Source organism: Acomys russatus, chromosome 21, assembly GCF_903995435.1.
Source record: "Acomys russatus chromosome 21, mAcoRus1.1, whole genome shotgun sequence".
In the NCBI taxonomy this organism is placed as follows: Eukaryota; Metazoa; Chordata; class Mammalia; order Rodentia; family Muridae; genus Acomys; species Acomys russatus.
The window spans coordinates 33,072,213-33,316,005 of NC_067157.1; the positions used below are offsets into that span (position 1 = coordinate 33,072,213).

The 243,793-nt window shown below is 44.2% G+C and overlaps 4 protein-coding genes across 9 annotated transcripts in view; 1 reads left to right on the top strand and 3 right to left on the bottom strand.

Annotated features, from left to right (window-relative positions):
• Pde7b (phosphodiesterase 7B) overlaps positions 1 to 3,254 on the top strand; it is a 309,600-nt gene extending 306,346 nt beyond the window's left edge. For both annotated transcript variants that reach the window (XM_051164496.1, XM_051164494.1), the window contains one exon: positions 1,892 to 3,254. In XM_051164496.1, the coding sequence (XP_051020453.1) occupies positions 1,892 to 2,106 (215 nt within the window). In that variant the 3' untranslated portion in view covers positions 2,107 to 3,254. The remainder of the gene's footprint in view (positions 1 to 1,891) is intronic.
• A 41,469-nt stretch (positions 3,255 to 44,723) lies between these two features.
• On the bottom strand, positions 44,724 to 60,414 carry Mtfr2 (mitochondrial fission regulator 2). The gene is made up of 7 exons (XM_051164085.1): positions 60,315 to 60,414; positions 53,400 to 53,504; positions 52,704 to 52,816; positions 49,557 to 49,702; positions 48,737 to 49,052; positions 47,647 to 47,818; positions 44,724 to 44,801 (listed from the first exon to the last, which is right to left on the bottom strand). Exons 1-7 carry the CDS (start codon positions 60,375 to 60,377, stop codon positions 44,724 to 44,726), a joined length of 993 nt encoding a protein of 330 aa, XP_051020042.1. The 5' UTR covers positions 60,378 to 60,414.
• Positions 60,415 to 70,073: 9,659 nt separating this feature from the next.
• Positions 70,074 to 99,165, bottom strand: Bclaf1 (BCL2 associated transcription factor 1). Of its 5 annotated transcripts, none has more exons than XM_051164476.1 (13): positions 99,004 to 99,165; positions 91,534 to 91,594; positions 87,845 to 87,958; positions 86,106 to 87,008; positions 84,172 to 84,837; positions 83,848 to 84,017; positions 81,660 to 81,765; positions 80,516 to 80,600; positions 77,758 to 77,933; positions 76,402 to 76,582; positions 75,429 to 75,575; positions 70,957 to 71,169; positions 70,074 to 70,819 (listed from the first exon to the last, which is right to left on the bottom strand). In XM_051164476.1, exons 3-13 carry the CDS (start codon positions 87,946 to 87,948, stop codon positions 70,814 to 70,816), a joined length of 2,757 nt encoding a protein of 918 aa, XP_051020433.1. In that variant the 5' UTR covers positions 87,949 to 87,958; positions 91,534 to 91,594; positions 99,004 to 99,165; the 3' UTR covers positions 70,074 to 70,813. The 5 variants fall into 5 exon arrangements, with proteins under 5 accessions (XP_051020433.1, XP_051020431.1, XP_051020435.1 ...); XM_051164474.1 differs by having other exon boundaries at positions 86,106 to 87,014; positions 99,004 to 99,164; XM_051164478.1 differs by lacking the exon at positions 75,429 to 75,575.
• A 25,495-nt stretch (positions 99,166 to 124,660) lies between these two features.
• Positions 124,661 to 240,714, bottom strand: Map7 (microtubule associated protein 7). The gene is made up of 18 exons (XM_051164642.1): positions 240,169 to 240,714; positions 179,361 to 179,459; positions 175,487 to 175,564; positions 160,526 to 160,689; positions 159,234 to 159,351; positions 155,946 to 156,056; positions 149,329 to 149,442; positions 144,248 to 144,372; positions 139,204 to 139,319; positions 138,688 to 138,977; positions 136,308 to 136,527; positions 132,454 to 132,628; positions 131,908 to 132,009; positions 131,522 to 131,572; positions 131,167 to 131,224; positions 129,343 to 129,442; positions 126,880 to 127,103; positions 124,661 to 125,058 (listed from the first exon to the last, which is right to left on the bottom strand). Exons 1-18 carry the CDS (start codon positions 240,299 to 240,301, stop codon positions 125,048 to 125,050), a joined length of 2,289 nt encoding a protein of 762 aa, XP_051020599.1. The 5' UTR covers positions 240,302 to 240,714; the 3' UTR covers positions 124,661 to 125,047.
• Positions 240,715 to 243,793: the final 3,079 nt, after the last annotated feature.

Sequence of the window (243,793 nt, forward strand, 5' to 3'; positions counted from 1 at the left end):
CTTCACATAAAACCAGTATGACTACAGAAATAATTCCAGGGTAAAACAAGGGGAAATGGGTTGAATTTTTTTTTTTTTTTTTAAATGTTGGGTCTGTAACTGTTCTACTTAGGAGGCAGGACTTCTAAAACCACACTTTGAATTTTAGAACACTTTCATTTTTCATTTTTTAAAAAAAGATGTCAAATATCTGATATTTATGATAAAAAAATTCAAGAATAGCAAGTAGAAAGAGAAATTCCTACTGTTATCATGATCCATCAGACATAAAACCACCGACCTGCAACCTGCGTGTCGCTCCTGAGCTTGGGTTACCTCACTGACACCAAGAAAGAGAAATTCCTACTGTTATCATGATCCATCAGACATAATACCACCGACCTGCAACCTGCGTGTCGCTCCTGAGCTTGGGTTACCTCACTGACACCATACAAGATTTAAGTCACATTTCATTTAAGATACCTCAGAGATGTAAATGACATTTCCCATTGTTGCCTGCCCTCCCATCTCCCCAGCACCCCTACAGGCCAAATGTCTGCAGTTTGTCCAAAGCTGGCGTCAGGTCAAGCCTTACAATTATAAATATAAAGTGCTTATAAATATAAAGCGTTGTTTGCTAGAAAAAATGTTATGACCAAAAAAAAAAATCTGCCTTTTTTTTTTCATGCTTCCATTTCAAGGACATGCAATGAAGAATAAATAAATCCACGTTTGTGACAATTCCCCATATACAAACCTTATCTTTTTATGTAGAAAATACATGAACAGTAAGATAGGATTAGAAGGCAGTGAGTATTGGATGATTAAAAGAACAGATACTTTATCTGGATGAGTGCAGAGTCCTGTAACCTTAGCACTCTAGGGGTTGAGACAGGAGGGTCAAGATGAGTTCAAGGCCAGCCAGAGCTGTGTAAAAAGACCCTGTCAGGAAGGGGATATGAAGAAACTAGGGAGTCTAACATCAAACTGTCCATTGCAGTCACTAGAGCAGTTTCTTCTTGTAGGCTCAAATCTGTACCGAAGGGGCTGGGTGCAGACTCAGCGGCACAGGGTCTACCTAGCATGTGTGAAAGGGCTGGGCATGGGCTTAGCAATACAGGGTCTACCTAGCATATGCAAAGGGGCTGGGCATGGGCTCAGAGGTAGAGCATCTTACCAACCATGTGCAGAATTCTGGGGTCAATCCCTAACGAGCACTGTTTTCCAGCTCTGTTGATGGGGACTATTTAGAGCTGGGCATGGTGGCTCATGTCTGTAATCTCAGCATCTGGGAGGCTGAGGCAAGAGGCTAGCCTAGGCTACACAGCAAGACCCTGTCCCCAAAAATACATAAGAACACTACAACACACACACACACATACACACACACACACACACACACACACACACACACTGACTTAGTTTAAAATGTGGTTGCCTGATGTCATTGATAGCAAGTCAATACTATAAAATAATAATCTCCAAAAACCTGAATGATAACCTGAATGAGTTCTTTTTGGTTGAATTCCTGGGGTTGTCTGCATTCGTTTCTTCCTTTCTCCACCTGCCTTCACTAGTTTCATGCCCTTTTTCTTTTTTGCATTTCTCTCTCTGCAAATAATAGCAACTAATGTTTATTAACTTAAGTCAGGAGCTTTAACCATTCAACTGGTGTTAAGCCATTTACCACAAGAATTCTCTGGGTTTGGTTGGTACTCAGAGTTTAAGTGGGAGCCACAAAACTGAGTGTAGGGACTGCATCTGGTTTGCCCACCCATGCCTGTACACTGTGGGTCTCGGCCAAGTGTGGGAAGCAGGTTGGGTCTGACACCCCCTCCCGGCTCCCGCTGCCCCGGCCCCCCCTCCCGCTCACCGCCCCTTGTGACCTCGCCTGTGACTTTGCGTTTTACAGGTTTCATGACTTACATCGTGGAGCCGCTCTTCCGGGAGTGGGCCCGGTTCACCGGAAACAGCACCCTGTCGGAGAGCATGCTGAGCCATCTCGCCCACAACAAAGCGCAGTGGAAGAGCCTGCTGTCCAAGCAGCACAGACGCAGGGGCAGCGGACAGGACGCTGCGGGCCCTGCATCTGAGACCCTGGAGCAGACGGAAGGCGCCTCGCCCTAGGGCAGCCACCGGGTCCGCAGGAGCGCGGCCATCGTGCCCTCGACATAAGCCCACCACTCTGGGTTTCGAATGCCACCCGCCTGGCATTCACCGCCTCCCTTCGTTGATCCAAGTGTACAGAAGCCATTGTCACCTCAGCATTAGCTGCCGAAATGAGCGGCCCCATCCTGTCATTGGAGCTGATTCTGGGGCGGCTTGTCTGACCGAAGAGACTGGGAGTAAGGAAAGGGTGCTTCTGCCTCGGCCCCCTCTGGCCCTTGGTCACACTGACGGGCAGTGGCCCCTAAGTCCAGAGCAGTTTCAGGTTCGCCATCTGACAGCTGACCTGCATGACAACACCAGCATACTTGGAACCTGCAAGATTGGTCTTAAGTGCCAGAGCACAAACAGGAGTATGTGAGAGAGTACCTTCTATTTTAATAATAGTTACTATTATTATAAAATAATAATAAATCTTTTTAACTTTTATATTTCATGCACCAGACAATGGGTCTAAAACTTTGGACTAAGACTACTCAGTGTACCCAAACCTAAGAGGGGGTTCCTTGTTTTGCTGTTGACTCTGGGCCACTTTGTGTCAGAGACGTGGCGCCTTTGCGGCTTCTGAAGCCCGGATTGCCCTCCCGGCCGGCGGAAGGTGCTGTACAGTCATTCCTTTGCACCGCTAGCCAATCTGTCTTTTACGGATTCAGCGACCTGTTTATAGTCACACATGTACATTTTTCTGTAAATACCAAACGCCACTGATTCCCATGCCAAAATACACGAGTATTATGGGATTGCTACCTGTATAAACAATGGCACTGTGAACAGAATACTGTTAGTTTTAATACAAGAGAATGCGTTTTGTAAATATGGTTTAGAGTTTATTAATATACTGTTGTTCGCAGATAAAGGCCTTAACTTTAAACTTCTTTCCTCTCCCCCAATGCTGCCCAACCTCAATCCTTACAGATGTCTTTCTAACTGCCTGCTCCCAATGACCATCTCTCTGATTTCCTGATAAGGTCACAAGCCCAAACTGAGCACCATCTTGAAGGAAACTTTTTTTTTTTTTAACTTCTCATGCATTCCTCTTGAGACCGTAGTTTTTAGTCTGTGGCACCAAGTATGGTTTCCTCAGATTAATGATATCCTGTCAGCAAGGCACAAGTCACTCTCCAGTGCAGCAATGTTGCACACTGTTTTAACACGCCAGCTGATAAACTTGTGTTTATGTGACTCCTGTTATGGAACATGAGGGGCATCAGCCTCACGGGAGACATAGCAGGTCTCAAACACCTACTGTGAGCCAGTCACCTAGCCATCAGGGAACTCCCTGCTCCCTGCTCCGTGCCACACTTTTGTCTGATATGCCTACAATACCAAAGTCCCTTTGGTCCATGGTTGGTTGGCGTGCATTTCTTTGGCGTCGACAGTAACTGGATATTTCTCTTTTCTTCCTGCTATACTTTCATGTGAACAACTGTTTAGCTGAATTTAACATTATTTAAGTAAAGAAATTCTTTCAGTTTTGTTAGAGCCTTTACCTTCTGAGCAAGCCAGCGTGGTTCATCATGGCTGCGATGAGCAGAGCCAGTCTGGGACGGCTGCCGATCTTCTGCACACGTGGCTGTAAAATCCAGTGGGTTGCAGCATTCTTACTCAGCCAAACTGTGCACCGAGCCTTGTCGTTAAAAGTTCTGGCTTAAATGAGTGCTAGACGGAGGCTGCCAGTGCAGGGTTCCTCTTTACCTGGTGAGAGAGGGGGGCATCTCTACCACAACCGAGCTGCTTCTCACGCTGATAGAGACAGCTGACTCTCGTTTCCTGAGTGTGACTGATGTGGGGTTTTTTGTTTGTTTGTTTGTTTGTTTGTTTGTTTTCCCTCACAATACAAGTGAAACGTTAAAAACCTGACTGGTCTGGAATATGTTCCTAGAGAGAGATTGGGGTGTGCAGACTTAAGGTTTTGGAAAGAATTGGAACGTTGATTGTGTTTTCATTGAAGTAAGCAATATTGTCAGATGTGGAGCTGAAGCACGTATGAAGAACTTAGGAAAAGAGTGGATGAAATGCTTAAATTACAGGTTTGGGCAAGAAGGGGAGTTGTGGGAACTTAACACTAGCGTGTGTTTTCTGTACAGCTATGAACTGACGTGTGTGTCTTCATTGCTGTGGTGTTAGGAAGCTCTGGGCCTAAGCGCAGCCTCGGGTGAGAACACAGCAGATGGGTTCCAGCTTCAAACCCTCTCTTACTCTGGATGGGAGTGGTCTGGTTTTATGCACGTGAGATCAAATCAAGGAAATCAATTGCTCAGGATGACAAAATAGAAACAGTAAAGAAAACATTGGTTTTGGCCAATGAAATCTCTACCTGGGGTTTAGGAAGTAGGTTTGGCTTAAATTATAATTATATTGTAATTAACTTAGGATGGGGCATTCTTAGTAGTGCCAGGTTTATAAGGGAAAGGTTTTCATGTTGCAATTTAGTCTTAAGGAGGAGTCAACAAATAAAACTACTAAACATCCAGTGGTTAAAACGCAAGTATCATAAAAATCAGAAGTAAAGATATTGCCTGGTGCACAAAGTAGATGCACCTGCCCTTCCCTACCGTCTGGGACTGTCCTGAGCTGCTTATTTGTTGGCAAAGAAGAAATTAACTGTGAAAAAACTCATGTTTGCCTGTTAATGGCTCTCTTGGAGTAATTTAATACAAGTTGTCCAATTGGCAGTGGAGACAGGGCTCTTGTTCCGTGTGTCAACACAGCCTTGAAGTCTTAATCTGCTAGCCCACCTAGGTCGTGGGTCATCAATTGTTGACTTAATGAATTCATTCTTACGTTGCTTGGAAAGGAAGAACTCAAAGAACTATTATTTTAGTAAACCAAGGTCAAGAGCTCAGTGACACACACACACACACACACACACACGTATGCATGTTTATGTGTGTATGTATATGCGTATATGTATATATACTTATGTATATATGTGCATATACATATGTATGCATATATATATATATATATATATATATATAGAGAGAGAGAGAGAGAGAGAGAGAGAGAGAGAGAGAGAGAGGAGAGAGAGAGAGAGAGGACACTGCCAGGCCTGATAATCAGAGCCTACTTTCTTTACAGCCATCCAATAGTCAGACCTGATACATGGAACCTTGCCAGCCCATATTTCCCTGTAAGGTCAGGTAGGAACTAGTTGTTTCTCCCGCTCTCTGCTTACAGCTTCCCTCAAGTCTTCAGACAGCCCCTCCTGTAGAACAGCTGTGTGGCCTTTCCTGTTGCACCAGACATGCTCACTGGCGTGGATTTGGTTAGGAGCTTGTATCTCACGCATTTCCTCAGGCTTTGTTAAGACTGTAAAATTGCGTCATCTTGTGTGCACATGTAATGTTTGGGGGGGGGGGGAAAAAACCTTTGTGAGTTTTGCTCAAAATGTGGCCGAAATATTCATTGGCATGTCTATCCAGATGAACACTTAAAAATAAAGATAATTTCTTTAAAAATATCACAGTATAAAAATATCTTGATTCTCCCCAAGTAACACATCACTAGCCAACCAAATGGGAGCATTCTTGATAGGAAACATTAAAAAAGCACAATTGTAAACAAGGTCTGTGTGAGTCCTTCCCCCAGGGACACAGAACTGTCTGTCTGGATAAAGACATCACTTGTTCCCCCTCTGTCACCAAGTGTTCTGCATTTCCCAGAATCCTCTGTTTTTCTGGTTCACATTTCTCAGGCACACATATGCATGAGGATGAGGTAGAGACTCCATATGTAGTCTCTGTGCCCCTTTCATTAAGATTGTTATTCCAAGTCCCACCGTTCCCTGAACGCCTCCCATGTGAGAGCATGGATGTTCTGCAGCACAAAGTCAAGATCAAGGGGAGAACACAGTGGTACACCAGGTGAGGAGCAGACACGGTTTGGGCAAACATGGGGGTGCCCAGCTGAAGCTGTCAAGGAGGTGAAACACGTGAGTAGTGAAAATGCAAGTCAGTGCTGAGTGTCCACATACCTGAGCCTGAGCTGCACACTGGGATCTAAGAGGCCTGGGTCCCTCCGGCAGAATAGCTGGCTGTGTCAAACAGTGGTGTTGCCCAGGACTGCTTCTTTCCGGTTTACCTTTGTCTTGCTTTTTTAGTTTCTTTTGTAAACCAGTCTGGTCTCAAACTGGGAGAAATCGGCCCATTCTCCATATTGAGTGAAGCCCGGGATTAAAGCGGATGCCACCACACCCAGCCAGAGACATGCCTACCTACTACCATAGCAGATCAACCAAAGCGCCTCCAAGAGGACAAACACTAGAGGGAAAAAGCCTTCTGGAACAGAAGCACCCTGAGTTTCATGCCCAGTTCTGTGAATAAGAATCACTCAAAAATTGCTTCCGAACTGCAAGACTTTCTCAGCTATTGCTGTGGCAATTAAGAGATTGCCTACAGGGGCTGGACCGATGGCTCAGCAGTTATGAGTTCGTGCTGCTCTTGCAAAGGGGCCAAGTTCAGTTTTCAGCACCCACACTCGGCACCTGCCTGTAACTTCAAGCTCCCAGACTCCCTCCTCCATCTTCCACAGGTCCTATGCTCATGCCCCACATGGACACATGCATACACACATAACTGAGACATTGTAAAAAATAAAACAATATCTATAAGGGATTGGGAGATGGCTCAGCAGTCAAGAGCATTAGATGCTCTTGCAGAGGACCTGGGGTTGAATATTCAGTACCTGTGCAGTGGTTCACAACCATCTGTAACTCCAGGTGCAGGGTATCTGACATCCTCTCCTAAACTTCCAGTAAATGAACAAAAGTCTCTGTCACAAGGCAAAAAACTTACCAAATAGCCACTCATATACAAGGGAAGGGTCAGGTGACTTAACAAAAATGTTGTGAGGAAGTGGTTGGCTACACACTGCAGTCTGGCAAACTGATTAATTTATACGTTTGTGTATTTACAAGGCTGAGTTAAAAAAAAAAAAAAAAGATTATCCCTTCCACTTACTGCAATTTCTGCATGAGCGACAGCCCACTTCTATGGGTGGCTCCGCGGATTCTAGGGCGAGAGGCAAGTATGTCTGCAGTTCTTCAAAATGTTCTGTGAAATAAAGGACTCCTCAAGTCAAAAGGGTACTCCCTGGCTTCAGCTGTGTGTGCCCGTGCTTCCAAAGTCCTAATTCTTACTGGTGATTGATGGTTCTGGTCCCCGGTGTCAGACCCTGTGGGTTTGGGAATGTCTTTTTGTTTTGTTTGTTTGTTTATGATAGCCACAGGAACATTCATAGCTTGGCATCTCCTAAGAGGCACATGTTGAAACCTATACACAAAGCAGGGCCACCTCCTTACCTCGCGTCAGAGAGAAGATTCTTGCTTCCAGGGGAGTGCCAAGGGCAATCAAATATTTGAGTGATGACTAAATAAGGAGCTTCGTAGCCACAAAAACAGCCCATAAGAGAGCTTTCTGTTTTCAGTTAAGCCAGAGAGATAGTTAGGGGGGAAATAAGTGTAATCTGACATGGACTGAAAATGATCCTGTCTTCATTAACAAGGAAAATGATGTGTCATTGATTCAATTAACCGAAGTGCTTTAAATTCTAGTGTTGTGGGTGCTGGTTTAATCTTCAGTGTTTCTCCCTTTTAAGGAAGTAGCACTTCTTAAAACGTGGTAGAGTATTACAAGTGTGGTTTCTTTAAACAGTCAGACTAGAACTCAGCTGCTTATATTGAACCTATGCAGATAACTTCATCTCTCTAACCCTCCATCTCCCCCATATAATATGATAACTACACCTGCCTTCCTGGGGTGGCTGTAAGGTCAAAAGTAAATACTGTCCATAAGAGATAAAATATGGTTTCCAATGTTCTACTGGAAAGGGGCTTGATTTGTTTGGGTCTGGAATGGCCCTATAGGCTCAGTGGTCAGGTTGGAGATACTGGATGCAGAGGAAGCCTTACAAGGTAGGATGCTAAGTGACTAGAGATATGCCACTGAGGAGTATGGTGGGCCCCAGCCCACGTGCTCTCCTTTATTTCCTGGATGCCATGAAATGAGCAGCTTCCTCTGTCATATGCATGATCCACTGACTGCCTCACCGTGATCTCTTTTTTTTTTTTTTTTTTTTAAAGATTTATTTATTTATTATTTATACAGAGCTCTGCCTGCAGGCAGAGAAGGACATCAGATCATATTATAGATGGTTGTGAGCCACCATGTGGTTGCTGGGAATTGAACTCATGACCTCTGGAAGAGCAGACAGTACTCTTAACCACTGAGCCATCTTTCCAGCCCCCCTCACCGTGATCTCAAAGCAGCAGGATGACCAAAGACTGAAGCTTCTATACTCTTAGCAAAGTGCCTTTCATTCATAAATTGATTTTCTGATATTTTGATCATAATGACAGAAAGATGAAAAACATAGAGATGTTTAACAAATGTAAATTCCTACGTAACTCAAGGCGGGAATGCTATAAAGTAAAGGCTGAGGTGCATCTTCCTGTGTGTTGCATTAATTTTTGCACAACTGAAAACACAAAGGCCATTCATAGGAATTGATCATGACTGTATCTACAGGCCATGGTGGTCATAAGGTATTCTTTATATTAAGGACAAAACACTATAAAAATGATTTAAGGAAGATTGTATCCCTTTGGTACTGAGGGGGCACAAAGAAGACCAGGGACAAAATAAAACTTTCTCTTCTGGTTTTAGTATAAAGACTCCCCAGCCAGCCACAGGTCACCAATTTGGTTAGTCTAATCCTTCATAGAGTTGACAAGAATTCAACTCTGGCTACAGAGAAGGTTTAAATAAATGGACCTGGATACCTTGCCGATCTGATGTTCACGAATTCCCCTTGAATTCTACAAACCTTACAAATCCTGTCTGTGGCAGTTTTCAATGGCCCTGCCTAACTTCATCTGATCATCTGTGGCTATTAAAGCAGCAAAGGGCTCCAGGACAACCTGAAGGTAGCTGGAAAATCCATTGTGTTCCTAAACCAACGTTCCCCAGATTACACGGCAGTGCGTGTGCTAAACTATTTGTGATAGCGTTTTCCCCCAGAAAAAGAATGCCTTCCCTGTCGAGGAAGTTTGAAGAGGAATGCATCAAGTAGACAGGCTTCTCATCTGCCTGCTTTTCAGAACTCTCCCCAGCTATGGACATCACCAGAACAGAACTAATGATATTGTTCCCGTGGGTCTAGTTTGAAATCATGAAGCTTCTCTTAACTGTCCCCACACCATGATCATCTTACTTTCTCTTGAGCAAGGAACCCACTATAGAGCCTTAAACTTATGATCCTCCAGCCTTAACACACACACACACACACACACACACACACACACACACACACACACCAAGTGCTCTAGCCCAGACAGTTAGTTAGTGGCTGGTTTTGTTTTTCATATGTGGTGTGTGTGTGTGTGTGTGTGTGTGTGTGCACGCGCGTGCACGTGTGCATGTTTGTTTCACTGTAATTAATGTTCTATTTTGCTTTCTTTTGTGTGATAAAACACCCTGACCAACAATAACTTTGAGATGAAAGGGTTTATTTGGCTTCTATTTCCAAGTCATACACAACCCATCATTAAGGAAAGTCAAGGCAGGAACTCAAAAGAGGAACTTGGAGCAGAAACCTCAGAACGCTGAGAGCCAGTTCACTCACTCACAGATTTATGCTTAGCTAGCTTTCTCAGAGAGCACAGGACATGTATGAGGTGGTGCCTGCCAAAGATGGCGCCACCCACAGTGTACAGAGCTCGCTCACCTGCCTCAAGTGATGACAAGGCAGTGCCCCACAGACACTCCCTTAGGCCAATCTGATCTGGGAAACTCTTCAGTTGAGGCCCCTCTTCTGAGGTGACTCTAGTTGTGTCAAACTGGCAGCTGAATGTAACTAGCTCAGATGCTTAAGTGTGAGTTCTTCCTGTGACATCATACTTAACGTAACTGAGTCTGTGGCTGGACTTTGCCACTCACCAAGGTTAGGGATGTTCCGAAATACCCTGGCCCAGCTTTGTCACCTGAAAAATAATGGTGGAAAGTGTAATCCGTGTCAGAACTTTGAAGATTGTAAGTGTTCCCTTGTTTATTTTTGAACAGTTCTTCACGTTTCACATACAGAAAACACTCTTCATTAAAGGTTGGCAACGCAGACGCCTTTCCCAAATGTGCTCTGGTGAGGTTTAGTAAGAGATAGGTTTTTTTTTTTTTTTTTTCCTTTGAGACAGGGTTTCTCTATGTAGCCTTGGCTGTCCTGGACTCACTCTGTAGATCAGGCGAGCCTTGAACTCACAGCCATCTGTCTGTCTCTGGTGCCCTGAGTGCTGAGATTAAAGGCCTGAGCCACCATGCCCAGCTGTGATTTTTTTTTTTTTTTTTGAGACAGGTACTCACCATGCAGTCCTGGCTAGCCTCACACTATGTTGAGCACACTGGCCTCCAGCTCAAAGAAATCTGCCTACCTCTGCCTCCTTAGTGCTAGAATTAAAATCATGTGTTGCCACACCTGGTCCAAATAAATACTTCTTAAGGAACATAAAACTCATAAATTGAAAGTCATATCAGATTTCTTATCTTCTAAATGTTTTTGTGTTCTAGATAAACTGTTGAACTGTCAATTTCAAGAAAAATTTCCTAGAATTTGAGTGTAGACATAATAAACATGATTTGAAAGGAAAAAAAAGAAAGAAAGTCATCAGAATGTTAGCATTAAATAGAAACAAATAAAACCCAATTTCAGGGTCTAGAGAGATTGTTTAGTGATTAAAAGCAGTACTCACCACTCCTGCAAAGGACCTGGGTTATGTTCCCAGCACCCAGAGCTGGCAGCTAACTATAACTCCAGTTCCAGGGGCTCTGGCACCCTCGTCTGGCCATCATGAGCTCCTGCAAAACTCATGCCAGCACACAAACATAAACATTTTAAATTGCAGAAATTGCATCAATAAATTTCCCAATAATTGAATTCAAGTTCATGACTGTGATCTAGGTACTGAGTGTTTAGAACGTGGCCTTGAAAGCCATGGTTCCTTTCTTCCTTCTTTCTTTTCTTCCTTCCTTCCTTCATTCCTTCTTTCTCACTTTCCTTCCTTCCTTCCTTCCTTCTTGCTTTCATATCCTCAGACAAGGTCCCTCTATTTATTCCTGGCTGCTCTGGAATTCACTATGATCCTCCTGTCTCTGCCTCCTGAGTGCTGGGATGACAGATGTGCACCACCACCCTTTGAGTTTCTGAGCATACTCTTCCAAGAAAGCCACTGTAGTTCCTCTAGAGGCCCTGACAGCCAAAGAGCTTTAGGTATTTCCTATCCAGTAGGAAAAGAAGCCTACAGAAACAGAAGAACCACTGGCTTCTACCCTCTGCTAAGCTTATACAGTTCTGTGTTGTCGTGTGCTAAGAAATGACATGAGGGTAGCAGTGAGCCTCTTATCCTCGTTAGAAACACTTTGGGGGAGCTGAAGAGATGGCTGAGTGGTTAAGAGCCTTGATCGTTCTTCCTGAAGACCAGGATTCAATTCCCAGCTCCCACACGGGGCTGATTCTAATTCCAGATGATCTATGGCCTCTTCTGGCCTTCATGGACACTGGTGCACCTAGTGCACAAACATACATGCAGGCAAACACCAATTCGTGTAAAATAAAAATAAATAATTCCCTTAAAATTTAGAATGCATATGACCCACCCTACTCTGCCTAATTAGCAGGCATATGGGCAGTTTTATGGTTTTCAAACTAAGCCAAGTGAACTAAAGTATAGTTTTACAAAATTATTTCTTCTTACTTTTCATGGCTAAATTTAGCTTGAATCTTTCTCTTTAAACTTCTATCATCATATATTATTTGTATAAAATAATTGACTTCCATATAACATTTTCATAAATGATTGCACAACACTTAGATATTTTCCTCACCTCACCCTCTCCTATAGAATTCAGTCTCACTGCTCTGGGTCAGGAGGTTTGGTTTGGGGCTTTATTGGGTCTGGGAGAGGATGGGGGGAGGCGGGTTTAAGGAATGTTTGTTAAGCCACAAATGTCTGTACGCGTCTGCTTTTGTGTTCGCACTATGATGTTTTTGCCATCATAGCTCTGAAATATAACTGAAAATCTGGTTTTGTATTTCTCCAGCATTGCTTATTTTGCTCAGAATTACTCTTGCTACAGGGTCTTTTGTTCTTCCACATGAACAAAAGATATCATCTCTTTCTGGTTCTGTAAAATGCGTAATTGAGATTTTTGTCAGGGATTGCACTAAACCTGTAAGTGCCTCCGCGAATACAACCTGCTGTGGCAATGCTAATTCTGCTGACCCAGGGCTCTGTCATCTCCTTGCTGAGCCTGATCCCTAAGTATTCTCTGAGACCGTAATAAATGGGGTTGTTTTCCAGATTCATCTCTCAGCTTGTTACTGGTATATAAAAAGGCTAGTGATTTCTGTACATTGATCTTGCGTCTTGATTCTTTGTCGGAAGGTATTGTTTAAGCATTCTCGGGTGGAAGTACAGCCTTTTAAGCAGATGCTCACGGCATTTTCAAACAGGGACAGTCTGACTTCTCTCTTTCTGACCTGTAACTCCCCCTCCTCTTTTTTCATTTTGCCTTATCAGTGTGGCTAAGAAGTCAAGCAGTATACTGAAGAGCAGACACGTTTGCCTGGCTGCTGATCAAGAGGAATGCTGGGACGTAGCTCATTGGTGGAATGCACGCACATGAAGAAAACAAAACAAAACAAAAACGCAAAGGGCATATGTTTGGATTTTGCCATTTCATACAATGTTGGTTACAGGTTCATCATGTAGTTTTCTTTATGGTAAAATCTGTTCCCTCTCTTCCAGGTTTCTTTAGGGCTCGTTCATGAAGGGATGCTGAACTTTGCCAAAGATCTCTGTATTTCCTGAGTCAATCCTGTAATCTCTCTCCTTGGGCTCTAATTATTAAGTGTGGTACACTTACTGATCTGCATCTGTTGAGCCATCCTTGTGTCTTTTGGATTAAACTAATTTGGTCATGACATAAGATGTTCTTAATGCATTGATTAATTTGATTTTTTCATTAGTGATTGAGAATTTTTTGCATCTATATCTATAGGGAAATTGGTATATACTTTCCCCTTTTTATGTCTTAATCTGGTTTTGATATCAAGGTACAAGATAAGACATAATTCCTTTTAATGGAGTGATTTAAGATATAAAATCTTCATTAAAGGTCTAGTGGAGTTCAGTAGCATTTGTCTAGTCCTGGAATTTACTTTTTTCTTTTCTTTATGGCTGTTTCAATCTCACTGCTTTACAGATATGTCTAAGTTATTTATAGTCTCTCAGCTTGATTTTGACTAATTGTGTGTGAAATTTTTCCACTTCTACTAGGTTTTCTAACTTATTGAAATATGTTTCAAACTATTCCTTAAGGGTCCTCTGAATTCCATTAGACTCTGATGCAATGGCCTCATCTTCATCTCTTATTTGATTACAGCTTGAGACTTCCCTTTTTCTTTTGATTAGTTTAGCTAAGAGTTAGCCAATATTGTTTCTCTTTCTAAGAACCAATTCTTTGTTTCCCCAATCCTTCCTGTTGTTCTTTCAGTTTTGTTTTTGCTAATTTCCATGCTGATCCTTACTATTTAGTTACATTTACTAATTTGGATTTGGTTTTGGTCTGTCATCCTACCCCTCCCCCCTCTTGCCCCTATAAGCCCTTGAGGTCTATCATTTGGTTATTTAATTGAGGTCTTCCTGATGTTTTCAGTGTAGGTGGGGACAGCAGCAAAGCGCCCCTTTGGAACCACCATGGCTGGAGCCCACAGGACCTGGTAGGTAGTGTTTTCACTTTCCTCTCCTCAGGGATCTTTTCCTTTATTTCCTCAATGACCTACTTATTGTGTGTGAGTGTGTTCTTAACTGTCTACGTGTGTGTATATATAGTTTGTGTAGTTTCTCTTAACACTGATTTTTATTCCATTAAGATCTGATAATATGCAAAAAAATCTTTTTATTTCTTTTGTGGGTTTTTGTTTTTGTTTTCCAAGACAGGGTTTCTCTGTGTAGCCCTGGCTGTCCTGGAACTCACTCTGTAGACCAGGCAGGACTCGAATTCAAAAAGATCCACCTGCCTCTGCCTCCCTGAGTGCTAGGATTAAAAGTGTGCATTGTCACCACCTGGTTTCTCTTTTAAGCCTTTCTTTATGGCTTAAAATGTGATGTAGTTTAAAAAAGGAAATTTCAAAAAGCTGCTGAGAAGGTTATATATATATACTCATTAGACATTGGATGAAATAGTCTGTTGATGTCTGTGACCGCCATTTCTTCTGTGATGCAACTCGATTCTGAGGTTTCTTTACTGCCCTTTCCGGGTTTGCTTGTTTGTGGTTGTTTGTTGTTGCGTGTTGTCTATTTATAGGGTGGATTTTTTTGTTACTATTTTTCTTTTTCATTGCTATTTTGTCTAGGCAACCCATCTATTTTTACAATGAGCAGTCGTTCTTACAGAGATTCATAACTGGGCAAGGCCTGACAATAAATAACAATTATTGTGACTGGACCAGTGTTCCATAAATGGTAGGAGATAATCAAACATCTATATTACTCCTTCCTTCTAGAAAGGGGGTGAAAGCACATTACAGAGAAACACAGCATTGTGTGGCTATTTTCTTTGAACAAAAGCATTTTTCCTGGAGGGAAGAGGAAGGCACAAAAAAACCCTCAGACCATTATCCGCTACCAAGTTCTTGTCCATCCTGCCTAGAACACGTAGGAAGACAGCAAAGAGCACACACAGGAGTTGCCGTGTGGCCAACTCAGAACTACCTACCTTTAAGTGTGCAAAGCAGCCGACTGCCACATGGTTGGAAACATGGCAGCAGTGGGAGGCTAGCTCTGAGAGCCATTTGAGATCTGAAAAGTGTTTCAAATCAAAGCTTTCAGGAACTTTGGGGTGCCAGAGAGAGCAATTCCTTGAGGAGCAAGTCTATAGATTAGAAACAGTAGGTCTCAAAGACAGGAGCCCCAGGCTCCCTGAGACTGAGGCATGATGACCTTCTGCCTGCAGCAGCTCCTGAGTTCTAGAGACTGACTCAAGTGGGCCCCATGCTGCAGCAGAGCCCTCAAGCCTGGGGGACCAGCACATCCAACTCTGCCTCTAGGTAAGCCTTGGAGCTGGGTGGGGACTGTAGGCTTAGATTTCTTAAAACCTACTTTACTTAGGGCTCTTAAACACTTCAGCCTCACTTCTAATGCACCAACCAGAGGAAGGGGAGAAAGAATGCTAATAGGAAGAAGGGGTTGTGGACCTGTTTAGATGTAGTTCCTTGGGCCAATTCCACGCTGCGTTGTCAGGATACCAGCAGTCTGTCCAATAGCCAGCACCAAACAGTCACATGAATCTGTAGCCATGGCACAATCCAGAAGAAGCAGCAAGGCTCTGCCGAATCACTACAAGTCAGAGGAAGCCGCCAGACTCAGACGGAGTACCACGACCCATTCTCTGGACCGTATCTCTCTGTGAAGCGAAGTCCAGCGAAGTGTTCCATGGCGTTGAAATGCCAAAAGCATCGTCCCACTGTCCCTGGGGCTCTTTTTATACTCTTTCCCACCATCACGTGCCCTCTCGTGTGTCTGCTTCCAGCAAAACGCCACATGCCCTCTCATAAGACATCTTCTAGAAAAACATCACACGTGACCTCTCAGTAGACAGCTTTCAGCAAAACATCACATGATACAACTGAGTCTTCAAAGAAACCAGAAACTTCCACTCCAGGGGAGCCTAACACTGACTTCTGTCTTCCTGCTGCAATGGGTTTCTTGACACAAGTGTATGTGTGTAATCCCAGGTCCAGTTGGCCAGATTTATTGAGGACCAGTTGAGCCCTGATATTCTGGGTCACTAGCCACGTCCAGCAAAACAGGCAAGCGCTGTTACCATAGCTCCTGTTGCTATGGAGTCCTCTGCTGGCCACTTGTCTGCTGCTTTTCTGGCCTGGCAGACTCAGAGCCCTGTGGGTCAGAAGCTGGACCCACCCACGTGCACCCTGGGGTTTTATGCATATACCTGTAAGCAGCCTCTCACACATGCATCTTAATAACTCAATAAAGTCACCGTTTCACCAGCCTTGGGCATCTGTCATGTGTCTGCTTCCAACAAAACATCATATACCCTCTCAAAAAACATCTTCCAGAAAAACATCACACGTGACTTCTCTCCGTGGACAGCTTTCGGCAAAACATCACGTGACACAACTGAGTCTTACCTAGTGCCCTACCTAGAGTAAATAGGTGTCTGTTCACATCTCTCCAGAAAGTCACATGACATGATGCTATAACAAACTGCCACAAAATTAGTTAACTAAAACAAGCAAAACAAATCTTAGTCATGAAGACTAAAAGTCTGGGGTCAGTACACTGGCAGGTCCTTCTCCCTCCAGAGGCACTGAGCAGACCCCTCCTTTCCTCTTCTGACTTCCAGGAATCACTTGGTGGCCTTTGAATAATGACAATATGACTTCAGTCTCTGCCTATTGATGATAGTCTCTTTTTACAAGGACAACATGTAATCGGGGTGCACCCTAATCCTGTGTGACCTGATTAAACTCTATATCCAGATAAGGTTCTGAGCGGACATTCATTTTAGGAAGTCCATTTCGGTAACTATATCTTCATATACTCACCCAGTTGTCCCACGTTTTACCTCGCATCTGTCACACACACACACACACACATTCACTCATGCCCGCCATGCTGGTCAGATTTTTTAAAACTTTCTATTTGTACATAGTTGTTCATTCACCTGCAATTTTAAGAAAAAAAAAACAAAAAACAAAAAAAACAAGCTGGGCAGTGGTGGCATACGCCTTTAATCCTAGCACTTGGGAGGCGGAGGCAGGGGGATCACTGTGAGTTCGAGGCCAGTCTAGTCTACAAAGCAAGTCCAGGACAGCCAGGGCTACACAGAAACACTGAAGAGAGAGAGAAAAAGAGAGAGGGGAGTTGGGTACTATCTCAAAAAGTGTTGGCCACCCAGGTGGCTAGGCTTTACAAGCGCCACAAAAGCTGCGCCTCCGCAAACGAAAGCCCTTCAGGCCACAAGTGAGAGCGCTGGGCAGGAGTTACTCCTGGCATCATCTCCATCTTCCTCCCTGAGTGTGATGATCTGGGGGTCGGGGGGTGGCTGACAACCCACTCTGCTTTTCCCACTGGGACTTCAGGCTTCACAGCAGAATTGCTAGAGACCTGGCGAGTCATCTGGAAGCAGCCGTAAATAACACTTCAGTTCTTCTTCCTACTATCTCCCCAGAGAACCAGAATCCAGGCAGGACGCTGTGACAGAAAGGCCTCAGACCTGTCACTTCCCCAAAAGAAATGGAGAGACATGATAATTGTTTTAACTGAAAGAAATCTACCTCTGGCCATCCAAGTGGGTCACTCTTTACTAATTGAGAGCATTGGAAGGAGAGATCTGTCAGCAGCTGCTGCTCCGTCCGCAGAACTGGGTTAGATTCCCAGCACACAGGGTGGTTCACAAACAGCAGTAACCCCAGTTCCAGAAGGATCTGACCCCTTCTGTAGTCGTCTGTAGGCTTAGGCATGCATGCAGTGCACTTACATACATGCAGTGCACACACATGCACACAGGGCACATATTTTCAGTACGCACACATGCAGTGCACATACATACATGCAGTGAGCATGCATGCATGCATGCATATGTGGTGTGCATAAATACCAGTACGCACACATGCAGTGCACATACATGCATGCACATACATACATGCAGGGCACACTCATACATGCAGTGTGCATACATAAAATAAGAACTAACAGAGAACATCATGTAGCTACGAGGGGACTGGCTTCCTAAAGCAATGGGGAAGCAGAGTGCACCCAGAGCATCTCCACTGCCTTCTTGGAATTTGAGAACTCACCAGAAATCACGCTTCTTTCCCCGAGTCTGACATTGGTGACCAGAGGCCTTTAAGCCTCCTGTGTTCTCTGCATAGAACTCCAGACAGTTTTCATGAAATGCTTCACGTGAACCACCTCTCCCGACGTGGAACGCAGAAGCCTTTCCCTTCCGTCATGATGGGTATGATCTTGTCTCTAGATAGACGGACAGGATCATTCTACCACCAACAGCACCACGTACTTCATCTGAGCTTACCTTCCACACTGACACAAACACTAGTCAGTGTGGAACACGCTCATGAGCATGCAAGAGATGTTTGCAAGGACAGCACGGCGGCATGTGACTGGCAGGCACTAAAACCTTTCAAAGACTTTTCAGTTTTGAGTGTTGTTCTTCCCCCCCATCTCTAAAACAGATTAGCAGTTATAATTAACCCCTGAAGCCCCAGCATGTTAAAGCTGTTGTAGACAGTGACCTAAGCTGGAGCTCTTGCTCAGCCCTGTCCGGTGTTCATCCCCGCTGGCTCTGTCTCTGCAGTATTAGCATGGTGATTGGTGTCCCCCAAGGGTTATCTGAAGAGCAAACTACTTAGGACAATGCCAGGTTTTCAATTTTTGGAATATATGCATAGAAAGCACAGAAACAAACCCTCCCCTGACCTCACAACTTGCTCAGAGGAAGCACAAGGAAAGGCTCTCCCTGTGTGCATCCACTGCAGTGTGTGTCTCGGATGTACCCTCAAATCACATCATCCAATGGGTTCGTTTATTTGGTTTTGGTTTTGGTTTTTTCATGACAGGTTTTTTCAGTGTAGCCCTGGATGTCCTAGAACTTGCTCCATAGACCAGGCTGGCCTCTAACTCAGAAATCTGCCTGCCTCTGTTCCAAGAGGGTTGGAATTAAAGGCGTGCGCCACCATCACCATTACTTTTACAATTTTGAGTTTGATGCTTCTGGGACTAGCCTTCTCTGGATATGCCCTATTCAAGCTCAGGAAATATCACAATGTCTACCAGACAACAGAGGCTGAGACAGGGGAATTTCTATGAGTTCCACCAACCTGAGTTACAAGAAAAGAGAGAGAGAGAGAGAGAGAGAGAGAGAGAGAGAGAGAGAGAGAGAGAGAGAGAGAGAGAGACAGACAGACAGACAGACAGACAGACAGACAGACAGAGGCAGAGAGAGACAGAGACAGAGACAGAATCAGAGACAGAGAGGAAACCAAAAACCAAAGTCATATGTCTGGTTGAAACTGAACTTTAGACAAAATGATCTTAGAAACTTTATGTAAAAGAGATCAAAAAGTAGCTGGTCATGGCAGCATGTGTCTTTGACACCAGCATTGGAAGGCAGACAGAAGCAGACAAACAGACCTCGAGACCCAGAGAAAGACCGAAGATATTTCAGAAAGAGATAGGGCAAAGAGTAAAAATTCCTCACAAATGCCAAACCAGAGTATGGCCAATATGCAAACATCTCAAATGTAGTAACTGTAGACATTCAATCCTCAACAGCTGAGCAGCCTTGGAGCAAATCCACAAAGGTCAAGGTAAATAGGGCCAGTGTCTAATGCATGGGTGAGAACACAAAAACAATAAAGTTTTAAAGATGCTGAATGAGACAGACACTGCCCCCCGCCCCGCACCACAATGACAACCTCAGCCTCCAGTGGCTCACTCACTGACCCCCCATCACAATGACAACCTCAGCCTCCAGTGGCTCACTCACTGACCCCCCCCATCACAATGACAACCTCAGCCTCCAGTGGCTCATTCACTTAAAAATATCTTAGCACAGTCCTTTCATCTTCTCTCTGAGTCCTACCAAATGCTCATGTCTGATTATTCTTCCATTTCTCAAGATATTTAAGCTGTGAGGGAAGGAGTGGATAAAAACACTTTGCCTGAGCTCTCCATGATCAATGCTAAGTTATATACTACAGGACTGCAGTGTTAACATTAGTGTACTAGCTGGTTTGTATGTCAACTTGACACAAGCTAGAGTCATCAGAGAGGAAGGAGCCTCAGGTGAGGAAATGCCTGCGTGAGATCCAGCTGTAGTGATCAGTGGGAGACTGCCCAGGCCATGGTGGGCGGGGCCATCCCTGGGCTGGTGGTCCTGGGTTCTATAAGAAAGCATGCTGAGCAACCCATGGGGAACAACCCAGTAAGCAGCACCCTCCATGGCCTCTACATTGGCTCCTGCCTCCAAATTTCTTCCCTGCTTGAGGTCCTGTCCTGACTTCCTTTGGTGATGAACAGCAATGTGGGAGTGTAGGCCAAATAAACCCTTTCCTCCTCCAACTGCTTTTCGGTCAGAATTTTGTTGCAGCCATAGAACCCTAACTAAGAAAACCAGTATAAATGCCTTTTTTAATCTCAAGAACTGTTTGTTATCTCAATACTGAAGTTGTTCACTTTGCAATCACTGAAACAGCACATAGAAAACAAAACCATCAGAACCCTGCAAGATTATGAAAGGGTGAGTGAGCTTGACTTCATATGAGCTATTTTCTAAGCCAGGCTCAGTGGCTTACAGAGCAAAGAGCCCACAGCACTGTGTCAAAGTATGGAAGTGCACTTACTTGGTTGGGGCCTCATAATACCAAACAAAGCCTGACCAGAAATAATTTGGACATAGAACCAGCAAAAATAAAAAATAAAACAAAACAAGGAAACTGAGGCCATGTTTTCTTCTTGCATATATGTTAACACAGATAGACACAGAATAATCAAGACTGCAAAATATCCACAATCATATTTCCTACAATCCTATGTGCTTGCACTTCTCATTAAGCCTTGAACTTGTCATAATCTCATTTCCAAAACAAAATGCCCCCAAAATGCCTTGTCGTCCAACCTTCACGACTCTCCATGTTGACTCTACCATGCAGGGAGTCATCTCATGGCAACACTTATCACATCTAGCTGTGCTTTAACCAGTCCATCTACCTACCCAGCAGATTCTAAGATGCTAATCTAGTTGACCTTTGTATAACCAGTTAATGCTTCTCTCTGATGCAGGTTTCAGGTGCAACAGAATCTTTGTCAGCCCAACTGTGTTTGATGAAATATGAATGATGCCAGACACTCATGGTCACCAAACATGGGCCTCAATCAGTGACTCCTGAATTCGTTGTCTCACTTCAATCGTTACAAACACAGACACCTGAGGGAGAAGGCAAAGCAGAAGCAGCCTCTAAAGATATTAAGGAAAAGTGAAAAAAATAAGAAGAAAGTCATTGAACTTCCATGTTTGGTGATTTTTAGAAGCCTAATAATTTGCCTATCCAATTCAAGTAATGATACTTGTTGGTTTGGCCATCACCCTGGGGTAACCACAGCACTCCCTCACACAGCTTAGTACTTACTTGGTCCCCAGCATCCATCAGTGTGTGCAAGACTAGAAATTATAAAAAGATGTCTAACTCTAATTATAGAGAAGGTTCATTTCAAACTAATAACTGATAACTCCTATTTTTTTTTATGTCTGTTCAATCTTTTTCAGGATTTTCCCCCTCTACTTTGTGTATTATGCTTTTGTTTGCTACAACAAAATACCAGAAGTTATGTGCTTTATAAAGAAAAGAGGTTTCTTTAGCTCTTAGTTTGTAGGTCTGAAAGCTCAGGCAGCCCCGTTTTCCTGGCTTCTGATGAGGACCATGTCCTGGGCTCAGCACAACATGCTGAAGAGTTAGAAAAGGAAGTGGCAGAAGAGGCAGAAGACAGAATGGCTCAGAGGTCAGGTGCTCTCTTTTTATAAGAATCCACTCTCTTGGGAACTAAGTGGAGACCTACTGTTAAAGTCCCCACACCTCAACAAAATCCAGACTGCTAAACTTCCAGCACGGGCGACACTAGGCAACAATGTCCAAAGTATGAAACATTAGGCGTTGTCATCTCAAAGAGATGAGATACAACCACCACCCCATTTGATGGGTAAGGAAAGAGAGGTTGGGGCCTGAGAAAACTACTGAGCCCAGGTCCTGCAGTGCAGGCTTGGGGCTGGAGTTATCCTAACTGCTGAGCAGAGTTCTGCCTCAGTTCCCCTAGAACAGAAGACCCCCTGGGACTGAAGCTATTCAAGCTTTTTTCTTCCTTTGCTTTTATTTGATTTGGTTTAGTTTGGGTTTTGTTTGAGACAGGGTCTCACTGTATAGCCCTGGCTAGGCTGCAGTTCAGTGTGTCAACCAAGCTGGCCTCCACCATGGAGATCCTCTGCCTCCCAAGTGCTGGGACTAAAGATGAGCATTTTGTTTGTTCGTTTTTGTTTTTTACAGGGTTCCTCTTGTAGTCTTAGCTGTTCTGGACTCACTCTGTAGAGCAGACTGGCCTTGAACTCACAGAGATCTGCCTGCCTCTGCCTCCCGAGTGCTGGGATTAAAGCTGTGCGCCACCATGCCCAGCCTAAGACATGCATTTTTGCACCTGGCTGTTGAAACTTAACCCTGTAAAAACAAGACATAGAAGTGAAAAGACTGGGAAACTGGCCTTCCAGGGAAGAGGCACAGCAACAGGAGCCCTGGAAAGGACAGGCAGCCTCTGTGTCACTAGATGTCCCTTAAAGTGATGAGAGGGTGCAATGACAGCCCACTTTGGTCTGTCAAGACCAGTTGCTAGTTTAAAATGGAAACCCTGTATCGGGGAATCCCGTTTCAGACAGACTGTGGTGGCAGATGGTAGCCCCCATCATCCCTCAGAAACAGAAGCTGTGGCAACAGTAGCTGGATCTTTAAATGATTGTGATCACATGGCAGCCGGTATGACCTTTGATGTGTCACCACCCTCTGAGCTGTAGTGCCGAACTGGAGTGGGTCAGTGCCAACCTTTTTGTTTAGTTGAACCATTTGAAAATGCCTAGGGCTGTGTCAAAATGGCACGTGTCATTATGATGATTGTAACCAGTGTTCCTTACAGTGCAACTAAAGGACAAATGAAAATGTCTAAGAGACACACAAACAGTGCAAAGCTAATAACTGCAAATGCCCACATCACTGTTGCTTTCCTGTTATAAATTACCCTTCATTGCTCATTTCAGTGTGGACATGGCAAGAAATCTTTTGTTTTGTAATGTTTTAAAGACTTTTAGGGAAACCATTATGTTTTAAATTGTTTCCATGTATAATTTATCCTGCCCAATGTCTCCAATTACTCCAATGTCTCCAAACAATTCAACAGCTGATGGGCAAGTCTGGAGCTTCTGACATCCTGTTTGTTCTGAGCATACTTCTTGGGAGGAGGAAACAGCTCAGCAGGTAAGTGCACTTACTGAATAAGCCTGAGGATCTGAGTTCCAATCCTTAGCACCAATGTAAGAAAATGCATGGCATGGCTGTATGTGGCTATAACCCCAGTGCTGGAGGTGCAGAGAGAGGCAGCTCCCAGGAGCTCACTGACTAACCAGCCTAGCTCAATCAGTGAGCCTAGAGTTCAGTAAGATTCTGTCCAAGGGAATAATGTGGAAAGTGATGTGGAGTGTCTCCCTTTGGTCTCCACTCACACACAAGAATGCACACCCACATATGCGGACGCATATGTAAACACAACACGCACTAACTGGCACATTTCTAAATTGAACTTCAGAAATCTGTTCCAATGAAAATGGCTAAATGCAATCCCCAATAGACTAGTGAAACAAGAAAAAAGAAAACCTCAGATGTGGTGTGATATTGGGAGACATAATGAAATGAGATCCCTGGCTGCTATAAAACACATCGCTGAGTTACCCAGGAAATCTTTATGTGACCCACTGGGTGGGAGCACAGCCATAGTGACGGCAGGTGCACCTGCCTCATGGAGATGCCGAACCACAGGTGCTGGAGCTCCTGCCTGCCATTCTTTAGGGGAGAGGGGTAAAGGCCGCTGAGAGAAAGCCTGCAGAAAGGCGCAACCCATCTTCCACACCAGGAACGACCTCAGCCACATCGAGCTCTTGAAATCAGCCTCTTTCACTGAAGGCAGCGCAGACAGCACAGTGGTCCTGCCCTAGATTCACGGAACGCTCCTAGGCAGTCTATAAGAAGTATGTGTCTTCTAGAAATTCTACTTCAAAGACCCATGTTCATTTTCCAAAAACAACAAAAATACAGAGTCTGGGGTCCTGAGCACGCAATGTGGCCAGCCAGAATATACTGAAAGCACACTGGCACACCCCCATATTGAAAGCACACTTGTATGCTCAATTTTCTTATCCAATATATTTTATTACAACTTATTAACTGAGCTTATGTCACTTATAACCCGACTAACCAAAACAATAGGAAGCGAGGATTAAGGAACACAATAACAAAACCATAAGGATATCAGTTCCGAGGAACTATTCCCCTGGTGTAATCAGCTGGGACCTGGAATAACCAGAACCCGGAACCTCAGCAGGAGCCGGAAGCCCCGAAGCCTTCCCTTGAGCAGTCCTCTCTAGGAGCATCTCAAAGCGGAGTGATGAACAGCCAAAACTATCCAAAGTCTCCAAAAAGCGCCCCCTCCAGTTTTTGGCTCATTTATATATCTCCTCCCAGAGTCTGTTCACAGGATCTTTTCAGCTGGCAACAATCAAGCTCCTGCACGAGATGGTTGGTCTTCTAATGGATTAACATCACCTGTTCTCTCACAAGACCATTCCGATCCCGCATTTGGGATCCTAAAAAGCAGGTTTCTCTCTCCTTCACACACTGGCACACCCCCATACTGAAAGCACGCCGGCACACCCCCATACTGAAAAGCACACCGGCACACCCCCATACTGAAAGCACACTGGCACACCCCCATACTGAAAGCACACTGGCACACCCCCGTACTGAAAGCACACTGGCACACCCCCATACTGAAAGCACACTGGCACACCCCCATGATGAGAGCACGCTGGCACACCCCCATACTGAAAGCACACTGGCACACCCCCATGATAAAAGCACACTGGCACACCCCCATACTGAAAGCACACTGGCACACCCCCATACTGAAAGCACACTGGCACACCCCCATGATGAAAGCACGCCTGGCAACCCCCATACTGAAAGCACACTGGCACACCCCATGATGAGAGCACGCTGGCAACCCATCACCCCCCATACTGGAAAAGCACACTGGCACACCCCATACGGAAAGCACACTGGCACACCCCCATGATAAAAGCACACTGGCACACCCCCATACTGAAAGCACACTGGCACACCCCCATACTGAAAGCACACTGGCACACCCCCATGATGAAAGCACGCTGGCACACCCCCATACTGAAAGCACACTGGCACACCCCCATACTGAAAGCACACTGGCACACCCCCATGATGAAAGCACGCTGGCACACCCCCATACTGAAAGCACACCGGCACACCCCCCTACTGAAAGCACACTGGCACATCCCCATACTGAACACACACTGGCACATCCCCATACTGAAAGCACACTGGCACATCCCCATGATGAAAGCACGCTGGCACACCCCCATACTGAAAGCACGCCGGCACACCCCCATACTGAAAGCACACTGGATCATCCCCATACTGAAAACACACTGGCACACCCCCAAACTGAAAGCACACCGGCACACCCCCAAACTGAAAGCACACTGGCACATCCCCATACTGAACACACACTGGCACAGCACCATACTGAAAGCACACTGGTACACCCCCATACTGAAAGCACACTGGCACACCCACTTCCCTACAAGGAATAGGGAATTGGTCAGATTGCCACAGCCTGCTTTCTGCTATTTAAATTATATTTGGAAGGCTCACTATTGATGTGCTAATTTGCAAATAATGCCTTTGTTCCCTTTATAACACTGAAAATTGTCATCGCCTTTAGAAAAAAAATTTTTTTGTCTGCAGTGCCAAAAGACTAACTAACAGTTTTATACATATCCAACACTCACATAACTTTGGTAGCTCCTGCTGCTGCCAAAACTCTTTCAGAACATGGAAAGTGAGGTCTAGGGCCAGCCAATTAGTCTGTTGTTTGGACACCTGCTCCTCCCTCCCACTACTTGCTTGCCAGGGACAGGACACTGGTCTCTGTAACAGGATCTTGGCTTTGGGCTATCCAGAGAGCAGAGAAACCACTATAACTTCCTTGTGACAGTCACATGTGCACATGTATGCACACACGCACATACCTGGAGCTATCCACATTGAGGCAGTACCTATACAAGGCAATGAGGAACTCCCACCCAGAGAAAGGAAAACGATGAACCCACAAGGATCTCCAATGTTGGCAGTGAGTGAGTGGAAAGTGATACACAGAAGCAGGGTAAGAATTCAACACGAATGCCCACCGAAGTGTGACTCACCAATCCATATTAATGCCACCTAACTCCAAAGTCTATCACTGGAAAGTTCCCCAGGCCTCATGAGGTTGACTATTCAGAGGTCTACTAACCCAAGGCAGGAGAGGGGAGAGGAGTGGGGAAGGGGAGAGGAGGGGAAGAAGGGGGAGAGGAGGGAGGAGGAGGGGGAGGAAGAGGGAGATGGGAAGAGGGAGGAGGAGGAGGAAGGGGAGGGGGAAGAGGAAGAAGAGGGAGGAGGGGAGGAAAGGAAGGAGGGAGAGGAGAGGGAGGAGAGGGGAGGAGGAAGAGGAGGAAGAGGGGGAGGAGGAGGAGCAAGAGAGGGAGGAGGTCACTATCAGGTACCAGCAAGGCTCTTCTAAAGACCATCTGATAATCTGGACACACAGCACGGAGTTGCTGCTGCTTCTGGTTTAGTCTGATCTCTTTCACGTATGTCTATATTATAGGAACCGTCTACTGTATTGGTTTCCATAAGACCCTAATTTCAGTTGTCCTCCCTGTATTCCCTCCCTTTCTCCCGATGTGCTCCTCCCATTCCAGTCCGCCTACCACCCTCTACTCTGTTTCCCCTCCCTAGAGAGATCCACCCACCACACCTGGTCCCTTAGTCTCTAACCATGCAACTGTGGTTATAGGGCTTGTAACTTGATTATCAGTGACATAGCAGCCAACATCCACATATATACCATATTTGTCTTTCTGGGCCTGGGTTACCTCACTCAGGATTTTTTTTTTTTCTAGTTCCATCCATTTACTTGTGAAATTAATGATTTTGTGTTTTTTGTTTTTTTGTGTTTGGTTTTTCGAGACAGGGTTTCTCTGAGTAGCCTTGGCTGTCCTAGACTTGCTTTGTAGACCATGCAGGCCTCGAACTCACAGCAATCCACCTGCCTGTCTCCTGAGTGCTGGGACTAAAGGCGTGCACCACCATGCCTGGTGTTTTGTGTGTGTGTTTTTAGTGGGTGAGTAATATACCATTGTGTAAATGTACCACATTTTCTTTTTCAATTATCCATTGACAGACATCTATGTTTTTCCCAATTTCTGGCTGTTATGAACATGGTTGAACAAGTGTCTCTGTAGTAGGATGCAGGTGGGCTAGACGCAGGGAATTTGGATTGGGGGGTGAGGGACAAAGGATCTACATAGTCCTCTGGGAATGGGGCACAGAGAGGGAGCAGGAGAGAAGGAGAGAGAGAGAGAGAGAGAGAGAGAGAGAGAGAGAGAGAGAGAGAGAGAGAGAGAGAGAGAGAGAGAGAGAGAGAAGAGAAGAGAAGAGAAGAGAAGAGAAGAGAAGAGAAGAAGAGAAGAGAAGAGAAGAGAGCCTGCAGAGCAGGGGATGAGACTTGGGGACTGGAATTGGAGGAGGAGGAGAGTGGAGGTCTGAAGATCACTTACCTGCTTTGCCAGCCAGCATGCAGAGAGGGTTCCCAGAAAGTGCCTGCAGAAGTTGGTGTCTGAGACCATACTTTCTGAATTTTGAATACCGTGTCTTGGGCAGTCAAGAGGCACTTGCTGCCAAGTCTTAATGATCTGAGTTCAAATCACCAGGACCTACATAGTAGAGAGAACTGACTGCTGTAAGTTCTCCTCTGCCCTCTGTATGTATGTGGCATGTGTGTACCCAGATGCACACGCACAAATTAACACAGAAATGTACTGTCCCTTTGCACTGTACTTTTGACATCTTGGCTAAACTGTAGAGGGGTTCTTCTCTGGTCATTTCTGCTCGGGGCCCTGCCTTCCGCCTGCATTTGAACGTGTTTTTCTTCTTTCTTTGGGAACTGTCCTGCTATCATTTCCTTGAATACATCCTCAGCCTTTAGTTTTGATCTCTGTTCCTTCTATCCCATGGCTTCTTAGAATCAATCTCTTTATCATCCCAGAGTCCTTGTTCTTTTTCACTTTATTTTTTCCTTATTGCTGTTCTAACGTAGAACCGTGTCAGCCTTGTCCACCACCCTGATGTGTCTTGTACTTGGGTGAAACGTCGGAGACACCACGTTTCCCTTTTACGTCATTCATTAATCTTTCTTTCATTTTCAGCACTTTTTTTTTTTTAATCTTTTTACTTTTTTCTGCTATTTTGCTGTTTCTTGTGTGTTGCTGCCTTTCCACTCGTGTCATAGATTGTATTCTCTTTCGGGTTATTGTTAATTTTTACCAGAGAACTTTTGAAATCTTCGTAAAGGCATTGTGCCCATCCCATAATCTTTGAGTCCACCACTAGAGTGATAATATTCTCAAGGAGTCGCATGGCCTTACTTTTTCATGTTTCATGCATATCTGTGTTGCTGCGTCCTGGGGGAGCTCTCCCCAGTACCACTCAGCAAGTGGAAAGCCAAACTATGTAACAGCAACACCGTCAAACTATACAAGACACGGAGATGCAGTTAACATCAATTAAAAGAGCTAGAAAGAGGCCTGGGCAGTGCTCGTGCAGAAGACCCAAGTTTGGTTCCCATCTGAGGCAGCCCACAACCACCTGTCTCTCCAGCTCCTGGGGACCCAGCAGCCCCTTCTGGTCTCTGTATCTGTACTCGCATGCACATGACTGACACACAGGCACAGACAGATACACATAATTGAAAATAAGATTAATCTTTTTATACATCATATAAACCCCTCTAATACTACACAAATGACCATAAAACTAAAGTAGTAAAACTACGGTAGGATGTTGAGAATTATGTAAGGTAAGTGAGCAAACAGTAGATGCATCAGATAAAGAAAAAAGACAGGAAAGGGACGAGAGAGCAGAGAAGCCGTTCACTCATTAAGTGCACATCTGAGTATGCCACACACGCAACAAACTGAAAAACACATAAACAAAACTGCATGAATGAAGAAAGGAAAATCATGTTTTGTTTTTTTAATTTGAGGGGGAAAGTAAAGGAGTGGAGAGATGGCTCAGCAGTTAACAAACACTTGTTCTTGCAGAGGAATGAGGTTCGATTCCCACACTGCAGTTCACAACCATCCATAACTCCAGTCCCAGGGCATCTGCCTCCCCTTCTGACCTCCTTAGGCACCAGGCACAATTGTGGTATCCACACATACATTCATATACATAAGACAAATAATTTTAAAAATCCTTTAAAATTTTTCTAAATACATGCCAGGCATGGTGGCACATACCTTTAATCCCAGCATTGAGAAGGCTGTGGAGGGTAGATCTCTATAAATTCTAGGAGAGCCAGGATTACACAGAGAGACTTTGTCTCAAAACAAAAGCAAAACAACAACAACAAAACAGCTGGTAAATATTTTAGTTTTTTAAAGTGGGGGAGGACAACGGATGTGGGAAGGATTAAGCTTTGTCACAGGTGGGAGCAGTCTTGGCGGGCTTTACCCTTGGGGCACCCCATGAATACCTTGTGACAGACTGAGTGGAGCCATCCTGGGTCTGGAATTCAGGAAGCAGACCTGAGAACCCCACCTGGACTATTGTCTTTCTAATGGACCCTCACCGGGAGAAGGAGCTGGTCCTTCCCATGTGACTGAAGGAGTTGGGGAAGAGAGAATAACAAAGTCGGCTGCAGGGGCAGCGGACGAGCTGGACCAGCACGCAGGCCAGAGAGACACCTAAGGACCTGTCCCGTGGAACGGCTACCGGAAGGTTCGCTCTTTTGTACCTTTAACCTTTTTCCTTCTTGTATAAGCTAGTTGGGTTGCATAATAAAGTTTAATTGCTAAGAAACAGAGTCAACAAACGGAGTAAGAGAAATGAGGTGTTGAAGCAGCTTCTTTTGGGTTCCTTGAACATTGGGGCTGCAGGTCTATATTGGAGGGAGGGTCGGAAGAACCCTTTTCCCTCCGCTTTATGCCGTTGCTAAGTCTGTATCGGAAAAGGGTCCAGTGTTCACCATAGTTGTCTTCACTGTGGCATTCTTCCTCCTTGCATACCAGGGGTCTCTCCTGCCACACTGAGATTTACCGTCTGTGAGCTGGGCAGGTCCTCTCACCCTCCCAAGACCCCAGACCATAATACCTAGCAGAATTATATTTTAGATGAAGGGTGTTAGGAGTATGAGAAGCAGCTACAACACTGAGATGGTAAAAGATTTAGACTTTCAAGACATCGTGGGTATTTATTACCCTGCTGGAGGCAGGTAGCTGTGGCTTCTAACTACACTCCCTGAAACTTCAGAGCTCTGAACCTCTGCAGCAGTGAATGACAGGCTTCAGGGTCTAACCCACTTGCTGCCTCTGGTTTGGAAGGGTCGACGCCCAGACTCATTCTCAGGGAACAAGACCCTTTTCCAGGCCAGGGTGGGCAGGTCTCTCTCTCCCTACTACCTTCACCCCATCAGGATCCAGTTCTCCGGTTCTCCACAACTGTCCACCTGGGGTTTCCCTCTCCCAGGCCCAACTGAAGCTCACACAGCAGCCACTTCACCGGTGAACCACCTCCCCAGACCTTCAGATGATTTTCATAAACGCACCAATAAAAAATAAAACATATATTTGTGACTAACCACAAGTAAAATGCCTGAGAAGTTAGGGGCTGGATGAACACACAAGGACAGCCCTTGAGTGAGGAAAATATGAAGTTAGGAAGCAGAATGCTCAGAAACAAGAGTAGGGAAAGGAACACAGGGAATTGGTGTCCAGGACAATTACACTCACAAGAGTTGTGAATGAACCTGCTCTCTTAGCAGCTAGGATAATACTTCTCCCCAAGTAGGGTCAGTGCCTACTTCTCTCGGGAAGAGTCCACTGCACCCCGTGGGGCAGAAGTTGAGCACTTGGAACTTCTCCCAGGCCCCCAGGGACAGTGTCCAAAACGTCTACTTTGTCCTTTGGTGATGCTTTAGGGCAGTGGTTCTCAAGCTTTGGGTCACAACCCCTTTGGGGGTTGTATATCAGCTATCCTGTATATCACATATTTACATTATGAGTCATAAAAGTAGCAAAATTACAGTTATGAAGTAACAATGAAATAATTTTATGGCTGGGGTCACCACAGCACGAGGAGCTGCAGTAAATGGTGACAGCATTAGGAAGGTTGAGAACCAGCGCTCTAGAGTAACTGGATTCGTTACACTCAGGCTGTTGGCCCTGGGCTAGCCCATAGTGCACAACAGGAAAAAAGTACAGAAAGGAACTCTACTAAGTCACTAAGTAGTCACATAACTAGAAGTTCTACACTGCTCATTTTTCTTGAACTTGGATCATGTCTTTTTTATTATTAATGTACTTTTAAAAACTCAATGTTGCCAGGAAAATACACGCACGCGCGCGCACACACACACTTTATATATATATAAAATCATCGTATTGCTTGGTAGGCAGGGACAAGATAATTATGAGTCCAAAGCCAGGTTGGGGATACATAGTTATTCTCTGTGTAGAGAGAGGAAGGGAGAAGGCAATGTAGTGGTACATGCCTTTAATCCCAGCATTGGGGAAACAGGTAGATCCTGTGAGTTTGAGGTCAGCATGGTCTATATAGTAAGTTCCAGAGAAGCCAGAACTACACAGTAAGACTCTGTCTCAATAAATAAATAAATAAATAAATAAATAAATAAATAGGGAAAGGGGGAAAAAGAAAGAGATGGGGCACATTTCTCAGACCTTTGGGTTCTTGGGCTCTTTGCCATGGCACCCTGGTCCCTCTCTCCAGCAACCAGGTAAAGGCAATAGGGGATGAGACACGGAGGTCAGAAGGGGCGTTTAGGGAGCAGGGTGGGGAGGAAACATCCTGGAATGGAACCAAATATTTTGTCAGTTTTTCTCAAAACACCTTTCCCTAAAAACGCATCTCAAATAACCAACACTGACAGAGATGCAGGAGGACCGGCAAATCTTCCTCAGGGATGCCCAGTATGCAGTGTACAGCTGCAGCTGGAAGTATGACTTTCTCAGGGATGCCCAATGTGCCGTGTGCAGCTGCAGCTGGAAAGATGGCTTCCTCAGGGATGCCCAGTGTGCAGTGTACAGCTGCAGCTAGAAGGATGGCTTCCTCAGGGATGCCCAGTGTGCAGTGTACAGCTGCAGCTGGAAGTATGGCTTCCTCAGGGATGCCCAGTGTGCAGTGTACAGCTGCAGCTAGAAGGATGCCTTCCTCAAATGGCACATAACACATACACTAGCAAGGTGTCTGAGAAGGGAACACCATAAGGGAACAGGCTGGATCCAGTTACAACCCACTGAGCATATTTTAACTTACAAATTTTATTTTATATTTATTTATTTATTTATTTATTTTGGTTTTTCAAGACAGGGTTTCTCTGTGTAGCCATGGCATTCCTGGACTCACTTTGTAGACCAGGCTGGCCTCGAACTCACAGCGATCCGCCTGCCTCTACCTCCTGAGTGCTGGGATTAAAGGCGTGCGCCACCATGCCCGGCTTACAAATTTTAACTAAACACTTGCTAACCATAAGCCAAGCCAAGTGAGCTTGAAAGCTGTTTTACTGTGTGTGTAGGACCTACCATGGTTCCTGGAGCACAGCTGCCATTTTAGAATCTAGATGTCAGCATCGCAGCTGAAGTCAAGGTCAGACAGTTCCCTACTATGCACAGGTAACATCCACATGTGCACGTGAAGTACGGGCAGGGCAGTGGGATACATCAATGCATTCATAAATGCAAAAATATAGAAACTATTATTTCTAATTTCCATAGAAAAGAAGAGACTGGACCAGGCAGGCACCCAGCTACAGACCCAGCAACACGGGAGACTTAGGCAGGAGGACCACAAGTTTGAGGCCATCCTAAATAAGATCTAACCTCAAAATTAAACATCTTGAGACCATAACTATGCAGATAACATTATATGGACGAGGCAGGTTGTATTAATATACTAGAGAGTGCGTATGTGTAACAGCTCAAGGAAAAAGAGTTCATGGGGGTGGGGGAACGGAGGGAGGAAAGGAAGAATAAATTCCTGAGGAGACAGTTCTGGGTGCAGCATGTGCCAACCTGCACAAGGCCCTGTTGCTCCTCTTCAGTACAGAAGAGATAAAGGGCAGCCTGTGTAGTCCTCACCCTGGCACTGCTGCGAGATTACAACTGTTAGAGGTCCTTTGTCCTTGAGAGGTCACTAGCATCCTATGAAGGGCAAGAGGAAATGTTTCGGGTATCAAGATAAAAAGGCTGTAACAGGAATGCCCTAGTTAAGATGATATTTGAGGCTTGGAATGTAACTCACTGGTAGAGTTTATACTTAGCAGGGCCCAGAGTTTGACCCCTAACAACACAACAAATAAACTAAAGTGACTGCTGTATCTGGGTAACAGTGCTAATAACATTGTTAAAGTAATTTTAGAATAAAATTATTTGGGTGGTTAGTCTTTAGCTCGGGAGCCAAGTAAACTTTGTCCAGCAAACATGAGGCCTTGGATTTGTTCTTCAGCACAAAAACGGAGCTATAGATGCTTCAGAGTACAACAGTTGCTAAAAATACACACATACATACACAGACACATACATACACACATATATACACATACATATACAAATACATACATACACATCTACACACATACATACACATATATACACACACACAAACATACATCACCTGAAACACTTGAAAAATCACACCCATGGTAACCAATTTATTATACAACTTGATCATGCACTTGTTGCTCAGGCTTGTCTCTTGCTTGGCTAGAGAGGACGGGTCGGTGCCCCGACAAGCTAGGAAGGAATGGCTCCTAGACCACTGACACAGCCTCGGCGGCCGGGCCTCCTGCAGGCCTTAGGCGATCCTGGTTTAAATCCTCACTGTGAAGCTGGCACAGATTTGAAGATTATCTTGCATTATATATTTCATTTCATTGAATAAAGTCTGTTAGAAACCATAAATTAGTGAGTTTTCTTTTCTTTGTTAAGTTTATTTAAGCAACAAGATGCTTGACATTCAGAAAAGGCTAGGATTCTGTTCTGTGCCTCAGCTTAAAAAGCAGATTTCCAAGTAGTGAAGATGGCAGTGAGCAGTGTGGACCATGTTTGGAGGCTCTAGTGAACAATTCAGGGAATTGCACAGATTTCTGAGCCAGGAACACCGAGGTCCCCACACCATGGCAGCGGGAGTGCTCCACGTGGCGGACAATTCGGGCCCTGAGTCAGTAACTGACCATAGCACGCACTTTGGGCCAAAAGCCCCTAGCTGAGCTTGGTGCGTAGTCCCAGCCCAAAACTTCTGGCTGGACCCTGTGTGCATTTTTGGGCCCAGAATCCCTAGGTGAGCTCGGCAGATGGTTCAGGCCCTGAGAATCTAGCTGAGTTCGTCCCGTGGTTTGGGCCCAGTGTTCCTGGCTGGACTTGGCAGGGGACACAGAAGGCTGTGGATACCTTGGCCTGACCCAATGCTCATTCAGAGACCCAGAACAATTGCAGGACCCACAGCACAGGGGAGCTGAAGATCATTGGCTGTGAGAGTCCAAAACAACAGGGCTAACCTCCTAACACCCACACCAGTGAAGCATTTGAGCTCCCAGCCTAAGGAAATCTTGAGAAAACAAGTGAATCTATCATCAGACTCCCTCCATCCAACTCTAGAAGCTACCCAACAAAAACAAAGACAGCAAGATGTCTAAAGGACAGCGAAAAAGCATACGCAAAAAACCCCAAAACAACATTTCCAGCTATCCCAAAGAAAACAACCCAGAGAACTCAAATACGTCGGAAATACAAGAAAATGACCTCAAATGCTTAGTAATGAGGATGGTAATGGAGGAAACAAATAAAATTCGTAATCAAATGCAGGAAGATGCAGACAAACAGGTGAGAGACATAAAAGAAGCACATAGAGTGGAACTGGAAAAATTGCAGGAATATACAATCAGACGAAAGAAATAAAAAAATCAGTTCAAGATCTGAAAATGAAAATGGAGTCAATGATAAACACACAGACAGAAGAAAAACGAGAACGTGAGACCTCAGAGAAGAAGGCGAGCAACACAGAGGTGAGCTTTTCTAACAGAATCCAAGAGATGGAAGAACGAATTTCAGGTCTAGAAGATACAATCACAGATCTTGAAGCAACCATTAAAGAAAATGCCAAATCAGGAAAACTCCTGACACAAAACATCCAAGAGATTAAGGACACCATGAAAAGAAGAAATCTGAGGATAATAGGCATTGAAGAAAGAGAAGATATCAGACTCCAAGGCCCAGAAACTATTCTCAACAAAATCATAGAAGAAAATTTCCCCAATCTAAAGAAAGAGATGCCTATAAACATACAAGAGGCCTACAGAACACCAAATAGAATTGACCAGAAAAGAAAAACTGCCCGTCACACAATAATCAAAACACAAAACATGCAGAACAAAGAAAAAATATTAAAAGCTGCAAGGGAAAAGGGCCAAATAACATTTAATGGCAAACCTATCAGAATTACAACCAACTTCTCAGCAGAGACCATAAAAGCCAGAAGGGCCTGGACAGAGATCCTGCAAACCCTAAGAGACCACAGATGCCAGGCCAGACTACTTTACCCAGCAAAACTATCAATAACCATTGATGGAGAAAACAAAATATTCCATGACAAAAACAAACTCAAACAGTACCTATCCACAAATCCAGCTTTACAGAAGGTACTAGAAGGAAAACTCCATCCCAAAGGGTCAAGCTACAACCAAAACTACTCAGGAAATAGATAATTATCCCATGGCAAACACACAACTACACAAACGCGCGACTGGAAACAACATCAAAATTAGGACTCTTAACAGTCACTGGTCATTAATATCTCTCAACATCAATGGTCTCAATTCTCCAAAAAAAAGACACAGACTAACTGAATGGGTGCATAAACAAGATCCAACATTCTTCTGCATTCAAGAAACACATCTCACTCATAAGAATAGGCATTACCTCAGGGTAAAAGGTTAGAAAAAAATATTCCAAGCAAATGATCACGAGAAGCAAGCAGGCATAGCCATTTTAGTATCGAACAAAATAGACTTTCAACCAAAATTAATCAAAAGGGATGAGGAAGGACACTTCATACTCATCAAAGGTAAAGTCAACCAAGATAACATCACAATTCTGAACATCTATGCTCCCAATACAAGGGCACCCACATTTGTAAAAGATCTGCTAAAAAAGCCTAAACCATACATCGATCCCCACACAATAATGGTGGGAGACTTCAACACCCCACTCTCACTGAAGGATAAGTCATTGAAACAGAAACTAACCCGAGAAACAACATCATTAACCAATGCCATGGGTCGAATGGATCTAACAGATATCTATAGAACCTTTCACCCCAACAAGAAAGAATATACCTTCTTCTCTGCACCCCATGGAACCTTCTCCAAAATTGATCACATCGTAGGTCACAAAGCAAGCCTCAATAGATACAAGAGGATTGAAATAATACCTTGTATCCTATCAGATCACCATGCTCTTAGGCTGCAATTCAACAACAACAGAAATAACAAAAAGCCTACACGTACATGGAAACTAAACAACTCTCTGCTAAATGACACCTGGGTCAGGGAAGAAATAAAGAAAGAAATCAAGGAGTTCCTGAAATTCAATGAAAATGAAGGAACAACATACCCAAATTTGTGGGATACATTGAAAGCAGTGCTAAGAGGAAAATTCATAGCATTAAGTGCCTTTAAAAAGAAATTGGAAACATCGCACATAAGCATCTTAATGACACAACTGGAAGCCCTAGAAAAAAAAGAAGCAGAAACACCCAAGAGGAGTAGACGCCTGGAAATAATCAAACTCAGGGCTGAAATTAACAAATTAGAAACTAAGAAAACAATCCAAAGAATCAACAAAACCAAAAGCTGGTTCTTTGAGAAAATCAACAAGATAGACAGACCGTTAGCCAAACTAACTAAAAGGCAGAGAGACAGTATTGAAATCAACAAAATCAGAAACAAAAAGGGAGACATAACAACAGACACTGAAGAAATACAAAGAATCATAAGATCCTACTCTGAAGGCATATACGCCACAAAATTTGAAAATCTAAGGGAAATGCACGATTTTCTTGATCAATTTCACTTGCCAAAGTTGAGTGAAGAACAGATAAACAAGCTAAATAGTCCCATTTCCCCTACAGAAATAGAAGCAATCATCGATGGTCTCCCAACCAAAAAAAGCCCAGGGCCAGATGGTTTCAGTGCAGAATTCTACCAGACCTTCAAGGGCGAGCTAATACCGATACTCTTCAAGCTACTCCAAAAGATAGAAATGGATGGAAAATTACCAAATTCATTCTATGAGGCCATAGTCGCATTGATACCTAAACCTCACAAAGACTCAAGAAAGAAAGAGAATTTCAGACCAATTTCTCTTATGAACATCGATGCAAAAATACTAAATAAAATACTTGCAAAACGAATACAAGAACACATCAAAGATATCATTCATCATGACCAAGTAGGCTTCATTCCAGGCATCCAGGGATGGTTTAATATATGGAAATCCATCAATGTAATCCACCATATAAACAAACTGAAAATAAAAAACCACATGATCATCTCTTTGGATGCAGAGAAAGCATTTGATAAAATTCAACATCCATTCATGTTTAAAGTTTTAGAGAGATCGGGGATACAAGGCACTTTGCTCAACATAATAAAGGCTATATACAGCAAGCCAATAGCCAAAATTAAAGTAAATGGTGAGATACTCAAGGAAATTCCTCTAAAATCGGGAACAAGGCAAGGCTGCCCACTCTCTCCATATCTCTTCAATATAGTACTCGAAGTTCTAGCCAGAGCAATAAGACAACAAAAGGAGATCAAGGGGATCCAAATGGGAAAGGAGGAAGTCAAATTATCCCTATTTGCAGATGATATGATAGTGCACATAAGTGACCCTGAAAATTCCACCAGAGAACTCCTAAAGCTGATAAACACCTTCAGCAAATTGGCTGGATACAAAATTAACTCAAAAAAGTCTGTAGCCTTCCTATACACAAATGACAAGCTTGCAGAGGAAGAAATTAGGAAAACCACACCCTTCACATTAGCCATAAGCAATATAAAATATCTAGGAGTTACTCTAACTAAGCAAGTGAAGGACTTGTTTGAAAAAAATTTCAAAACTCTGAAGAAAGAGATTGAAGATGACCTGAGAAGATGGAATGATCTTCCTTGCTCATGGATCGGGAGAATTAACATAGTAAAAATGGCCATCCTACCAAAAGCAATCTACAGATTCAATGCAATCCCTATCAAAATACCTACACAATTTTTAAAAGACATTGAAAGTTCAATTCTGAACTTCATATGGAAAAACAAAAAAACCCAGAATAGCTAAAACAATCTTGTACAATTCTTGTACAATAAAAGGTGCTCCGGAGGAATCTCCATACCTGATCTCAAACTGTACTATAAAGCAATAGTAATTAAAACAGCATGGTACTGGCATAGCAACAGGCTGGTTGATCAGTGGAATTGAATCGAAGACCCAGATATGAATCCACACACATATGGTGACCTGATTTTTGACAAAGAAGCCAAATCCATTCAATGGAAAAAGGATAGCATCTTCAACAAATGATGCTGGTCTAACTGGAGGTCTATGTGTAAAAAAATGCAACTGGACCCATATTTGTCACCTTGCACAAAACTCAAATCCAAGTGGATTAAAGACCTCAACATACAACCAGAAACACTAAGTCACTTAGAGGAAAAAGTGAGGAAGAGCCTGGAACATATTGGCACAGGAGACAACTTCCTGAACAGAACACCAACAGCCCAGGCCTTAATGTCAACCATTAATAAATGGGACCTCATGAGGCTGAGAAGCTTCTGTAAGGCAGGAAACACTGTCAAGAGAACAAAGCGACAGCCTACAGACTGGGAAAAGATCTTCACCAACCCCACATCTGACAAAGGTCTAATATCCAAAATATATAAAGAACTCAAGAAATTAAACACCACCAAACCAAATAACCCAATTGAGAAATGGGGCTTGGAACTAAACAGAGAATTCTCAACAGAGGAATATCAAATGGCTGAGAAACACTTAAAGAAATGCTCAACCTCCTTAGTCATCAGGGAAATGCAAATCAAAACAACTCTGAGATTCCCTCTTACACCCATCAGAATGGCTAAGATAAAAAATTCAAGTGACACCACATGCTGGCGAGGATGTGGGGAGAGAGGAACACTCCTTCATTGCTGGTGGGAATGCAAACTAGTACAGCCACTTTGGAAATCTATCTGGTGCTATCTCAGAAAACTGGGAATAGGGCTTCCTCAAGACCCAGCTATTCCACTCCTTGGAATATACCCGGAAGATGCTCCAGCACACAACAAGAAAATTTGCTCAACCATGTTCATAGCAGCCTTATTCATAATAGCCAGAACATGGAAACAGCCTAAGTGTCCCTCAGTAGAAGAATGGATAAAGAAACTGTGGTACATATACACTATGGAATACTACTCAGCTATTAAAAACAAGGAATTCCCGAAATTTGTGGATAAATGGATTGAGCTAGAAATGATCATAATGAGTGAGTTAACCCAGAAGCAGAAAGACTCAAATGGTATATACTCACTTATATCTGCATACTAGCCCAAGGGGCATGTCCCACGAAAGCCTTCACTTACCAGCAAACTGGGACAGAGGGGAGGACATCCTATTGGGACTCTAAATGAAAGAAGCATGGGAGAATAGCAAAGTAGAAGGATCCAGAGGGTCCTAGAAACCTACAAGTAGGCAGATTTGGGCCCAGGGGTCCCGCTCAAACTAAGGCACCAGCCAAAAACAATACAGGCGGTAAACTTTAAGCCCCTACCCAGATCTAGCCAACGGTCAGAACATTCTCCACAGTTGAGTGGAGAGTGGGATATGACTTTCTCACATACTCTGGTGCCTCACATTTGACCATGTCCCCTGGAGGGGGAGACCTGGTGGCACTCAGAGGAAGGACAGCAGGTTGCCAAGAAGAGACTTGATACCCTATGAGCATATACGGGGGAGGAAATCCCCCTCAGGAACAGTCATAGGGGAGGGGAATAATGGGAAAATGGGAGGGAGGGAAGAATGGGAGGATACAAGGGATGGGATAAACATTGAGATGTAACAAGAATAAATTAATAAAAAAAAATTTTTTTAAAAAGCAGATTTCCCTACATGCAGCAGCAGCTATGTGTGAAAATGTTAGAAAACTCCCATTGGTTTTACAATGATAAAAACATTAAAATTCCCCAACTGAACAAGGTAAGCAAGGATTTTTGTTTTGGTGGGGGCTTTGTTGTTGTTAAAACAGCAAGAAGAAGGCCAGGCAGCGATGGCACACGCCTTTAATCACAGCCCTCAGGAGGCAGAGGCAGGTGGATGTCTGTGAGTTCCTTGCCAGCCTGGTCTACAAAGAGAGTCCAGGACAGCCAAGGATACACAGAGAAAGCATGTCTCAAAAAACAAAAACAAAAACAAAAACAAAAACAGTGGGAACAAAATAATTGGGTGGACTATGCGGAGGAGAGTGGCCGTGCCGCTAAGAGGAAAGAAGCCGTTTTCACAGAACCAGCACTTTCCTCTGCACTGTTTCCACTTGATGTCAACCAAAACAGAATACACCCATCCAGGGCCTTTGTTTTGTTTTGTTTTTTTTAAGGGAAAAAATGCTTGTGCACGTATGTCTGCTGCTGGAACACATCCATGTCTATCTGTGTCTGTCTCATTGACTGGCTGCCATCCAATTGGAAGCTGATCTGCCTCACCGACAACCCCTGAAGTTCACAATAGGCTTTCGTTAGCTAAGTGGTATCCGCCTCTCAACCTTAAACCTTAAGCAGCAGAGCCATCCATCTGCCCCGGCAGCTGCAGACAAAGGAGACCATTGTTCTCAGTCCCCACTCTTTCCCTGGCTTCTCAGTGGAGGCTGTCCACACTGGAGGAACACAATGCCAGGAACGCCAGGAGCAGCACACGGTGGCCGCACTGTGGGCCAGGCAGAGGCACAAGGTTGTTACTGTTTTCTCCCCAATACTGCATTGGACCTAGAGCCCTGTGTGTGCTGGGTAAGCACTGAGCTATAACCTCAGCCTTCTTTTCACATTTTGAGGCAGTGTCTACATTTCCAGACTGCCCTTGGCCTCAGCCTGCGGCCCAGCCAGACCTTGGGCTTGCAATCTTCCTGCCTCAGCCTTCCACGTAGCTATGATGACAGTTTCTGGGTCACCAGACCAAGCTAGTTTGGCGGTTTGTTTTTAAGACAATCTCCTGTAGGCTGAGCTGACCTTACAGTCCTGATCCTCCACCTCCCGAATGCCATCACACGCAGCTTAGGCCCAGCCCTGATAGCTTTAAATTCGCATCAAGACTGTTTTGACGAATTTGATGCCATGTGTCAAGAGGTCCCATGGTCTAACAATGACATGCCCAGATTACTAATCAGGCATCTGGGTTTAATCCCAGCTCTTCCACTTGGTAGAAACTGGCCTTAGGCAAGCTGCCTGGGTGGTATAGACTCCACCATCTTCATCTATAGAACGGGGATAGCGCTCTGTCTTGAAAAGCTGTGCTAAGTGAAGTAAACTAATGTACCTAGTGACTGTCGGGTGTAGAGGGCAGTAAAGTGCTCTGACCCAGTTCTTATCCTCAAGTTGCTCAGAAGAACCTGGTAGGATGGGAGAGCCAGACCAGTAACCAACTACTGCAACAGGTACAACAAACAGCCGAGAGAAGCTCACCGCCCTATGAGAGGGCAGGCAATGGCCACATTCCCTGAAAGGCTTGAAGCACGGACAGGAGTCTTCATGTGGTAGGAAGGGCAAACAAGAAGACACGAGGTTGTGCCAGCGTGTCCTTTTGTGGACCAGAAGTTGCAAGCTGCTCTCGCAAAGTTTGAGTCATGGTGCCATAGATCACAGCAGTATAACCTTGGGTCTGGTACCAACCTCTTCATTCCTCTGAAAAGGGGGTGTGACGGTCCCTCTGAGGAGGCTAGGGGGATTTAATAAATGAGTCTACTTGAGCGGTCTGTACTGTGGCTGATATACACTATATGTTCACTGTTTAGGCTGCTACTCAGCTGCTGCCATTAGTCATCATGTGACCGCGAACAGGACTGTGGACGCAGAAAGCATGGTGTGGCTCCCAGAGAAGGCCGACAAAAGCAGGCCTGGCACAGGCCCCTCACTGCCAGCTGCTTAAGGCAGAGCTAAGCAGGGGCCTTGGGGAAGGTAGCCAGGCAGGTGCCACAGGCAGAAACCCACCAGGAGGATAACTGTCAGCACCTGACTCATCACCATGCGGTCTGAAGCCAGTGATGCCCAGGGAGGGTTAGCGCTTGACCAGATGCTGGACTCACATCAGGAAAGATGAAGGAAGATGATCCACGCCTGTATTACCACACACATATATATCCTTGTTACTCAGTGAAACGTCCATCACTTTACAAGATAAAGCTGAGATGAAAGCAAAATCTGTAATCATGCCATTCACAGCAGGCCCTCTGCTCTGTCGCACAGTCACATTCAAGCCCTAAAACCTGGGAGAATTCTGCTGCAATCTTGGATGCTAACAACTAAACAATGCCATGCCTTGCACTACCAACTGACGTTTAACAAATCTCTATTTGTGGGCCAGCAAGGTGGTCAGTAGGTAAGAACACTTCCCCCTGACAGCTTGAGACTGGTCTTCCAAAACCTATACAGACAACCCTGAGAACTGCTCTGACCCACACACTAAATAAACAGGCAAAAACTGAGCAAGCGAGTGTAATTTACTTAAAGATAGATATCTATTTGCTGGGGGGAAATGTTGAATTAGCTTAATAATGAATAATCTTAAGTGTGTCAAGGATATGGCTATATATAATTTATGACGGCCCTTTATATAAGCTGCCTGTGCAATTAGTACTTAATCTAACCTTGTTTTGTCTATGACATCTAAAAAGTCGTCTTTTGACTGCTTAACAGCTGCTGTAAGCCTGGGTGTGCTCAGGGTTGTACTTCCCTCTAGTGGCAAATATAGAAAATTACAGCCTTAAGGGGTTTTTGTTTTGTTTTGTTGACATTCTATTTGTTGCTTTTACACACTTTATCTGTAAACTGTCTGAAATGCCTTCAGTAATAATGCACAGTTTAAATGAATAGGTTAAAATTTTGTAAGTGTTTACAATGTTTCCTATTATTAGAATGTGGGTTGGAAAATCCATCTGCCTGGCTTCAACTCCTAGTTGACCACTTAATAAGCTTCGAGGGCCTGGAGAGTAACGGGGCTCAGAACTCCCTATGCCCAGTTTCTCGTCTGCTGAGTGAGGCAAATGACAGCCACCCCATCTTATTGATGTGGGGACTGAAGGAGTCATTACATGGAAAACACTACAATGAGCCATAAGTCATTCAAGATGAGACCCTGTTGCACAATAGCTTTTATTCCTAAGCTCTTATCAATAAAATGCTGATAAATAACTGTAGTGATAGATGCAACAGGCTCTTCTGAAAGCTGAGAGCCTGGCAAAGGAGGTGGGTGCTAAGTCCACTGACATGGACTCTACCTCCCAGCTCCCTGGCTGCAGCACGGCTAAAACATGTGGGAAGATGCAGACGTGTGGGTCACAGCAGCATACAGAGGGGGAGAGAATGCTTACTGAAGATTATGTTTCACTTGTACCCCCAAGAAGCTCTAACTACACAGCTACTTCTGACAAAGAAATCAGACTTCATAAAATAGGAAGAATGTAACTTAAATTGTTATAAAATTCAATCACGTTCAAAAGATCCATTTATTATACAATCTATTTAAAAAAAATAGGTGCAAAGAAAACAGAGGAAACATGTCAGCATCTGCATGTGCACAGCCAGAGTGGAAAACGCAAGAGTTACTCCTACCTGCAGCACTTGGCAATCAGAATAAAAATAGCTCAGTATGCTTCAGGAAGTTCAATCCTATAGGACTACAACTATGACCATCTTAATGAAAACAACGATCATCTCTTGCTCATGGAAAATCTCCACAGTGCTGAAGGCCAAATAAACCATATCATACCAACTTACAAGACTGAAAGGCACTTAAGAAGGAAGTGCAATTGTAGGAAAGCCCTAAAGTCTGTTTCATTTTCAGTAGCACTACATACAGCGGGGGTCTATACACCACCCAAATGTCTTCAGCAGCCATTAAATGCCACGCCTCCCAGTCTTAGATGGCACAGAGAGGTCCCCATGCACAGCTTCATCACCCTGAGAGGCGCGGTCCTCCAGGAGACAGGGAAGGCTCCACGAGAACATCTGGGTCAGCTCTTCTTCCGATACCTTGGACAACTGCAGCTGCTCTTATAAATCACCTGCCCTTAGATCGCTGACTTTCTGTTGAAGAAACGTGGCATCAAAACTGAAAGAAAGCAAATGTTTAGCACAAAAATTACTGAAATGGTAAAAAAAAAAAAAAAAAAGAGGTGGAGGAGACAGAGAGAGAGAAAGCAGGAAGACAAGCAGGTCCTAGAAGGATCCTTAGAGCTTTAATTCACTCGCAGGAAACAACAGGGAAGCTGGGTCAGGAGCCGTGCTCAGAGCTGAGGAAGTCAGCGGCTTCATCAGGGCTCGTGGTGGTCACCAGCTGAGACTGGTGGCCCTAGGGGCATATACCACATCAGGAGTGCAAAGAGGGGAGAGGAATCAGAAGGCAGAGCCAGAAAGGGGCCAGGTTCCCATAATTCCCTTTACAAACATGACCCCAGTGACTTGAGGCCTTTGTAGTAGCCCACAGCACCCCCCAGTTAGCATCATGCTGTGAACATAGACCTCTGGGGATACCAGCCACCTTCAAACCAAAGCAGGTTTCAGTCAACAACAGTGTGAGTCCCCATATGCAGCCTGAAGCTAAGTGCTATTAAGTGAACAAAAAAGTACTAAGAAAAGGCAGGCAGGGCTCAGCAGGGATAGGGCCCTGCCTCCTATGAGTTCAATCACCAGGACCCTCGGAGTACCAGTTTTCTCAAACTCTGTCTCTCTGTCTCTGTCTCTGTCTCTGTCTCTGTCTCTGTCTCTGTCTCTGTCTCTCTCTCTCTCTCTCTCTCACAAAGACACACACACACACACACACACACACACACACACACACACACACACACACACGATTTCAATGCTCTTTAAAGAAAGTACTAAGAAGCAATGAGCAAGCATCAGGCAGTCCTCTTAGAGCCCAGTGAGTGACCCACTGGAACAGTCCTGCTCTGTGCATGTAAACACTGAGAAAAGACAAAACAAAGGTATCTGTAGCTCACTGAGGATGCAGGGAGCTGCTTGTTGCTGCTCGCTTGTCTCCAGCCAGTGCCATCTAGTGTTTGCTTAGCTCACACAGGTAGAGCACATGGCCAGAGGCACCTTCACCTTGCAAGTAACAGATGCTACACAGAGGTTAAACACTGACTTCAGACACAGGCACACACTGAAACTTTTGCTTTCTTTGTTTTGTCAGAAGGACGGGTATTTTGCTGGTTTGTTTTAGGGTCCCAGGCATTGAACCTACTGCCTCATGCATGCTAGGCAGGCATGCTGCACTTAAGTAGATCCGCAGCCTCATGCTCCATACACATATAAAACACCACTATCTGAGCCAGCATCTGAGTGGCAGCCTACGGGGCTGCACCTACTCAGCAGTGTGGCCTCCTGAAAGAGCGCACCCACACACAGCAGCTGGAAGAGGTTCAGTTTTCTGGTCTCTGCCACAGGGCATTCCTGACTGCTATCTCCTGGTTTTAGGTACTGTCCCTCCTGCAGAGCTCTTGAACGCAAGGCTCATCCTTGTGTCTGACCTCAACCAAGTGAGTATGAGAGTCGCCCCTTAAGGTGTGATACCTTTTCATACATCAACAAACACCCAGTAAAGGTAATGTTGATTCTGGCCAGGCACGGTGGTACAAGGATGCAGAAGCAGGCCTGCTCTACAAAGAGAGCTCTGGGCCAGCCAGGGGGGGAGCAATGGGGATGGGGTGAGAGGGACTATGATCTTATTTTTAAAACAGGCTTAACATTCATTCAACTGAATACTCCAAACCCTTCATATCTGACAGCAAACGTCACACCCAGCATGGCTAGGCTGACCTGTTACACAGTCCACACCCCCACCCCACCCCTCGTCACACCCAGCATGGCTAGGCTGACCTGTTACACAGTCCACCCCCCCACCCCCCACCCCTCGTCACACCCAGCATGGCTAGGCTGACCTGTTACACAGTCCACACCCCCACCCCACCCCTCGTCACACCCAGCATGGCTAGGCTGACCTGTTATACAATCCACACCCCCCACCCCCCACCCCTAGTCACACCCAGCATGGCTAGGCTGACCTGTTATACAGTCCACACCCCCACCCCCCACCCCATGTCACACCCAGCATGGCTAGGCTGACCTGTTACACAGTCCACACCCCCACCCCCCACCCCTCGTCACACCCAGCATGGCTAGGCTGACCTGTTACACAGTCCACACACCCCACCCCCCACCCCTCGTCACACCCAGCATGGCTAGGCTGACCTGTTATACAGTCCACACCCCCACCCCCCACCCCATGTCACACCCAGCATGGCTAGGCTGACCTGTTACACAGTCCACACACCCCACCCCCCACCCCTCGTCACACCCAGCATGGCTAGGCTGACCTGTTACACAGTCCACACACCCCACCCCCCACCCCTCGTCACACCCAGCATGGCTAGGCTGACCTGTTACACAGTCCACACACCCCACCCCCTACCCCTCGTCACACCCAGCATGGCTAGGCTGACCTGTTACACAGTCCACACCCCCACCCCCCACCCCTCGTCACACCCAGCATGGCTAGGCTGACCTGTTACACAGTCCACACACCCCACCCCCCACCCCTCTTCAAATTCAAGTGTCCCGTTCACACTACAAAGAGCTGCATCGACAGAGACAAGCACTGCAAGCCCTGCACCAGTGCTCTTGTTGCGTTCCAGTTGTCTTTTTGTCTTTCTTTTTTATTTTTGTTTTCTTGTTTTATTTTCAAGACAAAGTTTCTGCGTAGCCTTGGCTGTCCTGTAACTCACTTTGTAGACCAGCTGGCCTCAAACTCAAAGAGATCCACCTGCCACTGCCTCCCAAGCACTACGATTAAAGGTGTGGGCCACCACCACGCAGCTGTGTCTGTGTTTTTCAAATCGTGTTTTATTTCATATAAGCTAATAGCAAAAACAATAATGCAAAATTGGCAAGAAAAACAGAACAAAACAAAAACTAATAGATAAATCTGTCACAGCTCTCCACAGCACTTGAGAGGCTTAAAGCAGGATCTCCCCAGGTTCCAGGCTAGCCTGGACTACCATGTGAGATTCTGCCCCAAATAAACAAATAATAGAAAATAAGTGATGTATATAGCCTGCCTGGTGCAGATACTTCAAGGAACCTGTATGAGGCCCAACCATGAGACGCACTCCTCAGGACTCACGTCAACTCACCCTGGAGGTTTCTGGACTGGAAAACGGAGAACATTCCCAAGACCTGTTTTCTCTGTCAAAGGAATCATCTTGAAATGCAAACTTCTGCTTAAGTGCATTAGCTATTATAGACACCGGATCCCATTGTGAGCTTTTTCTTTTCTTCTTTTGAATGGGTCTACCACCCGGTGACCTATTTTTAAAAAAGAAATTTCAAATACATTAAAACTTTGATGCAATTTTAACTCTTTGTTCACAAACACAGTAGAAATATGAGCATTTTATAATTAGTCTTAAAGGAGGTTTCTGCCATGAATTAAGAAATCAAGAGTATTAAAAATTCAAAATCAGTGGTGCGCGCCTGTAATCCCAGCACTTGGGAGGCAGAGGCAGGTGGATTGTTGTGAGTTCAAGGCCAGCCTGGTCTACAAAGCAAGTCCAGGACAGCCACAACTACATAGAAAAATCCTGTCTTAAAAATAAAAATTAAAAAAATCAAAATCAGAAAACCAAGAAACCACAGGGCCTAGTGGCTCCCACAACCTGTCATGACCTAAAGTTCCTCATTTTCACTGCTACAACCTTACTTTTTAACTTCTAATTTCCTACCATAGAGTTCACTAGGTAAACCAGCTAGCTGGCCTTGAACTTGTGATCCTGCTTCTGTTGTCCAAGTGCAGGGAATACAGACAGGCATGTGCCATGACTTTCTTGTCCAGCACCATCAAATAGGAGAATTTAAAGAAATCTTTTAAGAGTGATTCCATGAAAATCAGCATTAGGCTCGGTTGTTCAATAATCTGACCATCCAGTCGGTCTTCACTGAATTACAACTATATGTAACCGTGCCACGTCTGGAACCTTCCATTGAAGGTAACCAACCTCAGAGAAGACAAAAGTTATTCCTAACCCTGTACATAATTAACATACCAAGAAACAGTGAAGCATGGCGAGACAACAGAAGAACTAGTCAAAAAGAGGACTGAGTGTGAGTGCAGGAAGGGTGGCCACAGGCAGTGAGGGGCCACAAGATGTATCCACAACCCTCATAAACCACTTCCTTAAAAACTGATCAAATTTCAGTTCTTTTTTTGAAATTCTGGGGACACACCTTTCAACAGGCCGAAGCTGGACCTTACTCATGTCCTTTAGAACATCCAGCATGCTTGGAACATCTGTAACTCTCTGGCTTGTTGAATGACGGCAGTCAGCAGCAGCTGGCCTGTCCATGTCCCACGTCTGAGTAGACCCAGGTTGCGTGGGAGGAGGACTTGAAGGCTGGAGAGAATACTGAGGAAGAGGTGGTGGCGGAGGAGGAGAAGACAGTCCCACGCTTGGAAAGGGGTGTGGTTCTGCACTCAGCCCTTCGGTCACGGATAATGATGACGTTTGTTCCACTCTGCATCCATCACTCAAGTCAATGAAGCCTGAAGCAAAGCAGTCTGTGAAAACCCAAAACCAGGTACAATTCTCTAGCTTAAATCCAAAGCAGTCAAGCCAGTAACAATCTGCAGTGCTGCTGCACACTGAGAGGCAGCCAAAAGAGCAAGCAAATCCATCTCAGTCGCTCCTGGGTGCCCACCCACCTCAAATTTCAGACAGGATATATCAGGGCACATCCTAAGGGATGCATTTAAAGAGGAAATAAAGTGATTTCTAGAAACCCACGGAAAATCTCAACTTCATTCTCCAGTTTTAAATCAAAACACTAGCATGGGGTTAGAAGTACTTATATTGATGTGTCCTTTCTAAAATGAACTTAAGAAGCAGGCATGCGCCTCTGCAAGCGATACCCTCAAGTGAGTGACTTCCCCATAAATCTGCTCCTAGCTGGGCACAGTGGCACACACCTTTTAGCTCAACACTTGGGAGGCAGAGGCAGGAGGCCTGCTCAGCATCACTCTAGTACAAACAAACTCCAGAACACTTACCAGCCTCTTCACTCTCTCTCAGGCCCTGTGCTGCCACAATCGCAGCAATCTGAGACCGAAGGAAAGTCAGCTCATCTTCAAGGGCAGCTATCTTTTTCATTGCAGCTTCATTTACTGGGAGATCACTTGTCACTGGTTTGTTCTGTCTTAGAGCAGTTGGTGATGGATTCCAAATTAGCTTTGAAGGATGAAAAAGAGCAATTTTCTCTTCCTCTTCCTTTTTCCATATACTATGTCTATGGGTTAAAGGAAAGAAGAAACAAAGGGAGGAAAATGTTCAAGTGGAAAAGAAACACTCTGGCCCAGCATTCTGGCACATAACTCTAATCCCAGCACCTGGGAGGCAGAAGCAGGCAGATCTCTGAATTTGAGGCCAGCCTGGTCTACAGAGTGAGTTCCAGGACAGCCAGAGCTACACAGAGAAACTCTATCTCAAAAACAAAACACGTGGGCTACAGAAAAGATAGCTCACTGTTCTTAAACAGTTGGTTAGTTTTTTGGTTTGTTTTTGATTTTTTGAGACAGATTCTTATAAAGTCCAGACTGATCTGGCTCCCAGAATCCAAGACAGGTGGCTCATCTCCAGCTCCAGAAAGCCATCATGGGTATATACTCTCTCCCCTACCACAGACAGACAGACAGACAGACAGACAGACAGGCAATATTTTAAGGAGATAAGGAGAAAGGAAAAACAAAAAACATAAAACAAAAAAACCAGGGGCTGGGGCTGTAGCGCAGTACAGAGTTCTTGCCTGGCATATGCAAAGCCCTGGATCCAAGCACCTGTCTTTCCCCTGAGATGATCTCTAGACTCGCCAAGAAAAATCACCTCATGTTATTATTTGCTTATACACTCACATATAGAACACACAGCAATGAGCAGCAAACCAAGTGAGAAAACCGACCTTTCCTCAAATAGTAAAACAAAATATTTACCCAATAATTGCTTTACCAATTAACATTTTTCTCTGTGAGACAGGGTTTCTCTGTGTAGCCTTGGCTGTCCTGGACTCATTCTGTAGACCAGGCTGGCCTTGAACTCACAGAGATCTACCTGCCTCTGCCTCTCGAGTGCTGGGGATTACAGGCCTTGCCACCACGCCCAGCAACCAACTAACTTTTAATAGTATAAGTTTATTTAGAAATTCTGCATAAGGTTCTGAAGGGCTACTTTATATCTTCTAAAATTTTTTAAATTAATAAACTAGTTTGATACATAATAAATTTAGATAGAACCTCTGACTAATTGACATTCATGATTCTAAAAGCCTCTGTTTGAATATTGTAACATATAAATCTGTACTTCCTAGGAGTATAAACACATCTAAAATTTGAAATACAGCTCACTTAGGTATTCATGAAGTAATACTGCAGACATTTTATACTCACTAAAAGACTTTTACGTGACTTCGTTTTTGTAAATCCAGCACAGTTTCTGAAATACAAGAAATTCTGCTCATGCTTCTGGAATTTTCTCCATATATATGTGTGTGTGTGTGTGTGTGTGTGTGTGTGTGTGTGTGTGTAGAATATATATATGTTCTATCTCTCATGCTTGATTTCATGGTGTATAACCTGTATGGGAACCCATGGATACAGAGCCTGCATGGAGACCATGATAGAGGGCTGAATGCACAAATCTAACATTTAATTTTAAATGCTTTATTATAATACAGAAAACAAAATCAATATGACCCTCAGACCCATTTGATAAGCCACTGCCTCCTAGACCGAGCATTAGGTTCACGTCTGCAGGAGGCACTCAGGGCTCTGCTGGCACCTCAGTCTTGTTCCACCTGTCATAGGAGACCTCATGCACTCACTCACACAGCCAGACTGCTCAACAATTCCAGGACTTCCACCCAAATATGGGAACAGAGAAAACAGGAGCAAACGCCCACTCGACACAGGTTTACTAAAGAACTCCCATCAACTCTACCACCTAACTCTAGATGCCCAAGGCCTCATTGCAAAAACACAGCAATATGAAAACATCAAGGCACAATGCCCCCAAAATATCACCAACCCTATAATAATAATCCTTGGCAGAAACAATTCAAATGAATCTCAAGACAGAGAACTTATAAGAGCAATTATAAAGACTTCAGAACAGTTAAAAAACAGAATCAAACATTTGAATGAAGTTAAAGAGGACAAAGTAAACTCCCGGTTGAAGTCCAAGAAAACACAAACGAAATAATGAAAACAATTTAGGACATGAAAAATGAATTCAACGAAGAGAAAGAAATATTGACTAAACAAATAGAGACGGAAATGAAAATTTCAACCACCCATTCAAAAGACTCAGTGGAAAGCCTTACCAACAAAATGAATGTGGTTAAAACAACAACAATAACACAGTGTCAGGACCTCAAGAGGAGACAGAGGAATTGAACCATGGAATCAAAAAAAGTGGTAAATTAAAGAGAGCGGTACATAGGAACTTTGGGGCATCCTGCAAATCATGGGAATAGAAAATTTCCAGGCCAAAGGCACAGAGCAAACATTCAATGAAATCCTAGAAGAAACTTCCCTGCAAGTAAGGAGATGCCCATGCAGAGCCAAGGAGTACACAGCCAAGCAATATTATAGTTAAAACACTAAATGTACAGGAAAAAAGAAAGGTTTTGCAACCTTCAAGAAAGAAGTTACATCTCATACAAAGGCAAGCCCACTAGAATACCAATGACTTCTCAATGGAAAATTTAAGAGCCAAAAGTCCTAAGACAGCACTCCACCCATGTACACGCAGGCAACATCAACTGGACTTAGGAGAGTTCACACACACGCTTTCCCCTCCCTGCTCCCACACATACTCAAATACACAAGACAACATTAAATTGGGAAGAGTGAAGAGGATACAGGAAGAGTTGGAGTGGGAGGGTGAGGGATGATCTGATAAAATAAAATGCATTTATGTATCAAGAGGAAAGTCATTTTCAAAAATTTAAGTGAAAAAATATTTTAAATATATACTATAAAAAAGCTAGAAAAGGAGATGGCATCAGTCATCCATATTAGAAGAGTGCCGGGCACAGCATATTACAAAACAGAACAAAAATGTCCAGTCATTAGGAACAACTTCAACGCATGCAAGAAGTCAAGTTTTAGGCTACACCCATGTCCCAAGGAAGCACACAAAATTACCGAAACCTGAGACAATTGGCTTCTTCATCATTTGCCACACACAAAACATCAGCAAAAGACGGAACTGTAGGTTCATGCTCATCAGACTCCATAGAGTTCAAGTGCAGGAGCAACTAAAACAAAAAAGAGAACCAAGTCAGCGCTCCAGAGGGAAGAGGGGAGACACAGACCTCTCAGCTCATTATATTACATAGGTAACAGTCCAAAGCAGAAAGGGATAAGCAAGCAACCTACAGGATGTTAGCAAGGGGGAAAGATGTTATCTCACAGTGAAAATATAAAGAGAAAAACAAGCTCTGGTATTTTTTTGTACCTGTCTTTGAATATTATTAAAGAAACAAAAACATGGGAATAGAGAGATGGCTCAGCGGTTAGGAGCACTAACTGCTCTTCCAGGGATCCAGAGTTCAATTCCCAGCAACCACATGGTGGCTCACAGCCATCTGGTGCTCTCTTCTGGTGTCTAGACATACATGCAGGCAGATAAATAATAAAGGAATAAATAAATAGATAGATAAATCTTTTTTTAAAAAAAGAGGAAGAAAGAAAGAGAAAAAGCCATGTATGAGACAGTTATTTGTAGCAGTAAACTACAGGCCCTTGGCTTGCAGGCACACTTCTTCCTTTGTCCTTCTGTCCTGTGTCCCCTGGGAACCTTTATACACAGTGCTAAAAAACACATGCTGACTAACTTACCTCAAAACTAGGTCTTCCACAAGGTTTCAAAGGAAGCATTCTCCCAATAATACGAATGATGCTCCGAGCTGACCCATAGTTTTTATTTTGCCAAGTCAGCAAATCCTAGAAATAAAGCTTTGTTTAAAATATACTCCAGTTAAGTATATATATATATCTAGGAAAAACAGATATAGTAGATATGTTAACATGCAATTGACACTTTTAAATTACTAATGAAGTAACTGCTTTTTCACTAGGTCTTCGAACTTTGTTATGTTATACCTATCGCAGAACTTAATTTACATACTTAGAAGTGGCACGTGGCTGGGAGTCTCAGCCTTATCCAGATAGTCCCACAGGTGTCTGCACATGCCTGTAATCCCAATGTGTGGAGTCACTGGAGGCCTGAAAGGTCACAGCCATCCAGGCTTACAGCTTCGCACATACCAAAAGCCTGTGTCAAAATGTAGGAGGAGAAGAGGGGCAGAGGCACGTGGCCAGTGGCTACCGTATCAGATAACACAATCTAGAAGAAACAGCCTTTTGGGAGAGCTAAACACTTCTACTGGAAGCATTCTACACTCAGGAGTACCTTACAATTCCTAAGTCCCTAGGTTTAGTCGCCCACACCAAAAACTGAATGAAGGCAGGGAACATGGCTCAGTGGGCAAAGACACCTGCCACCAAACCAAGCCTGGTAACTTGAGTCCAATCCCCAGGACTCGCATGGTGGGAGGAGAGAAGCAACTCCTGAACATTGTCACCTGACTTCCACACACATACCATGGCACACATTTGCCTGAGTACATGCATGTGTGCGCATGCATGCACACATAAAATTCTAACAGCATTTAAATATCTTTAAAAATGGCGAGGTGATGGAGGGATAACCTTGTTTGGTCTCCACAGGTACCAACTGTGGACATGTGGTGTACATGCATGCAGTAGGCACCGACACATAAACATAAACTAAAAATAAATATTCTATGGACCATCCATATGAGTAGAGGTCACAGTGGACATGCAGTCATCCTCATGCATGGCTCTGTCTGGTGATCCTAACTCTTTCAAGCCTTTACTAGCCATCTTTATCACACTGCGGATCTCACGTCCGTATTCCTGGCCAGAGCTGTCGTTTTGACTTCACTGAGTTTCCTACCAAGCACAGGTTTTTCGGGTTAATCACTTCAGTGTTAAGGCTCATTCTCCATTCAAAAGTGGTTCCTGCTCACTTGCAAATGAATAAACTCCCAATTTACTCTTAGAGGGAGAAAAACTCACAAAAGATGTTTTTTTTAAGATCTTATTTATTTATTGTATTTGAGTACTCTATTTGCATGTACACCTGTATACCAGAAGAGGGCATTATATGACATTACAGATGGTTGTGAGCCACCATGTGGTTGCCAGGAATTGAACTCGGGACCTCTGGAAGAGCAGACGGTGCTCTTATCCACTGAGCCATCTCTCCAGACCGACAAAGGATGTTTTTAAAAATTGCAAACTTATATCAACATCACAAGTACACTGGGTCCTCACAATGAAACAGTTTGCAATCCCTTCATGACATCACATTTATCCTGGGTCAAATAAAGCTGCCACCAATGTCTGCTATCCCCCTACACCAATTCTAGTACATGCAAGTGACTCTGCCTCTAACAAAAAAGCCAAACACTTCAGGAACAGGGAGCATAGGTCAGTTGGTAAGTCACTTTTGCCTAACATCTTAGAGTTAAACTCCCCAAAATGCAAAAACAAAAGCCAGACTTCTATATGACATACTTCATTTTTCATAATCTAAAAATCTCCCTCCATCATCTTTTTTTTTTTCTATGTAAAACAGAGCCCTCTCTTCCTTCCCAGGCCTCTTGCTTTAGATCTCTTCCCACTACCCTCTCTAGTGCACTGGTCTGTTACCTCTCAATTGTATTTCAAAGCTGTAACCAGAATTTGCAAAGTTAACTGTGCTAGATGTTTGTCTACTTGACACAAGATGGGGTCATCTGAGAAAAATGAGCCACAACTAAGAAAAGGCTTCCATAAGCCTAGACTGCAGGCAAGTCCACAGAGAGCGCTAACGACTGATGACTGACTGGCATGGGAAGGCCCAGCCCACTATGAGCAAGGACACCCCTAAGCCAGTGGTCTTGAGTTGTATGAGAAAGCAGGCTGAGCAAGCCATGGAGAGCAAGCCAGTAAGCAGCACCCTCCAGTCCCCTGTCTCAGTTAGGGTTCACTACTGTGAAGAGACACCATGACCAAGGCTCCCCTCATAAAGGAAAATTTAATCGGAGCGTGGCAGCCAGCAGGCAGACATGGTGCTGGAGAAGCCGAGAGCTCTACATCTTGACCAAAAGGCAGCAGAAAGAGGCTGTGTGTAACACTGAGCATAGCTTGAACATATATAGACCTCAAAGTCTCCCCCCACACTGACACACTTCCTCCAACAAGGCCACACCTCCTAATAGTGCCACTCCCTACGGGCCAATCATTAACACACCAGTCTATGGGGCCTTGCCGATTCAAACCCACCAGACACCCCATCTGCCTCAGTTCCTGACTTGGCTACCCTTGGTAGACTGAAGCCTGTTGGCCAAATAAACACTTCCATGCCTTAAATTGGTTTGACCCATGCTTTATCACAGCAATAAAAAAACAAGCGAATACATTGATCCTAATGCTGAAAAGAAAAAAAATTCAATATTGCTCCTCCTTCGGGGGTGTGGGGGAGGAGAGAAAGGAGGGACAGGAGAGAGAGAGAGAGCAGGGGGAGGGGGAGAGAGAGAGAGAAGAAATTCTTCCTGGAAGCATGTTAGGCTTTATTCTTGTATGGCTTTTTAATAGGTTTTTGGGGCGGTTCTTATTTGTTTTTGAGGGAATTTCCCACATGGGCACTGGCTGCATCTGCATCACTTTCCCCTTCCCTCTCCCTGCTCCAACTCCTCTCATGTCCCCTCCCAGAGTCATGGTCTCTCCTTTAATTAGCACTGATAAATCTGTATGTATGTGCAGACATATGTACACATAACCAACTATCCATTCAGCTTTGACTGTATGTACATGTGTCCAGGGCTGACCACTTTGGATGGCATAAGCTATGTGGGAGCTCATTCCTCTCAGTGGTCACTGACTACCTATAACTCCTCCTGTAGGGGTGAAACCACTGGAACTTCCCCAGGTTGGGCTTGTCCTGCCATGTAACCCAGGCTAGCCTTGAACTCTCAACTCTGTATGGAGCAGATGAAGTCCTGTGTCAATGACATGAGTGTGTCATGTCAAGGGCAAGGATGCCTAAGACCAACGAGAATGGCAAGACCTCCCCCGAGGCTGAGTTTGGTTACAGTGTACATAACGACAGTGTTAACCACAATTTCCTCCCCCCCAGGGAACTGCAGCTCGAGACTACTCCCCTAAAAAGATCCCACACCAAGATTACCTAACCCACCCCTCCTTCAACTGCATATAAGAAACATTGCAGCCCTGTTCAGCCCCATAATAACCCTGACTCTTCATTTGGCCGTACATAACAAATGTGCTGAATTTCCCAGCCGCCGATGCATCTCCCATGGAGGGCGTGGCCCACCCCATCCTAGCTTGTTCTGTACTTTCTCAATTCACAAGCAATGCAGTCAGGTCAACCTCAAGGTTGTGCAGGAACAGCTCTGCTACCCCAGACTTCTGAATTCAGACGTCAGGGACAAACAGAAACTGCTGAGGGCCCAACAATGCTAAGGAAGCCTCCAGCTGCTACTCCTTGTCTCACTACAGCTGAAATGTAAAACGTTTCAACAGCATCTAATGACATCCTCCATTGTCACTCTAACTACATGGCTTCAAGCACCAGCAGACACAACGAATCCCAAATCTGGATGTTCTTTCCTAGCCTCTTCTAGAACCATATGTCCAATTGTCTGCAGGATTTTTCAACTCTATGTCCAACAATACTCCTGGCCTCCTCGGTCCCCTCCAAACTCATTTGTCACACTATTGCTTTTTTATAACTGGGCAACATCATATTTTAATTTACTTTTGTATAAAATCTTGGCATTATCCCTGATCTTTTTTCCAATTCTTTCCACCATCCTTGTGGATGATTTGCCATTCTGTAAGTGCTGTCCTTCCTACTGGGATGGAAAGGTGTCCTTGGACTAGGAAACGCAGGAAACAAACAGCTCTGACGGGAGGCCTCCTCAGCAGAGGCGCTGCAGCTCCCAGGGGAGTGACTGCCTTGATGAGCTGAGGAATTCAGGAGCCTCAGCCCTGCTCCACTTCTTTTCTTTACTGCTCTTTCCCAAGAGAGTCATACCAGGCAGCAAACCTCTTAAAAGACATTTATTGGGAGGGACGAATCCAGGGGTGGCTGCCTCTGCTCCTGGGAGAAGGCAGCAGGGAACAGGGCAGACATAGCCTTTATATAGGGTTTCTCAGGAAGACAGGGCTTTTCAGAGCAGAGATTTCCAGCGGGGATTAGTGGGATTTCATGTCCTGGGCTTTGGGAGCTCTAGGATTGGTGGCTTTTTGTTGAGACTTTTCCCCTAAAATTAGCATAATGTGAGATGGGTCCTACTGAGGAGATGACCTTTGTGATAGTTATGGAAGCTGGAACCAGTGTTGTGACAGTTAGAGAGGTCTGAGTGGGGGTAGCCTGACGGCTGGAGCTCCTCAGTCAGGGGCCTGGCCACTTTCCCAGCTTGAGGGTTTACAAAGTTTAGATTTTACAGGGTTTACAAAGGGAGTGCTCGGCAGGAAAGCTTGAGTTGGCGCTGGAGAGGAGATACCACCACCTTGCACAGCTCCCACGGTGGCATCTCAGGGAGGCATTGATACCCTGGCAAGAGCAGCCATATTGACAGCTCCTGTGGCAAAGGTGCAGGCTGGGATAGGAAGGAGGGGCTGCACTGCGACACTACAGAAAGCCATCCAGTAGTAAATATTTCTTACTCATAAGATATGTTTTTTGAGCTGGGCGTGGTGGCGCACGCCTATAATCCCAGCACTCGGGAGGCAGAGGCAGGTGGATCGCTGTGAGTTCGAGGCCAGCCTGGTCTACAAAGTGGGTCCAGGACAGCCAAGGCTACACAGAGAAACCCTGTCTCGAAGAAAAAAAAAAAAAAAAAAAAAAAAGACATGTTTTTTGGCCGGGTGCAGTGACACACGCCTGTAATCCCAGCACTCTGGTAGGCAGAGGCAGGTGGAACTCTGTGAGTGTTTTCTTTGTGTTTGGTTTTGAGGTAGGGTCTATGTAGCCCTGCCCTGCTCTGGAACTCCACGTCAGCGGCTCTCAACTCTGGGTCTCAACCTCCTAGGGCGTCACATATCAGACATTTACATTAGATTCTTAACAGTAGCAAAATTACAGTTAGGAAGAAACAACTAAACAGTTTGATGGTCAGGAATCACTACAATGGAGGAGCTGTACTGAAGGGGCTGCAGCATTAGGGAGGCTGAGAGCCTGAAACTCACAGGCATCCACCTGCCTCTACACCTGCCTCCAAGTGCTGAGACTAAGGGTGTGAACCACTACGCCGGGCTCTTGCTTACACTTTAACATCACAAGCACGAGAGCCATGCATGACTCCTCTGCATCTCCTAGAACCAAGACATGTTCAACAGACAAAAGTGATAGGAAATTATCCATCTTAGAGCCATCTTCTCCCCTCCAACGAACTCCAGGGTTAGTGACCTTTTGTGTCCTCATACAATACATATCCCAAAGAAACTTGGCCATAAATCTTCTTAAATGAAACTCTTTTTTTTTTTTTTTTTTTTTTTTTTTTTGTTCTTCCAGACAGGGCTTCTCTGGGTAGCCTTGACTGTCCAGGACTCACTTTGTAGACCAGGCTGGACTGGAACTCAAAGAGATCCACCTGCCTCTGCCTCCATGTACACCACTGCACCCAGCTCCTTTAGACAGGGCTTTTTGTTTGGGGGGATTGTTTGTTTGTTTGTTTGTTTGTTTGAATTCACATATTTTATGTGAGTTCTCTGCCCTCGTGTACACCAGAAGAGGGCATCAGATCACTGATGTTCAAGATGGTCTGACCCTGAACTTGAGATTCCCTTGTCAGTCTCTCTCACTTGGCTCACACTTCTGTCTTACGTAGGGTGACACTGCAGTGTCGCCGTCCTACTACACAATGAGACCTCATGACCAAAAGCAGCCTGGGGAGGAGAGTTGTCACTGTTCACCATGGAAGTCAGGAGCTGAGGCAGCGGCCATGGAGGAGTTGGTGCTGCTTACCAGCTTGCTCCCCCTGCTTTCTTATAGAACCAGGACCAGCTGCACAGGGATGGCACCATCCACAATGGACTGGGCCTTCCCCTATTCACCACTAATTAAGAATATGCTCTACACACTTACGTATAGCCTGATCTTATAGAGACAATTTCTCAGTCAGGGTTTCTTCCTCTCAGATGACGACAGCTTGTGTCAAGTTGAAACAAAACTAGACAGCACAACTTCTCAGTCCCAAGTAAGTCATCACTGAGGGAAGTCAAGCAGGAACCGGGGCAGAGGGCTTCATGCTCTCCGTCAACTTGCTTTCTTGCACAGCTCAGAACTCATTTGCCTAAGAATAGTACCCTCCACAGGGATGGGCCCTACCACAGCTATCAGCCATAAAGACAGGGCCACAAATTGATCTAATCTGGGCAGCTCCTTGAGGTTCCCTCTGCCCACATCACTCTGATATTGAATTGACAATAAAAACTAGTCAGGGCAGAAAATACATTGGAAATGACACACCAAAATCCAGCCTAGGCATGTACATCTGTGACCCCAGCCCAGGGGGCAAGGAGATCAAGGACAGCCTGGGCTACATGATAATGAAACCCAAGAATAAGTCAGCAAAGTCCAGACATTTAGCCTAAGCTACGTGATATCTTGTCTCTGAGGCTCCAAAACCGTTAGCAAAACTAATTACAGACACTTACCTGGTCTACAGGAACACCAAAATATGCCAGCATGTTTCTTAATATATTCAAAATGAAAGACATTGGTGAAGCAAGTTCAAGAAAGCACTGTTCGTTGGTAGCTTCGAAGAGTGTCACCAATTAGACTTGACAAGTGACTGTCACTGAAGCGCCCACGAGTCCTTTCGTGCTATCGTGATATATTACACCGGCAGGAGATTGCTCCCAGAGAGCCGGTCCCGGGAAGCGTTCGGAGCCGCAGCGAGGGCCACCCCTTGCCCTCCGTCACCGACCGCTGACCGGAAGCCACTTACTGTCCAGCGGCATCGCTCGCCGCCAGGGTGTCCGGGAGGTCGGCGGACACGACCACTCCCGGCCCGCCGCCGCCACTGCCGCCGAGCAGGCGCTTCCCGGAACCGCTCGCCGCTTCCGCCCCAGCAACCGCGCTCAAGCTCCGCGGGCCGGGGCCGGGGCCGGTGCCCATTGGGCGATGCTGCGGGACACCGCTCGTGATTGGAGACCAGAAGCCAATGGCTGCCACCGGAGGGCGCATGCGTAGGAAGTGTACTCCGTAAGGAAGGCGTCCCCTCCTATAGCCTGCCCCAGTGGTTACAAGCCATTCTGTCAACAGACTGGAGGGTTTTTTACTATAAGCTAAATGCTTAGATTACTCTTGTTGAGCCACAATATCCAGTCGTTTGTTGTTTATATGTATCTAGTGTGCACGCGGCCATCGTGTATATGCTACAGTACCTGTTTCAAAGTCAAAGGACAGTTTGGGAGTTGACTAACCCTCTCCTACCTAAAATCCAGGGATAGAACTTGAGACCTTAGGTTTGGTACCAAGCTGCTTGAGCCATTTCACTGGCCCTGGTACTTTTACACCTTTACTTTTCAAACGTTTGAAACCTAGTAAAAGGCAAAAAGGTTCTATTAAAAAACACAGACCCTCTCTTTTTGCATTGACAGTAAAACATAATAAAAAAGTTAAAACACTGGCCACGTATCTACACTTACCGCAACCCACTCCATAAATTGATATTTAATTGTAGGAATGTATTTACTTACAAAATGTCAAATAATTCTAAAGATTTGGCATGTCATAAAGACTTGACACTGAGTTTTGAAAATCTTAAAATACATTTTTGTTAGGAATGTTTTCTTGATCCAGTTTAGTTAGTATCTAATGTGTAAGTGAAACACGCCAAGTAATCTAAAATGAGAAATCCAAACTAGAAAAAGGTTGAGCACAAACACAGCATTCCTGAAAAGAAACAAACCTCATAAACTCTTTGGAGGACTGTGTTGTTTTGCTGTTTAACGGGTCGATGGTGATGTTGATGTTTTGGGTTTAGTTTTGTTTTATTGTTTTGTTTTGTTGTTTTTGCTTTTTGAGATAGGGTTTCTCTGTGTAGCCTTGGCTGTCCTGAACTCACTTTGTAGACCAGGCTGGCTTCGAATTCTCCCAAGTGCTGGGATTACAGGCATACACCACCACGCCTGGCTTTTCCAGACATGATTTGACATTTTCAAAGGCTGGCCTCTAACTGCTGCTGTTACCTCCCGAGTGCTGGGATCAACACAATACCTGCAAGTCTTGCGCCCTAAGTGTGTGATGTCTTGGGCTATTTATAGGGACTTACCTTCAGCTTGTGAGAGGCCATTAAGGGTAGCAGCAAAAATACCAAGTTGGTTTTGGAGTCTCTCAAACTCAACTGACCAACAACTTGGAAGTTCCTTGTGCCTGGTCTGTGGCTCTTACAGGGAGTATTATCACTCCAAGTGTCATCTCATCTAAACTGTGTATGCAAAGTACTTATTGTATCATATGTAATTTTATAGGAGTCCTTTAGGCTTTTTCAGATGTTTAGTATCTCTCTCCCATCAGCTCTTGCATTGAACTCACTACCTCTTCCCAAAATAAAGCCCCCTCATCTTTCCCATCTCTCCCTTCAGCTCACCATCCTGTGAGCTCCAAAGGAAGCAAGCAGGGAGGCCATGATCGCTGGCAAGCAGCCATGGTATAACCTGGGGTGGAAGAAGCTGTGTTTGAGGCATTTGAACTGGCTAGTGGGCCCTTGAGAGTGAAGGCTCTGGAGTCTGCAAAGTCCTCTCATTTTTAAAGTAAAGGCTATCAGGGAAGAAAGATGTTTCAGACGAGCTGGCTGTCTTTCCAGAGAACACAGATTGAACTTCCAACTCATACAGCTCACAGCCAGCTCTATCTCCAGACCCAGGGGTCCAGCTTCTGCAGATACTGAATGCACATAGTGCACAGGTACATATGGGCCAGGAAGGACATAAAGATGCCTTTGGTGGCTGGAAAAATGGTTCAGCAGTTAAAAACACTGGCTACTCTTCCAGAAGACCCAGATTCAATTGCCAGCACCCACAATGCAGTTCACAACAGTCTAGCTCCAGTTCCAGGGGATCAACACATACACAGGTAAAATAAGCCAAAACAAAAACCAAAAACCTTATCATTTGAGCCCCGAGCCCCAGCACGGCACAGTGACACCCACCTGTTATCCCAGCACTCAGGGAGGCAGATGCAGGCGGATCTGTGAGTTCAGAGGCCAGCCAGGTCTACAAAGCTAGTCCAGGACACTACACAGAGAAACCCTGTCTCAAAGGGGGCGGAGGGGGGGAGGATCACTTGCTTCTAGATTTGACTTTGTACTAATGTTTTACACATATGCATGTATATGCACTATATGCATGCCTTTTTGTAATTATCCTGGAATTGAGTTTATGGTTATCAGTGCGCCACCATGTGGATGCTGTGAATTAGAATTCAGGTCCTCTGTGGAGCAACAACCATTCTTTACTGCTGAGCCTTGGCTGTCCTGGACTCCCTTGGAGATCAAGCTGGCCTCCAGCAGCCCCTGCCTCCTGGGATTAAAGGCACGGGCCAGCCCTCACTTAACTGTAAATCACACCAGCTGTTCTCAATTACAAGCGGGCAAGTTTAGTAGCTAGCCTCTAACACAGTCCTATAATCCCAGCATCTGGGAGGCAGGAAGATGAGGCTCTCCTTTAGGATGGTGATCTGGGCCAGTCTGGTGACATGAGTCTGTTTCTACATGGGGGCGGGGTAGGGACAACACAAAGTGACAGGACGAAGATTATATATCAAGCTGGCCTCAAATTCATGATCCTCTTCCCTAACATGAACTTTTTACTCAGCTCTTAGCGACCACCTACCTGTTGGAGCAGTCCAGGATGAAGTCATGTGAGGAATTCTGGAGTGCTGCTGACAACACTCCAAGAAAACAGCGACCTCACGTTTCTTCAGAACACGGACTTGTTCTTGCAGTGTTTTCATCTTCAGGAGTGGAAGATAGGTGTGAGTTTACTTCAGATTACTCAGTATTGCCTGCTGTTGTTACTCTATTACTGTTACTCAATTCAATGTCCGTGTGAGTATGGAAAAATGTTTTTGCCATGTGCAGCTCACCCTTATGATTGTATACTGCTTGAACTCATGAAAACTTAGGATTTCTCTTAACCTTCAAAGTAAGTATCTGGGGCTCTGAATAAAGTTGGCTATTGCATGAGACTTTTAGTGTGCCTCCTTTGTAGGCTCTGTTCTCCCATGTCCCAACACCACTACCTAATGACCCAGTCAAGATTGGGCCTAACAACGTTTTCTGACTGTGAAAGCAGCTCATGACGATCTGTCCCTCCTTGAGGATTTGAAGGCAGGCAATTAAAGACTTACTGCTAAATTGTCCAAGCTCCTGCACCACCTTTTAGTATTTTATTTATATATTTATGTGCACCACATTGCTTGCAGGAACCCACACAGATCCAGTGATGACATCTGATCTCTTAAATATAGAATTACAAGTGATTGTGGGCCACCATGTGGGTAGGAACCAAACCCAGTAAGCTCTCTTAACCTGAGTTCCCCAACCCCTGGCTCCAGTCACTTTAAACCTACTGGGGTACACCTAGTTCCATTATAGCCTTGAAAGGCAACATCCACGGTCACAGTTGTTAGCAGAAAGAGAGCTTGGTAAACATTCAAATGGGTAGAATGGGAAGAGTGCCTTCAAAACCCAGGCACAGAAAACTCACTACTTCATCCTGTTTGGAGAGTTTTCCCAAAGATCCTCAAGGCTTACACTTTTTCAGGATTTCAGCAGATTTCTGGGACAAAACTGCACTAGCAGCTGCCACATTTCTATCTTCAATTCTCTATTTCCTTTCAACCAAACTGCAGTTATCTCCGTGTTTGAAGCATTCAACAAACAACGGCAGTCACCAGAAGCATCTGCCTGATTTACATGATACAGTACTGCGCTCTATTATAGTGGGGCCATGCTCTTCCTGTGCCAGCAGCAGCAGCAGCAGCACAAATTAGAGCAAACCTGTCCCTGCACACAGTTACTCAAAGGAATGGAGTTCGCGAGTCAGGACAGCCAATGTAGTAACTGTTTCAAAATTAACTCACATCAGTCTTCTGTGGCCTTTCAGATACAGCACATCACTAAACGTGAGTAACCTGTCTTCTGTGGTGGTCCAAATGAGAACTGTGCCCCAAGTCTCAGGCATCTGGATGTTTGGTTCCCAATTGTTGGCTGTGTGGGAGGGTTAAGAGGTGTGGCTTGACGGAGAAATTTAAGGCTATTTTTATTGATGGAAAGTTAAGATGATTTTATTCAACTTTTGCTTCACATTGATAAAAACTTAAATTGTGTATTGTTCATTTTTGCCTTGTGTATTACATGTTATGTTGATAGACTATCACTATATTGTATGTTAATAGAAACAAGATAATTTTGTTCAATGTTTATTTAATGTATTATTCATGTGCCACTCATTTGAAAAGCTAATGTCTTATAAAAAACTATTAATAACCTGTTCAGAAAGATGAGATAAAAGTTGGTAGTTACCTATACATCTTACTAATTTACTTGGTCATAGAACAGGTTTGTTTAGTTTCTTGTATATGTCTTCAAAGAAATAGATTGACAACTGTAAAAATAGTTGGGTCTTCAAACTCTTCAGAGATTCACAGAATATGCCATTTAATGAGGGCTTTCCTGACAGAGACACATCCGCTCTTGGACGCATCTCCGTATACATCATTAAATTTGAGGGCATCAAAAGACAAGGGTGACAGATTGGTCACTAAACTGAGGAGCTGCTCTTATCTACTGCTGATGACAGGCTGACTGTCTGCTATGATCAACAGTGAAACTGGAAAGTTTACTGTCCAGCATTACAGAGACTAGGTGGACCAAACCGTCAAAACTCCTGCATCACAAAGTTTGTTGGATGTTTTGGGCCAGTAGGCTAAAGGCCCCAACGATGGAAGAGAATCCGGTAACTGTCCAAGTGATCAGCTCTCTCTGTCCTAACCACACATAAAAGTTGCCTGCCAACACTTCCTTTCCATTAGATAAAATTTCCTTCTTGGGTCTCTGATGGGATTGAAGAAAGTGTTACTAAAAGCTTTAGTTTAAAAATTAAAAACATCTTTTTAGATAATTGCAATTTCTAATGAAGAAACTTTAAACTTCAGACAATAGGAAAGGGCCCTCTTTGATAGGATAGTGGAATACTTTCTCCAAGGTTAACACAAATATAAAAGGATTGGGTCATGTATTTGATTCTTGATTCTGTATATGTGTATATTTGTGTATATAGTTCTTAATTATTTTTCTAAAGGAAGGATGTGTGGGAAGGATTGTAAGCTTTGTCCCAGGTGAAAAAAGTCTTGGCGGACTTTGCTTCTTTAAAACACCACGGATAGACTGAATGGAGCCATCCTGTGTCTGAAATTCAGGAAGTGGATGGGGACTCCAGCCCAGCTATTGTGTTTCTAATAGAACATCTGATGGGGGCAGAGATCCTGACCCAGACCGGCCATTGCCCACCCAAGAGAGACACAGGTGGAGGAGAGAGAAGGCTGCATCTTTTGGAACAAGATCACATGTGGATTTAGGAAGAGACCAGCTTGCAGGCCAGAGATACCTGGGGATCCGTCCCATGGAACAGATACCGGAAGGTTTACTCTTGTTTCCCTTTAACCCTTTATCCTTCTTGTATAGGATTGCTGGATTGTATAATAAAGTCTAATTGTTAAGAAACAGCCAACAGTGTGTCACTAAGGGCCAGCTTTGAGGTAAAAACCTTCAGCCTCTGGACATCCCCAGTTCCATTTCCTGTTTGTGGCTCAGCTCTAGTGGTTACCACACCCAAAAAACTTCTCTGCCATAACAGTGGTCAACTTCTATCCCCCTCCAGAATCATAAGCCCCAAATAAACCCTTCTGTTTCTAATGCCTTGCTCATGGTGTTTTATTACAGCAATAGAAAAGTGGCCAATCCAGTCTCAGATACTACTCCCAATTTTGAGAAGCATGTATCAGGGTCCATTAAAGAAACTACATCTAGCCACATACATTTCCCTGACAATGACATGTGTCTCCATTTGCCTTCTCTATAAACTTCTTGGAATCAGAAAGCTACCCAGGGCTTAACACCACAAACCAGAAATCTCAACATGTGAAAGGCTAAGGCTGCCTCAAGTTCCAAGTCAGCCTGGGAGACAGAGGCAGCCCAGGCCACCTTGGGTACTACAGTGTAAGAACATCCTAAAAACAGCGTAACAAATGGAGCAAGCTTCTGTACAGAACATGTATAAAAATTACTTTGAGCTTTAATTTATTAACAAGTTCACACATCCTTTTACAAATGCAACAAGTATTTCTATGGTGGATTTTGTGTTTTAACTTTGCCATCTATTGGAATTTGACAAATTAAACCAGCTACAGTGGTACACACATCTCTAATCCCAGGTCTCCAAAATCTGATTCAGAAATTGTAAGCCTCCTTGAGCTACATAGCAAGACATGCTTCAAAATTTAAGAATGAAAGTTATCAAAAGCTGTCAATTCCTGGGCCACCAAAGAGACAAGTGGGACAAGGTGTTTGCTGCCAAGCTTGACAACCTGAGACCTATGGGGTAGGACCAAACTGTGCCCTATAAAAGGTGTGCTCTGACCTCCCTCACACACTTACACACATAAATAAATAAAATGCAATTTTTTAAAAATTGTGGGAGCTGGGCATGGTGGTGCACACCTTTAATCCCAGCACTTTGGGAAGCAGAGGCAGGTGGATCGCTGTGTGTTCAAAACCAGCCTGGTCTACAAAGGAAATCCAGGACAGCCAAGGCTACACAGAGAAACTCTGTCTCATAGAACCAAAAAAGAAAAGAAAAAGAAAGAAAAGAAAAAGAAAGGAAAGAAAGAAAGAAAAGAAATTTGTGGGAAGGGGTCAGTTTTTCAGAATAGAGAAATGGCTCATGGATTAAAATAGCAGGAAGCTCTTTCAGAAGACCAAGCTCAGTTCCCAGCACCGACACCAGGTGGTGCACAACTGTAACTCTAGGGAATTCTACTCTTCTGGCATTTGTGGGCACTGGTACACATGCACACGTGTATACACACACACAGGCGTGCAAATGTGCATTCACATAAACTTTCTTTTGTATTTCCAGTACCTTTTAAAGGGAATAATCCAATTGTAACATCTTAAGGAGATATTAATTTAGAGAGCAGCTGGCTGGGGATGAATCGATAGAGTGCTTGCCCAGCATGCACGGAGCCTCGGGTTCAATGTAAAGTGCAGTAGCCGTCCACTGGAACCCCAACACACAGATCAAAGTAGAAGCATCAGGCACTCTAAGTCAACTTCGGGTATATACTGGGTTTAAGGTCAGCCTTGGCCACATGAGATGCTGTCTCAAACAAAAAGAATGGTGGTTTGGTTGTTTTTTTAAGACAGATGCAGCTCTGGTTGGCCTGGAATTAGTATCCCAAGTGCTAGGACTAAAGTTCTGTGCCTTTTTCAAAGACCTCTCTTCCTTGATGACTATCTGGAATTCATGTGCTTTTCAGACTTAATGGCTCACTAAAAACTACATGCAATCTCCTCTTCCTTATTAGAAAGAGGGGAGAAAGCAATTAAGATAGTTTTGAAGAAATTTTAAAAACCTTTATCAAACCACTTACCAAGTTTACCTGAATTGGTGTTCGAAATTCTATACACAGAGTAGCTAGAGAGTTCGCTCAAGAAAAGCCTCAGAGTCAGGTAAACAGACAGCAGCTAGTACCACTTAGGACACTTTATTGGCATATGACAGTTTACAAGGGTCCCTGCTGAGATACACACCACACTGAGTAAGAATCGCTTAGCCATCTACATTCATTTTCATTGGGTAACATTTTTCCCTTAAATTATAATTTATTCCCAACACTGATTTTAACTGTGACAAAAGGGAACAGTAACAATTCTTTGAACGAGTGCAAAGACTCTGCCTTTTATATTAAAACTCCTAAGATGTCAAAGCGTACAAACCGAAGACTTGAGTCATGGCCTTCTGAAACTACTTTCTTATTCTGTCTGGAAAACATCCTTTGGTTCATTTTTATTTCTTGTCTCTGGGGAAAGGAAGTTACATGTATGCAGCGTATAACATATAGTATGCCATGAATAAGTTATTTTCCTGGCATTGAAATCAAGCAGTTTTACCAAGAGGCACTGTTTAGCTTTTGTAATATGTCATGAGTGGGAAATTAAATGATGATCTAAAGAAAACAAAAACAAAAACCCCACACACAGGATACTTTATGTTTGGCTCTGAAAAGGAGACGATTCCCAGTGGTGTTCTACTGCCAGAACTCTTAGAACCACCCACTTGAATATAATGTACTGGATACTCTTTAGCTTTTCAAAGACAGTAACCAAAATTTACAGCATTGAGCTCACACTTAAAATATAACCTGTTACTCCCTATCAAATAACTTTTCAGGAAATCAACTTTTCTCTGTTGTACAAAAGTACCAAAGCAGGTACAAACATGAAGATTCAGTGTATAAATAAGTAACTGTTAAAAGTTGTATGTATTCATGAAATAGAGTGGCATGAAGATTATTAGGGAATTAAATACATGTAACTTTTATATGTAAGTATTAATCTGAACAGGGTGGTACTAATTATGTCTAGATTGAAGCAATAAAGTTGTTCTGCAAGTATTTTCTCTGATTTACTAAACAATTTCAGAAAGAACATTAATGGGAGAAATCATGCACTACTGAATGAAATCATGATAGACACATCATTTGTTGCCTTTGGTTTTTGTTCAATTTTGGCAATAGCTCTTAGCAAATGCTGCTAGCTATTCAAGGTCTATGACACATTGTAAATCAAAATGGAGCATGAAAGAGCCATCACTTACAGGCTTTAAAAGTTTACATTAACAGAATAAGCACTATCTCCTTTAATTATTCTGGTACAGTACAACTAGTTTCAGCCTTAGCCCTGAAATTCACTATATTCCTTCAAGAGCTATTAAACAAATAGCAATGAAAGATCACTGATGTAAAGAATAGACTCCAAGAAAAAGGCTGTTTTCATAAACCTAAATTAAAGGTGTGTGTGGGAGTTAGATCAATGCTACAAGCTTCCTGCTAAAATCTTCTATGGGCAACACTAAGAGAAAACAAATTACTGAAATACTACTAAACAGTCTACTGCACCTATCTAATCTTGTGGTTAAATTATAGATTATACTCTACAGCTGTTCAAAGCATCCAATGAATACATAAGCTAAACAGCTGGGTACTGAATGACCAATGCATCACATTACGCTGCAGGATAATTTTCCTACGAATGAAATAGACTCCAAAGTTTTGTTTTGTTTTTTTTAAATACAATAAGGTCTGTGGAATTAGGATTTTTACTTACACTGATACTACACATCAGTTTCTCTCTCTCTCAGGTAGCTGGTATCTAAGACCATGACTTAAACTATCAAATGAGAATGGACAAGAATACCCAACTTTTAATTCATATAAGACTCTTTAAATGATTTTACAAGCCACTGCTTGCTTTCAGTAAAAATACCACTTTCTCAAACCTAACTTTTAATAATGTGTACTTTTTAGCTATTAACAAAGCCGTTGTCCTCCTTTATTTACTTGCTGAAGTGTGAATCTAGTTTAGTTTACCAGAATAGCAACTTTGTGATATTCTTCAAAAATTACTCAGCCTACTATGTAGTGTTCAAATTTAAAATGTTAAACAGATGTGTGCAGGTTAAATAATTAGTGTGGATAAACAATTCCTGCTCAAGGGTTCGTGTAGATTTTTATGTAGAGCTAACGTTTACTTCAGCATCAAACATTAACAGGGAGGCAAAGAGAATCAGAGCTGTACTTGACCATCTCTCAGACAAAGCAGAAATACAATGCATGTAACAAAACAGTCAAAGGTTTTTAAAAGCTGATAGTTACAAATATGATAGGGAACATTTTCTACTTTATTTCAATACAATTTTCAACATACAGTCTACTATGTTTTCAAGGTATCTGAAAGACTTAAAACAAATTTCTATAGACTACTTGCAAACAGTAAATTTTAAGTAAAATGCTTACATTCTTATTTGAAAACAAAACTCAGGTTTTAAAAAATGTGTCAAGTCGGCTCGCTGTTGCAATCTTGAGACTATTCCTAAAAAGAGAAAAAGAAATTAGAGGTCAATAAATCTGAGTAGGAAATGTTAACCATAATATTTCTAAAAGTTGACCAACTGATGTGCCTACCAAGCTCATACTAAATAAAATCTCTCAAAAATCAGAAATGTCTACCTTTTCTTCTTTGCGTCTGTCCTTCTTTTCTTCATTATTTTCCATGGTCTCTTCTTCATCTTCAACAATCCCATCCCCTTGGTATTTGTCATGAGTCCATTTTGGACTACTACCTGACTTTTTGAAATTAAATCGCCCTCTGCCACGTTGAAAAGTACCACGACCTCTTCCTCTTTTGGCCCAATAATCCACACCATCATCTCTGTCATCATGCTATAGAAAGGTTTAAAAAGAAAACACATCCATGAAATGACTTTCGCGTAAAGATAACAATTTTCTAATCATACTGTCTAATCATACATGTCTAATCATTTTGACAATGAGAGTCAAAAAAATTTCCCCCAAAAATATAAGGATGCTGCAAAACCAACAAAATGTCATTGTAATACTGTAACATTTATTGTTATATAAATTATGACGAGCATAAAGAAGATTCTTAAATCTTACACTGAGATTTAAATCTAGATATGACTATACATCAAGCTGCGGGGCAGGAGTTTCAGTGGTCAATCATGACAGCACAGCCCCGGGGGAAATTTATCTCAGCTATTCTCTTTGCTACTACATTCTTGTAAAGTTGCATAGCCTCTTAAGTACTTGTATGAGCAACCAACCAACTTACTAAAGTCTTTTAAAATGTGTCACAAAGACTGTTTTCAAAACAGAATATACCTTTGTGCATAAGCATTTCGTGCAGATTAATTTCTTATATAACTTAAACACTGGAATTGTACAGGCAGGTATTAAGCTATTTGAAAGAACAGTTCTCAGCTATTAAGAACTTGTATCTTTTGATACCTTTATCAAACCAATGAGGATTACTAGGTGAGGCTGTGCATGAGTTAATTAGGAATGACTTCTGAGATTACCAAAAGTACAGAGCCCTCAGAAGAGAAACACTCAAAACAGTTACATTGTTTTCTGCTCCCTTATGGCATTAATAACTAATTTTAGAGCCTTCTTTGTTTGACATGGCACTTAGTAGTTCTTCTATCTGCAAGAAGAGGCAAACAAGTTCTGGAGAAAAGACCTGCCATTACACTTTCAACAGAAACCGACTTCTCCGAGAATTTACCACATTCTAATAGAGGAAGCCAGCAGTAGGCACTCAATAGGACGCCCTGGGTCTAGTGTCTGCCACGCAAGGCTCAATGTTTCTCTAGTGCTTACTAGATATGGTAAGACAGTGCTCTGAGTGCATGTAATTACTCATGAAGTCTTTAAACCAGGTGTACTGTGACAATCTGTTCTTATCTTTTAAAACACTGAGAAATAGACAAAAACCAAAACCCCTTACTGACCACTACCCACAGGATATAATCCCCACAGATCTCGGTGGCGATAAATAAGAAAGCGTATCGAGCAGCTCAGAGTAGAAATGGAAAAAGCCAGTAGCAAAGCCAGGTAGGTGCCAGTCAAATTAGTCAGCACTTTCAGATATGCACTCATCTGAAAACTTAAGTAAAAGGAAACTGAACCTCAGGAGACTAAGCTGTTTCTTTCAGAGAATGTTCTAACAACTATTATGTGAAACTGTGGATACTAATATTAATGTTTTTCTCCTTTTCCCATTCTCATGTGTGTAGCATGTGTATTGTGCTTGTACAAATTCGTGTGCATGCTTGTGAAGGACATGACTGAAGTTGCAAACACTCTTGACTGCTCTTCCACCCTGACCATTAAGGAAGGCTAGAGGAACCCTTAGACTTTAGAAGTTAAAATTACAGACAGGCCCTCAGTCCACAAATCCAGCATTTGTAGGGGGTTCCTGGGAATTCCAGTGTTTTAACCACTGAGCCACCTCCCCAGCCACTATAAATATACAAGTCTTATTTTTCAAATTTTTACATTCAAATTTTGAATCTCTTAAATTTAGCAGTTAAGTATTTCTACAGATGACAGTAAATTTTGACCTAACCAGATGGTGTTTTTCTCTGTAACAAGGAATCTATAATGGGCTGAAGGTCCACTGACTCCTTATCTCTCCATTTAACCAGTTAGATCAAATCCCCCCCGTAATGCAAACTTGTAACCCCAACATCCAGTAGTAGGAATCTCCAAAGTTAGACTGATCTATACAAGAGCATGTTCCAACCTTGTCCAATTAGTAAAATTTAAAAGTATTGAATTTTTAAAAATTAAATTTCAAGTTACTCACTTCAAATCCAACTTAGGGGAGAATTTAATTTTCTTCAAAAAAATGTCTTTCAGCTGGGCACTGTGGCAAACACATAATCCCAGCATGCAGGGAGACAGGCAAGTGGATCTCTATATGAATTTAAGGCCAGCCTGGTTTACAAATCAAGTCCAGGATAACCAAGGACACAGAGAAATGAAAGAAAGAAAACAAAAGGAAGAAAGAAAACGAAAGGAAGAAAGAAAGAAAGAAAAAACAAAAGAAAGAAAGAAAGAAAAAAAAGGAAGAAAACAAAATGTGTCTTCCTCCAAGTCCTTTCTCAAACATAGCCCCTTGGTTCAGGCACTGGCTACTGCTTCAGTTTCCTAAGGGACCCAACCCTGCTATTACTAAATTGTGTTTACCTACCACAACCTTGGTTTCTGGGTTCTCAATTTTCCCAATGTATTTATCCAAGCAACCTGTCCACTTTCCCTTCTAGCATGCTCAGTCTACCTGCCCTTCCTTTATGTTCAAGATCAAGGCAAGCCTCTCTATTTGTCTCTCCTAATTCGTTCCTTTGAAAACCTTCATTTCTTCCTGTGTAAAAAGTCACCATAAGAAATCAAAGTTTATGTCACTTTTGTCCTTAAGCCCCAAACTGAGATTATCCTAGTTGTCTTTAAGTATTGAAAGAGTACTTTATTTCTAAATTCTATTTTTTTTTCTCTCTTTTTTTGAGGTGGGGGTTTTTGAGACAGGGTCTCTTTGTGTTAGCCTTGGCTATCCTGGACTCACTTTGTAGACCAGGCTGACCTCGAACCCACAGAGATCCACCTGCCTCTGCCTCCCGACTGCTGGGATTAAAGGCATGCACCAGCACACCCAGACTCTCTATTTTTTCGTAAAAGACCACAATGTTTATGTTTTTTTTTTGGCCAGGTGTGGTGGCATATGCTTTAGTCTTAGCACCTGGTAGGCAAAAGCAAGTTAATCTGTGACTTTAAGGACAACTTGGTCTACATAGTGAATTCCACGACAGTCAAGGGGTATATTAGAAGACTCTGTGTCAAAAAGGGGGGGAGGAAAGACTATTTATGGGATTGTGCTCATGTGCTTTGTGTGTATGTGCACCATGCACACACAGGTACCCACAGAAGAGGCTATAAGAGGGTTATCTGATCCCAGATATGTTTGCTGGGGATTGAACTTGAGCCCTCTATAGGAGCAGCAAGTACTCTCAGCCACTGAGCCATCTATCCAGCCCCTAAATAAATGTAAATAAAAATAAAATGTAAGTGAGTCTTCTAAAACAACTTATCAATAACTGATCACACACGTTATTCTTTCCAGATTGTTAACTCGTTATTAGTTTCTCAGCAGAGGAACGCAAACTGAATGACTGTTACACATTGTACATTCTAAAAGTTCACCTACCTTTCCCAAATTGTCATTAATAAAAACAGAAAAGTAAAAATCCGTTTTTGAAAAGGTGTACTAATCAATCCTTTCCAAAGAGATCCACTTCAGAATAAAGCTCTATCCTCTGAGTAAACAGTGTGTTCTAGACACTCAAATCTGATCACCCTCTAGGTCTATTACTTTTCACTTCCTTGCTTTCAATTTTCAAAACTAGCCTCAGAAACATTACTTCCCTAAAAAGCTATGATAAAACTAATACTCCTGGTAAGTTTTGGTAACTTAAACATCCATTGTCCCTATAATACAGCACATACAATGCTTTCCCCATGCCAAACTAAACATAATTACCATCCTAACCAATAATCCTTCAAGACTTACAGCCTCCCATCTACCCTCAGAAAACAATCTGAACAGGAACAGCATGTCCATCTCAACCAAGAATCAAAAATCAGCAAATCTAGCAATTGTATTTTTCAATACAATTTTCCTATTATTCCAATAAAATTTGAAAACCTTGAGGTTCTTCATTAAAAGAACTGTGAAAGACATTACTTTCCTTGTCTTTAAATAAAAAGCTATGATAGAAAGTACAATTTAATTAAAGTGTCTATACTTAGAATTGTCTTATAGACAGGTATGAAAGATGTTAAACTCAGCTACAGTATTTTCCTCTGAATGTGGCAATCAAATCAGGCATATTTTTAATTACCTTGATCAGCCCACTGTGTAATGTTAAGTCAAGTACATAATCAAAATTAAAGGGACCCACATCTGAACTCAAAGATTCAAACAATTTAAGTAATGGTATCTTAAAAACTGTTTGCCCAAATTACAATGAAAATATCGAAATGGTGAACATCTGCACTGAAATGTATTTACCTATGATGTTTTGAAAATCAACGCAAACCAAATAAAACACATTTCTAACACCCACCAAGAAGTACTTCTTGCTCTTTGGGGTATATTCTGGATCCCATTCCTCTTCCTTCGGTCTCTTTTGAAAAGTAGTATTTGAGTTGTTTGGACCAGTATTTGTCCCAGCAAAAACTCCTCTGGCTCTTCCTCTGCCTCTAATTCGAAACTGATTAACATTAACAAAATTGTTTAGTAATGCAATCAAAGGCATTTAGTTACATGCAAACTCTAGATTTTACTGCAGTAACAAAAGCATAGTGTATGTGTGAGTGTGTGTGTGTCTGTGTGTCTTCAAAGCCACTGAGGATGGCCATTTTATAAATAAGCCTACTGAAAGTTGAGTAGATTAAGAAATACAATATCCTGAAATATTAGAATATGTACTTTCAAGACTAGAAACTAGTATTTTTAAGCAATGATACAGGAAGGTCTGCCTTTTCACTAGCCAAAAGTTACATAGTTCCTTAAAATTGTATCACCAGAGTCTCAGGTGTCCAAGCACATCTATTACCCTACAAGAAAAGCTCTTCTCTTCCCCTAAAAGACCTATTAAAGTATGAACCTGAAAAGTGCACTACATTTAAGACTGTAACAATTATAGCGATTGTATAAAAACATGGAGATATTGTATGCTCTGTAGACTTAGGAAAGTTGTGACTGATACACACATAAGCAAGGACCCTAATAGGCAAATGAAATACAAACATGAATAGTTTTTTAAATGTTTTTAACATACATTTTCCAAAATTAGTGATTTATAAGTGAATTCAGGGTTATGGATCTGAAAGTTTAAAAAAAGTACCTAGTTTATATAGATGCTTCAAGATCTCAAAATGAATGGCATTTCATAGTCAAGACAGTATTTCAAATACCACTTAATTTCTCAAGACTGATTCTGACTTTGGGAAAGATAACTGATAACATTTAATTTCTCCTTTGTTCAGTTCTACAAGGTAAAGCCTCCTAAATAATCAAAGACAATTACTACTTACAAAGGTTCCTCGTGGCCTGCTAACTCCTGAAAACCCTGAGTAGTCTTTCATCTCGTGGTGAGTTTTAAACTCTTCTTCCCTTTCTTTCTTACTCTCTTTTTCTTCTCGAGAACTGGGTGAGGAAGGTGATGCTGAAGAGGATGACGATCGAGAATGGTCGTGCTCTCTACCTTTATGTTTGCTGAAAAATAAAGAAGAGAAATGTGCTATTTTTTTTTTAAGGTAAAGAATTATTTAGAATATTATGAGGAATGTTTTTAAGTTTAAAAAAGGCCTATCCCCTTTACAATTATTACATAAGTAAAACTGGATGTAAACTCTGACAGTCTGTTACCAATCGTGTTCAATAATTGTTTTACATAATTAACAAACATACTATATATAGCCTACCAGCTAGAAACTGTTAGCTTGAAAACTTCAGTGATGTTCAGTTCTTCATTATGTTAACTTGTAATCTTTGGTCATTTTAATAAAAGGAAAAGAAAAAGAGTAGGTTTCTGTTGTTTGCTGCGGTGCTGGGGACTGAACCCCAGGGCCTGACACATGCTAAGTAAGCACTCTACCACTAAGCTACAGCCCCAGCCTGAAATGTCCTTACGTCCAAGTTCTAAAATGACTGCAGTCTATGTACACCCTGAGTGAGAGCAGTTTGTATAGCTTGGGCCATAATATCATGATAGAAATAAAAGGCACGTAACATTACAAATAACAATCATAAATTTTAAAGCACAAGTAAAATCCACCATTTACCTAGTGAACATCAAGAAAACCAATTATCTATAATACATTATATTCCTACTTATTTGACTCTATAATGATCGAATTTACATGATTCTAATACAACACCCAGAAAGGTCATACCTGCAGTAACTCTTACCACTGCTAACAGTATCCACGGAATAGAATTTTCAAAGACTAATGCACAGTTCTACTTCCTAGTCTGTCCTCCCCCCATCTCTCCCATGTTAAACCACTAGATTATCACGTTAACAGTCTTGTACTCTGGGTGTTATGAGTTGAAAAAGTGCGGAATCAAGCATAACGAACCAAAGTTCTTACACAAACTGTTTCTAGAAATGCACTGCATTGAAGTCCAACCTCCTGATGTAGCCTGGATAATAGGACACATTAATTTGTCATTTTTTTTTTCAGTGTTAGCTTGCTATTCCAAAGTTTTTGTCCTCATCCACCATAAGCCGTGTAAAAGACAAATACATTTTTGCTGTAAAACAAATAATTTTAATTGTTTAAATTTAAACATTCGATTACATAGTCAAAATTGAAAGCAATTAAGCTGACAATTATTAAAGGCTAATTAGAAGCTAAAGCCTAAGTCAAGACAATGTTAATAATCACCTGTCGTCTTTGTAAGATTTGTATTCTTTGTACTCTTTTGGAGTTTTTTCTTGCTTTCTTGATCCACTAGATTCCCTGGAGCCCTTGGAATCGCCCCGTTCTTTACTTCTCTCTTTACGGCGACGGTCAATGTCATGCCGAAGATCAGCTGAATCACACCTGAATTTTTTATCCCCCTGCAGAAAACACATGTAAAATATAGATTTCTTATAAAATGTAAAAATGTATTTTCCTATAAAAATAGATTTCCCTATAAAATATAGGGAAGAAACATAAGTGCACCATACATATATAGTTGTATTTCACCAGATTCTAAACTGGTGTTTACTATCAAATACTACGCTATCACATGCTATCATCATCCTAAGAAATTTTTAAACACTTATCTTTACTGAGCCTTTGTATAACATATACTAGATCTAAACGTTACTAATTCTTTAGTTTTATAGTATGTATTCAAAGCAATCCATAATAAACTTGTACAGCAAAGTGATACATCTTTCTACTCAGCAAACCATTATTAACCCTCATTCTTCCAAATACTTTTTCATCAAATAGTTGAACAGTGTTAGAAGTTATAATCCATAGTTGCAATTTGGCTTGCAGCCTACAGTCTTGAGAGTCTGAATTATGGGTTTCATTATCTCAGCTTCATTAACATCAGGCTCTTCCCAGATAAACTGACAAATGCAGTAAGATACTTCAAAATTGGGGATTCTGTAACTTTCATGACATGCAAGTGTAATACAATTAATAAAACTGAGGTTGAACAAAGGTCAAACATAGCCAAAAAGATATTATTCTTAATCCTGTACTCAGGATCTCGGGCCATATATTGCCCTTTCTCAATTCAGGGATTGCAAGAGACATTAGTTTAACTGGGTCACAGTTCACCTCCTCCTTGTTCCATTGCTTTGTCAAATACTATATAATTTAGGAGTTGAAAAGAGGCATCTAGGAATGAAGAGAAATTATACATCAGTAAGATGCTATGCAATGTGGACATCCTTGATATTATTTTCAACAATGAGTATTTATTCTGGGAAGTCTAACTACAATATCCATAAGCATGAACAAAATTGATGTTTCTCTCAATGTGGTAAGTACTACTCACCAATTTGTTCCTAGAGGAACAAACGTCTACTAATAACCAACTTTCCTGTCACCTAGGTATTACTTAGACTCTGCAAGAAACCTAAGTGGAACTACTCTGTAAGTTTTGCTAAGTTTATAGTTGCATACTAACATGTTAACTGCTCACTAAAGACAGAAGGGTGACAAGGCACAATTCTCATGTCCTCCTAGTCAGGTGACCAGCTTATCACTTTTATCTTAGACCAAAACCTCATCTGAGTAATAAGAAGAAAAAATGCTGTCAGAGCACTAAGACAGAGTGAACTGTGGAAGAAATAAACACAATTAACCCTTATTAAACCTAAGGTATTAAAGTCAAAAGATTTTTTTAAGTATTAGACTGTTCACCCCTCAGTCTGTTTTTCCTAAGCTGTTACCTCCTGTGCAAGACATCACCTTATTCCTAAGTTCTAGATTTCAAACCAGTTCAGGTAGCAGCACACCCCACTGGAAAATGTGTACACGGGCAATGGTAGTAACTCTGTCAATATAAGTCAAAACAATTCGAAATACCCCCCAAAACTTCAAAACACCACAAAACACATGCATTATTATTTTAATTAGAAAACTCAAGGCTCAGGATTTTAATCATTTCCCAAAACCCTTAGCATCCTCCAAACAGAACTGACGCCACCTCTGCCGCATGTCTCGCTGCTACACTTCAGGCAGCCAAATGGACCTGTGTCTCATGTACAGCACTCTGGTGACCACACTGCAGTCTCACCCAGGCCCTGGCTTCCTCACCTCACCTGTAATATCTACACAGGGTCTTTTCCAATTTCAAAGCCAAATTGCTAAGTAGTCCAACAGAAACAAAACATGTTTTGTTCTAAAGTTCATTTTGCAAACCAGCTTTTAGAATGCCTATTTTCCTTCTTTTGATGTAGCCACAGCTGACCTGGAACTTATACGTGGCTCAGGCTGCCTGGGAATTCAGAGATTCCCCCTGCCTCTGCCTCCTAGGTGCCTTTTTTTTTTTTTTAATGTAAGATTTTTTTCATACAATATATTCTAATTACAGTTTCCCCTCCCTCTATTCCCCTCCATTTGTGTCTTGTTAGTAAACAAACAAACAGGCATCTAAGGGATAATCATGAGATAAAACAAACTGAAATAGGACCAAACAAACAGAAGGTAAAGATCCCAAGGAAAAAAATACCTATTTCTTAAACCACATAAAAAACACTTAACAGCCAGGTATGACGGTGCACGTATGTAAGTCACGCATTCAGGGAGCTTAGGCAGGAGTGTCAGAGTTCAAGGACAGCCTCCATTGTCTACATCTCAAAAAGACAGAATTAGTAACTTCTTTAAAGAAGCAGAAATATAACTAACTTTAAGACATTTTCAAATCTGACTTAATCGATCTCATCTCAAACGTCATAAAAACCATAATATAATTTATATCACAGTGTTTATAATCTGTCTACTCACCAAGTCCCTATTCTTAGGAGTGATATTTATCATTGATAAACATTTTCAAAAAGGTGTTAGAATGCACTACCATAAATGATATATTTACAAATTTAAAAATGACATTCATTTTGCCTAAGAAAATAATGTTTAGTACAGTATCACCAAGCTCAGCTTCACATGAAAAACAAGTATCTTAAAGAAAACATACCTTTTGAATTTCTTCTTTAAAACCTCTCTCCTCCCCTGCTAACCGAGTATGCTTCCTCAGAGCGCTTGGTGAGATGTCAATCCTCCTTAATAGAAAACACATACACTTGTGGTTATCGCTGACTTCTGATTCTAAAGAAAACAGTACTGCCCACTGTCAGGAGGAACTAGGTAGCTACCGCTCTTCCCCAAGAAACCAGTTTGGCACAACTAAAAGTCTACTGACTTAATTCCAAAAACAAGAAATAAAATTATATATACTATCAATTAATGACAAATTGTATATGGTGGCAACTGCCTCTAATGCCAGTACTTCACATGATAAGGGGGAAATAAAAGGCTGCTTTGAATTTGATGCCCACGTAAACCACATACATAGTGATAGTGAGTATGAGGCTACTAGGCAGAGCTACATAGCAAAATCCTGACTCAAACACAAAACAAATTAAAATGATTTGGGTAGATTTTTATATATAAATGAAAGCAGACTTTTAAACACTATAACCATGAAAAGAGGGCAAAATTTTTATCATTTTAAACACTAAGACACCATGAATTGAGATGCATTAATATATTCAACATTAGTATCAAGATTTGTATTCTTAACAAGTCACTGACTTGTGCTTGGCTCTCACCTTTCTGTCTTAGGCTACCTGTAAAGTAATCTGCTGATGAAGTGTTCATGCCTAGGCATTGACCAGTGTGCTCCTGATGCAGCAGTGTGCTAGAGCCCAGACTTAACACTTGCCTTCTTCCGTGGTGTTTTACCTTAAATGGACTCAGCAAGTTTAAAGCTTCCTTCAGTCACTCCCCAACCATGGCCCCCAAAACTACAGCTACTTAAATTCCAGTGATTAAAGTTGGTATTTCAAAGTTCTAACAAGTTTAAACTAAGTTTAAACTAAAAATCAAGAAAAAATTAACATCTGTTACAACTTGAAGATTAAATTCCAGTGATTAAAGTTGGTATTTCAAAGTTCTAATAAGTTTAAACTAAGTTTAAACTAAAAAAAAAAATCAAGAAAAAATTAACATCTGTTACAACTTGAAGATTTAACACTTTTCAGTCTGATGACAGCACACTCCCACATGGTCTTGATCACAACACTTACTCCATGTAAAGACTCACCCTCCCCATAACACACCTGTGTATCTCGGGGCTCTTTTGCCGAGTACTATGCTCTTCGGTAGCTTTCTGGTATGACGTGAACCGCTCGTTTAGGGTCATTGCAGGTGACTTGAAGTATTGCTCTGTTGATTTAGGAGAAATACTGCCTAATTAGAAATCTTGATTTTAAGAGGGATTTTCATTTAGAAGAGCATGTAGCAGGTGAGAGAAAATAAAAATAATCAAGAAACCTATCAGAAGAGAATCAAGTGTTAAAATAAAAATTCCTGTTTTTCCTGTTACTTCCTTGTACGTCAACACATGATGGCAAAGGTCCTCACAGGTCCTACCAATACTAAGTATAACCCAGAACAACTAACAAATAGTCAAGAACGTAACTCCATGCTAATAAACTACGTCCTCAAACAAACAAAAAAGAAACAGTAATAGTATTTCATTAAACCCTGTCAATTAGACAAAGTTCTCACTTCAACTAATCATCTGCAGCAAAATAAAAATAATAGATAGTTTGAGTAAACTAATAAAATTATGTTAGCTTAGATGACATATCAGCAGAAATGGCTTTATTAAAAAAAAAAAAGCAAATATTGCCATTCAATTGGGAAAAAAGAAAACAACACTTCAAATTGATTTAAATTCACTTATTTGTCAAAAAAAAAATTCTGGCATCTTGGCAAACCTGTAGCACATATGATACTCTATCTTTCTTTAAGCAATTTTTAAATTAGTAATAACAATATTGATTAGTTTCTAAACCAGTTTAGGATATGCTGTAAATGTAAAATAGACTATAAAGTCATGAACTATGAAATGTTACATTATGAAGCAAGCTATCTGCTTTTTTTAACAGGTCAACATACACTGTGTCCACTTACCGCCCAGTATCCAGCAAATGTCTCATAACCAATCATTAAAACTTGAAACGGCCACTACCAGGGTAGTGCCTCAATCATAATTCCATGAAACCCAGGAATTTGAGCTAGCAACTCAGTTTTTATGCCATTTTTTTTTTTTTTGCCAGGAAGACAGAAGATTCAACTTTGCCTGTATCTTTCAACAGCTATTTTACTTTGAAACATGGATTTTGCCATTTCAAAACATATTCCAGGACCTAGTCACAATGAAAAAGAAAACATCACTGGGCATTTTCAGCTCTATATACTGTAAGAGCTGTTCAGATCGGTTGCACAACACCAATTATGAAACATAACTACAGATCCTCTAAAAAAGGATAAAAGAAAATGAAAAAGGAAAAATGTATCAAAATCTGATCTCAAAATTCAACAATAAACTGTGAAGTGTGGAAACGGGTCGGAAAAAAAAAAAAAAAGGATTGAAAAAAAAAAAAAAAAAATGTTAGTGCTTCCTAATTTTATGCCACAACACTACAGTCATAAAGTCATAATACAGTTCACAAGCTTACTACAGCCACAGCCAAACTGTTGTTACCATGCTAACTATAGCTAAAAAGAAATTCATTAACTATTATTCAGTCCATGAAGAATTGTGAGCGACAAATTTCAGCTATGAATTGTCCACACAACCAACTTTAAAAAGGAAGAAAGAAAAAGACCAACAGCCATTGAGTTTCCTGGGAAAGAACCCGCTAAACATAAAAATAACCAAAGCAAAACTTACCTACTTGCCCCCAAACAAAATCATACCCCGAAGGCTTTGAAATTAGCAGCTTGTAAGCTACAACAACATACTGGTGAAAGTATGAACTCAAGACTTTACCTGAAATGAAGCCCTATTATTTTTTGAACCTAAAGAAATATCCTATTGTTTCTGTTTAAAAACAATTACAAATTCTCAGTAAAACAACCTAACTATATTGCCTAAAGTTGCTATAAACTTATGCACTGTGTTACCAAGTCATAAGCAGACAATGACAGTTAATCTTTAAACAGTCCTTACTTCACATGAAATATTTAAATTTTCAAAATTAAACAAAGCCATATCATATTTGTATGTGATATTTATCTTTATGTTTTAACTTGAGCCATCTGATCATTTTATATTCATTAGGCTAACTGCTAACACTAGTGTCTTCTCCACAAAGTACTTTCCAAATATTTAATAGTACTGATTCATCCACCCACTGGCTAACTCAATCAGCAAAGCTATTAGTCAACTTAACTACCTTTTATTTCGCAAACAAGAAAGCTTAATTCATAACACAAAACTGAACACATTAAGCATACCTTTAACGTGATGAACCAAGGATACAATGTGCTGTATAAATGACTCTGAAGTGCTTTTGCTGGCCTGAGGCAACTTAATGTGGTCAAAGATGGATCGGAATTCTTGCTCCTTCTTGACAGAATGGACAAGCGTACTAGCAAGTAGCCTGTCTTTAGTCAAGGAGGCAGGTCTGAAATATATCAAAAACACACATACACATGCACACACACGCGCGCGCACACACACACACAATACACTGTTGGCTTGAATGTGTAAATTTCATGTCCAGAAAAATAATTTCATCACTACCTCTACAACACTTCCTAGGCATCAGTGTGGATTACCTGTTAGAATCATCTAGAGGAACGGGGGCCATTTTGAGTTTGACTTCAGGACGATGAGAATCGCTGGCTATCATTTTGATCCTCAGCGGACTCTCCTCTCTGAAGATGGACTTTTCTCGTGTGTCCAGACTCTTGTGCAGAGGGGGACTGTAATCAAAGAGCTCTCTGAGCTTTTCAGACTTTACCTGCTCAGGGGACTGCACCTCTTTCTTCACGGTTATCCTTTCAGAGCCTTTGTCTTCCTCCTTGTGCTTGTCTTTCGCAGTGCTAGGCCTTTCCACAATGTATGCAGTCTCTTTCAGTTTATAGTTTTTTTCTTCTCTAAATCCATCGCTTTCTCTATTGCCTTTGAGTGAAGCTTTGGACTTGTACTTGGGTCCTTCCTCCTCAGTATTGCGGTGAGATGAAGCAGCAAAGCTCTTCCCTTGATCTGCCAGGACTGATTTCCTAAACTGTCTATAATCCTCTGTCTCCTCTGTGTCATCCCCTTCTGAGTCATGAAATTTCTGTTTTGCAGACTCTTTATCACTGAAGTAATCTAGGACTTCCTGGTCGTCCCAGTCTCCCTCTGCCCTGCCTTTCTCTGACCCTTTCTCCTTGGGAGCCTCTCTATCCCTGGCATTACCCCTCTCAAGCAGGAACACCCTAGACTCTTCATCTGTGAACCTGTGAATAAGAAAAGAAAAGGACAGTAACTCTGGATGGCATTCACCGTAGGTAACTTGCATATTTAAAGGTGTCTAACAAAGAAAATAACCCTACTGAAAAGAAATCTTATTTTTAAAACCATTAAAAGCATTCACACATAATTTATAGACTTTTAAATTTCCTTAAGTAAAGCCATCCTCAAAAACCTATTCTATGCGGTCAGCCACCATACAATTTTATACTAAAGAATCCAGATTTTTAGAGATCCTGGTATACAACACAGCCTAAATTTTAACTTTTAGTAGAAAATACATATGGCTACTAAAATTCAATTTTCATTTATGCTCAAGTTTTCAGATTTCATTTTTTTGCACAAAGATTTCATGTATTCCAGGCTGGCCTCAAGCTTTCTACCATGGACCCTCTTGAACCTCCTGCCTCTACCTCCCTAACACTGGGATTACAGGTATGTGCTGCCACATTTACCTTGTATGTCTTTATAAACAAGAGCTCACAGAAATACTCTTTAATAAAATATTAGGTATGTAATACTCTACCTCAATCACAAAGTAGTTCATATAAAATCTGCTCTAGAAGATGACTGCTGGCAATAATAGAAGCTAATCATCATTTCGGGGAGTGGGGGGGGGGGGGGTTAAGGAAATCCAGGTTGCATAGTTTAAAAAAAAAAAAAAACAGCATACTTGTTCTACTTTCTCACTTTTTAGGTCAATCATACTGTATTAAGCACCTAATTTTCATTAGTTTGTAAGCATCTCTTCAATGTTTGAAATGAGAATTTACACAAGTACTTAAAATGTCATTAGACTCACTGAGATATAAAGATGTTTTTTCCAAGTCAGGAAGAATTTACTAAGTACTGACAGCGGGACTGTATTACCACCCAAGAGATGTAATTTGACCACACTGTTTTTGTAAGCTCAGATTCTAAAGCAAAAAGGAAAAAAGTCTCTAACACAAACTGTTTATTGTGTTTAACATATATTGTTGAGTGCCACATTAATTTTCCCTTGTTTATAAATGTCAGTTAAGAACTGACCAAAAATGGCTAATATTAAAATAAAGGATAGAAACATTACCAAAACAATTTAGTATTGTCAAGTAGGAACAAGAAAAAACAGTTAAATACATACCAAGATGCTGTTTTAAAAAAATTATTAATTATTGTTAATTGTTTTTTATTATTATTATTATTATTATTATTATTATTATTATTATTATTATTATTATTATTATTATATAAATGCCCTACTTTGGGTTCTTACCTTTTTAAAAACTTTCCCGTCTTTGCTGTTTCCTGCTCTCCTCCATCAGGATAGAAAGAGGACCGCCCCCTGGATTCCTCTCTTGGAGCATTCTGCGGTGTGATTGTCTTTGCAGGGCTTCTTCGTGAAGGGATGTGATGAATCGGACTATTCTGGGAAGGACTGTATCGGCTAGACCCATTTCCAACAGAACCAGATCCAGACCTTTCGGGGCTGTGCTGAATGGAATGTGAATGCTGAGAGGGGGTGTTTTTGGCAGAGTGGACTGTACTAAGCATGGGGGCATCTGAGCAAGATGAACTCTGACTGGGTGGTGTAGCAATAGGTGAGGGGCTATGAGGTGACCTGGGACTGTTATCATAAGCTGACAGGCCAGGCCAAATATCACCAGATGTGGCAGACTTATTAAACTCATCAACTGACTCAGATGGATCGTTCTCAAACGTATCCTTTGGTTCCTCCTGCGATTTGTTTTTCAAAGGACTCTCTTCTTGGGGCTCTCCCTCAGCCTTTTTGGCTTGTTTTTCCTGAGACCCTCGCCTTTTAGAGACAGGAGATTTGCTATATGGGGATGAAGACCGAGATGATGATGATCTTGGAGACCTAGAGGATCTGTATGACCGACGAGATCTGCTTCGGGATCTTTGAGAAGACACGGATCTTCTTTTTGGACTCCTGGATCGTGACCGCCCTCGTCTAGGACTCCTAGAATGCCTTCTATTCCAGACAGGTCTATATCCACCGCGATGGTATCTGCCTCCTCCTCCCTGGTAATACCCTCTGCCCCTTCCTCTGTACCCATAAGGGCGCCTCATTCCTCTATTATTCCTGTAATCTCGACGGTAATCTCTAGAATAAATACGATCTCTACTACGAGACCTTGAGTATGTTCTGGAACGAGACCTAGAACTAAAAATGAAATAAGTATCAATTTAAGAAAAATAAAGGACCTTATTCTACCATTTAACAAACATCTGGCTAAGCAAAACATATATACAAGGTAAAGCTATATATAACTTATAAACCTCATTTGTTTAAAGCTTTTATACCAAGTAAGCAATGAGAGTAAAATTACAATAGGCCCTGGGAAATTAGACACAGGAAATGGGGAGAGGGTATCAATACATCCAACAAAAGATGATAGAATATATTTAGGCTGACACTACAAGTTATAGTAGGAGACATTTAAATGGCACCATGTATTGCTCACAGGAAATAAGGTCGCATGGAATTACAGAGTGAAACGCCACTGATAGTCAGAGAAGCTGATTATGTATAAAATACAAAAAAATTACAAACTAATGTTAATTTTCAACAGGCTCCTACTTTCTGTATATGAATATTATGAGGAAAACATCATTTTTAAACAATAAAAAAGGGAAATGATCCTTTAAAGAACCAGACTCAGAAAAGAAAAACCAAAAAATAATAAATATGATATAGTGCCAAAGAATTTTTATAATATCCAGTTCATCTCTTAATAAGGATAAAAAACAAAAACAAAGAAATTCATCATGTATTGGTACAGTAGATTAAACCTCAGATCTTGAATCACAGGTGATACTAGATTACAATTTGGACACTTCTCAATTTCAACATTTAAATGGAAGACAGCAAATCCAATTCATGGAGTTTTATTGAGAATGATGCATTGGTTGGTTTGTTAGCATCATATACAGCAGACATTAATGACTGAATATTACTTCACTATTAAAAGCACCAGAAGCACATTAATTCACCTGTATCTCTTCTTTCTAGAATGTGATCTTGATCTTGATCTAGAACTAGATTGTGATCTAGACTTGGATCGTGAAGAATGTGATCGAGAATTAGAGCGGCCCATTTCTTTTCTCCTAATTAAAAAAAAAAAAAGGTTAAATCAACACAAATAAAGATATTTTGATAGTTATTTTCAGATGTGCTTACTTGTATAAATCATTTTCAAATGAATATTTACTTATAAAAGAGGCTATTGTTCCTAAATAAAACTGTTTTTACCTGCATAACAGGTACAGAATACTCAAGATAACACAAACTATTTCTATGGATGTAACACCTATTTATTTGCCTCAATCCAAAGGCACCAACTACAAGTCAAGAAGAGCAGTGTCAGACTATTCTTGTGTTAGATGTTTTTCTATGCCCAATACAAAAGCCTATCTACCTACCTGTAGAAAAGATGAAATTATTTGAGTATTACAGAAAAGAAACCTAGAAAAAAGAACATAAGAAAGTGGCACAATACAGACTAAAGAGATAGCTTAGTGGTTAAGAGCACTGTTGGAGGTGGGGATCCCACCCGTAACTGCAAGTGATCACACCTAACAAAGGAAAAAAATCAGTTCTCTCCAATGAAGTCCAATGGGTGCACTGACCACACTTCAGGGCATGACCCATCCATCCCCAGAGAGTACTTAGCCAACACAATATGAACTCAGTGGTATTTCTATAAACTCTACAGTATAGACTTTTTGTCTCATTTTGCTTTGGCAGTTTTTTTTGGGGGGAAGGGGGGTAATAGTATTTTGCTTGTGCATTTTGTTCTGTGTTTTTGTGGGAGTTATTCTGTGTTTCTTGTTTTTGTTAGTTTTAAGAAGAGAAGAAAATGCTGGGCGCAGTGGTGCACACCTGTAATCCTAGTACTTGAGGAGACAGAGGCAGGCAGATCTTTGAGTTCAAAGCCAGCCTGCTCTACAAAGTGAGTCCAGGACAGCCAGAGCTGTTACACAGAGAAACCCTGTCTTTAAAAACAAACAAACAAAAAATAAACAAAGGAAGGAAGGAAGAGAAGTGGGAAGAATCTGGAAGAAATTATGAGGCATAAAACATAATATACTGTATAAAAATACACAAAATATATTCTAAGAGAAATTTTTCAATTAAAAAAAAAGGCAACAAACACTGGTTGTTCTTCTAGTGGACTGGGGTCCAATGTCTAGCACCCACATAGCTAAAAACCATCCAGAACTTCTATAACAGGGAATCCAACAAATGTGCAACCAGAACCAATACACATAACATAAAGAAAAACCCTGACACAATCCTTAGAAACAAATTAACTAGAAAACTCACAAAGCTGTTATTACAGTGCTTTATGGATTTAAGAAGGCACTAAACTGTTTATATACACAAAAGCCTCAATTTGCACCATATAGTCTCCTGTAGACTAAAGGTCATGAAACCCCTTAACAGTTTACAGGAACTTACAGGATCATGTCAAGCTCCCCTTGTATTTTGGTGGTAGGAAAGGGCAAAAAGCTGGGTGTGGTGGCACCCAGGGAGCCAGAGCACTTAGGGAGGCACAGGCAGGTGGATCTCTGTGAGTTCAAGGCCAGCCTTGTCTACAAAACAAGTTCAGGACAGCTAAGGCTACACAGAGAAACCCTGTCTAACAAAAGCTGCTCACCTGAGGAGATTAGCATCATGCTGTTAGGTGGCTATTCATACACAGGAGCTTCCAACAGTAGTTATGAAATTATTGTAGTATGACTAGAGTTAGCGAAGTCACTATTTAACACTGCATCTTTACATTTGTTTATATTTTAATAACAAATAAACCTGTCCGTTGTATCCATAAATTTTAACTTGTAAGTAATTTTATGGTGATAAAGTATTACCTATATATTTACATTCAAGTGACCTTTTTCATTTTTTCAATTATTTCTAAATCATATAGTCTATAATTTTTTCCAAACTGCTACCAATTTTTTAAGCCATCATATAGCTAGCCCAGATGGCAGGCCTGCACTCTTAAGTTACTCAGAAGGCTGAAACAAAAGTATCTCAAATTCAAAGCCTACCCAAGCTAACATGAGTTCAGGACCAGCCTGGGCTACTTAGTAAGACCTAGTATCCAGAGAAAGAGGAGGAGAGGAGGAGGAAGAGGGAGGGACGGAGGGACGGAAGGGGGGTATATGAGCATGAGCGTGCTGTGTAGTAGGACACTTGCTTAACAAGCATTAGGTTGTAGGCTCAATCCTTAGAGTTCGGAATTGCCTAGCATGCACAAGGTAGGAGTTTGTTTCCCGGCACTTACAGAGGGCAGGAAAAACTAAAAATAAGTTGATTTAGATTTTTATGTGTGTGGATGATGTGCCTGTACAGGTAGCCACATGCATGCCTGGTGCCGGGAGAGGTCTTCCAGAGACAGTGTTACAGTAGTTATGAGCTGCCATGTGGGTGCTGGAAATGGAGCCCATGTCCTCTGGAAGAGCATTTAACTGCTGAGCCATCTCTCCAGCCCCAACTTCTTAGTTTCGGTATATGATATGTGGGTCAAAATCAGACAACTTTATAAAGTTTACGAAGAGTTGGTTCCCCCTTTCTCCATTCAGGGGTCTGAATTGGGGTTACAAGGCTTGCACAGCAAGTGTTTTTACTGCTAAGCCATCTTCACCAGCCTCAAAGTTCAATGTTAGTCAAGGGCCAATTGTGTAACTTTCCGAATTTGTAACTTATTAGTCAAAATAAGTAATCATGTCCATAAAACTCAATACATTAATCTTAGAAAAGCCTGTGGTTTTCATATATTTAAATTTTAATGCTCATTAAATAATTTTGTAGGTACTTGAATATTTAGTTTGTTGTTATAAAATAGTACTAAAGCACATTAGAGAAGATAATAAGCCAAGTGGGATGGTCTTTAACACAATACTCAGAATGCAGAAGCTGGGGGATCCTTGTAAGTCCATGGCTGGCCTAGTCTACATATTGAGTTCTAGGACGGCCAGGACTATCCCAAGTAAAAAGCAGCAAGGTTTTAACCTGGGCATGATAAGAAAGAGATTGCAGGGCTGGAGAGGTGGCTCACTGGGTAAGAGCACTGATGGTTCTTTCAGAGGTCCTGAGTTCAATTCCCAGCAACCACATGGTGGCTCACAACCATCTATAACGTGATCTGATGCCCTCTTCTGCAGATAAGGCACTCATACACAATAAATAAACAAACAAACAAACAAACAAATAAATACTTAAAAGAAAAAGAAAGAAAGAAAGGGATTGTCATCTCGCTGAGGTTGGTCTTAGGGCTACAGAAAGAGACCTTGTCTCAAAAGGGAGTGCTGGTGGTTTCCTTTTGTTTTTAAATAGCATTCTGTGTCCTGAGTCTTAAAAAGCTAATATACAATGGGGGAACGGAAAAATATTTTTCTTAAAACAAACTGAAAGTGTGAGTTTACAGAAGATCTCACACACACACACACACACACACACACACACACACACACATACACACACACACACACCTCAAAGAGCACTAGGGCTGGCCTCGGCAGGGCCTTGTGCACATGAGGCAAGCACCGTATTTCTTGGGCTGCATCTGTCTCCGCGGACAGTTCACAGCACTCACATCACTTCATGTGACTCAGGTTGGCAGTCAATTTTCTCAAGTAAGTCAAAATAAAACCTAGAGGACATGAATGTCGTTTACCTTGGGCTTTATGCAGGATCCAGAAGTCAGTGATGTCTTTAAGGTACTGCCAAGATTCGACCTGTGGAGAATGTTATGGGAAATTAAATTCTAAAATTCAAATTCCTAGCAAAGATTAAAGGGGGGGGTGAGTGAGTTTATGGCAAACAGACAAACACAGGCTGTAATACAAATATTGGGTGTGGTATTGAATTAAGTAGCCCAAACTCATCTCCACTTTGACCTCTAGGCATGTACCTTGCCTGACTTGGGGAAACAGTAAACTTTTGATCAGAACTGTTTAACTAAGGTGATCATGGTGGGAAATAATCCTAGCATTTACTAAGCTAAGCAATAGGTGACTCTGCGGTTAGCCTGAGCTGTGTCAGCTATCTGACAGAAGCCAGAGATGTGGCTCATTGGTTAAGAGCACTGGCTGCTATTACAATGCTCAATTCCCAGAACCCAAATGGTGGTTCACAACCAGTTCTAAGAGGCCTGACACCCTCTTTTGGCTTCCCAAAAGACCAAGCAGGAACCTGGTGCAGACTAACATGCAGACAAAACATAATAATTAAGCTAACAACAATACCTATAATCCACAAATTAGAGCAAGAAGGCAAGAGACTCAGCTTAGATTCATCCTCAGTTAACACCGTGAGTTCCAGGCCCCAGGCCACATGAGACCCCACACAACCTAACCCTGAGTTAAAAAAGCAAAGCAAAACAAAAGCTTTCTAGTCACAATGCAGCGGAACATCATATAACTGATACCTGAATTCTAACTGTAGTCACCTGACCTGTAGGGAACAAATGTCAATCCATCAGAAAACCCCAAAATAGTTATCATCTTTGCATATGAAAACAGTATAACCTGTAAGTAGCCTGTAATGAATATTCACAATGCTGTATTCTCTTAACATCTACAATAGCTTAATGTTCTGCTTACTTTCTTAAAAACTTTTTATTTCAAACTTATTTTTAAAAATTCCTTCAACTGCAACCACAGTAACAAAAGCATTCTTACACAAGTATTTGATTAACCATGTAAGAAACAGACAGCAATGGCAATAGGGGATTAATTATATTCTTAAGTTAATGAACCATTACCATGTAAATATATTTAATGTTATTCAGTTATCAATACTTGAAGAAGTTACAACTTTGCAAATAATATTCAAAGATCAGTTATATGCAAAGATTAAAAACCACTCGAACAGAAATTCAAGATACACAGCTGACATTAAGTTTGCACTCCAAGTATTCATAAAATAAAAAAAAAATCCATGACTCATTCTGTAATTATCAAATTTAAAAATGTTATTTTGGAACTACAAAGAAGAAATAGTAAAATCAAATGGGTCAATCAATAAATAGCATCCCTTCAACTGGGAATTTTTTTGTTGTTTTGTTTTTCAAGATAGGGTTTCTCTATGTAACAGCCCTGGCTGTCTTGGACTCACTTTATAGACCAGGCTGGCCACAGACTCACAGAGACTCGCCTGCCTCTGCCTCCCAAGTGCTGGGATTAAAGGCCTGTGCCTAGTGAAACCACAACCTCAAGTGGGCTATGGTACAAATATAAATGTAACCCTAAAGTTTGTACAAGCTTAGTTGTGTATGTGTTTGTTTTTGAGGGTTTTTTTGTTTTGTTTTGGTTTGGTTTGGTTTGGTTTGCTTTTTGGTTTTTCGTGACAGGGTTTCTCTGTGTAGCCTTCATTGTCCTGGACTCACTTTGTAGACCAGGATGGCCTCGAACTCCGCCTGCCTGTCTGCCTCTGCCTCTGCCTCGAAGAGTGCTGGGACTACAGGCAGCAAAAAAGCTAACTTCCCAACTTAGTGTTCTGTTAAAACTTTATCCTGGTGCTAGGGAGATGGCTGAGCTTTAAGTGCTTGCTGGGCTAGCACTTCACTGGAGTTTGGATCCCAAAACCCATGTAATAAGTTATGTGTGGTGGTGATGCACATGGTCATCTGAAAGCTGGGAGGCAGATATAGGAGGAGCCCCAGGAGATCACGGCAAATATACCTAAAGAATTGGTAAAGTCTAAGTTCAGTAAGAGACCCTATCTCAAAAAATAAAGGTAGAGCGCAAGACACCAAATGTCAACCTCAAATCTACACCTATACAAACACAGATGTGCACAGCCATACTCACCCACACACTACATGAAAATTTTTATTCTGACCTAGAAGCTAACTGATTTCACCCACATAGAAATAAGAATTTCAGCTAACACTTGGCCTAAACATTTCCAAACAGATAATTTTAAGCTGCATATTCCTAAGAATCAACTGCCAAGCCTCTTAACTCCAAGTCATGATTTTTAAGGTCCAAGAAAATAAACACTAAAAAGCAGTAACTGAGGGAAAAATAGGCTGTAGGCTACTAAAACCAATGACCATATATGCTTATCAGATGTATCCAAGAGTTCACACCAACTACAGTATGTGATACAATGGTCAGTATCAAAGATCACAATGCCAAGGTTGCACATGTGAACTCCCAGCAACGGGAGAGAGAAGAGTTTTAAGACTCAGGACAGCCTGAGTTATATAAGGGAAGGAGGGACGGAGGGATGGGGGAAACATCAAATAATGACAATAACCACACTGGGGAGGGAGGGAGAGTGAGTGTGTATGTGTGTGCGCGCGCGGATTTCTTTGTGTAAAACCCCTCTCAATTGAGACTCGGGGCTACTTCCTTACATCTACTGTGTCCGTGCATAGGAGGTATGGCCCGAGCTCAAGCTTGCAATAAATACAGACTTTCTTGTGATTGCATTTGGACTAGGCTGTTAGGTGGTCTGTTGGGGGTCTCTCATGATTTGAGCTTAACGACATGTAGAAATGGAACACATTAAACAGCATCTAGTAGGCCAGAGGAGATAAATAATGCCTTTCTTATGTGTGGTGTATGCATATGTATATAAGCAGGCTTAAGGCCAAGTCTGACATCAGAATGTCTTCTTCAACTGCTTCTCCAGGGACCTCACTACCCTTTAGATTGAACAAGCCTCCCCCAACTCCCATCTCTACTCCCTAGTGCTGAGTTTCAGGCCCAGATGTTCAGGTGCATGTTAGGGTCGAAACCCAGGTCCCCACATCTGCAGCAAGCAATATACCCAACTGGGCCAGCTCCCCAACCCTCTGACTCTCATGGGACTCTCTAGGTGTATGAGGAGAGTTTTAATGATCTGATCTACATTTTAGGGTGGCTGCTGTGTATAGGATAATGACCCTAGAAAAGAGAACAAGGGGCAAACTGAACAGTTCAAAGTTACCTAGGCAAGATAGTAGCAAAGAAGGAAAGGACACAGATCTAGAATTTGGTTTCAATTTATATATAAACATTCATGTATTTGTTGGGAGTATGGAATATAAAACAAGGAATATGGAAGTAAGAAAAACTGAAGACTCCCAAATTCTAACAGCTTGATTCTTTTTTTTTTTTAATTTATTCTTGTTACATCTCAATGTTTATCCCATCCCTTGTATCCTCCCATTCCTCCCCCCCCCCCATTTTCCCATTATTCCCCTCCCCTATGACTGTTCCTGAGGGGGATCACCTCCCCCTATATATTCTCATAGGGTATCAAGTCTCTTCTTGGCTACCTGAACAGCTTGATTCTTAAGCATCTGGAAGACATACATGTTTGGGGCAAAAGAAAAGATTTGTACATGGTTTTTAGAGTACATAATCAGACCATAAAATGTTTGATCCAGAATTTGACTGAGATCTCCAGACCACAAAGACTGTGTTTTGTACCCTGCACTAGCAAGTGTCTTCCTTACATGGCTAAAACTCAAATATCAACTTTTAAAATGCCAAGCCTCCCCTGTATTTCAACCAAGAAGCCAGGCCTTTAATCCCAGCAGAGGGAGGTGCATTTTAGTTCAAGGCCAGCCTGATCTACAGAGTGAGTTCCAGGACAGCCAGGGCTACACAGAGAAACCTTATCCCAAATAACCAAACAAATAAATGAATGAATAAATCTATAAATACCTTATAACTTTTTTGGAATAATGTGTAAGATTGGCTAGAAAAGTGATTAAAGAAAATGTTCATTAAGATTAGTGACACAGGCTTGCAATCACAGCATTTGGGAGGCATGAAGAAGAAACACCACAAATTTGAGGACTGCCTCAAAAGTTTTTAAATTCTTTAAAAAAAAAAAAAAAAGCTGGGCATGGTGGTGCAGTCCTTTAATCACAGCCCTTGGAAGGCAGAGGCAGGCAGACTGCTGTGAGTTCAAGGCCAGCCTGGTCTACAAAGCGAGTCTAGGCCTGCCAAGGGCTACACAGAGAAACCCTGTCTCCAAACAACCAACCAACAACCAAAACAAAAATCACACCTGTAAAACCAGTCTCTAGCCCCAACACTCAGAAGGCAGACACAAAGGCATTTCAACAAGTTCAAGGCCAGCTCATCTATAGAGCAAGTTGTAGGTTAGCTAGGGCTATTCAATTTAGACCCATCTCAAAAAAAAACAAAACAAAACAAAACAAACAAAACAAAACAAAAAACTAACCTAAAATGAAGCTACTCAAAGTAGATTCTTTGGCTTACAATTTCAAACATATTTAAGCTATGTATTCATTTAGCATATTGGGATCCAAATTTAAAGCAAATTACTGAAAATCACAGCTTTTAAAATCTTAAAAGACACATAATGCTCAAGTGTATTAGGTTAAAATCAAGGCTCAGTCATTAAATGACAACTCAACACTTCAAGCTTTAATTTCCACAGGTATAAAACATAGTATTTATTATAGTTCTATGGTTAAATAAATACAGAAGGTTAGCTTACCGACTGGCACATGGTGTGTGCTCAGGCATTATAATGCCATCCTTGTTTGTTACAGGTTTTCTGCAGGCTACCTATAAATTTATTTCAAACCACTTGTCTATTTAAGTCTAATCCTGTTTTCAATACAGCAATAACAAGTATTCTATAAAAGTCATTCCAGAAATGCCTAATAATGTTTACAGTTTGATTTAAAATGTATCACAAATGAACAAAAGACAGAATTCTGAAAATTATTAATCATAAATTACCAGAACATGAAGTTCATTTAATTATCTTACCTTTTTGTTTATTTGGTTTTTTGAGACAGGGTCTCTCTACAGAGCCCTGGCTATCCAGGAATTCACTTTGTGCACAAGCTGGCTTCAAGCCCAAAGATCCTCCCTCCTGTTTGCTGATTAAAGGTTTGCGCCATTACATCAGGCTTACCTTACTATTTTACTTTTGTACTACAAACTTTCCATAACTAAAAGCAAAATCGATTTCAGTTTGCTCCAGCTACTTATAAACGGACTAAAGCACCACAGCACATTCTAAACCAAGTTGTGTTGCTCCCTGGCTTCTGTGGCCTCAAGTTTCACACCTCTGGGGCCCCATCTACAAAACTGGAGAAAACGCTTCTAACTCAAAGGTGATGGTCAATATTTTTTTTGGATGTTTAAGAAGCCAGGTACCAATAATGCACAAACCCATATTCCCAGCTTCAGCCACAATTACTACCCAGAGACACACTCAATGGTCTTCCGGATTCTCTCATTAGCCGCCCCCCATGAAGGCTAAGCGGATTCAGCTGGTGGATAGTAGTCAAGCGAGGGTTTCACCGCAGCTCCTGGCATTCCCAACGCTCTGCACACAGCTCAGAGCGCTTTCTTCACTTGCTTGACACCATACTCTAGTGCAGCTTGGTTTGCTCCCCACATTAAATCCTCAAGGAGACACAAGCCTAACTAATCACTGAGCAGTGCTTTTTCCAGGTCGGCCTTCAAGTCCGAAATTTAACTATTGTTTCCTGAGACCAAAGTCAGCTGTGGGCGTCCCAGCAGGCGCGAAACCCTGCGGTTAACTGGGTATGGTGGCTGAAGCCTGTTACTCCAACCCTGGGAACCTCAGTCGTTTACGATGAACTACGTCAGAAACATACTTCCCCCATCACACCAAAAAAATGAAAATATACTGCTTAAGTCTTTTCTCCGTAAAGGTCCTTTACTGCCTCACAGTACCCCAACTATCCCAGTGAGAGCTAATCTAGAATGCAGATTCAAAGTAGGGACAAGAAATTATGTTCTGCGTTTCTCTTTTAATAGAAAACAAATATAAAAGCTGTAGCAACAGGATATAAGTCTGAAATGACTGCCAGTTTTCAATCAGTTTTACGCACATTTGCTTTCAATTTCGATCTTTTTTTTCTTTTTCAATTCTAAGAGGAAATAAAAATTACAGCAGGGAATGAAGGCGCACGCCTTTAATTCCAACACTTGGGAGGCAGAGGCAGGCAAGAGGATCTCTGTGAGTACGAGGCCAGCGTGGTCTCCAAAGCGAATCCACGACACAGAGAAATCCTGTCTCTAAATAAAAAAGCTGCCGCCAATTTGGGATACAGAGACCAAATATTCTGGCCACTCCCCAGGCCAAGAAAACAAATCTTACAACTAAGCAGGGGCCCGAAGTAGTGATGCCACTATTATCCCATCACTCCCGAAGCCACAGCAGGAGATTAGCTGCCGAGCACGTCGTGGCCAGCACTGGGAGGCTTACAAATTCAACTTATCTTCCTCACCCATTTACCCCCACCAGTTGCCGCTGCCAATGTCCTAAATAGACAGACCTCTAGCGAGTGCCAACTCTCACCAGCGCTTTGTGTATTAACTGAGAGCAAAGTCCTTCTTAGACGCAGCCGTTATGACCTGAATCCCACGCTAGAAAACAGTAACTACGCACCGACTACTAAAAGTCAAGAGTGAGCCATCTTAGATCTAAAACAAGAGTGAGTTGCTAGGGAACCGAAACGAGGAACTTTCCCGCCAACACCCTGGTGCCGGGCGGGCGGTAGCACACGAAATCAGGAGCCTCCATCTCGGTTAAGTTAAAGCCGGCTTAAAACGACAAGTACCCCGGAGGCGAGACACGCAGACAGCCTAAACCGCAACGCACAGAGCGGCTCACCCACCCGCCCGCCCGCCCGCTCGCATAAACTTTGTAGCAGGTCACCGTTATCTCAACCCGGCCTCAAAAGCCAGGCCGGGAAGAAAGACACCTCCCCGGAGGCCAACGACAGGCCCTTACCAAGCCCACACACGCGGCCGCGTTGCCATAGGCAGGGAAAGAAAGGGGAAGAGAGCGCGCATGCGCAGAGCCCTGCCTGCGCCGGGAGCGCGCCCGAGCGGGTGGGGGAAGGGCGGGAGAGAGGCACGCGCAGGCCTCACGATTCCCTCGGACCCGGATCAGCCACACGGCCCGGCCGGGGCGCCGTTCGCCCGGCTCACCATCCCCCACCCCCGAGGGCCACGGCGCTTTAAGGGCCCGAGGACTAACTGATCGCGAAACGCACAAATAACGGCACAGGGCCGGACGTGGGGGGGGGGGTCTCCCTTTCTCGCCGCCCGCCTGTCAAGAGTTAACAACAACCAACCGTGCTGTCTTCCCGGGCTCCTCTGAGCCACCTGAGTGCAGCGCAAGGCCTTACCTGACACGGCGATGCACGGTTCTCGGCGTTCACCTCCGTGGTAACTACACGGCGGCCATTTCCCGACTCCAGAAGGAGAGGAAAACCATAGAGGTAGCCTCGACGCGCTAACTCGGCTCCGTCACTTCCGGCTTGGGGCGTGGCCTCCAGAGCCCTGAGGCCCCGCCCACTCTTCCGCCTAGGCGCGGCTCTGGAACCGCTGTCGGGACGTCGTCCGAGGCCTTCTGGGAAGTTGCGTGGCGGATCTCGCGCAAGCGTGTTGGCGGGTGGAAGCGCGGGGCAGGTTCTCCGCCTGGGCGCCCGTTTCCGCCGGCGACTCGGCTACGTTTTAAGGGGAACCCGGGCTCCTTGACTGTCGCCCCCACTTTTTAACTTCACTCGGCGGGCCTGGGTCATTCTGGGCCTGCGGGGGAAGGGCAGAGAACCCGACGACGCAGCTCTTGTTTGCCGACGCCGTCTGCTTCCGCCCGGAAGCTCCGCGTTTCTCAGACGCTTAACTCGACCGTTAAGGGTTAAACGCACTTTGTTGGAAACCGGTCCTGAGACTTGCTCAGTCGGTCTGGGCGGTTGCGTTATGGGATGGTTCCTAACTCCCAGACGCTAAAGCCTGCCACCCGAAGCTTTCTCAAGGTGGCTTGGGCGTGAAAGTGAAAGAAGCAAAGCTTTACGTCTGTGCCGGATCCGGAAAACGCACGCCATAACTCAATCTGCCAGATCAGATTATAAATAAAGCAAGCCAGGCTTGATTTGAAACAAATAAAAAGAAAGAAAGAAAGAAACAACCTTTAAGCATGTTTACTTGCTATTCTTAGTCAAAGCGGGGCTATCCACGGGACTAAAACCGTTATTACTTTGATGTTAAATTCCTTGAAGGGTTTCAGAGTTGAAATTAGCAGCCTGTCACTTAAGTTCAGCATCTGAGTTTGATTCTGATATTTAACCCTGTCCGGGCAGCCTGTCCTCACAATCCCAGTCACCAGCTTAAAGTGGAAGTACCCGATTTTCCCTGAGTGCATCGTGGTTTGGATTGTGTTTTAATTGGGCAATCTGCTCCTCATCCAGCCCCGACTCTCTAGGTGAAAGCTGGGACCTGTGGTATATACTAGACCCTGACAAGTCCAAAACGTTTAGTAAGCAGGAGCTCAGAAACTTTGTCAAGTGAACTATCCTTAAAAAGGCAACACAGCTCTCCCATTTCATATTGAGACAAGCGGATGCTAATAGCGTCAAAACCTGGTCACATTGCAGCAATTAAGTCCTGCGCAATTCTATTATATGTTGAAAGTCATCTTTTCATCTGAGGCAATATGGTTTGGGGAGGGGTCAAGGGATGCTGGGGAGTGAACCCGGGGCCTGCCTGACATTTGCAACATAATCGACCACAGAAGCACACCTTCCAGCCCTAACTTTAAATAGATCGATACTCTCAAAAATGGAAGACACTGGAACATACAAATTAATGAACTGAGGCCCTGTGTGGAGGAGCTCAGCAGGTAAAGGAACTTGCTGCCAAACCTTACACAACCTGAGATCAATCCCTGAGACCACATGGTGGAAGTGTAACAGGGCCCCAGACCTTAGCACAACTGACTCCATGATGGAAGTCATAAAACTCAGCCCAAAGATAGCACCATATGCCAAAACGAAAACGAAGACCTAGTCCATCAAAATCTGTAGCTCAGGGAAAGTCTCTGTTTGCACTGTCTTTGCTTTTTGGCTTCTGTAGTTTCGATTCTGGCTAACAATTCTTGTTAACTGAACCGTGTGAACCCAGGGTATGGTTCTTGTGCTTAAAAGCTCACCCCGAGACAGGCTGCAGGCTACACTGGGATCCTGAACAACCAGCTGATAAGACTTCCTTACAACCATGTCCAAGCAGTCTCTTCTACCGAATGCCCCACAACAGGAGAGAGCAGATTGCTAAACGTTGTCCTCTGACCTCCACAGGAGCTGTACCACATACCCATCCATAGACGATGCACACAATAAACGAATAATTTTTTTAAAGAAAAAGTTTGGTTTGATGTGTGATAGCTTTTTTTTTTTTTTAAACCAAGCTTCAAGGTTCCTGTTTAGATACTATTTTGGACATTCATTCTATTATTTGACTTTATTTTTCAAAACCTAAAATGCTACCATTATCACTCCATTCTCTGTACTCAATCCAGTTCCTGTGAAAATGATGGATATACTGAAAACAGCACAAGAGGAAAATTCCAAATGGAAATTTGGGCATTTCATAAAAATAGAAAATTATTCCAAGAAGAAATATGGATTGTAAAGTTGGCAACCTTACTAATATACAAGTAAATGCTGTAATATCTTATGACTAATAAATTAGCAAATGTTAGCTTATAGTGTCTGCTCATTCGCTGCACAGCAGGTTTGTAGAAAACCTGAGTTCCATAAGATCGTCTCAAAAATAAAAATAAAAATCAACCTCGTTTATGGAGTCACCATTGATACTGACAAACCCTAATAATAATTTTCTTAGGATATGAACCACTTTGATTGACCTTATGAGAATAGTCCTGGGCCTGGACTATGACTCACTGTTAGAGCACTTGCCTAATACGTTCCAGTCCCTAGATTTGATCCCCAGGATGGAGATGGGCAGGTGTCCGTCCCTGCACACTTGGAGACAGATCTGTAGGAGTCAGCATAAATACATGAGAGCCAGAGATTTACGGAAACCTGTATCTAGGCGTTATTAGGAGTCTCTACAGTGGCAGGATTTAGAGAGTGATTGTGTGTAGAAAGGGGATGTATTAGAGTGACTTACAGCCTGTCGTCCACCTAATTCAGCCAGGGTTGGCTGTGAACAGAGAATCCAAGAATCCAGAAGTTGCTCAGTCTATGAAGCTGGAAGTCTCATCTTCTCTTCAGTAGATGCTAGAATCCCGAAGAAGTCGGCTCTAGTGCCAGTGGAGGAATGGGCTTGCCAGTGAGAGAGAGCGAGAGTGAGAGAGAGAGAGAGAGAGAGAGAGAGAGAGAGAGAGAGAGAGAGAGAGAGAGGGCAAAGAGCAAACACTTCCTTTTTTTCAAGTCCTTATTCAGGCTCCAAGCAGAAGGTATTTCCTAGTTTAAAGACATGTATCTTCCCACCTTACTATCTGGGTGCAAAGTGGATCTTCATAATTAAAATTAGGCAAAAAGCCCTCACTGGTCTGCCCTCCATTTTTGATTCTTAGTTTAAGTCCAGATGTAGCAAAGTTGACAAGAGTATCTGTAACAAGAGGGTTACAAAACAGAACAAAGCTTGTACAGTTGAGAGTAACTCCTAACACAAACGAGGGGCCGGCAGTGACGTGTAAGCAAGTGCCAGTGCTTCAAGAGGCAAGAACTACCTGTTTAAGGGAGAAATGACAAAGTGCGGAGATGGCTCAGTAGTTAAGAGTGCTTATTGTTTTTCCAGAGGAAAAAGTTTGGTTCCCAGCATCCAGGTTAGGCAGCTTACCTCTATTGCTGCATCTCTCCCTCCCTCTCTCTCTCTCTCTCTCTCTCTCTCTCTCTCTGTCTCTCTCTCTCTCTCTCTCTCCTCTCTCTCTCTCTCTCTCTCTCTTGCTCTCCTCTCTCTCTCTCTCTCTCTCTCTCTCTCTCTCTCTCTCTCTCTCTCTCCTCTTCTCCTCTCTCCTCTCTGTCTCTCCTCCTCCTCCGCTCTCTCTGTCTCTCTCTTTGCCTCCTCCTCATCTCTCTCCCTATCCTCCTCTCTCTCTCTCTCTCTCTCTCTCTCTCTCTGTGTGTGTGTGTGTGTGTGTGTGTGTGTGTGTGTGACTGATTCAATCTGGCTTCTCAATCTGAACCGCCCGTCTTGGATTAGTTTTTAAAATAATCTATACTTGGCATTTGTTTTTTATCCATGTGTGTGTATTTATGTGCCTGCCTGTGTGCATTTGGCTGGAGACAAGAAGTAGAGCTACAGTGACAAGCAGCTGTGAGTTGTCCACTGTGGATGCTGGATACCAAACTCAGGTCCTATGAAAGAGCAGCAAGTACAATTAACCACTGAGCCCTCTCTCCAGCTCCCACCTTTCTTTCACGTGTATTTATTACCAGATCAGCTTCTAGATCCTATATTTCCATACCTAATAGCAGTCACTGTTTGGCCAGCAGCCCTAAAGACAGCCCCTGTTATTTCATCTTCCTGGCATTCATTTTAGATATAGTCCAGGCTGGTCTCAAACTTGGTATGTAGTTGAGGATGGCCTTGAACTTCTGGTCCCCCGGTCTCACCTCCAGAGTGCGGGGACTATGTTTTATGTAGTGCCTTGTGCACACCATTCCAGCGGACAAAACATTGCAGAAATGATGATATATAATTTTACAGACTGGGTTATAAAATTCCGTGGGGTCTGTACCCTCTCCTGGAACATTTGCACGGGTATTGGGGAGGTCAGTTTTCTTGTCACAAGGCAAGTCTGTAGCTAGCTCAGTGTGACAAAGAACTTAGGCTTGCTGACAGCTTTCCCAATGCGCTCTTTCTCCAGATGATTGCACAGCGACTTGTCACCTTGTTTAACACTGAGTGAGTTTCTCAGCAGCCACAACTACCTAGGTAGACTATTTTGAGATTCCTAACCCACAGAAACCAGGAGGTAATAAACTTGAGATGCTATGATTTGTGATGTGGCCACAGAGCACAGCAGATGATATCACTAACTTGCTGTGACCCTTTTGAGTGAGAAATGTCACCCACAGGCTCAAGTATCTGAACATTTGCTTCCCAGTTGGTGGCTGTCTTAGTTAGCGTGTTTATTGCTGTGACAAAGCACCAGGACCAAAAAGCAAGTTGGGAGGAAAGGGTTTATTCAGCTTACTCTTCCACATCGGTGTCCATCTCCAAAGGAAGTCAGGACAGGAACTCAAAACAGGGATGGAACCCGGAGGCAGGAGCTGATGCAGAGGCCATGGAAGGGTGCTGCTTACTGGCTTGCTCAGCCTGCTTTTCTTATAGAACCCTGGACCACCAGCCCAAGGATGGCACCACCCACTATAGGCTGGGCCCATCCCCTGATATTTAAGAAAATGCCTTACAGCTGGACTTACTGAGGCATTTTTCACAACTGAGGTTCCCTTCTTTCCGATAACTCCAGCTTGTGTTGAGTTGACACACAAAACCAGCCAGTACAGCTACAGTGTCTGAGGAGGTGGTACAGTGTCATTGGCGTCTGGCTTTGAGAGGTCTATCCATGCCATACTTACAGTTTGTTCTCACTGTTGCTTGCTTGCCACCGAAGATGCCATCTCTCAAGTCCCTGCTCCTGCCACCTGCTGCTGTGCCTTCCTGCCATGACAGACTCTTATCCCTCTGGAATCATAAGCCTCGGTCATGGTATTTTGTCACAGCAATAGGATGGTAGTTCATATACTTCCTAAATGTTTTCACAAAGTTAATGCACTTTCTTCCCTTTAAAGTAACTCTATGTTTTAATTCGCCATCCTGTCTTGCAGTCAATCCTCAGTTTCATGTCTTGGAAGTCACCATAGTCTCATCATTCTCAGAGCTGTTCTTTCAGCACAGGGATCCCAGCTACACTAGGGTTTGCTTCTAGAGCAGTCTGAAGGCCTACATGCCAAACACCTGAGGGATGGAGCTGTGAGTGAAAGATCGAATCTGTGGTGGCAGGGTCTTGTGACCTCCCTCCCCCACCCTTTGCTTCCTGGCTGTCAAGGAGTGGGCAGCTTTGTCCCACTGTATTTTCTCTGTCTAACTTTTGGCCTCAAACAGACAACAAAGCCAAGTAACCATGGAATACAACCTACACTACTGCAAACCCAAATAAATCTTTGCTCCTTGTAAGTTGATTATCTCAACTGATGTTCCCGGGCTTGTCCACGCAGCAGAAGGCTAGCGCATTGCCTACCTGTGCTGCTGCTGCCCACCAGGAAGTCCCAACATTTTCATCAAGTGAAGTGTCTGCCTCTCCTTGCCCGAGTTGCTTTCATAACATTAAAAGTTCCACTTGGGGTGCTGGAGAGATGGCTCAGAAGTTACGAGCACTTGTTGCTCTTGCAGAGGACCTGGGTTCTGGTCCTAGCATCACTATGGTGGCTCACAGGCATCCCTAACTCCAATTCCAGGGGATCTGATGCCATCCCATCTTTGGACCTCTGTGGGCACCAGGCATGCATGTGGTGCACGTACATATATTCAGGGCAAGACTCTCGTGAAACAAATATTTTTAAATTGTTTTAAATTCCACTTGATATTCATGTCTATTATAAGGGGAAGGGGGCTCTTTTCTTTCTTTCTTTCTTTCTTTCTTTCTTTCTTTTTTTTTACTTCTTTGCTTCTCCCAGCAGTAGCCTTGTCTTCCTGGCACCTCAAGTTAATGATTATTCATAGTCTCACTTGGTGTTCCTCTCCAAGCAGCTAACCCATCTTCTGAGTCCCCAGCCACTGACAATGCAAACACAGATGGCCCCTATCGCGACTTGAACATGAAACATCTTCCCTAGGCTCAGGTTTTGAGTGCTTTGGTTGAAGCTGGTGACATTTGGGAGGGAGGTGGATCCTACCTGGAGGAAGTAGGTCACAGAAGGATGTGCCTTTGAAGGACATACTGGGTCCCTAAACCTCTTCTTTCCCACTTCATCATGTCCTCTAGCACAGGACCCTGTTAGTGGAGCCGGGCAACTATGAAGTGAACTCAGCAAGGCGAAGCTGCACAGCCCCTAACTGACAATACTTCAACCTACTCTTTTTTTTTTTTTTTTAACTTTATGATGGAGTAAGAGCAATAGCATTTAGTAGAAACTGTGCTTCAATCTTGAGTCAAATGAAGCGATTCCCTACAGTATATAATGTGGCCAGTTCTTCTTTTGGATACAGACATATTCAATAAATTACATGAGATATGAAATACTTTATTAAAAATGGGCTTTGTATCAGGAGCCTCTGTCCGACCATAAGCTACAATAGATATTCTATGCATGTTCAAAGTACGTAGGTAGGCTGCAAATACATAAGACAGCCATGTAAGCCAATCAGGTTTTGTGTTAACTTCTGTATTCTAAATTATGTATTGGGCATTCAGAGTATTGCATAATATTTAGAAATTACTTATGATTTTGTTTTGTTTGGGGAGGTGCTGGGGTTTGAACTCACAGATTCACACACGCTTTTAAGTATGCACTCTACCAATCCTGTCCCCCAGGATGCTTATTTTTATGAGCAACATGGAGCACAGTCAATGTAGAAAATTCCAGTATGTTGCCTTCCCAAAGGAATTCAGGTCTGGGAGAGAAACTTGCATCTTTTTTCCTTACATTCTCTTTCTCCTGCCTCTTCCCCTCTCTCTTCTCATCGTCTCCCGTCTCCTCCTCTTCCTCCTCCTCCTTAAAACAATCCTGCAGCTTTTCACCAAATATGTGGAAATAATTCTTCTTGGCTAAAAGTCCTTTCATATAGCAGAATTTGCCTCTAGTAAACTTCTGGCTGAAAGTGAGTCAAGATGTGGCAGATACACTTGTCTTTCCTATGTCAAGATTTATGGTTCAGCCAGGCCTGAGAATTCCTGGGAGGCAGGAAAGCTGGGAGTTTAAACCTGGCTTGGCCACTGAGCAAGACCTTACTGTGGGGGAAAGGTGATCTATTGTGCCTTTACAGAGGCACAGGACCAGTGCAGAGGCCAGATGAGTGGACAATCTTAACTGTAAGCAGACAAGAGGAGGGTGAGAAGGACGTATGTAAAAATAAAATATGGCTTTTCGATGCCTGCTCTAGCTCTCAAATAATGACCTGGAGACCTAGGAAATGTATCTAAAAGCTTTTAGCATATATAGGGAGATATTCATTTATTGTAATTCTTCTGCATTGACCTGGCCTACTTCCCAGCCATGTGTCCATTACCTGCCAACTTCGTCTTGCCCTGCCTGACTCTTCTCCTGGGATCGCAAGTCCCACCTTGACTCTCCTGCCCAGCTATTGGCTCTTCTGCTCATTATTAACCAATTAAAGATGATAGAGAACAGTTTTTACACAACATTGAGATAGGAGAGTCTTCACAGTAATGACAATGCCCACATCGGGATTATAACCAGGTCTGGGCACAGAAACTAGCATCTGAATACACAGAGCACAAGACCATCCACCAACAGGCACATAAGGGAGAAGAGGAAAAAGCTGCAGCGGTCAAGGGCTGTCATAGATTTATAGCCACTAATCTACGTGTGCACGATGTATCCAGCTCTTCACACACTCTGTTCACGCCCTTCCATTTCACTTTTAAAAGCCTAAAAAAGTATATTAGACATACAGAACGACCTACATCAAGAACAGCCATCTTGTCTGTCAGAAACTTTGGCTCTGTAAAGGATTTGGGCCGTGCAAATGGTTTTTAACTTATATTTTATAGCATATCTGTTCTTCTTCTCCTGGATCTAGACTTCCAATAATTGTCAGAAGCCACGACACCAAGGGAACAATAAGTCCACTCAACCTTCCTTTTGTAACTGCATACTTTCACTTCTTTTATTTAGATTTCTGAGCCATTAGGGATTTATTTTTCTATATGATGTGAAGTGTAAATCGAACTTTTAATCCCTTTTTCCTAGATGACTAAGAAGTTGTCCCAGCAATGTTTAATACAATCCAGTATTGGTCCCCATGGATTAAACACCACCTTTATTATAGAACAGTGTCTTAGGGTTGCATTGCTGTGCAGAGACACCGTGGCCACAACAGCTCTCATAAAGTAAAACATTTCTCTGGGGCTGGCTTACAGTCCAGAGGGTTAGCCCATTATCATTTTGACAGGAAGCATGGCAGCATTCCAGGCAGACATGGTGCTGGAAACGGAGCTGAGAGCTCTACATCTTGATCTGCAGTCAGGAAGGAGAAACTGTGACATACTGGCCAGACTTGAGCTCATAAGACCCTAAAGCCCGTCTCCTGCAGTGACACACTTCCTCCAACAAGGCCTCACCTCCTAATAGTGCTATACCCTATGGGCCGAGCAGTCACACATAGGAGTCTATGGGACCATAATTCTATTCAAACCACCACACACAGTAAAGTTTCCTGTTGTTTAGATTTTTCTTCTAGATTTCCTATTTTGCTTGACTGATGTATCTGTATATTTACATCAACCCAGTATTGCTTTAATTAAAAGTCTCTATAGCATATTTTTTTCATCTGAGTAAGCTCTCAGTCTCTCTCTCTCTCTCTCTCTCTCTCTCCATATATGTGTGAGTTTCTATGATTTATTCTTACATGTTTATTTTCCACATGAAATTAAGTATTTGTCTACTGTCATATAAAAGCTGGGATTTGAGTAGATGAGAAAATAACTTTACAAATTAGAGAGAACTAACGTGGTTTAGATGGTGAGTCATCCTACTCAAGTATGATAGGTGGCTTTTCTTTCATGAACATTAATTTTGTTTCTTTCAGCAGGCTTCTAAGGGGCCCCTCAGTGATGATATGCTAGGTACTTTGTGAATATATTCTTTTTTGCAGAGGCCAAGAACAACTGGGGGGGCAGTTGGTTTCTCCTCAGCCATATGTGCTCTGGGGGTTAAATTCAGATCATCAGGCTCCTCCACAAGTATCTTTACCCATGCAGACAACTTACCTTTTTCATCTATGCGATTGGTATGTAGCTCAGGTTCACAATCCTCCTGCCTCAGCCTCCCTAGACACAGGCCACCAAACCTGACAGTATCCTATTATTATATTTAATCACCTGATTACTTTCATCATTGCTTCTCTAGGGTTTACCTCTATGCCTCTGTATCACAAATGTCTACTTTTTTGTGTGTAGAAATTGTCAAGTTGATTATAACTTTTGTTTGCAATTAACCTAGAGGAGCATGAACAAAAAGAAAATGAATGTGGTCAGCTCATTACACCTAAATTCAGAACTCACTATGAACCAAAGTTTTGTGTGTGTGTGTGTGTGTGTGTGTGTGTGTGTGTGTGTGTGTGTGTGTGTATAATATATATATATATTATATATGCGTGTGTGTATATGTACACATATATAAAATATACATGTGTGTATATATACACATATATAAAATATACATGTGTGTATATATATATATATATATATATACACATACATATATATGTAAAAAGAACTTCTATTTGCCGCCTGCTTCACTTGTTGTCTGGGAGGCTTACTGCCTCTGTCTGCTAACCTAGGCCTAGTCCTGGAAGCTTCTAGCCTCCATACAATCTAACCTAGGCCTAGAATGTTTTTAGCCTCTGACACTTACTGCTTAATGAGCTCACTGTTACTTCTTCTTTCCGAGCTCTGGGCTGGCTGCTTCAACTCAGCTGTTCTGGCTCAAACTCTTCTCCCAGCTGATTTATTTAATCTGGCTTCTCAGCCCAGAATTGCTCTGCTTGGCCTCAAACTAACCCATCAATCTGCTCTAATCTCCTGACTCCTTTTTGTTTTCTGGCTTATTCTGTCTTCTCCTGAGTTCTCTCTCTGCAATCCATCCCTATTATTGTCAGGGTAAAACTGCCTCCTCCCTCTCTCTGCATTGCCCCTGAAGTAGCTTCCCTTTCCCCTCTCTTCTAGTGACAGTTGGGCTTATTCCTATTTGGTCAAATCTTTTCCGATTGTCACTTCCTTTCTCTGCCACTCAATTAGACATCACTTTCAAACATGGGTGCTTCCTTCTACAAACTAACTTTACCTTTGTTTGGGATTAAGGGCATGTATCACCATGCCTGGACCTAAGTTTTTCTTTACCTGAGACTCACTCTATACCAGGCTGGCCTTGAACTCAGATCTGCTTGCTTCTGTCTTCTGGATTAAAGGCAGGTTTTTATTCTAGCCAGATCACACGTACCTAGAAGGTCTTTGATGTGATCTGTTGCCCGAGTAGCCACATTATGGGGTTGAAGTGATGGCTCAGTGGTTAAGGGCACTGCCTGCTCTTCCAGAGAACCCGGGTTCAAATCCCAGCACTCACATGGCAGCTCACAACTGTCTATAACTCCAAGATCTGACATTCTCATGCAGTCATACTTGGAGGCAAAACATCAATTCACATTAAAAAAAAAAAAAAAAAAAAAAAAAAAAAAGGTTAAGAAAAAAGGCCCAGTGGTTAAGAGTACTGCCTGCTCTTCCAGAGGTCCTCAGTTCAATTCCTAACAACCACATGGTGGTTCACAACCATCTATAATGGGATCTTATGCCCTCTTCTGGTCTGCAGATGTATATACAGATAGAGAATTCATATACATTAAATAAATAAATCTTAAGAAAAATTTCTTTACACACACACACACACACACACACACACACACACACACACATTTGTTTGGTTTTTGAGACTGGGTTTCTCTGGGTAGCCTTGGCTGTCATGGACTCACTTTGTAGACCAGGCTGGCCTCAAACTCACAAAGATCCACCTGCCTCTGCCTCCAGGAGTGCTGGGATTACAGGTGTGTGGCACCACACCTGGCTCCAAAGGTATATTTAAGAGTTTTAATTGTTTTAAGGATGGACAAATATGTCCACACCACAATAGACAGCCCAGAGATAGCCCCATGCATGTAGGATTAAGTGACTTCTGACAAAAGCGGCAGATAATTAAATGGAGAAGTGAAATGAAAATGTTTTTGAGCATACAGTGCTGTCTACCAGGGTCACAGTGTGTCCTGGTTAATTTTCGCATCAACTTGACACTAACCAGTGCCATCTGAGAGGAGGGAACCTCAAATGAGAAAATACCTCTGTAAGATCTGGCTGTAGGCAAACTGGTAGAGCATTTTTATTATACATTTTATAATCCTAGCACTCAAGAGGCAGAGGCAGGTGGATCGATGTGAGTTCGAGGCCAGCCTGGTCTACAAGGCAAGTCCGGGACAGCCAAGGCTAACACAGAGAAACCCTGTCTCAAAAAACAAAAACCAAAACCAACCAACCAACCAACCAAACAAAAAAAAACCTCCAAAATCTGAAACTACTAGGATGGTAAACTATGTGATTTGCTACAGTGATGTGTTTCATTATAAATGTGTGAATTTGCCATAAGTTGTTACTGAGATCTTGCTTCTGTGGATTACATTTCACATGGCAGGTGCTGCCTTACTAAATTCCAAGACGTTCTGAATTCAAACATACGAGTGAGACAACCCATCTAATGCTGTTAGACTAGCATTTGGCACTCAGCAAGCCCTCGTTATGAGTTAATTACTGCTGTTATCACTACTAATGTGGCTCTGCACTATTACTGACACTGACACTGCAACTATCTCTGTTTGTGATAGTAGAATCCAGAGAAGTGAGCGGGCACTTAAACGGAATTAACCAGCTGGGTGTGGTGGGCCGTCCTTGTAACTCCAGCACTTGGGAGGCTGAGGCCAAAGAATTGCCCCTAATTTGAGACCAGCCTAGGCTGCTCAGCTAGTTCTAGACGATGCAGGGATACATGTGGAGACCCTGTCACAAGACACAAACAGAAGAGGAATTAAAGCAATTACAACGTTAGAGGCACAATGCCAGTGTCCATAGGTGGCTCAGGTCTTCCCGGCATTTACCTCCAGTTTCGTTCATTTGTTTCTACTTTTACAGAAATTACACTGTTGATCGCAGAGACACCTGTGAGGAGATGACTGCGACAAGGCTAAGGGGCCTGTCAATAAACTTGCCTTCCTTCTCAGGTGGACAAGAACAGTGCGGTGAGTACAAGAAGGTGACCCCCTGTGGGACAGGAATGAAGCCCGAACAAGGCCTGTATCAGGTGGCGCCTGATCCTACCTTCCTCTCGCCCAGACACTGCTGTTATTTAAGCCACAGCAGCCAGAGGAGGCGAAGATAACTGCACAATATTCACCTGTCTGCTCATCCATTACAGCCTCTGAGTTCAGTTGCTTGAAATGAATCCTATCATTGCCAGTCGTGGGAAGCTCAAGAGCCCCGCCCCCGCCCCCGTCCCCTACCTGAGCATTGCACCCCTTTAGATAAAAATCAAGGGGAAGGGGGCCAGACGCCCTTACCCGGTCTGGCTTCAGCTAGGATAGCATCTGCCGGGGAGGGCTGCGAGGTGGTGCTGTGGAACCTCAGCCGCTGAAAACCCGCTGTTGTCCTGGTGGCTCACTGTCTCCACCTACTGGACATGTGTGGATATTGCAGAGCTGCTTGATTAGGTTTGTTTTGTTTGTTTTTCTTTATAAATCCAATTGCCATTCTCATAACTGGCAATTAATATCGACACAAACAGTAAAACTTATCACGTCAGGATATCGTATCTGCTGGTTAGAATACTACACTCCTTTTATGCCATTTTTAAAAAGAAAACCAGATTAACTACCCAGAGTCCCATTCTGCTCCCTCAGCAATTATTTCCACTTACCAGAGACTAATTATTATACAATACAGTACAGGTGTTCTATTAGTTGTTTTCGTTTTGAGATAGAATCTTACTGTGCATCTCAGAATCACTCAAATTCTAAGTCCTCCTGCCTTCAACCTCCCGAATGCTGGGTTACAGGGTTGCGAGCATGTGTGCGTGCGTGCGTGCGTGTATGTGCATATGAGCACATGCTTGCTTCAGTGCGTGGGTATGTAGAGGCCCAAAGCTGATGTCAGTGCCTTCCTCTACCATCCTCCACTTTTTATTGAGGTAGGGCTTCAAACTGAGCCTGGAGTTTGCCCCTCCTAGCCGGGCAACAGGCTCGAGGCAAACTCCATTATCCACTGAGCCATCTGCCCAACCCTGGTTTTTGGTTCTAGTTTTTTGAGACAGAGTTTCTCTGTGTAGCCCTGTCCTGGACTTACTCTGTAAACCTAGCTGGCCTAGAACTCACAGTGATCCGCCTGACTCTGTCCTGCTGGAAAATTAAATATGAAAAAGAAACTATTTATAATGATATTAAGAAATAATGATTCAAAGCCAGCCTAGTCTACCAAGTGAGGTTCAGGACAGCCAGAAAAGTTACAGAGAGAAACCCTGCCTTGAAAAACAAAACAAACAAACAAAAAAGAAAAACTAAACAAACAAACCGAATAAATAAATAGCCTGGCAGTGGTGGTACATGCCTTTAATCCCAGCACTCAAGAGTCAGACACAGGTGGATTTCTGTGAGACTGAGGCCAGCCTGGTCTACAAAGAGAGTCCAGGACAGCTAAGGCTACACAGAGAAACCTTGTCTCGGAAAAAACAAAACAAAACCCAAACCAAACAAAACTAAATAAATAAACAAATAAGTAATAAAGATCTAACAATGTAAAGAAAAATGTATGAAACTTCTAGACAGGAAACTATAACACTGTGAGAGAAATTAAGGAAAGTTTCAATAAATGAAGCGCTATGCTATTTCTGTGAGCCAGAAGAAGATACAGTGTCATAAACAGAGAAATTCTTCTCAATTTTGTGTCAAGATTCTCTGTCAACAAATAGTGCATTTTTAGTGAAGTGGTTACACAGAGAAAAAGGATTTTCCTTTGCATTAGTCCGGGCAAGGCAAACTCAGTAGGATGAAGGTCATTTAGCAAAGCCATTGAATTGTAAGCTCTTAGGGAAATGCAGAGGTCCGAGAGCCAATTGGCATGTGTGTGACCATGGTTTGATACCCACATCTCTCCACCTGTAGCTACCCCTCCAGAGGTGCACATACCCACACACGTACACATAACTAAAAGTAATAGAGACAAATCTTTTAAAAAGATAAGACAAGGTGCCCTGAGAAGTGGCTGCTTCTCCAGAAGACCTGGTTTGGTTTCTAGCAACTCGCATGGCAGCTCACAACCACCTGTAACTCCAGTTTTAGGGGATCTGGTGCCCTCTTCTGGTCTTTGGGGCACCAGGCACATGGACACACACAATGCCCTTACATTTAATCAGGCAAAACATAAAACAATAATAAGTCTTAAATAAGAAAGAAAACAAAATATACTTTAAGTGACAACAAATCCTCCTTATAGGACTGCTGAGAAGTGTTATCAGCCGGTGTGGTGGCGCCACCTGTAATCCCAGCACTCGGGAGGCAGAGGCAGGCGGATCGCTGTGAGTTCAAGGCCAGCCTAGTCTACAAAGCAAGTCCAGGACAGTCAAGGCTACACAGAGAAACCCTGTCTCAGAAAACCAGAAGGAAAAAAGTGTTATCACTCATACCTGACCTGCCTTTTGGGACTTGGGGATTTGTTAGTGACCATCATGAAACTGTTGTCCCATGGGTCCATTGAATAGCACAAGTTTAGTCTTTGAAAAACAGACACTTTGGGGCTGTGTTGACAAATGCCTGGAATCCCAGTACTCAGCAGTCTAAGGAAAAAGGAGCATGGATTTGTGTCTAGTCTGGCCTACAGAGCAAGTACCAAGCAAACCCACTTCTACTGTGAGACCTTGTTTAATTAAACAATAGCAAATGAGAGAGAGAGAGAGAGAGAGAGAGAGAGAGAGAGAGAGAGAGAGAGAGAGAGAGAGAGAGAGAGAGAGAGAGAGAAGATGGATACACTCACACACTTGACTGCTTTTTATTTCAATTAAAAGCTTGAATAACATGACACACTAATACCCTCTGCTCTCTCCTCTGCTTTCTGTAGTACGTTTTCTAGAGGACAAATCCCAGTGTAGAAAAAGCCACAGCGAGGACATACAGCATTCCCAAGATGACACACTGTGTTCAGAAAATCCCTGGTGTTAAAGTAAAGGCTGGAAAGCCGTTTCTCTCCCAACTGTCATTCCTGCGATCCCATTTTCTGTGGCCTTGAGTAGAACTAGGCCTCAGAGAGAGGGGCAGGAGGCGGGATCTGAACGTGTGAGGGAGGAGCAGGGCAGTGAACAGTGGGTGCCAGGCCGCTCTGTCAACCTGAGATTCCTTCCAGCCAGCAGAGCTGCTATGGAAAAAATCCCAGAGTCGGTGGAGCTTTCCAGAATAGGCAGAGCTCTCTTTCCTCCAGGGAAGGCGTGCTAGGTTTGCTTTTTTGTTTTGTTTTTCGAGACAGGGTTTCTCTATGTAGCCTTGGCTGTCCTGGACTTGCTTTGTAGACCAGGCTGGCCTTGAACTCACAGAGATCCACCTGCCTCTGCCTCCTGAGCGCTGAGATTAAAGGTGTGTGCCCCCACTGCCTGCCTGCTAGGTTCACTTCTGATCCTGTTTTTCAGGCACTTATATTAGGTGAAACTCTAGTTCTAAAGTCATAATTTAAACACGCCTGCTTCTAGTGTACAGAAGAACCACTTACTATCTTGAGCCACTATGTGTTTTATATTTCTGATACCTAATGTCTTGGGGTTTCTATTCCTGTGACAAATCACCATGATCAAAGCAACATGGGAGGAAAAAGTTTATTCACCTTACACTTCTACATTACTGTTCATCACCAAAGGAAGTCAGGACAGGCGCTCAAACAGGGCAGGATCCTGGAGGCAGGAGCTGATGCAGAGGCCATGGAGGGTGCTGCTTACTGGCTTGCTCCCCATGTCCAGCTCAGCCTGGTTTATATAGCACCCAGAACCACTCGCCCAGGGATGGCGTAGGGTCAAAGGGCCAAAGGAAAAAGAACACCCTTACCCCAACTTGGCCCCAAGGCCAAGAAACAGAAACCCACCAATCCCTGAGCTTGCTCAAGCTCAGGAATGAAAACCCCACCAATCCTCACCCTGGATATCTCCAGTCTGGAAAACTGAGGAGTAATATTTTGATGGGCATTGGAGCTTAAAATGATATTTCTGTATTTAGTGGTGGGTGTTTGTGTGCCTGTGCAAGCAACAGGCAAATGTGGAGGTCAGAGGGCAAGAGGTCAGAGGGCAACTGGGAGTTGGTTCATCCCTTCTACCGGGTAGGTCTTAGGGATGAACTCAGGTTGTCTTCAGGCTTTAGCTATCATCACTCAGTAGCTGTCGTGATGGCCCCATCATGGACGAAGGCTTTTGTTTGTTTGCATTTGTTGATGTTCTAGTTATTTGTTTTCAACACATATCATGAGAAACAAGGAAGAAAATAGTGCCAGACTAGGCATTTTGGGAGACCCCCACTTGGGGCACATTAAAGCACCATGCTTTTTATTAAGGTGATTTCTGCATCTTTGTTGCCTATAGGAGACAGATATATCTCAATGTAAAATATAAGCATAAAAACTTAAATTAGTCAGGTGTAGTAGCTTATTTCTTTAATTTCAACACCTAGAAGGTTGGTGCAGGAGGATTGCTGTGAGCTAGAGGGCAGCTTAGGCTACATAATAGGAAGTATCTGATTAGTCCCAGTGGGTATAGGTGATGCCTGCCACGTCTGTAGACAGATCCCAGTCCTCAGGGAATTGCTCTGGGCAAGGTAGCGGCTGCTGCTGCTGTTGCTGCTGCTGCGAGCCAGAAACGCCCCATCACCATAGAGGGCTCTTTCTTTCTACCTAGAGAGTGCCTGCAAATGAAGGACCATTTTATGAAATCTGTATCTTGTTACAAGGTCCACGCCATTCATCTTCTAAGAACATAGAGAAGGGAGAACAAGAGAGAGAGAGAGAGAGAGAGAGAGAGAGAGAGAGAGAGAGAGAGAGAGACAGACAGACGGAGAGAAAGACAGAGAGACAGAGAGAGGAGGGAGAGAGAGAGATAGAGACAGACAGAGACAGAGACAGGGAGAGAGACAGAGAGACACAGAGAGACAGAGACAGAGGAAAAGAGAGGGAGACAGAGAGAGACAGAGACAGAGAGGGAGGGAGGGAGAGACAGAGACAGAGACAGAGAGAGACAGAGACAGGGAGAGAGACAGAGAGACACAGAGAGACAGAGACAGAGAGAGGGAGAGAGAGGGAAAGAGAGGGAGACAGAGAGAGACAGAGACAAAGAGAGGGAGGGAGGGAGAAGAGAGCGAGACAGAGAGAGAGAGAGAGAGAGAGAGAGGAAGGAAGGGAGGGAGGGAGGGAGGGAGAGAGAGAGAAAAGAAGAAAAGGAAACAAATGGAAGGGCCTAAAGCTTTTGCACAGTATCTGTCCCTACTGGGCCCCTCTCAAAGCTTGCAGTCATATCCCCTGGGTGGTTTGAATTCCAGATAAATTGAGGAGCTATGCCTCCGCGGTAACAGCAAGGAGAACAAAATGGGGAGACAAGTTAATATTTATAGCCCATGACCACTGATTTTTTTTTTTTCCTGTGGCTTTATTCATTATATTACCTCAGGGCTAAGGTGGGAACCGACGTCCAACTCTCCTGGGTGTTTCAGTTCTCAAATCAATTTTTATCCATCCTTCTTTCAGCAGGATAGTGTCATTAGTTGTGGAGGTTCGTGTCTCCGTCCTTTGGCTGTGTTTGGTAAGAGGGACACAGGCTCCCAGAGCCAGCTCCAGCACTGGCCTCATATGGCTGCCTAAAGCCTTCTATTTCTTCATCTCTGAATTATGAATAATGAGATTTACCTTTACTAGGTTTGGGGAGGATTAAAGCAAGACTCCCCACCCCTTCCCTTAACCCACCTTCTCCCCTTCGTGCCCAGGCCTGGCCAGAGTATGCCCTTAACAGAGATGGTCATTGTTACATGCATATGGCTGCTGACTCTGCTTAAACTTAACCATCCTCGTTATGATCAACAGAAAAATAATCTGGAGATATGAAATGGAAAGAAGGCAGGGAGTGGTGTCACACCTTTAATCCCAGCACTCAGGAGGCAGAGGTAAAGACAAAGCCTGTGTCTGAACTTCCCTCAATTATCCCTGCACAATGCCCCTACACTCCCCCAAAAAAAAAATAGAGAAAGAGAACAGTTTTTGGCAGAGTTTAGTGTTATCAATGTAGTTTGAGTTTAACATTAGATCCTTTCTAGGTTATTTGGCTTTAAGAAGCATAACGAAGGGTCCTGTTCTCACGGCCTTATTGTACCACGTATGTTTTTAAATATCTTGTGAAGTTGCCCAAGCTTTCTCTCTTTTATTGTTATTTCCAGGCTGTGAGACAGGCAGATCTCCTCAGCCTCAAGAGCCGCAGCTCAGAGTGTACACACACCCAACACAAAAGCCCCTGCCTGCCTGCCAGCTCAGTGCTGGCTTTGTTATGGCACCCTTGTCACTTCCATCTGGGGAGTGAGTAATGATGGCATTATCAATAGAGGACCAGGGAGCTCCGGGAAACAGTGTGAGCTACAGGATGATGGGGAATTGCATTGTCAGAGATGGAGGTAGGGAGAGGGTCCCTCGGCATTGGGCCCTCAGCCGGCCTTTGACAGGGACAGAGCTGACGAGCGCTATCTCTGTGATTTTAGGAAAGAATGCCTGAAGCAACTTTAGTTTGCAGCTGTCCCTGCTGGTGTGTAGTGAGGCTACAAATGGCTCTCACGGTCTGGTGGTTCTTTTAAGTCTTGAGGACAAAGTGTATCCTGGTCTGGTCAGAGATCTGCTGAGTAGAGATATGAACAAGCCAGTGCTGTGGGAACCAGGCAGGGGCTCTGGTGGCTTGAAGATCTAATCTGTGTCCAGGGGCCCTTTGAAGAGTAACTGAGTCCTATTAATGTTTACCGCAAGGGAGAGGCACAACTGGGGCTCACTTCAGGTAGCCATAGGGTCACTATTAAACACAGAAGCACTTCCAAGTTTCCTTCTAAGACAGTAGCTGACAGCTTTCAGCTTCAGGAGGGCTACTGTGGATCAAACACAGCTGACACATGGGTCAAAGGGCCTTTATGTCACTTCAACTCATCACTGGTGGAGGCATCTCACACACACACACACACACACACACACACACACACACACACACCCGCACACATACTACACTCATCCACCGGCCCACCCACCCACCCACGTAAATGAATATCACACATTTGAGTACACATACACACATCTCACACCACCCACCCACACACCATCACCACACACACTGATATATGAACATCACACATCTGAGTACACACACTACACATATGCACATACACCACACCCACATACCACACCTACACACCACACCTATACCACACCCACACACAGAGAGTATAGGAACATCGCAGACATGAGTACACGTACACACACACACACACACACACACACACACACCACACGGGAGCATGCACCCAAGCACCCCACCCTGAGAGATATGTGTGTGTGGTTTTTTTTTTTTTTTTTTTTTTTTTTTTTGGTTTTTTGAGACAGGGTTTCTCTGTGTAGCCTTGGCAGTCCTGGACTCACTTTGTAGACCAGGCTGGCCTCGAACTCACAGAGATCCACTTGCCTGAGAGAGGCTATATTTTAAGAATCACTTGGGATGATTGCTAAGATATACAACTTCAGGCTCCTCACCACCACACTAAATGAATCAGTTTCTAGAAAGCAGCTGAGAAGTGTGTTCTGCAGAATCTCAGGGCCAGGGGGTGCCACCCACCCATCCACTCATCCACCCATGCATCCATCTACCCATCCATCCATCCATCCATCCATCCATCCACCCACCCACCCACCCACCCATCTATCCACCTACCTACCCATCCATCTATCCATCCATCCATCCATCTACCCACCCACCCATCCACCCACCCATCCATCTATCCACCCATCCATCCATCCATCCATCCATCCATCCAGAGCAATTTGCTCTTTCTACAACTGAGTGGCAACTAGCCTGAACCAGCCTGAGGTGGGTAGGAATTCATCATCTGCCTCTACCCCTGCATAGTCAAATGTCTCTCGGGAAGGCACTTAGCTCCCTAGACTCCTGGATTATTGGGCCAAGGCCACACAGAGAAACCCTGTCTCAGAAAATCTGGTTCCCCTTAATTTTGCCAATAGTTAATACCCTGATCATGTGATTGGTAACATAACTAAATGAAGGGCAGGCCCAGCCAAGAAATGGTGAGACATTTTTCCAGCTACTCTGAGGGTGAGGACGTTATAGTTAGCAATGGACAAGCAAGAACGCTCTCTGCTGTCCCAAGCCAAGAAGGGGACTCAGCTCTTTTCTAATCTCTCTCTTCTGGCATCTTCTGGTAAAGGCAACTCCACACAGGGAGGAAAAGTGATTGCTACATAAAACCAGAAGAGACACACTCTGTCCTTCCCTCACTGAATGCTCTGGGATCCACTTATGTCTCTAGCTTCCTCTAGGAGCCCCCAGTGGCCAAGGCTGATGGTGACTTCTGGAAAAGCAGTTAGCATCTCTGGTGTCAACAGGGCAAGTGTGTCAACGGATGCCAGGAAATGCCTCAAATATACAGAAATGACAAGTAGCTAATTCTTGGGAGAGGCTGAGGTCAAGGTGAAGATAAAACACAACAGTATAATGGATGGCTTCCTTTCTGCTCAGCTTACCTGGAACTCTGCCCACAGTGGGCATCTCATTAAAAATGCTTACAGCACTCAAGGATACTGTTAGAGACCAGGAAAAGCGTGACATCCTCACCCATCAGTGACATCCCCACCCACCAGTTAGGTTTCCTGCCAATCTGCCTTTCCAAGGACATCTTTTTCATGCATTTCAAACACATCGTAGCACTCTACCGAACACTCATGTGCTAAGACTTTAGCATTCAACCCTAGTCACTAACATAACCCTGAGATGGGCATTAGCTTCCCATTTAGAGGGAAAAGTCCAGCCAAGGACTCACCAAGCTGTCTGGCTAATTAGCAACAGACCTGGTCTCTGAACCAAGGCTCAGTTATTAGTCATTTTGCTCTTTCTACTTTCTACTTTCTTCTGATTCTCTCCTTCTACTGTCCTGCAAAACATCAGAGAGCCAATCACTCAAACAGGACTTTCCTGGCTACTTCCTTTAGTGTATACTTTTAAACAGCGGTCACATCTCTCCTTAGCTTTCTTAATCTTGGCACTAATTGGGAAGGGATTTACCACTGCTAAGACCATGGTCAAATCTGTCAAACACACACATCGAGGAAATAACTGACAAGGTAGTTTACTTGCACTCAACATGAAATAGTCTTTCCAGTCACATGATGCTCTCCTCTCCCACTTCCCCTGATGCCTGGAAGTGTCTCCTCCAAACCAGCAAGGTGCCAACCAGGTGTAAAGAAATGACAATCTAGACTTGTTTCTTGATGTTCTGGTTGTGAACCTAGCCTTTAATGACTGAGCCATTTTGCTAAGCCCAACCTAGAGTATATCTAAGTGCAATTTAGTTTTCATAACAAAAGCAGGAGGGAGGAAACTGGGAATGTTTCTTGAAAGTTAATTTTGAGAAGCATGCTTATGCTAACATGACCCAATGGCTGTATTTACAGCTCATGTGTACTTAATGTTTAGCACAGTAGTTGATTTCCATCAGTTAAAAAATAAAAATAAAAAAAAAGAGGGTGGTGGCACACACTTATAAAAATGATTTATTTTTATTTTATGTGCATTGGTGTTCTGCCTGCATGTATGTTTGAGTGAGATTGTCGGATCCCCTGGAACTGGAGTTACAGACACTTGTAGGCTGCCATGTGGGTGCTGGGAACTGAACCCGGGTCGTCTGGAATAGCAGCCAGAGCTCTTAGCTGCTGAGCCATTTCTCTAGCCTAAGTGGTGCACAGTTTTTTTTTTTTTTTTTTTTTTTTAGACAGGGTTTGGTGGTGCACACTTTTAAGGCCAGCACTCGGGAGGCAGAGGAAGGTGGATCTCTGAGCTCAAGGCCAGCCTGGTCTATAGAGGGAGTTCCAGGAAGGCCAGGGCTACACAGAAAAACTTTCTCAGAAAACAAAAACAAAAGGGGCTAGGAGGCAGAGGAAGGGAAACGGAAAACCTGAGGCTAGCAGAACCTTCTTTCATAGAGAACAGTCACGAGAGTGGGCTAGCCAGAAAATATGACCCAAGCATCAAACAGACGAGTTAAGGATATCTTTTGAAACATTGCATTACGATATGTGAACTTGGGCTGGAGAGATGGCTTGGAGGTTAAGAGCAGCGTCTGCTCTTCCAAAGGTCCCAAGTTCAACTCCCAGCAACCACACAGTGGCTTATAATCACTTGTAATGAGATCTGGTGCCTTCTTGTGAAGGGCAGGCACAGATGTGGACATAATACTGTATAAATAATAAGTAAATCTTTTTTTTTTTATAAGTACATCTTTTAAAAAACCCCTCTTAAAAAGATATGTGAACTTATTGGTGACTATTAAATTTAATATGCACTAATCTGATTTGGGTTGGAGTGGCAGAGCCTGCAGTAGCATCCTCAGAAGCTGAGGCAGGATTATCATGAGTTCAAGGCCAGCCTGGGCTAAACAGTAAGGCCATTTAAAAGAGATACTTTTAAAACTTGGCAATGTGAGTTGGGTGTGGCAACGCACTGTAATTCCAGGATCAGGAGGCTGAGGCAGGAGGCTGATGAGCTTAGAGCTGAGTCTGGGTTACAGAATGATATCCCATATCAAATAACATCCCCCACCCCCCGGAAAACCATAAAAACCTGTGGTGCATATTGATGCACATGTAATGTAACTTTGCTCCGAGAGTTCCTTAGATGGCATATGAAACATCACATTGTCATCCATGTCAACAGCAAGCGTTGGTTCATTCAGGAATATTATGAAGTTTCTCTCTGTGACTGCAGCTTGAAGGGGAAGCAGTTGCCAAGAAAATGGTTGAGATGAAATTTAAGAATCTAGCAGGTCTGGTAAGCTAATGACTTAGTCAGAACCTCCCAACTCTCTTCCTCCCTCCACTCAGGTTTAAGATGCTGTTGCAGGGCTCAACCAGGGTGCCTAACTCACTGAGAGTCTTTCAGTGAAGGCGCTGGTGGGAGCACTTACAGACGTGGGAGGGACTTGCTCAAGCTCCCAGAGGCTCTGCTGGCTTCTCTGAGGAAATGCAGGAAAAACATAGAGGTTTACCTTTCTGTAGTAGCCAGAGGTTCCTTTTTTAAGTGAACTTCTGATTGGAGAATGACCAAACTAAGAGCCACTCAAATCTATTCCATGGCAAGGGTCACATCTGATCCTCAGGCATTCCACTTACAGTCTACAAAAGGCTTTCTTGAGTAAGTAACTAAACACAGGTCCTTAAGCGCTTGAACAGAAAGCATCCCAGTTATTACAGAGCTCAAACGCACAGTGGCAATGTGGCTCTTAACAAAATGGTAATGAAACTTTTTTTTTTTTTTTTTTTTGGTTTTTCAAGATAGGGTTTCTCGGTGTAGCCTTGGCTGTCCTGGAATCACTTTGTAGATCAGGCTAGCCTCGAACTCACAGAGATCCATCTGCCTCGGCCTCCCGAGTGCTGGGATTAAAGGCATGCACCACCACCACCTGACTCCTTTAATTAAAACTTGATTACCTAGAAAGGCTTCAGTGTGTTAATGAGTAATCAGCTCAAATATATAAACAGGAAAAGATGACTCGAACAAAACACAATGGTGATTTTGAATTTTACATAAGCCCGTCACATAGATGGAACCCTAACCCTAACCCAAACCCAAACCCTAACCCACTGAAGATAAATGGATGTTTGTGTGTGTGCTTGTATTTACCAGAAAGAATTTATAACATATTAAAACCCTAAGGTAAAGTTATGACAAACATTTTATTGGTGTTTCATGTTTGGTAGATTTAAAGAAATAAAACAACTTTGTTGAACAGAAGTTTTTAATACAATATCTAGATGTACATGGACAGCCAACCAAACAACAGGGAAACCCCACAAATTAATGCTTTTAACAAATTACAAACTGTTGGTAAAGATTATGTGCTTGGATTTAAAGGAAATAATCCAATAGATGGATAGTCTCTCACTACATATTGTAGATTAACCAGTCGCTCTTTGTATAAAACCATACATCATAATGGTAGGAATTTATCTTTAATTAACACTCCACAGAAAACCATTTCCCTCTCAGCGTGCCCTTCTCCTTTTCTCATTACTTGTCTCTTAAGTGGGAAAATAAATTTGGATTTATATTAGCAAGTGAAAGTGCAAGTTTGTACAGCTCGGCTCAGCAGTAAGAGGGAAGAATGACGAAAGGAACGAAAAACCTATGGACGCCACGTGGACTGAGGACATCCATGGAGGTCTTTGTCCCACCCACAGGTGACATTCCATCATTTATTTATTTTTTCATTGCTCTGAAACGAGCAGAACCAAATTCATTTTTAATCTAAAGAAATATTAAATATTTATCCCCCACCCCCGCAACCTTTGTGATCATGTAAGGCAGAGAGAGTTAAGTCCCACCATCACTGGGGACAGCAGCAACATACAAACTTCTATCACAAGGCCAGGCCCCAGGCCGCGGTGGCGGTGGGGGGGGGGGGCAGGGCTATGTGATTATTTTTACAGCCTAGAGGATAGATTTCACCCTCGGGGAGAAAAGAAGGTACATTTCATTTGGGGCCTGCCTCAGAGACAGCCCCGCATCATCATATGTTCTCCCATGGCAGCAGATGGAGTGCATCTACTAGTGCATATTTGCAGCTTTGCCACATTGTTCTAATTTATTTATTTGGGAAAAAAAAACCTTTTATAAATACATTAAGAGGACAGCAAATTATATTCTTGCTCTGAATAAAAAGTTTTCACATTTTCAAACTTGTCAGTATAGCTCTGTAAGAGGAGTCTTGAGAAGACTGTGGTGGCAGGGGCCACAGGATACCCATGACGAGCTGTGTTTACCAGGGCCTGCTGACCTGGCCCCCTTCTGGCGCTACAAACTGCTTTTTGCAGTAACATTTAAACAAACAGGTTTACTCACCCCCTCCCCCCATTCACTCTACTTAGAGAGCAAAGAGGTACTCATTGTCAAGTATTACATTGTAAAAGGTATTTTATTTTATCTTTTTTTTTTTCTTTTGCCAATTTTATATATTGAAGTTTAAAAATGAAAAGATCAGTGTGAAAAAAATCATGCCTTGTCAGTCCATTTCTTTTTATAGTCAAATGCTCCTTTTTTTTTTTTTTTTTTTTTTAAGAATGCAGAAAAATATTGATTTACTAGGAAGGCGCACTCTGGAAAAAGCCATCTTGGGGCGTCAAGATAAAGGAGCAGTTCTCTCAATTGGCGACAATGATTAGAAAAGCGACCCAGGCTGTTGTTTTTAGCTGGCTTTAATAAGTCTTTCAAAATGATGGTCAAGAAGTCTATAGAAAAGTTGAGGGAGGTGCTCCTTTGCAGCCTGAAATTCCATTCGTTGTAGAAATTCCATTAGTCTGCTTTGGTTCTTCGGAGGGAACGCTCATATAACTTCTACGTGAGGAGACATGAGAGAGAACAGATTAACGCAGATGCCTCGAGGCTCTCACAGAACACCACCGTGCCTTAATATATAGTATCATAGTAAAAATATGCGACTGTGGTGCTGGAATGCCTAGCACGCGTGAGGCTCTGGGTTCAATGCCAGCAACACAAAAATACAACCCAAAGAAACAAAAAAACGAGAGACCGTGTTGGGGCTCAGCATATTCAAGTTAAGGCCGCAATTCCTAGGAAAAACTCTTGGGGGATATCAGTGACTAAAAAACACCATGCTTTGGAAATTTCAATTCAAAAACCTTTTAAGAAAATTACATTCATTTGTCTCGTACCCTCAGTGTTCAAGGCTTGGGGTTCCAAGCTTCCACGGAGCATGAAGGGGTGCTTATTAATATGAGGTCACCCTAAGGAACACTCTATCACTCAAAATCAGAACCTGGACCACATCCTGGAGAAAGCGACAGTAAACCATGACTTCAAACATGGGCAGTGGGGCAGAAAAACAGCTGGACGCTTTTCTTTTTCCTTCTTGTAAATCCAGGATGTGACAAATCTGGAATCACTAGCCACCGCCGGGTATCCCCAACAGAACATTAGGCAGCACGGTTCCGAAGGCTTAGCAATCACAAGGCCAGGCCGCGGTGGGGGGTGGGGGGTGGGGGGGGGTCGGCTATGCAATTATTTTTACAGCCTAGAGAATGGATTTCACCCTCAGGGAGAAAAGAAGGTACATTTATTTGGGGACTGCCTCAGCAGGGGCCTCTATTGGTTAAACTGCCGATATGGTTTCACAGCCAAACAGTCTGACCCCAGTCCTCTATGGACTCCACTTCAGCATTGAGCCCAGTTCTCTTCATAAGGACAGTATAAAGAACTGGTGAATGTGATCTGCTGGGAAGAGAGAGGGAGAGGAGAGGGGAGAGGGAGAGGGGAGAGAGGAGGAGAGGGAGAGGGGAGAGGGAGAGGGGAGAAGGAGAAGGAGAGAGAGAGGGGAGAGAGGGAGAGGGGGAGGAGAGAGGAGGAGAGGGAGAGGGGATGAGGGAGAGGGTAGAGGGGGAGAGGGAGAGGGAGGGATGAGAAGGGAGGAGAGGGGGAGAGGGGACAGAGGACAGGGAGAGAGAGAGGGGAGAGAGGAGAGGGAAGAAGGAGAGGGGAGAGGGGAGAGGGGAGAGGGGAGAGGGGAGAAGGAGAGGGATAGAGATATTCCGATTCCTGATATAGCTAGGATTGTGCTATGGAGTTGGCAATGACCACTGAACTAGGAAAATTTGATACTGTTCTTTTCGCATGAAGACTCGGGGGTAGCTTGTCCTGAGGACTGTGTAAGGAGGAGGCACAGGCAGGCTCAGCAGTCACTATCAATGAGTGGGAGACACTTGGGTTCCAGGAGACCCTAGTGTGCAGTTCTTACTACTGCCATCCTCACTATGTTGTGTTGTATTTTAAAAAGACAGTTATAACACAGGAACTGAGGTGGCCAAAGCCAAATGAGAGAGAAATCAGGAGAACTCAAGACGGTATTCAAGTACTGATGACCCAGGGAAGAGGCACAAAGCCCAGGTTTTGTTTCCAGAGGCGCGCCACTTACAGAGGAGTGTGTTTCAACATGAAGCTTGTCTGATGCGTGGCGCCCCCCATGCTGCTCGCCAGGGCTGGTGGGTGCTCTCTGGCTGCAGCAGCCTGAATGGGAGGGCAGGGAGGGCAGGGAGGGCTTAGGACGACTCATGCAGTCTTTTATACAGTGGCTTACTCGGTCCCTCAAAGAAGAGAACAACCATTCTGAGGACTACAGAAGGAAGCCAACAACCAGCTCACCTGCGGTCTGCTGTGTTTGCACACCATCTACCTGAGGTAGTGGCCCAAGTGTCCCTTCGTCACTAAAGGCCAAAATTGGTTTCAAAGGAATTTCTGGGCTCTCGTCATTGGTGATATCTAATCTGGATGCTTTTGATCCAACAGGTAAGTTTATAATTTCTTCAAAATTTTCATTTTGTACAGACATTCCATTTTCATTTGGCTGTTCTTCCAAAATCAGAGAACTGGGTGATGTGAAGAGGCAAAAATACAATGAGTTCAAATTAATTTTATTTTTTAGAACAATTAGTTTTAAATAGCTTTGTAACTCTGAAAGGAAACAGAAACTCTGGGCCACAGAGCTGGACCAGCAGGTGGAGGCACTTGCTGGCAGAAGATGTGAGCCCTGATAACCCGAGTTTGCTTCCAGGACCCACATGTGTGCCCCGACATGTGTTTCCCCCAAATATAATAAGTAAAGATACAACATTGACTGACCACATCATTATTAACAAATAGGAATGGGGAATTGTGACAAATTTGCATCTTAAAGAAAATCTTTTGGCCGGGTGTGGTGGCGCACACCTTTAATTCCAGCACTCGGGAGGCAGAGGCAGGCGGATCGCTGTAAGTTCGAGGCCAGCCTGGTCTACAAAGTGAGTCCAGGATGGCCAAGGCTACACAGAGAAAGCCTGTCTCGAAAAACAACAACAACAAAAAAATCTTTTTAGTATAACACTTATCAAATAGGACAATTTGTTATGAAACATCCTTACTAACAGGAAAAGGTTATCATTGGTTCTTCAATTTTTTTCTTTCCTTCTGTTCTTCTTTCTCTTTCTTTCTCCCTTTCTTTCTGACACAGGGTGTCTCTATATCACTCTGGCTGCTCTTGAACTCACTCTATGGAACAGGCTCACTTTGAACTTACAGTGATCCACCTGCCTCTGCCTGGGATTAAAGGTGTGCACCACCAAGCCTGGCTTGCAATTCTTAAAGAGAAATTAAATTACCACTGATTTGCATGTGGGCTACACATACATATGGCATGGTGTGCAAGCAGGGGTCAGAGGGCAACCTACAGGAAACAGTTCTTCCTTCCCACACGTGGGTCCTGAAGATGGAGTTTAGGTCATCAGGGTTGGTGACAGTCACCTCTACCTGCCGAGCCGTCTTGCTGGTCTCGCCCTTTTCAGTTCTGTGTATGTCTGGGCATGGTGGTAGATAACTACAACCATAGCACTTAGGAAGCAGAGGCAGGAGGAGCTCTGCAAACGAGGCCAGCCTGGTCTATATAGGGAGTTCCAGGCCAACCAGTATGAGACCCTGGATCCTCCCACACACATTTTTTCTTTCTTTTTTTTTTTTTTTTAGAGATTTTATTTTTTTATTTTATATGTATGAGTGCTCTAACTGTTTGTACACCTGCATGCCAGAAGAGGGCATCAGAGAGTATAGGTGTTGTGAGCAACCATGTGGGTACTGGGCATTGAACTCAGGACCTCTAGAAGGGCAGACAGTGCTCTTAACCACTGAGCCATCTCTCCAGGCCCCCCTAAACCCCCGCCCCCAAATTCTATGTTTTAGTGGGGAATCTGTTATAGAGAAGGAAGATGGCTGAGGCAAATGGCTCTAGGGCTTGAATAGGAACCCTGACAGGGATGCACTGGGTAGGGAGGAGTCCCATGCATGGCTGGTGAAAGTGTAAATTAATTCTCATTTGCCTCTGTATGTCTCTGTTTTGTTTTTTCTGAGACAGGGTCTCGATCCATGGGCCAGGCTGGACTCAACGAAACGCAGTCGAGGGTAACCTTGAGCTTCAGACATTTCTGCCTCAGTCTTCCAAGTGCTGGGGTTCCAAATGTGTGCCGCTGTGCCCCGCTGTTTTGTTTTGCTTTCTTTTGTGTGTTCTTCTTTGTTGCTGAGTCAGGGTCTCACTCTGTAACCCAGGCTAGACTCAGATTAGCAGAGATCGGCTGCTTTAGTTTCCTATGTGTTGGAATTATAGGCACAAACCACTCTTGCTATGTAGTCCTGACCAGCTTCCATTTGGCAATCATCTCCTGCCTCAGTTTCCTTAAGTCCTGGGGTTACCATACCCAGCTTCCTGATACATCAAAAACACTGGCATTCAAAGCACTCTTAGCAGAGGAAGAGTTGCCTCCCCTTCCCCTTCCTCTCCATCTCTGTACCCGGCTGTTTTGAGCTCTCTCCGCAGCCCGACCCTGACCCTGCCTTCCGTGTTTATCCAGGAAGCAGGGACTGCAAGCCTGCACCAATGAGGCTGGCTCAAACATCACCATGAGGAGTAAAGAAAGAAGAGGTTTCCCTTTTCTTATTTAGAGTTACAAGTTCTACAAAAAACTAAGGAGACAAATGAAAACCAAACCTTCCTGTTAAAACTGGCATTCTACGTGGGGTGGACACAGCAGTGCTTTGCACCATATACATAACAATAAGAGAGGCCTCAGTTGCTTAACTCACCTCTCTGTGGTCACTTTTGACGGTTGTAAAGCCACTCCACGTGGGCTGTCTGCAGAGTCCCCATTTCCTGGAGAGTTCATACTTGGTAGTGCAGACACCTCTGTACACAGCAAGGGGAGCAGGCAGTTAGAACCATCCCACCATCAATCCCAAACCCCTAGGAACCAGAGCTTGGATGCATGAACTGATTGTACAACTTAACTACCTGTGGGATGTTGGGCATGTCAAACTGTAGTCCTTCCTGGATAACGGTTGGTACCTGCCTGACTGTGAGAGCTAAGTGTGCTAATATGGGCCGAGCTCCTACTGCTCAGCAGACTGAAAGGCAGAAACAGACATTACTATTATTTTCATTTGTACTAAGTCCTGGACGTATATACTGAAACCAAATCAACTGATGAGGTAGCAGGAAGCTGGCTGGCTTGACTGGCTAACCCAGAACGCTTTGACTGAAGGATTCCGAGCACATCACTGGAGAAGAGGAAGGCGCATTTTATAAACTCAGTCAGACTTAGGAAGCTGTGGATGTCGCGAATGGGAGCCCACGGTTTGCTGTCCTCAACTTCATCACCTGGCTTGCTACTCAATGTTGAGAGTCCAGCTTAAGGCAACATTACTGACATCTGACTCAAATCTTAGAAACCTTGACTGCCCGTATTAGCAGTAGCACTCTTGGGAATCTCACATTATGAGATGGGAGTGGGTGAGGTGATACATTCGGATCGGATACATGAGGCTGAAGATTCAATTCTGAGCAAAGCAAAGCAATAGTGTGAAAGGGTCCGTATGCCCCCACTATGCGTGTCCCCAGACACGGAGAACCAGATGTCAGGAACTAAGAATGAGGTATCTACTCCCCAAGAATCACACACAGAAAGGAGATTGATCCTGACTAGACAAGAGTACAGACACCAAGGCTACTTTTTTAATTGAGCCACATTTGTTTTTAAAATCTCCAAGAGACAATAATTTGCCCAAAGACCACAGTATATGAACAAGTCACAATGTAACCAGCACCATTTAGATTTTACCTCCCTTTTGAAGTCAAGACTAAAGGAAGTGATGTTCAAATCTTTTTTTCTAAGACTTGTTATAAATGCAAGTCCTGAAGGTGTGTACATCTAAGCTAGGGGTAGCAGGGTAAGTGTATGTCCCTAGCACATGAGCATCTGAGGAAGGAGTTCACATCCATCTTCAGGTACATAGTGAATGCAGATCCAGCCTGCACTACAGAACGAGACTCTAGTTCAAGCAAAACCCTAAACAGACAAACAAGATCTTATCAAAATGGGCATGTGTAAAGCCACAGGGGCTGCTGGTTCTCAATCTTCCCAATGCTGCGACCCTTTGACACACTTCCTCATGTTGTAGTGATCCCCAACCATAAAACTATCTTGTGGCTACTTCGTAACTGTAGCTACTTATATGCTACTTTATAACTGTTTTCTTCTATTGTTATGAAACACAATGTAAATATTTGGTATGCAGGACAGCTGATATGTGACCCTACCACCCCCTATTCCCAGAAAGGGGTGGAGACCCACAGGTTGAGAACCATGGTCTTAGGGGCTGGAGTGATGATGGCTCAGCAGTCAAAACCAGCCATGTCAGGCAGTTGTAGCCAGCTGTAACTCCATCTCCAGGAGATTTGACATCCCCTTCTGAGCTCTGTGGGAACACACACACGCGCGCGCGCGCGCGCACACACACACACATCTTTAAAAATTCTTCTTTTTAAGCCTTTAAAGTGGAACAAGTGCCCTCCCACCCACTCTTATGTCCACAGCAACATTTCAACCGACTCGAATTCACCAATATTAATACCTGTTTCTCCAGTGAGAACTCCTTTGGCTATGTCACCATTTCTTTGCTCGGCGGTTTTCTAGAAAGAGAAGACAGCCAATGTAAAAATTCAAAGTTCAAGTTCCTAGTGGTAGAATGCTGGCTGGACACCTGGGTTTGATCTCTAAGGGGAGGAGGGTGTGATTGAAAAGAAGAAAAGAAAAGCTTTATCAAGAACAGCGAGAGCTAGCGTGGCATGGCCTAGGCCTGCAGCCCCAACACGTGGGAAGGAGGCAGGAGCTGCAGGGTGTTCAAGGTCATGCTCAGGGAGGCCTGAGGGATGCCAGCCCCCTGCCTCACAGAACAAAAGGGTAGCTCGGAAAGGCCGTGCCAGCACCTTATCTGCTGTCTCCGGTCTCCTGGTTCTTCTCATAATCTCTTCAAGGCGCTGTAAGGAAGAACACACAAGGGAGTGGAGGAGATGCAGGAAGTGCCCCCGCCCCTCACCCCCCACCGTCCTGGCGATAGAACAAGTAGCAGATTATTAAGGCGTGGGGAAGATATGATTTATAGTCTTGCATCCTAACTGGAGTTATGAACAGACGCTGGAGCCTCCTTTTCACTCCTGTGGTGGAGTAACTGCTCTGGCAGCTTTCTTGGAATTAATAATACATTGGGCCATTTCTTGGACAAAGGTAGAATGTTTTGTTCTTGACCAAGGCTCCAACTTCAGACCATGGCCAAAGCAGCAGAGCCATGCTGGTTCCCTACGCCGACCCCTACCTTCTTCCTCTCCAGGCGTTCCTGTTCCTCTCTCTGGAAATGCTTCTCTCGTTCTTGCCGGGCCCTCTCTGCCTCCTCCCTGGCTCGGGCTTCTTCTTCTTTCTGAAAACAAGTTACTTCCGCTGCTCATCCCTAGTCTTGCTCGTCTGCAACCCAGCTCCCCTCCCCACACTGGCAGAAGCCATGACGGGTGTGCAACACCTTACTCATCTTGGAGATGCCCCCCCTGCCCCCACTTCTGGAGCAGTGGATCACTGCACCTGCCTTGTGCCTGCTTAGCAGCCCTGATCTTCTGGGAGCAAAGCCCTCTGGAGCATCTGCCAGAACAAGCCTTGCACTCCTCATCTTTGAATAGCCCCTGTCTGGGGCAGGGCCCACACCGGCTTTTGCACCCCTCTCATCTGAGAACAGCCCCTGTCTGGGGCAGGGCCCACACCGGCTTTGCTCCCCTCTCATCTGAGAACAGCCCCTGTCTGGGACAGGGCCCACACCGGCTTTGCATCCCTCTCATCTGAGAACAGCCCCTGTCTGGGGCAGGGCCCACACCTGCTTCTGCAGGCGCTCCACTTCCTCCCTCTCCCACCGCTCCCGCTCTTCCTCAGCCAGACGCAGTGCCAGCTCCTCTTTCTCTCGAGCCTGCTCTGCTTCCAGCCTGCGTGACTCCTCTTCCCTGCGGCTTCGCTCTTCTGCCATCCTTCGGGACAGTTCCTCTATCTTTTGTCTGGGAAAAGACAAGAATGAAGGTTCATGGTGAAGACACTTCTTTGAAGAGAGGCCAGGAAAAATCTGCACTTTGGTCACATTCCGCCATAGAGACGGAACAGTGTTCTCCAGTCCTCCTCCCTCTCCAGAACAATCTGTCAGAAGCAGCATACAACCACAGACATTTGGGGGACAACTTGTTTTTTCAGAGGATCTGCAATTCATCTTTAAAGGAGACATGAGCATAGGTGATTTTTAGTGAAAACCATCAAGTGTTCATCCGTACCTCAACAAGAAACCAAAATTCGAAATATTACGTGCGTATGGGCATCTTGCCTGAATGTGTGTCTACGTGCTACGTGTGTGCTTGTTACATGCAGAGCGCACCTGAACCCCTCCAACTAGATACAGGTGTTTGTGAGCCACCCCGAGGTCACTGGGAGTCGAACCCAGGTCTTCTGGAAGAGCAACTAGTGAGTGCTCTTAACTGATGAGTCGTCTCGCCAGACACAAGGTGACCTTTTACAGTAAGATTGATAATGTCTTGTCAGGAGGAAGACAGGCCACGTAAGCTTCCTGTGGAATGAAGGGTGGGCACAGCCAAGGGGGTGGCCCTAACCAAACCTGAGGTCTTCCCCAGCTCCATCAAGCCTTATTAAGCAAACCATTGTAGTTAGCTTGAGCTATCAATTTGACACTTTTGAGGAACAGTCTAGATCAGGTTGGAATGTGGGCATGTCTGTAGGGGGTTGCCTTGATGGTTACTTATGTAGCAGAGCCCAGTCTACCTCAGGCAGTGATGCATATGGAGGCTGGTAATGCAGAAGCCTGCGAGCAAGGCCGAGGGCAGCATTCCTCAAAGAACGACTGTTGACCTGGAAGTGTACGCCAAATGAGCTTCTCCTCCTCTTCAGGTCAGAGCGTTATATCACAACAACAGTTTGAGACCAGAACACAGTACCTAGGCGCATGGTCTGAATAGGAATCCCACCCCCACCCCAACTCCCTCCTCGCCCTCTCCCCTCACCCAATAGACTCATGTTTAAATGCTTAGTCATCAGGGAGTGGCTCTACTTGGGAGGGATTAGGAGGTGTGGCCTCGTTGGAGGAAGTAAGTCCCTGGGGGTGGGGTTGGGTTTGAGGGTTTCAAAAGCCCAAGCCAAGTGCTGGATATAGAACTCTCAACTACTTTTCCAGCACCGTGTCTACCTGTGTGCTGCAGAGATAAGCGTGGATTAAGTCTCCTAAACTGTAAGCAAGCCCTAATTAAATGCTCTCCTGTGAGAGTTGCTGTGGCCGTGGTGCCTCTTCACAACAGCATGGCACTGACTAAGACAGCCGATGGTACCAGGAGATGGTAGGGCGTGCAGAGATACTCCTTCTAAGGGGAGGGGTAAGTTATCGCACCTGGCTCCTCCCACCACCAAGAAAGAAACACAAAGCTTAGTTGGCCTGTTTGGATTCTGGAGACGGCACATTCCTCACTTGGGTGTGTGACTCTGACCCATATACCAAGTGACTCGGAAAGCTGGTGGCTTTGTTGTGGGGCCTGGGGCAGGAGAAGGCTCTTCAGCAGCTCCAGGCTGGGGTGCAGGCTGCTCAACCACTTGGACCATATGATCCAGCAGACCCAATGGTACTTGAGGTCTCAGTGGCAGATAGGGATGCTGTTTGGAGCCTTTGGCAGTGGTAGGTGAGTCACAGAAGAGACCCTTGGGATTCTGCGACAAGGCTCTACCATCGTCTGCAGACAACTGTTCTCCCTTTGAAAGGCAGCTCTTGGCCTGCTGTGGGTTTGACAATGGGCCTGAGCTTCCCATCATGAGCTGGATGGTATTGGACCTGCCAAGTCACAACGCTGGACGTGCGCGGCAGCCATCCACCATCATATACATGCCTGAGCAGGCTGTGAAGGAACAAGCAAATTATATGAAGAAATTGCCCAAATGCCTATGGTTTCTACTTCTTGATACATTGCCATCTGCTGCCAAGCTTGCAGCTAAGGCCTCATGGGATGTGTCCTATGATCAGCTGACTGAGGAAGAGAAGACTTGGGCCTGGTTTACTGATGGTTCTACACGTTATGCAGGCACCACCCAGAAGTGGACAAGATAGCTGGTGGCATTACATCTCCTTTCTGGGACAACCCTGAAGGATGCTGGTGAAGAGAAATCCTCAGAGTGGGTGTGGTGGTTTGAACAGGACTGGTCCCCATAGATGCACATGTTTGAATACTTGGCACACAGGGACTGGCACTATTAGGAGGTGTGGCCTTGTTGGAGGAAGTATGTCACTATGTGGGCGGGCTTTGAGGTCTCCTAGTGCTCAAGCTCTGCCCAGTGCTGAGGAGAGCCCCCTCCTAGCTGCCTTCTTGGCTCCTCCAGGACCATGTCTGCTTGCACGCTGCCATGCTTGCCGTCATGATGATAACAGAATAAACCTCTGAAAATGTAAGCCAGCCCCAACTAAATGCTGTCCTTTATAAGAGCTGCCTTGGTCATGGTGCCTCTTCACAGCAATGGAAAACCTAACTAAGACAGTGGGCAGAACTTCAGGCAGTACACATGGCTGTACATTTTGTTAGGAAGGAGGGATGACCAGATGTGCAATTGTTCATGGGCTGTAGCCAATGGTACTGGCTGGATGGTCGGGGCTTGGGAAGAGCAAGATTGGGAAACTGATGAGAAAGACATCTGGGGAAGAAGTCTGTGGGTAGGGGCAGAGCATGTGAAGATACTTGTGCCCCCTGTAAATGCTCATCGAAAGGTGACTTCAGCTGAGGGGACTGGATGCACCCATCCTGTGGACAGTCAGTCTCTTTCCCCAGCCATTCCTGTCACTGCCCGGTGGGCACATGAACAGGGTGGGCATGGCGGGAGATGTGGGGGTTATGCTTGACACGTTGGCCTCCGCTCACCAAAGCTGACCTGGATACAGCTGCTGCTGTGTGCCAGACCTGCCAGCAGCAGAGGCCAACACTGGGCCCCAGATACACCTGTATTCCCTGGGATGACCAGATAGCATCCTTACTATCCTGGGCCGCTGCCTCCATGAAAAGGACAATGCTTTATCCTTACTGGAGTAGATACTTATCCTGGTTATGGGTTTGCCTTTCCTGTACGTAATGCTTCTGCCAAAACCACCACACTGGCGTTTGCCTGTCAGGCAATTTTGGAGCAGTTATACATCTTACCCCGCTGACAGGAGCCCTGAAGAACATGTATATCAGTCTTAGGCAGCTTTACAGTGATACAAAGACAGTAAAGAAACTTTTAGTCTGAAGATGCCTTAGCTGCAAAAGCAGACCTGACAACTGCACCTTCACTCTGCTTATGGATTTGCAGACTGCCTGTCCACACCTGTCTGTACCTGCGCACATACCTCTTCCGAGCCTTCAGAGAACAGGAAGGGCTACTTAAAATGTATGCAATTACTTGAATTAGATATGACCCCTTTTAAGCCTTTCTTATCCTTGTTGGAATGTTTCTATCCAGAAGAAATTTGATTTTAAAAGCAGTTCTGGAGCTGTAGCTCAGCTGACAGTGTTTGCCTGGCATGGACAAAACCCTGGATCTGATACCAGCATTGAGTTAACCAAGACTGCACGAGTGTAGCCTCACCCTGGAGGGGAGGCAGGAGGAACCGGTTGGTGCCATCTTTGGCTACAGAGCAAGTCTGAGGGCATGAGCAACATTTACCTTTCCAGCTCCTCCTTCTCCTTCCTCTCCTTCTCCTCCTTCTCCCTTTGCTCTCTGGCTAGCCTCCTCTTCTCAGCCAGTAGCCTCGTAGCTTCTTCAGGGTCAGTGGTGCCTGCGGAAGTCTTAGGAACACCACCAGCCACAGTGGATGATGGTGCTGGGTCTGGGGCCGGGTCCGTAGCTGGAGCTGGGGCCGGGGCCGGGGCCGGGGCCGGAACAGCTGTACAAATAGGCACAAGGAGAAAACCAAGTGGAGCTGAAACTCGAGGAATGAAACCAAAACTGACTTTCCCCGCGCCCTAGGCCTGGGATCCATCATTCTCAAAGAAAAAGGGAACACGCACCACTGTGTGTTCTCACGGTCTCACCGAACTGTCTATCTGTAGCCAAGCAACCGGTGATAAAAAGGGCATGTGTAAGTGAGACGCCCGACAAAGCTTACACTCTGTCAGTTAAATCAGTTAACAATGTCCACCAAATGTGCACTGGGAGCCTCGTGTTTGGTTCTGTGGGAAGCTCTACACCCAGCAAGATGAGGACGAGGTTTTCCATTGGCCTCTTATTACAACTATGTCTATGCTTTGGTGACTTAGCCTTTTTATTTTATTTTATTTTTAAAATTTTTTTATTTTTTGGTTTTTCGAGACAGGGTTTCTCTGTGTAGCCTTGGCCATCCTGGACTCACTTTGTAGACCAGGCTGGCCTCGAACTCACAGCGATCCGCCTGCCTCTGCCTCCCGAGTGCTGGGATTAAAGGCGTGCGCCACCACGCCCGGCTCGACTTAGCCTTTTTAATGAGCATCCTTAGACCCAGGCCATACCCAGGACTCCCTGACTCCTGAGACCATGGGTGTGCACCACTACACTTTGCTAAGAGTCATCTTTTCAGCCAGGTGTGGTGGCGTGCACCTTCAATCTCAGCACTTGGGAAGTGGCCTGGGATACATACTGAGAGTTTGTCTTAAAAAAAAAAAAATCTACCCAGAGGTATCTTGAGACCTGGGAGTGTGAGGAAGCAACAGTGTTGTCCAGGGCCGGTATGCTAGCTGCCCATATGTGTGGTCTCAAGGATGCTTGGGGCAACAGCTATTCAGTTGTGTGGTGTTTAGATTCAGGAAGATGAGTGATGATGGCACTTGACTATCGTGACTGTATATGACGGCGTAGGCATCTGAGAGTTCATTCGTAAACCCTCCCTTTCAGGTTTACAGTCCACCTCAATCACAGAGCCCTTTCTCCCCGAGCCCCGCCCCCTCTGCTTTGGGGTTGAAGCTACAGCTTTGTGCCCGGCTAGGGAAGCAGGCTACCACTGAGCTACGCGCCGGCCCTTTGTGTCCTTTTATTAGCCTCACTGATTTGCTCAGCTTGCATTTGAACTCACTCTTTATCTCAGACAGGCCTTGAACTTGAGATCTGTGTGCTTCAGCCTCCATCAGAGCTAGGATGACCAGAAAGAAACACAGGCCCAGGCCTTTCGTTAGCACTTTGCTGCTTTGGATCCTTATCACCTCCTTCAGAATGACGTCAGCACCCAGCTCTTCTTCCACCCTTAACACTTTAACTTGTTCTTGGTTCCCATCCTCAAACCCGAATTATATTTGTATGAAAATAATTTTCAGCAAGAAAATACTGAAGTCCTAGCTCCAGGTGGCTCCCAAATTTCTAAAGAACACTGAGTTATCTTACAGAAGCCAAGCATTAGGCCTTCTGATCTCTGCCGATCTCTATACTAAAGCAGTGGGCCTCAAGTCTAGCATGGAAGCGGTTTGACCCTTTTACCACATATTCTGATACAGTGGGTCTGAGGTAAGGCCAGGGGCTCATAGTTTGAGAAATTCTGGAGGCAATAGTTTAAAAAATATTTTTAGAAATTCTTTGAAAATGTTTTCTACAGTACAGACTAGGCTTGGGAAGAAGCTTGGAGCGTTTGCCTGGTGTGCATGAGGTCCAAGTCTATGCCAGGGCCTCATAAAAGCAGCCCTGGTGGCAAACAGCTGTCATCCTAGCAACCTGGGAGTTAGAATCAGTAGGTAAGAAGTCCAAGGTCAGCCAGGCTCATGCTTGTCATGATGGGAGGCAGAGGCAGGTGGATCTCTGTGAGTTCGAGACCAGCCTGGTCTACAAAGTGAGTCTAGGACAGCCAAGGCTACTCAGAGAAACTCTGTCTCAAAAAAAAAAAAAAAAAAAAAAAAGAAGAAGAAGAAGAAGAAGAAGAAGAAACTCAAGGTCGCCCTTGGCCACACAGTGAATTCACAATACAGAGTGGTAGGGGAGAAAAAGAGAGGAAGAGAGAATGGGAATATGAATTTCAAATATCCAGTAAGGAAAGGAAATTTAAATGAAACAATGTATGAACGAACAGGGCAAACAGAGAGAACACTAGGTGGTCCATCCTTACTAGCGTCAGCTGGCTCTGCAGGTGTCCCCTCTTCAGCTGTGACCTCCTCCACCTTCACTAGGGGTGCTCTGCCCTTTACAGATGGCTCGTTGGCAACTCTCTTCTCCGGGTCTTTTTTCTCAGCCTCCAATTTGATTTCTCTCTTGACAGGGCGGATGTTGCCAGGTGATGGGTGATGGGCCTGAGTGGAAGCGGCTTTGACTGAGCCTGGAGGCAAGGTGGATGCTGGCCGGGGTGCGCCAGGCAAGTGAGGCATAGACTTGGATGGGAGCCTAGGCAACAAATGGGGTGTGTCAGGATCGCTTACCAGAACCCACAACGCCCACTAGTGGGAAACCCAGCAGGCGTTTAGATATGAGTATTTTTCCCTATGGGGTAAAAGGAGGCCCTAACGAGGCCCAGTTCAAAGCTCCTTTTTCCTGTTGTTCAAAGGAAGCTTGTTATTCATTCCTGAAGGCCAGTGTGGACGCTCCCACCATCCCCCTCCATCACACTCACCGAAGGCGGGCCGGAGCTGGAGCTCTTGCTTTGGGATGAGATGGAGACTGAGTCCGTCGGAAGCCGGAGGAGACATGGAAGGGACCGTGTTCTCGGTCTCGCTCTCTTTTATGGCTCTGGGGTCAGAGAAACTCAATAATCAAGATTTTCTGAGGGACATAATCATATTCAATGATAATCCAACAATTTGTTTAAGACTATGTCTAAACTATGTCATATCTATCCATCCCACTGCAGGAAAAGGACCCTGTCAGCTAACAACTGAACAGTATGGAATTAAATGTACAAAGATGGCACGAATAAAGTAGATCTGATGGATGACTTGGATTGTTTTGTCAAAAAGGAAGAAAAGGAAAGGGGGCAATGATGTAATTATAACCTAAATAAGGAAAATAAATAAACAATAAAAAGTATAGTGAGGCTTTTAAAAAGCACCTATACTTTCTGTCTAAAATTACCTGGAGTGAATTACCTTGCCTCTCACATATGTTAAAAGTCACTTCCTTTTAAATTTTGTGATTTTTTTTTCCTTTTGCCATTCTGAGGATTGAACTCCAGGCTTTATACAAGGCAAGTGTTTTACCACTGAGCTACACTACGAGCCTCATTTTAAAAAACAAAAATCTTTAAGCACATAATCTACTTTTTAATTCTTTGGTCGTTTTCTTCTGCTCTGGGAAATACTATTGCTTAGTCATTTTAAAAACGTTTACACATCTATTATTTCAGATGCATGGGCCCCCGTTTATGTGGACATTGTAGACAAGTCCATATATAGATATATATGCTCCTTGGGGAGAGTGAGGAAGGTTAGGCTAGTCTTTCTGAGAAAGATCTAACCATGAGTGGAAACACCAGTCCTCTGCTGACGGCTGCCTGGGAACTCAGCCTGAGATCTGGCCAATGTAGGAAGAAAACACTAGAGACGTGTTCTGAGGTTCTGAGTCAACGTGGACAAGGAGGAGGTGAAGGGTATGAGAAAGGGAAGGAGAAGAGAAAGCCTAGATAAGTGTTTCAAGAATTGCAAGCTATGGACACACACACACACACACACACACACACACACACACACACACACGAGGGGGGGGCGAGAGCGACAGAAAGAGACACAGAGAGAGAGACACACAGAGAGAGAGAGAGAGATAGAAAGAGAGACAGAGACAGACAGAGACACAGAGACAGACAGACAGACACATGTAGAGAGAGAGAGAGAGAGAGAGACAGAGAGACAGAGAGAGAAAGAGACAGGGACACAGGGACAGAGACACTCATAGAGACACAGAGAGAGACAGACAGATAGACACATACACACAGAAAGAGACAGAGACAACAAGACAGAGAGACAGAGACAGACAGACACACATACAGAGAGAGAGAGACAGAGAGAGAAAGAGAGACAGAGAGACAGAGATACACAGAGAGAGGGAGAGGGGATGGAGGAGGGAGGGAACAAAGGCCAGAAAAAGAAAAAAACAAAAGAAAACAAAAGAAAACCCTGAAGGATCTGAGCCTGTTAAGGGTGGCAGAGAGGCCTGGCTGGTCACATCTGTGGGAAACTGAGTGCAAGGGAACAAGGGACAGGGTAGATATCACTGTCCAGGAGCTGCCTGGGCCCCGGCTCCTTCCCTACAGGAGCAGTGGGAATGCTGCTCTCCTTCCTCTTTTGGGTTCCTTCTAGTTGCTTCTCCCATCTTCCCTGGCTGCAAGTGTAGGAAACATTAAAGACCTCTGTCGGGTCCCTACCACTGAAGAACCGAGGGCAAAGGGGCTCTTTCCTATGGCATGGGGGGCAGTTCTGTATCATTCCAGTTGCATGGCTACCCTCGGCCCGTCCTCAATTCCCAAAGGCAGGTGGGGCCCTCCTGAGTGGTACACAGAGAAGCCCATGTGCCTCCGGGACACTGGAGCTAGGATGGAGGGCCTTCCTTTCTTCCTAAGGGGGATGGATGCTAATGTACCAAGGTTAGACTTTTCTTTTCCCTTTAAAAATGCTTTTTTTTTTTTTAAGATGCATCATATACTTGCTTATTTGTTCATTTCTCTTTTGAGTGTGCACCTTGTTAAGTCAAAGCAAAACCTGCTTTTTTGAGGCAGGGTCTCTCTATTATTTAGCCCTGGCTGACCTTGAACTCACAGACATCCACCTGCCTCTGCCTCCCAAGTGTTGAAACTGAAGGTGTGCACCACCACTTGTGGCTAGTAAAGATATTTTGGTATAGCTTAAATAAGATCAAAGAGAGCTGAGCGGGAGAGTCAGGAAAGCGTTTGGGGCTAACTTTGAGCATCTGTGTTTCCTGAATCACAGCCCAGGGAGGGGACCCATGGCAGGTCATTGTCATCAAGGTGACACTGGGCTGGTGATGTCTTTCTCTTTCCTCAACCAACAGGGCCATGAGAGCCTCAGATGGGACTCTGTCCTTCTCCTATATCCTGCCGCCTGTCTGGGCAGCCCACGTACAAAAGCATAAAGGTTTCTATCTTGGTGTGAGATCATGGCTAGCAAGCTCTGTGATCATCTTTCCACAATGTTGAGGACACACACACACACACACACACACACAAGCTGCTCAAGTCAACTGGATGTCACAAAATAAGAAAAAGAACAGACTGGACCACTCACATTCCTGATTTTAAAATATACTTTAAAGCAGTAACAGGTAAAACAGTGTGGTGCTGGTTTATAGACTCAGGCATGCAGACCAACCGGATAAAGTCTAGAAACTGCAGAGTGCAGGACCACTCAGCACATGGCACTAAGGATTCACATGAGATATAATGAAACCAGATCCTCCCTTTACACAACACACAAACATGAACTCGTCTTAAACCTGTAAAATGGGGATAATATCTAGGAAAGTTTCATATCATGGACCTAGTACTAATTTATGGGCCTGAAGCACAGGCAACAATACAAAAGTGGACACATGAACATCAAAATAACATTTTTTTTTTTCTATAGGTCAAAAGCCACAAAAGGCTGAACAGGCAACCTATGCCCATCTGGCCAGGAGCCATTATCTAGAATAAAGAGATAAGTCCCACGATGCAACAATTCCTTACCTGTTAAAATGGGCTTGGGACAATGGTGGGTTCAGTGGAAAAGCAATTCCCTTACACATACAAGGCCCTGAGCTGGATCGTTAACAACACGCAAATATAGACACAAAAGGCTTTACCAATGTCTGTCCAAACACAGATACCAACTGCCAACACATCTACAAAAATTGTGCCATGCTGTTGAGATGAAAATCAAAGTCACAACGAGATGTCACTCACGTTCACTAGATTGGAGATTATAAAACCAAAACAGAAAATAGCAGTGCTGGCAAAGATGCGGAGAAACTGGGATTCTTATCGTGGCCGGCAGGAGTGAAGACAGCACAGTCGCTATGCAAAACAGTATGGTGGTTGCTCAGGAGCTTACACAGAACTGACTCGATTCTGCGACTCCAGCCTTGGCGTGGGCATGTGCATGTGTGTGTGCAGTGCCTACGCATGGATGGAAGTCAGAGGCTCACACTTTCCTCAAGCGCTTCTCCACCTTGTATTTTTGAGACAGGGTCTCTTACTGAACCCAGAGATTGCCATGTCAGCTGGACCAGCTGGCTGGCTGGCTGGCTGGCTGGCTGGCTGGCGAGCCTGTGGATCTACCTGTGTCTGTGGCCCAGTGCTGAGGTTACAGGATAAGGACGCACCTGTCTTTTATGCTGGTGCGTGAACTCAGGCCCTCACACTCGCGCAGCAAGCACTTCATGCACTGAACCACATCCCTTGCTTACGCACAGACACTTTAAAATCTAAATGCTGAGCTCACCTACATCATTGGTGACTTTTCAAATCTTATAACCAGTTCTGGGTTCCATGCTGCAGCTCTAGGAGCCATTTTCCTGACAGTGGCGTCCCCCTAAGTATCTGATAGTAAGGCAATGAGAAGTCCTACCAATGACACGAAGAAGACATTGACACACGTAACCACCAAAGATGACAAGCTTTCATTCTGTTGGCAACTGCCAGCCTTCTAAGATATTTTCCGTTGGTAAACACTGTCCCCTACCCAATGAGCACCCTAAATGTTCTGATTCACTGTCCTGTTCTGTCCACAGCCAGGATCTCCACAGCATCGAGCTGCCAATGAAGTAAAACTGCACAGACATCGAAGGTAGGTTCGCCCTTGGCTACAGGGCTGTGAGTGTGTCTCAGTTATGAATCAAGCACAGATGCCTGAAGGGGATCATGAGAAAATTTCCTGTAGGCAAAATCACCAAACTCTCACAGCCCTCAAATCTGCCCCTAAGCAAAATCTTTTGAAGGCTCTGTCAGCTCTAAACATTGGACTTGCTCTGCCTGGAAAGATGTTTCTGTTTCTTTGTTTGTTTTAAGGTTCCAGCCTCTATAACAAGGGTCACATTCTCATCCTGCCAGGCCAGCAACGACATGTTGTCATCATGACTGAAGTCTAGGGTCAAAAGACGTAAACAATGCCTGTATCTTCCAACAACAGCAAACAAGCTCACAGTTTAAACAAAGATGAAGGCGGACTCCCACGGTCACACAAACGACCTCACTGCATTCACAGCAGGGACAGCGTACATGTGCCCACGTGGTTTAATGTATGGGCTTTGACAGGTACACACAGACAGACATCCACATCTGGTTCTGAGTGAGCTACCTTCAGGAAGTGGTTGAGATAAAAGGTCAGGGCAGCAGGCCAGACCCGCTCCCCCTGCAAAGGCAACTTCCTTTCTGACTTTTAGAAAGTATTCTAACTACTTATTTGTATAAAGGTCCCAGCAGAATAGACCGGTCACTCATTTGTACTTGAGTAAAGAACAGTTTCAACCTCAAGTTCAAATGTTTAGGGAGAGCAAAATCTCCACCTGGAGAGGCAGTGAGGGCAGCAGCACACAGCCAGCTGGGTTCATGACGGGCGGGATGCTGTGTCACAGTCACCTGACCGTCTGCCTAGAGTACAGCTTGGGCAGTGCCCACTCCGCACAGAAACAGCACGGACTCCCAGACAGCGGCTTCTCTGGTTGCTACTTACCGCTGGTCCGTGAATGGTCCTCCTCCGTGCAGAGCCCTCAGGTGGTGTGACAAAGAGTTTTGGTCGATCCACTGTGTTTCTAGAGTGTGCAGCTTTCAAGGGCGTGACGATGGGGCTGGAAGATGCTGAACGAGGACAAATGGGGATAACTAGAGTGCAGGTGACTGGTTTTACACACAAGAGTGCCAGAGGAGCAGGCGAAGAGAGCCAGAGGCAGGTGCAGAAGGAGCAGAGCAGAGACAGAGAGAAAAGTGGGGAGAAGATGTTATTACCTAAGGTGCCCAGCCCCATGCTCCTCAACACTCCTTATACCTGTGAGTCTGTGAGGTGCCCAGCTGACACACCTGGAATATAATGCTACCTGTCTGTTTCGGTTATGACTAAAGACATAGAAACAGTGAGGACAGTAGTGCGGACAGTGGCAGCCTTGTACCAATGTTTCGGCTACAACCCTGTATCAGTGACGCCGTGTTTATAAGAAGATTGGCTTATGCACAGATTTTTCCTAATTACCTCCAAAATAGAACTAAAGGTGGGGTGAGGAAGCATGCAAGTAAGCAAGGGACAGGCCTACAACTGTCTCAGGAGCCAAGGTCAAGAAGCCAGTAGTGGAGAGCAACTGAGATACAAAGTGTCAATGGGGGAATGTCAACTGAGACATAAAGTGTCGACTGACCAAGTCTTAGCTACAAGGTATTTAGACTATCGTTACAGGGATAGCTAATAATAGCAAAAACAAAACAAAACAACAACAACAACAACAACAAAAACCCCCTCCACTTTATTCATTTGAAGGCAAGCCCATGCATTCTTCTGTCCCCCACAAAGTATGGGGAGACAGGATGCAATTATTTAAAATGGTGAGACGAACACTGGTGTTAGGACTGCCACAACTGTGGCTAAATCATGGTAGCAGTTACAGTCTTACTAAGAACATAACTTAAAAAAAAAAAAAGATTTCTTTATTATTATGTATACAGTGTCCTCCCTGCATGTACACCTGCAGGCCAGAAGCGGGCATCAGATCATGTTATAGATGGTTGTGAGCCACCATGTGGTTGCTGGGAACTGAACTCAGGACCTCTGGAAGAGCAAGTCAGTGCTCTTAACCTCCGAGCCACCTCTCCAGCCTCCGAACTTTTTTTTCTGACTACCCCCCTTTAAAGGATCCTTGACATTTATCAAGTTACTATGCAACAATGGATTTAAGGAAATATATTTAACATTGCACAGGGGCCAGAATTTCAGATCCCATAAAAAAATCTTGTTTTCCTTTAAAAATAAAGCAAACATGCTTACTGAGGATAATGGCGTATACCTGAGCCAGGTTATAAAATTACTTTATGCAAATCTAGTTCCTGTGGCAGGTCTTAGCTTTCGGAGACAGGGCTTGTGCATTTGTACTGTCTGGGCTAGTCTTGAACTCATTATGTAGACCAGGCTGACCACGAATCTGTGGCAATTTCTGGGGTTACAAGTGTGCACTGCTGCCGGGCATGGTGGCACACGCCTTTAATCCCAGCACTCGGGAGGCAGAGGCAGGCGGATCGCTGTGAGTTCGAGGCCAGCCTGGTCTACAAAGCAAGTCCAGGACAGCCAAGGCTACACAGAAAGACCTTGTCTCGAAAAACCAAAAAAAAAAACAAACAAAAACAAAAACAACAACAAAAAAAAAACCAAGTGTGCACTGCCACATCCAACTTTGAGGCAAAACCGTAAAAAAAAAAAAACCTTATATGTAGCTAAATGTAACAGTACTGATAAAAACTCAAAATTACTAAGTTTAGGGTAATCTTAAGTTTTAAAATCATGTGTTATTTGCATACAGAAAGCTGTGTCGCATTACATCTTTCTGTGTTTCTCCGTAGGGGTGGAACCTACGAGAGTCACTGAGCTGCACTCCATCTCTACTGTGCATAGGTGGAACGCCATCACCCCCACTCTCAGGGATCTTCTGCCTGACACCGAATGGTGAAGGTGGCAAAGGGACTCGGGGCTGAACTGTCCTTTCCTATATATCTGGAAAAAAATGGCCTTTATTTGCAGTAACCCGAAATACTGCCATTTCCTCAGTTCTCCTTATAAGAACATGAGCTTGGACACCAAGTTTTTCTTCTGACCTTCAATGGTAAACAGAAGTTTTGTACATTGAGGTAGGAGGGCCCTCTTGCCTTTGCTTGTGGTGACCACAAAGGAAGACACTGGGAAATAACTTTTCCCCTTAAGTATCACAAGGGCCTTTCATTTCCCAGACAAGGAGAGGGCTCGTTAATGCAAAACTCTTCCAAGTCAATTAGACACACCACAGAAACCATGGCCCACACAGGGCATTTCTGCGGGTTACTAATCAGGAGGAGAGGCGCATGGTGCCCAGGCAGAACCAGAGCCATTAGCCTTGCTCAAGGATCAATAAACTCCAGAGAACAGTCCTGCTCTGAGGTCAAGGCTGATACTGAAAACGAAAGGAAACGTAAAGATGATTTTACTTTCCCATCACTTATAGTGAACAACTTCATGAATATTTGCTGAGACCATCCAGGATGCAATCCAATCTCAGCATGTCTTTTGGTTTATTCTTCATTGTCGTGTTGAAAAAAAGCATTAAATACAGGCAGAAAACATTCTGTTCTTGCTATGTGGCGATGGTTATGCTGGAATTTGCTATGTAGACCAGACTGGACTCAAACTCAGAGACCTACCTGCCTCTGCCTCCTGAGTACTGGGATTAACGGTGCCCTACTATATCTGGTTTACTCCTTAACTCTACCTGTGGTGTTCTATTTAAAAATCCTCAACTTTAATTGTTAAAAAAAAAAAAACAACCCACTTTCTGGCTAAAATAAACACTAAAAATTCCAAGGACACTAAATTCTGAATATCTACCACTGAAAACCTGAAATCTGCAAATTGGATAATCTCATTCTTCTGAAGAAACAAGTAAGAGCTTTTTTGCTCCACCCCGAAGCACACTCCATGTCCCGTGTAGTGTGACTACAAGCAGTCTTCCCCTTCTCCCGGCCCTCAGAGGCACACTGCCCTAACCCATCCTGGGCCTCAGTGGGGAAGGCAATGCAGCTGGGGGCGTGGGGCCGGAGAGCAGGAAGCTGGACCAGTAGATGCTAACATCGATTGGAGGATACCATGTTCATCTACAATGTCTGACTTGCTTAACCCTGACCTCCAGTGATCACATATTCCGCAGGTTCTGGAAAAGCATGGACATGGGGGGGGGGGGGGGGGGGAATCAACCCAGAGCAGTGACTGCACATGGGAAGTGTGAACCGGGGTTTCCAACCGGAGCTTTGCTGCTTGCTAAGGGGGGCGGGGAGGGCCCTACAATCTCTAAATACCTTGAGGAACAAGGGTGGCTGTCTTAACTGCTATTGCAATCCTAGCTATAGATATAGGTCTCTCTTCTGCCAACGACAATCGAGAATAAGATGAAGTAGGAAATAAAACTAAAATGGAGAGAAAATAATAGTCAGGAAGGTACATGAAAAAAAAAAAAGGTGATAGCACATGTCCCTGAAAAGACAATATATTTGCATTCATAATTCCAAGTGGAAATCTTTATAGAAACTAAGACCTTTAAATCTCATTAAATATAAGCTCTGTCAATGCAATAGGTAATGACAATCCAGTGAATATACCAGTAGATACTTAAATCTGAGTCTGTGTCCTGCTTTCCACTAAAATCAATTATAGAAACGTAGCAGCTAAATGAAAATAGACTAGAGAAGTCATAAAATAAAGAGCCAATCTGCAGATAAAAAGCACTCGACTAAGCGTAACGAGGAACGGAGGGGCAGGCGGGGAGTAGATGAGTGGAAATGAAGAAACAGCATGAGGGCGAGACTGCGGAGCGAAGGCACTGCCGAGAGTTAGCGCTGACAGAAAAGAGAGACAAGTTTCTGCCTTTGGAATGAGACAATGCACAACATGGCATTCAGGTGCATGATGGCCACGCACTATGGGGTAGCTACAAAACAGGATGGACAAGCAGCCTCGAGGACTCGGCGCACCGAGGACTGCTTTCACTGCTTGGCGTAGAACACTGACCACCCTGAGGTGCTGCGCTCTTTCCCTCAGAAAAACCCCAGCTTCAGTGTGAGCACTGAGAGTGACAGGTGAACACCCACAAAGTCCTTACTGCTGCTGCTCAAGGCGCTGAGAATGTGTAGGCCTGTGGCCTTGACTGACTCACACTGGACAGCGAGGAGCAGCTGACACTTGTTAGCCCGCTGGGTAGGTACCACAGGTGAGCACGAAGAGACGAAGCGTTTTTAAAGGGAACTTTTCAAAAGAGGGCATGCAGTTTCCTCAGTGCAAAGGATGAGGGCTGCGAGGTTGCTTCCACAGATGAGGCCAACTATGCCAGGGAGAGCTGGGAAATCTATACCCCACACCAGGACAGAGACGCTACTCAAAGTCTGTATGGCCGGGGAGGTCTTACCAGCTGGGTGCATCACACCCACTTTTCATTCATTGCCTCATCCTGGCATATTTTACATTGTATAAAGTTGCAACAATAAGACATCCAGGATTAGGTATGTTCTGTATATTTCCAAGTGAACGTAACAAATTCGCACATTTCAATTTGCCTTCTCCACTCCTGAGAGCTTAGAAGGCTGCAACTCATAGATTACATACAGAAGCTTGGAACAGGAGGCGGAAGCCGCTGCATGAAGGAACTACACGCTTAAATCGGGGTGTGTGTGTGAGGGAGTCCTGATCTATTTCCAAGCCTGCACAGTGTGGTATGAAATTGTATCTCCTACCCTTGGTCATCTGTTCAGATACAGGGGCAGCAGGAAGCAAAGTAGGTAAGTGATCTTACAGACAGACAGAGGCCATCTGATCACAGTGAGGGGCGTCACCTGCCTGCCTGGCATCTGGTGTCCAGATAAGATGCTGCGCGGGGATGGGAAGGGAAGACAACGCCAAGAGCATAAAGCCAACACCAACACAGGGAAGCACGAACTGGCATGAATGGTGGTGGGGTTAGATGGAGTGGGAAGGGCAGACAGGCTCCAAAAGGAGGGGCTTTACCTCACCAGGACATCCTGCCTGGCTGACTTTACCTGTGTCTCCAGACAAGGCAGCCGTGCTTTTACTCCTGGCCAGGAACGAGTGCGTGGGCGTCAGCAGTCTGCTAACAACGCTGCTCTCCCAGGGGCTGAGCTGCAGGCGGCGAGCTAAATGTCAGCACATGAGCAAGATATTAGGAAGGTTCTCTCCTGGGTCAAAAGGGTGCAGAGCATCACACCAATACCTTCGCAGTCTGGACAGACCTGAGGCAGCCCAGGCTCTCCAGGGAGGACATGTGGCCACGAGTCAGGGTGACAGGATTCCTCACCCAAAGGGAGCAGCTATTCCACGAACTCTGCCTTTCCCTGTGCTGCCTACAGCGGGCTCTAAAGTGGCAGTTGGGACGGATTTTGCTCATCAACCTTGTCAGGCAAACACTGGGTCTTAAAATGAGAATACCATTTCAACCGCAGATCTGCTATTACTGGTGAGGGGAGGGTGCACCTAGCCAACGGGCGTCATGACGGGTAGTGGAGTGGTGGTACCCATCTCCGACACAGGGCTTCTTCTACATCTTAGTCCACCTCGTTAGGGCTGGCAGATGAGGACAAGATTTACATAAAGGACTGCGAGGGCTCTGTTAAACACCGACGGCTCTCCACAAACGCTCTAGGGTAACCAGAGGAGGTGAGCTCTAAGAAAGTGAAGGGAGACTCATGCAAAGGTCTGTATGGGGTTCTCTTGACCTCTCCACTCAGCAAGCCAGGCTCTTTCAGGTCCCTGTTTGGCACAATATAAAACTTTCAGCTGAGGACCAAGGCCAGAGCTGAAGGAAGACAAAATGAAGCAGAAACAGCAAAAGATTTAATAGTAACTACGACCCTGAAGATTATAAGTGATGTCTGGAGAACGTCAAAGACAAACTTAAGTTCTGGGACTGCACAATGGCACATGGGTCCCAAACGACTGGGATTTGGCAAGGCTGTGGTGAGAGAGTGCGCACCGGCTATGAATTTGCATATGCTGTTAGCATCTGGTGGCGGCCCACCAGAACAGGGACGATATGTTCGAGGGGTGCTAGTGAAGATGCCTGCAAGTTCCTACGGATGCCTCTGCAATAAAAAGATCACACACCACTCTTTCAGAATGATTTCCCATGCCATGCGTGAAAGTTTTAAAACTGTCTGACCCCCGGCCAAGTCACCTCTGGTCTAGAGTCCTTGGGGGTAACTTCTCATCGCGGTCCTTTATAAGTCATTTCTTAGAGGAACGGCACTCCAGACTCTAGGAGATCTGGTTTAGTTTATAAGAACCATAGACTGCTAAACAGCACTACACTGAAAATAGCTGCCTCTGTGCAGGGAGAACCAGTCTCCAAGAAGTCATTTAATGACATGACTTTATTTTAAAAGTGACTACTCTGATCACAGCTTTGGTTTAAGAATTGGTGACTTTTCCATGAGGTTTCTGTTTATTAGGGAAATCTCTATAGTTAAACTATTATTATTTTGTTTGTTTTGGTTTTTTTTTTGTGTGTGTAACAAGGTTGCACTCGGTAGGTGGCCTCACACTCGTGGTGTGTCATGCCTCTGTCTTCGAGTGCTGGGATCACAGGTCATGGGCTTGAATCACTGCACTTGGCTCCCAGGGTTAAATGTTTTCTAGCATTAGGGCTTAGTAAAAAATGCTAAGTCAGTGGTGGAAGTTAGCAGAGAGCGCCGTGGATAGGCTGAATAGGCGCTACCTCCACGGCAGGGCAGGATGCCTGAGGAAACAATATAGAACAGCCTACATCGAAACCTATGGATAAGACCAGTGTGGATATGTGCTCAGGATAAATTAAAAATCTTCAACAGAACTTTTATGTTCAAGCCAACAAGAAAGGGAGAACAGAACAGGCTTCCGTCTCTGAGGTAAACTATACGGTGACAGGAGCTCAGAACTGCAGAGAGGAGATAAACATTTCATTATCGTTGTCTTGCTTAGTTTGTTTCTGGAGGCAGGGTTTCTCTGTGTAACAGAGCCCTGGCTGCCCTGACCTTTGTAGACCATCTGCCTGCCTCTGCCTCTCAAGTGCTGGGATTGGGATTAAAGGCGTGCGGCACCACTCCTGGCCATAGAAACATTTTTTCTTTTCTTTTCTCCCTTAAGATGCTCAACTACTTCTGTGAGGCTTTGGGGCATCAACTATAGAAGCCGCTTCACAGGAAGATCATTACGAACCTCACAGTAGCTTGTATTACGGCAAATCCCACCATGGGAGGTCCATGAGAGGGAGAGTGACAGGTTGAGCGTCCGTAGGACTTTAGCCCACGTTTGCACACACTAGCCTTTTCCTCCTTGTTTAATGTAGAGGTTCCTGATGTGGAGAGTTTGAAATGCTCAGGGAGGAACTGGCCGGCACAGGACCTATTTATGCTGACCATCAGCAGCACAGACTACTCTGATCAGGGGAGGCAAACTCAAAGGATTCTAGCCCATGGCTACCCATCTAGGCTTCAGGTTCACAGAACTAAAGGACCTGGGCTGAGTCATTATTGTGCAAATCACACTGCCACAGGTCACTGATGAACACGAAGTCGCTGCTGGGTTTCGGGTCATGGGTGCCGAGCAGACCTTAGACAGATGCTGCCAGATGCTGACTGTTGGCATTTGGAGACCACCTAAGGGCTACCTGAAACCTCCCATAGCTGTTGCCACCAATTAAACTACAGCCAGAGTGAAAAGGCATGGGTTAGGTTAGAAAGAGGGCTTCTGGGCAGAACTCAGCTGGGATCTATCACTATGTCCTAGGACACTGGTTCAAGGTGAGAATGCACTGACTCATTTCTATGTCCTTACTTATTTTCTACACAAGGTCTCACTACATAAGCCAGGGAGCCCATGGTCTTCCTGCCCCAGCCTCCTAGGGGATGGTGTTAGGCATCTGGCACCACACCTGATCTGTCTAGACTCATTTTAAGCTAAGAGTAGACAGTCTCATGCTCACTATTTTAAAGCAGCCTGGTGTTCCTTTTTGAGAAAAGTCTGGTTAGGTGGGTGGTATTAAAGATGAGGACATGCACCTTTAATGTTGTAGCTTACAGGAATAATCAGTGAGAATTCACATGCTTCCTTTACATTGGGTAATTTTATCAGTTCATTTGACACTAAATTCAGATATAAAAAGAAATGTTTTTTTTTTCCTTTTGTAGATGTCTATAATGTATATGTGTGTGTGTGTGTGTGTGTGTGTGCATGTGCGTGTGTGTAGGTGTAAGTACATGTGTGTGCATGTGGAGGCCACAGGTCAAGTATCTACATCAATTGCTGTCCATCTTATTTTAAAAATGATTTATTTTTATTATTTTATTATTTTAAAAATTATTTATTTTTATTTTTTTATTTTTTTAAACTTATGTGTATGTCTGTGAATGAATGCCGTGTGTGTGTGTGTGTGTGTGTGTGTGTGTCCCCGCAGAGGCTACAAGAGGGTGTTAGAACCCCAGGAGCCGGAGCTACAGGCACTTTTAAGCCACTTGACAGGGTGCTGGGAGCTGGACTCATATGCTCTGGAAGAGCAGCAGTGCTCTGAACTACTGAGCATCTTTCTTGCTCTCCCCTTATTGTTTGAGGTGTGGTCTCTTGCCTGAACTTGGACTTCATTGATTATCCAGACAGGTTCAGCAAGTCCTGAGGATGTCCTTGTCTCCAGTACTGGAATCACAGGTGGATGCTGCTAGGCCTGTCTTTTTGTTTTTGTTTTTTTTAATTTTAAATATGTTTGTTTACTATGTAGCTCTGGCTGTCCTAGAACTCACTCTGAAGACCTGGCTGGCTTTGAACTCACAGAGATCCATCTGCCTCTGCCTCCCCCGAGTGCTGGGATTAAAGGTGTGCATCACTGTGCCTGTCCATGCCTGGATCTTTTAAAGCAGGCTTTGAAGGATCTAAGCCATGTCCTCATGCCTGTGTGACACCTGACTCACAGAGCCATCTCCCGGTCCTAAGTCACAAATGATTTTAAGAAAGTAGGTCACAGTGACAGTTGCGGCAGCGTCCACTGCATTTGCAGTGTCTGGCAGTGGCTACTGAGTAACTTGACAATATTTCAGAACATTTAATAACCAGTAGAGCTGTTCAGATGCATTCTAGCCCTGATGGTTTTTAGAGCTTCAATTTAATATCAGCTTTAAGGCTACTGCCACAGGCCAGAGAAAGCTCAAATGATTTGACAACGTTGCATAAGCTTTCTTTTTTTTTTTGGAATCTGTCTTTAAAGCTTCTAGTTTAGTTTGAGAAGAACTTTTTTCAGTGAGACGATAAGGCATAACTAATGTTCAAAAATAACTGGCAGAAAAGTACTCTTACTGATGAATTTGTCTAACCAAAAAACAAGGCAACAGAACCTTCTATAGCATGGGAGCCCTTTCCAGGCTGATGTGGTGTTAGGCCAGGAACTTTCTTGCAGCTCCTTTGATAGGAAGCAGGAAAGCCAGCCAGACTGACCTCAGAGCTCTCCCTCTTGTGAAAAAAGTCTTCAACTCCTCAGTCCTGTGTCTTGATTCAAGGGGCAGTTTCCTGGCTCCAGCGACAGACTAGTTATTGAGAGTCTATTGGTCTTGGCACCCTAACTCCACTTCTCATTCAGCCAAAGGACGCAAAGCTCGCAAAGCTCGTTCTTCCAGTGCGGTCTGTAATCTCAGCACTGATAGGCAAAAGGGCTGAATCAAGTTCAAGGCCAGCCTGGTCTACATACTGAATTCCAGACCAGCCAGGTTTACATAGTGATACTCTGTCTCAAAAACAGAACAAGAACAAAGAAAGCACATGTGGAGGCCATGAAGGTTGAGACCTGCAGGTGCCACAGAGACTGAGACCTGCAGGTGCCACAGAGATGTTGCATAGACAGGGGCTGCTGACCTCGCTTCCAATCTCTCTTGATAATCATTATCCTGTGGGACACTAAAACTTAAGACTCTCAACCTCTGAGGGACTGAGTCACCTCAAACAGAATAGATGGGCTATCCAATGCATCTTAGTCCCCAAGCCACAAGAAGATACCTAAGAAAGTCCAACCAGATACATCATTTAAGTTTTTAAATGTAATTTTATTTCTAACTGACAAAGAATTCATCACTTTCAATCCTCAGAGAGGCCAGCCTGTTTATAGCCAGTTTCTTTATTCTCATCTTTATCTAGGAGACTGTCAGACGCAGGAAAGCAAGGCTTAATTTAAGAATATTGGCCAGGCACGGTGGCACACACTTTTAATCCCAGCACTCGGGAGGCAGAGGCAGGCAGATTTCTGTGAGTTCGAGGGCAGCCTAGTCTACAAAGGGAGTACAGGACAGCCAAGGCTACACAGAGAAACCCTGTCTCGAAAAATGAAAACAAACAAACAAACAAAAATGTATATATTATAAATCCTTAACTATGGTTTGTCTCAGACCCAGGTTCACAAAAGTATGACATTCAAGTGCTGGGTAAGTGACCACTTTAAAAGGAAGTGAACAGAGAACTGTAGGAATAGCATCCACATTGTATCTTATGTCCTACTAAGGGAATGAGCTTGAAGCGGAAGTCTATCCCTCCCCCAAATACACTATCTTGTCTGCAGTAACGGATATTTAGGAAGGAAAATTTAATCAACAATAAATTAACATAAAAAAACCTAAAACTTGATTACATTCCAATATCAATGCTTTAGGCAAAGTTAGCTTTAAAAAGGAACAGTTTGGGTAGGTAGACAAGAATAAGAAATTGCTCAAACATTTACCAACATTTACATAATATTATATATTACAATGGTATCACAACAATACAAAAGACAAGATATATAAACTGACATACATACAGAACATGCATACATTACATTCTTATTCAAGATAAGGACACAGCACTTTCTAATTTCTTAAAAACATACTCAAAATTGCCATAATTTGTTATTTTTAAAAAGTGTGTTCTTTTGTACTTCACAATAATTCTTTGGTTTTATTTAAAATCACCTTAGTTATTAAAACAAGTAGCTTTTCTTAAAAGCTTGATTGTTTCTTCTATGATGAAAAATAAAACTTTCATTTTGTGACTAACTAACTGTAAATCCACAGGACGCATAAACTCAAAACTCAGTTACGACTTTATCTGGAAGACCTGATCATTAGCCTGCATAGGAGGCAGTAGTGGTGATGCTCATCTTAAAATCAGGCCGATCCCTCAAGATTGAAATGAGTGGACACCAAGCAACCAATCACACATGTAAGAAATGTTTGTCCAGATGAGAAACAAATTAGAAAAACGACACTGTGCCATGAATCATTTACAGTTTTCTTTTGAAAGGCGGCACCTGGAACTCCCACATGTGGCGGACAGAAAGAAGGGAACTGTGCAGAGCAAGACTTTCTGCTCCCTGGCGGACTGATTAGCGGGTGATTTCATTTGCTAAGGGGCTGAGGGGAGCACCGCTTTGCACCGCTAAATGTACCATTTGGCCACCTTCTAACACGAGAAACGCTCTCCTCCCAAGGCAAGTGATGGTCAGATGCTTGCGCTTTTTTACTCTCAAGCTTTTTTCTTCCTATTTGAGAAATGTAGGGAGAGCAATTTCAGATGCTATTTCCACCCGTACACATCCAGAAAAGAAAACATTAAGTAAGTGACAGAACAGGCTTTGTTTTCCTTTTGACTGTACCTCTATCTGGAGAATTTAGCAAAGTTGCAGATGAGGACGAGAGCCGCTTGCTAATGACGGGATCGACATGTTTCGAAAGATTCATGGTGGAAACTGACCTCCTGTCTGGATCTAAAACAAATGGAGATAGCGCTAATTGACAGCCGGCACGCAGGGTTGCGATTTCCTACTTCCGTGGTGGGAGGAGAGGCAGGGCTGGAAGCCTTTGGCATTATTCCCAGATCTTCCACAACAACACAGTTTTCTGAGTGGACATATTAAAGTAACTTAGAGGTTAGAAATAAAACTTATTTTTCTTAAGAAATAATATAAACGTTTAGTTCACCAGTTTAATCTCAAGCATGCGATTATGATACAAGCACACGAAGGCACACTCAAGGGCGACACAGGCTACCGAGCTGACGCAGGCCAACTGTGAAGCAAAGAGAGGCCTCAGAAGTGGGTCTGGAACTGCAAAACCTGGGGTAAAACGCGCATCCGGTCCTGCTGCGGAGACCCTTGCTTGTATAGTCATTTCACTCGAGGCATTGACACTCATTATGGAATGATTTGACTGACAAGAAAGGCTGGCTGGGAAGCCAAGTCAGAACTGTAAGTCTGAGCCCAGCTTAGGGATCTTCGCAAGCCCCTCACCTTGACAGTATCTCAACATAGCCTGGCCTGGCCTGGCACTTACTTTGCATCTGACGCCCAATTCGAGGGATTGCAGGTAAATACTGCTTAGTACAAGACTGTCCGTCTGTTCCTTTTTCCTTCTGCTTTCTGTTTCGCTCTCTGTTGTGGGGACTGAGGCCACTGTTAGGCATGGGTGCCACAACTGAGCTGTATCTGCAGCCCTACGACTTGCCTCATAATAGGAAATAAACTAACTAAAAGGCTCAGCAGTAGGGAGGTTGCCTACTGTGTCCACGGTTCTGGGCTTGGTCCTTAAGTACTAGGGGTTGTGTCACTCCAGATATCAAAAGGAGGGATAGGTATGTGAACTTGCCCAGCAGAACTGACAGCAACATAAACCAGAATTCAGTTAAAGCCAGCGAATATTATTGTTAAAATTAAAGACTTAAAGAATCGAAAGGGATACCGCGTCATTGTAAAGGAAAAAAAAAAAAAAGTCTTGCTCATCATTAAGTTCATGAGAACTGAACAAACTACAGGTGACGGAAACTACCCATCTCACTGCATATCTGCAGCAGTGTGTGGAAACTGACCCACAATGGTAGAAGTTAAAGGGGTGGCGCCATGCCTTCTGTCACTGACTAATGAAAGGACAACTGACACATTCTCCACAGCAGCGTGTTTGCACTGTCCCCACTGGCCTGAATAACCTGGACAGTAAACATTTTTGATGAATTCTGCCAGGTAGCAGAGCCATTTTCGACTATTATCTATAATCTACTGGTAATAAGTAATAAAGGAGATGCTCATCCTTAACTGAGAATTACTTCTTTTGTTTTTTTGAGACAGGGTTTCTCCGTGTAGCTCTGGCTGCTCTGGAACTCGCTTTTGTAGACCAGGCTGGCTTTGAACTCACAGAGATCCGCCTGTCTCTGCTTCCTGAGTGCTGAGATTAAAGGTGTGCACCACCACCACTTGAAGCTTTCTCAACACAGCAGCAGCAGACTATTTCCTAGTCTTTGAGAAGATTTAATCCCAACCGTTTCTGATGCAAATGTCCATTTCTCAGTCTCCATGAGTTTGCTCCAGTCTAGCCATTATAAAGCTGGGCTTTACCTAATAACTCATAAATGTATCACTGGTTTTACTGCTCTGAGCGGCTGAACAGAAAGCAAGAGTTAAAAGATGTTTGTTACTGTGCAACAGAACTTTTATGTCACAGAGATGGAAAGCACGAATCAGTAAGAGAAAAACATGGCGATAAAAACATTGACCATGACCATTTTCCTTCATGGGACATCCATGAAAACTGTTCCCCGACGGAACACTGCACACTGACACGTCATATCTTTATGATGACAGATTTGGTGTGTGCTCTGTCACAGGCGGTAAAGAGTCACGTGGGGAAAATGTGCTTCTATGTTTGGTTCAGTGTCTCAGGAAAATAAGTTGTGGTCATACTTGATGAACTTAAAAAAAAAATTAAAGGCTTATAAAAAACAGAAATGAAAAAAACACAGCAAACATGCAAAAAAAAAAAAAATCAAGTACTCAGATAAAAGTAAGGCTGATTATGACTGGTAGCTGACTGTGACGGCCATGGGAGCTGTTAAACTGGATACACTTCAATTGTAATTCTTAGCTAGAAGACACTTAAACAGGCTTTATTAAAAATGGCTTAAGGAGAAGGCAAATATGACATGTATAATTATTTCGGCACCTTTACATCACCTGAGTTATAACATCACACTTGAAAAACACTGTGCCATCGCAGAGCTAAGCCTATGCAGTAGACAGCAGCCTGCATGATGACTTGGCTGGTGATGGCTCAGCGATCTGTGAACTGGTCCTATGTCTGAGGGGCTAGCTACAAAGCAGGTGGTCAGCAATTACAGGCATGTCTGTACCAGATTTTCTAGTATTGGCCCCCAAAGCTGTGACCTGGTGGTCCACACCTGCTAAACTGAGAAGGTGAATGATGGATGACTCAACAAAACCACCTGGGGACAGAATGTAAGACATGATTAAAAAAAGAAAAGAAAAGATTATTAGACTCACATAATGAAAAGAACTGACAGGGGGGGAAAAAGAAGAACTGACATACTATGTCAGAGTTAAGGCATACTGAATTTACAGTACAGAACCAAAGCCTTTTGCTAAGTTAATATTTTAGCATGGTTTTATGCCCACTCAAGGAGAGAGAAGTAGGCTGGACGCTCACTGCTTCCAGTCTGAGGCATCTGCACGCACACGTGAGGGTCAGGGTGCATTTGCTCAGACGTGGTTCTGACCCAGCTGTGCTGCTGAGAGTGACAAGGAATAAGGGACCCATGGCCATGCAAACCCTATGCAAACAGATCCTAGCACGGTCCCGGCTGGGAGTTCCAGAGGTGCTGTGTAGCTTTCTCTCTAGGCGACGACTTTGTAACCCAAACAGATAGGGGCTCATGCTGAGGCAAAGAGGGGACCCTGGGTCTCACCTCCATCACCCTCCTGTCCTCAAACAGTAGAAGCGTCACTTAGTTATAGTTTAATGATTTCAGAGGGGTTTTTGTTTTGCAACTGGAGATTTAAGGAAAAACAAACAAACAAACAAACAAACAAAAAACCCAAACAAAGACAAATTTAAAACCAACCTCAAAGAAGAGACTTGAGAGTGGTGGCTGCATTTACCTGCGCTGGGCATTCCGGGGCTCCCGTGGAGAGGGCCTCCCCACGACCACCGGCTGTGCTTCTGCTTTGGCTTCTGGCTCCTTTCCATCGTCCGTCGCACAACAGCTTCATGGCGCTCCTTACGCGGGACAGAGGAGCCAGTGGTTAGGGTCAGCTGCTTGAAGGTTCTGCAGCTCAGGGCAGCGTAGAGAAGACCACCTGAATTCTCGCCCTGCTAGATTGCTATTATAATCTCTTTCCTCACTTATGTGCTTTATCTTAAGATGGGGACAGTAACAATCTGGGATAGTTTCTGTAGGCATTAGCTCCCAGTTCAAGAGCCCTTGTGTGCAACAGACACTAAAATTAATACTTCTCTACTGGGTGTGGCGTCTCCAGCAACATGAGAGAGGCCCATGGCAGTACAGTCTTCATGTAAGCGGATACTCAACATGTGTTTTTATTTACTCCTACACATGTTAATGTAGTGTCTTGCTAGCCTCGAACTTGTGATCCTCCTGACTCAGCTTCCAGAGTGCAAGAACTATAGGTGTGTACCATTATGCCTCACGTGTGTGTGTGTGTGTCTGTGTGTGATACACAGATACAAGGTGCCAGGACCTTAAGCATGCTAGCAAGTACTTGTCTCATGCCTATATCCCAGGCTCAAATTGGAGCCATATTTTAAAAATGGAATTCAGAAAGTGAGGACACAATTTTTTCTCGTCACAAGTACAGTCAACATATTAAGGAAAAGTGAGAAAGAACTCTCAAGAATGGGAGGGGCCCATGAGAGCAGAACTCTTTTTCCTTCGAAGCCTGGGCTTCATATGTAGCTCAGGCTAGCCTTGAACCTGTGGCAATCCTACTGCCTCTGTTTTCTGAGTATTGATTATAAGCATGTCCCACACCACCTGGCAAGGACACTCATGCCCTTCTCTGCTGTATAACTTACTGTTTTGATTATGAGCCCCCCCTTTCTGAAAACTTATATAAAACACTTAAGGGCTGAGTGAGTGTGAATGATATGCACATGTGAAATGTTTACCCTCGTGTAAATGTTTACATATGGCAGAACCCTACGGAAGCCCACTTGGTGATTTTAGCACCTTAGTACAGCTGAATAAAGCAGAAGTGAGTACTAGGTTTCCACAAGAGACACCCAGCAGCAACACTAATAACCAGTCAGCTTCCCCCTACTCCACCCTGTGCTCCTCAACAGTGGCCACTATCTGTACTGCTGACCGCTGGCAGCAGCTGGCTGACTGTACCGACACAGGAGACCCTTCCTCCGCAGAGGGATGTTGTTGCACCTTGTCCTCCTCCAGCCTCTGTCTTCGCTTCTCCTCCACCGCTGCCCTCCTCCGCTCTTCCTTCAGCCGCTGGTCCTCCAGCTTCTTCTTCCGTGCTTCCAGGTGCCTTTCATAGTGCTGCCGGGCTCGCTCTTCTCTCTCTAGCCAGATGATTTCTCGTGCAGCTTTGGGGAGAAAATGGAGATCCAACTCAGGCAAGCTCAGAACTTGGATGGTTAGTTCTGTGGCCCACACTGAACCAACAGGTTCTGTGAGCTTGTGCAGATCCAGCTTGGCCTTGGCCTTTCTCACTTATGTCAGAGGGGTTGCCCTGAATTCTGCTCTCTGGGAACACACCATACTCTAGTGGTACCCTGGGCTGGTGACATGGCTCAGTGTGTAAAAGCACTTGCCAATGCAAGCTTGAGGGCACAAGTTCGTTCCCCAGCACCCAACCTGGAAAGGCAGGGACAGGCAGAACCCTGTACTAGCTGACCAGCTTGATTGGCAAACTTGTATTGAGAATCCTCAAAACATGGTGGATGGCTTCTGTGAGGTTACACCTGACATACACCTCTGGCTTCCACACTCATTTGCATAAATGTGCATGTACATCTGCATGTGCAACATGCACCTCCAAACATACCCACACATGGATACAAATACACATAAAGAGCCAAGAACCATTACTCAATGATAAAAGACTTTTTTTTTTTTCTTTTATATATATCCTTTTCCCATTTCAGGAGGCAAACTTACCCTTAGAACTATTTTCTTTAATATATGATATTTCCTTCAACTACGATAACTAAATATTGACATATTATTAACGCTGTAGGTGAGACTGTCCAAGCAATATTTGGATCATAAAGTCTTTGTTTATATTTTTGAGACAGGATCTTATGTAGCCCTTGAACTTGCTACGTATCTTAGGATGGTCTTGAATTCCTAATCCTTCTGCCTCCCAACCCTGAGCAGTACCACCATTACAGATGTGCACCATCACGCTTGGCTCAGTGCTTTCTGCAGCATTAGCTATTTCTCAGAGTTAGTCATTTGAGGACATGAACCTTCTCAAAGAGCTGAATTGGCTTGCTGTTGGTGGAAGGACTACTGGCCGGGGCAGTGAGGAGGAGAGCTGGACGGCATGTGAGACCTTGCTTCCCCTGGCAGCTCTGTTGCTGAGGGGTGAGTGTCTAGCCCTCAGCACGTCTGTCCATTTGGATGTCAGTCATTGGATCAAAATCGAGGAAGCTGGTTTTCAAAGTTTCTTCCTATACAAAAGCCAATAGTCCCTGAGAGATTCTCAGGCTCAAGATCACGTTGAAAGTGACCTTAAGAAAGTGCACACATATAATACGCACTGAATGGCTGAATAAAGAAAGACACCCTGAGAAGCCATCTTGAAACTTAACAGGAGGCCATGATCCAAACAGTTAGATGCACTCACTTTAATCACATACACTCATGCATATAAAGTTGGATTTTCTTCATGGGAATACCTTACTGGCAAGGTCTTAATGGCACCAGACATAGAAAGGTAGTGGCTTATCTATTTTTTCTCCATTTTTGTTTCTTTGAGACAGGGTTTCTCTTTGTAGCCTTCACTGTCCTGCTTGCTGTGGACCAGGCTGGCCTCGAACTCAGAGTTCCGCCTGCCCCTGCGGCCCAAGTTCTGGGATTAAAAGTGCACCTCCCTAGTATGTGCAAGATCTAGTGGTGGAGCGATAGGAGCTCAAGCAGCACGAACTGTCAGAGGTGAAACGGCTGTTTTCCCCTTTCCCTGGGAGCTGCTTTGCTGCATTTCTGCCTCCACCAGACGTGCGTACCATCTGAACTGTTTGAGTGTAACTACATGCACCGAGCTTTTTCTACTGAGTCTCCTAGAGATCATCTCATAAGAAAATAGAAAACCCCCAATCGAACTGCATTTTAATAGCCCTACAGCATTTTATTGCCTATGCATTGTTCAAATAAACAATCATCGCTTGCTTGATAGGTTATCTGAAACATTTTTTTAGTTTTTTACTAGTTCAAGCCTCTGGGTGACACCCAACACTGTGCGATGACAGATCTCTCCTAGGCAGCACAGTTCTTATACTCAGGGCTACTAGTAACAAAATGATGCTTGGTTTTTATTTTTTGGTGGTGCCGAGTCAAAAGCGGCACTAGGTTGGGGAAGGAGCTCAGTGGGAATGTATTTGCACAGTGTCTGTGAGACCCTGGGTAATGAAATGCAACGGACATTTGTTACTAATTTCTTCTTTAGATGTAAACTCCTCTGACTGCTAAGATCCTGCTTGCTTTCCCTGCCTGTTCTCAACAGGGCTCCTCCAGTTAGCCCACACTCCTGGCTCTGATTCTTTCTGCTCCTGTTCACTCTCTAGCTAATCCACTTTTGGAGGCGGTGGCCTCACATCCTAATGAACTTTGGAAGTCAGGGGGGGTTAAAGAAAGCGTCTAGTTAGAATCAACTCCCCAGGCTCCAATCCTCACATTCAGAGTTACTAAAAACAAGATGATGCTCGGCTTTTATTCTTGGTGGTGCTGGGGACATTACTTTGCATTTCTAATAAATCTCAGATAAGTGGTCCACTGGTGTCATGTGAAGAGACCTTGCAACACACACACACACACACACACACACACACACACACACACACACACACACACACACACACTTTCCTCTGACATCTAACACAAACTTTAGCATTTATTTCCTAAGCTCTGATTTTTATATAGCAAGAGTCGATTCCCCCTCTTTCTTAGTACACTTCACCACATGAACACATCTGAACAGCTTAATAATTACTTCCTGGTTCATTTTGAGAATCATCTTGATAATTACTTCCTGGTTCATTGTGAACTATTGACCCAATCTTGGGTAAGTTACCTGGAATGAGTTCTAACAGAGTAAGCTGTGGAAAACGTGGGAACATTCAGGCTGTCACAGGGATTAAAATATAATTATATTTAAAGCAGCGAGAACAGTTCCTTGGACTTAAGCATTCAGAAAAATTTACCTAAGACTTTCACATTTGCCACCAACATCTCAATTAAGAAAATTAAAGTCTCTCATGGTTGTGCTATAAATCACAAGATTTTTATATCATTATTCAAGTGATTAACTTTGCAACAAACAATCCCTTGAAGGAAGGATTTTCCTTTGAGAAAATTTGGGGCTACTGGGGACAAACTGTATCCTTGTACATTTGTAGTAGGAGATACAATCGTCTCTTTAGTCAAAGCTTTTCCCACTGTGTCTTTAACAGGAAGTGGAGATTCTATTGCAGGGCGTTTTGTCCCCCACCCCAAACACAGCAATTGTCTGTAAACAGTCATTCGGAGACTAGGCAAACACTGTTGGAAAAGCAAATATTACTTTCTGGTCATTGTTGAGTCTGCTGGTGAGTGCTAGGATGAGCTGCTAAGTACAGATCATGCGACTTTTAAACTGAAGGACAACATAGGTACTCGTTATTTTAAGAAAGGAAAGTATATTTATTACAAATTTTAGTCAGTTAAGCTATTATCTAGTTTTGAGGTCACACCTTTTAAGTAAGAATTCTGAACATAAGAAAAAAGGTCAGAATGCAGTAGACTGAACTGTGGCCCCAAACTCCAAATCCTATGCTAAGGCTCTATTTGTCAGTGTGCTGGACTTGGAAGCAAGTCCTTTAGAAGGTAAGGAAGACTGAACTAGCTGGGCATGGTGGTGCATGCCTATGACCTCAGCACTGAGGCCACGGCAGGGAAGGCCACTGTGCCAGGCCTCTGAGCTATGCACAAGGCCCTGTTCCAAAAAGCAAAAATATAAAACAAGAAAAAAGACCAAATGAGTCCCTAAGGGGGGAGCCCTCATCTAATAGAATTAATGGGTTTTTAAAGAAGGAATAACAGAGTGCCCCCCCCCCACCCCATGTGTGTATGTTGTGTGTGTGCCTCAGTGTACATGTGGAGCTGGTTCTCTCCTTCCATCTTTGCCTGGGTACCTGGAATTAAGCTTAGGTCTCCTGGTGTGTGGCCATGAGCTGATTTCACAGCCCATTCTGCTCTCTTTGCATGTCTGTGCTCAGGGGAAGGAGCCCTAGGCAGACAGGGGACCAAACACTGTTCTGGAGGCTTCCCTGACTCCAAGCTGTGAGAAAATGTAACTCTGATGCTGAAGCTTCTCCGTCCATGGATTCTGTGAGGGCAGTGGCCCCTGGACAGCCAATAAATCTCATTACATCTGTCGGTCCTCAACAGTCACTTAACTTCATAAAGACTACTCAGCTATATAAGAGGAGGGCATGTCCAGACCAACTGCAAAACCCTGTGAATATTGCCCTTTCCTCCTTTGAAGTTATAATTTATTCCTAGTTCACAGGCTCTTAAAAAGAAAGAACTGGACACCACTCCCAAGCCTCTAACGTAGGCGTGAGCAACCAGGATGTTCTAATGGCACACGATAGTTATAATATGTTGGGGCCTATGAAACAGAAATGCGCTATCAATTTGGATTTTATTTAGAAACAGTGCCTGTTTGCCAAGAAAATTTAGGATGAAAGATGGGCATTGGGGTAGCCCCACAGGCTGTACAGGAACTTGAGGCAAACCCATATCCTGCCACTGACCAGCTATGGGCCAGTGAGCAGATAATGACGTTTGTGGTTCTCTTCCTGAGACCACTGCAGCACTGACTTCCTAACAAGCTGCTGGCAAGGCTCACGGTAACACATGCAACGCTGGGTACCGTGCCATGGTCTTGGGTGGGTTCTATTGCCACAGACAGCATTCAGCTGATACATGGAGACAGGCGGGACAGAGAACTCAGTGTGCTCACAGGCTGGGCGGACACCCCACCTACACCCATCACAGTCCATGCCTGTCCTGGTCCTTCTGAGCAGGCTTATGTCTGTACAAGTGGAGAATGTTAGGACTATGCTCCAGTCTGCCTACCTGTGACATCATTGCCTATCTGCCATTGGGGCGTGGCTCTGCCCAGGGCTATATAAGAGGACAAACCCTCCCCGTGGCTCTCTCTACCCCCGCCCACCCTCTTCTCCCTCTTACTCTTCCTGTCTCTGTTTCTGTCTTTTTCTGGGGGCACCGCTCCCCCTTTCCTTTGTCATCTGGTACTTTATTACCTTATTATCTTATTGCTCTATATCTTATATTAAACATAAAAGAGAACATATTTCACTGCTGCACGAGGAACAGAATAGAGAACATGTGGACATCATCACCTTCTGCAAAATGTACAGTCTTGCCTCTTTGTTTCTTTTTTCCCTTCCTTTCTTCTTTCCTCTCTCCATCTCTCTCTCTCTCTCTCTCTCTCTCTCTCTCTGTGTGTGTGTGTGTGTGTGCGCGCGCGCGCGCGCTACAGTCTGCCACTAGGCTACAACTCAGTTTTACAGTAAGGCGTAGGAGCATTTCTAGTAACACTGAGTACCAGAGTAGCCACTAATACCACAGACAGTCAAAGTGGACAGTGATAAGAACAGATGAGTTATGAGTTTGGGTCTTATTTTTACTATTAATACTTTGTAATCGTCAGGAAATTATCTGATTTCTAAGTTAGAGAAAAAGTGTATAATATTCTCTAAGATACATGTGTGTGTGCGCGCGCGCGTGTTTGTCTATCACTGTCTGTTCCCGAGGTGTCACCCATGCTCTTGTCTATGTTTGCAAGGTCTAGTTTAGTGGATGGTTTAAAGCATGCCATGGGGTCCTTCCCTAGCATGGGGGCAGGTGGGTGGAGAAAGAAGGAAGGAAGGGAGAGAGGGAGGGAGGGAGGGAGGAGAGAGGTGGGATGGAGGGAGGAGAGATAAAGGACTAAATGACTGTCAAGCAAAGTGACTTACATTGCTTTGATGAATGCAATTCAAGCCCCTCCTTTAATAATTAAGTAATTAATTAGCATTTTTTTTTTGAGACAGAACTTCACTCTGTAGCTTAAGCAGGCCCGAAAGTCACTATGTAGCCCAAGCTGCTTTTGTACTCCAGTTAATTCTCCTGTCTCAGCGCTGAGATAAGACTGCCTTCCCTCTAACTGTAATTAGAGCACACAGTGGAGACTGTCTGGCAAGGTCTTGCAGGGCACCCACAGACAGCACTGCCTCCTGTCTGAGGGGCCTTCCCACTTTGCCTGTTTCCTTGTGCTTGAAGGGTGCTGGGACAGCAATTTATACACGAGGAAACCCCATAGCTGCCCCATAGCTTATGTGTGTGGAGGACTTAAGGAAACAAAATGAAGCGATAGAAAGTCCCCGAGTTCTAATCTGTGTTTAGCCTCTGATAAAGCAATGGAGTCTGGCTCAACCAATGGCTGTGCTTGGAATCTTCCTGTTCCCACCTCAACCCAAATCTCTGACACTCCTCACGGAATGGTGGCCTTGTCCTCTCTTGGCTGCCTCACTGAACCCTCCCTGGAAGCACACACCCCCCTTTATCTGCTAGTCCTCAGCCCAGGATCATCAGGCCTGCGGTTCCAGGCACCTAGACACTTGACTGGCCACGCTCCTCCATCACCACTGTCACAGGAAAGAGGCTCAGCTCAAACTTGATGCCGGCCCCCAGTAGCTATGTACAGGCTAAGTTATCTTCACCCCAGCAGACAGGGAGGTGAGGTAACTTGCTCCACAGTTCACAACGAGTAGGTGGTGGGGCTGGAGTTCAGACTCCGGACTGTGATAGTAGAAGCACAAAGAGCCATTCTGGGTAAAGGTCTGGGCTGGAACCCCTCCCAGTGACTAATGCCCCTCCTCCACACAGGGAGAGCCGGGGAAGGTCCCCATTCCTCAATGTCATCCTTTATCGTGCTTACAAGGATTCTTATTCCTCAGGTTTAAGATCTTATTTTCACATGTAAAGGCAAAGTAAATTTAGGAGTGAAAAAGACAATGAGTCTGTGGCATCTTATCCTAAGACTCCATTGAGGTCCTGCTTCCCTGACCCACCCACAGACAAGCGTGTAGTCTTCTTGTCTGAGCCTGCTCCGGTATGCGCTAATGTCCACGTTCCTCCCACGGAAGACATCTAGATCCGCAGCTGCCTCTTACCCACCTGTGGGTCTAGGAGCTTTTATATAGGGGCGCACCAGGAGCTGGAGACCAGAGGCCAGCGCTAAGCCAGACGCAAGGGCTGCTAGTTTACGTGCCTGACGTTTGGATGAGGGAGAAGGAGGGACTGCTTCCTGGGTCTCGACACATTCCCTTTCTTCCCCCTTTCTGTCCTCTCTCCCTGCTGCTGGCTCTCCTTTTTCCGTGACTACTTTCTGAGGTTTCTAAACCTTTCCCCAGAAGAAAACTGTTCAACAAATGATATCAAGTATGAAACTGGACAGGGCTTCACACGCAGTGTTTGCCAGGGTCAGGCCGTAACTGCTTGCTTGCTAATTGACACTATCTGCTTCTCAGTATTTTTGAGATGAAATGATGTTTTATCTCTCAGATCATACTTACTAATACTGCTGTCCCTGAAGTGATAACACGTTAAAGTTAGAAAGGAAAAAAAAAAAAAAAAAAAGAAAAAAGGCAAAGTAGTAAAGCCTTGGTTGGAGGGGCAGAGTCTAATACAAATACCTTAGCTAACTTAATTGAAATTTGTTACAAGGCTGAAATCATTCTTTTATTATTGTGTTATTTTGAAAATATGTTCTGTTAGATCTTTTGAACACCTTTAAACTTAGCCAACACAAGCTAACTAAAAATTTATACATTCAACAAGAGTTCTCTCTGTCTCTCTCTCTGTCTCTCTCTCTGTCTCTCTCTCTGTCTCTCTCTGTCTCTCTCTGTCTCTCTGTGTGTGTGTGTGTGTGTGTGTACACATATTATGTAATAATCTATCATCACTTAAACATTTTAAATTACATTTACCTTTTCTCTTTTATGGTGTTCATGTATGTATTAGCATGTCTAGGGGGACATTCATACCACAGCATCCACACCCCTCCCCCATGATGCTATAGAACCCAGAAAAGTCCAGACAGCCAAGGCTGGGAATTGAAATACATTCACAAAGGCTTTGGTCTCAGAGGGTTGTGGGGTGTAGCTCAGTGCTAGACTGTTATCTATAGCAGGCTAACACCCTAGGTACCATTAACAACAGCAACAACAGCAGCGACAATAACAACAAAACAGACACACACGCATGCACGCACACACTCATACACACGCAAACACAAGATTTGGTGTTTGGAAAAGATGGAATAACTAGATGTTTACCAAAAATATTCCAAAACATTTGAAAAATTAAACCTAACGCTTGAAACTCATTCTATATTATTTTCAAAAAAATAAAGTATGCATGTGCTGAAATGTGGAGGGCTGTTTCTGTTGTTGCTGTTGTTAAATATTTCTTAGGTATTCTCTTGAACTTTGTCAAGATATTGCAGGAATATTAATCTTAATAGCACATGGAGGTCAATAAGATTCAAAGTACAGCTGTTTTACAGACTACCTCTGTCTTGTTCATCTCAGGTGCAGGTTAAGCTCAAGAGGTTAGCACTTAGGTGACAGCGCTACAGTAAAATCAGGCACCGTGCGTGTGGTAACCAGGCAACGGCACTAACTTGCAATACGCGCTGTGTTAACCTGCAGTTAAAATGCACGTATCTACCCGACTCACCATCCAACAAGAAGGGCGTTTACTGTGTGCAAGGCTGTTCTAGGTTCTTCTACTGGGCTTCAGAAATTGGAAAAGGTGCGGCCCTCTTCCCTTATGGGAGGTGTACCTTAGAGAGTCTGACCTAACAGCAAATGACAGCATACCTGCTTAGATGCTGACAGTACTAGAGAGAAAAGGGGAGTCTGATTTGAGGGAGCTGCGAGTCTGAGTAAGGTGGTCAGGAACTACCCCATTTCAATACATTTGAAGGGGGAGAGAGTGAGCTGCGTAGGTGTCTCAGACAGTGCATCCCAGGTGGGGCCAGCCACAGCTGATAAGGTTCTGACTCAAGGATGTGCCTGGTGGCTTTAAGGAGCAGGAGGCCAACCACAGGGTTCTGGTGTGTCCTGGGTGAGACGGAAAGGCATCGGGAATCCTGAAGCAGAGGTAGGACACGGTGTTGAGAACAGACAACGCGGGAGAGAGAGGAAGCGAGGGTCTGGCAACAAAGCAGAGAATCTCGGTAGCTTGACAAGTGCTGGCAGCAGGAACCATAAGTTATATCCCAGATATAGTTTGAGGGCATTTACTGACCCGCTCACAATCTGATATCATTATATTATGGGATGTAAGAGAAATGAATGTTGGCTCAGACATTATGTTACCTTTGACTATTATTCAGCTCCTAGGAGTTACAAAAACTATCTTTAATATTCTAGCATCTCTGGTGAAAAACTAATCACTTATTAACTATTAGCTGAATGAACACACGAATCAAAATAACACAAAGTCCTTTTGAAAGGGAAAGGGTGGAGTTGGGCATGATGGTGCGCAGCTATGCTCTTAGCACTCTGGAGGTAGAGGCAAGAAGATCATAAGTTCAAGGTCAGCCTGGGCTACATAGCAAGATTTCATATAAACAAACAAAGAAACACTGTGATAAATGAGGCGGTGGTTTGTTTTGCTTTTAGCTATCTGGAATAAAATGTTCACACTGTCCTATAAATGCCAAATTCACTGACCCTCATCAATGATCTTTGAAGAGAAATTAGTACCAGGGCTTATTATTTCTACTAATGGACAGGAACAAAGTTTCTCGCCCCTAGAAGTTGCTAAAATCCAGCATTTACAGACTCTTACATTTCACTCTCTTGGTTTGTGTCAAATCTGTGTCAACACACCACCTAGGCACCACACTTGTGTGAGGACACACAATCCCCTCACCCGCAGCCCTAACAGGACCCATTATGCTCTACTCCTCATCCTCTGAGAAAAGTCCATCAGTTCTCTGAATCACAGGACTGCTGTTTACCCACAGTGCTACAACTTCCTGGGAAGTTTTCCCTCCAGCACTGGTGACTGAGCAGCTAACACAGGGGATAACAAGGGTGCTACTGATCACTACTATTGCTGTAGAATCTCTGGACTTCCTTAAGCTAAATCTTCACAGTATACTTCAAAACAAGTTGACAGTCTATAAAACCATTTACATTATCAGTTACGACACAACACCTAATCATGAAGTATCTTGGCCATCCCCTTGCTCACAGTCACCATGAGTTCACAGAAGACTGCAGATTAAGGGACATCAGCAAATTTCCTTACACATATTTTATATTTACATTGTGCCATGTATTGAGAAATGGAGGTCACAGGGAAAAGGGCTTTAAATTTATATTCCCAAGGAGGCATATACAAATTAAGTAGAAATAACTCATCACCGTATAAGATAGCACTAGAATATACACAAAATGCGGCAGGTATGCTAAACATCTCCCGACAGGGTGACTGTGACTTGCCTCTGAAGCTTGGAAGGTGAGAGCTGGCATTGATTTGACACAGAGGTGTAAGTGGAGGAACCACAGGGTCCTTTTGTGACTAAGTTAAATCTCCTTCAGGCCGCGCCAGAAGAACAGCAGAGGGCATTCCACAGGGACAGAACACTCCATGGTTTACTCTTATGCTGTGTTAGGGATGGCGGAAGCCTCACCTAAAGGATTCGGCTAAGTCTAGACTGTCTGGGCTTAGCTGCCGATGGCCCCTGAATAAGCCACATACTCATCAGTAAACAATATTGGGCCAGTCAAGGAAGATTTCTGTGTGTGCGTGTGCTGTGTGTATGTGTGGTATATGCTTGTGTGAGCACGTGTGTGTAGAGGGGTGCTGACCCATGCATGCCACTAGCAGCTGTGTTTACAGGTATGCTGACTCATGCATGCTGTGATCGTGTGTGTGTGTGTGTGTGTGTGTGTGTGTGTGTGTGTGTATAGGTGTGCTGACCCAGGTATGCCATGAGCATGTGTGTGTAGAGCTGTGCTGACTCATGTATGCTGGGAGCATATGTGTGTACTGACCCATGCATACTGTGAGCATGTGTACTTACAGGTGTGAGCATATGTGTGTGCTGACCCATGCATGCTGTGGACATGTGTGTTTACATGTATGCTGACTAATGTATGCCATGAGCATGTGTGTGTAGAGGTATGCTGACTCATGCATGCATGCTGTGAGCATGTGTGTGTACATGTGTGCTGACTCATGCATGATCTGAGCATATGTTTACAGGTGCTGACCCATGCATGTGCATGTAGAGGCAGAGACTGAGGCTAGCTGTCTCCCACTATCACCCTGCACCTTAACCTGGAGCTCACTGTTTCAGTTAAGACTGTTGGGCCAGCAAGCTCTGAGGCTCTGCCTTCCTGCTCAGAGCTGTGGTTGTATACGTACAAAGCCATACTCCAGTTTTATGTGAGCCTGAACTCGGGTCCTCATGTCTTCACAGTAAGCGTGGAAGTAGCTAAGACCGGTACAAAGAAGACTCCAGTACCTCTAACAACAGTGGGAATGTCAAAACTGGCTAACCGCTCCCCCCCTAAAAAAAACCACCAAAACCCAAAATGAGACCCCGAACTTCTCAGGGCCAGGAAGGTACAACCGATTAGGGCACAGATGTTACCACGGTGACTCGGCTTTGGAGAGAGATGACAATGTAGCTGTACAGGACCTGTGCTTAAAGCAGAGCGTGGCATCACGCAATTGTAATCTCGGAACTAGGGGTGAGGTGGGCGCTGACACAGGGGGAGTGCTGTGAGCCTGAGGCCAGCCCAGGCTATACAGAGGCCTATGCCAAAATCCATAGAGCAAAACAAGCTCTGTTTCAGGCAACTGGGCACCTCCTGCTGCCTGTGAGGAGTTAGAGACGCGAGAACGGTCACCACCACCAAGACAGAGCCGAGCACATGGGGACAAATGAGCAGGACAGAGACACTTCCCCCTAGGTGAAGAAAACAAACACAACGGAAGCTTGGAAGAGAGACAACCAGAGATGCAGACATCAGGAGGGAGTTTCGAGGGATGGCCTGAATTGATTCAGGAGTGGTGGTTGAGGAGACACTTACAGAGCTCTTAAGACAGAACGGAAAGCTTTCAGAGTGCACAGGCCCTATGCCCAGCCAACCCACAGAGCAGTCTCACACAGGAAGAATTATGCTAGATTTTATATGAAAAGCTGAAGAACAATATAGAAAGAACAGGCCATAGGATATGATCTGACCATAAAAGCACGAAAGTGTGACTCAGAGATTAACATAGAAAGTAAGAACAGACACTGCCTCCTTGCCCACCAGCACAAGCACACCGCGCCACCAGATGAAGACACCGACCTTTCCCTCCCTGCTTCTAACTTTGCTTTTTACAAGATCACAACAGGCTGGGTGGTGGTGGCACATGCCGTTAGTCCCAGCAGAGGCAGATACATCTCTTAGTTTAGAGGCCATCCTGGTCTACAGAGTGAGTTCCAGGACAGCCAAGGCCACACAGAGAAACTCTGCCTGGAAAAACCAAAATAAATAAGTAAATAAATAAAAATAAAATAAAATAATAAAGTAAAAGATCTGGACTGAAAAACAAAGAAACCAACAAGATAAAAAAAACCCTAATGATTTCAAGCTATGCCCAACAGAAAATAATCATGATCATTAGCCATTAATTTTAATTTCTTTCTAATAATTTAAACATTTCTATATATGCAGCACTACAAAGTTTGAAAGCACAGTAGTAGTCGATTTTTTGTTGTCATTGTTTTTATACTGTGCATATTTCAAATGGTCTCCTATTCATTAAAAGCCTTTCTCTTCTAATACTCCAGTGCTGGCCAACTTGTCTACCCAACCTTAGTAGGGAGCAATGTGCATGGAACGAGGTGGAGGCCTAAAAGCCACAACCAGCCTGCTTTCCGGGAGCTGCCTGCCTGCAGGAAACCTGGCACAAGCAGGGGACATGAGGTCTAGGAGGAAACACCAGGCTCGGAAAGCAGCAGAGTTTAATTATTTCCCAGCAAGCTAGTGAAAGTGTGTTTAAAACATCTCAGCAGCATCGGGTATGGTGTGCCGTGCCCGTAATCCCAGAACTAAGGAGGCAGATGATCCCACGTTTGAGGCCAGCCTGGGTAAATATAATAAGACTCTATGTCAGTAAAAACAAAATTAACAAAAATGGCTGACGAGATGGCTCAGTGGGTAAAATGGCTTCCCACCGGCCTGAAAACTTGGATTTGCTTCCCAAAACTTAGGTAATGGTAGAAACAGTGAACCAATTCCACAAAGTTGTTCTCTGATCTCTAAGCACACACTATGGCATGGAGACCCACACATTTATATCACACACACACACACACACACAAACACACACACACACAAACACACCATACACACACATATACACACATACATAGAAACATACACACAAATATACATACATACAACATATACATACTCATACAAAAAAAATTAAATTAAAAAAATAAATAAAAGCAAAAAGCACAGTAACAAGCCGTGTGTGGTCGCAGACGCCTTTAATCCCAGCTCTCGGGAGGCAGAGGCAGGCGGATTGCTGTGAGTTTGAGGCCTGCCTGGTCTACAAAGTGAGTCCAGGACAGCCAAGGCTAACACAAAGAGACCTTGTCTTGGAAAACCAACCAACCAACCAAACAAACAAACAAAGCACAGTAACAAACAAAATGGTGCCATCTTGCTACTGTAGGAAGAGAAACAGGCCTGTGCTAAAACCGTCACCAATGTCACCAGGCCACGAGTGCCACGTACTTGGGCTCTTGGTCAGGAGCAGCAGAAGGAATGGTCTAGAGAGATTGGGTTCTCCTGGGGATGAACTGGCTCTTCTAGACCTCACAAGTTCAGTACAGCACGGGCCGCTTCCTGTGAAGACCTCAGGCCCAAGCCTGACTTAGTTTCAAAACATCTGCACAGTCTAGACATGCTAAGCATTTTCTCTTCAGAGCTCATAAGAACCCTTGTTTGGCAACCTGTCCTGCCCTTCCTGCTGAACTGTACTGATGGGCGCTGGGGAGGGCCAGTCACTGTCTGTAATTGGGTATCTGCTGCTCAGCTTACAATGCTCTGTAAAAAAAAAAAAGGCAAACCCACTGACACACGGCCATGGCTAAACGAGTGCACGTGCGTGCACATGCACACAGACACATGCACATAGCTGCACAAGCACACACAGGCACATGACTACAAATATGCACACACACGTGCACATAGATGCACATGAACAGAGGCACATGAGCACACACCTACATATACACACGCACACAGACACGAATGCACATATGTGCACAGGCACACGCACACATACACAAGAGACGAATGTGGGAAAGGGACTTGGCATAGCCACAACAGTGGTGTGAGAAACTTAAGAGAGGGTGAGGGCGATGGGAATCAAAATACTCTCTATAGGAAACTGCCAAAAGCAAAAGTGAAGTAAAAAAATAGCGGTTGGGTTGAAACCGTAAGACCACTTGATATAAAAGTTCAGTTTTGAAAACGAAAGATGGCAAACTGGCATCCTCAGCCGACGTCCCAGAACAGGGAAACTGTTCCTCCTCTGTGCTATGCTCACCACTTCCTGGTAAGCCAGTCTTGTGACTCAGCTCACCAGGTGGCTACAGGCGAACCCTAGAGCTGCTGACCTTTCACAAGGGCCTCTGGTGACAAGAGGAAAAGCAGGAGCCTTGGCATCAGGTCCCTGCCTTTCCTGTCTGTAAAGTCAACAGCAGGATTATTTCAGCGTGGACACCAGGAAGAGTTGTGGCAGTGTCGAATCTCGTGCCTCCATGTGTGTTTACTGTCCTGGTGCTGCGTTTGCTTTTGCTGGTGTCGTAGGCTGCAGCTGCCTGCCCTTTGCTTGCACCACACACCAGGCTGCTTCCCAACCACCAGGCAAGCACACGAACGCACACACCAGCACAGATGCCACAGCGACACCGACCCTCTCAGTGTTAAGTGTCCCTTGTCCCAGAGCAGAAAAACTAGCACTTCAACAAGGCAGCCAGTGAATGACCGCACACAGGTGACGCAGGCCTGGGCTACCTACCTAGCTGTTTTTCTCGTTCCTCGCGGCGCTCCCTGGCCAGACGCTGCCGGTCATCAACCCGTAGCACAGGCGGGGGATCTGAAATGGGAGAGTGTGACAAGAGTGAATTTTAAAAAGGTATATATTGGCATTTATCTCCTGTTTAAAGTGCTGATGAATGAGGGGCTGAAGCAAGCGTTCAATGGAAGAACCATTAGGTTTTTTTTTTTTTTTTTTTAACAGTTATTTATCCTTGCAGAGGACCAAGTTTGATTCCCATCAAAACAACAGGGGGATTCACAACTGCCTACACTTTAGCCCTACAGATCCCACAAACTCCTCTAGCCCACGGGGGCACTCACACATACCCCTATACAGACTACGTACACACATAACTAAAATTTAAACATTTGATAGAAATATTAATGATTCTTATGAAAATTAGTATGTGTCTACATTCGGTGATATGCTTGGTTATCGTTACTTTTCTGAGAACTTCTAAGTGTTTAAACATATCAAAGACCGGGAGCACAGCTCAGTGGTAGTGCTTAGCAGGCGTGTGTGGGTCCTTGGTTTTCACTTCCCACATCATCAGAAAAAACAAACAGTGAAAACAACAAATCAAGTGAAAAATCATAATTTTTCTGAAGCCTTTTGATTTTTTTACCAAGTAATATAATGTTTGTGTCACTATGCTATCAGATGTCTATTATTCTTATTATCAAAATCTGAGCTGCTCACACTGTGGTTGTGACCCCCACATGGGGTCATGTAACTGAAGAGCCATGAAAAACTGGGAGTTAAACAACCAAAAATTAATTCAAAATCAAACATGGAATGAAGCATGTGGTGTTCTCAGTCCTGCATGCCTGTGCTGTGCGTCGCGCGCCTCCACTGCAGCCGTGGCTTGGAACACTGTGCACGCCATCACGCCGTGCTGCCCAATACTAAAGAAACGCTGCCTGAAAAAAGTCCGCTCAGACTCAGGACTTCTGAATGTCATGAACTACAGTGTCTTTATTGTACATAGAAAGTTTCTGCTTGAGCCAAAATTTAATGGTTTAGTTACGGAAAACAGATCTAATGTTTTCTTCCCTACTGTCTCTCATTGGTATGAAAGTAACAAGTTAATGTATCTTTGAACTAGATTTTTGCTAGAATAGTGTGTGTGTGTGTGTGTGTGTGCGCGCGCGCATGCGTGTGCATGCATGCGTGTACATTCATTCATGTGTGTGAATGCAAGGATGTGCTTGCCATGGTACATGTGTAGAGGTCAGAAAACAACTTCAGGTGTTATTCTTCAAACACTGCCCCTTTGTTCTTTTGGGATGGGGCGTCTCAATGACTTAGGACCCACAAACCAGGTGAAGCTGGCCAGCCACAGGGTCCCAGGGCCATCTCCTTCAGCCTCTCAATGGCAGACCAAAGAGACATACTGGGTTCGGGAACCAAACCCAGACTTCGAAAGGCAAGCCCGTTATTGGCTGAGCCATCTTTTCAGTCTTGAGATTCTTAATTATTATCAAGTTTCAAACATTTGTGTAGGACTATCTTCCCCAACCTTCAAAAGTGTAATTGTGAAACCAGAAAGGGGAATGTGGCCTCTCGCTGGCAATTTGTCAAGGGTCATTCATGAAGGAATGGTGGTGGTGCTTTTCGACGAAAGCAAATGTTATTTTGAAGAAATGGAAAAAAAAAAAAAAGAACCAATCAAGGTGAAGTTAGAAGAAAAATGCTTACTCTGTCACTTAAATAATGTCCCTTAAATGTGAAGTTTACTCCTAAAAACTAGCAATATAAAGGTTGAAAGTTAACCAGAAGAGGACATCGTAAGAAGTATTTAAGATAGAGCAATTACTGTTAAAATTACAGACAAACTCTGTTAGTAGACAGTATCAGTCTAAAAGACTCAATGCTTCTATCGTCTTTTCAGGCACATTCTAAATTTTACACAAAAGTCTAAAAAGGCAATTTTAATAATATAACTATATGGTACACCCCACCCCTCCATGCAAAATAATACTGAGAGGTTTGAGTAATAAGCAGCTCATGAATATTCAATGCAGTCCTTCCTCTTTAGGTGTCCTCTATTTTTAGTGTGTGTGTGTGTGTGTGTGTGTGTGTGTGTGTGTGTGTGTGTGTAAGCACGCATGCGCTAACCTAGGCCTGGTCCTTGAAGCTGCTAGCCTCCATACAATCTAACCTAGGCCTAGAATGTCTTCAGCCTCTGAGACTTACTGCTTAATGAGCTCACCCTTCCTTGTTCTTTCTGAGCTCTGGGCTGGCTGGTTCAACTCAGCTGTTCTGGCTAAACATCTCTCTCAGCTGACTGATTGAATCTGTCTTCCCTATCAGCCTGGAATTGCTCTGCTTGGCCTCAAACTAACTCAGCAATCTGCTCTAATCTTCTGGCTTCTTCTCAGTTTCTGGCCAGTTCCATCTTCACTTGAGTTCTCTCTCTGCAACCCATCACTCTTATCACTGTCCTGGTAAAACTCCCTTCTCTGTCTGTAAAACTGCCTCTTAAGTAGCTCCCCTTTCTAGTTAGAGTTGGGCATATCCTATCCTTTCAAATCTTCTCTGATTCGTCACCTTTTCTGCCACTCAATTAGACATCACTTTCAAACATGGGTGCTTCCTTCTACAGACTAATTATACCTTTGTTTGGGATTAAAGGCATGTATTACCGTGCCTGGATCTAAGCTTTTCTTTACATAATATCGGCTCTATATCAGGCTGGCCTTGAACTCCTATCTCTTGGCCTCTGTCTCCTATATTAAAGGTGTGTTTGTATATCAGCCAGATCACATAGACCTAGAAGGTCTTTGGATACAATCTCTTCCAAGAAGAGCCATGCTCTGAATTAACTTTCCTCTACCCCTGCCACCCCTCCCATCCCAGACACAGAGAAGCCTCTAGCAAGTACTGGCTGCTGTTGGGAAGATGGGTGGACAGAGGTAACTGAGTAGAGGGGAGACCTCAGCCTGCTCGTTAAGACCCGGCTGAGACTGCTCAAGCAAAAACATCCACTGCTGTCTTCCTCCTACAAGACAGGCCAGACTAACCTACTCAGATAAATATGCTTTCCACATGACAAAAAGACAAAACTCAGTGTAACGGAGAGTGTTTTCTAAGACTAGACCTGGGCATTTCTGTCTTCATTCTCATGACACACTGAAGCTGAGGGGTACAGCTTGAACAACGCATCAGGCAGGTTTCCGAGAACCTTGGGGACTATCAATCACCATCGTTACCGTGCATATGCCAACGAGCACACACCGGTTGCTGGGATGCCGGGAAGAAGGTGGCGTTGCCTGTTCTGATGTGTGTATTGTGTGTGCAGTTTCTTTCTTTGTGTCATTGAATGGAACAGATCATGAGTCACAAGTGATTATGTAAAATTACCCTGTAGGTAGGATATGACCATTGTAGGGAACGGAACATGCTTACTGCTGTGTGGGTGTCTATGTTAAGACTTGAGTGGGTTTTCAGAAAACTCATAGGAGATATACAATAACGCCAGAATGCAGGCTCAAAAACTGTGTTATGACTTGGCTTCGAGCACAGCACCTTTGAGATGCGGCTTGATGGTAGGTAAATGTGACTACAAATACCATCTCAGTGATTATTGAGTGACTCCAAAAGGCTTGCACTTTCATTTCTATTTAGAAGAGAGAAATCTGGGGCTGGAAAGATGGCTCAGCAGTTAAGAGCACTGGCTGTTCTTCCAGAGGTCCTGAGTTCAATTCCCAGCAACCATACTGTGGCTCATAGCCATCTAGAATGGAATCTGATGCCCTCTTCTGTTATCATGAAGGCATATATGCGAATAGAGCACTCCCTGGGTCTGAGGCTTTTGAAATAACCTGCCCCATGTAAACACCTGCTATCATACCTGGCTTATTTCCTGAGTGGTTGCTATTTTGTCCTGAAACTGCAGAAGAGAGGCGGCTGAGGGCAGTTTTCTTGTCCTGTACTTTATAGGCATCAGACGCTACAGAGTGAGACAAAGAGAGACATCTCATTAGTTCCTTAAAATTCATTCTCAAGCACTCAGCTAGTCCACATTTACTGTTAACTCTACATCAATCAGGAGGCTAGAGTCACAACCACAAAGCAGAAGTAGGGACACCTCCCAACCACGAGGAGGCAGCGCTCAGCAGACCAATCCTGGGTTAGCGCGGTGCTCAAGGGCGGGAAGAGCTCTTACCCTCGATGCCACATTTCATGGAAAGCTACATCTTTCTGTTGTTGTTTTGAGACCGAGTCTTGGATAGCAGGCACTGGGCTACCCTGGTGCTTAGTATGTAGCTCAGGGTGGCCTCAAACTGACAAAAATTCTCCTGCTTGAGCTGACATTACGGGGACCATTCTTTCAGCCCAGATCTTAGAAAGTTCAAACATTAGGAGATTTAAACATTCCACAAACAGAACCATGTAGGTCGCCAAGAGGGAAGTGGGAGATAAATGTGCTAGGAGGAAGGCTCTGGCCCAAGTTCAACCTCACAGCTAATTATTAGCATCAGTGCATTTTTCGGTGCTGGGTGCCTCACACCGCCTTACACCTGCTGGGCGCATCTCTAGGCAGCTATGTCCTCAGGAGGGACGGAAAAACAGGCCCACCTCTGGTTCTTACAGGCTTCTCCATGTCCGGGGCAGTTGTTTTACATAAGTTGCTCGACGGGACCTGTTTTCAAAGGATGGTCGCTGCAGTTTCAGAAATCATGTCGAAACCCAGTCCTTGCCTTTTTCCTGCCTCCACCTCCAATGCCCACTCACGTCGGCTACTCCATCTGCTTTCCCCGCTGAAGGGGCCTGAGCCTGTGGAGTCATCATTGGCTTCTCTTTTCACTCCCTGCACTTAATTCATTAGTTCTTTCTGTTTTGCCTTGAAAAGCGGCTGAGCACCGCGTCTGATCATCTCTCCTGCAAGTGTGTTCTCTCACTTATCTAGGCCCTTTCAGTCTGTCCTCGTGTCACTGACCACATAAGAATACTTCATACCCTCTCTCTGCTCAGAACTCTCTAGCGACGCCCCCCACCACACCCAGAGTAAAATCCAAGGTCTCTACCGTGGCCTGGGAAGTGTGGTGTGGTTTGGTCTTGAAGGGGTTCCACTTCCCATAGGGCTTTGCTCCAGGAGAACCAACTACCGCCACAGTCCATTCCAGACTCTGGGCATGTAAAGCTCTTCTCCCATATGGCACCTGGGGTCTTTGCTTCACTTCTTTGCATCTCTGCTCAATTGTGACATCAGGGTCCTCCTGACCTATTTACAAATGGCACTCCTGGCTCCTCCCTAGCCTGCTGTCCTTACCCATAAACGGCTTACTGTGATTTCCTTCTCTAAGGCGCCAGAACAGGATATTATTAGAAAATATTATTTATTATTATTAGATATTGTTTAGAAAACAAGGTTCAAGGGGTTTGAACCTAAACAGCTGAAATTACAGGAAACAGTCTTTGAGCCATGACACTGACCCAGGACAGCTCAGGGTGCTCTTACTTAAAAAATCATGTGGTCAGTGGTCACCATGTAGCGGGACCATCCAGGGCTGGCCTACCGTTTCAGAGTTAGGCAGCCCCCGGCCCTCCCCCCACCGGCCCCAACTGAAGACTCATTGGAACCTCTGTCATTCACTGTGACAGAGCAAGGTTTTTTCTTATGCTATAAGTTTATAAATAATACTTATGAATAGATGTGCCACAGGGCTTGGGAGTAAGTGGACGATGATTTGCTGTTGTTATTGTTATTACTGCTAACGTTGTTAATGTTACTGTCATCTCCAGCACCTTCCAAGTTAGGCTGCTTATGAATGTCCTATACACTTCACCTTATTAGTAGAAATGGACAGATTTATAGAAAACACCCAATTGTTGGTGGGTACACACACACACACACACACACACACACACACTGTGCCTATTATTATGAACGCCACTTGAACTTTTTGCACTATGAAGAACAATATGTTCATATACAGAATAAACTGAACTAAAGTGCGTGCTCTACAGAGCTGGCTTAAGAAAGCACAGCTGCGACCCTAGCACTTTGAAGGCTGAGGGAGAAAAAGGACGATTGCAAATTTTCAGAACGTGATCACGTCAGTTTTTACATAAAGAGTATAACCGTGCCACTGCCTTAAAAATACATATTTGTGTTTCTTGCTTGGCGTACTCACACAACATCTTATAATTTTTCCATACTGACTTACTTTCTTTCATAATTCTTTTTACAAATATCAACCCCAGCTGAGTTCTGTAACAAGATGCACAACAAGTGTCTATGGTGAGTCACTTTCTGAATAAGCCCTGATAAAAGCTTTCCTCTTTTGGTTGGTTCTAATTTGCTTTATTGTGAAAAAAGCCAACTGTCTACAGATAAAGTTTTATGTTCAACATCTTTGGGTATCAGGGAATGATATTACATCAAGGCTGGGGCTGGGTGGAGGTGGTGATGTCGCTCAGTGGTCAGAGCGCTGAGTGTGAGTAAGAGACCCTGCACGCTGGTCCCAACCCTCTAACAGCAAATGATGACACTGGCAACAAAATTCACGAATGAACACCAAGGACACTGAGGCTGTACCTCATCCTGCGGGCTTAGCTTCTATTAAAAACACGAAGATTAGGGTTCAGTGGCTTAAATCATCTGCTGCTCTTGCAGAGGGCCTGAGTTTGTTTCCCCAAACCCAGGCTGGATGGCTTGTAACTCCAGCTCAAGAAAGTCCCACACCGTGCTTTGGCCTCTGCAGGTGCTAGCACACAGTATGCACACTTCCCCTGCCTCTCTGCCACAATCACACAGACAGACATAAAAACACTTAAAAAAAAAAAAAAGTGAGACTGGGCGGAGCGCCCCCTGTGTAAGCATTAGGACACAGTGTGTTGGTTTGAATGAAGGTGGCCCCACAGGTCCATATATTTGAATGCTTGGTCATTAGGGAGTGGCACTACTTGAGAGGGATAGAAGGTGTGGCCTTGCTGGAGTAGGTGTGGCTTTGCGGGAGGACGTATGTCAACAGAGGTGGGCTTTGGGGTTTCAAAAGCCAGTGTATCCCAGTGTATCTGCTCTTCCTGCAGGTGGTGGATCCAGATGTAGCAGCCTTGGCTGCCTGTGTGCACCACGCTCCCAAGCGCGGCGATTACAGATGTACAGCACCATGCCAGGGTTTGAGTTGTCAGACTTTTTGCTCCACTACTGTATGACTGCATGTTTCTTCAACTATTTCTTTGGTGATTATAGTAAGTACAAAAGACAGGCAGACTCAGATTTGATCTCAGACCTGGATCTCACTTGCTGAGTGACAACAAGTAGATCGTGGCGGGGACGATGTGCCCACATCTCAGAGGCGGTGGGAAGATAAACTGGGAGGATGTATATTACAGCTTACACAGGCTTGATACACAGAGGCTGTTGTTCAGGCCCTTCTCACAACTTCCATGCCCTTCCATAGTGTCCAGGGACTTCCATGTGAACGTGCATTTCAGAGCCAGCAAACCTATCTCTGTTGTGTGAAGCCTCTGCAGACCATTCAAGCTAAGTCTTACTTGCCCTTTGGTAAAGAAAGCAAAGGAGACCTGGAGCCGTGGAAAGTAAGTGAAACAATGTCCAGAAAGGCAGCCCAACGCCTTGCTAGTGGCAAACCACAGAGCCATCTGACTTTCTCTGTTTCCTACATATGCAGTAAACTGCCTTTCCCTCTCCTCGGAGCTTTAACTTGGTGACAGAGTTCCTGGGGATTGGGCAACAGATGTGGCAGGGAAGAATGGCCCAACGATGGCTTCAAAGGCTTTCAGCTCAGTTCTAACCATCTTGCAGGTACCTGGGCAGACTGAACACGTTGGTATGGTTCTTAGCATCTGATCTGGCTTGGGGAAAGCTGATCATCGGTCTGGAGTTTCAGAGAGGACCTTTTTCAAAGACTTAATGGCCATTATAACATCCATTATGATGGAGGTTCTTAAGCCTCCATCATAATAATATGAAAGATAAATTATTCACATCTAGTTTAATAATACAGGGAATCTTGCTAGATAAGAAAACCTGGGGTTGGAGTTAGCCCAGAAGTAGGGTGCACCTACCACATGGAAGGCCCTGGGTTTGGTTTCAGCACCCCATGCCACCCCAAAAAGCAAAAAATTCTAGCAAACAACCAAAAAGTGAAAGTAGAAATTTATCTTCAGTTTTCTAAAATTAAAAACATTGACACTCTTAGGAAACTTGTAGATAGGGCTTCTTGTACCACCTTTAAATTTATTGGTAGAAAAAGAAAACACTTTGGTTCAGATGACCATCCAATATTGTTTGCTATTTTCCTCATGTTCAAATAGGAAAACTGAGCCATATACCATGATATTCGGTAAGTTTTTGCTAACCCTGCAAAACCTCGAATGAGCTTCTGGCTGCCTTAAGAGCTTTATTCCATTAGTGTCCAGATGAGCTTGCTGGAATAAGGCCAAGAGGAAGCGTACAGACAAGACGCCCCGTGGGCAGCCGTGGGACAGTTGCTCTGATGGACTCAAAGCCAAAATACAGAGGCAGCAGGCACTGGAGGTTGCCATCTGCTAAAACCTGCCCAGCTACGGACAAGCGGACAAGTGCGAATGAACCATCCCACAGTCCACCGGCGGTAACTTCCAGTAGCTTGTAATGGCCTCTCCCTTGGAGGTCCTGGCGATTCCCACTGCTTTGTTTTGACTTTTGGACTCATGATGTGATGGAAATCCCTCTTATCAAAAGCTTGATGTAACTGAGCTTTCATTTGGTCAGAATTCATATTCCACAGCACATGGAAAAAAAAAAAAATGACCCGGCGAATGAAGCCAGGGCCCTGTGCTTGTTAGCCAAGAACTCTAAATCCTTGGTTGGAACTGGGTGTCAGGCTATCTTTGAACTCATAATCTTCTGCTTTAGGTGCTGCAGTCCTGGGATTACAGGCATACAACATCATGTATGGATTTAGTTGTGAATTTTAATAAAATACAGAATATGGGCTAAGAGGCAGCAAAAGCCTAGAACTCAATTCTCTCTGTGTAGGCACACCTGGCCATCATTTACTTGGCCTTTGTGGACATACAACTTTGGGGTAATGGCTGAGAACATGTGACAGCACCTTTTATCATCGTTGGATATTAGTAGTTTCATGTCTAATCTAATAGTTTCAATCTATCTGTAGAAAAAAGTTACTGTAACACTCACACATTGCTATTGTATATATTTACATATAATTCTTGCTCACATTTACTCATTCAACTATGCCTTCCAGAATTATTGTAACATTTTATCCAATTTTGGCTGTGAAATTTGTATTATATGATGCAATAAAGCAATTTTATAACACCCATTTCCCTGAGTACTGAGAACTTTTCCTTCCTTTGCCTTCTGAACCATAATGATTGTGAGCTTGTGTAGGAACAGTCAAAGGTCAGAGGAGTGAACACCAGATAAACATACATTTTAGTTCACGCAGCCTCAGTTTTCTTCCTCCTTCAAATTATTGAGACAGCGCCCTACTAAAACAGGACACACAAGGCTTGGCTCAGAAACAGCACCATAGGTTAGTATCCCTCTGTGCCTTCAGGGAGAGGAAACTTAGGCTGACTTGGTGCTGGTGTTCCCAGGGAGCAAGCAACAGGTGTGACACCTAGGGTCAGAATGCTTCAGGTTTGGGCTATGTTTTTCCCCTCAACTTCAGAACATTTGCACATACATAATTATAACCTGGGAGACATGATCCACATCTCAACATGAAACTAACTGCGCCTCTTGCACATCTGTGTGGGAAGCTATTTAATATGTTTCTTCGTGTATATCCATTTTGACTGAAACCCATCAAGTGCAGCCAGAGGTGGAATTCTATACTTGTGGTGTCAGTCAATGCTAAGTTCAATATTTTATCAGACAAGACTCAAAATCAAATGGCCAAGCAGGTGTGTGAGGAATTACGGGCCAGTGTCCAGACACAAGAGAATATTGCCTGTCCTGTGTGTGGGAGATCACGTGGCTATTACAGTCTCGGCTGACAGCACGGTCCAGAGTCAAACCTTTCAGCCTCTGAGATTTGCAAATCCCAAACTCTCCTGAAGTAATCTGTGAAATTTGTTTTGATAATTTGTTCTAAGGCAGCCCAGGAAACAGCTGCCTTAGTGAACATAAGGAAACTACACATGTAAACCACATGTGTCCAACGTATTTTGTGGGAAAAAACAAACAAACAAACAAACAAACCCTCACCTCCTAAGCAGTTTGGTTTAATATTGAAAGCATCCCCTTGATTTACCTTACAGTCCCCTCGGGCACTGAGCCAACAGGACTAAACTTTACACACGTTAAATTGAATAAAAAAAATTTATTTTGGTGGGGGGGAGTTTATTTGCTTGTTTGTTTGAGACAGGATCTCATGTAGCCCAGGCTAGCCTTGAATTTACCAATAGACAAGGATGACCTTGAACTTCTATTCTTCCTGCCTTCGTTTCCCAAGTGCTCCCAAGTTATAGGTGTGCACCACCACACTACACACATACACAAAAAAGTTGTGTGTATAATTTTGTGTCTGTGAACATGTGAGTGCAGCGGCCCGGGGAGCGCTGAAGAGGGTGTTTGGTTCCCTGGAGCAATATTAGCTGGCAGCCACCTGATGTGGGTGCTGGGGACTGAACATGGGTTCTCTGCAAGACAAATATTAACCACAAAGCTGTCTTCCCAGATCCTAGAAAAATGCCTTCATCTTAAAACACACAAACAAACAAACAAACGACGGAAAGCTTTTCTTCAGATAGAGACAATCCTCTAAGTAGAAAAATGTCGTGTTTTCTCCCTATTGTAGCGCACACCAGGTTACAGGGCAACCCTCTCCTCCTTTACTGGCAACTTAACTCTCCAGCCGCCATCCCCAGCTACAACAGCTGCGATGCATATTACCCAGGTGCCTTGGGAATCCTGTGCTTGACCAAGCAAACTACAGTGAACGCAAAGGGAGGGAACGCTAACCATGCCAACAGTTTCCAGCTTTCTCGAGAAATGGTCAGTCAGAGATTGTAATTGCTGCCCAGCTCAAGGCCAGCAGTTGGGTGCAGTTATAAAATTAGATTAAATCAATTAAGCTCAGTCTGTAATTAGAAGAAACCATTTAAATAACTTGGAAAAGAAAAATAATTAGAATTCAACTTCATTAGAATTTGCTTAATTAAAGTAGAAAGAGGTTGTTTTTACTTTAGCAGGATAATACGTTACTTCAAGGAAAAGTAACAGAAATAATGCCAATAATTTATAGACTTATGTTTTGTAACTGCAAAACACTAAAGCTTTCACACTTAAATATGAAAATGTAATCAAAGTAAAAAGTGGAAACTGCCCTAAATAAATAGTGGACTCAGTTTAAAATATTAGCTGGGAAAAAAAAAAGTGCAAATTAAATTAAATCCCAAGGATTGTCTGAAAGCGTTTAATCCGTGACGTTTAGTTGTTCCTCTTCTGTAGTAAATCAGTAACATATTTTTAAAATTCCTACATAAATTTCATATAAACTTCGCTAAGAATGAGTGGTAGGTACCAAAAGACAGATTTTATCCCAATTCATGCCAGTGGCCACTAAGCTTTGAACTTAAAGTTGGGGGAAATTATAGGATAGCCCATTCCTACCACCCTGCAGCCATCTGCACTCCAGCCACCTTGTTCTTCATGCCCTCATTGGACCCCCAGCCTCAGCATCTCCCCCTTATCCACATTAAATCTTCTTCTCCTTCTTTTTACAGCAGCATCAGGTTCAGAGCACAACTGGCCAGAAGGCCTTACCCATTGTCTGCATTCCCACACTAAAATGATGCATTTGCCTGAGAACGTGTGCACACAGCGTCGCACCATCAGCATCACCCGTGGTGCGCATACAGGGTCGCGCCATCAGCATCACCCGTGGTGCGCATACAGGGTCGCGCCATCAGCATCACCCGTGGTGCGCATACAGGGTCGCGCCATCAGCATCACCCGTGGTGCACATACATGGTCGCGCCATCAGCATCACCCGTGGTGCACATACAGGGTCGCGCCATCAGCATCACCCGTGGTGCACATACAGGGTCGCGCCATCAGCATCACTCGTGGTGCACATACAGGGTCGTGCCATCAGCATCACCTGTGGTGCACATACAGGGTCGCGCCATCAGCATCACCCGTGGTGCACATACAGGGTCGCGCCATCAGCATCACCCGTGGTGCACATACAGGGTCGCGCCATCAGCATCACCCGTGGTGCACATACATGGTCGCGCCATCAGCATCACCCGTGGTGCACATACATGGTCGCGCCATCAGCATCACCCGTGGTGCACATACATGGTCGCGCCATCAGCATCACTCATCCGCACTTCACATTACGGTCCACTCTCAGCACAGTAGCACAGTAGATTCACTGTCTTTTGTGACCGTGTAATGATTTATATTCATTGTTACCACAGCGTACAGAACCACATCCATTTGTGATACATAGTTCAGCTCAACTCTCTCTCATGAAAATCTTTCAAGCCATTCAAACCACCACTTTGCTTTCTTTGACTTTTGCAGCACTGCTGTCTTCCCAATACTACTTGAAATTTAAAAAATAATGTTTTTATTAATTCTTTGAGGAGACCATACAGTGCTTTTTGATCATGTTCACCCTCCCCCGCAACTATTCTCAGATTCATACATCCTTACCCACCCAACTTCATGTTCATTGCCCATGCCCTGCTACCATAGCCTTACTATGTAGCCCAGGCTATCCTGGAATTTACCTTGTTGGCTAAGGCAGAACTAACAGAAGAAACACTTGGTGGTTATCTTCAGTTTTTGGGCATTATTGCCTCCTGGACCCTTTCCCACTCCTTGGCCTACATTGTGAACTCTAAAACTTAGGTATCCCTGCGTCCTACCAGAGTCGACCCTCCCCATCTCCCAGTCAGGAGCACTAGATTCACTTGGTTGTCATGGAGGCTGAGGCAGAATGCTCATTGCAAATTCAAGGGCAGTCTGGGCTACATAGTGAGTTCCAAGTCAGCCTGGGCAATAATGTTTGTCTCCCATTACCATGAATAAGGAGAGAGATGGGGGGAATGGAGGGAGAGAGAGATGGGGGAAGGGAGGGAGAGAAATGGGGGGAAGAGAGGGAAAGAGATGGGGGAAGGGAGGGAGAGAAATGGGGGGGAGAGAGGGAAAGAGATGGGGGAGGGAAGGAGGGAAAGAAGGTAGGAGGGAAGTCAGAGAGGGAGGAAGGCAGAAATGGAAAGAGGGAAAAAGAAAAGAAAAAAGTTACGATAAGACACAAACCCTCATATCAGGTCTGGGCAAGGCAAGCCAGTAGGAGGAAAAGGGTCCCAAAAGCAGGCAAAAGAGTCAGAGGCACTCCCCACTCCCAGTGTTAGGAGTCTCACAAGAACACCAAGCTACACAACCTCAGCATGTATGCAGAGGGCTAGGTCAGACCCATGCAGACTCTGTGATTGTTAGTTCAGTCTCTGTAAGCCCTTATGAGCCCTGCATGGTTCAGTCTGTGGGCCATGTTCTGCAGGATTCCCCGAGCTCTGCCTAAGGTTGCTGTGGGTTTCCATCTGCTCCTGCCAGGTGCTGATGAAGCCTCTCTGATGACAGTTATGCTGGGCTCCAGTCTATAAGAATAGCAGACATCACTAGGAATCCTCTCAGTGGCTTTTTCCCTAGTCCTGTTTGGGTTTTGTTTTGCTGTGTTTGGTTGATCTCCCTGCGAGGCCTGCTCTTTTCCAAAGGGAAATGGAAGAGTGGGTCTGGGGGGAGGGGGAAGTGGAGGGAAGGGACTGGGAGGGGAGGGGGAAGGGGAAACTGCAGTCGGGATGTAATATATGAGAGAAGAGCAAATAAATAAATTTAAAAGAAAATACATTTCTAGTATAGAATTAAGATACTTTATGCTCATAGCTGAATGGACTTAAGCGGCCCTTCCCACCCTCCACATTTTTAACAGCACAGACCTGGAACAAATGTGGTCTTGGTAAGACAGTAATAAAGCTGTAAGCTTGGAACGCTGTCACAGACGTATGTGGGGAGGGGCCAGAGCAGCAGTAGCTCTGAAGTGCAAATCAGGCTGGTGGCTGGGCAAACACCTTGTCAGGATGGCCGGCTAGTTGGGCTAGGACGGGAGCTTGAAGGGCTTGAGGCGCACGTTTTATGCTGCCTAACCAGCTGTCTTGTCTGTACAGCACATAGACAATGACAGGCGGGAGGCGGGAGCTGCACAGTATGCGTGTGTGTACATAGCAAGACGCACAGTGAGCAGTCACCAATACAGGCACACTGCAGTGGTAATGGCGCTGAAGCTAAAGTCTCCCAAAGGAGACACACACAGGTAGTGAACAGAATGTGCTAAGGACTAGGAGGAAGAGGAGCAAGCGAAGAACAGATAACGGGGAGTTTCTGGTGTATAGGACACCCATGCTGATTCTAAACGATGTGCCCCTGAGGGAGAGAGGAACAGGCGCTAACAGCAGGAAGGATTCTGTGCTGTGTGGCACAGGGTGGGGAAAAGGGCGGCCTCACAGCTTTCAATCACCTGCTCTTTAAACTTCTTTAGAACAAACAGTAAGAACCAGAAGTTTATATGCCTGCTTCACAAAGTGGGGGAGGTGTGTAGGGGGAGGAACTATGGCAACTTAGAGGTATTAAAGGATTTGGGGAAAGGCAAGAAGATGCTCAGGAGGAAGCTGCCCAGCCGTGACTCCAGCTTGCTCACTGCAGGTAAGCCTTCTCTCCTTGAGCAGACACCCTACAGGGCTCCTTTTGAAGGCTCTACCCTCAGGCAGATAAAGAGTTCAGAGAAAGCTCCCCTCTTCTGGCTGCTCCCCACGTATCTCCCTCTGTCCAGCTAATCTGTATACAGAAACGGCATGTCTTAGGGGAGGGTTCCCTGATGCCATCAAGCCTTTCTTATGTCACCTATGGCTTGGGTCCATGTGTTAAAAGCTGGTTCACCAGGCCATGGAACTATGGGGAGCTGGCAGAGCCTACAGAGGGTGGGTCCCACCTCACTAGACACAGTTCACTGGAGGCATGTCCTGGGAGAGGAAACTATAAACCCTGCCTCTTCCAGTCACGTACCCCTGACCCCTGCTTTAGGGTTAGCAGCTTCCTTTGCTGCGGTGTATCTCGCCATAAGACTGAACACAGTGGTGCCAAGTGATCTAGGCACAGGCTGAAGCCTCTGAAATCGAGTCCGAATAAAACTTCCTCCATTTAAGTACGTTACATTGGCTGCCTTGTCCTGGTAGTAGAACGTGGACTAGAAAGTGGCCGACCTGCCTGCGGACCTTTACCTGTGTTGTAGTAACAAATGCGGTACTTTGGTTTCGGGATAAGAGGCAGAGAGCACTGCTGAGATCAAACTAGAGCAACGCTAAGATGAACGCAGGTCCCACAACTGTTTCCTTAATGCTAACGTGTGTTGTGTTTTAACATGAGCAGCAATCCATGACTTTGAAGCATACATGTCTTTGCAAACCTCGGGAGAGCCTGAAGACCTGTGGGCAGGGTGTCCCCAAGAGCTGCCACCTCCTGCCACGGCAAATGGCTCTTTCACTGATTCAAAGATCTACACTGTAAAGGGAACCCGCCCAGTTTCTTGACAGGGTGTTCTGAATCAAATACAAACCTTTAAGTTTTTTGTTTTTTTTTTTAATGCTGATAACTTAAAACAGATCCTTACAGATTAAGCCATCAAAGTGTGTCTGTGAACTGCTGGAGAAACGCCAGAGGGCTCCTGACACAGGGAGGCCAGACCTGCTGAACTGCAATGGCAGGAGAAGCTCTGCGTTTCACAAGGTTTTCCAGAGTATTCTGATGTACGTAGCACCATTGGATAGCAGAATTTAGTTTAATTTCACATTGTTTATTGTTGACCAAAAAGGACAGGTTTGGGCTTTGGGGGTTAAAAGCAGTTGGTGGCTTCCACTTTTCCTGAACCAGTAGATTCCCAACTGAGTGTACACAGTCTTCAGGCCACTCAAAGGCTTTCCACAAAAGCACTTCAATGCTCCAGTGCTTTCAACTTTTTTGGTGATCTGGAAAAGCCAGTCTGGACAGCCTCTCAAGACATTTAGAAATGCATGAGTTAAAACAATTACAAAGTCAGTAAGAGTATGTTTAAATTATACTTAAAGGTTATCACGATATCAGAAAGCTCACACTACAGAATTATATTTGCTTTTTTATTTTGATGGTTAAAATCTAGGGGCCTGTGTAGTAACTGCCATGATTTCAAAGTAGCCATCAATTCAGCCACTTCTTTTGAGCTCTCTGAAACCCTTACAAAACTGAAAGAAAACATCTGCCAACTGTAGCTTGTCACCCATACTTGGAAAGTGGCTCTCAATTTCCAGGGAGGAGTTTAGTTAGCAAAAGATGTGGTGATGGTGAGGACCATGATGATTAATCATTACTTTGTTTTTTTTTGTTTGTTTGTTTTGAGACAGGGTTTCTCTGTGTATCCCCGGCTGTCCTGGAATTCATTCTATAGACCAGGCTTGCCGCAAACTCAGAAAGATCCACTTGCCTCTGCCTCCCAAGTGCTGGGATGAAAGGTTGCAGTTCTCATTTTACATTATAAGTCATAGTTGCTCTACATTGCCTTCCCCACATAGCCATGTCTGAAACAGGAGGTGCTCCCAGGCAGCACACGTCATGGGGTTCTACTTGTGTCCACTGTGACACGAAGCTCATTCCCATGAAGCTTGCTGCTGGGCCTCTAGCCTCACATCGCTGAGGTGAGCATCTGCACAGTACATAAAAGTTGCCTCAGTTTAACAGTTAGAACTTTGTATTTCTTCCAAGCCACTGATGTTCTTTTTCCCAGTAAAGCAAGCTGAGAATGTGGCAGAGTTTCTCCTTATAACCAGTGTAAATACCTTGGAGACCCCGGAACTACTCAGGGTATAATTTTCTGAGGACTGGGCTTCATGTGCCATTTACCTTATAGCTTTGGTTTATTGTTTTATTCCTCAAATGCTCCTAATTTATCAAACTGCACACTGTCCTTTACCGAACCATGTAAATATTTTTAGAACACAGAATATCATGAATATTTTTAGAAACTGAAGGTTTCTGGAAGTTTTCATATTTTTTAAATTTAAATAGGTAGAAATGAGTTAAGAAATCTTAGTATTTGAATTAAGACTTATACCTTGATTTAAGATTAATACTTCTTAACCTGTAATACTTATTTTTCGGGGGCTTTGGACAGGGTCTGATATTTAAGCTGGGCTACTTATGACCCGCCTGCTACATCTCTCTGCTGGCATAGTTGTTTAACTACAAGCCGACTTTAAGCTGTAATATTTATGGCCAAATTTAAAATTCCCAAAACCAGATGAGTCAGTGACATTATTTTGAAAAGAAAAACATGCCAAAGCACTTGGTGCTTTAAGAAATCGGAAAAAGCATTCTTCTTCTTCTTCTTCTCCTTCTTCTTCTTCTTCTTCTTCTTCTTCTTCTTCTTCTTCTTCTTCTTCTTCTTCTTCTTCTTCTTCTTCTTCTTCTTCTTCTTCTTCTTCTTCTTCTTCTTCTTCTTCTTCTTCTTCTCAAGTATTATGGGTTGGAACCACAGTCTCATGCCTATTAGGTCCACCACTGGACTGTAGACACATCTGGCCCTCAGATTTACCTTTACTTTTGAGACAGGGTCTCACTATGTAGCTCAGATTGGCTTCAGACCTGTGACCTAGCTCAGTCTCCCCAGGACTGCACATCCAGCCTGCAAATTCTTTCTTTTTTTTCTTAAGTTAAAAAATTGTACTTGTTACTATTGTCCAAGGGTTTACTTCTATGTGCATGACGTGTGAGTGCTGGCACAACGCTCCACGGCACACATGTGGAGGTCAGAGAACATCTCTGTGAAGTGGCTTCTTCTCTCTTTCCATCTTTATATGGGTCCCAGGGATCAAACTCAGACCAATGACTTCATACGGCTTTGTGCTGATGAAATACAGTGATGTCAAAATGCTGGCTTCTCTCAAGAAAAAAAGCAGGCCTGCCTAGGAAGTGAGAAGTAAGCAGCTATTCTGAGCCCATGAAGGAATGAACGGGTGTGGGAGTTGGATAACAATGCTCCACGGTCTCAGGAAAAACACTGCACACGAACGTAGCTTCAGATGAGGTCCCTTAAACAACAACATGGTTATATAAATGTCTCTGCCATGACTACTGCTTAAGAGGCTATAATTACTGAAGGATTATGAAATCTGATGAAGGGCTCCCATTCCACAAAACGGTATCATAGCAACACTTGCCAGATACATGACCCAAGGTAAAGAAGAAAGAAAATAACAAGTGATTCTCTTATTAGTGGCCAAGAAAAACATGTTTTATCGTCTTTGAAAAAGCTCCATGTGTTGAAGGGTGACTACAAGAAATTCTTCCCCATATCCGTCTACTCACAGGATGCCTGTGTGTGACAAGCACAGGCCACCCGTGATGGTGGGCAGAGCACCATGACAACAGGACGCAGGCACTGGCCCCAGGAGCGCAGCAGTGAAGAACAGGCCCCACTCAGCAGGGACCTGGAAGGAAACAGCTCCATGGAGCGTGAAGGCATCAAAGGAAGTTGCGCAGATGGTGCTATTATAAGCTATGGAACATGTTAGGGCTTTTGCTCTTCTTAACAATACATGTTAACTAGAAACAACTTACAACCCAGCATTTATTCCATGGAGGTCTTTAACTAAGAATTTCTCCTTCATGATCTAGTAACGTATATTTAAAACAATGTAATTTCTACAATGAAATAACCTCTACCTATCTGATCAAAACACTAAACATTTACTAATACAGAACCAACTGGATATTTTAAATACTTTTGTCATAGTTGTTGTCATCATCTTCTCCTCCTCTTCTTCTTCTTCTTCTGCGATAGTGTCTTTCTAACTTTTAGAGGCTGGCCTCAAACTCTTGGGCTTAGTAGCTCCTAATCACGTGTCAGAGAAACTTTTTGGTATAGACTATACTCCTTCAAAACAGTGGCTAAAATTTCTGAGGAGACATGAAATACTACAAATCAATATTCTGCATTTTGAAGGTGACTGATCACAACATTTAGGACACCCCAAGTGAAAACACTATTAGAGATAAGAATACGCAGCCCCAGGCTTTCCTTCTCTGGCGAAATGATTACACTGAACCAATCATTTTGGTTAACAGTATTGCCGACAAGCTCTAAGGATAGGGACATTTCCTTTTAACAACAGATGAACCTCTATAGGAAAGCTTGCTGCTCAGGCGACCCTTCTCTGAGCCAGACACTCCTAAATCCGACAGGTCTCAGTCCTATTTGTCTCTGGATCAGCTCAGCTTCCACAGTCCCCACAGGGCCCTTCAGCAGGGGGGCCCTCACACTGACTTGCACTCTCCTCCGCATCATCCCGGAACACACTGGGTAAGTATCAGACAGGCCTTGTTTTCTGTTTAATCTGCCTTTTGCTACAATGAACCCAGAAAGGGAGAAGGAAATTTTATTTTCCCTTCCTTTACTGCAGAGCTAACAAATAGCTCAAAATGCACAGAGGCAGAAGCCTCTCTGTTTTCCTCAAGGGCATAATTTCCAGCCATTGTGGTGACAGCTATTGGCAGTAGGACCTGTGTAAAACACTCAGCATACTTCAACGAGGTTAATAATTAATGAGCATCCTATGTCATTAATTTATAATAAATCCAAGCTGCCTCTGCATTTTCAAATGCATTGCTTAGGATTTTGCCCTTCCTGCATTTGCACTGTCATAACGTGCCTTCTGAGAATTAAAAGCTGGCGGTCAGCGAGAGTCTGGGGTCTAGAAGCTCTTAGGAGCCCTAACTACTTCCATTACCTGTAAAGGGCTTCTCTCACTGTTAGAACACACAAGAGGCTATTTCCTGCTACAGACAGGAGAATGGTGTGTGGCTATGACTAATTACATACAGTTGGGCATCAGTATTCCCACTATGTTTTAGTGAACTTGTTCGCTCTTCTTTACGTTGGCCTGGAAGCAATGGGTATGTAAAATATTTTGACAGCGTTTATTAAAAAATATGAACTTAAAAAAAAGCAACAAGTAACACTGAAAAAATAATTCCAAATGTTCAGTTAGTCTGTTTATTACCAGTTCTGACTCCAACAAACACAGAACAGACTAATTAATTTTTATTCTGTTTTGTTTTGTGTTTTCGAGACAGCATCTTGCTGAGGCCAACATGATACTTATTATACAGCTCAGGCTGGCTTCAAACTCAATCCTCCTGCCTCAGCTGCTTGAGAGACAAGATGACAGGCCCATGCTATGCCACTGTGCGCACTGTACATGGGTCCTACCACCAATAGCTGTCACCACAGTGGTTGGAAATTATGCCCTTGAGAAAAACAGAGAGGTTTATAATAGCATTTTGAGCTATTTGTTAGCTCTGCAGTAAAGGAAGGGAAAACAAAGTTTCCTTCTCCCTTTCTGAGTTCATTGTAGCAAAAGGCAGATTAAACAGAAAGCACAAAGAATTTTGTGTTTGCTGAGAGGAACGAGCCCTTTTCTCTGTGTGAGACTTCTTACTTGCTATCTGCGTATAACATGTATGTCTTGCTTATTGTTAGTTTAGGTCTCCAAAAAACAGCACAACTGTTACTTTCCAATACTTTGCCGCTGTACTTATCCAGCAGCTTCTGAGTAGTCCTTTGCCTACCAGGAACGCAGAGCCCCAAGGCTCTTCGCAAACCGCCAGAGCCTCTATCAACAAGTGCCCTCTGGTCAGCTTAGTTCCAATTCTGAGTACAAACGGTCAGCCATTTCCCACCTATCAGAATCACCCCTCATTTGGCCAATGAAGCCCATCGCTATCGACCGCTGACGCAGACGTGAAAGCTCAACCTTACGCACAGGGTCGGCTCACAACTCACAAGACGTTCCTTAGCTCCTACTCACTCAAAGAACCACATATAAGCACTCGCGATATTAAATCTGGTGCATGGTGGGTGTGGTGGCTCAGGCCTGGACCTCAGCACTTGTGGGGCTGAGGCAGGAGGAGCACAGCAAGTTGTTGTCCAGCCAGGGTTACAATGTGACCCTTGTCTCAAACACACCAACAAACAAATGTAAAAAATAACCAGTCTGTGAGAAACACGTGGCTTATATTCAAAGGGTTCAAATGTTGGAGGTCTGGTCCCTATGTGGGGTTAATGGCAAAAAAAAAGGGAAAAAAAAAAGACATTCTATGTATGTTCAGTGTAGCTGCAATTTCTTTAAAATATATTTTGATCTGTAATGGGCTGAATCCTACAAATGCGGAGGGTCAAGTGTATATGACATGATAAATACCTCCAACCACCACGGACATGCTTTAAAATCATGGTGGGATAGCAGCTCATACTCCGGATGGAGTTTTTTAAAACAAAAATATCACAAATGTCAATGAAGATGGAGAATACCTAGAACCCTTGTATACTATTGGTGGAAATGGAAAATGGGTACAGATATTATAGAAAACAGTATGGAGGCACCTCAAAAAACTTTTAAAAGACAAAGAAACAAAGAAACACCAAGCAAGCAACAAATACTAGCACCAGAATTATGGTCCGGAGAGCTGGAACCAGGACCTCAGAGAGTACCTCTGTGTTCACGTTTTCACTATATACAGGGTCAGGATGCTAGCACAACTTAAATGTCCATTTAGCACTGGGTAGCTACAGAAAAGATGTCCTGAGGAGGCAGCAGCCCAGGTAAGCTTGGAAGGGTTCTCCTACAAGAAATGTCCAAGTCACAGGACAAACTGCAGTTTGAAATCCGCAGCAAACTCACAGAGGCAGAGAAGGTCCACTCTGCATATTCTTGGCTGTGCTGGACTTGCTTTGTAGACCAGGCAGGCTAGCCTCGAACTCACGGAGGTCTGCCTGCCTCTGCCTCTTGAGTGTTGGGATTGCAGGTGTGCGCCACTGCGCCCAGCTGCTATTCATCCTGTTTAAAGATTCAGTTGTGCTACATGAATCAATTCTAGGGACCCACTGCTGTTCAACACTGTACACAGAGCTAACAGGACTGTATTATACTGCAAAACATCAGGGGCTGATCTTATGTTAAATGTACATAAATGCCATAGGTTAAAAACAAACAAAACACAGGATGGGAAAGTAGGTCAGTGGTGGCAAATTTGCCTTCGTATACGTTCTGAGCTCCATCGTTAGCACCGGGGGAAAAAAAGCAACAATCAAAATTACAGTATATTGAGCCGGGCGTGGTGGCGCACGCCTTTAATCCCAGCACTCGGGAGGCAGAGGCAGGTGGATCACTGTGAGTTCGAGACCAGCCTGGTCTACAAAGCGAGTCCAGGACAGCCAAGGCTACACAGAGAAACCCTGTCTCGAAAAACAAACAAACAAACAAACAAAAAAAACAAAAAACAAACAAACAAAAAATTACAGTATATTATAAAAGGAAATTTAGTAATATCTGTTCACAGACATTATAGACTCTACAATCCCTCTTCTAAAATGTTACCTTAAGGAAATAATGTAAAGCATAAACAATCTTTTTATATCTACAGGTGGTCTGTTAAAACACACACAACTGGGGAAAAAAAGTAATAGCCAACGGGGAAGTATCCCTTCATAAATCATTATACGGCCAGCAACATTAGAGCAGTGTTGTGGCTAGTAACCAGATTACCACATGCACACCGATGCCGAGGGCAGATACATGAAGGCTCTTAAAGCTGCGCTGTGGTGACAGGGTTGTGGACAATGGCTCTTTCGTGTTTCTGTCAAGGGTTGTGTAGTGATAAGGTATATCTTCATAACCTGAGATAAATCTGAGAAGCAGCATTGCTTTAAAAAGACAACTGAAAAATCGACTCACCTTTGCCTTAGTTTCTTAATTTCCTACCTAAAATTTACCCAGACCATAAAAGGCACAAGGAAGCAAGTCTACTCTGCAGTGGGCAGTTTTGTTTTGATGCTTTGAGGCAGGGTCTTGCTACAGCGCATGGCCTGGCCCTGGCTCCTGCTTCTCTGCTGTAACTGCCCGGGCCAGTGCTGGGATTATAGGTGGGCAGCGGGTTGTCCTACCCCTCTGCTGTTTGTCGCTTGGAAAAACTGTCTCATTTCTTACAGTTCAGAAGGCTCTTCTGTGCTGCCCTTACCCTCCAAAAGAAGCAAGTTTACAACCTGCTTGGTTGTGACATAGAACCTAGCCTCACCCACTATCATGGGTGACTTCACTTCATCGATTGCTGTTGGCTACGTAACTGCTAAGTAGATACTATGACGGACGCCACGCCCCAGATCTGTTCTGGGATTTAAGAAGGATCAACTGTTGTAAGCCGGAAGCACAATTAATATAATGAGGAACACAATCCTTCTGGGTGCACAAGACCACATTATTTGATTTCACACCCAAGGTAAATGTAAGGCTTAGGCTCTTTCAGTCAGCTCAGGTGCTGCAGTTATAGATGGCAAAAGCAAAGTCCACACAAGCACGGTATACTCTCACATGACTACGAACCACCTAAGTACATGGGCCCCATCTGGCCACAAACACCCACTGGTTGTGTTTTCATTGTTACTATTTTTTGTTTTTTTCCCCCAAGTCAGGGTTGTCTATATAGTTCTGGATGTCCTGGAACTCACTCTATAGACCATGCTGGCCTTGAACTCAGAGATCTGCCTGCCTCTGTCTCCCAAGTGCTAGGATTAAAGGCGTGTGCCAGCACCAGCTGCCTGGCCATTAACACTCATTGTATACCTTTAAACATACTTAATATACCTTATGAATCTATAAAGAATATTTAAGAGGACTCCAAGCTCCACAGTTGGTAAGGATAAACTCTCACACATAGAAAAACATAAGTACATAAACATGGTTTCTTAGTTCTTGGTGATCTCACTTAACCCAGCTCAGGTCCCTGGATGATGCATTTCTTTTCTTTTTATATCGACTATGACTGACATCACACTTTCATTTTGCTTCCACCTTAAGTTGGGAATTTTGATTATCAAAAAAATATTATAAAACTGAACCTCTCAGGGTAAGAAGCTTTTGTATTGGCTCCAGGGATCGAAACCCTGGGCTTCCCACTTGCCCAGCATATACTAGACCCCTAGCCTTAGAAGTCTTAAGATGTTACTTAAAAGTGTTAATCTTTAACTTTATGAGGGTTGTTACAGAATTCCACGAAACCTTTCATTGTTAATATTGTATCAAATCAAGTAAGCAGAAAGATTAAATATTAACTTTCACTTTCTTGGCCATTTGTCACATTGCTTGCTCTTTGGTCATGCTATTTTGTTGTTCTTGAAGACATTAAGAACATACTTGTATAATCTAACAGATTACAGTGCAGAAATGGTCTGTGGTATTACCTTTTAAAATGGAACAGGACTGAAGAAAAGCAATTTCTCATTAAAAATCATGTCTTTAAGAATTCCTGTGGATATTCTGAAGTAAGGTACATATCAGCAAACCTAACGATTAGTATCATGGAACTTATTCATACACACGCAGCTGTCAACACATGATCAGGCATTTCAGATTTCGGTGAGCAAAATGTCTTTGGTATTATAAAAAGCACAAGTGTTCTTATTCATGATGAGTGGTTACATATCAGTTGCTCATGAGTGTTAAAAATCTGAAGGTTTGAAAGACCTGCCAGTTTACAGTTCAATAAAAACTTTATGTTCCTCCAAGGTTGTAAAATGAGATACAAATTAGTGTTGTTGTTATTATACAAGGGCCTGAAATTCAGCAGTAAAATGTCAGTTGAGAGAATCACTACTAAATAACAACTCAGTAAAATGCCATTAGAATATTTTAGTGGCTTTAACTGGATGCATGATTTTCACCTAGAAGACAGGTGTTAAGTCTTGGAATTTCAACATGGCACACACCGTCAGGTGATGTGACAACATGTGCCACTACCTTGTAATGGACCTGGTGATTGAGTCTCTTCCTCTTCCTTTTATTCTATCTCATTTCTAGAACACACACTGAGTGGCTGGACAGCTGGAGGATCCAGGAGCAACGCACAGTTAGTTCCTAGAAAAAGAACTTTAATTTCTGTCCCTAATTCACCCCTCTCAGACATTACCTCCTTTGAGTATTTGTGTTTTGTTCAGGAGAAGTAAGTTAAATCACGGTTAACCTAGCCTATTTTGAAGTCTTGGAAGATACAGTCAGTGAATGATGGTGCGTGACACTTTCAATTTCTACTGACAAACAAAACAACAACAGCAAAAACAATGCTCCTAATGTAAAAACCACCCATCTCAGAAAAGCTCCGGGAAAGAGGCGTGGCCTCTTCTGCTTCCCAGTCCTTACTGGGTGGATAGGGCAGGAGGGGTGGGGCTGGGAGTAGGGCTGCTAGCCTTTAGGGCACGACTCCAGGGCTCCCCTCCCCTCACTGAGCACTTGATGCTGAGAAAGTGGTGTGGGCTATTACACAAACCAGCAGAGGGGCTGGATGTTTCTGGCTCTCTAGTCCCTGACTGTCCCTTTCCAGGTGGCCACCGCACAGTTAGAATGGAACAGGTTTCTCCCTCCTGTGCGTATGCCCAGGGCTGAGCGGAGGACATGCATAGCTGTATAATCTGCTTACCCCCTCTCTAAAGCTATGGCCTCGCACCGAAGCCGCGGTCGACGGAAACACATGGCTTCTGTGTTTTGTGTTTCTGCGGGGTCTGTGCAAATGAAAAGATGGAAAGGGAACAACAGGACTAAAATCCAGCATCATATAAGAATTTATCTAGGGTATTAAGAGTTCTCTGGCTTAGCCCCTACCTCTCTCCATTTGAAATCTATCGGCTGGAAATGTATCCCATTTCCTGCTGAGGCAGTTGTAGTTCATCTGACGTTGGCAAACATATCTAAATAATATGTATAAAGTGTCATATCTGAATAATGAGACCCTCTGTGTATTCATCACTGTCTTATCCTAAGACATGATAACTCAATGTAAATCTAAGGGTCAAACAGGGCTGTGAACACGGCAGAAAAAGGTTCTACTTCTGACCCCGCCTCTCACCCTGTAAATGTACTTTTTATCTAGAAAGCTGTCTCCATAAAATACAATCAAGAGCAAAGAGAATGCGAAAATTAGTTAGCTGAACATACCATACAGGAGGCATTTTGCTTTACTTTAGTAGATATGGAAGCCTAAAATCTGAGATGATCCCATTGTACAACAAAACTGACATGATTACAGAATATAAAATTTTCTGTAATTTTGATTGATAATTTTCTGACATCTCAAAATTAGCAAATGTCGGAGCTAAAAGGTAAGCGCAGATCAAAAGTCAAAGCTATTTCAAATATGCTGTCCTTATTCTATATTTTTAAACCATAAAGTGTAAATAACTCTTACTCAGACCGTGAGCCATCTCCTAGTGGCTGTTGGAGATTGATAACTACATAAAATTCTTGCCTTTCCCATAGTGAGTGTTTTACAGTAAATAGTATAAGTAATACTTATGAGATATATTTAAAGGTAGCAAGTTCTTCCTTACTCTCCAAATTTAAGCTGGGTGAGCATCTACCAGAGAAACCACCTGAGAAGAAAATAAGGTGACAGAAATAGCCCTTCCAAATAGCAGCTGAGAACCTATGTGCGATGTTTTCTCTGTGGTGCCCATATGAAATTGTGTTCACAAGCCAAGACAAGGAAAGCTTTCTGGTAGGAAAAGGTGAGAGGGAAATGGAGGCCATGTTTCTGAAATTAATGAAAGAAGAAGGAAGAGACAGAAAGATAGACACACACACACACACACACACACACACACACACACACACACACGGGTGGGGGGAGCGGCGAGACAAATATGACCCTTTCTAGTAACAAAGGCATTTGCAGATATAACTCGACAAAGAAAAGGAGCCATTTCCCAGCCCTCCCTTTCTGATCCAGATGGAAATATTAGGAGCAGTTAAGAAGTCATCAACGATGTACCAAACACTTCTTCAGATGGTGGCTTAACTGTGCGTGTGGTCTGCTGTGGGACGTGCGGTGCTTTAGGGAGACCCCACGAGTGGTTAGGGCTCTTGGTTTTTTTTTTTTTTTTTTTTTTTTGTCTTTGTCGTAAGAAAGCGTCCGCAGCAAAGGCAGGGAAGAATGGCTGAAGCAGCCCACAGGGCTCCAGGACATGACAGGAACACTCACATCAGTTACATAACACAGCAAAGCCAACTTTAAACCCCACTCTGCTTTCTAAAAATATCAAAACTTAAAAAGTTCTTTCTCATTTGAGCAAGTGGATCTAGTAAGAACCTTCCTACCCTGCCTCCACCTGTTTAAAAACGTTAATTTGTCAAAACTGGCCAAGTGACCACTAAACTCCTACGGACTCTTACTAAGAGTTTCACGAGGCACTTGAGCTGGGAAACTTACAGTCCATTTCAGCATCTTCCATCCCAAGACCCCTTCTCGAATACGCTGCAACATATCTGCATGGCTCCCTCCTCTCGCTTTGGGTCCCTCAGCTCGGCCAACGCTAAGTGGTCAATGAGAGCTGCTTCGGCACTAAGATCCTCTCTTACAGCTTGAGGTGCAGTCGGGAGAAAGAAAAAGGGGCAATGAGGCCTCTAGCCAAGCAGCCCTGCTCACTGAACCAAGTAAAAGTTCTGTTCAAAAGAATCAGTGAAGCTCACAGGAGCCTGGGCTGCAGGCTGGGAGGCCTTTCCTGGTTTAAAAAAAAAAAAAAAGCCTGTGAAAGACAGTAATCTCAGGGGTGCACTGGCTGGGGGCAGGGGCCTTCAAACAGGCTGTGCATGAAGCACGCTGAAAAATGAAATTGTTGATTAAAAGCATCTGTGCGTTGCTTTCTATTTCTCCCAGCTTTTTTGCCTTTTGGTTTGGGGGTGCACTAACAATGGCATTTAAGTCCTCCAAGGTCCCGACTAACTCTCTTCCTGTACTAGAAGCATCATTCAGACTCGGTCATGCAGAGAGACCTCTGTTCTTCTGCCCCTCTGCAGCTGAAGACAGCCATGGAGCCATTGAGTCACCGCACAAAGTGAAGCTTAGCTGGCTTTGTTCTAAGGAATGATGAAAGTCTTCAAAAACAGGAGTTGGGACCGAGTGATACAAACTCTAAAGCTCTAGAATATTCTGCACTGGTTGTGCACAGGGCCTGAGAATCTGCCGCAGTTAGCGGGGAGCCACATGGAACTCTGGGTTCAGTGCCTCTGCTGCCATTTTGCTTTATTTTTTTAATTCTCTCTCTCTCTCTCTCTCTCTCTCTCTCTCTCTCTCTCTCTCTCTCTCTCTCTCTCTCTCATGGTATTTTAATTACAACATTTCTTCCTTTCTTCTCTTTTCCCCTTCCAAACACTTCCATATACTCCTCCCTGTCCCCTTTAAATTCATGGCTTCCTTTTTCATTGTTATTGTAAATATAAACAGTTGAATACTTCCAATGTTACTTGCATGTACTTTCCGGGTTTGACCACTGAACACTAAACAACTAATTGGTGTGTCTTTCCTGAGGAGGGCCGTCTCTCCCCTCCCCAGCTTTACTCAGCTATAAAGAGGTTTTTGCTTTTGTTTTTTTTTTTTAAATGCTATTTTTATTTGTGTGTGTATGTGCCAACAGAGGCCAGAGAAGAGAGTCTACCTGTATGTAGGTGGTTGTAAGCTGCTCAGTGTCCTCTGCAAGAGCAGTATATACTCTTAACTACTGAGCCACGTGTCCAGTCTCTGTTTGCTTTTTTCAGACAGCAGCTCACCATGTAGCTAAGGCTGGACTGGATGGAACTTGCTATGTAGCCCAGGCTCACCTTAAATTCATGGAATTCCTACTTCTGTCAATCCAGTGCTGGGATTACAGATTTGAACCACGATGCCGAGCTTTACAGGGCTTTTGGGTAGAGGCACAACAGAAAACTTATATATGTGGCGTGGAGTCCAGAAAACTCTGATTAAAGCCAATTAACCTGATGAATTTCAGTTAGCTATGGGTTCAACTTCAAAAAGAAGACTTGGGCTTTTAGAAGAAAGTGATTTTGAGTGTCTCTGAGTGACGTGGCTGGCCCCAGTAAGAGGCTGGATACCATGGTTTCTAAGACGGATGAGGCTCAAGCACACACTGGACTTGGCAATGAATCATTTATGAAGCCCTTGAGAGGACAGATTATTGAGCAGGAGCCGATGGGGTGCAGGCTTCATGCAGTGCACCCCAGCACGCTCAGGACCCACCATCGTAGCTGCTGCTATCACCCTTGCCCCAGCTTCTCACGTTATCAAAAACAGCTTGCACAGTGTGGACAAGTTCACAGATGCAGGGTCTCACAACCCCAGGCCACTGATCTTCAGCCTGGAAAGTCCTGCCGTGGAGCTCAAACTTAATGATGATTTACTTGGGGTCAGATGTCATCCAGAGAGCTTCACACATGTGGGCTGACCTGTCTGTAGACGGGAGGCCTGGGCAACACGGAGACAGACTACCATGGAAGCTCGTCTCAAGTCCTTAGATTCAATCAATTTCTGGTCGAGCATACTGTGGAAGAGTCGCATTGCTTAAACAGCACAGTCTATTCACACTGCAGTAGGCACTGTGAGAAATGTGGAAATTACTTAGAGTACAGGGAGAGAGTGTGTGGAGGGTATTTGTAAATACCCTCTAAGGGTCAGTCTCTATAACTCTTATACCATCCTCTGGTGCAGCATGTGCTCTTGGAGTACGGCGAGGCCGAGCATCCCGGAAGCATTTGGGCCAGGATGGCCTGCTGATGGGAAATGACTGGTACCACAAGGAGGGAAGAAAGGGAGGGACAGGGGAGGACACTGTGGACACAGTGCTCCACTCTTTCCTGAAAACAACAGTGTTTTAACTAAGCGCTGATGCATTCCCACAGCAGAACAGCTGACGGTCAACAAGAGGAAAGAGAACAAAAGGCTTTCTATGAGACAAGTGGCTGCAGGAGACGTCTATGCCTAGGACACAGCGGTGGGTGCCGTGAATGACTCATCTTAAGCTGCGTGGCACGGAAAGTGGTGCAGTCCTGGGTGTAGCTATCCTTCTTGCTACTTCCTCAGGCCAAAAGCCCTGGCTTATCACTCCATTTTTGGCTTTTCAATGTATTGCAAAACTATATCGATGGATGATGTTAACAGATGAATAAGGGTCAAACTGGTAGCTTACTATTTAAAGGGATGGAAATCACTTAAGTAGAGATTAAATGTACCCAAATCCCAATAAGCTGTGAGGAAATAAACAGTTTGTGAGTGATCCCTAGCAAATATAAATACGAAAACATTTCATAGCAGGAGGTGATGGATAAGGAGGTAACCCTGACTACAGAGCAGACCCTAAAGAAGAAAGTCTAAGGGCTGCCTGCTTCCTTTCCACATGTTCATCCATCCATCTCCTGCTCTCTCCCTACAGTTGGCCTCAGCTGTAACTTGGTCAGGACCATGAGCCACCAGAGCTCTTCTCCAACCCTAGCCTGTACGCCATCCTTGAGATGGGAGAGATAACTGAGAAGACATGGTAACTGGGCACGGGCACAGCATTTATTATTCTCTTACTGAGTTTGTCCCTCCCCTCTTCCTTTGCTTTTCTTCCTTAACGCCTGGCTACTGGTCTACTGGTTTTTTATACGACAGGAATTCTATGTGGTTATGAAACATCTCACAGCGTTTGTCTGTCTCCCCAACCCTAGCTTTCCTGACACATAATTGAGAAGTACGTTTGAACGTTTCAGGTGTATAACATAATAGCATGCTTATGCACACACTGTAAAGTGATTACCACAATGGAGTTAATTAGAGCCTCCGTCGTCTCACATTTTTTGTGTGTGTGTGTGCTGAGAATGTAGATCTCGCCTAGCGAGTTTCAAGTACAGTGTCCTCTGTTGCTGCCCCGCTGTATGGCAGGGTCCCAGAACTTGTAACTCAACTCCTGTGCCCTTTGACAAACATCTCCCCGTTTCCTGGTCCTCTGCTTGTTTGTAACAATGTTTCATGCTACAGAGACTTGAGGATCTAGCATCCTTTCCTATTCTGGACAGGGACGGTTAAGGAACATGTAAATGAAGGGACAGAGACCTGGGTGTCCTCCCTAGTGACTGAGCCCACACAGACTGGGTAATCCCTTACATCCTGCCGTAGTCTGCTTTCTGTTGCTGTGATAAAAGCAGCGGCCAAAAGCAACCTAGGAAGGACAGGTTTTGCTTAGCTTACTTGTCCCAGGCACAGAATATCACTTAGGGAAACTGAGGCGGAAACTGAGGCAGAAACCAAGCAAGGCAGCAACCTAGAGACAGGAAGTGAAGCAGAGGCCACAGAGGAACGCTGTTTGGCTTTTCCCCTATGCCTTTTCACATAAACTAAAACCACTTGCCCAAGGTTGGAACACTCCACGGAGGGCTGGACCCTCCCACATCAATCACTGATCAGGAGAACGCCCCACACACATGCACACAGGCCCATCTGATGGAGGCGTTTTCTCAATTGAGGGTCCTTCTGCCCAAATGACTCTAGCGTGTGTCACGCTGACAAAACACTAACTAGCAACCTGAAAACAACACTGCACTTGAGTGCATTCTCATTTTTACAAGAATTTAAAATATTTTTTTTCCTTGTAGACCTTAAAGTATTTCACATAAGAAGAATAAACTAGGTTTGTCACAGTGATCAAAATGATACAGATTAATCTTTGATGTTTTAACAAACCAGTTAGGAGCTTGGCTATTACTATCTGGAGGTGAATATTGAGAAAGAGATTTCACATATATTTTACTGTAGTTATAGAAAAGAAAAAAGTAGAGATTCATTTCGTAAAGGAATGTATGTGGTGAGTGAGTGGTTTTTGTTTTTTGTTTGTTTCTTAAAAACTTAAAAGCAAAAACCTGTACATGTGTACTAGTCACAATTAAAGGACCCCAGCCAGGCAGGTAGCTGTCAGCTCCTGCTAACTGGTTTGTTTCTAGTTGCAATGTCAGTTCAAGAGTCCCATGGCACACCACTTTCTTCAGATCCCTTTATTTTATTTATCTATTTTATTATTTATTTATTTATTTATTTATTTATTTATTTTGGTTTTTCGAGACAGGGTTTCTCTGTGTAACCTTGGCTGTCCTGGACTCACTTTTCTAGACCAGGCTGGCCTCGAACTCACCACTGTGCTGGGATTAAAGGTGTGGGCCACCACGCTCAGCCGGTGGGGCGGGGGCTTTATTTTAATTCCTAGTTTTCCCTTCCTTTGTGTTCAAGAAGGCCCCTGTCTGCAGCACTCACAGGCATGTTAACTGTCTCTCAGTGGTTGTCTTATTCTCTTTTCTTTCCCTTAGGAAGTTCCCAGAGGACACGATTTACAACACTGGAAAAGCACCTGCTGCCTGGTTAGCCCCAAATTTACAGTGCCTCGGACAGTGACAAAAGCTCTAGGCCCTTGGTCCTCCTGTCTTAGCTGCCTGAGAGCTGCCTTTGTAAGTGTGAGCCACCAGGTCCAACCCCGTGATTGTTCTCTTTAGAAAAGGGGGTGTGACATACTTGTTTAGGTTTTGTGTGTTTGGTTGGTTGGTTTGTTTGTTTTGAGACAGGGTTCCTCTGTGTAGCCTTGGCTGTCCTGGGCTCGCTCTGTAGACCATGCTGGCCTCAAATGCACAGAGATCTGCCTACCTCTGCCTCACAAGCATTTGCCACTCGGCCTGGCTTTGTTTGTTTGAAATCCGCATGCACATTACTTTCAGCTCCTATATGCAGACTTTAAGTTACAAAAACCAATTTTCTTCATGTCTGTATTTCACAGTAGTGACCAAAGCTAGGCTCTCCATGAAGTAGTCAGAACATTAATGACACCCTTCTACCATGCCATCTTCCAGTCTTCTCACTACTGTGGTTACAGGCCTGCCACCAACTGTAGCCAGCTGTTCTCAAATGCTTGCGCATTTGTGAGCCTCCTGATGGTCTAGGGGTAATTATACTGGAGCTACTCAAAACGTGTACGCATTACACCGACTTCGAGGGTTTATATTTGGGAATACACACACACACACACACACACACACACACACACATTTATGTAACAACAATTAATGAAGAAAGAAGCCACGGCTTTGAGATGGGTATATGGGAAGGTTAGGAGGGAGAAAAGGGAACGGAAATGATGAAATGATCACCTCAAAAATAAAAGAAAAAAAATGTGTATGCTGGAAGCCAAACAGCTTACTAAACAGCCAAGCAGAGTGCACTGCCTGGTTGGTGGGTTATTTGAGTTGAAACTGCTAGCAGAGTCCATTGCTTCCTTCAGTGGACAGAAATTCTGCCACAATTCCGCTTCTCCATGCACTTCTGGTGGATCTTAACAGTATATTGTATCAGAGCTCTCTACTTTGGTGCCAAGTCTTTCGGGTTGATTACAATGTATTTCAGAGGGGATTTTACTGATATGGAGGATTAGTGGCAGGACCCGGCGGCTGGAGTCCCATGCTAGCCCAGAAACAGAAGCTAGGACTATGACCTACTTTCAAAAGGGCTATTCATTAATTTCCTCAGATACCGGCTTTCCCTTTATGCACAGAATAGATGCTTTAAGGCGCGCCATCCTGTGCTTTATGACTCGCTGTGCTCTCAGTTCCACAGGTACACTTCTTCAATCTTGTCTATGATCCACCTTCCAGGTGCTTTCAGAGCTCAAGCAAGTGCTATCACCCTTCGGAGAGTCCACGTGACTCTTCCTTCAGGTAGGCCGCATGACTCTCCCTTCGGGAACGTGACTCTGCCAGCAGGAAGCCCACATGACTTTTCCTGGCAGGAAAGGCTTTCCCTCTTTTTATCAATCCAGAAACACATCGTCTAATGTTCCCTAAGAGCCTCAGCATGGAAAAGCTTTACTCCAAATTGCAATGGCTGACTATGCAGTGTATTTGTCAATTTCCAGTAATAATGGAGGTTTTACTCGCCAAAACACATCAAGGAACAAATGTAAATGTAGAAAACAGAAATATAAACGAGCACAATGCTTACAAGAAGCTGCAATGTCAACTCAGACACAAACACCACAAACGTTTTAGAATGTGCACTTACAGGTTTTCTTCAAGTATTATACATATTTGTGTGTATGACACAAAACCCAGAATTTTCATGTAACACTAGAATCTACTACCTGGATGTCTGTGGTGTGACAAGAGTGTTTCCTGAACAGCTTTTCTAGTGGCTACACAACACTGAACTGTATGGAAGCATCCTCATTTATATAGGACACAGCCTAACTTTAGATTATTTGTAATTTTACAAATTACATGTCATGGACAAGGCTGCCTGTTGAACTGTGAAGTCTCGCTGATCATAGATGAGAGAACTTTGGCATAAAATATGTAATTAGTAAAAAAGAATTATAACAAGGCCGGGTGTGGCAGTGCCTGCCTGTGATCCCAGCACTGAAAGGAGGCAGAGGCAGGTGGAGCTCTGTGAGTTCGAGGCCAGCCTGGCTACAAAATGAGCCCATGACCACCAAGGCTACAGAGAGAAACCATGTCTCAGTGTGTGTGTGTGTGTGTGTGTGTGTGTGTGTGTGTGTGTGTGAGAGAGAGAGAGAGAGAGAGAGAGAGAGAGAGAGAGAGAGAGAGAGAGAGAGAGAGAATAGTAGGAGGAAAGAAATCACCAGTGCATACTGATAAAAATAAAATAAAAGGGGAGGCAAGTTTTATGGCAGAAAGCCAACTAATAATTGTAGAAAGAATAATGAACTAACGGATCTCTACTTGGCTTCAAGTAATTGCTTCAGGAAAGAATAACAGGCTAAAACTCATGGGAAAACAGACGAGGAAGATGAGCGCATTCACAAACCTTCAAACATCTTCCCACAATAAAATTACAAAACAAAAACTAGCTGCTTGATACGCCCTAACCAGGTGGACAAGCCCAGCCTCTGGATATAGTACGTGCCCAATCAAACACTGCTTCTGTGCATTCCTGCCCAAAACACAGAACCTAAACTTAAATCACCCATTAGCTAAACCCCAGACAGAGACACTGCCAGGGAGACCCTGGCCTAAACACTTCAAAAAGGTTAGTGTTAGAAACTACACAGAGAGACCCTGAGGGCAAGCTAATGTTATAGAGGGAAAGAGCAGTGCATCACCTGGGCTGCCCATCACAGGGACAAATGCTGCGGACAATAGGTTGTACCAAAGCTACTTTCTTGCATTTGAGAGATAAAATATGCTCAGAAGACTGATCTTTTCTAATTTTTAAAATTAAAAATAGACAAAGTTAAAGTCATGGGGCTGGAGAAATGGATAGCTCAGCAGTTAAGAGCACTGGCTGCTCTTCCAGAGGAGCCTGGTTCAATTCCCAGCACCCACTTGGCAGTTCATAGCAGGCTATAACTCCAGTTCTGAGGGGTCTGACACCCTCAAGCAGACACACATGCAAGCAAAACACCAATTCACATGAAACAATTTTTTAAATAAATAATTTTTTAAATGTTAAAGTCTTTGGGTCTAGTTAAAAAAATTTTTTTTACTCAAACCATGTTTTTAGTAATAAATTTTTAAAAATTAAGTTAACACTACAGGAATCTGAGAGAAAGGTACACAGGAAGTCTTTGTACCATTCCTGCAACTCCTCAACTCTTCCTGAGGCCTGACATTATATGAAAAAGGCTTAATCCTGTTCATTACTGATCTTAAAAAAAAAAAATTAATGCAACTTTGGGCTCCTTCATAAACATAGGAATGCTAATGAAAATAGAAACAGATTTGAATGTAAAACTCGCAAATTAATGTTGTTCTAAAACAGACTAGAACAACTTCTCCAAAACAGACAGAAAAGAAATGTTTCTCCTGTATCCCTTTCTCTATTTTAATTACAAGCAACTTGTTATAACTTCCAGAGGAAAGAATACTATCTAGTCTTACACATACAGTGTATCATTTTCAGATTAAAAAAAACTTTTTCCTTTACAAAATAAAAAAGTCTACTGGATTTCATCAAATGAGAAAAGCTGTGCTTCCTAATTCCAAGCTATCCAAAATTAAGTACGAGAAGTAAGCAAAAGGCAACTGGAGGTGAAACTGCTGGCCTGTGGTAAAGGGGGATCGTCCTGTGGGAATGCCCCGGAGGCAACAACTGACTTGAGGATCTTACTCTTAGCCTCAACCTTGAAGATCCACGTCCAGGAAGGCCAGTTTGCTCTCTTAGAGCCAGGATGGATCCCACATTAAACAACATGAGCCACAGGAAACGCACTGGAACACATTGCAGTGTTCCAATGCAAAAGCAAGAAAAATACTTTGTGCTTCTTTTCCTATAAAGTAAGATAAAAGGCTAACTCCGTGCTCTGGTTGAAGAGAGCACAATAGTAACCAAGGCTTGTGGACAAAAGCTGCTTTTGTTGGACTGTAGCTTGCGGCCGCCTTACCAACATCAATCTCATGGTTTTGCCCCGTTTTCCCTCTTTCCCCAAACACCCGTTCCAGTATGATGTGGATGGGTGGTGCATCAGCTACATTCTTTTTTGAAAAAAATTTTAATTTAATTTTACTCTGTGTGGATTGGTGTGAGGGTGTCAGAGCCTCTGGAATGAGTTACAGGCTGCTGTGAGCTGCCATGTGGGTGCCGGGAATTGGACCTGGTGTCTTTGGAAGAGCAGACAGTGCTCTTAACCACTGAGCCATCTCTCCAGCCCCTTAACTGCATTCTTTACTAAGTTATTAAACTCTCAAATGACTGGTGAATTCCTTAGATTCTCTCCTCCCAGTACTAGGATCCAACCCAGTTTCCTGAACCACGTGACAGGCAACAAGGTATAGCTTCAGCGTTCCTTGCCAATGTCTGCACAGACAAAGAACTGGAGGTATTTTATCACATATTAGATTGAAGTTTTATTACAAAATAAATCTAGCCAAGTGCAATGATTCCTGAACTGTAAGCATAACAAAAGTACATTTAGTCACTTAATGAACAGCTCAAGATCTACCAAGAGCATGCTCTGTTTCTAAGAGGATGGAGTTCTCTGCTGTACCATCATTATCACCACCACCACCACCATCACCACCACCACCACCATCAATCATTATCACCACCATCATCATCAATCATTATTATCACCATCATCAATCACCATCATCATCATCACCACCACCACCATCCCTTCAAGGCAGGGCCTCCTGAGCCTAGCCTGGCTTTAAACTCCTTATGCGTTGGAGGATGGCCTGGAACTCTTAATTTTCCTCCTACCTTTATTTCCTAAGTGCTGGGTTTACAGGCACACACCACGCCCACCTTGAAATATATTCTTAAATTATATTATTTACAAGAGTCCCTTTTAAGACTCCATTTACATTATATGTTTCAACATGATTTCCCATAAAATCAACATATCACAGCAGCAAATCCTCTTTCCTACTCAGATATACCAGCAGAAGCACGCTGATTGAAAATTTACAGAGTCACCAGATTGTCTTGGAAGAAGGTAACTGAATTTAATGACTTAGTAATCAATTCCTGCTTTTTTGGGCCTTAAATATAAATCCATAAAGCATTTTTAAAGATGGCAAAAATAGATATTAAACTCCATTAGCAGGCTCCAGCAGTCTGATCTGGATCAGCGTTTTTTTTTTTCTAATCTTCCTAGAACTTCATGAGATAGTGAATAGGTTTAATGGACCAATTAGAGTGGCAAGCCATCATCGAGTGCTCCCCTGTGCCTACACAGACTGTTGTGAGAACATGTTCTTACAACAAAAACAGATGCTCTCTATGTCCCAGATGTGGAAGCAGCATCTGCTATCTGCATGACTCACCTAGCCCAGTGGAGAACCAACAAAGGGACATAAAAATCAAGGAGGTGATTATTTGAAAAGAGTGATATGGAGAAGGAAGAAGGGAAAACCACTGGATGCCTATGAAAAGCACCACACCACAGACGGTCACCTGGATGCCAGCACTTGTGTTGGTAACCCCCCTCCCCATCCCCCAGAGAGGGACAGGAGGCTCCCGGAGGAGCTGACCCCTCCCTGCACACAGGGGCTTGCTCTGTGGCTGCTGGAGTCTCCTATCTTCTGTTTCTTCAGATGAGATCTTCTGCACATAGTTTTACTAACAGCAACCATGTGAGGCGCATCCGTAGGTTTTCTCAATTCTCATTTTCATGGGCAAAAGAAACGCTGATTAAAAATAGCCCAGAGCTTGGGAGAGTCGCTGCAGACTGACCTAGTTAGAAGGCAGGCTGAGTACATCTGAGCTGGGTTAATCCTGCCCCGGCTTCCAGGCTTTAGGGTTCACCAGCTCTTAGGAGTTTACGGTTTATAGGTCACTTGCTGTTTAAAACTAGTGAGGGTCTGACCACTGAGGGCCATCTCAAATAACTCAAACAAGAAAATTTAAACACAAGCCTGACACTGGCATGAGGGTGCTATTTGTTAAACATGTGAACAGAAAAGGATAAATATTCCTTATAAGAGACAGACAGACAGACAGAAGACTCCAAAGGAAATGTCAAAGGGGCTGAGGGGTGTAGTCCAGTGGTAGAGTTCTTGCTTAGCAAGTCAGAGTCAATGCGTTTAATCCCAGACACTGGGGAACAACAGCAACAACAATAGCAACAACAACAACAACAACAACAGCAACACCCAGAAGAGAAAAGCAACTATGGGAGATGGAAAATGCCAATAAGTCCATAAAATCCTTAGTTCACCAACAGTCACAAAGATGAAAATTACCACACTAAACCACCAGTTTTCTTTCTAGGAGCAAATTTCAAGTCAGAAGAATGTCTCAAACATGCTGCTGATAATTAAGTGGAAAATAGGCTAAAACATCAAGTTTGTGATGATACGTCAACTTCCCAGTCAAGTGTGTGTACAGCTTGTGAAAGCTAGAACAACACACACAAATGCTAATGCTATTTATAAAAGTAAGGATACAGCTAACTGACGGTTTTAGTCTTTTCCTGTAGTAATCAAGTACATCCATGCTCACTGCTACTTTATCATTAGAAAAAAGCGTTTCATTTAAATATTTAGGCGTAAACAGGTGAGAAATAAATACCTGGAGACTTCTGCTCAGGATTTTGTGTGCCTCAGTTATTAATGAGGACAGACAAAATCTTTAAGTAATATAGGCGCTCATTTCATATGCTAATGAGCAGCGAGAGAGTCCTCTGTTAAGAGGCACAGTTGTTCTCCCCAGCCATAAAAGGTGTGCCCCCATCCCCATCCTGGACACAAAAAGAAAAACAGAACTCCCTAAAGACGAGTCTTATGTCATAAGGACACTTAAATTCCAATTTTCTATTATGTTCACATTCAACTAATTAAAATGCTTCAGAAGACAATGAAGTTTTTATAATTAATAATAAGAAATAAGATGCCAGGTAACAGATATTAGATTACACAAGGCTTATTAAATGAGCATGGGAAGAGAAGGAAAGGGGAAGGGGTGCCCCAGAAAGACAGAGAGACAGAGAGACAGGGAGAGTGAGGAAGAAAGGGAAAGATGAGAGAGAGAGACAGAGCCAGAGGAGGGTTTAGCCTTTTATAATCTTGGGTAGGGCCACACCCCCATGGCAGGTAGACAATGACATCACAGGTAGGCAATGACATTGCAGGTAGGCAGACGGGAGCAGAATCCTAACAAAAATAATAGTTTCTTCTGGAAGAACAACAGATACACTGATTTATGCTATTTGCAATGTGAGGTTCTTAATGAAGTTTGTATATGCTATGGGAAATAACCCATGACAATACTGCACACGAGGAACACGCAATGCATGCATGGTGGTCGGCTTCTATCCCCATATGCGTCTTCACCTTGGCCCTTTGTTTTTGCAACTTATGAATTTAACAGGAATAGACTTTAGTAGGTTCCAGGTTAAAGCCTTGTCTCTAGCTTCCAAGGGCAGACTATCATGTTTTTATAAGATAAAATTTCAGAACTTATCCTACCCCCACCTGGAGGAGGCAGGTGGGTGGGAATAGAAAGTTACCAAAGCATACTGTATCATTAAGTAAACATAAATTCACCTATAAATTGAAAAGTAATGAGAGAGGGGAGAGGGAGGGAGTGAGGGAGGGAGGGGGGGGGGCACGGAGAACGAATTGTATGTAGGCCAGAAGTCAACCCCAGGCACTTCCTCAGTCACTCTCCATCTTACTTTTTGGAGTCATGCCTGACCTCACCCAGAGCTCACTAGCTCAGCTAGACTACCTGGCCAGCAGGCCCCAGGGCTTCTCCCATCTGTCTCTCCTGCGCTGACACCACAGGCATATACTGCTGTACCTGACTTTTTGTTTTAACATGGGTGCTGTGTATCTGAACTCATGCTTCTACAGGCTTTACTGACTGAACTGTCTGTCTCCCTGGTCCTCACTGGAGGACCTTCAACTGGCAAGTGGCCACCAACCAGTGAATAAATACCTAACAGCATCACAACCTTTATCACAGCATCAGCAGTTGTTTTCTTTTCTTTCTTCTGTTCTTGCCTAAGATTTCAACTCAGTCCTTCATGCCATTTATTTAGTCACCTGTACACACCGCAGTCCCCTCACACCATCACTGTAATCTGTAACATCTGGTATCTCACCATAAGGATGCTGAAAAGCCTTCACAGACCTCCCCCCGGAGGCTGTCTGTCTTCCACAATGGACAGATACAGACGTTTTCTTCAGATGCTCGGAGCAAGGAAGCAAGAGAGGAAACAAAGACCAGTGAGAGAAGCCCAGCACTTCTTGAGGTTGCGGTGACTTCACACTTTTAAGAAAAGAGTAAGTGAAGGATAGTGGTGGGCAGCAGGAAGGAAGAGTTTACCTAGAGCCGCAAGGAAACAAACAAACAAACAAACACAACACTATGACAGTAGATCACAAAGATTAAGACTCTTGAGAGAGCAATGTGTATCAGGCCATGTGATTAGCCAGGCAGTGCTGGCGCATGCTTTTAATCCCAACACTCTGGCGGCAGAGGGAGTTCGAGGCCAGCCTGGTCTACAAAGTGAGTTCCAGGACAGCCAGGGTGACACAGTAAAATCTGTCTCGAAAAACAAAACCAAACCAAGACAAAACAAAATAAAAGGCCTGTGATTAAACAAACGGGAATATTCATCTTAAACCAGGAGCCTCACAACTTTCAGAATAAGATGATTTATAATTAGATAAATGGCATCCAACTAAACTGATACATTTTAAAACTAAAACACAAATATGTTGCTTGTTCTGTCAGTTTTGTAATGTGATGACTTTAAATTTGTTTCCCATATTATAGTCGTGAGAAACCTAATCACAGTTGCCAAGGCAACAACAAAGCCCTTTAAAAGAATCAGAACGGCAAGCTCATACATTTGGGCGAGACGTCAATGACCCTCAGATTCATAAGACACCCCTGTCTTTGGGACAGGCAATGCTGAAGACTTCAACTTCATTTCTAAATATTTTTCCTCATAAATTGGCAAGAGATAATCTTGAGAGTTTAAAGAGTAAATAAGTCTTTCTGTCTTTAAGGACAAACACAAAGAAAAATGTGCTAGTTGTAAGGCTTCAAGAATCACGCCTCATAATTAGTAATCCTGTATTTATCAAGTTCTGATTTTTACAATAGAATGAACACAAGGAACCTAAGAGCCAAGAATACAAAATCACTGTAAGATTCTAGAACATTTTCCTGGACAGTCGTCACCAGATCTCACATATTCTTATACAGGTTGAGCGTCCCTTATCTGACAACACACACACACACACACACACACACACACACACACACACACACACACACACACGAGACATGCAGGAAATGGGAGTCAAGGCTAACCCTGGCATTCACTTATATCTCGTGTACCCTTCACACACATTGTCTGAAGGTTGATTCACACAGAGCCTTGTGCACCTTACCTGTATTTTGACAGTGATATGAAGGATAGATGTGGAATTTTCCACTGTGGCGCCAGGTTCGAGTTCAGAGTGACTGTGGATCTTCATGGGTTTTGAGCTTTCGGACTAGGAACGCTCAATCTGGATTCTGTTTTGTTATCTTAACATTGATCTCAATGATCTATGAAGTCTACTATTTTCACTCTTAGTTTTTAAGCTAAGTACAGTGTACTGTTACTGGGTGGGGTTGCTCCTTCCAGCTATTCATGTCTTACTTTTTTTTTTTTTTAATATAAAGGGAAAATTAAATCCCCCAGGTTGATTTCAGCAAACAGTGTGGCCTTTCTGAGTTTAAGGCTTAAGCTATCCTTTCGGTGTAAGTTGGGTGTGGAGTCTCATTCTGTGCGCACATACCTACCTGCAGTACCTGCAGCACTTCAGAGGCCTGACCAATCGTTACTGCTTCTGTGGGCCTGGATGAGCAACCCATCTTCCCACAGGTCTGCCCTGCGGGCCTTTGCCTCGTCTGTGCTCCCGCTGGAGACTAGCCTTATCAGTTAAACATTCCTTCTCTCCTCCCCATGGCTAATCCCCCTTGCAGAAGCTTCTTAGGTGCTGCAAAGACTTCTGATGTTGCTACAGTTAGGACCCTGCAATGTTTTGTACACTAGTGGTATTTCTAAAAGTCAAAGGTGCTGTAGAAATCCTTGGATTATTGAGCCTGGCTTTATTGGGCAGTAGTTTTTAAGTACATGTCTTAATATTGTATCACAAGAGCCTACCAATTTAAATACATTTCCTCAACCTGTGCTCTGTATAGGCTGAACAACATTAAACTGTTACGCTGGGTCAAAAATAGTTGGATGGGGGCAATCTCTTATGGTTCAATCTACTACCTGACCCAGTTTATGCTCAACTTTCTGCCGCAAAGATGAGCTGTTTGTGCAAAGACAGATGGCAACCAGCAAGCCCCTTGTTTATAACTGGTGGCCTAGATTTGCTACCCTGTGGTGCCCAGACCCAGTCTAGCAAGTGGCTTCACCTAGCTTACCATGCCAGCAGGCGGCTAATGATACAGACGCAACTGCACAGAGGAGGAGAACCCTGGTGGGGGACTGTGTTTGTGTGTGCGAGGTACGTCACCAGGGACTAGAAAAGGATATGAGGAGTAAAACAGACAGTGAAAGTACAGCTCTAAGAACCCACCCCTTGCCCTTACAGTTTGTCCAAATATTAATTTTTATTTGTTTGGTTTTGAGGCAGGTATTGCATGTAGCCCAGGTTGGCCTGTGAGCCCATACTCAGCCAAGGATGATCCTCCGGCTTCCACCTCCCAGTGCTGAGATTACAGGTAGGTATCATCTTCCCAGCATTCCAAAATCATGGTAAAATGTGAGTGTAACATTTTACTTAGAGGGTCATATTAAACAAGCAGACATCCTGGATTCAGGTACAGAACTGAAACTAAAAAAGCAAAAGTGCTAGAATGGTCCACCTGGGCTATCTCCACATGACTGGCTGCTTTATTTGCCTTCGGATCTGATCTGAAAGGGGGCATTGTTGGGGAAACAGAGGGATAATTATGCCATAACGCCTGTTCTGTACAATAGATGATCACTCAGAACCCCACACAGCTAATAGCCTCTTAGTATTTAACGAAACTGCTGGGGGGCGGGGCAGTGCGGAGTTGGGAGTGGGAGAGTGACGTGCCCCTGTCCTCATCCTCCGACCATGGAACTGAAATTCCAACAGGAAGCAGTTGGGACTGGTAAGCAAATGACTGTACTTGGGGATTTGAGATCTACCACAGGAAGTAAACATGACACTTGCATAGTCATGGTGTCTCCATATCAGGAACTGTCCCTCGAGTCTTTGCATAGATACCTAGCTCTCTTATGCTTGATGTTTTTATTCTTTTGTTCCTGGGGATTGGACTCATGGCCTCAGACACGTGAGCATGCTGGGTCCTCGTGTCTGTTTTTGTCTCCCTCTACGTCTAAGGATGACATTAAATTCTAAATGGAGGATGTATTTTATAATGAGGTGACATAGGCTAAAACACTACTAGCACTGAGATGCTGTTTATTTAAGCTTTAAACTTTAGATTATGTATCTATAGAGTTGGAATGGTATATCCTATCTGCCTCTCAAGTTATTAGTCATTAAAGTTTTTAGATTTCTCAATACTTTATCATAGCTGGGTAGTGGTGGTGATGGTGGTGCACGCCTTTAATCTCAGCACTCAGGAGGCAGAGGTGGGTGGATCTCAGTGAGTTCAAAGGCCAGCGTGGTTTATGGAGTTTGAGGACAGCCACGGCTACACAGAGAAACCCTGTCTTGAAAAACAAGAAACAAACAAACAAAAATACCTTATCATTTTTTATTTGTAAGATATAAAACCACTTTCCAGTTTGAGAGGCTGAACACCCTGACTTAGAAGGTAGCTAGCGCTAGCTGACCATGCAGAAAAAGGCTGCATTCAGGGAGTGTGACTTGCTGAATAGAATTCTGACAGTGACAGACTTGTGGCAGTTATAATATTATGTGGATCTGTTAATGCAGAAAATGGGCTGATGTGTTTAGGAGGCAGGTATGTCTGACTTATGTTTGGGATTTGGAATAAGATACATAGGTTTGCAGAGGTAAATCTGATTATGCAAGGTAGAAATATTTATGTAGGAAAAATTGTTAAACCAACCCGTTAGAGGCATAACACTGTGAATGTACTAAGGCTACAGGATCATACGCTTACAGCTGTTTAGGACAGTGTGTTTATGATCATACATATATGTAGTTCACACACACACACACACACACACACACACTTTAAACACATTTTAAACACATCCTCACACAATCACGTTTTCTGTCTAGTAGTTTCCCTGAACACTGAGGCTACATTGATGGCAAAGTGATAACAAAAGTATATAAACCATTAGGAAACAAATGGTGAGCAGTGAGATGTCCCTCTGGGGTGACCTTACTTCACACTACCTTCAAGCCCTGTGCATCAAGCAGCAGATGGGATGTGTCCTCAGGTGCCTTTGGAAGAAGGAGCATGGCATCCAAGGACGACCGCTCCTTGTGTTCAGAGAAAGAGCATCGTAGGAGGCCGGGCCACCACACAGAGAGTATATGCAAGAACCCAGAGAAATAAGACAAAGTGCTTAATCTAAGCACCTAATCTACTGTCGTAAATAAAGTCTCACACACACCAGCTCCAAACCCAGACGCCCATGTCCTGGAAGCCACGCTGCCCTTCAGAGCGGCCCTGGGCCCTTCCTTATTACCACTGCGTCTCATCACTTGCTCATATCTAACCCGCCGTGCTCTCCTTGAGCCTCTGACACCCTAAAAGCTTGAGTTCAGGAGACTGAATTCAACTTCTTCCAATGAGAAAATGATGTAATGCCTCTAACTTATTCCAGGAAAGTGGTTTGTAAACTGTTGCAGTTTTCTAGGGGTTCTGAATTCTTTCAGAAAAACGTCTTTAAAAAAAAAAAAAAAAAAAAGAAAAGAAAAGAAAAGAAAGAAAGAAAACACACACACACACACACACACACACACACACACACACACAGATACAGACAGACAGATCAACCAACTGGCAGATGAACGGATGCAGGAACACACTTAGACTGCAAGAGTTACATGGAATGTCACTTATGACAGAGTTAAGTGGCAAAAACTAGTTCCCATGCATAAGTGCTCTCCATCATATTAAAATGCTGGCGAGGGTTACACAAGAATCCCAACGCCCAGACTGGGGCAGGAGGAAGGCGCTCACTCAATGCTCCCTGCTTCCTTCTCTTGTGAGGACCAGCCACTTACCCTACCTGGGAGCTTCTCCTTTTCTTGACCTCCAACTTCCTGTACCTAGTCCTTGGCAGGGACACCTTGCTCAGGAGCAGCGCTGTGTCTGTCTTCCTGTACCTTTTCTCCTTCTCTCTTATCTCTTCATTAAGGTCCAGACAGTAAGCGGTTTTGTCCTTTTCTTAGGAGACCTGTGGGCTTTGCTTTGAGAAAGGCTCTTCTTCACGTCCAGTCTGAACTGGAGCTCTGTGTGTGGTCCTGGCCTTGAAGCCACGGCAATCTTCCCGCCTTGGCCTCCCACGTGTTAGGACTTCAGGTGACTGCTTTAGGCCGTAGCCGAAAGTTACAGACCCTTTCTCCTGTGTCTGCACAGGAGCACACACGCAAGCCTCTGTAGCACTTCATGTTTCTCATCTTTGGGTCCACAAGAGTTTTAGGGGATTCCTCTTAAGATGATTTACCTGAGAGATTCTTACTGGAAAGTTAAATCCATCTACTTTTTTAGAGGAGCACCCAGGGAGGCTGTGTTGTTCTTCACTGGTGTGACAATGGCATGGGGAGGGGTAATGAAAACAAAACCTGTGGATGGGTGGCAGATGCAAATGGGGACACTGGACCGCCTGATGCAGGGCTCTGTGTTAAAGGGCGCCCCTGCACACCTGTGACGGCAAGGGCACTATCTGTGGAGAGGAAACAGAATGAGGATGTTTTAAGGTTAGAGGGAGAAGGGAAGTTAGAATCTCAGTTTCAGCTACGAGGGAACAGATCAGTGAAAGAAGAGATGCGAGAGTGAGTGAGGAAGAGATCACAACCCATCCAGTGATCACACTTGACCTGGGTGGCTGAACCCATAGGGCAGCACATATAAAAGTATGAATCATGTGTGTGTAATAAGGAATAATATTTTCTACATATTGAAATAAAGGGCTGCTTATAGACAGCCATGTACATCTGAATATACAAAGCTGACAGAGCTTGACCTCTATTTTGAGCAAAGATCCTGATATATACTACATACAGTAACAAAAACGCATTAAAATAAAAATGCAAGGAATGTGAAAAATCATCTAGAATAAAAGAATATTTCTGAATTGCTTTGGCCCACGTCTTCTATCATCACAGGCCACAGAGTGCTGCATACAAGTCAGCACACTTGGATTGCGGAGATCACTCCCTGGGTAAGAGCACGGGCTGCTCTTCCCAGCACCCACGTGGGCCAAACGCCAGTTCCAAGGGACTCAGTGCCCTCTCTGTCTTCTGAGGGTACCAAGCACATAAATGGCGTACATACACACATGTAAGCAAAACACTCGTACACATAAAGTAAAAATAAATAAATCTTCAGATACGAGAAGAGTGTACAGTGCAGGTCTGAAATGCTTCTGCATCAGTGTCCCCCACAAGTCACAACTGCGATGCTCACAGGGTCGGGGACGTTAGCAGATATGGGAGATGGCTACAGTCACAGCTCTGGCTGGGTCACAGCCTTCTCTGACTCTGGCTTGGCCATTCTTCCCACCAGGAAGTAGGGCCTCTTCTACTTCCTTAATTGGGGCTGGAATCCACACTTGACCTGTATTGTACATGGCAAAGGTAACCATGGGCAACTTCCAAGGCTGGGCCTAAAGGGACCTAGCAGCACCTGCCGGCTGCCATTCTTCTGGAATGTTTCCTTGAGAGGACAGAGGTCAGGAGGCCCTGTGGAGGAGCACAAGGACAAACCTGCTGACAGTTACCAGGAACTGCCAGGCAGGTACGATTACCACAGCGCTCTAAGATAGCGCGCCCTTGCTGAAAGGGGCCTGAGTGGGCACGGGCAAACCCAGCTAGAGAAGCCCCGTGCCAGACCACAGCACTGTGACACGGAGTTGTGGCTCCTGAATTTTCCCTCACTCCTCATGCGTCCCTTGGGTGTAGTGTGTCAGGTGGATCGTATGGAACCAGTAGTACACAGGGCAGGTCCAAAGACTGCCAGGCGTGGGAGCAACCTTCTCGGCTGGATGAATGATGGAGCTCCAAGTGGCTCAAGAGATGACTTCCAGAGTGTCTTCCTGAGTTTGCAATTCTAAAAACATACTCATTTTTAAAAAATGATGTGGCACATTAGGAGTTAAAAAAATACTTTTTGGTACTACTACAAATTATTCAGTAGTCTTACGATGCAGATACCATTTCCCCACCCTGTTCCTCTCTCCTTCCATCTCTTCCTCATTTATTTTGAGACAGGGTCTCACTCTGTAGCCTTCTGTTCACTACGTAGCCCAAGTTGGCCTTACTTGTAAAGAGATCCTCCAGCCTCGGCACCTGGGGTATTGATTTTAGAAGTGTGCATCACTACATCCAGCTTTGAATTTATCTCTGAAAAACGGTATACACCGGGAGAAGTGGGAGTAACGTACACACAGTGAGTGCTCATATACAAAGTTCTCCAGAAATGAAAACTGTATAAAAACAAAACAAAACAAAACAAAAAACCAAAAAACTACTTAGGCAGATCTCTGAGTTCGAGGCCATCCTAGTCTACAAACAAAGTCCAGGACAGCCAGGGCTACACAGAGAAACCCTGTCTTGGGGACCCCCCCCCCCCACTAATGCCCAAAAAAGCCCCCAGTTTACATATCTACGGCCAACTGAGCAGCGGAGGATGTGGCTAAGAGCTTGTGGCAACATCGCAATTCTGCCACCAGCCGCCTCACCTTCCTTGTGCTGTGGGACTCTCCCTATTCAGGTCCAAGATGATGTTCTAACTGGAATAAACTCATTTCTACTGCGAGGAGCCTTAAAGGACTGGTTAACGCACATAGAGAACTGTAGAATCAGAGCTTGCCATGGGCCATGACCTGAAGTCCCCCTACCCAGTACCTGGGAGTGTGACTGTATTTGGAAACAGTGCTTCAAAGAAGTGACTAAGGTCAAATAAGGTCCTGTGGGCACGTTTGGTGTCCTGATCGAGGGACATGAAGGCACTGACTGAGGTGGACGGAGAATCCAGGACAGAGACAGAGACGGCTACCTACAAATCAGCAAACAGGTTCCTGAAGGCACCATTTCTGCAGACACAACCGACTTCTGGCCTCTAGATAAGGAGACAAGTCCCTGTTTTTAAAGCCACAACTGCTATTTTGTTATGGCAACCCCACGACAGAACTCATCCACCGATGCAGCCACACCTGGACAGGCATTCATATCAGATGGACCTCCAGGTAGGAAAGGCCTTAGGGTGCCCTCTCTCACGTTCTCATCTGCTCTCCCCGTCTTTTGAGACAGGGTCTCACTGTGTAGACCACTGGTATCAGACTCAGACCCTTGCCCCCTGAGTCTCCTGAGCGCCAGGATTATAGGTGCCTGCAACCATGCCATGCGCTTTGTGACATTTTCATGGCTCTGTCCTCCTCTTAAGGTCATCTATTCTGAAGCTTGATGGGTCTTTCTCTCTTAAGGAGGGGGTCTCCCTGAATTCTGTGTGTGAACAAGCCATTTATAGAGGCCATTTAGTCTCATGTACAGTTTATTTGTCCTAACACGTTCACATGTGTCCCCTTGTTTAATCATGTGATAACCCTGAAGCCAGTGCGGTTATCATCACCATTCTGACAGGGTTTTCAGGAAACAGGCTCAGAGGTCACATGACTTGCCTGAAGTTACATGGCTGATAAGAGCAACAGAGCCAGGAGTGAGCCCGGAGCATTCCAGTCCCACAGGCCGCGTCCTTATTCATTATGCTCACTATCCTTCATCTACACGCAGGACCTGAGGCAAGGCTCAGCAGGCTGGGGCTATAGGGGCCCGGCAGTATGTGTGCCAGGCTCAGGATCTCAGGAGCGTGCTGTGTATCTTCCTCCGTACTCAGATTTGAAATGTAAAAGGCTATGTGTGGATTTAGCGCTGCTCAACTGTACGCTCTTTCCCCTTGGATACGAAAGCTTGGAAAGTCTGCTGTGGCCACAGGTGTAGTTATCAACCTCTACTGTGCCACTGAGACCTCCTCCCTGAGGAATTCCAAACAGCCGGGAATTCCCATGAATCGCAGGGCTACACCAACTGACAGACAGAGGCTTCAGCTTTCCCCTGGCAAGGGGAGGAAATGTGTCCCCCTTCTCTGGGGCCTTTGCCTCCAAGGACTGTTGGCAGTAGCAGAAGGGAATGTGACTTTCAAGTCCTCCTGTGGTGGCGTGGCTCAGATGATAAGGGATCTTCTACCTCCAGGCTTCTGCTCTCTTTTGCAGGAGGACAAGAGAGGACATTTCAGTCATGCTAACTGAACTTCCAGAGTCTACAGATCTAGCAATGAGCTTAAAGTGGTTGTAGTCCAAAAACTAAGATAGTTAAAGACTGCTTCAAAGACAAGCTATACTTCTTGTTGTAGCCGAAAGCTAACCTGCCAGTCTGAAAGCATGGACTGTGACTTAGCCTGTTCTGTGTCACTGTAACAAATCACTGAAGGCTGGACACCTCATTAAAAAAAAAAAAAAAGTTATTTGGCTATTTTCGGGCTGGAGTGTCCAAACAGTACAGTGCTGTGTGCTACACAGCAAGCGTTTGGTTAAGTATTGGCAAGCAGCGCTGAACAACTGTTCTGATAAAAATTCTAAACTCAGATTTTTACAGGCGTTCTGGGAGGGAAAAATTATTTCTTGCAGTCCTGCACTGTTTCTTCAAAACATCTTTCTTCTCTCAAATCCTGCTTCATGGAACACACTGTTAACATTTGGTGGTTGTTAGCCTTGAACATTTACAGGTGTCTATATAAGGAAGGTTTGCTCCCTAGCTGCGGCCTAGCACCGTCTCAAGTAAACCCCTTTCACTGACATTGAGTCACGTTGGCAACAGTTTTGACTGGAGTATAAACCCCCTTTAGTTCACATAGTAAGGTTAGGGGTCACACCCTCTCAGGCATGCACATGGTGACGTCAGGGGCCAAGCGACCTTAACTGCATAAGTGAGAAGCTGTTTCAAAAGGAGAGACAGTACAAATGCTGTCGTAGCACAGAGCTCTGCCCTGACACTCACACCTGCCTCCTTTCTCCTAAGGAATGAGCTTGGTGATTTTTGATTTGATTGGCCCCGAAATTCTGTTCTGTAATCCCAGTTGCATCTCAGTAGAGACCCCGCCCCACCTCCCCACTTTGGTGACAGACCCTTACTTGGGAAACACAGCTTCACAGCCTAAGTGGTAGAGCAGGGCACACTGAGCACCAGTGGGAAGGTAGCACTCTGTTTAATCAATTCTTAATCATTTGATGAATGAGGCTAAGACTCCGAGAGGGGACCCTGAGTTCCCCAGTATTATATGTCAACCGAGATGGGATGCCCCAAAACCCATAGTAACAGTGTGAGCCTACTAGACATCCCTGAGGAATGCCCAAAGTTTGGGACTGAAAGTCTGCAGAACAAGAACCAAGGTAATTTAAAACAAACCACTCTTCCTGGCCTATCATGGCTATGCTAACACAGCTCCCGTTCCAGGAACTCAGACGGCATCTTACTGATATAGAGACCACAGAACATTGATTTTTTTTTTCCAGCAAAGCAACTCTCTTTTTTCCAGGAAAATAAGGCAGTCATACATATATGTGGCTGGGTTAAAGCAGCATTGAGATCTTCAGACTGGCTGTCTACACATCCACGCTTCCTCTTGGTGACTAAAATAGCCTCCATAATAAAGAGCCCCTCGGTCACACGGAGCTACCTCCTGGCCTTTTAATTATTCAGGTTAATGCTCAGCATTTGCAGAGTTTACACTTCACACATGCCAATCAAGCCCAAGGACTGCATGAATAATGGAAACCCACAAACGATTAGCAAATCTGATTTTAAGGACTGTTTTCAACACATGCTCTCCTGAGAACTCTCCAGATGCTCTCTCCTCCTTCTACTTAATATCCTTCACTCTGAATGAAACTTGGGTAGAAGTAATTCGATCAAAGCCTGGCTTAATCCGCCGGCTTTGCAGCGTCTCTGCTCACCTAGTAACAGCGAACCGAGCAAGAGCAGGAAGAAGGAACAGACGACCATTCAAAAGGAGCAGGCCCACGGGCAGGAGGCCGTATGTGGAGACAGGATCTGAAGCCAGCACTGACCACAGCCACCAAGGCAATGCTGTGAAAACCACCTTCCCTCAAGCCCCCTACAACATCTCTCAAAAACAAGACGCTTGAGAGCCTGTGTGGTGGTTGCCCCTGCCTTCCTTGGGAGGGAAAACATCTCAGTCCTGTCATTTCTGTCACTAAAAATAATCCACAGGAGAGCCGGGCATGGTGGAACACGCCTTTGATCCCAGCACTTGGGAGGCAGAGGCAGGCGGATCTCTGTGAGTTCGAGGCCAGCCTGGTCTACAAAGTGAGTCTAGGACAGCCAGGGCTACCCAGAGAGACCCTGTCTCGAAAAACAAAGCAAAGCAAAGCAGAACAAAACAAAACAAAACAAAAGAATCCACAGGAGTTAATGCCTATTTTTTTTTTTCATTAAAATCAAATGCCATTTTATATCCATCTGATTCACGAAAAGCAAAGTGTCTTACTACATCAAGCCCAGGTGCTATAACTCCCATCCGCTATCCGTGACTAATAAATATCCTGATGGGAGCATCTCACAGTAGGTCTGCACATGAGAATGCACACCCCACTCACGTCCAGGAACACACACTGACAAGTCTGCACGTGTGCCCTCAAAGTCCTTGAAAGGTTAGAGGAGATTTATAATGGCGACAAGACGAAAGCCCAAACATGGCCGCAGCCAACTTCCCCATCCGCTGCGGAACTGCAGATGCCTGTCTTATTACAGAGCTCCAGGCTGCGGTGAACACTCTAGATAGGCAGAGGATGTGGGAAGAAGCACAAAACTGCAAACCGACAGGTAGCATGGCATTTACAGATGTGTGCACATATCAGAGACACAGAAATGGCCGGGAAGGGTACATATTATCCCTCCTTGGGACAAGGAATTGGGGAGAAGATGAAAGCACAGACAGAAGTCAACTATAGAAGGACACAGAGGAAACTGATGCTAGTCATCAGATACTGTATTTATCAATCATCTATCTATCTATCTATCTATCTATCTATCTATCTATCTATCTATCTATCTTCATATATACACATCTATATGTTTAATGGCTGAGACCATAAGCCTGTGGGCATTTATTACATCATCTTTTCTTCTTCTAGCATTTCCTTGTTATAAATTAAAACACCACCTTCCCTTTAAAGCCAAAGTAGATTGGCCTTAAGACACAGGTTGAACATCCCTAACACCCAAAGGCTGAAATCTGAAATGCACACAGATGTGGGCTCCCAGGGGGCGAGGCTCTAGACCTGCAGGAACATATACACTCACATACACGGACACATGTAGCACACTGCGTAGCACAGGACAGACACACGGCATTGGCTAAAGGTGAGATCTGCGGGCCTCAGGGAACGCGGAGGTGCAGTGGATACAAGTACTGGCACAGCCCCGCGCCGCTGAGCGCCTGCACGGGAGTCGAAGTGAAGGCTGCGCAGTTTCAGACATGTCACTGCTTTATATAAGCCTGCGGAGAGGAGTCTGAAATTAACCGCACCGAGAGAAAAATACATAAAGTTGGTTGATGACTACAAGTGTTGGTTAGGTAGCTGTTTTGGAGCTCTAGTCACAACTCCAGCTACTATTAATGTCACTGTATCTGGAACTACTAGAGGTAAGCTGCGGGATGCGAACAGCACCGCGTGCAGGTGAGGAAAGGGGTTAGCGCTGCAAACTCACAGAAGAATTGGCTGCAATAAAATCATAGAGAAACCATGGCTCTCTGAGTAAGCCAAACTTTTGAAACCTAAGGCCTCAGCTGTCTGAAAGGTCTTCCCACTGAGAAACCTGTTTTTCTAGGTCTTAAAGAACCTGATGCGGAGCCTACTTTACAAGAGATGCATAAAAGGCAACTTCTAAGGGTGGTTTAGGGAGATGCACTGCCAAGGGTGCGGATAGACAGGGGTGCCACAGGGTACAGGCTGGATTTTGCTAATTTAGCAGGAACCCATCCTCTCTTTCTGAGACGTTTCCTGATGCACAGAGGAGCTAGTGGGGTATGTGGATGTGGGTAGTGGGTGTGAGCTTAAACCACTGAGAATTTCTTATGTAATTTCTCGCTGGCCTACAACTTAAAGCTGTACAGCCTTGACAGTCGATTCCAGTTGCTCAAAAGGAAAGCGTATGTTGATAGTAATTCAAACATGGCCACAGTGACTATGTGCCACAAACTCAAAGTGAACATTTCATAATCAGCTCAGGTACTTGAAGAAGTGTGACGGTACGAGGTGCTCCCAGGAGGATCTGCCACTATAAGCTGAAGCAGGCAAGTTGCTTCAGAGTCTCGAGGTCATAATGCTGTCTCGTTTAAAAGCCATGTACCACCTCCACACGAAGGCTGGTGGGCAAAGGTTTTTCATACAAAGTCATAGTCGTGACAACGCTCAGGGTAATGATCGATCTCATGCCTCTGCCTTTTGCCAGGTTCGGAACAAAGTCCTGGCCCTGGAATGTTCAAGCCTGCAGAACCAGACTTCCGTGGCTGCCCTCCCTCCTCCTCTCTGCCTTGCAGTGCTCCTGAGGAGCTAGATTTGTACTTCCACACACAGCCACCACCCATGGGCCAGAAAGCTGGAACTGGCTTCTAGAAGGCATTTCCCCCAAGGCCGTAATGGAAAGAGAATATACATCAACTGGGAAACCGGAGGTCACGTGTCTTGGAACTATTGATGAGAAATGTTAAAGTCTGCTGGATATGTTCTGGTCAATTTAAAAATCTTAATATTTAGGGCACCACATCTGCACTAAAGCTTGTGTATTAGGGTGCTGGAGAGTGCAGCGTGAATTTAACATAGAATGTCATGTCTGAGCACAGTCTAGGCTGAAGGAGACGTAACAATGACTCAGCAAACAGGCACGTGATTTTTAGTTTGACTGGGACAAAAGACACAAATTCATGATCCACGAACCCTGAGACCTGGCTTGTGTATCCTTATGGAAATGACCTCAGGTCAAGCAGAGAGGATGAGGGTTAGAAGGAGGGGTGGGGAGGAAGAGCAGAGGGCCATGCAGCCTAGGGGGGAGCCCTGAGGAAAGCCACAAGGTATCCAGTACCTGCTGCTTCGGGATACAGAGTCTGAATCGCACACACTTGACAACAGCGTGTCATCTGGTTGCAATTGGGGGCTTTGCCATCCTAAGTGTGCGTGAGGTACTTATCACAGCTGACTAACGAAAGAAAGAAGAAAGAAGCCTACCACAGAGAAAGAAGTTCTGACGTAAAGGTCAGCATGAAGCATGCTGAGAAAAAGCAGCTGTACGACCACACCAGTAGAAACCTGCCAACAGTCCTAGGACATTCCCATGGGGTGACGGGCACACGCGCAGTCCATCATAAGAGTAAGAGGGACCTGGTCATTTTAAGAAACAATTTCCTTCTGAAGACTCCAAGATGAATCACTGCTATTCCTCCCTAGTCAACAAAGACCAAGAGTTTGTCACTGATTTTAAGGAATAAAGTACACTCTCTGAATTGTATTTGAAACAGCGAGTGAGGTGATCTGATCTAATGTAGTAATTTACTTCTTTCATTAAACACAAGAAAATTACAGGGTATTTCATGAGTAACCTAATACTTATGATCCACGTGAGTAAACACAGAACAAGGATCTAGTCACACAGGGCCACTACAGGGAAATTACTAAAAAGGGCCTCAAGGCTGGGTGTGGTAGCGCGCACCCTCACTTACGCTTGCATGCACCCAACACACACACACACACACACACACACACACACACACACACACACACACACACACACCAGAATCCTAGCACTTTGGGGACAAAGTCTGTGAGTTCAATACGAGCCTGTTCTACATTGCAAGTTCCAAGACAGCCAGGGCTACACAGCAGGATCCTGTCTCCAAAAGAAGAAGAAGAGGAAGAAGAAGAAGAACAACAACAATAACAACAACAACAACAACCACCACCACCACCACCACCACACTGAGTCAGCATTCCTAGACACTTTCATTTACACCCAAGTTAAGGTAAAGGCAGCAAACACAAGGAGGAGAGGCATCTTTAAATAAAGTTGTAGAACAGCAGGCATGGCCAAGCATGGTAGTGTTCCTGTAAAACCAACCAACAGAGCATGTCAGAAATGAATAGAGGACCGAAGAGATGGCTCAGCAGTTAAGAATATATGCTGTTCTTGCAGGGGTCCCAAGTTCAATTCCCGGCACTGACTTCTGGCAGCTCATAATGGCCTGTAACTCTAACTGGAGGATCTGACATTCTCTTCTGGCCTCTGTAGAAACCCACACACATTTGTACAGATTCTCTCTCTCTCTCTTCTCTCTCTCTCTCTCTCTCTCTCTCTCTCTCTCTCTCTCTCTCTCTCTCTCTCTCTCTCTCTCTCACACACACACACGATTGAAAACGAATATTACAAAACCAGAAGTGAACAGAAAATATGGGTCATTGGTTTAAAAATCACCATTATAATCCATTGTTTTGTGAGCTCCAGCTCTGTCCTGGAAGTGTGCTGTGTGCAGAAACCAGACTGAATCCTACTAACAGCAGTTCACTTGGACCTGTGGCCCCTCAATACTTGTCAGCCTGGCTAACTATTCGTAGCACCCTATTTTCCGACTGTAACTACTGATAAAGGTAGGCCTTGAAACTGTACAGTTCTATATAGGGGATCAGGGCAACTGTCAACATGGTACATTTCTTTTAATGCTGCGTTTTTAAGCAGATTTTGTGCTGCATTGTTCAGGAAGATCTTTAAAGGGGCCGGTAAGGGTCTCAGCTCTCTAGCCCCATTCTAAGCCATGTCTTGATAATGCTTGATTCCTGATGTCGGGGATAATTCTGCTACCCATGCAGAGGTGACACTGGCCTCCACAGTGTTAACCCCAGTGTTTTTAAGACAGGCGCTGTTGCTGAATTATGCTACTTTAATACCTTACTCATACTGAGTAAGGCCAGGGTCTTCAATGAGGGTCATTGTAGCCACTCAAATCATATATACTAATGACTAAAACTGAACATTATCCTTCATCCATACTCCTGGACTTCATTTCAACCCCATGCTCCATACCAACTCGACACTGGACTTAGGTTTGTATATTCTATAGAATTTAGAAACATTTATACTCTCACTAACAAACCCTTGCTGGGATGACAGCCTCAAACACAGCACTCGAACTCTGCAGTCAGCATACATGGAATGGTGTTGCGGTAAAAGCTTCAAATGCAATGTCCTCTGCCCTTCTGTGACACACTGCGGGGCACTGCACCTGGGTCTGCGGTACAGTGGGGTTACGATTTGCCATTGGTAGTTAACACAGAGAATACCCCAAACAAGTTAGGTTCTTCCTAGATATCCAGAGGATCTGAAAATTAAGGATAGCCTGGGCTAATGTACGTTCTTGCCTTGATAAGCAAACTAGCGGACAAACAAAAAAGCACAAAACCAAATAAAATAAAATAAAATAAAATAAAATATGAAAAGAGGTGGCAATACACCTGGAACATTTCTTAGAAACAAGTTAAAGTCACTCCTGAAGCACTGACATTAGTGGAGCAAAGGCAGTCAACTCAAGCAGACTATGGCCTTCCCGCCAGCGCTGTGTGAGGGTTCCAGGCATCTTAGCTGTGCTCGGATCCTATGATCTGAGTCACCATCTTTTAAGCACATCAGCTATTTCATTTAAGCCTGTTGGTGTTCCACCGCAGGGAATGTCATTCATATAGTATCTATCTGTAAAACGCACTGATTATAAACAGGCCGAGCGTGCTCTCGTCTATTCGGTGACATGAAATGACTTCTTCCCCAACACAGAATGCCTAGGAAACAGTTCGAGCCTTTTGTTTTTACAATGTTTAGAGATTCCACAAAGAGAAAGATGCAGATCAGATAATGTCACTCTTGCATCAACACTTCTTATGATTATACAAATGTTTTGAATAAAGATTACATTTAGGGTCTCTTAAGTCTATCAATGTTGTGCCAATCAACCTGACACCAGCAGTTCTTTTTCATAAAGGGGAGTTTTGAAGTTAGTGTTCTTCTAGAATACACTTCACTTTTGCCTCAGTTACTGTTAAAATTTCCTACTGAAATAATTTGCCTTGTTCTGAAATGGCCAGGGAAGGACACTGGTAACAGACAGTGGTCATGTCCTACAGAACAAAGGAAGGAAGAAGAAGGAGGGTGTGTGAGAAGGACAGCAGAGTGGTGTCACATGCCTCATCCCAAGGCTCTTCAGTGAACAAAGACTCATGACTTAGCAGGTGGACATCACAAGTGCTGGATCATTACCTGTCCACCAGAACCCACACAGGGGGACATCACAGGTGCTGGATCATCATCACCTGTTCACCAGAACACACACAGGGGGACATCACAGGTGCTGGATCATCATCACCTGTTCACCAGAACACACACAGGGGGACATCACAGGTGCTGGATCATCAGCTAACAGAACACACACAGGGGGACATCACAGGTGCTGGATCATCAGCTAACAGAACACACACAGGTGGACATTACAGGGGCTGATCGTCACCTGTCTAACAGAACACACGCAGGCAGACATCACAGATGCTGGACAGTCATCACCTGTCCAACAACCCACGTGGTAAAAGGCAGACCACATTCCATTCGCAGACTTTAATCTGCAGGGGCTCTTCCGCTATGGTTTATGTGCCAAAGGTTTCTAAATACAGCTTAACAACAGGGGTGGCAGGAAAGTGGTGTTTCAGAACTACTATGTCATGATTTCAAGGGGAAATTTTATTTCACAACAATTTAATCTGAATACAAAGGACAGAAAGTATTAACCTTGATATGAGCAAAGTAGTCACCATACCAGACAAGTATACGCCTTCATTTTTACACCAGAGAAAATAACAGAATCAGAAAACAGCAAACTGGAACAAAATCCCGGAATCTTATTATATAAGTGCAGCTAGGTGGTGAGTGATGTGGCTAACAGAGCAGACCCACCCCCCCCCTCCCATGTGTCTCCCCCGCCCCTTGTTACCTTGGAAGGGCGGCTCTAATACGCCCAACCTTCCTTAGAACATCGGACCTTTAGCACTTGGTTTTTTTTGTTTTTTTGTTTTTTTTAATTTATTTATTTTTAAAAATTTAATTAATTTATTCAGATTACATCTCAATTGTTATTCCATCCCTTGTATCCTCCTGTTCCTCTCTCCCTCCTTCCCTCCTGCTTTCACCCTATTCCCCTCCCCTATGTCTGTGACTGAGGGGGGACCTCCTCCCCCACTATATGATCATAGGCTATCAAGTCTCATCTTGGTAGCCTGCTATCCTTCCTTTGAGTGCCACTGGAGAAGTTATATTAGACGCTAAATTTATCTTCTTCATCACTCTACGCACTCTGCCTGCTCGGACACAGAATGAAGAGGAGGCTTTCAGGCCCTTAGGCGTCCAGTCCAGAGAAGGGCCAGGTGGGGTAAGCAGCTGTATTCACTCTGAGAGGGATGTCAGGAGAGAAGTAAGCTCAGGACTCAGGGAGCTGGGGCGCATACTGAAGGGTTGCCCTTCTGCACCAGGATGGAGAGGCTGGCAGTGACGAGGGGGGTGAGGGGGGAAGAGGGAGGGGCAAAAAGGAGGGGGAAAGGGGGATCTCAGAGGAGCTCAGCAAGGAAGGGAGGTCTGGAGGAGAGTGCACCTGATCTGACTCCAAACCATGAATTAGCGTAACTGGACACAGAAGGAAGGGGAAGAGGGTGGAAGGAACGCCATGAGAAGGGCCCGGAGAATGAGGGGGCTGGGACGAGCCAGACTTTGGTGCAGCTAGAGTAAAACGGAAGAGAATGGTAAGGGCCAGACCACAGGAAACTCAGGTCCCAGGGTAAAGAATCTGGCATTCATTCATTCATTCATTCATTCATTCATTCATTCATCCATCCATCCATCCATTTGGTCAGGGACTTTAAAAGCAAATGGCCATGGCAATGTAGCTGAGGTAGACCAGTTGGCACACATTCTATTAAAGGACAGGGATACTGGGAGCATGACTGCTCCAGATGGCAGCTGCCAATTAGCTCTTGCTGATTACTGCAGAGAAGAAATGGTCAGGTGTAGCCTGCCTTCCAATTTTTTCAGGTCTCCCGGTTAGATTGCTGCTGTTGCTGTTGTTTAATCAACTTGACAGGAGCCAAGGATGTCAACCGAGAACGTGCCTCCATCAGATTAGCCAGTAGGCAAGCTCTGGGCATTTTCTTGATTAACGGTTGGTATAGGATGATGGTCCAGCTTGCTGTGGGTGATGCCACCCCTGAGCAGGTCTTCCTGGGATGTATAAGGAAGCACACCACGCAAGCCAGGAGGAACAAGGCAGCAAGCAGCATTCCTCCATCGTCTCTGCTTTAGCTCCCGCCTTGAGTCCCTGTTCTGACTTCCCTTCATGGTGGACTGCAACTGTAGTGAGAAATAAGTTCTTCCCTTACTAAGTTGTTTTTGATCTGTCTTTATCACAGCAAGCAATTAAGATAGAAGGGAAGCAGAAATTCAGATTACTGTGAACAATCTATTGAAATGGAGGCTTATTTAAAAACAGACAATAGATGAAAACACTATAGTTCAAATATGGCTCCGAATCTCAATTAACACAGGCCCCAGTTGGAGCATCACCACTGAAAAGCACCAAAGAGTGTGAGGTGGGAAGAGACCTTGTAGCCATGGAGCATGATGGGAAGAGAAAGAATGAAGGAAGGAGGGGGACCAGGCAGGGATCAGCCCTTCATATTTTGAGGGTGGTAATTTTCCAAAAGTAAGTTATTTGGAGACAGGCCTCACAAATAAACTTAATACTGGAGCCAGAAGCTGATCAGGTTTATTAGAAACCAAGCCAAGCAAGGAATGGTGACACACACCCATGACCCCAGCATGTGGAAGGGAGTGACAGGAGGGTCACACCTGTGATCCCAGAACATGGAAGGGCTAATAAGAGGATCAAGAGGAATTCAGGATTTCAGGGTCATGTTCAGTGCAACAGTGAGTCTGTGACCAGCCTAGGCTAACTGAGACACTGTTACAAACAAACAAATGAATAAGGAAACAGACAGAGCTCAGGAATGACAATACTTTAGCTGGTTCACAAACGGTAGAGAAGTCACTACGGAAGGGAAGCTACACAAGTACTGTAACTGTCAAGCTTTGGGGTAGACTTGGAGCCCTGCAAGTGACTATCAGAAACACTGGGCTTAGAACTAGGTTTTGTTACCACTTTAAAGAAGCTTTTCCACCATTCATGCCGTGTCCTGCCTTGGGTCCTGGGTATGCTTCCAGATGTTTTTCCAACCTTGACCAGATGTTTGAGATAGACAGAACTCCAGCCTCTGCCATGATCCTTCTCCCTCAGCCTGAAACTGCAGCCAACAGCCTCATCATGGGCACTTCATTCACATGTCTGTAGCTCCCCCCTCCTTTCTCCCAGGTTCTCTCATTTTAAGGCATACTCTTGTATTGGTGGCCATATTTGCTCTCCTTTACTAGACAGTTAACACATCTGAGAGCAACAACACTACACTTTCTTTGCACCACAGCACTTGTATGACCCCTGAAACCAACACTGCCACAGCGAACATAGAATGAATGCTGGCTCTCTTAGTGAGGAAGGCTTCATTACTTAATGACATACTGTGCTCAGGGAAACTCAGAAAGCATGCCTTGGAACCCAGCAAGGGCACTCACCTCAGGAGTGCCTACAAAGCCTCGCTTAGGCAGGCCCGAGGTAACCATTACGCAGAGGTTCAACATGTAGGGGTGGACAAGCCGCAGTACCAGCCTTCCTTGCTCCAATACTATTTAAGTGCTCTATGTCAGCCACAGCAAGGCATGTGAAGCATGTGCACTCCAGTGCCAACTCCACAGGTATGTGCTCGCCACAGGCACATGTTCACCACGGGCACACGCTTGCCACAAGCACGTGCTCACCACGGGCACATGCTCACTGCTTTAAGAACTGGTCTTGTCCACTAGCTAACCAAATTTCCTGTCTCACTCCACCTAGTAACTCAAGAGGTCACATCATTGAACAGCCTGGGTGGGGATGGGGGTGGGAGGGTTGGGGGGGGGGGGGTGGGTCACATCGTCCATTCCTGAGAGCCCCTGGTTGGTTACTCAACAGTATGTTCACTGATCGCTAACCCTCCCCAGAAGCACTCAGCTTAATGACTTCAGATAGCAAGGTTCTTTACCACCGATCATTACAGGAAAAAGAAAGGCATTAGGCACGCAGAGCAGCATTGCGCACCAGGTTCAGACACTGCCGCCTAATTAGGCCATGGGACGAGAAGAAACCAAGTTTGACTGCTTGCCTTAATGCTCACCTGTATTCATCAGGCTCTGTTTTGGAAACAGAAGCCCCATTAAAAGTTGCTATATATATGTAACACAACGGCGGCGACTGTAAGGCCTGCCTGGGGTGAAGGAGAAATGAACTGCCCATGCGGGCCACCACCCACTGAAGACATTAGTAGGTTTCACAACTCGGCTTTTAAAATTGGGGATTTGTATCTTGAGATCGGGACTCATGTGGTCTGGGATGGCTTCACACTCCCTAGGTGGCCAGAGATGACCCTGAACTATTGATTCTGTGTACCAAAATCATGGGCCACCACACCCAGTTTATGCTACACTGGAGACTGAACTCAGGACTTCATGCATTCTGAGCTAGTACTCCATCCCCACCTTTTTCTTTTTTTCTTTCTTTCTTTCCTTCTTTTCTTTCTTTTTGACACAGGGTCTTAAGTAGCCCAGGCCTCCTATCTCACACTTGCTATATAGCTGGGACTGGCCCTGAACTCCTTATCCTCCCATTTTCTACCACAAGGCCTAGTGCCCTGTTTGGCATTAGGAGAACGGATGAAGCAGGGACAACGCAAATCTATGTCACAGCTCTACAGACCAGAATATGCTCCCCTATAGAGTAGTCACGTGTGGCAACTTGGACTTAAGTTAACTAAGAATAACAGCTCACTTCCTCTGTTGTTCTAGCTTTATTTCAAAGGCTCTGCAGCCACACATGGCTAATGGCGGTCACACTGGACAGTGCAGAAATGAAATGCTGCTGCCAGTTTCTATTAGGCAGAGCTGGACTAGAGAGTGAACATCCTACTGCCCCCACATCACTCCCCACGATCTGCGTGTGTGTATGTATTTGTGTGTGTGTGTGTGTGTGTGTGTGTGTGTGTGTGTGTGTGTCTGTGTCTCTGTGTGTCTGTGTCTGTGTCTCTGTGTGTATGTGTGCGTATCTGTGTCTCTGTGTATGTGTGTGTATCTCTCTCTTATCTGTGTGTATGTGTATCTGTGTGTGTCTGTGTGTGTGCATGTATACGTGGCTTGTGTACATGTGTAGACATAAAAAGGGATAAATGGCAGGGGACTAGGAACTCCTTGAATAAGACTCTTGGTTCATAAATTGCCAAAAAAGCAAACATCTTTAGAAGTAATGACTTTCCCTTTTCGCCTTTTCTTTTAAATAAATATCCAAGGGCAGTTTTTATTTGGAAAGGAAATTTAAAAAACAAACAAACAAACAAACAAACCAAACCCAACCAGAGTAGGAGGCAGGAAGAGAAAGCCATGGGAACTACTCAGAACAGAATGGGCAGTTACCCTTCGTGTTAGTCCAGGGCACTCGGGGAGGCAGGTCCACAACGGTTTGACAAGCATACCATGGGAAAAAATACTCCATTAACTTTTAGCCACTAGCTCCTCAGAGGCTGAGTGATCTGCTGCTGACCACTCAGAGCGGTTTTGCTGGGAGCAGCACAGAATCAAGTGTCAACTCATAGGCGAATTATGAAGCACCTTTCTCTACAGTGGCAGCTGGAATCTGAGGTCATCTGGTCTTCAGACAGAAGCCCCAACAATAAACAGAAGCCAACCACAGTGATAAGATTCTTAAACAAAAACAAACAAACAAAAAACAGAAGCAAAACATACTTTTGGATTTAAAGTAGGCAGTGTCCCTTATACTTAGCAAAAGCAACAGGACCCGTTTAAGAACCAGGCACACAAAGCAGCAGTGGCTGGTGAGGTTCGCTTAACCATCTGAGGCTGCCATGCTGTGCTGACGCTCCAAGCCATACTATGGATATTTTGATAATGTCAGTGATAGAATAATTTTCCAGCGATGAAATACAAGCTAACACTCAATCAGCTCATGAAAATAACAAGATTAGTACCTCATCTGCTCTCATCTGCATGAGAGAACAGCTTGCGTAGTTTGAGGGAGACGGCTATGGGAATCAGGATGCTGGAAAACTTGAGTGCAAGTCTGAAAGCCCTTCTTCAAAAATGCATGAGAGTGGATGAGACAATACCTCGGACGAGGCGGTACGTGGGACCAAAGCCCGGCCAGCTGCTGCGTGTCATCCGCAGGGGAGAACGCTGCAGGACTCAGACCTCTCTTTTCTGTCTCTTTTCATGTGTGAACAGCTACACAAGTGCTTAGCGGCAGTTATCAGCTGTTGGACACCACAGTGCAAGCCCGCCTCCCCAGCTCTGCGCTCTGCAGTCGCCTTGGAAGTTTGCCTTCCCTTCTTTCTCCCTCAGCATCTTAGTAAAGAAAATCTCCTCATCCTCATCCTTTGCCCATGGAGAGAGTGCCTTAAAAAAATCACTTTACCTAATCCATCCTTTTTGCAGATAAACTCACTTCACTGAAGTACATGATCTGATGTGCCCACAGGAAGGTGAGGGCACTGTTCCCCTTAAACCCCTCAAACTCAGATTTCTTCCCCTTAATGAGGTCAGAGTCATTGGCCCCCATTTAAAGGGAATGAGTGGACATTAAAGACCTTTACAGTGGGAAAACAGTTTGAGTCTTAAAAAGTAGCTGACATGAAATAGACCAAACCTACAAAAATTATTCCAAATTCAAATACTCCACCCTACGGGTGTGTGACACAACCCACAAACTGTCATGAGGTCATGAGGGCTGCCAGGAGCAGGCACCGTGGGCGCAGTCCAGAACCTGTGCTGTAAGCAGTGTTAAGAAGCAGAGTGGGATCCGGCTCCAGTGAGAGAGCAGGGCTAATGCATACCTTTGGGTCTTCTGGAATTTCCATTCTTTTGCAGCTCATCTTCCTCATTAATGGTGAATAAACCAAGGGGAATTGTCCTTGCGTGGGTCTTCTTCAGCCTCTCTTGTCGGATAGCTGTAGCTGATCCAGGCATAGTGCTGCTACTTGTTCGGCAATTATATTAAATATATATGCTTATGTAACGGCAGCTCCCAGGAAGCTGCTAGTTCCCAAGCCGCCGGTTCATTCGAGCACTTGTAATAGATCCCCGATGGGTAAACAGTGTGCAGACAGCTGACAGATACTACCAGCTACTTGGCAACTGAGATCCTGCAGCTCCCCTCACCTAGCAGCAGCCCCCTCCCACTCACTCCCCGCAACAGGCACACGCGCTGGCGAGTAAACACTCTCACATGCACGCAGGGCGTGCACGCGCGCACACCCATTCCAGAAGGACTCTATTAAAGGCGTGCAGGTTCAGATGCCTCCCACGGACTGCCTAACCTGTTCAATCAGATCCCAGCATCTCCTTCCTGCCGCGACACTTTCCCCGAGTCTTCTTTTTGCTACTGCACCGGGGGAGGGTGGGAGGACACGGATGGGGACGTTCGGCACACAGCAGAGGGTAAAAGATGACAAGATGCCTGCTGTGAACAGTTGCCCAGACAACCCAGACACAGCCTAATCAAGGGAGGGCAGGGAGCGGCTGCCCTAGGATGCACAGTCCTTGGAAATCACCAGCAGAGGCTTAGTTGCAGTAGGAGGCCACTGGGCAGCTCCTTCTGCCTCCGGGTAGCAGAAGACAGCCGCTGGATTGGTGGAAGAGGAGAAACAGTTTTGCCAGCATAAACAGCAGACAATTCTTTGTGAAGGAGAGGGGAGAGTAAGACAGGCTCTCCTTCTTTCCTTTGATAGGTTGTTTATTACAGTAAGGAAAGGACAAGGCTGGCATCCTAGGGCTGCCTCACTCTCCTGATAGTTTTTAACACACTGTGTCTGTATAACGTCTGTGTCTGGTAGCATCTGTCGTGACATACATCGTTTTGCATGCATTTTCAAGGTGTTTTCAACCCAACTATAAACTCTCTCACTTACATCACCCTGCCCACTGCTGGGTATAAGGGCTGGCAAACCCCGCTGAAATGAATACATCCTCAAGAAAATGTTTCCCTCCAAAGGTTTGGGCATTTAAATTAAGTTAACACACACTTAGATCTGAACTGGCAAAACTCAAGGAAAAAGTGTGCTAACCTGTGTGCGACTTGTTTTTACACAACAGTAGAGCGTGGCTGCACTACTTTCAAGGTGAGTTCCCAGGCCTCGGATGCTTCTCGGCAACGAGCGGTTAGAGCAAAGCAAAAGCTCTGCAGTTTAGTTTGTTCTCATAAGACAACAAATTTCACCGAAAAGATCCATGCGCTGGAGATCGTAGGAAGACCAGTGAGGAGACCAGAGTCCAGCCACTACCCACCATGCCCAAGGTGTTCGTGTCTGGGGGACACACTCCAATGACAAAGAATGGGTTCTTCACACTATAGCCCGAGAGGTCACGGAAATCTGGTTTACACCAGTGTGTGAAAATCACCTAAATGGAAGCTTCTGCTTCCTTTGTACACTGTAAGCTGCCCTTGACGACCTTTACTGGAAAAAAATGAAAGGCTGACTGAAGGGGCCAGAAGCCCCCGCCAAAGACACCGTGAGTCCAAGTCAGAGGACGGAGCCCACTGATGAAACACGCTGAGCTTCACCACAGCACAGGCTGTGCAAGTCACCATGGCCAGTCACCACCTGACAGACAGGAAATGGGCACAGAAAAGCCAAAGTCAAACAGCCAACTGGGTCACTGAGTCAGGACTAAACCCTGGCCACCTGCCCCGGGAGTCAAGACGCTTCTGTCCTGGGGCCTTATGAAAGCTGACTTGTCTGTCACAGCCACAGCTGCAATCGCTCACAGGGAAGCGAACAGCCAATAGTAACAGTGAGTTGGATTTTCTTTTCATACACATTTTCCCATTTTCTATTTTGCCCACTCAGTCACCAGCCCCCTCCAGCCTGAGATTGCTTTCTTAAATGTTACAATCCTATCTCTGACGTAGGACTTTGCTCTTACACAACCCCAGGAATGCTGCGGCTTGAGCTCTCTTCATTTAAGATGCATACTCATTTCATATCAGTTTTCTTTTGTGAGTATGTGGGATGTGGGTGCATGTGGAGGCCAGGGACTGACGTGAACCTGCCTCCTTCAACCACCTTACTTGTGAGACAAGTCACTGCTTCAGTTAAACTGGCCAGTGACACCGCTGGGACCTGCCTGTCTCTATCCTCTTACTAGCCAGTGACTCTCCCACTACGCCATCCTGCCCCCTGGGACCTGCCCATCTCTATCCTCTCCCTAACAAGAGTTAAAGATAAGGGTTGCTGTGGGAAGCTCGCATGTGGATGTTGGGGATCTGAACTCGGGTCCTCGTGCTTGCACAACATGGTGGGCCACCTCTCCAGTCTGAGATGGCTTTCTTAGGCGTTTCCATGCAATCTTCAGCAGACATAGCAGTCTGCTCTTACAGTTCCAGGGCTTGGTCCCTCAGGGGCACAAGGTAGCTGCCACCTTCACCCCAACTCCTTTGACTTCCACACTTCGATTCACAACAAAGGCAAATATGAGACGGGGGAATGGCAGGACATTAAATTCAAGTATTCCCTGCAGTAAAATGGGCACCGCTCTGAACTCCTGAGCCTCCTCTCCAGCTACTCAGACAGGATCTTGCTACGTAGCTGAGGCTCACATGGTGCCTCCTATGTGGCACAAGTTGGCCTGGAACTCTAAATCCTCCTGCGCCAGTTGCCCAGGTCGTACTTGACGACGGCACCACAGGAGTGTGCTACCACACCCTGCTGTACTTCGAGGTAGTAAGACTATCCTTGCATGTCACCTGCATACAGAGTCCGTGTAGGGGAAAGGGCACGTAGGCATAAGGAGACTAAAAAGATCTCGCCATTACTTTCTCGAAATTGTTAAAGCAGTGTAATGAAGGCTTTGTATAAAGTTGAGACAAATGAAACATGGCCTAGTGAAATAGGGTAGATTTTACAACTAGACCAGCATTAATCTGAAAAAAAAAAAAAAAAGCAATAATCATAAAAAATATATATGTTCAAAGGTTTAAAATAGAGTTAGGTATGATGGCAAGTGCCTACAATCCCAGCACTTGGGAGGCTGGGACAGAAGGATCGAGACACTGGGGCCAGCCTGGGCTAGACGGCGAGGCTCTGTCTCCAATAAAACAAGCAAACATGATGGTGCTGTGAATTCTGCCTCGTTGTCCTCCTTTCCCAGATGGCTGCGCTAGCACCTCTGGCCACATTCCAAATCCTGAGGTGGGAAAACATGGGACAGAGTCAGACCTGCTGCTGCTTAGGGAAGGCGGCTCAAGGCATGGACATGGCTGTGGCAACGCCGTACAGGGCTGAGCATGTGTAGCCAAACACATGTGCAAACATGACCACATCTATGCTATAAGCAGAGAATTAGAAAACAGCAGAGCCCATGATTGGAACTGAAGAAACCCGCTTAATCGGTGAGAGGCATCACCTACAATTTTCCTTTCTAAAAGCCTACCTTGGACTATTTGAGGGCTGTAGTTGAAAA

What these genes read in the sequence shown, in the direction of transcription:
- Mtfr2 (XM_051164085.1), bottom strand. Translation starts at nt 60,377, where the DNA reads ATGTCTTTCATTTTGAATATATTAAGAAACATGCTGGCATATTTTGGT. An exon ending in TTGGTGTTCCTGTAGACCAG is followed by an intron (nt 53,505 to 60,314) that starts GTAAGTGTCTGT and finishes CTTTATTTCTAG; the next exon opens with GATTTGCTGACTTGGCAAAA. An exon ending in GTGGAAGACCTAGTTTTGAG is followed by an intron (nt 52,817 to 53,399) that starts GTAAGTTAGTCA and finishes TTTTTGTTTTAG; the next exon opens with TTGCTCCTGCACTTGAACTC.
- Bclaf1 (XM_051164474.1), bottom strand. Translation starts at nt 87,948, where the DNA reads ATGGGCCGCTCTAATTCTCGATCACATTCTTCACGATCCAAGTCTAGA. An exon ending in AAGAGCCCCGAGATACACAG is followed by an intron (nt 80,601 to 81,659) that starts GTGTGTTATGGG and finishes TTTTCTATTAAG; the next exon opens with GAGGATTGACATCTCACCAA. An exon ending in AGAGCAAGAAGTACTTCTTG is followed by an intron (nt 71,170 to 75,428) that starts GTGGGTGTTAGA and finishes ACCTTTCTATAG; the next exon opens with CATGATGACAGAGATGATGG.
- Map7 (XM_051164642.1), bottom strand. Translation starts at nt 240,301, where the DNA reads ATGCCTGGATCAGCTACAGCTATCCGACAAGAGAGGCTGAAGAAGACC. An exon ending in AGAGGCTGGAGGAGGACAAG is followed by an intron (nt 159,352 to 160,525) that starts GTGCAACAACAT and finishes GTCCCGCGTAAG; the next exon opens with GAGCGCCATGAAGCTGTTGT. An exon ending in TGCCTTGTCTGGAGACACAG is followed by an intron (nt 144,373 to 149,328) that starts GTAAAGTCAGCC and finishes GTCCTCGTTCAG; the next exon opens with CATCTTCCAGCCCCATCGTC.